General features: G+C 43.6%; 7 protein-coding genes and 1 long non-coding RNA gene across 19 annotated transcripts; 3 read left to right on the top strand and 5 right to left on the bottom strand.

Moving 5' to 3' along the window:
• The first annotated feature begins 41,132 nt into the window (after nt 1–41,132).
• Cep41 (centrosomal protein 41) lies at nt 41,133–80,928 on the top strand. Of its 7 annotated transcripts, none has more exons than XM_034519495.2 (11): nt 41,133–41,267; nt 54,437–54,500; nt 63,299–63,346; nt 67,283–67,344; nt 68,382–68,451; nt 73,463–73,607; nt 75,481–75,632; nt 76,014–76,081; nt 77,012–77,126; nt 77,732–77,947; nt 78,524–80,928. In XM_034519495.2, the coding sequence occupies exons 1-11, from the start codon at nt 41,235–41,237 to the stop codon at nt 78,670–78,672; spliced, it is 1,122 nt and encodes a 373-aa protein (XP_034375386.1). In that variant the 5' UTR covers nt 41,133–41,234; the 3' UTR covers nt 78,673–80,928. The 7 variants fall into 7 exon arrangements, with proteins under 7 accessions (XP_034375386.1, XP_034375385.1, XP_034375387.1 ...); XM_034519494.2 differs by having other exon boundaries at nt 41,149–41,267; nt 68,382–68,469; XM_076913577.1 differs by lacking the exon at nt 41,133–41,267 and adding an exon at nt 41,349–41,725 and having other exon boundaries at nt 68,382–68,469.
• Nucleotides 80,929–88,668: 7,740 nt separating this feature from the next.
• On the bottom strand, nt 88,669–94,595 carry Cpa1 (carboxypeptidase A1). The gene is made up of 10 exons (XM_034519434.2): nt 94,448–94,595; nt 93,914–93,995; nt 93,244–93,477; nt 92,991–93,092; nt 92,373–92,474; nt 92,089–92,199; nt 91,595–91,685; nt 90,936–91,135; nt 90,382–90,466; nt 88,669–88,918 (listed from the first exon to the last, which is right to left on the bottom strand). The coding sequence occupies exons 1-10, from the start codon at nt 94,510–94,512 to the stop codon at nt 88,731–88,733; spliced, it is 1,260 nt and encodes a 419-aa protein (XP_034375325.1). The 5' UTR covers nt 94,513–94,595; the 3' UTR covers nt 88,669–88,730.
• Nucleotides 94,596–102,327: 7,732 nt separating this feature from the next.
• Nucleotides 102,328–121,055, bottom strand: Cpa5 (carboxypeptidase A5). Of its 2 annotated transcripts, XM_034519084.2 has the most exons (11): nt 120,928–121,055; nt 119,685–119,766; nt 118,434–118,568; nt 110,467–110,565; nt 109,001–109,102; nt 107,764–107,865; nt 107,501–107,611; nt 106,944–107,034; nt 103,726–103,925; nt 103,341–103,425; nt 102,328–102,986 (listed from the first exon to the last, which is right to left on the bottom strand). In XM_034519084.2, exons 1-11 carry the CDS (start codon nt 121,041–121,043, stop codon nt 102,799–102,801), a joined length of 1,311 nt encoding a protein of 436 aa, XP_034374975.1. In that variant the 5' UTR covers nt 121,044–121,055; the 3' UTR covers nt 102,328–102,798. The 2 variants fall into 2 exon arrangements, with proteins under 2 accessions (XP_034374975.1, XP_034374976.1); XM_034519085.2 differs by lacking the exon at nt 103,341–103,425.
• Nucleotides 121,056–136,580: 15,525 nt separating this feature from the next.
• On the top strand, nt 136,581–145,922 carry LOC143434549 (uncharacterized). The gene is made up of 2 exons (XR_013104137.1): nt 136,581–140,726; nt 144,244–145,922. It is a non-coding gene; the product is annotated as an uncharacterized LOC143434549 (long non-coding RNA).
• Nucleotides 141,375–164,560, bottom strand: Cpa4 (carboxypeptidase A4). Its single transcript, XM_034519086.2, has 11 exons — nt 164,481–164,560; nt 159,083–159,164; nt 158,541–158,675; nt 157,065–157,160; nt 153,326–153,427; nt 152,012–152,116; nt 151,333–151,443; nt 149,987–150,077; nt 148,460–148,659; nt 147,802–147,886; nt 141,375–143,064 (listed from the first exon to the last, which is right to left on the bottom strand). Exons 1-11 carry the CDS (start codon nt 164,546–164,548, stop codon nt 142,877–142,879), a joined length of 1,263 nt encoding a protein of 420 aa, XP_034374977.1. The 5' UTR covers nt 164,549–164,560; the 3' UTR covers nt 141,375–142,876.
• A 4,413-nt stretch (nt 164,561–168,973) lies between these two features.
• On the bottom strand, nt 168,974–192,000 carry Cpa2 (carboxypeptidase A2). Its single transcript, XM_034519088.2, has 11 exons — nt 191,870–192,000; nt 189,235–189,316; nt 188,435–188,569; nt 187,848–187,943; nt 186,245–186,346; nt 184,162–184,260; nt 182,603–182,713; nt 181,385–181,475; nt 179,115–179,314; nt 176,002–176,086; nt 168,974–169,209 (listed from the first exon to the last, which is right to left on the bottom strand). Exons 1-11 carry the CDS (start codon nt 191,932–191,934, stop codon nt 169,022–169,024), a joined length of 1,254 nt encoding a protein of 417 aa, XP_034374979.1. The 5' UTR covers nt 191,935–192,000; the 3' UTR covers nt 168,974–169,021.
• Nucleotides 192,001–210,507: 18,507 nt separating this feature from the next.
• On the bottom strand, nt 210,508–222,851 carry Ssmem1 (serine rich single-pass membrane protein 1). 2 transcript variants are annotated; one of them, XM_034519444.2, is made up of 3 exons: nt 220,152–222,196; nt 216,455–216,509; nt 210,508–214,667 (listed from the first exon to the last, which is right to left on the bottom strand). In XM_034519444.2, the coding sequence occupies exons 1-3, from the start codon at nt 220,332–220,334 to the stop codon at nt 214,171–214,173; spliced, it is 735 nt and encodes a 244-aa protein (XP_034375335.1). In that variant the 5' UTR covers nt 220,335–222,196; the 3' UTR covers nt 210,508–214,170. The 2 variants fall into 2 exon arrangements, with proteins under 2 accessions (XP_034375335.1, XP_034375336.1); XM_034519445.2 differs by lacking the exon at nt 220,152–222,196 and adding an exon at nt 222,365–222,851 and having other exon boundaries at nt 210,511–214,667.
• Nucleotides 222,852–222,888: 37 nt separating this feature from the next.
• Nucleotides 222,889–247,654, top strand: Tmem209 (transmembrane protein 209). 4 transcript variants are annotated; one of them, XM_034519723.2, is made up of 15 exons: nt 222,889–222,999; nt 223,833–223,969; nt 224,127–224,185; nt 225,597–225,728; nt 226,711–226,952; nt 228,881–229,082; nt 232,954–233,129; nt 234,131–234,202; nt 236,885–236,981; nt 238,751–238,876; nt 240,308–240,405; nt 241,833–241,947; nt 242,034–242,131; nt 244,115–244,188; nt 247,012–247,654. In XM_034519723.2, the coding sequence occupies exons 1-15, from the start codon at nt 222,997–222,999 to the stop codon at nt 247,064–247,066; spliced, it is 1,686 nt and encodes a 561-aa protein (XP_034375614.1). In that variant the 5' UTR covers nt 222,889–222,996; the 3' UTR covers nt 247,067–247,654. The 4 variants fall into 4 exon arrangements, with proteins under 4 accessions (XP_034375614.1, XP_076769694.1, XP_034375613.1 ...); XM_076913579.1 differs by having other exon boundaries at nt 222,895–222,999; nt 223,806–223,969; nt 247,012–247,214; XM_034519722.2 differs by lacking the exon at nt 222,889–222,999 and adding an exon at nt 223,009–223,177.
• The last annotated feature ends 23,970 nt before the right edge of the window (nt 247,655–271,624 follow it).

The following is a 271,624-nucleotide window of genomic DNA, read 5'->3' on the forward strand; positions in this document are numbered from 1 at the left end:
CAGTAAGAGACCAGTCGGCTTCTACTGTAGGTTCAATCGTCATTTTTTTTCTAACCCATTTTGAGCACTGTAACAGGTTGGACAAATCCAAGGTAGAGCCACTTTCTAAAGCCAGAATTACAGATTTGAATAAACTACTAAATGGCAGGATGGGACAAACTTATTCAACCCAATAACACTTTGTTAAAGAGATTTACAGCTTTACTTAATTAAAAAAAAAAAAAAAAGGTTTCATTGAGCCCATGAAAAATAGATTTGTTTTTTTTTTTTTTAAACTCCTGTGTGTCTGCAGTTACACAAATATACTTGGAAAAATCTAATCCTGGGCTATTTTGCTCCTCGGGCATCACTGAGTATTTTATTCTGCTCTACAGACTGGATATTAAGAAACATTTAGACATTCAGGAATGTATTTAGGGTAAAACTAAAACGTTCTGTAAATCATGTGATTCAACTGGAAAAGCAACCGGCATAGCTGAAGTTCCTACTATGGGCATCTCCCCCCCCCCCGCCCCCCCCACCGAGCGCTCCCCATTTTCACAGAAACTAGGTGAGGATTTCCATTCATCTCCAAGAAACACTAGCAGTTCAGGGTATCTTGTGCTAACGCTTGAGAAGCTAGAAGCTGAACACCGATGAGCCTGGAGCTCTGTGCACCGCCCCACACTACCTCGCTGTTTGAAATAACTGGGCATGTTTAGTCTAAAGAAAAGGAGCCTTGTGGTGTGAGTGGAAGGAGGAAATGTGTTCGCAGTCTTCAAATATTTGTGGAAGGGGTGTTAGACATTTTATTCCATATGGCTCTAAGGAGCACAAACGGCACAGAAACAGAAATCCATTCAGCATAAAGAATTTTCCAACCCTGCTAGGAAGGACTGAGTGGCCCATGACAAGCTCCCCATCACTAGGGACCCGATAAGCTGGCAGCAGGTATATAAAGTCCTAGTCTTAGCTCAATGAATGACCTTTCAGGGCTTTTACCATTCCGTGGAAATGAAGACACAGAGGTGCTGGCTTGGCCAAAGCGCCCGTCTGCCCAGGGAACAGATCTACCACCCAATCCTGCCCAGTCAGGATCCTCAGCCAGGGTCTGTACAACAGGCTGCTCCCCACCTGACTGCAGGAGTGTCAATAGACTCAAGGCAACTCTCTTTCTCCCTCCACTCGCTCTTTCTCCCTCTCCCTCTCCCTCTCCGACTCCCTCCCTCCAGCAAATCTATCTGATATATTCCTAAGTGATGTCTTCCTCCCTTTTTGAATTCTTTTTGAGAGAAAAAAAAATTCTTTGCAGTAAAGAGCTCCAAAACTGAGTAGAGGGGGAATAATAGTGAAGCCGAATAAACAAATACGATGAACCAGACAGCAGCCGTTCCCTCACGCTGCAGCATTACAGTATACCCCTAAATGATCCTTACACACATCCCCTACTCCACATCTCTCATAATCCCACACCCGCAACAACCGAACCCCTCTACTCGACCGATAGAGGCCATCTTAGCCACTCAAATATCAGTGGGCTTCGAGGTTTCTAATTAACTAATAGTACCTTACATCTCCACAGCTCTTTACCTTCCTCACACACAGTATCTCATTTGCTGCTCACCACAGGCCCTCTGAGGAACAGCTACTTCCAAATGAGCGAGCCAGCATTCTCTTCCCAGCTGCCCAGGAAGGAAGAGTATACCTCAGCATTCCACACTTTTTTCGGTCTCTCTCCCCGACCTCGCCGCCCCGCTGTGCCTTCTTTATTTGCCGTCTTCCACCCAAGGATTTTCCTCCAGCTTGGATGAGCAACCCCTGGGGCAGGTGATTTGGGTTGCCTCTTAACTCTCAGCTTAACCTTCCTCAGCTGTCCTTCCAGGGTCCTGCAAGGGCCCCATGCACACTAGCACTCCAGTCTGGGGGAAGGGGGAGGGGGTCTTAATCCCCAGCAGTGTGCAACCCCTACCTCCCCGGCTGTCCAGGCCCCACTCTATCCTTTAGCTAGTCCCTTGTGTCCCCGACCTTCCCTGCCCGGGGGCACTCACTCGCACCAGTTCTTAACATGTGAGGTGCACAAAGGTCTGAGCTTTGTGTTCTGCCCGCCCTAGGAGGAGCATCCATGCTCCGATGCCGTTGTCACTCCCCGTGGTGCCAGGACTTGCAAGGTCCACGTTCCCCGAGATGTACCAGTGTCACAAGTGGGTGGGCTACAAGGATGAGAGTGGGACTAGCCCTCCTCCTACCTGATTCAGATAAAATCTGTCCTACAGGACCCTCCCCCCCCCCCCCCCCCCCCCCCCGTGCGCGCGCGATGGCGGGGAGGAGGGTGCACATGCACTTCTTGGGACCAAAGGTTTGCTCTCTCTTTAGCCCAGCTCCCAGGAACTATAGGACCAAACCACTGAATGCCAGCTCGGGCTAGAGCGTCTCTATCTCGGTGCATCAGCCCATCTCCCCGAGCCCACCAACATGCTGCCGCCTTCTCCCTGCCAGGCCCCAGCGCCACCTGTTGCAAAGGGTATGAAATGGCAGGCCTCACCTTTGACACTCGTCTAAAGCGATGGGTTCTTATCTGAGTACTTTCCACATTCGATCAGTAAAAGTGAAGGCCAAGGAAGCAAAATTTTGATGGTTATTAACTCTGGAGCCATCTTGGTGAGTCTTCCCTGTGTCAACCTTTCTCACTTCGTAGTTACCCCTTAAGACTTTCATGTCTGGATCTCATTCTGAAGGCTGGGGAACAGTCTACCCACACATCTATAACCTTAATCATGACCTCTGTTCATCTTTAGGTGGCAAACATTTCATACTCAACAAGTCTAGGTTAAATTTGACTCCAGTCCCTGCCTCCTTCTGTATCCTGTTTTGACCCGCACCATCCGTTCCATGCACAAGCAACAGAAACAGGGCATGGGAACGGATCCCAGCAATCTCCCTTTTGTCTTTTCATTTTACCTCCCAAGTCCCTCTTAAATGTCCCTGACACCTTTCCGTTGCTACTACCTTTTTCCTTAGCTCGGGCCCCCTCACCCTCTACCTGGACCCTTGCTTCCTAATTGGCTCACAGGACTCCATGGCCGCGCCTTGTCTCCTCACCACCACACCTGCCAAAGCGATTTTTCTTACGTGAGAATCTGATGGCATCTCTTTTCTTCTTAAAATGTGTAACTGGTGTTAACGCCAACCTGTTTGCACTGGCATACAAAATGCTACGTGCTCTTCAAAGTCTGGTGCTTGGCTTCCTCTAGAATCTTCTCTCTTACCCTCCTAGTTGTACACTGTCTTTATAATTGAACCAACCATTACTCATCAAAAACACCAGGTGGCTTCCGTTCCCGAGCCTTCGCTCAGGTCCTCTGCCCTAATCAAATGTATCCTTTCCCACTTATTCATCCTACTTATTCATCAAAAGTCAGTTTGGTTACTGTATCTCTTGCTTGCCTTCCTGTGGCCGTATCTCCCTTCTTCCACCGAGCCTTTCCGTCCCTTGGACACACTTCCACAGATGCACTTACCACATTCTCTCGTGGAGATATTTGGGGATCTGCCTTGTCTCCCCTGCTCCATATCTGAACTCCTTAAGGTCAAGGGATCATGTCATTTATCTGTGTCTCTTCTATCCACCTAATATTTTATAACAATGACAGAAGTGAATAATAGCAAACCACTGTTGATCATTTGTGGGAGACCCTGTCTATATCCAATGAGGGCTTCAACTGAAGCATTGAAAGCGTAAGAACCAAAGGAAATAGTATTGATGACGGGATAAAGGAGAAAACAACTCTACTAGTATTCAAAACATCTTAATTTATAAATGTGATGGCTATTTTTGCTAATAACAATCTCTTTTGTTGTTGTTTTCCCCAAAACTCATGGGTAAGTCAGAGAACAGAGATCTAAATTGAAAATCACTAGAATGTTCAAGAAGTTGTCATAGATGGAGATACCAAAATTGTGTAAGGTCTAATAGAGTTCCTGTGTGACACTAATGTGCCTGGCACACAGGAAACACTATATTATCCCAACTACTGTTGTCATTAATATAACTAGCTCTCAACCCAGTGTTGGGGAAACAGAGATGCAAAAGAATAGATTATTTAATACAGTGTTATCAAAATTTTATGAGATCTACCAGGGAACAGGGAGGGGGACATGGGAATTAGATTGCATCCAGAGGTCTCCTGATAGCAGAATTTTCTAAAACTATAACTGTACCAGAAAGATGCCAGAGAATCAAAAGCGGGGAGGGAAGAGGTCATTGAAACCTATGCTGGCAGAGCCCTGTACTCAAAGGAAGTTCAAATGCAACCAGAAGTCCAAGTAGGGTCATCAGACTCCAGGACAGAAGAGCTCATTCCCATCCCCCAGCCCGGGTCCTCCTAGCATAGAAGAAACAGCCAAGGACAACACACAGTGATGTGTACATTAAGAGGGAGGTAAAGGGGAGGCCAGGGACCTCCTCAGGGAGCCCACCCCCTTTCTCCCAACCCATGCCAGGTGCCTAGCACACTGCCCCACTGTCTCCTCAGCCAAGCGACATGGAAGGCTGCTTAGAAACGGACATTCGTTACCACAGGCCATTAACTTTATATAGGCAAAACATATTTATGTTCCTTCAGCTCTTCAACAAACAGGGTAAAGAACATTTCTGTGAGTAGCTCACTCTGCCTACCCCCTGGGGAGGGGACGCCGAGGGTGGGAGCTGCTGATGGGAAACGCAAAGGAGACACATGGTGGGGGCGGGGTCTGAAGTTAAACAGAGGAACACTGTTGGTAAAAAGACCCATCTTTTTTTTTTTTTTTTTTTTCTTTTTTGAGGACCATTCAGCACTACCAAAATGGACCCAGCAATATCACTTTGTCAAACTATCCTACATGTATACTCCCTGGCATATATCCAAGGTTGAACAATACTGCCTTATTTAGGAAAAAGAATTTTTTTCTAAACTGGAAATGACTTCAGTGTCCATTTATAGGGTACAAGTGAAGAGGTCCTCTAAGATGCCGAGCTTCTCAGTGTGGTGTGAAAGAGTAAAGCTCAAAGCAGCCTGCATATTGCAAGCCTGCTTGCAGAAAAGCATGTAAGGGCCGTGTTATTAAATGGAACGTCAGTATGTAATGCTGATATCAGGGTTATCTTCAGTCATGAATTAGGAATGCCTGTAAAACCCTGGGGGTGACAAAGTGGGTTAGGGACCAGCCTGTTCCTCTAGAAGCTTTGGTTGACTGGTTTCAGATTTAAATTTGAACATCTTAAGAGGGTATCCCCTGCTGGTGCCATTAAGCTACCGATTCACTTCTGTTCCCCCTCCCCTCAGTCTGTATGTGGCCCCTAAGTATACATGAAAGTAGAGCAGAGGAGGAGAGCCAAATGGATGCTTAGTCGCTACTGTCCAGTCTAGGTGACAGGCAAATGTCTATCTCATACCCTAAGAGAGAGCAAGGCTCAGACCCAGGTTGTTCCTGCAGAGAAGTGTGGGAGTAGAAATGGGGACTGCTGATCAATAGGGACCTGAAGAAAGAGATGCTGCTTTGGGAGCTGGGGCTGTTGTTCAGATAAAAATTTTTAAAAGACCATCTGAACCAGCCAGGGAAGCCAGGACTTCATTTTCACCCATCTTCAGCCACTGCAGTAAGAGACAGTCTGAGTATCTTCTCTTCTTTCTCTACCATGAATACTGTAGCCTGTGGTTCATCACCTGGGCTGCTGGGCAAGGGTCTAGCATCCTGGGGAAAGATAACTCTGATCCTGTCTCTGAGGGTCTCACTCTCCCGAGTCCCTGAGTGAATTTCTCCCTCTTTACTGTGTTGGCACCAGATGTACAGGAAACATGAATTGTCCCAACTCAAGTACCATAGGAAATCAAACTGGAACATCTCTGAGCCAAGGTGTCCAGAAGATTGCTGCTATCCTGGCTCATGCTGCCCACCACAAAGGATTGATGGTTTCCACAGTTTAAAAAACCTTCAAGTCTGCAAAAGATTTACCTTAAAATAAGAATAAGGAGCATTTCCAAATGAAACATACTCTTGGTTTTGGCAGTTAGACAGACTGGCATGAGAATTCTCAAGCCACACCATACTGTTTCATCTACTGGAAAGTCTTCCACAGAATAAAATGATTTATTTGAAAAAGTTTTACTGGGGGAAGGTGGGTAATTTAGAGTCATCTCTTCTGTGGTAGCATTGTGTAACAATTTCATCTTAAATTAAAACATTCTATTCTGCAATACAGGGAAGGTCCTTAAGCAGAAAGGTAAACAACACAAAATAGCGCTTCAGGAAGTCCCTGAAACTGATCAGATTTACTAGGCCACTCTCTGCTATAGTAAGCAATAATAGCTTAGAGTCCCTCTCTGAGATGAGCAGAAGACTCTCAGACAAGCCCAGCTGCCCGGGAGAGGTTTAGACCAGAGTCACTTGGAATGGACCTACTCTCCAACCTGCCTGCAGGTGTGCAGTATGTTCCCAGTTCCCAGCTTTAGTAGGCTGTCAGCCATACTGGAGTGGGCTTTGGTGATGCAGCTATGAGTCCTTTCTGCTCCTGTAAGTAACCCCTTACTCATATCCCTATAAGTAACCCCAAAGAAACTCATTGGTTTACCAAGTTGGACCTTGGTGGTGTCCACACTTTGGTCTGTTATAGAATCTTAATCTGGGGTGAGTAGACATGTGTGTTGCATCTCCCTAAAAAAAAAAAAAAAAAGTCACACACAGGGATGAAGACAATGCACACACAATGAGGGCAATGCCACTCGGTGCTGAAGTGGAGTATAAGAAGGAAATCTGATTGACACTCACCTATCATTTTGGTTTACTTTCTTAGAAAAAGAAAACAACAGCAAAAGACAGGCATAGAAGCAGCGGGGCTACAGCCACCTCCAGAATGTTCCCAACATTTCTGTCAGGGATGTGCAACTCCTTCAAGGCAAACCTGAAGGGTCTATCATCAGATGACCAGATACAGTGTGCCATGGCTATACAATGAAATACAGTTGATATGTAACCTCAAACTCACAGAGCTGCATCCCCTGTGCTGGTATCAAAAGTATGTGCCACTATGCCTGGCTCTTTGACCTTAAAACACATCTCACTAAGTTGCCTAGCTCAGTAGTCTGGGAGGACCTGTGGCTTGTGATCCTCTTGTCTTAGGCTCAACAGGAAGTGTGATTAGAAGTCCGTATCACTAAAACAAGTTATAGCTAGTGATTTTGCTTTGGTTTTGGGTTCTGGGGAAGGTTTGTTTGTTTTTGTTTTTTGTTTGTTTGGGTTTTTGGTTTTGTTTGTTTTGTTTTGTTTTGTTTAGACAGGGTTTCTCTGTGTAGCCCTGGTTGTCCTGGAACTCACTCTGTAGACCAGGCTGGCCTCAAATTTAGAGATCTGCCTATCTCTGCCTCCCAAGTGCTGGGATTAAAGGCTTGTACCACCACCTCCCAACTTAGCTAGAGTTTTACATTTTCTTTCTTGAGAGCCTACAGGGAAAAAAAAATAGACAAAAAGAATTATCAGAATGTGAAACAGCAGGAGCAACTCTATCACCTTGAACCCATTCCCATTTAAAAAAAAAAATGAAAAAACTTTCAAGACACTAAAGTAGAATATGCATTATTTTTATCATGTGAAATATTTACCAAGACAGGTTATTTTCTGGACAATAAATCTCAATAAATTTTGAAACTTATATGACCTGTTCAAAAACTATAATAGAATCAAATTAATAAATTCATTATGGAAAAACATATATGATTCCTCAAATACTTAGAAATTAAAAAAACAAACAAACAAAAAACTAAGTGATCCATGGCTCAAATAGTAAATCAGCTGGAACAGAAACAGGAGCACAGCAGATCAAGCTTGTAGGCATAGCCCACCCTGGGCTAGCATGGCAATTTGAATAATGGATGGTTTAAGAGGATGTGTTTCAAATGAAAACGCCATCTTCTACCTAGAGAAACTCTAGAAGAACAGAGTCAACACAAAGTCGATAGAAGAAAGGAAATGTGAAGCACAGAATTAATAAAACAAAAAAATATATATATATTTTTTAAAAAGTCATCGAAAATGAAAGCTAATTCTTTAAAAAAAATCAGTGCAACTAAAAACCTCTAGAAAACAAAAGGGAATGAATGGGGAGAATTACCAGTATCCAGAAGGAAATTAGAAAGAATCCTTAAATAAAAAAAGAAATGTTAGTCACTACATCCAATGCAATATCAATGAAATTTATTCCTTTAATCAAAATACCAAGACCATTGAGTAGGAAGGCTGAGGATCCTCATATCTACTCCATGAACTGGACTCAGGGTTCCCAAACTTTTCTGCAAAGAAAATCCCAGTGACCTCATTGTGTCCTTCCAAATACCTCCAGAAGAAGTAATCCCTATTTTTCCAGTCTCCTAGAGCCAAAAAAAAGGCCACTCTCCAGCTTGTTTTGTGAGGCTGGTGTTATTCAGCTGCAGAATAGACCATGGCAAAGCAAGAAAGCTACACACCAATGAACCCACCAAGCCCATTTGCAGAAATCCTTAATATGTTTTTTTTTTTGGCAAAGTGAACCTAGCAATATATAAAATGGATGACACATTATAACTAAATGGAGTTTGTTGCAGAAATGCCAAAAATCATTTTAATATTCAGAAGCCAATTAATATAATTCACCACATTAAAAAGATTGAAAGTGAAGAGTCATCTCGATGGATTTAGAAAAACATTTGACAAAATTCAAACTCCACTCTTGATTAAAATCTATCAGCAGAGCAGGAACAGAAAGCATCCCCTCAAATCCAAGAAAGCCTCAAAAACGTAGCCGAGCAAGCGCCATCGGCACGGCCTTGCCTCCTGATGGACTGAGCAAGGCTTTTGCATCCTTCCCGTCTGTATCATTCCGGAACACCTTGCCAGTAAAATAAGGTAACAAAAAAGAAAAAGCAAACGAACAAGAGCCCCATAGATATTGGAGAGAAGAGGCTGAATGTCTCCATTTATACGTGTGATGTCGAAAATCCCCAAGAACCAACACAGAAACTACCAGAAACAATCACTCTGGTAAGTTTGTAAAATACAAGGTTGATAGGTAAGATCAGTGGTATATGTCCTTTTACCAACAAGGAGCAGTTGAAAATTGTACTTCAAAGATACCATTTATAGTAGCATCTATACATATGAAATGTTTATGGATAAATTAAATATACTAAATAAGTGGTACCCTAAAGAAAAATCAATTATGTGAGTAAGAGGAGTGTTGCATCTAGCCCCTGGACTGGAAGAGTCGATTTGTTAAAGGATCAGTCATCTGTGTTCCTCAAACTGATGTGTTTGTAGATTCAATAAAATCACAAGAATTTCAATTTTTTTATGATAGAAAATAGCAAACAGATTCAAAGTTTATGTGAAAAGCAAAGGACCAATAGTACATGTACTTGTAGTCCTAGCACCCCAGAAGCTAAGGCAGGGGGATCATAAGTTTGACTCCTGCCTAGGCTATATAGTGAGTTTCAAGTCAACCTAGGCTAAAAAGACCCAGTCTCACAAACAAGCAAGCAAATAACTAAACCAAACAAGAAACGAAAAGGGTAAAGATAGCCAAAATTTTAAGATAAAAAGTCAGAGGACATCAGCCACCCAGTTTGAAATTTATTTTTATTAATTTTTTTTTCATACATTTTGATCATGCTCCCATTTTAAGACTCACTGTAGTCAGAACCTTGCAAAGCTAATGCTGGTGTAAAAACAGACACGTAGGACAATGTCACAATATAGAGTGTAGAGATTACTCTAGGCTCTATGTAAGGTCATTTGATTACCAGGGAGAAGCCAGAATAAAGAATAATGTATACACAAAATTAAATAAAATAGATATGTGTGTGCAAAACATGAAAAAAATAAAAAGCTTTCAACCTTTATGTTAGTCACACACCTTAATTCAAGATGAATCATAGGCAACATTAAAATATACTCAGAATGAGTCACAGAGCTAAATATAAGGAGCCACAAGGGCTCTGGAAGAAAATTCTCAGTGGGCTTTGGTTAGGCAAAGCTTTCTTAACTAGAACATGGAAATTTTTTTTTTAAATCTATTGCACCCTTTAATCCTATAATTTCTACCTTCTCAAAAAAGACTTCTCTATCAGTCTTTGAGTTGATGAAAAAGAAACAGGAGAAGGACGGATCTGCCATTTTTTTATACTTAAAGGAGCTGAAATGGATTTAGACACAGCTAGCTCCAGCGCTCGGATGAAGAGGCCTCTCCGTGGATTGGCTACTGTTGGCTTTGAGTTGGTTTCTTTTGGGGTCAGCTGCACTGTTTAGTGTCTACGATAGAGTTTGGTAAGCCCGGAGAAAGACAGAACGAAAGTCATGTCCCAGCTTGGATACGTGGCCTTCCTTGAACATGATTCTGCCGGCCAGGCTCAGGTGCAAGCTTGTCCTCAAAGCAGAGAAGGGATAGAGAGAAATCAGCCTGACGAGGGAGGAAGGTAACAAACGGAGAACAAGAGGAGGGGTTGCAGCCAGGCGAGTTAAAGCAGCCATCGGAAAGTGGAAGGTTCTACTTTCCAAATCAGAAAAATAAAGCTGCTGTTTTCCTTTCAGTCTTTAGAATGGGCCTAAGGGACCCGGCCTTTGGTGGATCCCTAAGAACATCGCCTGAAGGAGGAGGGGGCTATCCTTGGACCGGATGTAGCAGCACGCTTGGACATGAGGTAGAAAAGAGTGAAAGAAGATGTCAGATGAGGGCTCCCCTTCTCCCTTTTGGCTGAAACAGAAGGTAATTTCCAGACTTGAAATGAAATTGAACTGGAAGGGTTTAGAACAATCCGTTGAGGGAAATGCCGTTGCAAGTTGGCTAGGTATAAATGAAGGACCCCTGAGCCAACTGGCAGGTGGGCCACCAGTGGGGTACTTTCTTGGGCCACTTGCCCTCAAGCTCCAGGATAAAGCTATTATACTTCCAAAGGTCAGACCTATTTTGCTTGATGGTAAATCACTTGAAGCACATTTATATTAATACAAACAGGAATTCATTATGAAGTCAAATACAAGCATTACATGAATTTTAAGATCAAATGCAAATTTCATGCTTACAATAATCCCTTAAAATTGCTTTTCAACTCCCCTCTTCATGCAAATTCAGGCCTCTCCTCTGCTGTTAGGAAGATTTTGATAGAAACATTTGCAAAGTGCCATTTTAAAGAATAAGGGCCGAGAATCAGAAATGTTCTTGGGATTTTTTTTCCCCCAGTGTCCAGACACTTTGGCATGAGAAGGCAAGCAAATATTCCGAGTGGGTAGATGAGGATTGTGGGGACTGAACTGACCCGTGGCTGGGTTGGGAGAACCAATGCACATGCAGTGAGGGACTATGGTCTGGAGGCTACTCCAGCAGCCTGGGAGCAGCCGCATTCCTGGGTGACGTTTCACATGGGGTCTGGATGAGTGTCTCTTGGTTGAAAGTGGGAATTTGGCGTTCTTGGAAAGGCAGATTTGTTGCTGGGGGCAGAGGAAGTTCATCTAAGAACAACCAGCACTAGCAAGCTGGCTTTCAGCTTCAAAATCAGTGAGAAAGAGAGAGAGAGATGGAGCCCGGAGGTCCTTGAGTTCCCAGGTTCAACGGAACAACTGGAGTTCCACAAGAACTTCTTAACAGCAGGAGGAAAGAGAGAGGGTGGGAGAAAAATGGAACTGGTAGACCTTTCCCAGGAACAGTGTTTGTTAGCTGGTCTCCCTTTTCATACTTCCACACAGACTCCAAAAAAAATGTCTTCATGAGAGGCCACATTATTCAGAAGGACTGTGAGTCAGGGCTTGGTAGTCTCATGTTCACAGTGATATGAGAATGACTTCAGGGGAGCTGGGGAGATGGCCTGGGAAGTGCTCACTGGGTGGGTGAGGTGAGCTCCATCCCCAGAATCAATGGTGGAACATGGTTGTGATCCCAGGCCAGGGAGATAAAGACAGGCAGAGCCCCAGCCTGTCCTGTCAGGGGTAGAAGTGAGGGGGGTTGGGGAGTGGATAGTTTCTGAAAAAGACAACAAGGTTGACCTCTGGCCTCCACATGAGTGTTTGCACACATATACCTGTGCACATATACAAGCATGTGTACACATATTCACATACACACAAAAGAGATAAATAGGGGGAAAAAGGAAACCAACAGACTGACTTACTGATGCAAAATGGTTTACGAGAGGGAATTTGGTTGTATGCACATGCTTGAGAGCGAAAAACAAACCAAACCGAACTGTAATTGCTGTTAATATTTTTATATGTTAATAATGCTGTTAATTTAAATTATGTCATTCTACAGATTATAAGAGACGTATTGTACTTCACATACACACACACACACACACACACACACACACACATACACAGGTCAAAGGATTAGCTCTTGGCCATTAACACAGAACTTAAAGTCTGACTACAAGCTGTCCGAGGACCCAGTTATTTCTGTCTCTCTAGGTTGGGGGCCCTCTGGAAATGTTAATCAATATGTTTTGATTATCACAGTGGATTTGAAAGGCCAGAGAATACGGGAGTGGAGCGTAATGAAAGAATTAAATTGGCAATCTAGTTTCTTTGGCCTAGGTGATTGAAAAAAATTAAATAAGCACAAACCCAAAGGCAAAAGAAGAAGAAAAAAAAGCAAACAAGAGAGAGAGAAAAAGAGAGAGAGAGAGAGAGAGAGAGAGAGAGAGAGAGAATCACAATCAGCTGCTGCACCTGGAGCATTAGGCTCAGAAAATCCAATTTGCACATAGCTAGTGGAAGAGCCTTTGCTGAGGGGGCAGGGGCTGAGGACTTGCGAGGGAGCAGAGGACCGTTGCCCTGGAGACAGTCTTAGCTTGGAAATGGCAAATAGGAAAATAACAAGGACTTAAGGGAGAATAGAAGTGGGCGGGGGTGGGGGGGAGGAGAATGGGCAGTACTTAAGATGGTTGAAATCCCAGAAACCAGACTAGACTACATAAAAGAACAGTGCTTAAAAGGACAGATACACATTTTAACCACTTTGAAAATGAGGCTAGGAAGGCAGGGGCTAGAGGTATCTTCCGTTGTCTCCACGTAGCATTTAAGGTAGGTGTTCAGATACTGACAGGATTTTATATTGGAAAGGAGGGATATTTGCTCAGAGCACAAGGTGGCATATGCTTGCCTGTGTCTTCATTTCTGCCCCAGAACACACTCTCAGGAGGCATGAGTAAGGAGACTAAAGCTGACTGCAGAGGCTCCTCCCAGGTGCCCGTAATCACAAGAGGCGTCAGATGTAAAGGGATTGTGTTGTGCAGAGCTATTAAAGCAAAGGACTGCGGGTTAACTGACAGGATAAGCACTAGGGGAAAACGGTTTGTCCAGCCATCAGCTGGACAAATGGCTGAGCAGGGAAGGTTTTTCTGCTCTTCCAGAGGAGCAGAGTTTGGTTCCCAGCACCCACCCTGGACCGCTTACAACCACCTGTAACTCGGGTTCCGGGGCCTCTGTGGCCTCCAAAGGCACCTGCCAAGTGTAAACACATACACATAAGACACATACAATAAAATAAATCTGGGAAACATGGCCAGGACGCTCTTGAGCTAGAATCTGATTAGAATTGATCTGAATAAACCATGCGAGACGCCTTAGGATTCTGGTGCTAAATGTGGGACTGAAGGAGCCCAGAGCTTGAAAGGGCCTAAAGACAACAGAAAAAGTCAGTGAGTTAGATCAAAGGTTTCAAAGACGAAAGAAAAAAAGAGTCTCAAGCCGAAGAGGAGCACCAACGATGGATGTGCTAAAGAAAACACCAAGAAGCTGGTTAAATGGGACACCCAGGAGGGTCCTCCACGGCTGCTGACAACGGGCAAGCAGGGCAAGCCGGGCAAGCCGTAGCTCCAGACATACTGATGCCCCACACAGCAGCAGCAACTCGTAGGATGCAGTAAGACACTCCGTTCCCCTGAATCATCAGCTCTGGGGATGTCTCACAAGCAGTCCTGAGACACCAGGACTGAGAAGCACCCTACTCAAGCTGCCCTGTGAAGATACTAGGTTCACACTTGCTACGGAATAGGCTTCTTAAGACCTGTGGAAGGGGGCGGGGGGTGGGGGGGACAGTGGTGGTGCATGTCTTTAATCCCAGCACTTGGGAGGCAGAGGCAAGCAGATTTCTGAGTTCAAGGCCAGCCTGGTCTACAGAGTGAGTTCCAGGACAGCCAGGGCTACACAGAGAAACCCTGTCTCAAAAACCAAACAAACAAAAACCTACAGGTCAGTTTGGATGAGTAGAGAAGGGGTGAGATCCCCTCCCAGGACGTCCTGTCTGGGTTTGAGAAAGCTGTAAGGCTGATGGTGGGAGAGATTTTCGATGCAGTTAGCCAGCTCCCTACAGAGAAGTATGTAACAGCAGATTAAGTGATAAGATAGTGGATGGGAAGAACCAGAATCCACTAGCACCTCTCTCTTCCCTCTAGAACTAGCTATGGAAAACTATTAGGTTTGTAACAGATGAGTTAGTGAACCCAAAGAAAGAAAACAAAGATAATCCTAGGATCTTAATACTGACCAGGTGTGTGTTCAGAAGGCCCCTAGGAAATGAGAAAGGCACCTTTTCAGCTTGGGGAGAGCAGGTAGTGAAGTAACAAGAAGTTTTAGATGTCAGGAAGCAAACATGTAGACATAATGGGCTTGGGGTCAGGGCACTAATGGAGAAGACTGCAAATGACTATAATTTTCAGAACTGTGAAACCATAAATTGTGCCAGGAGAACTCTGCCTGCTGTTCCTTTAGCATCTGTGCGCACTAAGAAGCAGCTGGAGGCTGTGGAGTTGGTTAAAAATGATTCTTGGAAAAAAACAGAGAAAATTGTATATAGAGAATCAGAGGTGTAGCCCAGAGGCCTGGATGTAGTAGCCTGGACCAGCATCAGAGGTAAAACCATGTTCATGTTTCAGCAATGCATGAATAGATTTTTTTTTCTTTTAACAACTAGAGTCAAGGACATTAAAAACAAAGGAACTGCCTGGTTTGGTTCTGTCCTGGTTACCATTAAACTTTTAGTTTTACATAGCAGTAGCAGCAGTGGAAGGCCCTTAACTTATCCAGGTGAGAACAATGTTCAGGAAGTGTGGGACAACAAAGCTGTTACTCTCCCAAAGGTCTATGCTTTGGGGACAAAGCAGGGCTCAGAAGAGACCGAAAAACCGGAAGTCTCCTCCAAGTTTCAGTCCCAGAAACTGCTGACATCGCAACAGGAAATCAATACTGAGATGCAGAGTGAGAGGAAATCTAGAAAAATCCCAGGATGAGAGCAGGCCATTTCAGGAGCCAGAGGGCGACCACCAGAGTTCAAGAGCTTCCGTCAGCCATTTCTTAGGTTTGAGTATATGCACGCTTCATTGGGTTATAATCAGTGTATAATAACTGGTCAAAAAATATGTCTTTTCACAAATCCCAACAAATAAGTAGACCTGGAATTAACACCACATTCAAAATAATGGACACATCCGGTGTCTGTCCCCCACCTCCACATACTCATGCCCCGTGATATGGGGCAGAGGGACTTGTACCCACGCCGGTACCACTCACATATGGAGACATCAGTACTTTTGCGGTCATTGTGGTCTTATAACGGTGGAAGTCTAGTTAGTCTTGCCAGCACTTCCTGGTCTGGTTCTGGTTTGGAAATATCTGGCAAAGGGAGTGATTTTGTAGTTCTTGAGTTACGTCTTGATGTCTTCTGCCATGGCGCTGACTCATCAAGAGTGTCCAGGGGGCAGCGTTATTTCAATGTGACCCTTAGCAAAGTCTGCACTTACACATCTTTCTGATCCCTTTCGTCCCAGCTCCTGTCTATTCTCCCCAATGCCAGGGACTCACCTATTGGTGCAATTCCTGTTTCTATGGATTCATCAGTATATTCTACAATTGTATGTAAATTGTGCCATGTAGTAAGTACCCTTTAAATCATTTTATTAATTTATTTGTCTATGTGTATAAGTGTACACTGTGCATGCATACGGACATCAGATGACAAATTTTGAGAGTCAGTTCTCCTCTTCTTCTATGTGGGTCTGAGGGATTGAACTCGGGTAGTCTCAGCAGCAAGTGGCCCTACCTACTGAACCACATTGCCAGCTCCGTACATGCTCCCTTCTGATAGACTTCTTTTTACTTAACATAATGATTTTGATATCTATACCTGCCCTGTATTTTTCATTACTAAGTTGAATTTCACTATGTGTAGACAGATTTCTCTTAGTCGAATGCAGTATTTGATTCTACTAAGATGAGTTTTTCTTAATTCTTGTACCTAAGTAATGCTGACCTAAAGGCGTAGTTTGGGAAATGATCCTTTCTCATCCTATAGAAGCGCTTGTGTGCAAAGAGTCTTATTCCTCCCTTAAATATTTGGTAGAATTGTCAACAAAGACATTTTGGCCTTGAGGGTTTGTTTTGAAGTGATTGAGTTGGCTTTGTGGAAAAGAGGATTTAGTCTTTACGTTGGATTCCTTTAATAGATACGTGACAGGTCTCGACACCTGTTTCTATCTTGAATGGGGCTGAGTAGAATATTTCATTGGGAACTTTTCTCATACTTCCTATTCATAAATATTAATGTCCTTTTGACATCTGCAGGGTCCACAGGGATATCCATCTCTCATTCCTTACAGAAGGATCCTGTCTCCTCTTTCTTTTCTTTTTGACAAAATGGCTGTAGACTTATCTACTTTATTGATAAGCCCAAATAACCAGGGTTTAAGCCTCTCAAAAGGGAGGAGCCCTTTAAATGTTTCTGGGACGTGCAACCATTACCCTTCTATCACAAGAGCAGTGTGATCCACTATATAAAAGGACTCACAGAGCCACACATGGTCAATTGGGAGGCTGAGGCAGAAAATTGCCTCAAATTTATGGCCAGCCTGGATTAGAAGATAAGTTTTAGGACAGCCATGAGAATAAATAAACAGATCAGCTCATCTGCTAGTGCAGCTAAGGTAGCCCAGGCTGTCAGGGAGTGTGCTTACAAATCAATGCTCTATCTTCTAGCTACCTGAGTCCACATCAGGACCAGTAACACTGGCCTTCCTGATGCCAAGAAAGCCAATTTTTCACTCAGAGTAAAAAAAATCTCCAGGCATTCCTAGGCCAGTACCTAAGTTTACTGATTTCCTATGCTTCTTGGAGCTCTGGGATATTGGAACTGGAAGCCAAGTTCCTCACTGTTGGAGAGAGAAGTGTCAGGAAAGCAAGACAGGACAGTTAAAATGAACTCTGTGGGGCTACATGGATGTCAGAGCACCAATATGAACTCATTCATCTACCTACCTCTTTCTGTACACACACATGTGTATACCCATAAACATGCACATATATAGAAAAACATTTAGATATAAAGTTATTTTATGAATATATATATATATATATATATATATACGCACTTCCTAGATCATGATGAACAAACCTAGGACCAGTACCTAGCTTAATATATAACATTTTCAAATTAATACAAAGCCAGGCTGGGATGTAACTCAGTGGCAAGCAATTGCCTAGCATATATGAGGCCCTGGGCTCAATCTCCAGTGCTCTAAAAGACAAAGTAAGTTGAATCAGATAGGCATCTAGATAAGACTGATACTGGAGTTGGATGGGGCAGCCCAAAACAAGCCTGAATCGAGCACTTTGTAACACCAGAAGGTAGGAGACAAAAGGGCAGGCAGAGAAGACTAAAGGATGATGGACCCGCAAGCCTTCCTAAAGGCAAAAATACCAGACAATTCAAATAACAACAGAATCAACATTGAATGTGAATCCAAAATAAAGTAAATGCGCACTAAGCCCCAAATAAGTAGATATATGATAGATATATGATAGATAGATAGATAGCCACAGAAGAACTCAAGTTCTCTCTATAACACCCACCCAAATAACATCTGTATATGTTCTTTGACTCAGCATGGAGAATTGAAATCTTTCTTCCCCTGACTCCCTTGGAAAAATGAAGTGTGGAAAAGAAAACTATCAGCCACACCATAGAGAGGGCAAGCACAGACTACTCCACCCGAGGATAGAGAATGCCATCACTGGTGATGTCACACGGATAGAATGTGCTCCTGCTCTTCCTGACAAAACCCAATAACCTCAGTCTCATCACAAGAAATAGCACCAGGAAAACCTTCAGAAGAACACTCAGTCCTGTGAAAGGAGGAGAGGCTGGAAACAGGCTAGAGAAGAGTAAAGACGGACAACTTCAGAAATACATAGGGAAACTCGGGCAGGAAGGCAGGAGGGGGAGGCTGGGGAGACGAAGGGGTGCGTAAGAACTGGGGAAGAGGGACGCTAGAAGAAAACGGGATTGAAAATGGCCAAAATATATGATGTACATGTACGAGATCATCAGTGAGTGAGAGACGCGGTGGGCACGTGGGCTAGGATCCAGGAACGGAAGAGCTTGTTGATGACAGAGCTGCAGCCATGTGGCCGGAGTCTGGAAGGGAGGCAAGTGTGCTGGCTTCTTGTTTGGACAAGGGCACCCTGTAATGTAAGAGCTGCCAACGGGGAAAGGTGGAGAGCTGCCAATATCTTCGGCATTCTCTTTGTAACTTTTCTATAAGTTAAAATCCACTTCAAAATTAAATACACAATATAAATGAAGGTGAAATAAATGCACTTTTAGATGAACACAAGTGAAAGCATTGAGCCCCAATGCCACCCAACCCTGTTAATGAAAATTCTTTCAGTCTCAGAGAAGGTGGTACCTGAATGAGAAATGGTTACTCCTTGAAGAAAGATGCTTCATATCTACCTCTCTCTGATGTTACAGGCTCAGTCTGGAGCATCCCCCACAACCTATGTTCTCAGCATCTGGTCCCAGCTTACGCTGCTATCTGGAAGACTGTGGGTGCTTTATGGGTGAGATGGGGTCTGGCTGGAGGAAGTCGATCCCTAGAGGGGTCTTTAAGCTGTACTCACCTTCCAGCCTAGCTACAATTTTAACATTTTTTAAGTGTTTGCCTACATGTATGTATGTATGTATGCATGTATGCATGCATGTATGTGTGTATGCATGTATTATGTATGCATGCATCATGTATGTATGCATATATGTACATCATGTATATACTCAGTGCCTAAGGACATCTGTTTTCCCTGCCAGAGCAGCAAGTGCTCTTAATCACAGAGCCATCTTTCCAGCCCTCCAGCTACTTTCTCTAACTCCTGGTCAGCTACTGTGTGAAGAACTGCAGCTTTGTATTCCTGCCTTCATGGAATGAGCATTCCTGCCTCTATGCCTTCCCCACCATGATGGACTGAAATCTTGAAACTAGGAGCCCAATAAACCTTTCTTCCCTTAAGGCCTTTCCCTCACATAGTCTATGGGGATGATACAAAAGTCGCCAATGCACACGCAAAAGAGAATGATAAGAATGTAAGTTAAAATAAATACCTTTCTATTTTTATAGTTTTCTTAGAATAGAACTGATTAGATCAACATATTAATAGTATATTACTGAATTTTCATGTGTACCAGCAGTTTCATGTATTACAAGAACAAAAAGGACAGAAAAGGCAAACCAAGCCTGATACATGGCTTAATAGATAAAGAAACTTGCCACAAAGTCAAGCAGTCTGAGTCCGGTGCCCCAAACACACTGGGTAAGGAGAGAACCAACTCCTAGAAGTTCTCTGATCTCTGCATGCCCCATGGCACACACATGCCCATACTCCCTCACATGTAACACACGATAATGAATGAATAAACAAACAAAAACACAAGTCATTCGATTGCACACTTGCATACTTAACATAAAATATCAGTTGAAGGGACAATGTAATCATTAAGAATGGGCATGAAATGACATCAAACAACCATGGGAAAATAGAGCAAAGAGTTGTCACCAGTAACATAACATACAGCATGGACCATATCTAATTAAAACAAAAGAAGGCCTGTGAGGGAAAACAGCAAATGCAGATAAAAATAAATAAATTTCCAAGTAAATAAGTAAAAATAAGTAAATTATCAAGAGTAGATACAGATTAAACCATAGATGATTACATCTAAATGAACGAAGATTTCTATTGGAAGGCAGATATGATTCCAGTGAATAAGACTTAACCAGATGGTGGCTACAGAAACAGGCAAACATCTAAAGTACCAGGTACAAAAATGGCTGCAACGTGCAAGCCCTAAGCATAAAGAATCTGGAGTAACCATATGTGAAGTTCAGCCAAGTAGACTTCAGGATAAAATATATTACCAGAGATAAAGGAATGTGTCCACTTTTTATTGCTTTATAACAAATGACACAATGCTTTTAGTTTAACTTTAAGACAATCCCCATGTGCTAGTTCACAATCCTGTACACAGGAAATCTGGCCAGGCATTGTTGAGTTTTTTACTCCAGTTATTACAAGAAACTCACCAAGTTAAAGCTTCATTTAGAAGCCCTGAGTAGGGAAATCTACTTCCAAGAATCCAATTTCTTGTGGTTTATTACTTAGTCCTGCATGTCTTTGCTGCCTGTCAGCCAGAGGTCACCCTTGGTTCCCACAGATTGTCTACCATAATTAACATGTGGACTCTTCTATCTTGAAACCAGCAACACGGTGTTAAATCTTTCTTATGCTTCAAACTGCTGGCTCAGCTTCTGGGACCAGCTAGAAAAAAACTCCACTTACAATTACCTAAACAATTCCCATCTTAAGGGTGATAGCAACCATGTAACAAAACCAAAACTCTAAAAATTAGTTAGAATAGCAGTCATACTCCCCAGAGGGACAAGACATAGGTATGATTGTTTTAGAATTCTTCCAGCCACAGGGATATTTCATAGTGATACAATAATCAATTTGTAGACTAATAACAGAATCTCAAGCCATACAAAGCAAATACTTATAAGGCTAAAAGAAGTGGACAAAGCCAACCCTTCTCAGAAACTGGTAGAACAAGTAAAAGAGGAAAAAGAAAAAAAAAAAAAAAGCCGATACAAATCACTTGAGCAGTACTACCAACTAAATTGCCTTAATTGACATTTGTAGAGTACATCCCAGTGATTTTAGAATGTCTCCTTCCCCGAATTCATGTTTATTCGCCAGTATAGATGGTATGACTGCCGTGCAAAAGGAAGAACATCATACGGTGTATTCTCAGACCACAGAGCCATTAAACTGGGACTCAGTAAAACCCCTGTCACAGCAATTCTACCGTGACGAACAGAACATGTTTAGATGTCAACAGGATGGTATTCCTTTGGTATGATCAAAGAAATATTAATTTCATAGGAGTGGAGGTCTCAAATTGAGTCGTAGAGAAGAAGGCTTTTCGGGACAAAGTTCAGAACGGGAAGTGCGGAACAAGCAAGCATGCAATGTTTTATAACGGGAAAGTCCTGTCAGTGTGAATCCTGAAAGAGATTCCACCTACCATGAAATTTCAGAGGCAGCAAACACATGTGCTTGCGAGACCGGGGAACGGGTGAACTTTACAACATCCTGCAGAAAGCAACGGACACTGGCAGGAGATGAACCTCAAAGATCTAATGCTAACAAAAGTCCCAGGAGTCTTTGTATGGTCCTCGTAACCAAGCGGAAAGAATGCAAGCAACACATTTATAGCTGCTTCGTGGGTCAAGGCAATCACGAAGGAAGTGAGAAGATATTTTGAACCAAACAACAATGAAACTATATCAGGAGCTGGGGGATGTAGCACGATGGGTAGACTGCTCGCCTTGTGCAGATGAAGTCCTGGGTTCAGTCCCTGCTTGTCACATAAAGGCAGACACATAATATATGTCTGTGATCCCAGCACTGACTTCGTAGTGGGAAGAGAATCAGTCTTCCAAGGACCTCCTTGGATAGATAATGTCTGAACTTGTCTGCTTGCTTGCTTGCTTGCTTGCTTTTTTTTTTTTTTTTTAAAAGGGGCAATAAATTGGGGAATGTAGCTAAGAAAAACCTTTTCTGACTCTAAGAAGCTTTTCTACAATCTAAGCTTCTACCTTAAAAAAAAAAAAAAAAAAAAAAAAAAAAAAAAACACTGAAAAAAGGGGCAAAAAAAAAAAGAAAGCCTATAACCCACAAAATAAAGAAAAAATAAAATAAGGAGAAGAACAGAAATTATTAAGGAGAAAATAGAAGGGAAAAGTTTAAAGTGCTTCCTCAAAAACATCAACCAAACTGGCCCGGCCTGGGCTTGATGGAGGAACAGAGGTCCAGCTGGACATCAAAGGAAAGGGGCTAGCAGCACAGGCAGAACAGACATTCAGGGGGATAAAAACAGCCCTGTTAGGAAGTGTATAATGAGTTTGACGTCCTAAATGAAATGGCATCCTTTAAAATATACAACTTGTAACTTAGAACCCCCATCCCCCAAATTCACAACATATGTATAAGAAAAAGGACTTGTATTCAGCATGTAACTTTGAAAATCCTCTAATAAGAAAACCCAAAAGGTCCGAAGAGCTCCTTGCCCAGTAACATATTTAAAGAGCCAAGTAACACAGAAAAAGATACAATATCACTAGTTTCCAGAGCAATGCATCTATGAGCTGCCATCTTTAGCACTACACACCCATCACAATGACTTCAAAACTTAGAATACTCTGGGCTGGGAAAAATATAGACAAAACAGAAGTCTTCTTTCTGTCTTCTGTGGCAGATGCAAAGCATTTCAGTCACGTTCAAAGAAGTTTGTCATTTCCTTACACAGATAAGCATACCCTTATCCAGCAACCCAGCCATCCTGTTTACACGAGGGAAGTAAAGACACATGTCCACATAAAAGCTGGCTAGGAATGTTTATAGGGGTTTTACACAGAGGCTCTAAAACCCCCAAATTATGTGTCAACTAATGGGTCAATGGAAACAGACTGTGGTATATCTATACTAAATAACAAAAAGTAACAAAGTCCTGACTGCTGAGAAAATGATGTTCTCAGGAAGGGTATGCTAATCACCCCAATCAGACCATTGTATATATATGCATTGAAATGTCACCCTGAACCCCATAAGAATGTGCAATTGCTATGTCCAAATTTAAACCATACATTTTAAGACAGTAGCAGTAACCACACCATATGATCCTATATGGATAAACCATAAATGAAAATCTAATCTGTAGTAACGAAATCAGACCTGTGACAGCCGAAGGCTACAGCCTGGTGTGCTGCCTGGACCCAGGGAACATTCCAAGTGAGACAGAACTGATGGCGGCTGTGGGTATGTGGGCACATGTGCTTTTCAAGATTCACTGGATCTTATGTTTGAAATTGGTACATGTTACTGCTTCTAAATTACACCTCAATAATGTTGAATATAAACAATCTTCCTACAAGAAAGACTCCAGGCCCAGATGGTCCCACTGCTTTCTATTAAATGGTTAAGAAAGAAATAGTACCAACTTTATACTAACAGAAAATAGAGGTGGGGACACTTTTCAATTCACTTCATGAGACCCACAGTACCAAAACAACAAAGCCACATACATTACAACCAAGCAAAACTCCAAGCCAATACCCACTCATCAACATATATGAAAACAGACTAAATATTAGTACATTGAATGTAGCAATAAAAGGACACTACATCATGACTAAGCGGGGGTTTAACCTGAGAATGGAAAATTGGCTTAATATTTGAAAATCAATAGATATAATTCAATATACTCTTGGAGTAAAAGCAGTGGGGAGAAAGCCCCCCACAAATGAGGCAGATGATTCGGTAGGCATGCACAGGGTGTTTTTCAAAAAGTCTCTCTCCAGCTGACTGGTTCAGTGTAATGTAAGTGGTTTGGCCCACCTGCTAATTTGCCTCACACCTAATCACCACCTCTGTTTGCCTCTGGTTGGAAAGACCTTTGCATTATCAGCACTGCAGGTCTGGTGATGGCATGCAGGGAGAACAGACCTGGGCAGGATATCATCACTCCAGCCTCCTGACCGTTTTTTTTGTTGTTTTGTTTTGTTTTGTTTTTTGTTTTTTGTTTTTTTTTTCCGTTTGTTTGTTCTTCTAAAAAGTTTCTCTCTAAGGGAAGGCTTACTACTGTAGTAATTACACTGAATTAATTTCTCATGTTTTATTATCTTAATGAACAAAATTAAAATATTTGTTCCAGACAAGGAGAATTTCCTCCTGGTACTCTTCTCTTCCCAAAACAAAAAGGCAGTGAGTGAAAAACTGACTGTCTTCAACCCCGAAGAATCCAGAGTTCTCTCAAACACAGCCAAGCTTTACCTTGAGCAGCCAACTGGCCTCAGTCTCTATACTGGCCATTCGCTATGGTTTACCCAAGGCATTGAAACAGAGTGGTGTCTTTTACCTTCACCTCTGAGAGACCAAATAGCAAGCAATTCGCCAATCCCACCGTAGTCCATCCTCAGGAGCTCCAGGGGCCATGACTCCACTCCCCTGCTACTCTTACCAAGGTAACACAAGAGCCTGGAGCAGGCCCAAGTTCACCTGGGCATCCCAGCAGGTGGGGGAAGGATCTAGTGATGGCCATGAAGTACTCAGAAGAAATCAGCTCTAAGGAGACCTGCCCCTCCCCCCAAAACAAGAGGTTTTTTTTTTTTCCTTCGTTAAAAAAATAATAATCAAGATATAATAATCAAGATGCCCTTGGCAACTCCTCTCTACCCTTATTGGGGAGCTATGGCCAGGCTTTTCATCCTCAGGTTCATTCTTGACACTAACTGCCCATATTTCTTGCAGCAGTCCCTTGGCCTGGCAGCCCCGCCCCCTGCAGCTGTTGATCATTAAGGTGACCATAAAATATATCACCCAAACTGGGGCTTTTAGAGAATAAAAGGTGAATGCTATTAGTTACACTGTGTTAACAAAATATAAACTGGGTTGTTTCAGGGGACATGGGCACATTGCCCTCTTAACAGTTGCCCCGCCATACCAAGGACTGGTCTCTCAGCCCCACAGAAATCCCAGCCGGCCTTTCCTTTTAAAAGATTTTATTTTTGAGACACTAAACTGAGAGTGAAACCGAAAGTAACCAATATGAGAAAGTTAAAAGAAAGTTCCTGGGCCATCAAGACTTAGTTCACCGGGTAAAGATGTAAAAGGTGAAAATAAATAAATAAATAAATTAAAAAAAAAAAAAAAAAAGATGTAAAAGGTGTTTGCTGCAAAGCCTGAAGGCCTGAGTTCAAACCCAGGGACCTCACAGGGTAGAAGGAGAGAACTGACTCCTGGAAGTTGTCCTCCGATCTTCACAAGTACTCTATGGTATACACACATACACGCAGGCACGCACGCATGCACACACACTACACCAGCAGCAGCAGCAACAACAACAAATAAATAAAACTATACATTTTAAAATGAATACAATAAAGAATGTTTCTAGCTTATGACCCCTAGTTTTAAATAGCCAACCTCACTCTGAGAAGGTAAGTGAAGTTTCATGATTTCAATTTTACATTTGGGAATTTTCTTTTTGTATGTTTAAATGGCTGCTTATTGTCATAACACATGTCACATATATTGTGGAAAAAATAGAAAGTTTAAATCAAGCAAAAAAAAGTTAAATTATTACGTGGTTGTCAGAGTTACTATTGCTGAATGAGTGATATTAGCAAAGATGGTAAACTGAGGACCTCAAAATCGAATTCTCCATGAAATGAAATGGCTTCCAATTAGCGTTTTCAGAACTTGGGGACTCAACCCTGGGCTTTAGTAATCCAGGAAGCATTTATTCAAGAAAGATTACTGAATCTCCATTAAAACTATGCTTACGTTTATGATCCTTTAACTTGCCCTGTTCCCATACCCCTGATTCTAACTCCACAGTAGTTCTAAAAACAAAGGGGCCATGCTTGCGATAAACCCAGAGGCCTGGCGGTTACTGAGGGAGCCCACTTCACCTCTTTAGTGGAACTGGGGCCTCTTAAAGCCTCATTCAAAAAGAATTGTTATTATTTCACCTCTCTGGTGTTTCCCTGGGAGACTCCATTTGCAAGGCCTTCTTTATTTGATTAGAGTTCATCAGTGCAAATAAAACCCACTTTTCCCTAGGATGTTTGTCAAAAACAATTAAAGCTAATTGTTTAACTTCATGGCTGCTTGAGTCAGCAAATAATGGTTGGGGCAAATAATAGACCAACCAGGAAGCTTCAAAAGGAAAGTCTGGGGGATGGAATGCTCCTGGGGGGATCAAAATTTATATATTCGTGGACTGTCAGAAGTTATGTGTGTGCAAACAATACACTTCTGCCTCAGGCTATGCTCACAATCAGTAAGACCATCGAAGTCTGCTTCTTCTGTCCCTAAAGACGCACACAGTGAAGACTTTAGCATTGCTGAAATAACCCAAGTAACCTTAGAAAATGGAATGACACGCTGCTGAAAAAAAAAACTGGTAGATGTTTTAGTTAAGATGGCAATGCTCCCTAAATTGATTCCGTAGGTTTGGTTCAGCTCCTATAAAGTTTCAAACCACCCCCCTCCTATGGGTTTGTTTGTTTGGTTGGTTTTTTTTTTTTTTTTTTCATATATAGAAACACAAGTACCTGAGAAGATCCCGGAATATATATATATATGTGAAACTTCATGAGTTTATATGCACCACATGCTTTTGTGTCCACAGAGGCCAGAAGAGGACTTTGGGTCACCTGCCACTGGGGTTACAGATGTTTTGAGCTTTTATGTGAGTGCTGGGAACTGAACCTGGGTCCTCCATGAGTGGTGCTCTTAACCACTGAACCCTAAACTTAACCCCAGGATCTTACAAAAGAACAAAGCTGCAGTGCTCGGATTTCTCCTTCCCAAATTCAAGTCGTGAAAGTCACCTCGTGCAGCCCCCTGTAACTGGTGGAAATATAAGTGAACAGAAGAGATGGAAATTCAGAAATAAACCCAGTCATTTAGGACCCATTGACTTTTGTTTGTTTGTCTGTTGTTTTGTTGTTGTTTAAGACGGGGTTTCTCTATGTGGCCCAGGATATCCTAGAACTTGCTCTATAGACCTGGCTGACTTGAACTCATAGATCAACTTACCTCTGCCTCCAGAGTGCTAGTATTAAAGGCGTGGGCCACCATGCCTGGCTTTGGTCCACTGATTTTTGACAATGGTACTGAGAGAATTCAGTAGGTAAAGAAATACTCCTTCTCCCCTCCGGCCCCCAACATAGGGTCTCTCTCTGTGTAGCCTTGGATATACTGGAACTTAGAGCAGGCTGACATCAAACCCCTAGAGATCCACCTGCTTCTGCCTCCAGAGTGCTGGGATAAAAGGCCTCCTCCACCTCCTGGTGAAATATTCCTTTACCAACAAGGACCGTGCTCCATGTTACAGGAGTAGGAGGTGAGGGAGGGGATGTCTGTGGTCCTGCCACAGCCGGAGCTGTGTTGGTGTCCATGCCCTGAACTGTCACCAGTAACCACGCTGAGGTCTGCAGCACCCTGCTGACACCAGAGGCCAGGTGGATATCCGTGGTCCATGCTGTCACCGTTGGAAGTTTATGATCCACATTCTAGCTGACTGGAAGGATGGTGAAGCTTCTTCTGCAGTGGTACTGACTGCAGATTCCTAGTTGAGAAAGAAAAAAAAAAAAGACATAGAAGGCTTCTGTGACCACACTCTCCTCCTGCCCTCCCCCCCAAAAGTAATAATGTAGACAGGAAGCCATTGAAGGGAGCTCTTTAAAATTGTGGTGAGGGTGCTGAAGTGTTTCTCTCCACAACAGATGGCTTTGGTGAAGGTGAGGGTAGAGAAGGGCTCGTTTTTTCTTTAAGGGGCTAGCCACTGGGAATTTGACCATGCTCCAGTGACTATGGACAACACAAATTGGACTTAGTTTTTCTTTTCTTTTCTTTCTTTCTTTCTTTTTTCTTTTTTTTTTTCCGATGGAGGCCATAAGGTGTGGGGCTGGCCTGGGAGAACTGGGAAGTAAGGGTGATTGGGGTGCTTCATGTAAAACTCCCAAATAATAACTATTATGTTTAAAAAAAAAAAAGAAATGTTTCTTTCAACAAATGTTTCTGGATCAACTGGATACAAAAGAAAAAGGGTAAGTAAGCCCCCTCTTATATTGTTATGTAAAAAATAACAATATTGATTAAAATAACCAAGTTAAAGTTATAAAAATTATTAAAAGAAAATGTAGAGGTAGTACTTCATAAATTTATGTCAGACACAGATTCTTAGATTCTTAGAAATGACACCAGAGGACAAACGACAAAAAAAAAAAATACAGATAAATTTGACTTCAGAAAAAAAATTAAAGTGAAAAAAACCTTATAGAAACTTATAAAACTTAAAAAAGTAAAAAATAACTTTTAGCATAAAATAGGAAAGTGGACCCAAAGTCCTACCGTTAACCAAGAAGCTATTTGCAACTGGTACCTGCTGGGACAGGGAGATCAGTTCTCTCAAGGGACCCACACTGGGTGCATCAACCCCAGCCCAGGGCAGGCCCTAGGCCCAGGAGTGTTTGGCCCACACAAAACTCAATGTTTGTGTGTGTGTGTGTGGTTTTGGGTTTTTTTTTGGGGGGGGGGAGGGGAGGTGGGGCTTGGGTTTGTTTGTTTTTATCTTTTTTTTTTTTTTTGGGGTCTTGTTAATAGAACATAAAGTTGGAAGAAATGATATGATCAAAATGGGAATTTTTTAAAATAAAAAAGGTAGGAAAAGTGTTAAAAAGAAAACAACATATCTCACAAGTATTTTATATTCAGAATATGTTTAATATTTTTCTTGATTACAAAACGTCCTAATCCTCAAATTGAATAAACTTGAATAAATGCCTCTTCAAAAGAAAAATATAAAGAAGTCGGTAAAAGAAGTCGATATGCTCCCTGGTTTTCTTATTGTATAATTCTGTCTACATCCAATGGCTAGTGTTCTGCTGGGGACTATCCTCTTTACACATGTGGAAACCCCGCCCCCCCCCCCCCCCCCCAAAGCTTTTGTGTTGGAATTCCTCAGTGTGGCAGATTTGGAGGGAGCCTGTAACAGGCAGTCTTTGGGCTTTGGGTCCTAAGGGAGCCTTCGCAAAGGGATGATGCTTTTCTTGAGGAACTAGACTAGCTCCCATAGGCCAGGTCCCTTTCACATTTGGGGGAGGGGAGATTGTTTTTTGTTTTTGACAGATTCTTACTATGTACCACTGGCTATCCTGGAACTTACTCTATAAACCAGGCTGGCTTCAAACTTACAGAGATTCACCTGCCTCTGCCTCCCGAGTGCTGGGATTTAAGGCATGAGCCACCACTGCAGTCGTTTGTTTTATTGATTTTTATGTATTTGTTTTAAGATTCTTTTTTTTATTACTTCTGTGTATGTGTGTGTATCCCTGTATGTGGGTGCCCGAAGAGGCTAGACGTTAAATCCCCAGAGCTGAAGAGCAGGCAGTTGTGAGTCACCTGGTGTGGATGCTGAGAACTGAAGACTCGTCCTCTGCAAGAACAGCAAGCACTTTTTACCCAGCGTGCCATTCTTGCACCCCCAAACCCCTTCCGCTCTTTCCTCTTAGTGCCCCACCCTTGCGTCCCATCGTGAGGTTAGGCATCATGCGGTCCTCACCAGAAGATGAGATGGTGCGGTGCCCGATTTTATAACTTCTAGACCTGTGAGACAAGACAAAGCTCTTGTTACAGTCCCAGAAAGTGAAAAAGAAATCTGTGTAATCTGCCCTGGGAGCTGAGCATGCTGGCTCAGTCAGCCCGTAGTTCCGACACTGGGACAGCCAGGGCAGGAGGATTACCTTACATTCAAAATCAGCCTCTAGGCTTTATAGGGAGTTCCAGTTCAGCTGGATTTATGTGAGATCAGAGAGAGGGTGAGGGTGAGCCTGGGATTGGGGATATTTGCCATGAATTTGCTAATTCGACAAAAATTCCTAAACAACTGACTCTTCTGCCTTCACCCCCAAGTGCTGGGATTATGGGCAAGCGCTGTCTTGCCTGGTCTTCCTTTTTTTTTTTTTTTTTTTTTTTGCTCTTTGTCTCAGTTTGAAATGCTCACAGGACTTCTCTCATGCCCAGCATTGATCCATTTGATATCTCCTGTTGGTGGTCTCATTAACTTGGTATCTATTCAGTGGTTCTCACCCTTCCAATGCTGTGGGCCTTTATTACAGTTCCTCATGTTGTGGTGACCTACAACCATATTTTTTTTTTTTTTTTGCTACTTCATTACTGTAAAATTGCTACTATTATAAGTTATAATGTAAATATCAGAATTTGTCAGTGGTCTTAAGCAATCCCTGTAAAAGGGTCAGTTGACCACCCCAGGGGGTTGTGACTCACAGGTTGAGAACCACTGAATAACAGTTCAATGGCCCATCAAAACAGCACCCAGAATAGCTATAGGTCTATCAAGTCATCAGTGGAGCTATGGAGCCTCTCGATTTATCCAAGCATCCATTCCAACCAGGCAGAGATCGGTCCACTTCAGCCTGTATTCTAGTTCTGCTTCAGCTATTGATGAAGTGACTGACCCCTCGCTCCCCAGACCTAGCTCAAGTCTAACCATCTCTCTGAAAGTGAGATTCCTCTCAATCTACAACCTTTGAAAGTGACCACTGGGAAGAACCCTGGTGTGGGCAGATAAGAACTGTGAATGAGCAGGGACTCGATTTCTAAAGATGGGGAGAGGAACAAGGACACACCCTGAATGTGCATACTGGCACTGGGTTGAACGATGGAGAAGAGGTGAGCCCAAAACAAGATGGGTTTGCTCAATGAGAGATGGGGCTCACTCGAGATCCTTTGTCCTCTGTCTACACTGAGTGAGGCAGGAAAACCAGGGGGAAGAGGGCCCTGCTGATGGCCTGAGTAAGGGCTGGGAGAATGAGCACCTCTGCAGCCCCAGGGGTGTATGAACTGACTGATATATAAACCAGAACACTAGTACATTCATATACAAAGAGAACTCTTCCTGCCAAATGGACCAGATGTTTGCGCTGACTGGTCAGCGCATTCTCTCCTGTTGGAAAAATCTACATGGGAAGCCAAATTATAATCAGGGGGTTGTTTGTGAGCATGAAATCAGAACAAAGGGAGGGTCGCTGGATGAGTTCTGTGGCATCCATGGGGATATAGGGTGGACTGCATGCTTGTGTCTAACGGTCAAAAAACAACGCTTTCCCTTGACAGGGCTGGAGACATAATGACAAATGTTTGTTCCTTGGCTCCACTCTTCAGCACTCCCTGCAGACTATTCCCCTCTTGTTCCCATAGTCTTGCTTCAGCTGTTAAGACCATTGATTAGGTTACAGCTCTCCTTCGCATTCCGTCATGCCTTGATTAGATTTCCAGGCTCTGCTGCATCCTGTTACTTAGGATGACATTTGCAGACATTTATGTGTGTATCGTGTGTGAGTCTTGTTGGTCTAACAATTAAAGAAAAATATTATCACTTTGGGAGATGATTTATCACCATGCCTTATCGATACACTAGATCGTAGATGAGAAGCTTGAAAATGTCCAGAGTGACAAAAGAGGCCGCTTTCCATGTGTCAGTCTCCTGTGTGTCTTCGGAGGAACTGTCACACTTCATTCCTGACAAATATCGAGCACCTATCTAGTGCCAGACACCAAACCAGGCATGAGGAATGTGAAGAATGAGTCTTGATGGAGTGTCAGGTAGGGGGTTGGCGGATGAAGGAAACAGATAAAGAGATCACAGATCCCAGGCCAGGCTGCTTTAGGCATGTGTTGGTGGCATTTGAAAAGAGTCTCTCCCACGGTCTGGGATGAAGACAGAGGTCAATCATGGAAGGTTCCCAGAGCAAGTTGGGTTCATATTTATCCTACAGGATTAGTAGAAGGTAATCAAATGATCTGAACTCAGACTTACCAAACAAGAAGCAAGTACAAATAAAGGACTGAGAGGCAAGAGATGTCAGGGCATGCTAGAAGAGCTGTCCTCCAGGGTGTCTAAGGCTCTCAGGATGGTGAGAGACTGTTCTCTGACGGTTGGTGGGAACAGAAACCTCAAAAGACTTCACTTCGGAGAATCACTGAGTGGCTCTAAATCCTAGTGTGGTTTGAATGTACCCTCCAAAATGCCATTCTTTGGAAACTTGATTGCCAGATTCATATGTTCATAAGATTTGGAGTTGGGGCATTTGAGAGGTAGAGAGAATTAGATGGGATCATGGGAGTGGGGCCTCATGACATTAGGAACTTTATAAGACAGAAAGAGACTCAGCGCTCTTGGCCTCTCTTACCACATGACCCACGGAGAAGGGCCCTGACAGGTGCTGAGCAGATGCTGGTACAATGCCTTTGAACTTCTCAGCCCCTAGGGCATCTATTCTTCATAAATTACCTGCTCTTGAGTATTTGGTTATGCACACTATAAATCACATGAGACATTGTTACCACTTGTACTTAATGAATTTTCTTTTAAAGACAATAAAAATTGATGGGAAAATGTCTTTTGTATTCATCCTCATTATAAAAAAAATCATTCCCATTGTTCTTCATGTCTTTGTATTTGCCACAATGATCCCACTACGATCATGCTTTTTCTGACAAATTAATATTTTGTTTAATACAAGACAATTGACAATGAATTTTCCAGATTTTTTCTGGAGTATTTTTTTTTTTTTATATATATTCGCCTTGACTCTCGGCTGTGAGCCTGCTCCAATACAAGCTCCTTGCCAGGACAGAGATTCCCAAAACTATGCGCCAACATCAGTCTTCCCCCTAGTAACCAATCAACCAGACAAAGGGTACCCTGATTGTAGAATTCAGAATGGACTCATCCTTTTTCTGTACTTAAAACACAGCCCTCAATTTTTTGTTCTATTTTTGTTTTGTTTTTGTTGTTGTTGTTGTTATTGTTTTGGGTTTTGGGGGGGTTAGTTTTTGGTTTTTTGTTTTTGTTTTTTGAGCTGTTGTTGTTCCCAATAAGAAGTTTGCTATAACTGGATCCTTGTTCTTCTATGTGTAATATTCCTTGTCTTTCTGAGTACATTGACTTTGTCTCTGTGTCTACACTGTGTAGGTGGCTCTAATTTCTGCTTTCATTTGGCTACAATGTTGCATTCTCAGATGTCCACCTTGGTTGCCTTCAGTTATTTTTAGAAAATCCTTCCCTGTTATATCTCTGTCATTTCATTTGTCTTGCTTGTGTATCTTCTTGATGACATTCCAACATTTAAAAAAATAATTAACTCTTGTGGGTGCATGCATTATGCTTGTGTGTGGTTGTCCATTTCCAAATCTGTGAATACCTTGTGCGTGTCGTGAACAGAGCTCCTTATCAGCTAAACCAGGTACCCAGGCCTGGCATTTATGTTGTGTTTGTTTGTTTGTTTGTTTGTTTGTTTTTCGAGACAGAGTTTCTCTGTGTAGTCCTGGCTGGCCTGGAACTCACTCTGTAGACCAGGCTGGCCTCGAACTCAGAAATCTGCCTGCCTCTGCCTCCCAAGTGCTGGGATTAAAGGCGTGTGCCACAAATGCCCAGCAGGCTCGGTATTTTTAACCCTCTTTTCTGTACTCCTTTCCCAGACTTTTCCTGTGTTTCATTTTGAATGGTTCTCTTACCATCTTCAAGGTCACATCAGTTCTAGCTAGGTTGCTGTTGATACTAGAAAATTTCTTCAACCTTTTAAAAAAATATGTATTTATTTAGTGCATGTATATTTCGTAGCACATATGTGGAGGGCAGATGTCAACCTGCAGGAATCAGGTCTCTCCTTTTACCATCTGCGTCCCAGGGATCAAACTCAGGTCACCAAATGTTCATAGTAAGAGCTTCTTATCCAATGTGCCGCCATCTTGCTCATCCCAAATTTTTCACTGTTGATACTATGTTTTTATTCCTCGTATTTCAATTTTCATAGTTTCTCTATCTGCTAAAAATCTCTACATGCTAATCCATATGTTTTCTACCTTTCTCACTAGGACTTTTAGTCTGTTTGTCAGTTTTTGTAAAATCTAGATCTGACAGCTCTTTACTCTAAGCGTCCCTTTCTCTCTTCTTTGTCTCTACGGCATGATTTGGTATCGAGGCAGCCGTGGTGTAAGTTGGTAGAAATGAAGTAACCTGCATTTACGTCAGGACGTACGTGGGCAGTGTGCTCCAGCAGAGGGCTGCTCTTGAGGAATCTAACTCACTGGTCAGTAGCTGGTTCATGTGCTGCACTTGGTCTCACTTCCCTGGGTACCAGACAGGGTTACAGCCCTGTGCGTGGAGCTGGCAATGTTTCTTCGGTTTGCAGGTTACCTCTGGCGTTCTTGCCTACCTGCACACTGGTCCTCAGAGGCTTTTCCAACGGCTCTCCCTCTAGCCCTGCCTTTCACTGCAAGACTGAAGCTGCAGCTCGATGCTTGTCACTGGGCTGCAGTAAGAGCAGGGAGGTAGTTCCTTTGGTCCGGGCCCCTCAGTCTCTCACAAGAATTATTTGCCTCATCTCCAGGGCCCTGCTCAGTCCTTCCTCTTTAACCTGGCCAAACACTGCCTGATACCTTTGGAGAACCTAGGCAGAAGCTTATCCCCTTAGCTCTCTTATCTCTACAGTGTGTTGGTAGAAGTTCTTGGGATTTAGAGATTTTCTTGACCCACCCCATCCTGCCCCTGACACAAGCAGCTTACACCTCTACCCTCCCTCTCTCTAAAATGGCAGATGTCTGTGGGATTCCTGGGAATGGGAAGGCCAGCTTCCTTCCTGGTCCCAGATGTTTCCCCCCTTCGTGGGGCCCCTATCCTGATGGTCTGTTTTATCACTTACATAGAGTCACAGGATATGGGTAATGTTTGTGCCTGTCCCTGGCAGTGACCGATCACTTCCTGAAAATCTACTCCACCAAGGTAGCTTCCCTTGGCTACCTTGTCTTGCTCCAATCTTTCTGTGAGTAACCAGAGGACACGGATGGAGAAGAGAGTGCACATGTCCTCTTGTGATAGGATCTGTATCCTGCTCAGTACGGTCGGGTGTGGATATTGCTACCCATTTATCTATAAGAATATTTCTCCGAGGGGAGGAGGAGGAGGACAGAGGAAAGGAAAGAGTTAACTGGTTTATGTAATTATAGAGGTTAGCAAATCAAAGAGAAAAAACATTCTGCACAGGGTGTACAGGCTGCAGACAACAGGAAGAAAGTCCAAAGACAGCTTGCTGGCAGATTCTCACTTCCTTACGGGTGGTCAGTCTTTTTCTCTTAAGTTTTTCAACTGTTTGGATGAACCCAAACCACAGCCTAGAGGGCTATCTGCTCTGCTCAAAGTCAACCAATTAATTTCATCTTTTAAAACACTTTACAAAAATACCCATATTAATGTTTGGCCAAACATCTGGGTGCACTGGTCCAGCCAAACTGACACGCAGAATTAACTAGCACAGGCTCCCCACTATTCCACACTGGTCTGCTAACCTACATGCAGCCTAAGGGCAGGGGCTTCTTCTTCCCTGCATCTATAACCAGAACCTTTGTGTCTAGCCTGATTGACAGAGTGGGAATCCACAGGACTTTGGAGTTAGTTATGAACTTATGAACATGAGCTCACCTCTCCGAGGGCTTCAAGAAGGCATGATTTTTTATAGAAGAGTTACTTTTCTATTTGTTGTGATGGGGTGATGTTCCTTTGAAGGTTTTTTTGTTTTGTTTTGTTTTGTATAGTAAATGTCAGTGTGTTTTTGTTTTGTTTTTACCATGGGTATGATCTTGATTGTTTAAAAATTATGGACAAGAATTATATTTGGAGGGAAAGGAGAGGCAAAGAAAGCAAGGAATGGGTTTGCAAGCTAGCTGCCTCAAGTTTTCACACAAATGTTTAAATGTTATTCTGACAAATATGACCATCTGACACATTCTGTCCCTACTGGGGCTCTCCTGAGTTACAGGCCCAGTGGCCATCCCTTGTGCCCGCAGTATGATAGGTCCCTCCCAAATCTGACTCTACCTCCATTCTGACCCAGGCCAGATCTTCAGAGTGCTCTTGGTACTGGGTCTGTGGCAGAACATTGATTCCCCAAAATCTCAAGTCAAAGACCAAAACATTCTTTGTACTATCCTAACACCCTAGATTCTGTCACAGGTGGATAGATCTTCTGGGAAGAGACATCATGTGTGATATGTCCAATGCATTCTGTCACAGCAAGGCAGTCCATGTGGCCCACAGTTAGGGTTTGAATATGTCTCCCAAATTTCATATGTTGACAATTTATATATTTATATTTGGCTATGGGACATTTGAGGGGTAATAGGGTCCTTAAGAGTTCATGTCACTCATGGATTAATAGATGAATAGGGTACCCTCTCTGGCAAATAGGCTCTCCAGGGCATGCCCTCTGCCATGTTGGGATGCAGGAAGAAACCCATCACCAGGTGCTACGCAAGTGCAGGCACTATGCCCTTGGAGTTCCCAGCTTCTAAAACTCTGAACAGAAAATGGACTAGGACACAGAGGTGTCTTCAGAACTATACAAGTAGGAACATGGACTCCAGCAGCACATCAGCCAGGATATCATTTACATCTTTACTTCTTTGTTTCATTAGAAAGTAGTATAGTGTGTGACTATAGATGTGGGTGTCCATCGCGCTCCTTGGACTGGCTGTAGGGATGTGTAGATAAGGGCCAGTATCCCACTCAGATGTGGTGTGTTCTTCCTTTGAACACATTCCACACTGATAGAGTGATAGAATTGTTGCCACTGTTCTAGGAACCTTTCATGGGGTAGAGGCTCACTACTTAAGCCACGAGTTCTATTTCTTGGGACCCAGGAAAGGATCCCAGAATTGGATTAGACTGGGTGGAACTATTTCCTTAACATCTGGACATGTATGTCATTTAGGAATTAGGAACAAATGAAGCCAAGGAATGGAGCCAAGGCCCATATCCAAAAAGGAACATCATGAGACAGGTCTGGCGGAGTGGGGAGTTTGGACTTTAATCAAGAAATAGACTTGACACCCAAGGGAAGCACGGAGAACAAGTTGGATGGAGGATGCAGAGCTGGACAATAGAGAGGATCAGAGTGGAGGAAGGTGCAGAGCGTGGGAAGTATGCAAAAGGACCGAGCTGCTGGTACCAAAATGTCCATTTAATTCCAGAGAGAGGAGTCAAGGGACTTAGTGGGTTCAGGGACACCTAAAGTACAAACTATCTGTCTATCACCCATGTTGACCCTACCTGGGGCTTCCTCTCCTCAAACTCAATAGAGACTAAAATCTGCTGCCCATACAGGGTTAAAAGTGAGACATCAAACAAATGGAAGTCCATAAGAGCAATTCTAACTTCAGAGAAAAATAAGATTAATCAGTGGGAGTAGGAACTTCTAAAGAAAAGAATCAGAACTTCTTCTCTTACAAACAAAGCTTGAACGTCTCAGCAATCATCACTCTGATTGCAAGGAGCTCGCTCAAGTGCCTGGAGAGTCTTTTACTGCCAAGAACTGCAGCACTTCACATAGAGGAATTACTCAGAATTCTGCTCTGGTCTAAATCAGCCTAGACAAATGCCACAGACAGTTTTCAGGATGCAGCCAGCATCACGAGGAAGCTTTGTTTCTTAGGGGAAGAATGTGATTTTTAAAGTATGGAATGAGTTCATAATCACTGAAAAAAAAATCTGTGAAACTCACAAAATGTCAACCAAATAAAACAAATATCTATATTTTGTAATCAAGACATAGCCTTAATTAATTGTTTTCATTTTCCCTATAGACACCTGTATTTTTTTCTCCATACATATCAGGATCATATTAAGTAAGAATTTCTCATTGTTCTTTTCATTTGCTGTATCAGGAGTAGCTCTCTCTTGCCCTGATTATTCCTTAAAATATAGGTTTTCATAGTTCTGTAAATTACCTTTGATGAATATGCCATCATATAGTTTAAGAATTTTTTTTTACTTGATGATCAATTAGGCTGTTTCTAATTTTTCAGTGTTTTAAGTAAGAATCAAATTAACATTATTCTGATTATTTCCTTAGGTAAAATTCTTAGACTATTAAGAGTTGAGGATTTTTCTTGTAGTTGTTATTGAATTACTCAATAGGTTATACTTCTTTATATGCATACTAGGAGTGTCTGAAGGTGTTTACTTCATGAACCACTGGGCACTATAAGGTTAACTTTTCAAAAAGAAAATTATCTTTTGTCGGTCAGTTGAAAAATGAGACAGCTCTTTGACTTGTTAGATATGTCTATGTTTACTGAATGTTATCATCCACGGATTATCATTTGATAGCATTTAGCTATTTTTCACATTGAAAGTAAACACCTTCCTTTAATGTTGATCCAGTTTTGACACCATAGGATCTGAAATCTTAGTGGTAAAAGCCTTTTGGTTTGTAGCTTGACACTACCAAAGAGCCCATGAAGGCAAGCGATGAAAGCAAGGCGTGGCTCTTCCTGGGCAGAGTTTCTTCAAGAGCCTTTAAGCTCTTCTCTTTCGGAATCCAGGGGATGGAGAAGAATCGCTTGTTTAAAATGTTCCATCCCAGTAACAAGGTAGCATCAGACTGAAGAATACATACTCCCATAATCTTGCTATATGCCTTGAATGCTGCCCTAATTTGACAAACACAATGGCCATGAAGATCAGTAAGCCATATATTTTCATAACCACTGGAGCAAGAGTTAACAACAGTCTTACAAAGAGGCGAGCCCCAGCATTGAAGAATGGATGTTGAACGTGTGCTGGACATTACATTTTCTGTTCTTAGGAACTTGATTGTTGTTCTGTATCTTGATGCATGCATTATTACTCACTTGCTTGATTTCCAAGTTTAAAGATTTATAGCTACGCTTGACATAGTCCAGGTTCTCATCCTGCTTATCCCACCTCATGTACACCCATCACTTCACCTACAGATATCGTCAAGTTTCTCCTTTCTTTCTTTTCTCTGACCTCTGGGCTTTGGCCCCTTCTTACTCTTCCTTTTTCTCACTTTGCTTAGTTGCGAGTATGCATGTGTGCACGTGTGTGGAAGTCGCAGAACAACTTGCAAGTAGTTGGTCCTCCCCTTCCACCATGTAGGTTCCAAGGATTGACCTCAGGTCATCCACTTTGGCAGCCAGGACCTTTGTCCACTAAGCCATTCCACCTGTCTCTTTCTAAAATTTTCTACCCATAATCCCTATGGTCACTTGAAGTGGAAACTAAAGGGTTCTTTGGAAAGTTGGCTGGATGGTGTTTTGTTGGGGCAAACACATGAAGGAACGTTTCGTTAAAGTGGACACAGGTGTAAAACTCTAAGGCAGACTCGTGAAGGAACGCTTCCTGAAGCAGAGACAGGAGAGAGAATGTTCTGCTAAAGCAAGTGTGTAAAAGGACGTGTGATGAAGGGGTCTTTGCTAACAACACCCTTGTAATGGTCTGCCTTACATTGTGTAGTTGAGCTGCATTTGTTGAGACACCATAGAGAGAAATGCACCAAAAAACTTCTGGTGGTGTGCTGCGGTTTGTTGCAGCTTCTAAGGACTCAGGCTGGTTGGATGTAAGGGCTGAGGCAAGAGCCGTGCTGAGGCAAGGCACAAGGAGGACAAGTGATGCTACGAGGGTATAAATAGGACTCCTCAGAGTGACAGAGACGGAGCTTGGCTTGCTTGGTACAGCTAGCTACACAATGCTTGTGGGTCTTTGCTTGCCTGAGAGAGGTACAGCTGAGAATTTCTCCTGCTGGTGTTCTGCTGATCCCTCCTACTCACTCAGCAGAGGCTGAGGCCTGGCTGGCTCTGCTAGGTCTCTGTCATGTCACTGCTGTTGCTGACCCAACTCTACCGAACTGGACTCCTGGTGTATCCGTGAGGTGTTTACGACTGGATCGAGCTGCCTGCTAACCTGTGAATTGAACTGCTGATTTCCAGACAACACTGAGTTGCTCCAAAGGACCTTTCTAAACAGGTCCGCTTCCCCTGTATCCTTTCTTCCCCACTACCTCTGGTGGGTGGTGGGTTACAAGGAAGGTTAAAGCATTTAAGAGCCATCATTAAAAATAGGATTTGAAAATATTAAAGTTACAGTTACTCCAAGTCCAAGCTGCACAGGTGCTCCATATGCAAAGAGCTGATAAATATCATCCTACCTACTCCCTTCTTTCTTTTTGCAGCACCCAATTCTTTATTCTAGTAGAAGGATGAGTGGGAATTTTAGACAAGACATGATAAAAGAACTTAAGACAATCCTTGGTGGGTATTAAAGACTAAACACAGTAAAAGGGGAAGTTAGGACAATAGTCCAAGATCCTGGAGGTTCCGTCTGAATGACTTGATCCAAGATACGTCCCTAAGAGCAGGTTCCTGAAGTAGCTAAGAGGACAGGGTATGAGAGAGCATGTTGTAGAATGAGCCATCTGCATAGACCCTGCCAGAGTTCACAAGGATGTTGTCATTCACACAGAGCTAGCCAGTATGAACAAGCTAATGTAACCTTTCTCTATTCCTGGCAAAACGACTTAGAGCCAAGGACAAAAGGGTTAGCGTGCTGCTCCTTCCCTGTAAAAGGAAATAATAATTATGATGGATTTGGTGGGACATTTAGGAGCCGAGTCAAACTGTGTGGGTAATTGTTTTGTAAAGGTGCTAGGACTTAATTTTCAGATCTGGAATGAGAACAGGTGGTGGTTGGTGGCAGGAGTCACAATGGTTTCCATGACAACGGGATTGGGTTTTAGTCATCTTTCCCATCCTCCACAAAACGTACTGCAGCTTTCCTCATAAGGTGCTTATTAAATACTTGTTAAATGAATGATGAGCCACTGAACAGTGTGTGCTCTTTGCAATTAAGGCTGCGGTTCTTTAGCTAGACTAAAAAGCTTTTAGAGCAACAATAATTACTGTGTTTACCCATGATATTTTGCATAATTTGCATAATAACTTAAAACCTGAACATAATAAACTATGTACTCTCGTTCCAGTTGAACAACCCATGTCCCAAATCATGTCCTCTGTCATGGAAGAAGTAGCCCCGAGGTTTGGTTAGAATGGCTTTACAAAGGGGTTGGGGCGACCTATGGTGAATTTGTGCTCTCTCTTCAGCCTGAGGCCAGACCCCTCTTCTCAGGTCTGCGCAGGCGCCCGGCGCCCCTCCCCCCCCTTTCTTCCCGCGTTCAGGCAGGAGCTGACCGCCAGGATTCAAGCTCCGCTAGCGGGCGTCCCACGTTGCCCTTAGCAACCATTGAACGGCTTCTCGCTCTCCCTCGCCCGGCTGAGGCAGTAAACGGAGCCTCTATTGGCTGGCTTGGGCAGGCAGACCAATCGGAAGAGAGGTTACAGAGAGGCGGCTGAGTGGGGGCTGTGGGGGTAGGAAGCTAGATTAGTGGCAAGACGTGAGGCTAGAACCCCGAGCGTGGTCGGTTGGAGCAAATATGTCTGCCCGGAGGCACATTGGGAATCCTGAGGTGAGGGCCAGGTCCGGACCCGAGAGCCGGAGGGGGCGGGCGCACCGGAAAAGGCGCCACGTGGGCAGGGACGAACAGCCGGCCACTTCCGCCGCCCAGAAGGCGGGAAGTGGCCAGTGTGAGGAGGGGGCCGAGCGCAGGGCCTGGGGCGGGGCAGGCCTGGGCTCCGCATCAGAGGCCCTCGGTGGTGCCAGGCGTGTTCTCCCCCCCAAATGCCGACCCGACACACCAGAGTTTGAGGCTTGGAGGAGCCAAGTACATAAAGACACAGCCCCGCTGCCTTCAAAGAGTTCACAGTCTAGGAGTGACACTTGCAAAAGAAGTGAAAATAAAAGACCTCCAGAAACATGGAAGGAGGAGATGAAGGAGCCCATCACTTCTCAGAGTCCAGGTACCCCAGACGGTACCAAGCCGCCGTTGCAAAGGGAGCGAAATAGGACCCTTTCTTCTCGTTTCCAGTCAGTGCCCTTGTGCATTTGTAGCAGTTTACTGTCACCTAGTATTATCATTTGACCCTTACCAAACAAGTACCAGACCTACAAAGAGAACGTGCAAGTCTCTACAGTAGAGTTCGGTCTAGTGATAGAAACCTGTAAACTGGAGTTGAGTACAGTGAGATTCGGGAGAGAGATGTAAGAGGAAAGACAGCACTCAGTTGAGAGAAGGAAGGAGGTTATTGATCAGGAAAGGCCCAGCCCATCAAGGGCATTCATGAGTCGGGAAGAGCTTGCTGACTAGAACAGTGTGTGTAAAGCTAAGGAGAGTTTGGACTCCTACCAAGTCCCAGTAGAAGTCTACAGAACAAAAGGCAATTTGAGAGGGGCCTTCTCAACCATCAGTTGTAGGTCTTTGATTTCTTGGTGAATGCCTGTTGTTTTCAGAAACTGTGGCATGTGTATTGGAGTGCCTTGATAGTAATGTCTATTATTTTATGTTTTTGGTGGGTTTGTTTTGTTTTGTTTGTTTGTTCGTTTTCCTGAGACAGTCTCACTATGTAGCTCTGGCTGTCCTGGTATGTGGACCGGGCTGGCCTCAAACTTACAGAAATCCACCTGCCTCTACTTCATAGATGCTGGAATTTAAAGACATTTACTTCCACTACTCAGCCTTGGTAGTAATGTGTAAACATTGCACAGTGTCACTTACATTTGGAATCTAAAGTCCAATTCAGTGAAGCAGAAATTAGAATAATGGTCCCCAGAAGTTAGGGATGGAGTATCTGGAACAAAGAGATACTGGTCCCCGGGTAGAACGTTTGTTAGGAGAACTGAAATTTTGAGATGGTCCAGCAGGATGGCCAAAATATAAATTTAATGTATATTTCAGATTAGCCAAGAGAAAATTCCAAAACTCTCCTCACAAAAAAGGGAGGTAATAACTATCTTTACTAACTTGATTTAGTAATTGCACAGCGCGTGCATGTCAACATTATGTCCTAGAAATAAATTATGTTTTGTCAACTAAAATAATATCAATATTAGATGCCTACGATGGGGAGGGGGCAGTTGAAGAGTGGCAGCACCATTATCCTGCCTGTTGGTCAGTACTCAAGAAACTTTTAAGGAGTTTTAGTCAGATTTGCATTTTAGGCGACATCCACTGTGGTGGATGGAGTTGGGCAGGCCAAGGCAAGATGTGGAGACATTGATTAGGTGATTATGTTGATGTATGTCTGAGCTGATGTTAGGAAGTAGGGACAGAATTAAGGAGAAATATTAGGTATAAAACAAACCCACCTGATATCAAGCATGATCACCCTTGAGAGATGGCATGGAGGTAGATGACTTCCATTCCAGCTGGGGGCATTCGTTGGCTCTCATGAATGAAACCGGAAATATAGGACAAAGCCTGTTAGAGGAGGAAGGATGTAAACAATTGCTGTCTTTACCACCTTCTTTGAGTGGAGGGCAGCTTCCAGGAATTCTTGAGAAAGAATGCATATGTATTTTTGTACCCAAAATATCATATCTAAAAATGTTTCTATTCTACATTATTTTTTTTTTTTTTTTTTTTTCCTGAGTATGTGGCTGAGGATAGATTTCTTGGTTGGAAAACAACATCTTGAAAACATTGTGCTGTGACCCTGTAGCCAGTGTGTCTGTAGAAAAATCCAAAGCCATCCTGTTGCTTTGTGACTTGTTGTTCCTTTCAGGAAGCTTCATTTTGTTCCCTGTGTAACGACATTTCACAAAAGGATCCCTTGTTATGGCCTGCTCTCATTCACTTTGGTAAACACCAGAAACTTGTATCTTCCTAGTTTGGACATTTTTTCTTGAGTTATTTTAAAGTTGACTTCATTTCCTCCACCCTCTTTCTTGTGTTCAATACCTTGATATTATACCCATGTAAACTGGTTCTGATTTTTTTTTTCACTTCTATCTCCTGTCTCTCTATTTTTGTCTTTCTGCTTTAAGAAATTTAAGTTTATGTTGGGTGGTAGTGGCTTATGCCTTTCATCCCAGCCTGATCTAGAGAGTAAGTTCCAGGACAGCCAAGGCTACACAAAGAGACCCTGCCTTGAAAAACAGAGAGGGAGGGAGGGAGAGGAGAGAGAGAGAAAAAGAGAGAGAGAGAGAGAGAGAGAGAGAGAGAGAGAGAGAGAGAGAGAGAGAGAAAGCGCTTTATTTTCTAATTCTTGTATTGATTGTAATTTCTGCTGTGTTTGTGTTGAGTGGGAGTATGTGAGTTTTATGTGTATGGGTATTTGTGTGTGTGTGTGTGTGTATACACACGTGTGTGAGTTTTATGTGTATGGGTATTTGTGTATGTGTAGGTCATCAACTTCAGGTACTCCCTCAGATGCTGTTTACCCTGGGTTTTTTATTTGTTGGTTTGATTGTTGGTTTTGAGACAAGATTTTCTCACTAGCTTGGGATTCAGCACTGGGCTAGGCTGGCTGACCATCTTCTCAGGGATCCACCTATCTGCCTCTTTAGATCACCCCAGCTTTTTCACATGGGTTCTGCGAATGGAAGTCAGATCCTCATGCTTGCCCAGCCATCATTTTTCCGAGATATCTCCCAGACCCCCACCGTTTTAATTTTTAAGAGCCGTTTTTTCACTCTGATGTCCCTTTAAAACAACAACAACAAAAACTTTATTTTTATAGATTTGCAGAAAGGTGTTAAAATAGTCAGAGGTCTTGTGTGCCCTTCACTCCTCTTTCCACAGTGTAGTATGCCATCAGAACTAGAGTATTAAAGCTTGTATGATTTGTATATTGTTCTAGGCTATCTCATCACATATGCATAGAGCTACAGTCACAATAAAGAACCTCGTTACAATAGTTCTCTCATGGTACCCCTCCCAGTCACACCCTTACTCTTACTGCCCTCATCCCTGGCCACCATAAATACGTTTTCCATCTCTGTATTGCCAGTTTAAGAATGCTATAGGAATGCAGTCATCCGGTGTATGACCTTTTCAGATGGCTTTTTCTTCTACTCGAGGTAGTGTCCTTGAGACACCTCAGGGTGAGGCATGCAGTTTACTCCTTGGTTGTTGTTGGCTAGTTAGTACTCTGTAGTGTGGATAGACTAGTTTGTTCACTCATTAACTCATCCAGTCAATGTAAAACAGTTTGATTGCTTTCAGTCTGGGACTATTAGAAATCAAGACTTCAGTTTTGTGTGGACATTAGTCTTCATTCCTGTAAGATAGACAGGTTCCCAGGGATGCAGTGGCTGAGTTGTATGGTAAACATATGTTTAGTTTTCATAGAAGATGATGTTTGACTTTTTTCCAGAGAGACTGTACCTCTTTTTATTTCTATTAATAGTGTATGAGAATTTTAGATTTTGCAAAATGTTGGTAACATCTGATATTGTCCATGTAGATACATAGTGTTATCTCACTGTGGTGTTAAAAACAGTGTGTGTGTGTGTGTGTGTGTGTGTGTGTGTGTGTGTGTGTGTGTGTGATGGTATGTATGTGGAGATAAGAGGACAACTTGTGGGAGTTGGTTTTTCACCACGTATGTTGCCAGGTTTGGTGGTGAGTGCCTAAACCGACTGAGTCGTCTCTCCAACCCTTGTTATGGTTTTAATTTGTATTTCCCTAATGGACACAAAGGCTGGCAGTTTTCTCATGTGACTGTCTGCCATCTAGATAACCTCTTCAAAAAAATGTCTTTTTGTCTGTCTTTCTTTCTTTCTTTCTTTCTTTCTTTCTTCTTTTTTGAGATTGGGTCTCACCCTGGAGCTCACTGTAGTCCTCCAGCCTCAGCCTCTTGAGTGCTAGGATTAGAAGTTTGAACCTACACACTTGGCTTCCTGCTCAAATGCTTCAGCCTTTGATTTCCTTTTTTGTTGCCATTGTTGGTGAATACATAAATATTAGGTTTTTTTTGAACAACAGATAATAATTAGGATTTAAATTCCTTACCTTTACTTTGACTCTATACTTCTTATGAATAATGTGTGCTCTTGTTATCCCTGTCTGTAATTGTTACTGTCAAGTTTTATTTTTATTCTACATTTTTATGAACAATGTAGGAAAACTTTCTACATCACTATCCTTATAATTTTTTCCAAAATTATCTTTTCCAAAACTTTCTCTCTATATACACTATACTGAAAATTTTATGCCAGCTGGCAGAGAGAGATTTGTATTGTAATTTTGTTTTCCATAAATGCTATATTGTACATATGGTGTTTTGACTTGCTTTTTTTCTCCACTTAACAATATGTCTTGAAGCTCTGGGTACCAGCTGATCCCAGTTCTGGTAAGGACTGCCTTTGCCTGTAATGGCTACCTTCTTAGGGTGTCTTCACAGTGGATGTGAGGCAAGAGATGTTCATTAGTGTCTCTTTTTAAAACGTTATTTTGTGTTTTTTAAAAGTTGACTTGTGAAACCAGACACAGTGGCACAGACTTTTAATCCCAACACTAAGGAGGCACAGACAAGGAGATCTTTGTGGGTTTAAAGCCAGCCTGGTTTACATAGTGGATTTCAGAACAGCCAGGGATACATAGTGAGTCCCTTCTAAAAAAAATCAGACAACAAGAAAAGTTTATTTGTGGGTATAGGTGTGGTATATGCATGCACACGTGTTCATTCCCGTGCATGTTTGCTTGAAATCTGGCATTTAGTGTCTTCCTCTGCTGCTCTCCACCTTCTGTTTTGAGACAGGGTCTCACTGAACCTGGAGTTCTTTGTTTGAGCTCAGCCGACTGGTCAGTGAGCTCCAGAAATCTGCTTATCTTGATCCTGTTGCCCACGTCTCCCACCACTGGGCTTGCAGGTACATACATACCATCATGCCTGGCTTTTTATATGATGGCTAGGGATTGGAACTCAGGTCCTCCTGCTTGCATAGCAAGCCCTTTACCAACTGAGCCCTTTCCCTGACCACTCGTGTCTTTTCATAAGGACACCAATACTAATCTCAGACTTCTTTTAACCCCCTGTTGTCCACTTATGTTTCTGAGTAAATTTTAAAGGATGATGGAGATATTGAATTTTATTTTTTATTGAGAAGAGCCTACTGATCGTGAGCTACAGATGGTGACATTTACCAAGATGGGCAAAGGATGATTGTCTGGTACAATGGCGAGTATGTGTGTGCAGGGTGCGGGTGATTTGGAGAACCAGCTCCTTACTCAGCCACTCTGTTTATTTCTCATTATGGGGGATGCCTGAGGCAGCCGACTCTTTGGCCTTTTAAAAACTGCCTGGGCTTTCCCTGGCACTCCTTATCCTTCAGCTGACACATGCCAGTGAAGTCATTTTCAGTTGTTGATCTCTAGTGATACAGGGCCTGTTTCTCTGCCAGCCACATAGCTACCTATTCCCTAGGATTCTGCTTCCACAGTCACCAGCTTCTCTGTGGGTCTGAGCACATGAGTGCTCAGTCACCATCATGTCCCCCTCTTTCTGCATTCGGGGTTATTTATGTCCTTAAAATATTTCTTAATGCAGTCCTTACTGAGGTTTTGGTAGGGAGTGAAATCAGATGTGTCTGTTGTGTCTGTTCTGGATTCCACATCATCATCATCATCATCCACAATGATCTTACTTCCTTGTGTGTTTTCTGACGTGCTTACAAGAATGTGTGATAAGGTTGCCTTACCTAATCCTCCGTGCCACTGCCATCATCAGCCAGCGTAACTTCACAGACACTTCTGAATAAGTGAATATATGTCTGAAACTGAAAGGAAAAGTTAAGGGTAAAATCCCACCATGTAGAGATTGTAAGTCTATAAAAGGAAATTCGGGTGTAAGTCTGATTCAGAGAGCGTCTATTGAGTGAGAAGGTGAAATCCTGAGAAGCACAGTAATTAAGGGACTGACAAAGGAATGAGTCATGTATCAGTGGAACGTCAGAGGAGAGAGATTACTGAAGCCAATGCAGTAGAAACAGGTGGGGGTGGTGGTGATGTTTTTAATATTCTCTCCTGTGGTATAGAAGGATCAAGTAAGTTTCAGGAGAGGTATGCATTATGTTTGGCGAGTAGATTTTTGATGTTAGTTAGCTGGCATGAGAGCCACAATCGAATAGTGGGGACAGTAGTCATTGCAGTAGATGACAGTGAAGTCCAGAGAGTGGTGACTTTTGCCACTGTTAGACTTAAGAATCTTGGCAGAACATTACTCCTGAAATATGTTGATTTGTTACAAATAATGCCCTTACTTAGTGGCTTGACAGAAACCTTTCTTTCATTGTCTCTTCTGGCTCTGCTAGATGGTTCTCTCATGAAAAACTCATGTGATTTTGCAGGCAGCCTAAAGCTACAGTTTTATCAAAACCTCTAATTATATGTATGTTCATCGATGCTGTCTGTTGGCTGGAGCTAATTACCTCTCACAGATGTCCTTTTTCATGTGGCCTGGACCTTTCCGTACTTGATGGCTCAGTTCTAAGAGCAAGTGCCCCAGGAGAGCCAGGTGGAGGCCTAACTGTCCTTTACTGGCATGTCACTTCCATAAGCATCTGAGGCTCACCAGGATCTGGTGATGAGGAAAGCAGTAGGTCTCGTCTCTCAGTCAGCAGACTGTAAAATCACAGTTTAAGGGGACCAGAAATTTTGACTCCGTTGTGAAAAATCCTGTCTGCCATGAGTAGTGACTACTGAGGAAGGTATCAGTGTACATGGAGTCTTGGGCCAAGATAACTGTTAGATATTAACATAACTGGATCAATTAAGACACCCATTTTTAAAAGTTTCTCTTTGAACAAAACCTATTTTATGTGAGATCACCCAAGGACCAATACTCACTCCCCTCATCTGTGGACAAGCATACAGGTAGGGAGATTCTGAATCAAATGTACAATGACTTAAAGAAAAAATGCACGTATGCCAAGCAGCATATGAGTCCTCTGTTGAGAGATGGTGAATCAATCGGAAAAGCACCTGTGGTTCAGGCATCTGCTGCTGGTGGTTTGTCTTGTATTGTTGTCATTGGTCTTCAAGAAAGTCCCACATGAACTTCTTATTAATCTTTCTTCTCCAGCATTCATATCTTCACAAAACTATGTGTTACTTTGCATAGTCTATCGGTATGCAAAACAGTGGTCTACTAAAGTACTGTTGTGATTGTACGACTCACCTCTCAGTGTTTCCAGTCTGTCCCATTGTGGGGAAGAGCTGGTCCTCACTCCTAGTCAACAGTCGGACTCATCCATGTGGAGCCTCACTCTCCAGGCCCAGTGTTATAGCCCAGGATTCCACATACTAACGGCTATTGAGGTTCTGGAATTACATAACCCTTCGGAAATGTGGTGGAAACCCAGGACCCCAACATACACAGACTTTTTCACAGAGCTTCATGAGAGTCATGGAAACTTACCAGCGAGCTCCCGTGAAAACTCTGGCAGGAGTTCAGATTCACAGTGGCTAACAGTTAAATGCTTAGTCAGATGTCAAACAACATAGGACATGCTTACTAAATGAAAGGAGCAGTTGCCATTCTGCTGACTTCTAACTTCCTTTAGCAAATAGAACAATTTGTTTTTCAAACAGTCCCTTAAAATGGCTTTTCTGTTAGGATTTATTTCCACTTGGAATATGTTTTCCACCTCTCTTATTATCTAGTACCCCATTCTTCTATGAAACCTGTTTGCTCAACCCAGTGTCTGAATACCCTTCTTCCAGATTTCTAAGAGGCTCCAGTGGTACACTGCTCCTATGGTACTGATAATGAGCATGGGCCTTCATGTCTTGGTGTGCATGTGCGTGTGCTTATGCATGTGCCTCTCTGTGTGTGTTGAGTTGGGGTGGGGCATCTTACAAAGTTGCCCTGGTTGGCCTAGAACTCACAGTCCTCCCACCTAACCCTCCAAAGGACCTGGGTTACAGGTATGCATCATTGTGCTTGGCTTTGTTGTATTTGGCGGGCATTTCCTTTGTTAGCACAAGGTTTTATAACAGATACTGAGAAAGGTACAAGGTTGGGCCCCTGTTCCAAGATGGACAATGATCAGGACATGTAGTCAAATGAACCTTTTCCTCCTGAGGTCGCTTTTGGTCATGGTGTTTATCACAGACACAGGACAGTGACTTAGACACTGCCTCTCTAGGGTTTTGCCCCTTGAAGGGCCTTTGATATATTTGGTTATTTCCTGTAAGCCTGTAGTAATTTATGACCATGAACTTTCTCAACTTCTTGCTCTCTCATAATGAACTTCAGGATGACTGCAGATCTTATATCTATTTTGAGTATGTATCAAAAGTTCCCCTTTCTTCCTGGGCTCTGGGCCTCTGCACATTCACCTGTGAGCATCCTTAAGTCTTCCCTTTCTCCCCCCAAAGCACATAAACAATGCCAAGCAGAGAGAGACAGAGTGAGCTCACCTTGGCAATTCTGGAGAATAAATCAAAAAGACTATCTGTCTATTTACTGCTCAACTCCTTCTCAGACGTCTGACTGACCCTTTGATTTTGTTTCTGCCCATGTTGCTTTTGCTGCATCTGCTTCCATCAGGGCATCAACAGTGTCCTGGTTTGAAAATTCAGATTCACCTTTCTGTTCTGTTGCTTGACCTGGATTCCTGTTTACCTGTTCTTTGGTGACCTCTTGTTGTTGGGTTTGACAACTTTGTCTGTGTGGGTGTCTTGCTTCTTCCTATAAGTCTTCTGTAATTTGTGTAATCCACTTTCGTTGGCTTCTTCTGAGTCCCAGCCAGGGCTTCTCTTCCCCACCTGAAGAAATTTCTTCTCAGTGTACACTGTTTCCTAGAGTGATATTGGCCAGTACCATGGCTTCATATGCTACCTATTCGTCAGATAATTCCCAAATTGTTTTTAGCCTGTCTCTCCTAATCTCTACATTCATATTGCCAGCTAGACGCTTGCATTTTTGATAACCTACAAACTTCTCATGCTTACTGTGTCCCCACATGTCACACATGATGCTTTTGCATATATGCGTCTTTCACTGCTTTCTCTAGGGGTTGGGGTGCCCCTGCCCTCTTTTGTACAGTGGTCTGTGAGCAACCATGTTGACTTTACATTTTAAAGATGGGAGATAGCACTAGGCAAGCACTCTACCACAGAGCTACAACTCAGCTTCACATTTCAAAGATGTCTCGAAACATCTTTTTAGGGCTTTCTATCCCTAACATAAGTCTCTCAGCTGCTGTCTGTGCCTCTTTTCTTGACCACGATCATATTCTCCATACCGTGAGGATCAATCGTCCTGGAAGGTAAATAAGACCTCACACCCTTCCGAAGCCTTCAGCGGCCTCCCAGAATCTTCTCTTGCGCTCCTCAAGTTCCACACTGTTGACACACTGGGCTGGCTCTAGTGTTGTGTTATAGGGTGTTAACCAGTGTCCCTTGTCTCTTCTAGGAAATGCTAGGGGTATACCCTACTGCTCTGCTATGACAACCCAAAGTGTCTCCAGACATTTGGTGATAAATGTCCCTGGGCACAGAGCTGGGAGATTGCATCTGTTGGAATCTACTGATTTACAGAACGAGATGCAAGTACCTTAGATATTTTGGATAGAAGGCCCTTTGTGATGCCCCACCCTGGCTTTCCAATGGCTTTTGTTCTCTCATGGCCCACAGTACTCCATGTCCTCCACTGACCACCAGATTCCTTGAGAAGTCACCTGCACGTTGTTTTCATGTTGTTCTCTCTGCCAGGGTCTTAGAGTGCCCACTGCTATTTTTGACCCTTAATTAACCTCTATAACCCTCAGAATTTGGTTCAGCAAGTACCTCCTAGGAAGCAGTTCTTGATCCTTGGTCTGGTTGAGGGACTGGTCTAGAGTTCCCATCCCCCTCTTTGTTCATTACATTGACACCTATATATCAGAAGGGAGCAAGAGCTGATGGCCAGGCCTGTGTTTACCTCTGTGTCCCACATAGAGACCTACTTCTACTAGGCACTCAGTAATAGATGTCCATTGAATGAATTAGGGCTCACTAAGTCTTTGTAGAAGGAACCAATAGTCTGCTTTGAGATAGCTTCTCTTCACAGCGCTTTCAGTCCCCACCATTCTAGCCTGAGTATATCCTAGAAGCAAACCCAGTTGGTCAGTAGGTCAAGAAGCTGCCATCCCCAAGGCAGGAATTTTCAGGAGGAAAGTGTGCCTCTTCTTCAGAGCCTACAGCACTCTGCTGGTGTAGCGTACAGAGCGTAATGTCGACTTGGGTCCTCGAAAAGACTAAGAAAGTGAACTGAAATGAGAACTGGGAAAGAAACCTGACATTTTTCTCTGGCAGCATATGGATTTCTCATTAGTCCATGTAAGGGAAACCCGGGGGCGGGGAGGCCTCAGCAGCTGCAGCTGTCCACACTCCCTCCCCTCACCATTCTGCCGCCACCACACCTGGTCCCCAGAGGCACCCTCACTTCTCAGCTATTTTGGCTTAGGTACGGACAAATCTCCATGGTTCAGCAGAGACTAGCCTGGAATTTTTCAAAAGCAGCTTTGCTAGGAAACAAAACAAAAGTAAAAACAGGAAATAGGGTATAGAATGATAAAAATATAGAGTAGTGGGGAACAGTCCCTCGGCTTTAGATAAGTGAAACGGTGTGTGTGTGTGTGTGTGTGTGTGTGTGTGTGTGTGTGTGTGTGTGGTGTTATTTTGCTGGACTTAGTTCATTATTTAATTTTTCATGATATTGTCTGCCTCTCGGAACTCTGCCTAAGTCTCTCTCCATGTTTGTGTGCCGTTATTCTCTTAAGAACCTTCTCCATCTTCGTCTAGGGAAGGCATTGACGCTGACCTCACAGTCCCTTGCTCTTCTAGGCAGCCATTACAGATCACAGTGAAAAACGAGTTTCCCACCATTTTTTCTGCGGGCAAGTCAGCTTGGTGCTTGCAAACACTAGGCAGAGGAGTAGTACTCAGTGTTCATAACAGAGGTTGTACTTGCCTAGTGTGAAATGAAAACCACAGACAGTATCATTGGCTTTTTAATAACACGAAGGACTGACCTTTCTACCCTGAGGGCTTCGCTGGTTTCTTTTCTTTTTTTTTTTTTCTTTTTACCTTTTAGGTAATTGAAATAGCAGATGATGGAGCTGAGAATGTTATAGCATGGTTGCCTAGCATGTGAGGGGGTCTGGGTTCAATTCTGAGTGCTTTAAAAAAAAAAAGCAGATGGTTTTATGTTTCATGTGGAGAAAAATAAATTTAATTAAAAAACAAATATTATTAAAAAATAAAATAGCAAGTAGAAGTTGTGAGGATTTTATGTATTTCCTTGGCAAAATTTAAAGTGGATAATTTTCTGAAGGTACCCCAATTTTGTTTTGTTTTTTAAGCTTTTAAAAAATGGCATTGTGTGTGTACACTCGTGCGTGCCCTGGCCACAGTGCTGAGGTCAGAGTACAACTTTCCAGAGTTGGTCCTCTCTTTCCACCATGTGGGTCCTAGGGATGGAATTCAGTCCATGGGATTGGTAGTAAACATTTTTTTTAGTGCCCTCAGTATTTAAAAAATTCTCTTGGACTCTGAAATCCAAAACATTGGCCAAGAGGTATTGCGTGAATCCTAGGAGTAGATTAGGCAATATTTCTATGCTGTGTAGCTCATTGAGAAAGGTATTCTGATGCATGAAGTTTATTTCACAGTCCTCCCAACTGCATGTTTGCCCCTACCTGTCTTCAAAGGGAAGTGATCCAGTCTTTGTAAGTTTGATGTTCTCTCCTTAGGAACTAGATAGTATGGTTCAGTCCCCAGACAAATGATCACTGACTGACTGTAGCAATAATGGATGTACTTATGTATTAGGTCCCACAGACATGAGTAGCTCATTGTCCCCATCTTCAAGAAAATCCTAGCTGAGGGGAAAGATTTAGTTTTAGAGGATAGGGTGGGGTCTATATTTTGCCTGCCAGGGGGAGAGTGCCTGTTCCCATCCAGACAGCCTCACAGTGGACAAAGGTTTTGCCAAGAAAAAGCTGAGGAAAGGCACTTGGGCAGTTGTCTGCCTAAACTGGAGACATCAGGGAGACAGTCCCCAGGGATGTAACATGGGAAGAACACACTCGGAAGATGAAGATCAGACAGTACAGTTACCTATACAGAACACATGCTTTTCCTATCTCTAGAACAGAAACAGGCCGACACAAGAAAGCTCTTTATTCTGAGCTTGCCCTTCCTTAGTGGCTTTTGCATTCACCACAGGAATTTAATATGGGGGATTGTCTGCGCTTGGATTCACAGAGTTAACTACCAGAACACAGCATAACACAAGGCACATCTGATATAGACACCTCTGCTGACTGTAAGCTCACCCGAGCCCAACGTGAGCCTCAGCTGCTACAGAACTGACATCTGTGGGGCTCCAGAGACCCTGCAGAGGGGACCCTGGCCTGCCAGTATCTGGAGCATCTGGATCCCGCCTGTCACACTCACGAGAGCTGTGGACTAAACCTAGGAGAGTCCAGAGGAAAGGGCCCTGAAGCCATGTACAAAGAATGACATTGAAAGAAGACAGAATAGCTACCTCATTGGAAGGCATCCTTTTTAAGGTTTTCTTTCTTTGCACACAGTACTCTGAGATTATTTTTGATAAAATGTGGAAATGTCTTGATAGAAATAAGGTAACTACCTCCACCCAAGGAAATGTCATTCTTAAGAGTCCTGCCTGTAAGGGACAGTGGATCCTCTGAGCCTCACTCATCTTTAGAGTCGGAAATTTTAGCATGTATTCCTCTCGCCCACCACGATCCTCAACCCCCTTTCTTGTCAACTTTCTTCTTTTGCAGTATCTGACCAGACGAATACCACAGAACCCAAGATATCAACATGTCAAGTCAAGACTGGATACTGGTAAGTAAAAATCAGAAACAGATTTAAAAAAGAAAGAAAGAAAGAAAGAAAGAAAGAAAGAAAGAAAGAAAGAAAGAAAGAAAGAAAGAAAGAAAGAAAAAACCTAGTAGCTATTGATAAACAGGAAAGTGCCCATCAAACTGGGACCAGCCATACTTGGAAGTGCCTCATTGCCTGACCTGATGTCTTTGAAAGCTGTTTTCAGACTATCAGTAAAAGTTTTGCACTAGCATAAATTCAGTTGTTATTGCTTATCCCATTAGCAGTCATCTAAATCAAGAAAAGGAAATCTTAGGAGCTGAAGCTGTTGTTCAATAAGTTACAGGACTGGCCCTGAGTAAACAGCAGGGGGTCACACTCCATTTTGGAGTACCTTAAGTGTACTCCATCAAACTGACAGTGGCAGATTACACATGTGCATGTTTGTTCAGTCCAGTGTTTGCAAAGTGCTGACTGCATGTGTAAGTGTGGACTCTGGGAGACGGGAGGATGGCTGTGGGTTGTGGCTTTTGCAATTAGAGCCTCAAGACTCACGTGGAGTCCAACTGCCTTGAATCAGAAACGACAATGCCAGCTGAGATTGAATTGGTGAAAGGCAGTTAGTTGTAAGAGAGCTGTCCTGATCATTTCCATGCTGTCTGCATCTCTCTGAGTTCTGCTGCTAATGCTGCCCAGATCCCAGTGGATTGGCAGTTTTGTGAGGGTTGGGTTGCTTGTTTCTTTTTCCTTCAGCCTTAGCCTCACAATTCAGAGTCTTCTGTATCTGAAGACACCTGATGGAGGTAAAGGAGAGCTACCTCTGCTCACATGGCCTCCCCGTTTCTCCAGGCTCCTTGAAAATCACTTTCTTCATTCGGCACAGATGCAAATGTTTACAATGGATCAGATTTGCACATACTACTTTGAAACATTCCCGTGCCACGTAGATATTTATTCTTGCACATATCCTCGCACAAGTAGAAATATCATTACTATTTAAGAGGAGAAAATTGTAACCTGGATTTTGCGATTTGCTCAGTTCTATTTCTTGTACCACAATAAATAAAGTAAAATAAAATAAATATTTAAGACCCCAGGTTTATTCCAGACATCTTGATTTATCTATACCTTTATAATTTTTTTTCTCATGGAAATCTAATAAGAATTTGTGCCACCCCCTTCTATCTCCTCAATTCAAGCCATAACCAAAATTTGACTTAATAATGGTATCTGAAATTAATTTTAATTTTTAATGCAGTACTTAACATCTGACTTTGTAGTGCATATTAAATGTTGAAACCCTTTTATATCCCGAGAGTTTTTAAATGCTTTTTGTTAATTAAGCTTTTTATGTTGAGATAATTGTGGAGTCACATGTGCTTCTAAGAAATGAAATGGAAATTCCACACACCCTTTACCCAGTGTCTCTGAACCTGTTCTATTGCTATGGTAATGACAGCATCACTAGGTACAGCCAAGCATGGAGCACTGCCATTCCCTCCGAGGCCACCATGCTCCCTTTAGGAGCCCTGCTCATGTGTCACTCCATCCCTCTGGGATCCTCACAACTGCAGATTTCCTGTCTCTCATTCTGTTGATTGTTTCAAGTGCTACATCTATGGAGCTGCACAGAACACAGCATCCACTCCTCTGTCTCTTTCCTTGCTGTCTTTACATGTGTATCTTTGAGGAGCAAACACAGAGCCTTAAACATGCTAGGCTATCGCTTTACCACAGAGCCACACCTGTCCAGACTGGATGGGCATTTTTCACTGGGCCAAACTTTTTGGAGCTTAGGTTTTGTTGTGTAACTGAAGCTTGTTTCTTTGTTACTGGCTGGTATTCCCTGATATGGCTATACTTGATTTAATCACTTACTTGTTGAAGGACATTAACACTGTTTCCTATTGGGGGATAGTTTAAAAAAAAAAAAAAAGTGCTGTAGGCATTGATTTACAGATTTTTGTGTGGGTAAGTCTTAGTTTTTTTTCTGGAATAAATGCCTAGAGGCACAGTCACTGGGTCATATTGTAGTTTGGTTTGACTCAATTTGCTCTTTTGTTTGTCTCAAGTAGCTCAGATTGGTCTCATATTCTAGAACTCAGGCTGGCCTTGAATTACTGACTTTCCTGTCTCTGCCTTCCAGTTTTAAGAAACTGTCAAACTGTTTCCCAAAGTGGCTACAGTGTTTTACATCCCAGGAGCAGGAGATGAGGGATGACTGTCTCCATACCTTCACCTTCCCTTGGCATCTGATGTCACATTCTTTGTTTTACCCATCCTGATGAGGCCCCTAGTAGCATAGCATCGCCTTTGGCTTGCCCAGTAGCTTACAAGTAGCTATCTTTGCACCCGCTTGCTTTCTGTCATCTTTGCTGAAATGCCGTGCTGACTGGATTACTTGCATTTTTACCACTAGATTTCCAGTTTCTTATGTATTCTAAACATCCATCCTTTGTGAGTGGTATGATTTGCAAGTTTCGTTTCTCCATCTATAACTTGTCCTTTCCTCTCCTGACGACCTTTGAAGAAGTAAAGGTTTTCATCTTGATGAGGTCCATTTTTATCTGTTTTCTCTTAGTAATCATAATCCCATCATCTACTTTAAGAACTTTTGGCCTAAACTACATCCCAGACACTTTTTTTTCCTCCTGAAGTCTTTAGGTTTATGTTTAAGTTTGAGATACATTTTGAATGGCTTTTATGTAAAGTTGGCTGACTTAGATGAAGATTAGCTTTCTAATTTAAGGCTGTCCTCCTGCTCTGACACCTTCCTCTTTGTCAGCAGCCAGGAGAATATTTATGTGGGTTTATTTCCTGGTCTCTGTTTTGTCCCTTTGATATATATATGTAGCCTCTTGCCAATACCACAGTCTTGATGAATGTAGCCGCACAGTAAACTGGATACCTGGAGTGGGTTAGCCTCTTTATTCTCATTCTGTTCTTCTTTACAAAATTCTCTTAACTATTCCCTTGCCTTTCCATATACATTTTAGAATCATTTTATTTACATTTATAAAAGGGCTAATTTTTTAAAGGAATTATTTATCAGTTTAGAGAGAATTAACATTTTTAACTATGCAGAGAACTATTGACTTGTGTTCTGTTGTTTCTGTTGGTTTTCCAATTCTGACCATTGTATGGTGTAGTGCATTCCAGGCTTACCCAGGCCCACAGCATAAGTCACTTCTCCATTCCTTTTCATTGCCAAATAATGTCCTATTATATGGGTATTCCATACTTTTTGGACGTGGTGTGTCTTAAGAGCATCAATATATGCAAGTTTTTGTGTACATGTGTTTCTAGTTCTCTTGTGTATATATTGAGGAGTTGAATTACTGGCCATAGGATACTTCGTTTTTTCTGAAAACATGACAAATTTTTCTAATCAAGTCATACCACTTTACCATGTCGTCAGCCATGTGGGAGGGGTGTGTCCTCTCCACACCCTCACCAATGCTTTGCCCTTTGTCTTGGTTATGACCACCAGGATGGCCATGCAGTATCTTACGTGATTTTAACTTGTGTGCTCCTGATGCCTAAGATGGGGAACACCATTTTCTGTGTTTACTGGCACTTGTATGTTTCCTATGGAAAGATGTCTATAGTCAGATGATTTGCTCATTTTAAAAGTGGTTATTTTTCCACATTATAAGTTCTTTTGTTTATTCTGGATACTAGACTCTTAACAGAAATATGATTTTCAGATGTATATTCCTATGCTGTGGGTTGTCTGGGGCTTTTGTGGGACTTAACTAGAGGGGTAAATTACATCTGCCTGTCTTTCCTAGAAGCAAAAGTCTCTCAAACTAGTTCTGTAATAGCTTTTGGAAGGGCCAAAGCATGCCTTATTGCTTCAAGCCCCCAAATATTTTATAGTCAGTGTGGGAGCAAAATCCTTTCCTAGCATTTGGTTTTGTGTGTTTCACATTTAGCCATCAATCAACTTTAGGGAGAGATCTTTAGTGTTTGCATTTTTAGGGTTTTTTGTGTGTAGAACTTGTGGGTTATGTGCTAAGATGGACAGTCTGCCAGCCTTTGGGGGCTCTCAAGGGGTACAGCAGCCCTGAACACTTTATTTTGCCCAAAGGTTATCATTGCCATAGGTAAAAATGTTGAGGAGTCCTCCTTAAGAAAGCACTAAGAAGGGTCTGAGAGCCCACACAGCAGGGAGGAGGTCTCACCTTGGTGCAGGGGTTTTTTAAGCTCTGCAGCCAGAGACTTGGAAATGGGCAAAGTGAATGACAGTCCCCAGCTCTAGGCTAAGTAGGTGATCCTCTAATCCTTTCCTGTGGAGTAGTGGTTAATTTAGAATCATTCATGCACACACAAAATCAAGAATTCTGTGGCAGTCTTGTCTTCTTGAAAGACTGGTCCCTTCCTCTTAGAAGAGAGAGGCTCTTTTGTCTCTGTACTCCTGGCTCCACTTCTCACAGAAACCTGTACCCTGGTAGAGCTGTGGCTGATGTCTCAGAATTACACTGAGCTCCCAGCATTTCCTTTGTTTCATAGGTGCCTCGGTGGATCTTTGCCTTTGCCTTTGTCATCATCGCCAGACTGTGCCTGTGGCTGGCCTTTGAGGCACCTCCGTGGGCATTTTGTCCTGTCCCTGCTCTGGGTTCTGAGCACTGTGTCTGGGTTGTGTTCTGCAGCCATAGGCTGCACTGACGGTGTGTGTGCTCTAACGCAGCCCATTCTCCCTGCGCTCGGCTCTTCGTATCAGCATCGTTCTCTCGGTGCCGTTTTTTAATCTTAGACATGTCTGCAGCTCTCAGATCCTGCAGCCCTCCTCCATTGGTCTTCCGAGCATGACTTCATCTTTGTGGATGTCACCTTCCTTTTGTTACATCTGCAGAAGGAATCATTTCCTTTTCTCTTCATTAGTCTTTACTTTTCCTGAGTACTCGCTAATAGTTTTGATCTTAAGCACCCAAGCTCATTATAGGCTACATGTACTTCATTTTTATTTGGTATTTGATTTGTCTCTTACGTCAAAGGAAGGAATGTATGTGAAAGGCTTTTACAAACCAGAAAGCTGTAGACCCACATATAACTCATCTGGGCTAACAAAGGACCACTGTGCCTCTTTTCACGCTTCCTGCTCCTTCTGAGCCAAAAGAACTTCTCCATAGAGGAGGGAAATATTGAAGAAAAAATAAAGCCGTGGAGCTGTCTCTTAGCAACTGAATTCCTGCCTTATAAATCTTGCCCTCTCTAGATTACTGCTGCTCAGAATCATTGGCTTTTGTTACATGCTCAGTACAAATAACGTTATTAAATTATAGGAACACAATGGGGAAAAAAAAATCAAAGCAGTGAGTGACTCCGTGAATCGATTGCACTCTGTCTGTGCACAGGGACACTGATGGAGTTGTTTCTTTCCACTGATTCAGATTGGGGAACTTTTGTTAGATATCTCTCATTGCAACTTCAGTGGTAAACAAGGTAGAAGCTAAATATCACCTTAGGCATTTCTAAGCTGCTTGGGTCAATGGCGCATATGTGTACCCTGGAACATAATTGTGTATCAATCAAGTTGTACTTCATCATTTAAAGAAAACCAGAAAACCGGGTGTGTGAAACACAAGCCAAATCAGGATATGATCATTTACATTGTAAAATAACTTACTCTAAGGACTTTTCAAACTGTAGAGTTTTATAGTATATTTCACCCAGCCAATGTTTTTTTAGTGTCTCCTACACTAGAACACAGGAGTAAAGATTGTGATTGTGCTTGTGGATATGCACAGATAAATAGCCTTGGGCTTTCTGTCTGTTGAAGAAGGTAGATAAGGCAGTCCAGTCAGTGATAAATGCCTTGTGAGCGGCAAGCTGCTTGCTGTAGGAGTGTGGGGAGGGAAAAGCTACTTCCTGCTGGATAAGCCAGTGTAGGGACATTAGAAAATGAAGGTTAGCCGAGCTCAAGGAAAGCCGTTAAAAACCTGTGCTGGCAGAGCAGGCAGGCTGCTGGCAGCATGCACACTGGAGCTCAGAGCCCTCCGTCCAGTGTGGGGCCGCGGACGGCTGCTGAGCTTTGCTTTCCCTTTGTTTGGCTTTTTAATTAGTCTTATTTAGGAAAATTTGGCAATAATACTTGATTTTTCAAAGTCTTAAAAGATTAGTTCTCTGATAGCTTTTCAGGCTCCTCTGGTATAAAAGGCATGTTTGTAAATAAATGACCTATGAAGTTCCTCCAGTTCCTGTAATTCTGTTGTGATTAGATGTAGTAAGACAAAGCGCTTACTTGACACACTCCTAGCAAACGGGTGATCAAGTGCCACTGTGCATACTTACAGGGCGGGGGGGGGGGGGGGGGGGGGGGCAGTCCTCTGCCAAGTGGAAAACCCAGCAATGTCGTCTCTACTCCAACCTGGAGAGGAGCGAAAGGCTCTAAAGAGCCTTCGTTACTTTGTTACTACCTCTTTTGGATTTGTTCATAACTTCCTCAGGTATTTGTAGAAATACAAGAGGTTTTTTATTTTCTGCCTTTTTCCTTCAGTAGGAAAAACAAATGATGGGGGTTGGGGGGGAGCTCTTCTCCCGGTGGAGGTCTGCTGATATAAGATGCAGGGCTATGCAAACCTACAGGAAATGTTGGTAGTGAAGGAATTAGGAATTAACTTTCAGGAATGGACATATAGCTTAGTGGTAGAGCATTCACTTAATACATATATAGCCATGGGTTCAATCCCCAGCACTGCAGAATTTTAAAACACACACACACACACATAAAAAATAAAGTTCAGATAGTTTGTTGATAGAAACAGTATTAGTTGTAACTGCAGTATTTTAATAAAAGATAAAATAAATGAGCCTGGCTGTTGCTTTCCATTCCTTAGGGAGTTTGTAGCATCAGATGGTCCTGTGATCAAAGAAGGAACACTTCCTACAGGTTATGATGTTTTTAAAACCACAGCAGAACTGTGGCTGTTGCTTAGCATAGAGTCCTTGCCTTGCATGCAGGAAGCCTGGGGTTCAATCTTCACTACCAGTTACAATAGAACAGTAGAAGACCCAGGTGGTTCTCTGAACCATACAAGAAACCAGGAGGTTGGGAACACTAATCCTCAAATAATTGGTAAGTTGCTGCATAGCTGGGCAAATTGATGAGGCTTTTTTTTTCCCTCCAAGCTTTCTTACTAGATTGCCTGAAGCTCCCCTAAACCCAAAGAAACTGCCACTTCCAACCACACACAGCGAAGGAGACAGGAAGGGGCCTGTCACTAGGGTTCCTGTGTCAAGTGTTTTAAGGATAAGACCTTAAGATGCTGAACAGCAAACTAATTGGCTTTTTCTTCAGAGCCTCGTTGTGTTGACCGGCAAGTCCACGCTTGAGTTCAGAGCTGTAGTAGGAAGAGGGGTGGGGATCCAGGAAGAGTTAGTGGCTTCTGCTGTGGAATTCCCGGGTCAGCTCTCTGGTCAAAAGGCTTATTTTAGACATTTAAGGAGTATTGGCTCTTTCTTTCTCTCCCTTTGTATATCCTCCCCACAAAAGGAGGAAGAGAGCTTTGACCCAAGAAAGAAAAACCCAAAGCTCCTAACACAGATGCATTTGGTTTTCATCTGGTTCTTGGTAGCTTGGGAGGGTCGTCTGACACATACTCAGTGTCTCTTTGGAGGCTTTCGGCCTCCTTAGCACCCAGCTGCCGCTGAGCCCCTAGAAGGAGAGCATCTGAGTTTAGGGGTACACTGCATTGTTATTATGATAGAGACGTTGTCCTAAAATTAAAAACCGTCTAAAATAATGATGATAGTTAATAAAAAAAAAAAAAGCCTAAAATAGTGGATTTTTACTCTGTGATGAAACCATGGTAAATTTTCAATAACAAAGTAAGCATGATATGATTTTAAAAATACATTTGGGGGCTTAAGACAGGATTTTTTTTTCCTCAGTTTCTGACCCAAACATGAAGAACAATTCAGAACAGTGCTTTGCAATGTGATTTTATGTCATTCATTGAAAGCATTACTTTGATCTGAAGTTAGGCTGAGTCTCATGGTTTAAAGAGGAGCAAAACTATAGAAATGAAAATTATTTTTTGAGTGTTTTTCATTTACCATATTTAGGTGCAAGATAGAACTTGCCATGTTAAATCAAATCAAATTGCAGCACACTCGGTTCAAAATAATAATAATAATAAGAGCCCTGGCTTGAAAGCTAGAATGTAATTCACTTGGAAACCAGAATGATCATGGACCAGTTTTAAAGCATGAAAACGCTCCAAACCACCTTGGCTAGTGCTGAGTGCTGTAGAACCAGCCCATAGAACACGAGGGCCGGGCGTGCTCTGCTGCAGTGGGGCCTCGGCACACCAAGCCCTTGATGAGCACTCCTGCCCAGACTGTGTGGGCTGGTGCAGGCTGCAGCATCAGCATGAATAGTAAAACACACAGTGGGGGAAGGGAAGGGAAAGCCACAGAGACAGAATGGAGTCGAAAGAGTTGCCTGGGCAGCCACAGAAGCAGATTTTAGACATTCAAAGACGATTGCTTCTTTCTTCATCTTCCTCTGTACATCTAACTACAAAAGTCTATGGGGGATGGACAGAGGAAGAAAACCTCTGACTCTAAAAAGGACACACAAGGGGGAGCAGGCTATAAACAATCATCTGTATTGCCTGAGGACTTCATGGGTTCCCTTTCCCCAGCTGCCACTACCTAACCTGAAGGGCTGTTTTTAACACACACACACACACACATACACGCACACGCACACGCACACACGCACACACTGACGGGGTGCTTACTCCCATCCTGATCCACAGTGGTTCTCATTTTCCAACAGTAAAGCTTACCTAAGACTTGCCTTCTCTTTCTAGGTAGCAGCATGACCAAATACATTGAGAAGCTAGAAGAGATTAAAAAAAGTGAGTACTACTCTTGACGCAGCCTGGGAGGAAAGATGGGACTCTACTCTCTATCAGCTGATATTTCCTGACCGTTGCAATCTGGCCATGTGTGGCAGGCTGTGTGGTCAGGTGAGCCTGGCAGACACCCTGTAGCTAACCAACTTATGCCCTGAAGGGGATCTTAATGTTAGAACATGGAGACGGCTACAGCCCAAGCTTCTGGTCTTGTTGGACTGCAGTCTGTGTGGTCTTTTTGTCTGATGCCCAGTCTTCTTATTCAGTCCATACCCGAGACAGGGTAATAGAGCTTTCTCCATAATGTTTTTATAAATATTCGTAGGTGAGTGTTCATGAAGACTAAGGTCTGAGGAAGCCGACCAGACCTTAGTGTTCTACATTGGCCATCCATTGCAGTCTATTTTCTTTGAATTAAAAACCATATTTCATGTATATCCCTTTTAGAAGCTAATCTTCTACAGAGATGTCTGACTGGTCACTGAATGTATTGCTCTCACAGAGAGTCGTCATTTTTCAATCTGTGCCCAAAATCAATCAATATAAAATGTACATGTTGGAGCCAGAATTAAAGAAGACATAAAACATGTGTTTTCTAAGATGGATCTGACTGGTGTGAAGCAGGAGAACCCAGAGCCAGGGTATTTGGCCTGTAACAGGAAGAGGCTCTCTTACCTCAGTGCAGGCTCTCTTACCTCAGTACAGCACTTGGCTCTGCTAACATGCGTCTTCTTGGGAGGGAAATTACAATTCTGAAATACACCAGAATTTTTTTTTTGATACAGCAGATAATTTTAGTTTAAAAAAAATGTCCCATTTTAATTGCACAATGTAGGAGATCCACAGCACATGCAGCCAGGGGGCAGTTTTCTGCACTCTTAATTTCACTACACTCAGCAAGAAGACTAAGTTCTATGGAGATTTCAAAATACATATTTAGTATATAATGTTTCAGGATCCATCTTATTCATTTTACATGAGGTCAGTTCTATGTCTTAATATGAGATGCATTAAATTTCTGAAAGAAAATCCTGTTTACTCACCGACACTGCCCTGCCGTCATCCTCGGCTCACGTGAGGCAGGCAGCACCCAGCTGGCCTGCTTCTATTTGGGTTTGTGGCCTCCTTCAGCTCCCTTCCATCTGGGCTAGATGTGAGCTCACATGTCCGTACCAGGAATTTGTCCCATAAGAAATGTCCTGTTCCACTCAGATCAGCTAAACCTTACTTTAAAACATTTCTTAAGAGCACAATATGGTTTTCAGAGTCTCCAAACTTTAAATGGAGACTATGTCCTGCAAAGAACCACTCTTGGAATTGAATCCTTGAACACACTCCCTCCTTCCTTCCTTAGAAGTCACGGGCTTCCTCTTGCCTCCCTGATGCTTTGTGCTCATCCTGACAAAAACACTTTAGACTCTGGTTTGGCACCTGCATTCCCCCCCTCCCCCTTTTTTCTGTGGCAAGTGTTCTCTTGTTTCCTGACATTCTAGCCCAGCTCTTTGCAGGCCTCACCTCAGATGCCACAGTGTCTGTGAAATCACAAACCTTGTTCTGTTACTCTCTTTGATTTGTCTTCCTCTGTGAGTTCGACTTCCTTTTCTTTGCTAGTAATGTGTTTTGACAGAACCCTGGAAATGCAGAATCTTTTGTACTCTGAACATTCTTTGAACTATACCTGGAGAAAGCGATGCTCTCTGCTATTGACCACTGACAAAACCCATTCTTGGGGCCTGGTGGTTAGATGACACTAGTTGGACCCAGTGTGAAACATCCTAGATAGTCAGGTCTCTGTCCTTCCAGTAACTCGAGAGAGGGCAACTCAGCCCCTCAACTCACTAGAGAAGCACAGCTCGCTCGTGTACCTGAGCTGTGGTGATCTGTGTCCTTCAGAGTCTGAGAGGAGCCCAAGCAGCAGAAACTCCGTTCTTAAAGCCGTGTTCTCTCTTGAGAGGACAGACTGACAGAGCTGCCCAAGCCTTCCTTTTTTTATAAAATTGAAAACTCTGCACAAGGCTTTGACTTGGTCTTGTATCTCCAAGTAACCATGTCAGACAGTCCCATTGACGGCTCTCCTCAGCCAGAACCAGGTATGTGATGCCCCAGCTGCAGGATGTGGTGGGCTCCAAGGGTTGTGCAGAAGACAGTCTACAGACTATGACAAAGCATGGTACTTATCCAGTATAATCTGTGCTTAGCTAGAAGGGATTTTAATATAAATATATATATATTATACCTTAGGTATTTCAAGCTATGTAATGATACCAAAAGAATACCAAAGGATACATGTCAAAATCTAAGCTCCTTGAAAGATATTGGCTCTCCCATTGTCTAATTTTTTGCTATCTTGATTTTCAAAAATGGCTTTGGGTGGGCAAGTTGGTAGCAATTTGGAGGAAATGTTGTAGCAACTCACTTGTTCTTTTGAGGACTCTACTCAGCCTGTTGAGATTTGCATCCAGGCACATTTATTAACTATTTTATCTAGCAGAAGCTGCTCTAAGAACTTTCTAGAAATAATAGTCTACTTGCCAAACTGCTCTCTTCAAGACATTTTAAAATAGAAAAGTTTTAATTCCCTGTAAGAAGGAGCCATAATATATTTAACAGATGGTTAGTTTTAAGGTAGTATTATTTCCTGACTAATTATTAAAATATTTGGTAAATCAGGCTTAGATTACCCTCCAAAGCAACCATCCGGTTTGTGCTAAGTTTTGGGGGAATTCATGGAACTGATTAGTAACACCAAGTAAATAATCTTAAACACCTTTAGTCCTTTCCTTCGTTGCTAGGAGTCTTGGTTTATGAGACATTCTGTGAAGGCCATGGCAATTATTCAGCTAACCTTTAGTAATTCTGAAATAATGAGGTGGTCTTTAAGGAGCCCTGGGCACCAGTGTAAAAACCATGAACGGGAAGGAAGGATAAAGGCGGGCAGAGTTCAACAATGTGAGCTTTAAAATTAGCATCATTGTTAGAAAATTTTCAGGAAGTGAGCTTCTGGTGAAAATCTTCAGAGCAGATATTAGAAAAGTGAGATTGAGTTTTCATGTTCGATGAGATGTACAAAGATGTATTTTTCTTTGTTTGAAGACAGGATCTTGCTGTTAGTTTAGGTTGGTCCTGAACTCGGGATCCTCCTGTCTCTGCCTCCCAGTTGCTGGAGTTACGGAATGTTCTACCATGTCTGGCTGATACAAGGAGCTGTTGATGGAACAGTAGACGCGTCCTCACTTGAGTTATATTTCAAAACTGTAAAGATGATACTGAGTAAATACAGATTGCTTAGACTGGTTTTGATTTGATTTGATTTTCGTTGTGGTGAAAACACAAAACATAATTTACCATCCAAATCATTTTTAAGTGGGCAGTTATTGAAAAAGTATTGTGTGTTCTCATTGTTGTACAGCACACCTCTAGAACACATGCACCCACACATGCACACACACACACACACACACACACACACACACACACTAGTGATGTCTCAGGTCTCTGGCATAGTTTACAGCCACAGGATAAGATGATTGCTCTCTTTGAAGTCAGAGTCAGAACGGCAGGGTATAAATGCCTGACCAGCTGTTTGGCCTGAGGCCACTCAGCTTCTCCTAGTCTCTGTCACCGTTTGTAAAATGTAGCTGTTTATCCCTCGCTTTGTTCTGCAGAGGATGTGAGGCAGCCCACAAGAATGCGTGCCACACAATGCGGCCATGGTGGAGACAGCTTAGGGGAAGGCTCCTCAGTCAGCCAAGGCACAGGAAGATGGAGAAAATACCACCTTTCCTCTTTTGAGGACACTGTGAAAACCAAATGATCTGTGTAAAAGCACACTCATGACTTGAAAGTGATACCATATAACTTGATAAACTAGAAAAAAATGTTAGCCCAAAGAGAGCAAAATGAACCCATATAAATGCATGTTGTATTTTGCTTTTTCAGATTATAGATACAAAAAAGATGAACTTTTCAAGAGACTAAAAGTTACCACTTTTGCCCAGCTGGTAAGTTGAGTGGTTTTCCTGTTGGAGTAAAGGCTTTGTGCTGATCTACAGGGGTATTTCTAGTTATCTCTCAGGTCTTTTTCATGGAGTGGTTTCTGGCCTTCATATCTCACCATGACGGCATGAACGGGTGTGTATGGAGGTGGTGTTCACAAAAGGACAGTGTGGCATTCCTCTCTTTAAAATAAATACATCTGCATCCTATTCTTACTAACCAGATCTGTGGTTTAGGTTTTATTTTACTTCGCACACTTAAATTTAGAAACTAAAATCCTCAATTCTAGATTATTTGATTTTTAAAAACAAAACAAAAAACTAAAGGCTCCCCTGTTCTGTCCCTGAGCCTCTTTCCAGACTGCTCTGCTGGGCGTGATTTCCTTACTTCAGGCAAAGCATTTTCTGAAAAAGCATTTTTTTTTTTTTCTGAAAAATAATGAACAGGGTGTCTCTATGACCTCCAACCAAGAGGTTTACTGATATGACTCCAGTTGAATTTAGGGCCTTATGGACAGTGCTTTAAAAACTAATATTGTGCTAAGACATGTCCACAGTTCCTTTTATTTCTCAACTGTACAGGGAAATGTTGACACCATTTTGTGTTGTTATAGGTCAGTATCATGTTTTCAAGAAATACTGTGTTGTGCTGAACCAGACTCTGTGAAGAAGTGGCTGTAACTCTCAGCCACGTTTCTCATCCTAACTGATCCTTTTGGGCTTCTGTGTTGATACCATAACATTTTTGTTTGTTTCTTTCTTTATTTACTGTGCTGCTTGTGTTTAATGTTTTAAATGATTTTTCTTTTTGTTGTTGTTTTTGTTATTTTGTTTTTTCTGGAACATTCATCTGTGGGATAATTACCATCCTAATGGTTAAGAGGCCTGAAATTCAATAAGATTTGCCAGTCAGGACACTGACAGCTTCTTAAAACAAGATGACTTTGATGTTTGGAGTTTCCCCGTCTTTTGTAAAAGACAGAATCGCCTTTGTTTAAAATAAAAATATGCACACATCTACACATTTCATTCTTTTCTATCAGGTCATTCAAGTCGCTTCCCTGTCAGATCAAACACTGGAAGTGACAGCTGAAGAGATCCAAAGGCTCGAAGGTAATGGGCATCGAGGAGGTAGGAAACGAACAGATTGACCACTGACAGCAGTGCTCACCCTGTACATTTATTATTGTGTTCATAGGGACTTGGGTCACTGATACGTCTGTTTGCAATTAGTTACTCTCAGAGAAATGCTGTATAGTGCCCTAATTATTCTTGTTTCTTTAAAAAAAATGTTTTCCGACACACAGTTTTACTGTTTAAATATATACTTTTTTCCAGCAAATATTTTTAATGTCTTCTGCATACACGCAGGTTACAGAATTCGTGTGGTAAACGACTAAAAAGCTGAGCAAACATCTCTGCTTCCATGAGATTTGTAGCTGTTGTGTGCACACACAACTATGTACATGTGCCAGGGAAAATGACAAATGCTACAAAATTACTCAAAATGGCAGGGTTCATTGGAGGAAGGCAGTGGTCATTTGTTAAGTGTGCATCGCTGGGTACTTTGTATGAATTTTATTGTTTAATTCTCTCAGAAACTATCAGGAAGGTGCATCTCCTAGCTGGGAAGTCCGAGCATCAGAAGTTAAGCCCCGGGTGGTGTATCTGGTGAGTGGGCTGAGGGCATGAATCTAAACAGCTCTAGTAGTAACTTTCTCATTGTATCACCAAGGGATTCTGCAGAATTCTTTTGAAAATATGTGAGATGCCGTGGGAGTTCTCAGGAAGGATGTTTACCAGTTAGGCAGAAACAGGCTTCCTGGAGGCATCTGAGGGGTGCAAGTTATGGGGGGTTAGCAGCCTGAGCAAGGCTTGGACATGAAAGGATGGCGAGTATGCAGGGAATCTGGTAATCCAGGCTGGCTCTGGTCTTCAGGGACGGGTAGATACTGGGTGCGAGATAAGGCCAGGAAGATAAGCAGGCTCCAGATTTCCTTGCTTAAATACCAACTGGAAAATAAAACCCTTCTAGCTGTACACTCATGAAAGAAATACACAGACTTCGGGTCTTGATTTTATCCTGAAGTACCCTGCAATCAATGTGTGCCTGTTTGCTGAAGAGGAATGCGTTTGTTAAGGTTGATGTAGGTCAGGAATTTAACTTCTGATTTCAAGACAAGGTTCTCAGGAAGTCTGAACACTGGTTTTGTGCAACTCAACTGCCATTGCACTGGGCTGTTTTTTGTTAGGGAGGATAAAGGGACTCTGAACACGCCGGGAATTTATCTTTGACAGATGCCTCTCACCCAGCAGAGGAATAAGGGCCCATTGTAATAGAGATAATTGCATCTCTTCATACAGGCACTCCCAATTTTAACCGAGTTATATAAGCACCTAGATTTGGCCTTTAATTCATTGTTGAGATCACTGCACCAGAACATATGGGCACATGCAATTTTCTCTTCTGAGATAAATTTGCAGAGCAAAATAGGCCCTTGTAAAGTCGGATGCCATAATGTGTGAGTAATATTAGTGTTTCTCTAGTGTTCTACACGGATAATAACGCAGTCAGAAGTGCCTGGAGAACAGACTGTACCTGTACATGTGTTGGTTAACTCTGAAGAATGCAAGCCTCTCTTTTTACAATGCTAATGCTTTTTCCTGACTTAAAAAATATATTTCAAGACAGCAAAATATATCCAGAAGAAATCTGATGATGATAAATAATACTCAGTGTTGATGTTTGGTTCCACCTCCTGCGTCCCCCACCTACCCAGTCAATGAGCGCTCTCTGTGCATAGCATAGCCTCGCTTTGCACTGCCTTAACATTTTTTTCATGCAGATTTTCCATATCATTAAACAGACTTCAAAAACAGGATTGTAAAAGTTGTGTTCTTGTCTATATCTATCCTTGGAACTTAATTTAATTGTTCTACTGTAGGGTGTACCAGGATTTTTTCTGATTTGTCACTTTGATGACAGAGTGCCACACTGTCATCATGTGTAAACAGGCATGTAAGTCTCATTGTTCCCTGAAAATGAATCGCTGCAGATGGCTGAAGGTAACCACTCCCTCACCATCCCCAGTGTGGTTGTAACCCTGCACACATTCCTGTCAGGAGTGAATGGGAACACCTTGCCACTAACATGGAATAATCATCCCTTAGAAACTACTCACTCATGCACTGGATAAAAGTGTAGCTAATTGTATTCGTTTCTTTCATAAGGAAATGGAGCTGTTTGTATATGTGTGTATGTGCCATGCACATTCATTTACTGGGCCTCTCTCTTTTAAAAATATTTTTATATGTTGTTTCCTATTTTATTTTTCTAAAACAATCCTCATTTCTCTATCTTGTTGGGAGCCGACTTCTATCTTATTGATTTGTGAGCACTCTCAATAATTAATGTCTTTGATACAATAGGAACCAATATAATCCTGCAAATGATGTGAAAAATCTTTTGATTATTTGTAACAATTTCCACTGAGAGCAGCATTAAGGTTAAAAACTCAATTCTGACAGTCAGTCAGGAACATCCACAAGTGGCACCTCTTCACTGAAGTTTTCTCTGAGACCAGAGTAAAACTATACCTGAGACTAAGGAGCCTAGAAAGTCTGAAGAGATACTTACAGTCGCCGTAATTGAATTTCCACAGGAATGTTTCACTGTTGTAGTCACTGTGAGGTCTCCGTTGTGCTCTCTAATCAGTGTACAGAAAGGGTGCTCTGCGTAGTGAGAAACGTTCCAGTCATAACTCAGGGCTGTTTGGCCGGTGTCTAGGCATATTTTCATATACAAATTAAATTTTAGTCTTTTTTAAATAGTTATGCCTCTTCTATTTCTTCTTCCACTGTTTTTATTAGAATAGAAAATTCCCAAATGTTATGGCCTCATTTCCCGTCTACATTCTTTTTGTTTGTTTGTTTGTTTGTTTTGGAGACAGGGTTTCTCTGTGTAGCCCTGGCTGTCCTAGAACTCACTCTGTAGACCAGGCTGGCCTTGAACTCAGAGATCTGCCTGCCTCTGCCTCCCAAGTGCTGGGATTAAAGGCATGCACCACCACCGCCCGGCCCCCATCTACATTCTTAAAGATTATTGAAGACCCAGAGAGCTTTGCTATATGCAAACTATCTATTCAAATTCAGTATATAAAATTTTAACCTGAGAACTTAACCAATATTCATTACAGCAGATAAAAGTATCAATCCTAACCCCCCATCACAAACAAAAAGTCTGTGTGTGTGTGTGTGCTCTTCCACTGAGTTGTATCCCCAACCCATAAAAACATATTTTTATATTGAAAAAAGTCATTAATTTCCAACCCAGAATTTTACCAAGTGGCTTAAAGTATTCTGTAAATTTCTTTTATGTCTGTTTTAGCAGACAACAGCTGATTCTGATCTGGTTTTGCCTTTAGTTGGTGCAATGTGCTATTTGGGTTGAAGTCTGTCAAGAAAATCTGGCTCCCACAGACCTGTAGTTGGTCCGGAGACGGAGCATTTCCCTAGCCCTTTCAGTCAGTGTATGTCTTCTTCAGTACTACACTAAAGCTTGTGAACTGGTTCATCCTCCTTCCCTCCCTCCCTCCCTCTTTCCCTCTGCAGTCCTCTTCCTTCCTCTCCTCTACCTCCCCTTCCTTCCTTCTTCCTTCTTTTCTTTCCACCCCTTCCTTCCACCCTAGCTTCAACCCCAACCTCCTGCCGGAGCACTGGCGTGCACCAGCGCAGCCAGTTGTTTCCTAAGGGGCCTGTAGAGTATGGCTTCCAGCCTCTTACCCATGAGCCGTTATGCCCTGGTATATCCTTAGGTCTGGCTCAGGGTTCCAGTACTTTTTCTGCCTGTGTGTGGTTTCCTATCTGCTCATCTGTCAGCTGTCATTTTACTGAGTTATGGAAATCAGAAATGTGTCACTACAGGGGTCAGGAGGACCCTTCATAGTTCACTTCTGGATGCCAAAAATGGATCCCAAAATTCTGGGCTTTGTTCAAAAGTTAGCCACTGACAAGAAATACCATCAACTGTTTTCTTTAAGAGAATGTTTACTCAATTCATCTATGAGACATTGTCTCCAAAATAGACAAGTCTAAGGACCCAGATTTTCTTCCAAAAAAAAAAAAAAAAGATGCCTACATCAAAACAGTTGGCTCAGCCACCGCCTTCTATACTTACCCCTGACATTGCTATAGTATAGAAAACTACCATTTCATCACACAAAATATTCCAAAGGCATATACCTACTTCAGAGACAGAATTCTCTCCTTTTTTATGAACCAGGGTCTTAGGCTGGCCTGGGACTCACTGTGTACCATGACTGGTTTCAAACTTATATCAGTCCTCCTGTCTCAGCGTCTGAAATGCTAAGACTACAGCTTTGAGCCATCACACCCATTCAAGATTTAATGAAAATTATTAATCACTGTTTTATGAGGGACACTTTTTAATATGACTGCCAAATTTATTTACTGTAAGAGCTCATGCAACAGGGAAAATATGACTGCTAATAAATGTGGTGCCACTTCCCCAGTGCTCACCAAGTGCTAGGGCTTCCACACTGTCTCCTTTGTACCATTAGAGCAAATATAAATACAGTTTTTAAAAAAAGGATGGATTGTAGATTTAGCTCAATTGGTAGAGCCCTTGCCTGGCAAGTTCAGGGCACCAGGTTCTATCCTCAGCTGGGGTGGGGGTGAGGCACATAACATCTTAAGAATTTTTTTTCACTTGTAGACAGCATGAAAGGGCCGTAGGGAACTCCTGGGGTTTACTTCACTGTATTTTGAGAGGTCCTTTTGTTACAACTTTTAGAATAACTTTGTGATAGTGATATGATTTTTTTTAACTTTGTATCAATGGAAATACTTAATAAGTTACTTCAAATTCTGAGCTTCCATTTGACTACATTTTGATTTTTAAAACTCTACATTAATTTGTGGTGTGAGTGGGTGAACACACATAACCGTGTGCATGTGGAGGTCAGAGAGTAACTCTTGGGAACTGGTTCTCTCCTTTGACTGTGTGGATTCCAGGGCTAAAACTCGTCGTCAGGCTCGAAGGCAAGCGCCTTTGCCCACTGAGCCATCTCACCAGCCCTGAATATTTCTTCATTGCAAATTTTAGACAATGATTCTGCAACTTCAGAGGCTGATGCTGAAACCGCTGCCAAGACCAATGGGAAAGGGAGCCCTGGGGGACAGTCACCCAGCCCTGTCCAGTTCATCAACAGCACAGGAGCAGGGGACTCCAGCCGCTCCACTCTGCAGAGGTACTTGTGTTGGATTCGTGCATTCACTGCGGTGTTCTCCTAACCCATCTCAGTGATTCTTACCTTCAGCAGAGCTGGCAGCCGTAACATCCCACATCTCCCAGACTTCGACTTTCTTTCTATTTAAATGCTACCTGAGCCCTTTTCACTTTGTATGAGTTCACGTGGAAGTGGGTTAATAGGCACGGATTAGTCGTCTCTTCTTGGTTTCTGTCTCCTCAGCCCTTCTGCGTGTGGGCTAACTAGGGTCTAACTTTTTCGGGTTCTGGGTTTCTGTTCTGAGTATGAGTTTTTTCCTCTACTGAAGCTCATAGTATCCTGTCTAGAATAAGAAAGACACAGTGCCACAGAGTGCCCTGGGACAGGTACAGAGGAAATTGATGGCAGCCACTGGCATTTAAGCTAAAACTGTACATGGCTCATCCTTTTTATTTACAAGAACCTTATTCCGTGTGTTATTTCTCACCAATATTAACTGATGGTTATAAGGAAGTGCTGGTTTTCAACACATAGTATAGCTCAAAACTATCTTCTGACCTCTGAGGATTTATACAAACACATGGTACACATTCTCTCTTTTCTTCTCTCTCTCTCTCTCTCTCTCTCTCTCTCTCTCTCTCTCTCTCTCTCTCTGCCTCTCAATATTAAAAAAGAAGAGATATAAGCCAACAGTGGTCTACCGAGAGTGCAGGTTCTTTATCAAGTCGGCCCTTTTGCATCACTGAAATGTGGACTGTGTAGTATGGTGTCACGGTGTTTATTGGATTTAAATGCAGACAGTGAAGTCTTGTGATGAAGAGGAGCTAGGCAACATGCGGCTCCTGGTTCAGCAGCACCTTAGATGTCCGAGAACAATACCGTCTTCATACTTTCTTACAGTCATTCTGCTACTTGCCATTTTGTTCACAGTCCCTGGTCTTCTTAGTCCTCTGATATTCTTGCTACATTTTCTCTATGACATTAAGATGGCAGCTCGTGTTTAATGACCTTAGAAACAGAACTGTCAGCGATGAACTCCCTTATTTTAGTCCCAGCTCTTCCCCTGTCTCATTATATGAATGCCACTAACTCTAAAAGCCTCTTCAGGCTCACCATCATCCTGTGTAAATTGGAAGTAAGTGCAGATAACTATTGGAAATAAGGTTCAGTTTCCACACTGGATAGGTCGTTGTGTAAGGACAGTCACTCGTCACTTAATGATGGGACATTCTGAGAATATGTCATTAGGTGATTTTTTTTCCCCATGATGGAGCATCAGAGAGTGTACTTAACTAACTAAAATGGCTCCCATATCACAGCATATCATCTTATGGGAGTGCCACTATAGTCTGTCCACATTTGACTGGATTGTGTTCGTGTGGTCCAAAACTGTATGTGAAACATATAAAACATTGTTGATACTTTATATTGTGTTTAACAAACAGAGAAGTCATTTGCATTTCTCTTGTCCTGCAAACCTTATTCTCTGCCCATTTATTCTGCCTTTATACTCCTTCCATCCTGTTGGATTAACTGTCCTCTCTTTCTTTCTCTAAATGTCACCTTTGTTTCTGAAGGCACCACGTGCCCTATACTTTCTACTCCTCCATCCTATAGAGACTTTGCTTCATTCTCTGAGTGAGGATAATAATAGATACATAGTAATCCCGACTTGGGGTCCAGTAGTAGAATAGCATCTACACAGTCCTGCTTCCTGGGCAGACCTGAGGCACTCTACCCAGTTACATTTTCTTTGGGGTGCCCTTTGAGAAGACGAGGATCAGGATTCCTCATCTCTCCATTCTGAAGACATGCATTTGACCTTTCAACCTCTGACCCCTGACTCCTTTCTGGTCAGCTATTTTTTTTTTTTTTTTTTTTTTTCTGCTTACAGCGTCATCAGTGGCGTTGGGGAACTGGATGTAGACAAAGGGCTCGTAAAGAAAGAAGAGCCCAGTGGCAAAGACAAGCCTTATCCGGACTGTCCCTTCCTGCTGCTGGACGTTCGGGACAGAGACTCTTATCAGCAGTGTCACGTTATCGGGGGTAAGAGAGGGGCCGAGTCTCAGAAGCAGAGCCCAGCCTCGTTCCGGGAAGTGTAATGCTAGCACAGGGTCAGCAGTCAGGGAAACTGTGCTGGCTCCATTATGGAAACCCTTGGAGTGAGCACCACGGTGACCTCTAAGAGAGGCTGACTGAGCTCTCCGGTGCCTCACGGCCCAGAGCACAGTGCAGTGAGCAGAGCTGTCCGGCTTCCTCTGTTCATGGAGCCCTTTTTATTTCTCTCATGAAATATTCAGGTATATTTTGGTTTATGGCTCATGGACTTTGGAAGTGTATTTACCTCTTAGACCATAAGCCAGCTTGGAAGTGGGGTCAGATTGTAAGAGTGCTCTAGGCTTTCTGATTGTGTTCTTCTCTTTGTAGCTTACAGTTACCCCATTGCAACTCTATCCAGGACAATGAACCCCTATTCAAATGACATTCTTGAATACGTATCCTTTGATATATTTTAAGGAGTTGGATGTTATCGGGATTTTAAGACTCAAATTTAACCATGAGCCAGGTTCTTAGTGTGATCACTACAAGGGACCTTTGACACTAGCCAGGTCAGTATGTTTCAGATTTTGGATACTTAGGAGCTGCTGAGCACCCAACTGTTCAGACAGGTCCTTTAAATCATGCTTCACTGTACCAGTTGAGCGTGTATAATCTGTTGAGAACCCTGACACTGTCATTTCTCTGGAACACTTGCCCAAATTGAACTTAAGAAGTAAAAGTTTTCCTATTTTCTTTTAAAATTTTTAAATTTTTTCACTCATAAAAATAATACAAGTAGGAAAAATACTGAAAGTGTTAAAAAAAAAAAAAAAAAAGTAAACTGTCCTGTTATCAGACCATTGAATGTCAACTGTTACCACCACACTGAGATATTTTGTTCTAACTAGTCACTATATGTGTGTGTATGATTTGTCTTACAAAATTGAAGTCACTCATGTCTATGATTTCCCCATGCTAATGTAAGCTGTTTGGAAGCCCCAGTTTTGACAGTATGTAATGTCTCTTTGTCAGAGTTACTTCCAAAACTGCCTCTTTATTTTGGACATTCAGCTGGATCTGTTGTACTGTAGTAAAAAGGAAGCCTCTGGTGGTCTATTTGACAAAGAAACTTAAAATGGAGGCTGTGACTTTTCCTTTCCAGCATTCTAAAGGTAAAAGAATAAGAAGGTGTCAAGTACACAACTCACGCTGTCAGGACTTAGGTCACGGTAGCTCCAAAAGCAGAGTGTGGTTTCTGTGACAAACCATGGTAAGAATGAAGCCTGGTGTTCCCTGCACTCTGCAGGATGAACCTTGGCTGGCTGCTCAGGGCTTGTTGTCTGGAAGTGTTAGCTCTGTGCTTAGAACCTTAACTTGCCTCACAGAAAAATGCTCATGGCAAGATCATCATTCTGTACGACGACGACGAAAGGCTGGCCAGCCAGGCAGCCACCACCATGTGTGAGCGCGGGTTTGAGAACCTCTTCATGCTTTCCGGGGGTGAGCAAAGTCGCAGTTTGCCCTACAGGCTGGGTTTCTACACTCAGCTGCCCTGCAGACCCACACCATCGCCTCCTCCATTGCCCAGTGCTAGGACCTGAGTGCTAGGCAAAGAGAAAGCTTTGCTCTCTGAGGGAACCGGGAGTCAAGTGACTCTTGTGTCCTCTGGTTCTGGCAGCAGGTTGGGTGGGTTTTGTTTTGCAGAGAAATGGGAAGTTCATTTTTTCACTGTAGGTTTCATTGATTTGAGGCTTTTATACTTTTTGAGAAAGGATCTTGCCACATAGCCCAGGCTGACCTCAAACTCTTAATCTTCCTGCATCAGCGTCCTGACTGCTAGGATTAAGGCAGGCACGTGTTTTTAATTTCTAAGATAACAGCATCACTGCGGGGTTCCGGAAAAAATAGTAAAAACTCGAGCAAACAATTTTCCTATGGAATTCTCAGCTGAATTCCATTTCTAGTTTATCTGTTGACACAGCAGTAAAGGATGATTTCAAACCTCTAACCTGGTGCTGAAGGGCTAGCAGACACACAGGCCTCCTTCAGCTTTGCTGGGGCCTTGCTATGTTAATCCTGCTTTTCCTGATGTTCTCCTATGATAGGTCTGAAAGTCTTAGCTCAGAAGTTCCCAGAAGGACTGGTCACTGGCTCCCTGCCAGCCTCTTGCCAGCAGGCCCTCCCTTTTGGTTCTGTCCGGAAACGACCCAGCCCCAAAATGCCAGCCCTGCCAGCTGAGAACAAGTGGAGATTTACCCCAGAAGACTTAAAAAAGATAGAATGTTACCTGGAAGCGGACCAGGGACCAGCAGACAACCCTAGTAAGAGACTCTGACCTTTGTTTTTGTGGAACTGAGCTGTGCTCCTTTGAATATCCCTTGTCATGTGAAAAGTAGCTTTCTGTCCCTGTTCTTAAAGTGCTTGGGGCTTTGTGCTTCACCCAGGTACTGGGGGAGGGGCGGCACTGGAGACAAGGATTGGGTGCTGAGAACAAACTTGGGGAGCATGCGTCTTAGGCAGAGAGGACTGACAAGGTATCCCCTCCCTTTTCTGCTTCTGGGTTTGCTTAAAGCCCTGCCCAGAGCCTCTGCTTTGTCTTCCTGCCTTTGCCTTCTGCCTCCTCTTCCCCCTCTCCTCAGTCACCCATCAAGAAAGGGGTGAGAGACCAGATTTGTTGGGGATAACAAAGGGGGAAAAGATAGAGCTATGGGCTTCTCTCCTCCGTCCCCACGCTTTCCCCTAAGATCAGCAGTAGATAACAGAAGATGCTGCAGAGGGCTTCATTAGCGTTAACAGTGGCCACAGACTAGCCGTCGTTAGCTTACAAGTGTTCTTAGCTGATCTTCCCTGGAAACCCTTCTTGTGGCCCTGCTCCCTCTCTCTCTTGCTCCTTTCAGGCCGACTGAACCAGAATAACTCTGCTGGAAAAGACTCGAAGGTACCTGCTGGTCGTGGTGGCCAAAACCTGCCCACCAGCTGTCCTGCCAGCCACTCCAACTCCCGCACTCTCAACAGTGGTCACCTGCAAGGCAAACCCTGGAAGTGAAGGCCTGTGTTGTTTAGTCAAATAAATGTCCCCTCCTTTTGTAACCCCCAGCACTCCCAACTTGGTCCTTTTCAGAGCTGCTGTAGAGAAACAGCCATGCTACACGGGCTGGACCAGGCCCACCTCTTCCTGTCTGCAGCTCCCCTCCCTTCACACAGGAGGGATTTTGACAGATGACCACAAAACCCAGAGGCTTGACAGGCTCTAGTTGCCCTCCCTATTGTTTACAGAAGATGCATGTCTTTTGAAATTGAATAGGAAAAAAGAAAGATACTTTCTTTTAAATAAGGTCCAGCCTGTTTGGTGTATAACCAGTGTTGTTCTGTAAATAATTCAGTCACATCTGCTGGTGTGTTCTTCCCAGACAGCTTTTCTCATTCACTGTTGATTCATGAAAGATTCTTCAGGTGGGCCTGGCATTGGCCACTGTCCCCGGGGGTGCATATGAACTCTTGGTTCCTGCAGCCCACAGGCCCCACACTGGGCCAGGTGGCTGGCTGAGTCTTAGCTCTCTCTGCATGCTGCAGCCTCCACTGGGCATTTGAAGCTGAGGGCTGGTCCGTGAGCATGGGTCCATCTTACTGGTTTAGCAGAGAAGCTCTGTGCAAAAGGATCTCCTCCTTAAATGGTTTCCTGGGACCAGAAAGGGTGTATGCTCAGTTGTTCTCACCAGAAAGAGGACCCCAGCATCCTACAGGTCTGTGCTGAGAGCCCTGGAAGGCCACCACAGCTGTCCCCGTCATTATGAGCCTTATAGCAAGTAAAATTTCCCATTGCCTGATGTGAGTCCAGCTATGTTAGATGGGTAGAAATCACAGTCACTTGAAAGCGTCAGCTTCACTTAGACAAGGGGACACACAGGTGAGGGGGACTCATGAGTCCTTTGTCAGGGCTGACAACCCCTTGCTTAAAAATACAGTATTAGTCTAATTGAGTAATTAGTGCAATTTCCTGCTTGCTTTTCATTCTCACGACTGAGCTGTGATTAGGAAGCTGTGATTATAGATTCTGGTTTTGGCCGGAATTTTGAATTGGCATTAATTGAATTGCTAGATGACTGACATCCATTCTATTTAATTGGGGGAACAAAAGACCTCAGGTAAGGATGAGGCACATGAAGTCATAGGGAAGGACGAGCCTTGTTAATTTTTATGGTCTGTGATTGTAGCTGTGATAAGGGACTAAAGAATAAATTGTGCTCTTTGTCATGGCAACCAGCTTCTGAAAAGCCAGCTGAAAATTGCCTATCCTTAGGTGGTTACTGCTGCTGGGTAAGATTTGCCTTAACAGTACTATTTTCTCACCACTTTAAATCAAAAAAAAAAAAAAAAAAAAGGAAGAGGCCCACAGTATTTCTAGCACGGAGGCCGTGTTTGTAAGAGAAGTAAACGTAATAAATATCTCATGGAGACATATGGAAAAATAACTCAGTCAGCTCAGCTCTGTTCAGAATGTGTTTATTCTTCTCTACTTGATTTCCAAAGTACAACATTTTCCAATGCTTGAGAAATCAAACAAACCAGGGACATTGTTCAGATGTCAGGCCATGCCCAAATTTCCACAGGATTCAAGAATCGTGTATAACATTCAGCCAATGTACACATAGCTTTAATGAGGAGCCTGTCGTGTTTCCCCATAAATTTATTGCCTGAGAACTTGGTTCAGCCTTTTGCTAATGCCAAAATGTACTGGCTTTCTATTTTCTTTATGGCATAGATTGAAAAATGCAAATTTTTCCACACTCAACTTTCCCCTAGCATGGACAAGATTTTCGGTCATCTTTGACACATATACATTTTTAAGGAAAATACTTTTCATCTGTAACAAAGTTCTGATTTGCCAGTTTAACATCACGTCTTCAGGAGGTGGACCTCTTCACCCAATTCTGTTTTGAAAGTCTTCTGTCTGTCCCTGTTCTGCATTCCCACCAATGGATGTTGGTGTTAGAAGTGAGTGTGTACACGTACAGTCTGTTTCTGCGAAGCTGTTGGAATTGCTGTGTATTTACTGGTGTGGTCTAGCAGGCGGAATACATTTCCATGTGTTCCTCCATAGCTCTTTGCCCTGTTGGCAAGGATCTCAAACTTCCAAGAGAGCCAGTCTCCTTCTGCACTCAGTGTTCCTCTCTGACGCTGTTGCTTCTTAATGTTCCACTTTACCGGTTTCTTCATTAGATTATTTGACATGTATTATTTAAATGATCAGTGATACTTTGTGCAATTATGAATGTTGAAGATTAAAAAACGTAGTTACTAATTTGTCGTTTGCTATTAATGTGCTTAAACCTGCCCACTTCTCTCTTCCTTTCTGTCAGAATGATCTGGGGGAGCCCCAGGAGACTAGAGTGATTTGAAAATGTACCTCTTTTTACTGCATTTCCCAGAAAGGCGTATGCTCTTTGCATCAATGAATCTGGAAATCATTCCAATTTAGAGCAAGAGACCATAGCTTTCTAGTTAGGAGACCCGTGTTTTTCCTGGAACTCAGGCAGGGCCGGATTGCTACCTTGGCCGACTGTCTCATGGCTTTCGTGTCATTGTGTTGAGGACTGGTTTGTCCCCCTTGTCTGGAGGCTTGTGCACTCTGTGAGGAAGGCGCTCCATGATGATACGTGCTGTCCTCTGCCCAGTGTCTCGTCAATAAAATGTTTATCTCCCCAAGGAGGTATGTGTTTAAAGAAAGGGAGGCCATTTAAGGGGGTACGCTATTTAAGAGGTCAGGCAGGAAGGAAGCCAGAAGACAAAGAAGGGAAGATAGAAGAGAGGCAGGAAGTGACAGGAGGGAGGAAGGGAAAAGCTACAGTGTTCATTCAAAAAAAGGGGGGACATCCTGGGCTGTAACCTCAGGCTGGGTCTATTGAAAATCCGTGGAATGAGTAAATAGCCTAAAAGTAATTTTCTTTTTCTTTCTCTGCGGTGGGAAGCCAGAGCCAGCAGTCATATTGGACTGGATGTAAACAGGAATTAGAATAAATAATGTCCGTTAGTTGCTCAGGGAGCTTTTCCTGTGGTGCTGTTTAAATTCTACAGAACTTAAGACATTAAGCTACTCATAAGCAAACAGAACAAAACCCTTCTTCTCTAGTTCCCTTGTGGAATATAAGTTGTCAGGATCCTGGTCTGGAAGAAATATGCCAGTGATTTTTCTTGTTGGTTTTCGTTCCCACCAGGTTGTTTATTGTCTACAGAGTCTGTCTTTTATGTTGTCTGACATGTTTGGGGACATAACCAATTTTAGTCTGCCTGCACGTAAATCTATGACTACCTCTTCTTGTAAGATAATCAGTCATTAAGAATATTTAACAAACTGTTGGATATCTTTAATGTGCATTTTTGTTCTTCACAGTTTTTTCAAAGATCTAAGCCCCATAATACTTCTCTCTCCAAAACAAAACTAGGACCATGTGGATTATAATTCATCAGTTAAATTATGTGGACACATTGAATACTTATACCAATTCAATTATTTTTATTAACAAGTATATTTTTCATGTAAAAAGTGACAAAACAGGCCCAGTGTGCTTCCCAGAATTCAGAATGCATTTGGGTAGTTAAACTTTTGCAGACTTTTAGTAATTATTGAAATCGGGGACTGGAAATGGCTCTCTGGCTAAAGTACTCACTGTGCAAGCATGGAAACCTGAGTTCAGATCCCCAGCGCCCACATAAAAGGCCAGGCATGTCTGTACCTGTAATCCCAGCACTGCAGAGGCAGAGACAGGAGGATCCCTGGGAGCTGTTAACCAGCCTGTTTGCCAAGTCAGTGAGCTCCAGGTTAGGTGAGATAGAGTGAATCTAGCCCTGCCTCCTAAAACAAGGTAGAGGGCAACAGAGGGAAAGCTCTGACCTCCATGCACACGCATGAACACACCCACATGAACGCATATACCACAAACAAAAATTATTGAAATTATTATGCCAGCCTTAAATGGGGACCCAAGTCAGATAATAGCAATTAGAAATGTACCGGCAGAAGTGCAATCAGCTTAAATTCTGACAGAGCAGGATTCGACACACAATTTTATGTGAGTTTACAAGCCTCTTCATTTGTCCCACTGATCCCCTCGTGGGCTCACTCAGGTGCTGAGCCCCCTCGCTTGAATGAAAAGCAAATTCTCCCCACCTGTACTGTGTTCTGAGGCTCCTGGTAAATTGTAGTAAACAGAGGTCAGTTACTTAAGGGCCATTGACTGCTGGAGCACAGGTTTACAAGAAAATCAATATGGCTTCCCTTTGAAATTTAGACAAGAGGCTCCCGAGGGTCCAGTTCACCTACTCTGTGATAATGGTCCTTAGGTAAACATTCAGAGTAAATAAACTATCAGCTCTGTGGCTGATGAGGGCGTGGTGGCTGCTCAGTGTCAGCCAGCTGTCTGACTCGGAAGCCCCATGTACAGCTTCCTCTTGTCCAGGCATTTGTAACCAAGACTATTCTCCCCTCTCCAGCGGATACCCAGAGAGTTGGCTGGGGAGTTAGTTTACGTGGTGTTGCCTGTTTTCACTGTCCTCTTAGTGACCTTCAGAATCCATCATCACAGGTAGCCCCCCACCATCTCCATCTGAGGGTTATTTTCCCTTCTGTTTCAAAACTCAAAAATTCCAGAAAGTACCAGCTGTTTGTGTTAGGTGGCACACATGGGTTCTCTTTGGTATGCTTTGACACATGTCGTGTTCACAGCAGTCCAGTGAGCTGGAAAGCCCTGCCCCCATTTTTAGAAAAAGAGACGGGGATGGGTAGCTCACACTGTATTATTGACTAGATGAGAAGCTGGCACCCAACCCAAGAATGGTGGGTCCCAAGCCAGATCCAGTGGGCTCTCGGCTTTGGCTTTTCAGGGGAGACTCAGCCATGCAAGGTCTTCCTGAGTGATTCCTCGGTTTCCCCATGGAAATGTAACTTCTCCCTGGCTTTGTCTTCCCTGCCTTCTTCACCAATAAGATTGTTCTGAAAACTGCCTTCTTCTATCTACCTACGCAAAACACAGCAGAGCTCACACAATAGCTACCCCTAGGAGCATTTTCACATCTCCACCACTGGTGTCAGGGGTGCCGTCTCCACAGACACATGGTGAGCTTTCACTTATGGAATGAGAGTTACAAATTTTTAACTGACTGTAGAAGGGGATATAGACCATTGCCCTCATTGTCTAAACTGTTCACGCAATAAAGTGCAATGATGTGATTGCTGTCTAATCTCTTCTTCTTTGATAACATTTCTGGTTTAGGCCAACACCAATTTCAAGAACTGGCCAATGGCCCCAGGCCCTTGTTTCGTGGGGGAAACAGAGGCACAGCTGCAGCCTGTGTCAGCACAAGCCTTACCTCACCACATTCTTCTCCAGCACAGCTGGCACCGTGACCGTGGTTAAGAGGGACTTTTAATTTTCTCCTTTTACTTTGGCAGTGAACACTTGGCCAGCTCCATCTCTGGGGTTTTTAGATGATGCTCACAGTTTGAGTTGCCAAATGAATGCGGATCCTGAAAGCTTTGGGGAAGAATTCATTTCCCTCTGACGCGTTCTCAGGTTTGATGGTGCTCTGCACTTTCCCCAGAGCTCTTCTTGGCCGGGACACTGCAAATGTTAAGGCTGTTCATCTCAAGTTCCTCCAGGCAACATCTGGGGCTTAGCATGTTCACAAATGATGTTTCCCTAGTCCTTCAAGCAGGACCCCCCCCCCCCCTGCATCTTCCAATCTACCTAGTCCCTCTTGGCCTTGCAGAACAATTGCCAGGATGATGAATAGCTCTGCATGGTGAGGGGTGGGTGAAGTCATATCTGGACTACATTCAATGACACTTTAGCTTCAGGCCAAAGCCAGAAAGCTAAACACCCGTATCGAGTGTTAATTCAAGAGACTACCTAAAAACTTCTCCTGGAGCAGCGATGGCCCCTGGGCTTCACCGAGAGCCACCTGTAATGGCCCGAGAAAGACATGAAATGAGTTCACTTGAAAAGAAGCCCTTCAAGGGGCCCTGGAGACTCAGCGTCAGCATAATACATTCCCACAGTTGCAACGGGAACTGAATGTGAGCAGAAAGGGCTCTTGGGAGTCTCTACTGGAGCTACAGCAGAGGACTTAAAGTATATCCCAACTGGGAACCTGTGCGGGCGGGCCCCAGCCTTGTTACTAACACAGCTAGCCAGAATATACATTTTTCTAAATATAAAACAGGGCAAGTCAGTGAAATGAGATGATGGAACAGAAGTTTGGAGTTTAAACAAATTATTAAAAGAAAGAACTGAACAAAGACCAAGGAGGCTGTGAGATGCTTGATGCTGGTGAATTGCAGCTAAGTAACGTCCATAGGGTTATCTCCCGGTGTTTCGGGGAGCCCTCCCCAGCCCAAGGCTGATTGTAAAAGCCCATTGCTTTTACAGTGGAGAACTGGAAAATATAAACAGCAAATCCACCACCTACGAGTGTGTTAGTGTGTCTGTGTGTCTCATGTCTGTGTGTATCTTATATGTGTGTGTGTCTGTGTGTGTGTGTGTGTCTGTGCATGTCTGTGTATAAATCTGCATGTTTCTTTGTGTGTCTGTGTGTTTGCATCTCTGTGTGTCTGTGAATGTGGGTTTGTTTGTGTCTCTGTGTATGTGTGTTTATCTGGGGGGGGGTTGTGTGTTCACATGCGTGCATGCATCTGTGTGTGTACATCTGGGAGGCTATTGGCAAGTGTGTATGCATCTGTGTGTGTATCTCTGTGTTAGACAAAATGATGTTCATAACATTCTGTTTTGTAGGTAACTTTTTACAGAAACAGCTATTGGTGTGCAAACCCTATGCCCTGAGTCTCAGCTATTTGGAGAATGCAATGACTTTAGTAAATTTGCAGAACTGTTCTCTCGCCAGCACAATCCAGTTCTAGAACTTTCCCATCTTGAAGCCAACATCCCCTTAGTAGGCTGTGGACATTGTCTCCAGGTGAGCACAGACCTGGATGGTTCTATGAGATGCTCCTGTGTGGCTATGTCACACTAGGAACAGTATTGATCTGTATGAAGGTTTCTTTGGATGGACTTTGCTCCTTTGCTCTTGCAGTCTTTCAGTCCAGTCCAAATACTTTCATAAAGTCAATTCTTTCAAATGGATTTGCTGAGTCAAAGAGGCACTGTATTTAATTTTTAAAGTCAAATTGCCAAATGTACAGGAAGTTATCCTCATGCCTGAAGCACAAGGCTGTATTTATTTCTTCATGCCCTCAATAACGCTGTGCAGCCAGTCTTATGTTGTCCTCGATCTGATGAAAGAGAAATGTTTAATATCCAAGAGTTCACTGAGGCTCACATCTTTCATGTTTTATTGAATTTTCCTATCTCATCTTTTTGGGAGATAGCTGCTTTTCTTTTGAAATAAATATTACTTTTTTATTTTTTTTTTTTTACTTTTGGAGACAGGGTCTCTCTCCTTCAGCCTATTTTATTTACTTTTACCCACTCAAGGTTATTAGTACTTATTCTCATTTAAGTTGCAGTATTTCCTAAAATGGTTATCTTTTAGCTTTATATTTATGAATGTATACAGATGGTACCTGTAGGTTTCTGACTCTGAGAATAGCATAAAGCTCTTCTCACAGTGGAAATATAAGTGAGTGAGCTCCATATTGCTAATATTCACTTATTATCAAAATTGCTATTAATATAAATATCACTAAATGTTGGGCTCTTGGCCTAGCAGTGGAGAGTAAACAAAGCGACCCAGTGCAGCCTCTGCCTTCATGAAATTCACGTTGCTTCCTCACTTTTTTTTTTTTTTTTTTTTAAGATATGTTCTCATGTATCCCAAACTGGCCAAAGATGACCCTGAGCTAACTGCAAATCCCTCTGCCTCCACCTCCCAAGTACTAGGATTATAGGCGTACAAGTGACACATATTTTTACAAAGTAATGAGGATCAAACCCAGGGCTTCCTGCCTACTAAGTAAGCCCTCTGCCATCTGAGGGACATATCCAGCCCCAACTTTTCCACTTTCTCTTTTCTCTCTCTTGCTTGCTCAGAACCTTACTTTTTGAACCACAATTCTGAGGATTCATAGTAATTTGCACATGAGATATTTTAAGGAACAAATGACATGCAGATCATAAAATGAATTGATTCAAGATAGTCATGGTGCCAACACACCTTTAATACTGCACTCATGAGACAGAGGCAGAAGGATCTCTGTGAATTCCAAGGCCAGTCTTCTCTACATAGTGAGTTCCTGACTAGCTAAAGGCTCTATATGCTTCAAGTCAGTATCTGTCCCCTCTCCCTTCCTCCTCTTCCTCCTCCTCCTCTTCCCCTTCCTCTTCTCCTCCCCCTCCTCCTCTTCCTCTTCTTCCTCCTTTCTCCTCTCTCTCCCTCTCTGTAAAAGTAGAATTCTTTCAACAATTACTAGTCACTTGTATTCCAAGAACTGTTGATGTTAGTGATAGATTAACAAGGTGGTCCTTAACAGCAAGGAGAACATGGTACATGGTTTATTTTAAATCAAGGAGTTGTACCATTTGTCATTTGTAGAATAATGTCCTCATGTTAACCTAATATTTTTTCCTTACCAGTCTTTATTTAGAAGGTGACCCAGCTAGCCAGGCAGTGGTGGCGCACACCTTTAATCCCAGCACTTGGGAGGCGGAGGCAGGTGGATTTCTGAGTTTGAGGCCAGCCTGGTCTACAGAGTGAGTTCCAGGACAGCCAGGCTTACACAGAGAAACCCTGTGTAGGTGACAGCTAAAGCAGTTAAAACACAGCTTTGACTTACCTACAGCCTCTTGTCACATGGCTTAAAGGGAGAGATTTTCTAAAAGATAAAGGAGTCTTACCACATCTTTAGTTTAAAATACCTTGTTTATTTGTTTGTTTGAGACAGGGTCCAAGTAACCTAAGGCTGGGTCCAAACTCACAATCCTCCTGCCTCCATGTCCCTCATGCTGGGACTATAGGACCATACCATCAGCTGGCTGGAAAGACCTTTCTCCTAATCTTAGTATGCAGATATTTATGTATAATCAGCCTTGATCTATTTTTTTTAATATTTGGTAGGAAAACTATTAAAATAGAACTCTGAGATGAAAAGCTTTTTAACCTTCAAGCCGTTTTCTATGAAAAAGAAAAGACTTATGTCCTAGTGCTGGAAACATCTTGAAATCCAAGTGGCAGAGAGAGGAAGGAGCCCCGAGTCATCCCAGCCTAGCTGCACACATCCTTCTGTGGCAGTAACTCTAGCCCCACACTAATATCTGAGGGATGCAGAGGTAACCAAGGTCGATTCTTGCTTTAAAGAAGGCAGGTGATTCGTACATTGTGATGCTCACTGGTGAGTTTGCTACCACAGACCTGAAGGCCACCATGCCAAGGTAGGTCAGCTTTTCAGAGAGGGGTCTGGACAGGAATATGGGGGAGTGGACAGGAACAAGAGGCAGCTCATGCACTGGGGACTTCACAGAGGATTTGGCAAACAAAACGTACGCCGTTTCCACCGTTCCAGGTGAAGCATCCACAGTACACTACAGTTCATAAATGTCCCTGGCTGGGCACTCAAACCCTTCTTGTCAGCAAATGATTTCAGTTCACCTCATTGTTTCCTTCCAACCTATTCCAGAGCGGGAGGCCACATTTTTCTTCACAGTAATCTGTTTGACGCACCTGTAACATTGCCTTTGGACAGCAGTGGCTAGCAGGATTTTTATTTTCCATACTCCAGGTTACTGCTTTTAAAGATGAATGGATGCCAGTGCCATCGGCTAGCCTGCTGTACATGCTGAATTCCTTGTCACCACAGGATGCCATGCATTTGGTTAGCAGCTGTGACTGTTGCCTACTAGTAAGATATGAAGGAACCACCCCCTGCCTCTCTTGGATGTGACTTTATGGGGCCCTGGAATGCGGGAGAATTTAGGGGTCATGTAGTTCAATGACCTGCACATTTCCATTGAGACCCTCAGGAACTTAATCACTTCTACCCCCACCAAAAAGGTGGACATTCCATGTGCGTTTCTTATAAAACCCCAAGATCCTATTTCTTATACAATCAGACTTTATTGGGGCTAAGGAGAAGAAAGAGGCGGGACATAGGCTGCTTCAGTAGAGGTGTTTGGAGGTGTGGTCCATGATCTTCAAAAGGGCCAGCCATGTCTCCTCCGCCGTGGGGATGATCTGGGAGGCAGGCAGCAGGAAACCTCTGAGCCCAGTGTCCCTCAGCTCAAAAGTGAAAGAATACTTGATGCCCTGGCTGTAGGTCCAGTCAATGGTGCTCCCACTGGCTTGATCTGGGTCAGGAGCAAAGACGAAGGAGAGGGTAAGGGTTGATCACTAGAAATCTCTACATGGACGGAGTGAACACCCAGAGCCCAAAGCCTTGTGTAATTCCAGATAGAGTCAATGTCTTCTAGGGGCTGCTATTGACACACAGTGGGGATTCCAGGAAACTTTACTGGTCTAAGCCTAAGAGGCCCAAATAGGGGACCGGCGACCAGTAATGGCTGTCCTGTTCATTAGCAGGATGCCAAAGTCTGTGTAATTGCAAAAGCCTGTCTGAAAACTGTCTCCACCCAACAGTCACCTCAGTGACACCTCTAGATATGCCAGAGCCCCCTGCTCGGGTAACCAGCAATTGATCTCCGGGGACTCTGCTCTGCAGGGGAAAGTGCAAAGATTCATAGTCAAAGCAAAGCCTGTCTGTCTGTCTTCAGGAGGGAAAAATCTCACAGGTTTGTGGAACACACTGGCTGACAAAGCTGCTTTTGATGAGCTGGGCAGTAGGAGAGGGAGGTGGACTTCACATTAGAACTTCACTTCAGGACACTAAATACAGCAAAATCATTGGGCTCCAGTTGGAAACCATTTCCAAAGAAAGCCTGGAATCCAAAACAAGTTCCTCCCTGGGAAAGACTACAGCCCACTCCCTGCCTAAAATTGGAGCCCGCCATCGAGGAAGCATGCGAAACGGGTGCGTTGTTCTCCTGCCCTAGTACCCATGTCCTGCTTTTGCCTGCCAGGCAAAATTTTTGAGGCAAAAAGTTTCCCAAACACCCCATACCACATCACACAGCTCAGCCTTTACTCTAGAAAGTTCTTCTGCCTGGAGGCCTATTACCTAGACAGATGGCCTCTCCTGGCTTCCTTCATTTCCTTCACCACTAGCCCAAATTCTTCTCAGTCTGAAAGCCTGCCTCTTAGCCTGGTATTCAACCTCCACCCTAGTACTCCTGGTGCCCCTGGCTGGCTCTGTTATTTCCCTACATCACCTGATCTACCGTGGTTTCTAAGCACATGGTCAGTCTTCCTGCCTAGAATGTACAGTTACACTTTTTGTTGACAGCTATATTCTAGGCACACAGGACAAGGCCCGGTGCAGAGCAGGTGGTCAGTAAACACCCCTGCCAACTGTCTTCCATGTGCGTGTAACAGTGATCCTCCCAAGGCATCTCGTGTATCCTGTAAGGAAGGGAGTGGAAAGGCGTATCTTAAACAGAATTTTATGGAGACCTATAAATCCCATCAGAGTTCCAACTCATCCGTGCAGGGGTCCAAATGTAACCTCAAGATAAGGGGACAGATATGCTTGGAGGACAGATAAGGGACCCTCTGAACAGTGTCTGAGAAGTCAGGATTCAATATCAGGAAGAGGCACTGTCCACCCTTCAAACAGTTGAGCTAGCAACTCCCAGATCTGAGCACCCAAGGCAAGAAGAGCCAGCCGATGCCGGTTTCCAGGCCACCAGTAACTTACAGATTGTATCAATGATGCTGCCATACTTGAACTTGGTTCCATGTAGAGACGTCAAGGCTGACACAGCCGACTTAGCTAGCTGATCCTAGGGAAAACATTGAACAGTGCCATGGTTAGAGCCAGAGTAACCCAAGCACTGTCAGGGTGGCCCAGGAGTGGGCAACAGCATAATCAGGTCCTGTGCCCTCTGCCAGGGTCAGCCCTACACTGTGACAGCTTCATGTTCCCTCTGTCTCCACAGGATAGATGGATGGGGTACCCCTTCACACCACAGCTTCAGACAGAGCCCACAGCTTCAGAGTCTAGCCTGACCTCTTGCTCTATTATGTGACAGATGTGACTCAACCACATGCTACACTTCTGCTTCCCAGCAAATGAAGCAGGTCTACCTTGCTGGTTGACACAAATCATCCTGCCAGACTTCCCAAATCATCAGGAGACTGGGAAAAGGTGGGCACTGGGAACACTGATAGCTTTGAGGGGTGAAACCCAGTTTCTTTAAGGTGGGAACACAGAATGAACCTGGATGGAGGGCAGTCAGGGCCATCACCTACCAGCTCCTCCTTGTCAGGAGCTGGATCTGATGTGTAGCCGTAGGGGTAGAGCAGGAGCTGGGAATAGCTGTGGATGGAGATGAACGCCTTGATTTTCCCATGTTTCGTCACAAAGTCCACGATGGACTTGACCTCCACTTCAGAGTTGGCAAACTTGCCATGATAAGTTTCCGAGCAGGGGTTGCTACTAGCTCCAGCCTCTGTTGAAAGGCAGAGGACACAGCTATGATTTCTTAACACAAAACTTCCATGGCTTCCAATATATTTCATGGACTTAGTGGAAAATGGGAGGCCTCACCCCCTCCCTTGGGTTTAGGAGCAGCCAGCCATCACCCTATCTAGAGCCCTGCCTCCTTTTCCAGCCAGGCTTGGGTAGAGAAGAAACCAGATTACACAGAGTCATGACCAAGGATGGCAAGAATTGATACTAAGCAAGGCACCAAGAGAAGCTCTCAGACCCAAGTTGTATCTAAAAGGAACTTTCTTTTTTACAAACAAGGGCCCAAGTCCCTGAGTGCTACCTCCAACCCAGAGAAGCCTCCGGCAGAGCCAAGAGCCCACATTCTCTCTCACTGCTGGGTCAGAAAAGGGGTAAGCATCCAGGACGAAGGAAGACAAGAAGCCACGTTGTCCCATCCCTGCCCCATGGGAAGTCTTACTCCCAAAGCCAGCATCCCAGTTCCTGTTGGGGTCTACCCCAACGCAGAGAGAGCCTGGGGTGCGTGATCGGGTCTTGCGCCACATGCGATTCTGAGGGAGGAAAGAGGGTAAGCCAGGGTTCAGCACAGCTGGACTGCTACCTTGCTGCATTTGCCACAGAATAAAGGCTTCTATGGAAATCAGGACTGGAGCAGGGGTCTCAACTGAGGACAATGTCAGCTCCCTTAAGACATTTTACAGTGTCTAGAGGTGCTTCGTGGTATTGTAACAGTGAAGAGTTGCTAACAAAATCTAGTAAGTAGGTCAAGAGGCTATTCAACACCCATCAAGCACAGACAACCCCCAATAGCAAAGAATCGTCTGCCTAAGATCTCAAGATAGTGCCGAGGCTGAGAGCCCCAGTTCCATGAGGACAGACCTACTTGATCCTTCCTTCACTTGTGGGGCTCAAAGGTACATCCCCCTTTCCCAGGGAACAAGAGGTAGTCTGTACCGTTTTGTGGGTGTAGGCAAAACCATCAGGGTTGGTGACAATCTCCAGGAAGATGTCCATGTTGTCAAGAATGACTCTGAGAGTGTCGTCCTGGCGATAGTCTTTCGTGATCTGGTGGGTGGTGGAAGAAAAGATAGAGCGTTGGTCGTGTTGGTACAATGGATACATCTCCTGGCCTCCCTTTGTGGGCATTGCTTCTAGGAAGGGGAAGGGCCAGCCTCCCATTGTCTTTGAATACCAGTTCCCCAGTGAACAAGAGCCCTCCTTATCTCCCCCAGCTTTACCTTTTTTGCAAACCAGATCCCACTAGCCTGGGTGACCCACTCCCTGGAATGGATGCCAGTGTCAATCCAGATTGCTGGGCGATTGGTCCCTCCAGTGCTGAACTAGAAAAGAGGCAGGGAAATGGTTAAGGGGCAACTTTCCAGCCAGGCCTGAGTTCGTCCCCTGCAAGGAAACACACCTGGGCCAGAAGCCTCCTGCTCTCTGTATATCTAAAGTTGAGGGGTCTGTTTGTGGGCCCATCCCTTGAGGAGTTGTGGGATCAGGGGTCAGACAGGGACCCTACAGAGCTTAGACTCTTGACTTCCAGATTCTGGCCTTGTTCTGATGCTCAGATGCACTGTGGAAGGTCACCAGGAAAACATTTTATCTGGATGCCAGACTCCATGATCTTTTCATATTGCAGTACTTAGTTTGGTAACACTGGGGTCACCTTAAACATGAACATGCATATAGCCACCTAGGCCAGCAAGAATGCTCAGACCTTCCCAAATATCTGCACAGAAACTGTAGAACAGTACATTGCATTACTTATCTATGAGTCCACACCCTTCTATGGAGGTCCACATGGGAGGCAATTTTTGCATGTGTGCCCCTGTCTATATGTGGGCTTCACTTACCTTCAGTACATGGATGGGACGACCTTCAAAGGTGTTGCCAATCTGGATCTTGCTTACAAGCTGTGGGTGCTCTGCCACCAGCAGGTCCATGAATTCGTAGATCTAAGATGAGTGGAGGAAAGGGGAACTAATGGCTTCTGAGAATGCAGGTGTCTCCTACCCACAGCCAGACCAGCCTTGGCCCTGGTCTGTATTCTGCCAACCATGAAGAAAAGTTGGTGTTGTGGCCAGAGTTTTCCAGGGCTGTCCTTACCTCATCCAGAGTGTGATAGGTGGCATAATTGAACGTGTCGGTGGACAGGGCCCTGGCCTGGAAGGCGGCCATCTGCTGCTTTTCTTCATCGAGCAGCGACTGCACATCTTCGATCATGATCTCATAGCTAATATCATGATATTCCAAGAATGCTTTCACAGACTGGACACTGGGGAAGGGTACTCGGACATCAATGGGGATACCAGCCCTGGCAGGATCCCGCCAGAAGTCCAACTAGGAAAGACAGAAGCCAAAACTGTTTCAGTGGGCTAGAGGCACCAACAAGGACAGCAGAGGGGGAGAGCCTGAGAAGGGGCATTGGCGCTAGAAGCTCCCATGTGGCTGGAACTGAGGAATGGGTGCTGGGAGCAGAGGAAGGATGGGAGCTTGGGAGCGGGACAAAGTCCAGTATGGTCAGGAAATGGCCAGAATAGAGAGGTTTTGAGGAGCAAGGCAAACAAGAAGCAGGAAAGGGACCTAGTATGTCATCGGATTCTAAGGGGCATTAAGATCTGAGTCTGGGGTCTGAAGTCATTTCCCAACCACTTAGTCTCATGGCTTTTTGCTGGGAGGCTGGGCCAGGGCCTAGGGACCAACTAGGTGTTTATGGGAGTTGGTCTTGGATGGCATAGAAGTTCGGATCCTCTGGGAAGCCGGCATTGAGTCTAACCTTCAAATGCTCCAGGTCCTCCAGCTCCTTCACTTTCTGCAGCTGGGCTTCATCGGCTGCAGAGATTCGGAGAACCTGGTGCCTGGGCAGAGTGGGAGGGGCTCTGAGAACTTGAGGTACCCTAACACTTCCCAGGCTGAGCCCGGAAAGGCACAAGGGGGTCTGTGCATTGAGAGACCTGAACTTCATCTCTTTGTTCCCTGTCTTTGGAAGACTCTAGACTTTCATACTGTTCCCACTGCAGTTCAGACTGAGTTATTCCCAAGCCAACCAGACCTCCTCTTTCTCCTTCCAAAAATTCCTTCTCAGAGTTTAATTCTCTCAATGTCCAGAAGAAGCTGGACCCTTCCAAGCCCTGCCCTGCCTGCCTTCCCCAGCCTGCTGTCCCAGAGTGGTGTCTGGTGTCTGTCTTCTCTGGCTGTGCTTCCATGTGTCTGTCTGTCTGTCTGTCTGTCTGTCTCTTCCAGACACCAACTTGGGGAGAGCCATTTCATCCCCCCTCCAGATACCCGCTCCTCCTCTCCACAACCCTACCCCACAAAGTTCTCATTGCCAAAGACTGCTCCCAGCAGCACACTCAGAATCAGCAGCCTCTGCATGGTGAGGTCAGGCTGAGGCCAAGACTGAGGTCTGAGGCCTTTTTAAACACTGACGGGGTCCCTGGGTTCCCCTCACATCTGGATCAAGTCTCATGGGGGGAAGAGGCAGGAGCTCCAAACTGTGGCACCTTTCCACTCTTCCTGATAAAGCGTCGGGGAATGCGGCAGGTGGAGAGATAAGCCAGGCTTCCACCCTTGACCATGGGGGTCAGCTGCGCCTGAGATCTCCAGCTGGGACTACTCATCCGGTTTCCCACAGCCCCAGATACCTTCTTGTTAGTTCACTACGTCAGAAACAAGGGCGGACATATTTGTGTTTTCACAGTGTAAGGATTCATTGGACACCGATAAATGCACCCGTTACATCAATTCCAATGGCTTTAGTTCACCAACTATGAGTTTTGCTTGATATCCATGGCCATTGGCAAACACAGGTTCTTCCTGATTGCTGATATTAACTCTGTGACCACCCATAACTCTTCACAAACACTAGAGAGATTCCCCCAAAGAGTTAGAGTGGCTGCTGGATTCAAAAGGCTCTTAGTAAAGGCAGGATCGGATGCAGGTGGTGAGATAAGACACTGATGTAGCCAATCCTGCTACAGATCGGTTCAGGTACAGGGTTGCCAAGTGCTGAGCTCAGTAGAGGTCCTGAGCGGGCTCAAGGCTTTCTGCGTCTGAAAGACAGAATGGAGGTCGGCCATGTCAAGCAAGGAGATCATGCCGAACAGAAAGTTCAGGAAGAGACTCAAGAATTCATTGCCTGCCCGAATCAACAGGTGTACCTAATGGTCTGTTGATGAGTACAATTACACCCAGACCCAGTACTTGGTGACCCAGGCGACAGAGTTGCATCATTCACTGTTGTGTTTGATAAGCTCACAGACCTTTTTTTTTTTTTTTTTTTCCCTTCTTCTTCTGATAGCACTGAGATGCCCCTGAGGCCCAGTGTTCCTGATTGAAGTTGGTAAGTTCCTAGGTGGTGATATCTTGTGTAAATAAGTTATTTTTCAGCCTGTGCCTCATGGCCGGTGCCAGGTAGCTGATGACCGAGTACAGACGTGAACAAGATGCAGAATCATTCCACCTCAGCACCTGCTCTCATAACGGGGCACACTGCTGGGTTTGGTCTGCTCGTACGTTTGTGCATATGGAGGCCAGAGCATAATCTCGGGCATTGTGCATTCTGAGGCATTGCGTGGTTGTTATTTTTAATTTGCTTGTATTCTCATTCCTCATACAAAAGCCATGGCTCAGGTGTGCCTCTTTCTGGGAAGAGCCAACAAATTCCACTGTTTTTCCCGTGCAAGTTTTTATCAAGTTGCAAGCTGCTCTTCTGATACATGTGGGGGGAAAAATGCCTACAAAGACGTTCATTCTCTAACTTCAGAAGAGAACAGAATGGGATGGAGAGGTGCTGGTTGAGTAGGCAACCATGGCAATCTCTGTGAGGCCCTCCAGCTGTGACACATTAAAACCCCAGGACACTTGGATTTCTTTACTTTAAAATCAAGCCATGGAAACATGTCTCAGTAGGACACCGAAAGCTTCATCAGGTCTGTAGAGCAATCAGAAGCCACTGTGGGTATCGGACTGACAAGAGGGGTGGGGAGGAGGTTGTGGGAGCAGGGAGGGGGTAGCCAGGACAGTGTAGGTTGAGGACAGCCATATTTTTCTGAGGTTTTGGTGTGGCAAAGTCACCAGGCTTGAGCTTCTGTTGGAGTTTGGTAGGGCAAGGACCCGTCTGCGGCCTCCTTCAGTCTTGCCTTATATCTGCTCCGTGAAGCCCATTGGCTACTTTGAAGATGCAAAGTTGTCACTGTACAATGGCTAGTGGCATGTGTTTTCAGAAGAAAGGATATTACTTAGGCCTAGAATAAGGGCCCCCTAAAGAGAGAGACTTTCCAGTGACAAGGGTCTTTGGGGAATGTCACGTCAAAGCCCAAATCTTTGCCTGTGACAAAGAAATAAGGCATATACTCCCATGACAGATCGTGAGGACAGAGTGCTTCTGTTGAGCTGAGGGAGGGTCCGGGAAGCTTGTCCCCATCAACAGAACAGATTTAATGGGTTTCCTTATGAAGGACATGAGCGTCATCACCACGTCCGGCTTTCCTGTTTTCTATAGTGTATTTCCCGTTTACATCCCCAGTACAGTTTTATGAACTTCTCCTCTGTGGTTTTCCCTCTGCTTCAGGAAGTTAAGGGAGGTGGGCTGGGGGATCAGGGACAGATGAGAACCACAAGGCTTTGTTAAACTGGCTTGGAAGAACAGGAGGCCGATTGAAGATCCCAGGAGAATCCCAGAGACGCTAGCAAGAGGCTGGCCCAACACAAGGGTTTTGAGCATGTGCCATTATCTCTAAGGGCTGTCACTAATACTCTGGGGGGAACTTTGTAAGGCTAAATAGGTTGGAGTTGCCTCTCTCATGCTGAAGATGGGGCCCAATTCAGTCATCTGGAAGGGTAAGGGGTAAGAGGAGGCTGTCAGTGTGGCCACTAACTCAAGGGTCTATGGAAAACAGAGACAGTTGGCAGAACTCATGGTTGTAGCCTAGGAACATTTTATAGGTTCCACCTTACTCAGCCCCTGGTCCAACGTGCCTGGGACCACGTTTTGAGTAGAAGCATCCATGCCTAGCTCTCAAACATCAGCATAGGGACAGAGCTCTTCTGGGAAAATAGGGAGTGGGGGCCACTGAAGGACAAATTTGGACATCTGTCCTGCCTCTGTGGTTCTCAGAACCCAAGTATTTAAGACAACTTTTGGACAATGGTAACACATTCCATAGCTCCGTGTGGTCTGGCCTGCCTGTGGCTAGCCTCTCCTCTTGTCTTTCAGCAGGGCCCCTGATTTTTCCCAGAGGCCCCTTCTGGCCAGCTTGGAAGCTCTTCGAGACCCAGTATTCCTTGGACTTTCCTGAAGCCTGCACCCTCTAATGGCCCCTGTCTTCTTGCTTTTCTAAAGGAGTGTTTTAAACCTTAGCTCTTTTCTGTCTGTCTTGGTCAGAGGCGAGAGGAGAAGTCTGGGAATGGAGACAGCACCGGGCAGCACTCCTGAATAGAGGGCAGTGGCCCTTCACCCTGGGCCTCTGCCTCTGGCTGGCCTCACACAAGCCGCTCACATTCCACACTGGCTGGCTGGTTTGTTTTCTTAAGAAAGCAATAACTGCACATTCACTGTGGTTCTTATGGCTTTCCGTATGTATAATCACTCTTTCTCCTTCAGTTTTTCCAGTTTTTTTAAGTTTTCAAATAAATGCTCATAAATTTTATGGGTGAAAAGGACGAAAAAAAAAAATCATACCTAAAAAGAACCGCTTGTTGGAAAAGGAAAAGGGAAAAAAAAATGTAGAAAAACTGAGGTCCTGTTCAGCTTTACATATGTGAGAAAATGGGAGGGGGAAATGTTTCAGATTTATGAAAGAGAGATTTTTTTTAAATGATTTTCTTAGTACTAACACATCTGAGTCTCGAGCTGTTGGTCAATTCACTTAAACCCTGGCCAGTACCTCTCCCATCTTGCTGGGACCTGGTAGTGGTCTCTCAGCCATGAGGGTCACGTGAGCCTTGTGCAGATCTCATGATGCAGAGGCCCCGTTCTTTCTAACCTCAGGATAAAAGGGTCCGGCTACATCTGGGAACTTCTAGATTAACTAGAACAAGAAGCTAGTTCTGCGGCCCTTCCCACGCTCCCTTCCCCCATAGAAGCTGTCACAGACTCCATTGGGTGTCTTTCCAATATCCGTTCTTCCTTCCTCCTCATCAGCAGAGGAACTCTGCTTTTATTTGAAGCTGTGATGTGACCAGCTGCAGAGCAAGTTCCCAGCCTCCCTTGTAGCTGACCGGCGCCACATGGCACAGCTCCAAGCCATAAGATAGGAATTTAAGCCCATAGATCAGCCAATGAAGTAGCTTACACTTTAACCCCCTGCTCTCTCCCCCTGCCTGGAGTTCAGACTTGTGTTAGAAGTAATGGCACCATCTAGAAAACAGAGGTCAAAATCCAACTGAGCTCCTCATAAAGACACCAACAGTGGTCCCACAAGATGATGATGGAGCTGAACACTTCCGGTCACCTAACGCCACTACAGTGATAAAGTCTGTTTCATAAAGTCTCTGGAATGAAGTGCATTACTCATGCATTTGTGGGGATATCAGCCTACGCAAACCTATTACACTGCCAGGGGCAGAAAACATAGTACAGAGAATTAAACATATTACATAATTCTTGATGGAAGTACACACTTGTGTCCCTGCTTTCTCTATGCACTGGCCTATGGTTTTTACAGCCATTTAGAACCTACTTTGTGGTGGTTTGAATGAGACATGTCCTCCACAGGCTCAAATACTCGAATACTTGCTCACCCCGTTGGTGGTGATGTCTAGGCCATGGAACCTTTAGGAGATGGAGCCTTGCTGGAGGATGGACATCGCTGGGGGGTGGGTTTTAAGAAGCTCTCCCCATTTCTGGTTGGTTCTCTCTGGTTTGTGTTTCCTGTGCCAGCCTCACCTCCATTATGGACTCTCCCTCTGGAACCACAAGCCCTTCTATAAGTTGCCTTTGATTATAATATTTTATCACATCAGCAAAAGGTAGTGAATACAGTACTGTTTCTTAATCTAAAAACAGTTTAGAGAATAGCAGTGGACATGTTACTCCAGAGACTGCCATATATGCCTTGCAGGTTGCAGAGGTGGCAGGGATAGGGGGTTATTTCTGGATGTGCTGGGGTTTGAACCTGGGACCTTAACATGCTGAGCAAAAGCTCTACCACTGAATCACATCCTGAGCCCCAAACCCCATGCTTGCCGCATCTCTTGATGGTGTCAGTTTTTCCTGTGCTCAGTCTCATTTTTCCTTCTGTGTGGATTGAGGGACTAAGTCCTACCACGTGCATATGCCATGAAACCTAAATACAGAGTGGCTAAAGAGCCAGGCGGTGGTGGCGCATGCCTTTAATCCCAACACTTGGGAGGCAGAGGCAGGCGGATTTCTGAGTTCGAGGCCAGCCTGGTCTACAAAGTGAGTTCCAGGACAGCCAGGACTACACAGAGAAACCCTGTCTCTAAAAAACAAAAAACAAAAACAGAGTGGCTAAAGCATCTAAAAGTCTATGTAAAAACTCACTATGACATCTGCTCAATGGTAAAGGCCCTGATGGTACATTTCTTCAAATAGGTCCCCACTGCTATGATACATGTGTCTGTGTGGCAGAATGACAAAACAGATCAGAGAGGTCTGGGTCCCCACTGTATCAAAAGCAATCACTGAGACAGCCTTGGACTGTCCCTACCCAGTTAACCCCACCTGTTTTGGCTGTAGTGAGGTGAGTTTCTGTCAATACAGAAGTGCTTATATGAGGCTGAGGAGAGACTGTCCTTCCATGAATCTCCAGTGTCTTTCATAGGCCTGGCGCTCCCAGGAGCTAAGGAAGAGTAAACAATCCAGAGGCAGAGCCTTCCCTCTTGGCTCTCAGAAACAAAGTCAATTAGTTACTAATGATCATTGCTTCCAAAGAGATAAATGAGGCCTTGGAAAGGAGGATTGTGGGAGACAATGATCTATGGGCAATGGATAGTCTGAGGCCTAAGGCTTATAAGGAAATGTTAAAGGGGGAGATTGGGAGAAAGAATGTTCCAGAGAAGAGAAGCAGCATGTGATAAGATCTTTCATGGGAGGAACTGTGAAGAAGCTGGTGAAGGAGGGCTGAGAGGGACAGAAACTCAGAGTTGGGCTCAGAGAGAGGTGGGCTGGTCATGTGACCTTGGGTGGGATTAAATCATTGGAGGTTTTTTTGGTTGGTTGGTTGGTTTGGGTGTTTTGTTTTTGAGAATGGGCCACATCCATACAAGCAGGGAGGCAGAGACAGGCAGATTTTGAACTCTGTGAGTTCAAGACCAGCTTGGTCTACAATAGTGAGTTCCAGAACAGCCATAGATAGTAAGACCCCATCTCAAAAAACAACAAACAAATAAAGACCACCTCTACCCATCAGTATCATTCCCATCTTTTGTGGAACTCTTCCCTGCACAGCAGGTCCTGCCAACCACGTTGATTGTTCTGGGTGACTGAGTGTGAGGTAGCTTCCGGGTTTGAGGCACGTGAGGAACTCTGGGCCCTGCGGGTCAGCCACTCCCTGCCTCACTGTAGTATGTGTCTTTTGCTGCTGGTACCTCTGAGTCTGAGCCTTCTCATCAAAACTAAGGTCACCAACAGTTCCATCTAAGATAGCAAAGAGGAAGCAACGTGCTGAATCCCATGATGCACTGGGAACTGCGCTCAGCCCATAGGAAGAGCTAAGAAAGAACTTAAGACCACATTACTTGAAAGCCTATCAGCCCGGTCCTCCTACCTTCGGGGACAATGCTGCCCCAGCTCCACAGGAATCATCTGTCCCACCTCGAAAATGCTGGTTAATCGTGAAGATGAAACCCTAATACCTTCCTGATAAACAGGTTTCACAGACTTTGCTATAGATAGTCCACTTTGACAAATGGTGACAGAAGTTTCAGACTGTGTGGCCTTGTAAGGGTTTTTTAATACTCTGCAATATCATTCTTTGTCTTAAAAATGAATTTTTCAAGCCAGGTATGCTAGTTCACAGGAGGCTGAGACAGGAGGGTTGCCATGAACTCAAGGTCAGCCAACACGATGAGTTCCAGGCCAGCTTGAACTACAGTATGAGATTCTGTCTCAACAATTTTTTTTAAATTTAAAAATGAGTTTATTAATACCAGTAATGTACTTTCCCATGAGGATAAAATGAAAATATTTGTGTAGAAGGCATGAAAGTTATAACCATAGCTCCAGTGTACAAAAGTAGAGGCCATTTTATTTATCTATAGCTTAGGTTAACATAGCTCATGACCCTGTATTTCCACTAACAGAAAACTTCAGGTTGGAAATTCCAGCTCGATTAAACCATTTCCAGCTTTAAAAATAAAAATACCTCAGTTTCTTGTGGAAATTTTAACCAGAATGTTCTGACCTCCTCCACTGCTGGCTCATCCCCTAAAAATAATCCAGGTTCTTTAGGGGTTAAGTACCCTAACTTCCTTGGGGTTTCCACAGCTGGTCTTTTGCATGTCCATATAGTGGCCAATATGCCAGCATGTGATAGAAGCTGTATTCTCTCTTTCTGTCTCTCTCCCTGTCTCTGTCTCTGTCTCTCTCTCTCTCTCTCTCTCTCTCTCTCTCTCTCTCTCTGTGTGTGTGTGTGTGTGTGTGATACTCAGAATTCCCAATAGCTGCAGCTCATACAGTTGCCTCTAATATCAGCCCAGCCCCTTTCCTCAGTAATTTACTGCTTCGGAATTGCGGTGAGTATGGCCCTGTCTAGGTTTGATCATCTAAAGTCGCCTCCTCCCAGCGAATGTTTCTCCTTTTGCAGGCTGTGTTGAAGAGCTTCTTCCTATATCTTTCTGCTTTCATTCTTCCTTCTCTGTGTTGCTCAGGAACTGGCTTGTGGTCATCCAGAGTCCTTACGTGCATGCGTGCACGCGCGTGTCACACACACACATACTCACAAAGGGCCTGACTTTTGCAAATAAAAGTCTTGTTCTCTAACTAGTGTTTCTGCCTCAGACGGCTACAAACACTTCCAGTCTTCGACTGATTTCTTGCTTCTAGGACATAACAGCAGGCCCTCTCCCTACTCCCCAATGGCCGGTGCTAGAGAACATACCTCACTGAGGTCTCAAAATGCTGCCCTCTTTCTTTCTCAGTTAAGACCAACTCAGTACATGCCTAACCTTGATGGTCATAAGCCAGGGACTTGTTCAGATTCAGACATGGTGTTAGTGCAACCCTTGAATAAGCCCCTTGACTGTGTCCTCCAACCCGTCCCCAGTCTGAGAGGGTGGAGGGAAAGAACCCTCTTCTCCCTCAAGGGGACAGAAGGGTTACCATTGGATATTCTGTTGCTTAAATCAAGCCTGGTCCCCTCTGGATTTATTAAAATGTCAAAAACTGCTAGGGCAATGTATATTTTGGCTGTTCACAGGGATAGGGAGCAAAGACAGAAAAAGGTGGAGCTCAGGCCTCATATTTTTCTGAAGGTAGCAGGGGGTGGGATGGTGAGGTGTCCCAGACATGACAAGCTGCCCTAAGGGGATGCCTAAGCAGCCCGAAGAGATGGCAGCCAACACTAGAGGCAGTGAGACCTGTTCAAAGTCACTTCTATTTGCTAAGGGTCCACTGGCGGTCTGGGGAGGGGATGCTTAATTCAAGAGGACTTTCAGGGAAAGGGGTGAACCCCAACTGCTCTGGCCTGAGTAGTGTGGCTAATAGGGGTGATTCAGGGTATGTTTCATGATGGTCCGTAACGCCATCCATGTCTCCTCGGCTGTGGGAACAATCTGTGAGGCTGGCAGCAGGAAGCCATATTGTCCAGTGTCCCGGAGCTCGAAGCTGAAGGCATACTTGATGCCACTGTCATAAGCCCAGTCCACCGTGATCCCACTGGCTGAATCTAAAAAGAAAAGGGCCAAAAAGTGCCTGGGAAGAAGGAAGAAGGTGTAGTCACAGGATACAGAAGAATCCTGAGTGGAAAGTGGGTCCTGCAACCCACCTGAACCCGATCATGTCAAGCTTCCTGAATCAGACCTCATCCTGGGTCCTACCCTGCCCATCCCCAACCAGTTTTCCCTGTGGCACAAGTAGGCTAATAGACTGAGAACCTTTTCCCTCGGAGAACTTTGTAACAGGGTCTGTGCACTAATGCCGCTGAGAAACAGCTACCTGGGTACCATCATCCACCCAGCCCATCTAGGTCAGTGGTACTGCTCAAGCTGCACCTGCCTTGCCCCAGATATGGCTCACTCACAGAGGGTTGTGCTGATGCTGCCAAAAATGTACTGGATCCCGTGCACCTTGTAGAGAGCCTTTACTGCATCATTGGCAAGATTGAACTGCAAATGACAGCCAGAGAGTAAGAGACAGGGGATTGCCAAGCCTTGCATGCTCAGCAGCTGGTGAGAAGCATGGGCTTGGAAGTCCTAGAAGTTGGCCACGTAGATAGTACAATTCCTCCATCTTTGAACTTGATCACACTTGGGAACAACTCGGCTGATTCTTCCTACCACAGACTCTCCCTATCATTGGTCCAGACCCTCGTATTGGGAACCAAAGGAACCACCTGCAGATGCATGAGGTGGAGTTTCCTAGAAAGAAGCTTCCTGCTTTTCCACACTCTATCCAGCCAATCTTACCAGCTCTTCGTGGTTAGGCACAGGCTCCAGAGAATGGCCATATGGGTACATGACCATCTGAGAGTAGCTATGGATGGAGATCATAGCTTTGAAGTTCCCGTGACCTGTGATGAAGTCTACGATCGCAGCTACCTCTGGCTCTGACTCGGGTGCAGGCCCTCGGTAAGTCTCTGAGCAGGGGTTTTTGGCAGAACCATTTCCTGAAAGCAAAATAAAACCACCCAATGAATTAAAGTCCCCAGGTGTGGTGAAACAGTGGGGGGGAAAAAAAAACCCTTTATATCTTGCAAGCTCCTTCTGCAAGTTGGTTGAGGTCATGTTCATGTGACTGCTTCTGACTAAAGAAAATTTTAGCAGAAATGATGTGTCATTTCTGGTTAAGGCTCTTAAGGGGAATGGTGACCAGACCTGGTAGTGCATGAATTTAATTTCAGCAGAGGCAGAAGCAGACAGCTCTCCATGAGTTCAAGGCCAGCCTGGTCTACAGAGTGAGTCCTGGAGGCCAGCCAAAGCTACATAGAGAGATCTCAGCTCAGAAAAAAAAGAAAAGAAAGAAAAATGGTGACTGCATTCTCTTTTGTCTGTGTGACTGAAGCAAAATCTTCCTGAGAGAAGCCCCTCTGTCACCGCTGGAAGAGAGGTGCCATTGAGAGCAAGCTGGCCACATGGGACTTTGTTCACAAGATAAACTCTGTGTTAGGCCATGTTTATTGTTGGATTTCATCTCCTCACACATCAGGATGAAGAAGAGAGCCACACCTTGACTTAGCCACTCTGTGGGTTTTTCAGGCAGCGCCCCTTGCTCATGCTTTGGCTTAAGTCCTGACCGTGATTCCATCTGAGAGGCAGGCCTACCTAGAAAGATGCATTCAGGGGCAACCTGAGCCTTCTCTTCCAATCCCACCCTAACCTAGTAAGCAGCACCCCTGTGGCTAGCTCTTTTGGGGTCCATTGCTGGTCAGGGGCTCAGATGCAATATCTGCTGAAGCTTTGTTCCCAGCCATAGCCCTAGAAGCCCATGGACTTGTGTACCAGGGGAAACCAAGATGGTTCCCAAGAGTTGCTTGAGGCTGATCTGAGAATCACAAAGAGGCTTTTGAGAATTTTTTCTCAAGGAACCTACTTGGAAGAGAGTGCAGAGAGGAGCTGAGTGTGTGGTAAGTGCTCCAATGACTCAGCTATACCGCCAGGCCTGTGCTTCCATTTCTTGTGCTGCTTCTCTTAGATGCTCTGCCTACTTGCTTCCTTCCCCTGGAACCATGTCACACAGTGCTGGTTGAGATTTGTGAGTTAGCAACTCGTAGGGAAGGAGAAACATTCCTTCTTCTTTCTCCCCTTCCAGCTCCCCTAAATGACTGCCTTATGGAGAGACCTTCCCCAACTTCTGAAGCTTTGAGAGGGTACTCAACCAACCCTCTTGTCCCCGGGGCCAAGAGCAGACCACTGCAAACTAATCCTCCCCTGTAGTTCAGGTGAGGGAGGCACAGTGCTCTGGGGGCAGGTCTCCAGGCTACCCACCATACAACAACAAGTAAGAAAATATGAATACCATAATCTAGGTCTTCCTGCCTGAGTCTCTTGTTATCCCTGGCCCCAGGCAGCCCGAGGGCCATTCTGTCACAAAGAGCACATTCCCTCTTGGTTGGGTGGTCCTGCCTAAGGTTGGGGACCCTGGCTAGAAGGGAGAGCGCAGCAGCCCCTCAGGCTGGCAGAAGCTAATCTCACAGTGGCCTTGTTTGTTGTGTCTGTTGAGCTCCTGCACCTGCTCCACTTGATGAATGACAAATAGCAACAGATGAGCAGAGCGGGGGGATGCTGAAAGCTTTGTCTGTGTTTGCAGCCCACGCAGGCAAGAGCCGTTCCCCTGCCAACGGCCAGGTGGCTGTGCCCAAATATGGAGAAACACTTCAGGCCATTAGTTCTGGTTTGAGCTAAACAGAATAAACCAATCTTCCCCTGACCAAATGGGAATTAGCTGCTGCCTCTCTGACGTCCACAGTCAAGGTCCTCTGAGTCTGCCTGCCTTACAAGTACCTGCTAATGGATTCATTAGCTGTTTGTTTTTCCTTCCCTAAAAAAGTAATTTGTAGCAAGGGGAAATCTCCGAAAGTACATGGTGAATTATTAAAGCACTAATCTTTGGGTAGTGGGATTATGGGAGCTTTTCCTCCCCTTTGGGCTCCTCTGCCCCAATAATTGTTTTTTACATTGTATATCCACAGATTTACTTATTTGTTCACAGAGAGACCCACAAATGTTATTTTCTTTAAGACAGGATTTGTCTACCTCTAAACTGGGCTGCCTCAGGATTTGTGAGTATTGTCAGGCCTGAACGATCCATGATTGTCCACCTAGGTCAACCCTGGTCAATTGAGAGACAGACAGGTCTAATTTTACACAGCCATGATCCCTTGTCACAGTGGTTCTCACATGGCCCTGATCCTCAGACCCCCACCACCACGTGATCTGGAGGCTTTGCTCTCCACCCTTTACAAATTTCCTTATTTTTCAGCGTGAACGACCTCCAAGAAGCCAGATGTACAAAGCCACAGACACCTAGATATAGAATGTTTTACCGATAGCTTGGCCGTCAAGTTGTGGATCTGTTTGTTAACCACAGGGGCTTGGTTTCCCTTGGAGAGCCAACCCTTGTCTCCACTGTGGAGTATAGATATCACATCTGGGGCTGAGGTTGAGTGTATACTGTTGACTATCCTGATGGGTTCTGGAATCCCACCCATCCAATTGCTGATTTGCTGGGATCCAGGCTAAGTCCTCTGGGTTTCCCTATCTAATCTCTGTGCCTTTGTCATGTGTATGAAAGAGAGACAATCAGAAAAGATCATCAAGAAACCAAGCCAGCCATGGATGGTATAACCCTGCCAGAATGAGCTACCCTCCTTGAGCCTTTCTCTGCCATGTTCAGGATCTGATACTTGCAATGTGTCTTCATTTTAATATCTAAGGGTTCTCTTAAATGTCCCCATGAAGGCTTAGCATACAGATCCATGTATCACATGTGCAACCTCACCTACATTCCATACTCAGGCTTAGCTATGTGTTCACCTGACCCTGGTCATGTCACACATAGATTAGCCAGTGATGTTGTCCATGCCTCCCAGTGTATGAGTCCACAAACTCTGATGGTATGGGAGGACCGACCTAAGACCAACCACTCCTCCTCAAGTCCCGCCCCTGGATGCAACAGGCTGCCATACCTCCGAAGCCTGTCTTCCAATTCCTGTTGAGGTCCACACCAATACAGACGATGCCGGGTTGACTGGACTTGTTTTTTCTCCACAAGCGATTCTGAGAAAACCCAGGTCATTCAGCCTCATTAATTGGGCCCACCCCCAGAGATGAGATAGCTAACCTCCTGGCCCATGAAAGGAGGAGGGGGTCCTAATGGGGCAGGAAGGAGCAAAAGGAGGGAGCTCCTGGGGACAGGATGGGCTGACATGGAGCTGAACCAGATGGTGAGCAGATTGGATCTGTGGTTCAAGTAAGGATTGGTGAGAAGTCTAATTGTAGGCTGGTGGTAGAAGCTTCCTTGGGCAGCGGGCAGGTTGTTGGGCAAGATGGTTTTAATCTCATAGCTTGAATACCTCAACAACCCCCTTTTTGCCAGTCAGGCTCTCTGCGGAAAGCTCCTGAAAAAGCCAGCTCCAGAGGCGGAAAGCTCCTGAAAAAGCCAGCTCCAGAGGCTACCCTGACATTTCTCTAACCCAATACATACTCCAGATGACCATTATTGAGGCTCCCCAGCTGTCCTTACCATGCTATGAGTAAAAGCAAAGCCATCAGGGTTGGTGACAATCTCTATGAAAATGTCCATAGTGTTCAATATTTTCTTCAAGACATGGTCTTTGCCATATGCATTGACAATCTGCAAGAGAGGGTGACAGGAGGCGGTCCTTGCCAGGTATCCCTCAGCAGTGCAGCAGGACTCTAAAACAGCCCAGTGGCCACAGGAAGGGGTGGCATTGGGTCATCAAATGTATCCCTGAGGCTATTCCTCAGCTGCCATTCCCAGCTGACCTTCTGCGAGATCCAGATGCCAGTGGCATGAGTAATCCACTCTCGGGAATGAATCCCAGTGTCGATCCAGATAGCCGTGCGATTCGGACCGCCAGTGCTGAACTGGAGCAAAGAATCAGACCACAAACAAAGGTGTGATCAAGACAGCCATGGTGCTGTCCCTCAAAGATGCATCCTTATGGTCTGGAATGAATCTGTATGTCAGAGGACTTAACCAGAGACAAGGAGGACATGCTGGTCTACCTACCTACATATGAAGTTTGAACACATGGTGTGGCCTTTGCCTTACAGTGCTACTCTTGGAAGGCAAAGTCACCCAACCTGAAATATAGAATTTCTTGAGACTGAAAGTATCTTAAGACTTGTGCCTCTCACACTTCTCTGGGCACATGCGTCTCATGGAAATATTAAACAATATGCAGGTTATGGTGAAGTGGATCTACGGAGGGGTTCAGAGTTTGCATTTCTAATGCGTGGGCTATCGGGTGATGAGGGTCCCCTGATGTACAAAGCCACACTTTGAGGAGCAAAGACTTAGTAATACCTGGTGAGAGATCAAAGTAGAAGCAAGTTTAGTCACAGCAAAGTTAAGCAAGGCTACATGACTATTCAGAAGCACCAGAGCCCTGTGAGAGCTCAGTACCTCTCCCCCTTGACAACCGATGCTGAGTACCCACATGGCTCACACGCTGCTGGAGCACAGGCTATGGATTGATTCTTTTCTGGGGCTTGTGCTATTACATCCTGCTTCCATCATGACCAAGGGCACTACAGTGACCACAGTTGCTCAAGCTGCGTTCAGTGGCCCCCATGAAGGGCTGGAAGGTTTCTCCAGAGCTGCATGCCCATCTATGGGGCTGTCTAAGGCAGATGACCTCAGTCATTGTCAAATGAATCCTACATGCACCTCTGTTCTCACTTAGCAGGTGAAGCAAGTTTGGCAACAGGAAGGGCACTGACTCACCCACACTCACCCTGAGCTGAGGTGACAACTGACGCTCCACAGCCCTGTCTCCTTAGCACCTTCCACTACTTCCTGCCTGGGTCACCACACTGCCACCATCCCATCCTCACAAGGGTGAGTCCCTGATGACACAAGCTCATGGATCTGTAGCACAGGATACACACATCTATCTTCCCTAGCCAGAAAATCCTGCCCAGCTGCTTACCAATGAGCTCAATATTAGGATAAAGATGCCCACTGTGTAGTCTACTGCCTGGTTCAGTAGGCTCTTACCTTCAGGACAAGAATGGACCGGTTTTCAAAGCTCTTGCCAATGTTAATTTTGGAGACAAGATTAGAATGTTCAGCTACAAAGTTGTCGATCCAACTATATATCTAAAAATGATAAAAAAAAATCTTATCAGACTGGGAGTTTAAGTGGGGAGAGGGTGAGCCCAAGCATGTCAGCAAATGGGGTTCATTCATCCACCCCCCACTTTCTTTATTGCTTCCTACCTCCCCTGGGAGTCTAAAGGAATACAGATCAAGAATTACAAATCCTAAAGACACCCTCAGAGCTAAAGGACATAAAGTTGTGGCCTGGTAAGAATGCCAGGTTCCTTGTGCCCACACAGAACTACACTTTCACCTCACCTGAGAGAACAACATGTATCGAGCTCACTCAGATCCTAGACATGAGCTGCCTGTGATACCTCATGTCTGTAAGCCCAGTCCTTGGGAGCCAGAGGCAGGAGGACTTGCATTTCAAACCAGCCTGGGCTACACAGGAAGATCTGTCTAAAAAATAATAATAAATAAACAAATTCCTAGACATGACTAACATGGGTCTCTCTGTTGAAAATTCATTCTCTTGCCTTCACCCTGTGGTCCGTTTTATCCATTTAACAGATCTCATAAACTGTGCAGTGCTGTTTTATGTCGTTTTCGCTCCTTCTAGACTTAGCAGCTTGAAGGGAAGGGTCGTGTTTTATTTATTGTTGACATCAATAACAGTGACAGTTTATATTAGTTCATTTTCTTGTCATATATATATATATATATATATATATATATATATATATATATATATTAGAAAGAAAATGGATTCTCCATTACTCCATTACAGGTCTTGGGAAATGAGAAGAATGATAGAGTAGACAATATCAATAATGTCATGTCCTTTAACAGGCAAATGAGGCCTTTTCCTTGGGTTTCTTTCTGGAGTGGAAGTTCTTGTTCTCTTAAAACACAATGACTATCACTAACATCTAGCTGGGTGTCACTACATCATACATTTTTGACAAGTAAAAGTGACTGCTTATTTCCATGAGCATGGCTTCTCAGTGTTCCTAGATTGATGCCACTCATGGATGGCTTCAAGAATCTACAGCTGGGGCCACAGAGCACCAGGGCTGGTCACAAGGAGATCAATGAATCAGTTAGTCAGGGAATGGTCTATGAAGGCAGCCTCCACCTCCTTTGTTCTGGCTATAATAAATAGATCTGCACCTTAATGTGCCAACCAATGAACCATTTCATAGACTCTGAACCCACCTAGGTGTACTTCTGAGCTCTTGCTCCCGCTCTCTGATTCTGGACCCCTTGGGCTATCTACATCCCTTTGCCTAATGTCTCTTCTCTGTACTCTCCCACGTTTATATCTCTATAGTCTCAGAATACTTCTCTGGTCTCTGCCTGATCCTTGCAATCCCCAGAGGTTCAGAAGCCTTAGTGTCTAGACCTTGCCCAGATGGACCTGCCTCATCCAGAGTGTGATAAGAGGAGTAACTGAAACTGTTGGTACTGCGTTCCAGCCTGCGGGACTTCGCCATGGCGTCTCTCTCTTCATCCAGAAGCACCTAGCAGATAGGAAAACACATTGGAAAGGCAGAAGAGGGCTTTGGAACCACAGCATTGACACCAGGGGGAGTGAACCACCATGATCGTGTGCAACAGAGGATATATATGGTTGAAGGGTGACTCTTAATGTACTGACATCCATGCTAACATTGCCCAAATGAACACAGAACCCATCAGTCTAGAGAGACAGATTTTAAGTCCATCTCTGCTCCCAACTTATGGTAGAACTTACTGTAGCCTTAGATTGCTCAGCTTAAGAATTAGAACAACAGTCTGTGTTGCGCTGCCTTACAGGATAAAATGTAATGGCGGATATGAAGGTGTATTAAGAAAGATGATCATGGTTTCCTGCCAACGTTGTTTTGGTACTTTAAAAACTGAACCATGGGTGCTGACTACCCTGGGGGAGCAGATGACGGCTATGACTCCCAACATCAACTTCTCTTCCGGGAAGAAGCTTAGGCAACTGGTATCCAAGCCATTTCAGAAAGCCAGATATGGACAAAGCCATCCTACAGCATGATGAGTGTGTGAATATTCTCGTCATGTTAACTGCCTGCCAGATACAGCACATGAGTCAGAAGCAACGCGCTTGACAGATGGTTTGCTGTTGGCAATTAGCCTTCATGTAAAGCTTCCCACTGACCACAGGAAGGGAGGACAGTCAAGCGCCTGGGTTGAGGTGACTATTGATGGCTCACACTACCCCCCTGCTGAAATCACTGCTGGGACACTTTTCCCAGCTTAGGTCAGAGTGAGATAGGCAGGTCCAGGATTGACACTGATTATGCCAAGTGGAAAGCTCCCAAGCCCTTCTGCCTGAGGATGTCAACCAACATCCTCATCCATTCAAAGGGACCTTCCCTTAAGCTTTGAGTCACAGTTTGGATATTGCCTTATTTGGGGACCAGTACCCTTTGGTCTGTGGTATCTTTATTCTCATGTTCTCTCTCACTTGATCTGGTCAGATGACCAGATTCCAGGGAAGGAATTAACTAGTGGTGTTTTAGAGATAAAACAGATTGGATAGTGACAGCTCTTCAATGCATAGCTAAGAAGTGGCAGAGATGAGATAAAAAGCAGATCTTCCTGTTCCCAGCACTGGATTCCTCAAGCCTAGCAATAATAACATATACACACAAGATATGCATATTTGTGTGTGTGTGTATATAAATAAATATAGATAAAGAGAGGAACCAGAAGTATGCAGAATGTTAACAACTGAAAACTCTATCATATTATTCTTGCAATTAAAAAGTTTCTTCAAGTCATGGAAATCAAGTACTCTCAAGCACAGGAAAACAAGACATTAAAATGCCAAAAATAAATATAACAAAATGCTAATGGCGCCTGTTCGAATAAGATTAGAATTTTGAACATTTCCCCCCATACTCTCGTCTTACGTTTTGGCAGCATGCTTGTACTACTTGAGCGAGCAAGGGCTTTTAAGTGAATAAATAAATAAATAATACCAGAACCAAACCTTTCATGGCTAATGTGAAGTGCCAGCTGCAATGTCTTCAGTCCTTGGGGCTGGGGGAGAGAGAGGGTCCCCACCCACTGCTCTGTATGAGGTGACTTGCCCAGTAACTCATTTTTCCCCCAAGGGCCCTGTCCACTTGTTCACGACTCTCAACTTCATAGATTACAGATTTAAAAATGAAACGAGAAATCAATGTCTGTAGCTCAAAGGACTTCATGTCTCAGCACCAAGTACATGGTCGGTAATTATAATTGCCATGTTTCTAGCTAGGCTGGCCTAGCTTGGGGCTTTGCATTTGGGTAAAGCCAGAATGACTGTGTACGTCAGGCATGGCTGGAGAAGGCCTTGTCCTTGAGGGTCACTCTCAAGTACCACCCTGGGAAGCTCTCACAAAAGGAATGTATCTTCTTCCCAGGAAATCCACCTAAATCTCCCCAGCCCACCGTGACCAATGTGTGTCTGTCACTGAGGGCTGGCACAACCAGCTGTGGTGAGCAGCTGTGAGCAGGCTGACAACTGGCTGACAACTGGGTCCGGGCAGGCCTAGTCTTGTTCTACACCCAGTAGAATGAAGTTACAAGAGGTTAAATGTCCCAGGATGCAGTAGGGCTTGAATAGGGATTGGATGATTGGGGGTGAGGGAGGAGAACTGGGAAGAAAGCCATAGATGGCCCAGTTCTTGCAACATGGCCAGAGATAGCTATAGGAAAGAACTTTGAGGAGTTGAACAGTCTTTGTTCTAGAAATCAGATTGGAGGCAAATAGGAGGTTGGCACCAAGTTGCAAATATCTTTCCAAACTTCCTCCCAGTCCCATGAATGGATAGGACACCCTCCTAGGAGCTGGGAATCCTCCGTCCTCACAGCTGGGCCTCAATTCCAGGAACATTAATCTACCCTGGCCTAAAAACCTTGCGGATGTTTGCTCCCTTCGGGGGCTAAGGGAAGAGGATAAGAGCCGAGAATGAGGCCTCGCATGGGTTCAGGATGTCGAGCAACCCTGTCAGGCTCCTCAAGGGAGAAAACAGAATGAGAAGCTCAGAAGTCAGCCATTTACCTCCTCAGAGGCCAGTAACTGACCTGGACAGTGAGACCTGGATGTGAATTCATTCATTACAGGGATGAGGAAGAGTGACGCTTTAGGCAGAAAACAGCACCCTTGCAATGAAGCAAAGCAGCAGCCTAGGACCCCAAAGGTAGAGCTGAGGCCTAGAGAATGCCTGATCTCCTTAGAGCCTTGCTCCAATCACAGACCTCCACAGACTCAGCACAGGGTGGGGAGCTGTGTGCTTTCAGCAGGCGGGTCCCCGGTTTTCTTCTCTAGAACTAATGTTTGCTTCGTAAGCCCCATTTCTGGAAAGTGCTGCCAACCAGATATTGTAAAATATCAGCCTGGCATGCAGTAAAAACCGGGCAAACTTTAGCTAGGAGGAGGGTAATGACCATGACAGGAGAGAGGACAGGTACAGCTAAAAGAAGGATGAGAGCTGACACGGGAGGAAGATTTTGAAAGCTGTGAGCAAATGGGCCATGCAGATACCTGCTAGGACAGCATTCCAGGAATGACCCCAGCAAGTACAAAGATGTGAATGCAGACAAGGGCCCTGAGGCAGAAACGTGCCAGGCAAGTTCTAGAAGCATCAAAGAAGACCGCAGACAGAAAGCACTAGAGAGCATGGATGACCCAGGGTGGGGAGTGGCTCACTTAGAGCCTTGGTCTTTGCAAGAACTTTGCATTTATGAGAGCTTGTCTGCCTGCCTTCCCTTCTGTGCACTTTCATTTGCTTGCTAGCTAGCTTGGTAGCTTGCTTGCTTGCTTGCTTGCATTTATGACAGTCTTACTACATAGCCAACCTGGAATTTAACATCCTCCTAGCTCCATCTCCAGAGAGATGGGATACCCAGCCCCCAATTGAAAGGTATCAGGTAGAGGCTGAACATTGGGTTTATATATTTTGTAAAGGACACATCTGGCTGCTGCCTTGAGACTGGATCATGAGGAAGCAGGAATGAGGCTGAGGAGAACGGCTAGATAGTTCCTGGAACAGAGCCTGGCCCTCCTGTGATCCCAGTTCTCATGATGGCAGAAGGTTGTTGGCTGTTCAGACCCTTTGTGAAACAATGAGAGAGGAGTCCCCTTGGTTTTAGTTATGCTGACCCACAGTGGTAGTTTGGATGTGTCAGGAGTATTTGAAGAAACACTCTAGAGTTCGCAGTAGGCTGGGTGGAGGGTTTGAAGAGTTCAGAATGGCTCCATCCTCTGTTCCCAGAAGACTTCTGAGCTCCAGGGGCTGTAGAGGAGCAAATGGGGACTTAGGACACTCCCTTTGTACCTGTAGAGTTTTCAAGGACCCTCAGACAGTCAGTGCTGGAGTTCAGGGAGGACTTCAGCTGGAGACATAGGGGGTCATGAAGAGGTCAGGGGACTTAGCTCAGTTTCCCTGGACCAAAGTGCAGAGAACAATTTTGAGTTTTCCTGCAAACAGGAACACTGTGATTGACAGAGCAACCAGGGAACCAGGCCAGCCGGGACAGTACAGAGTCCTAGGGGACCAGAGGAGAGACATCACTGAACTGCACCCCGAAAGATGTGCAATTAGAGCCCAAGTGGACTAGGTGTTCCTGTGCTTTGTCCAGGGCCCTTTTGGGGAAGTGAGGGAGAGACAGCCTGCAAAGGGGATGATGGGTGCACCAAACAAATAAAAAGTCCTTATTTCTAGTTTTGTTTTAGAAGGAAGCAGAGAGATAGACGGTAGCTAGAGAGGGGATCAGAAAGATTTTCTTTTCAGATAGGCTCAGTAACTGCCTATTTGTATGCTGATGTGGACCGGCCCACAGAGAGGGGAGCTGGTGAAGCGGTATTCATGCTAAATTGTATTCCTCTCTGGATGGTCAGAGCACGGGTGATTTTTGTTTTCTTCTTGTGCTTTTCTCCTGTTTTTCCAAATTATCTAACATGAATATTTATTAATTTTGTAATCAGAAAAAAGCCATTAAAATCCCAAGCACTGATTGCCCCAGTGAAGCCTTTCTGTAGTGACTCGTTCCAGGGAGGGGGGAAAAACACTGAAGGACTGAAAGGAACGAAGAGGTGAAGAAAAATTAAATGCAAATCAAGCACCCTCAGCATCAGATAATTTCTTGCCTGGCCCACTGCAATTTCCCGACTAACCTCCTGCCTGTCAGTCTCCCGGGCCCTGTCCCCAGCTCAACACAAGCTCGGTAAGAGTGGTGTTTGAGAAATGCAAATCTGGCGGTGTAAAAGACCCTTCTATGTCTCCCCTCTGCCCATTTCACGGGGCAGAAGATACCCTTTACAAGGAACCCGGTCCCATCATCAAATCTGGGTGGGGGCCTCCTTCTCCTAAAGCGCCCCCCCTCCTCAGCCACACGCACACATGGGTAATTACAGCTTCACAGAGCTGGTGACGTGCAGTGCCTCTGGTATTCGCTCCCATAGCAACCTGTGCGCACTCCATCATGGCACTCACCCACTCCACGGTAATCACGCATTTACTCCCCTCCTTCCCATCCCCCACCCCATCCCACTCTCTCTAGCTCTCCTGGATACAGCCTGAGTTTGGGGGGCTTGTTTTCATTTTCAGTTTCTGTGTTTCCAAGTGCCTTGCCCAACACTCAGCACATTGTAGACGTGCACGCGCATGTGTATGTGTGTGTTTGTGTGTGTTTGTGTGTGTTTGTGTGTGTGTGTTTGTGTGTGTATGTGTGTGTTTGTGTGTATGTGTGTGTGTGTGTGTGTACATACACGCGCACTCGGGTACTTGGTGGGTTCTGTGCATGGAGTACAACTGTCTTTCTAAGTACTCCCAGATGCAGAGGTAGAAAAGGAAGATACAGGTCCCCTCCTCAAAATTCTCCTCTGGACAAAATCCAAAAATCCACCAGCTAAGTTTTCCATGATTGGCTGTGCCTGGCCCTCACTGCCAAACACATCTCCTTTTCCTTCACCTTCTCATATATATTAATTCAGCTAACATTTATTAAGTCCTAAGCCAAGGCCAGAGGTGCTCAGATGAGCGGGAGCAAAACAGACTCTAGGAGAGACCAATGTATCGTTAAGGACCCCTGCACACTGTCAGCCCTGGACACCTTGATCATCATTCAAGCTACCTTTATTGAAGGCTCACTATGAGGGGACACAGTTAGTACTAGAGCTAAGCCTGTGTGTCCTTAGCTCGAATAAGCTTGCTCTGCATCAACCTGGGTGTGCAAAGCGCCTTCTAGTCTTGTCAGTGCTTCTGAGCCTCTCTGACCTGCACCCCTCCCTCCCCACCCCCCCCCCCCCCCCCCCCCCCCCCGCTGTCACCACAAATCAACCAAGAACAACAGCCTCACCCCACCCCTGGCGCCCTCAAAGCCACAGAGTGACCTCGAGGAGGGCAGCCCGGACTTAATGTTTTGCAGATTGCACGTTGGAGATTTGCTTGCAGAGGTTAGAGCAGAAAGTTCAGGCATTTTCCCGGGAAGGAGTGACAAATCCCACAGGAGCTCAGGCTTGGGGACTTCAGGAGAGGCTGTCTCTAAGAGGGGCCCGTGAGGGAAGCTCCGGGGATGCAGTAATCAACAAAGTTTGTTGAGAGTTCTGAGTATCTGTTTGCCAAATGCTGCTGGGTTCCCAGGGTTGGCTCAGCAGAAGCAGGGAAATGGGAAATTCAAAATAGAGGCATGGGCTAAAAATGAGAACTCAGTTCTGTTCTTTTGATGTGGTAGCCTCCTTTGTCTGTGTGAGTTTCTCCATTTTTGTTTGTGGGGGATTTAATTAGAGAAACATCCCACCCCCACATGTTGAGCGGGAAAACAGATGTGTCTGTGAAGGATAAAGGACTTTGAATGGACCCAGTGCCCCAGCCCTGTGCTGCCCTGGGAAAGGAATGTTGCCTAATGCGTTGATCCCTTGGCATGCGGTGTCAAGTGCGTGCGTGTTGAGAGGCTCCCTGTTCCCACACTCTGAGCCCTTAGAGGAGATTAGTGCAAGCAGCATGGCTAGGAATGAGGCTCCGTGGATACAATTCTACAGGTACAAAGGCAACCACAGAATCTGCACAAGGATGCAGCCTGGGAGCCTTAACATCTGCATGGTACCCAAAGATCTGCTATGAAAGAAGGCTGTGCTACCCAAACCTCTTTTTCTCTCCGTTATAGGCATGTATTCACACGAGCACCAGTAGTCAATGTCGGGCGTCTTATTCAATCACTCTCCCCTTATTTTTGGAGACAAGGTTTTTCCGCTGAACCTGTTGTTCTCTGATTATAAACTGGCTAACCAGAAAACCCCAGGATCCCAATGTCTCTCCCCTTGCCCCTGCCCCTCCCCCCTCCCCCACCCTCACAGCATTGGGATTACAGGCAGCAGCTGTGCTTGGTCTGGGTGCTGGAGAGAACTGCAACCACCCTGAGCCATCTCCCCAGACCTGTGAGGGTCTTTGGGATGTCTTTGAACACAGAGTGGATGAAGTAGATTTTCACAGTGCTCAGAAAAAAACAGTGTAAGATGTGGAATCCAGTGGGAGTTTAGGACAGTATTCTCTGGCTCCTAAACTAGGTTTGCCATACTCCCCTAGAGAGGAAGACTCCCCTCTGGGGAAGATGTTTGGAGTCCATGAGGCACAGAGAAGGAAGGAAAATGTGGCAGGGTTACTTGGGGCTTCTTTCTTTCACAGATTCCTCTAGGACTGTATGTCTGAGACAAAGGGACAAGAGGAAGAAGTCATTAGAGAAGCAAAGGAAGCCATCAGAGGTGCCTTGGAAGGACCTAAATTGTCCCTTCTGTCTCAATTTTTCCTTCTTACTCTTTGCTAGTAGCTGCCAACTCTTCCAGAAGAGGATAAATCCATTACTATACTCCCTGCCTCCTTGAGAAAACTCTTTCCCAGACTTATATTTTCTCTTAGAAATGTACATTTTTTTCATGTTCTATTTAGTTTGGTTTGGCTTTGCATGTGTTCATGTGTGCTGTCTTATTTGTTTGCTTTTTGTTTTGAGACAGGCTGTCTACCCTAAACTGGCCTTGAACTTACTACAGCGCTCAGGATGACTTTGAATTTATGATGCCTTTACTTCCCAAGTACTGGAATTACAGGTGTGTGTCACTATGCCCAGTTGTAAGTCTCATTCTTTGCAGAGTCAAGCACTGAACCCTGGGCCTCATGCATGCCAGGCAAATAGTCTAACCTCAGAGCTACATCCCCAAGCCCAGAATGTACAATTTAATTTCTTCCATAATGTATCCATAAACATACAGCTGTGTACCCACAAGCAAGATGTCTGCTCTTAAGCCTGAGGTTGTTCCCACCCTCCCATGGTATAAACCAACCAAAAGGAAATATGGGAGGTGAACTCACTGTGAGCCAGGGTAGGCTCTCACCTGGATGTCCTTTATCATGACGCTGTAGGCAAGGCCGTGAGACTTCAAATAAGCTTTAACACTGGGTAGTTCAGAAAAGGGAACTCTCATGTCCACAGGGAGGCTAGGTCTGGCTGGGCCACGCCAGAAGTCCACCTTGTTCACAAAGAAAGAAAAAAGAAAGAAACACAGCTGTGTTTGTCGACTGTCCTTATATACTCGGTAGGCATCCTGGAGGACTAGGTTTCTTTTATACTTCAAAGGGATCCAGTTCCAAAAAAAAACAAAAAAACAAAAACCAAAACAAAACAAAAAATCAAATCTCAGGGTCTACAAACAGGAATAAAGCCCCTCCTCACCAAGGTTCCTTCCTCATTTCCTAGTCTACCTCCCGGCTCACTCTCTCACTGCAATGTCATCTGGATCCACAAAGCCTAGAGTTCCTACAAGTGAGACCGCCATCACTGGCCATTAGCCTGGGCAAGAACCCAGGTGAGGAGAGTGAACATCACCTCTTCTAGTCCCGAGAGAAGAGGAGGCAAATCGGGAGCCCATGCCCCTATATCTGCCTATACATTTGTAAAATGAAGACACTCAGAGTGGTGGAATCCCTCATTGATGGGGCACTTGTACAAATAGCTGCCCCTATATCTGCCTATACATTTGTAAAATGAAGACACTCAGAGTGGTGGAATCCCTCATTGATGGGGCACTTGTACAAATAGCTGCAAGCACTCTGGGCCACGTCCAGAAAAAACTGGTTGTTTTACAAGCCCTCAAACAAAAGCTCTCGATTATAATTATCAAAGAAAATGTTTTCCATTGTAAAAACTTGTAGAGGACAAATGTTCTTGGAAACAGATACCCAGGCTGACAGACACAGACCCAAATACAACACATTTGCCAAGTGAGGCCATTCCAATTGGAAGGCAGATGTGAGAGGGGCCCCTATGGTACATGGTACCACAGCAGGGACATCTGCGCTTTCCTATGGCTGTAGGACATTGCAGCTGTTTTCAGAGTGTGCTCATAATCCCCCATCCATGATAGAAGGGAAAGCTAAAGGAATCACAACTTACAAAGGCCACCCAACTTTATGGGGACATGTCCCTAACATATGGCAGAGAAGCCACCTTGAGCTTGTCCAGAATCTAGTGATCCTTTTTGGAGACCTGAGGAAGGAAGGTTTAGGATTGGAAGGTGTAAGTGGGCAAGATAAGGAATTGAGGTGCAAGTGAGGTTGATGGTAGTGTCCCCAGGAGCAATCCTCACCTTCTGAGGCTTCTGGCTCTCCAGATCCCTGAGAAGTGACAGCTGCTTCTCATTTTTGGCCAGGACTCGAAGAACCTGGTCTCTGGGAAAACATGGGGAGGGTGCAGAAAGATGTGGAGGCCTCCTGAAATGCTAGGTAGATTGAAAGAGCCAGTGTGGAAGAGAGGGGGGCTGAAGTGAAGGAGAAATGGCACATAACAAAGGGATGAGGAAGTTAGCAGAAGGATTTAAAGGGTCTGGGGAACCAATGGTAGTTCCTGTGCTACCTCCTCCCCCCAACCCCCCCCCCCCGCCCCCTGCCCATACAAGGGGATATCAGAAAACCCCAACCTTGGGGCCAAGGAGCCATGCTTGCTTCCTTCTATGGGGTGGGTAGAAGGAGACAAGGTAGAGTCCCACATCTGGAGCTCCAGGGTCTGAACCTGGGATGCTGCTGGCTCTCGGCCTATCTGGTTTTGGGACCCAGGAGATGACCCCCTTTCTAAGCTGTGTCCCTTTCTTACAGAAAGTTTATAGACGATCTATCTGCCTTCTGGAGCACTGGGAGGCCTGGCGTGTATGCTTGAACTTGATGCTCAAAGAAGCATCATAGCACATCTACTTTTGGTATGAGTACAGAGTCTAATAAGGGTTACTAGTCTCCTCAAGAATTTTAGGAGAAATATAAACCTTCAGCCCTAAAGAAGAATGTGTATAAAATCTATTACATGCAATTTTCAGAGTTTTTAATTTGTTTTTTAAACTGGCATATATTAATTATACTTGATAATACTTTTTATGCATGCATATGATATATTTTGATCCTATTCACCCCTTCCTCATTCCCTCTCTTGTCCTCTCCTGCTTCTTCTGATCTTTTTCTTCTTCCCAACCAGTCTCAATTTTAGAGGATCCTCTCGGAGCGCTGAAAACGTAACACAGAGCTTCAGATGTAGAACTTTTAGATTTAGAGATGGATAATAACACAGCCAAGATGTCTGGACTGGCGTACGAGTGGGAGACCAAGGAATCTGAAGTGGGCTCTGAGTGAGAGCTAAAGCTTTTGTCTGGTCCTACCCAAGAAGACAGACAGACAGACAGGCAGGCAGGCAGGCACGTGCGCACGCGCGCGCACACACACACACACACACACACACACACACACACACACAGAGAGAGAGAGAGAGAGAGAGAGAGAGAGAGAACGAGAACATAGGTCTCTTCCCTCCCACCCATCCCCACCCCTCAAGCAGCTGCCACTCACCCTGTGAAATTCACTTGGCCCCAAGCTACAGCCAGGATAAAGTTGCAGAACAGAAGTGTCCGTCTGTCCACAGGGGACAGCCCAGGGCCTATTGCTCCTCCTTGGGTGCCCTGCATGCCTCTTCCTCCAGGCAAGCTTCAAGGGCTTTCCTCCATCTTGGGCATGGCCTAGGCCTCACGACGGCACATCACCTAAAGGCCAGCAGGCTGGGCCTGAGAATGAACATGAGACTTTAAGGGAGTCTAGCATGTGGTACCCACATGCCAAGCCTTGAGAGAATCGGGCCAACCCTCCTCCCTCCTTTCCTGGGAAGGGAGTGGAAAGATGGAAAAATGAAGACAAGACCCTTAGCTTTTCTTTCCTCTGCAGGATGGGTAGGAAATTCCCTGTTCCAACTTCCTCAGAAGCATCAAATCCTCCATCTCCAGAGAAAGAGAAGTAGCTAGTGGCTCTAGGCTGTCTCCTCTACACAACTGCTCTTCTGTTCCCCTTCCTTCCATCTGCTCACACTGTCACACTGGACACTGGACTCAGAGGGCTGTGAGCACCACTGAAGGGGTCACAGGACTGAAAGTTAGGAAACTGGGATGCTCACTCCCTGTCTTAAAGAACTGGAGCCTTTGAACCTGGTCAAAGTGAACAACCTCACCAGTCAGGTGGCGTTGAAAATACCTTCCTCCCCTCCCTACCTCACAGGAGGCCTGGGGTATTAGATGAGACAACCTGGATGAACTGGCTTGGTGTAGCCTGTGACATGTAATGTCTTATTATTTCGAAGGCATTAGCCCTTAATCACAGGTCTGTACTCCTGTTGCGACAGGGAAAAATGAACGGACAGTGTGGCAAAGGGAATATATATTATACGGGAGAAGAACTTCAGTCAGGACCCCTTGTCTCTGTCAGCAGGCAGTCACCGCTCTACTGAGACAGGTGGAGTAAATTCTGCAGGACATAAAAAAGCCGTGAGAGTCTTTTGTATAGTTTTCAACAAACAGCGAAGTCCAATTCTCAGTCCTGCCGAAGCCCTGCTCAGTCTCCTTACGGCTTGGGAACAGTACAAATAAAATAGAGGCCAATACACAAAGTAGTCATCTTGTAAGAAGAAAGCAAAAGATGGGGCCTGAACAACACAGGGTGAATCTAACAAAATCTGAAAGAGGTTAAGAAGAATCTGAGCTAAAATCCAGTTGTTCCGTCCACAAAGGCCACCTAACTGTCACTAGAGATTCTCAGCAACCCCCTCCCCACACACACACATGCATACTTTCCCACAATGACCAATTAGCTGGCCATGTGCGGAGAGGGGTCACTCTTCTATTGATAGTTGGCCCCGCTCTCCACCCCGCCTGCCTTACTCCATTATTTCATGGGTCAGCTGTTGAGGCGCTCCAAACTCTCCTAGAACCCCCAGCTTTGGAAAACGCTCAGAAAGTAACATTAGCAAACGGCTTAAGGACTTAGAAAAGAAAGCAATTGTACAGCTTTAGTAGCCACGAGAATAAAAGAGAGCACTGGTGAATAATAGCTCAGAAATTCAGAAGAAAAAAAGGTGGGGATGGTACTAGTCACCGAAAGCACCCAGCATCCTCTTGTTCAAAAGCATCATTTTAAGCCACTAACAATGAGACAACTATTCCTGTACTTGGTTTAGAAATGGAAGATGGAAAGAGAGAGAGGGAGGGAGAGAGAGAGAGAAAATTAGAGTGAAAACAAGAGCAAGAAGAAAGAAAGAGGAGAGGTTAGGAATTCTAGAGAATTCTACGGCAGCACTTCCAACGGAACGCTTTACGATAATGGCAGCATTCTATTCCGCATCATCCGAAAGGACCATCGGCTGGCCCCTTGACACGCCTGAGAAATGTTGGTGTTTTACTCTTAGGAATTTAAGTAATCCCATGTACGGAATGTCTACCTTCTCGGATGGTAGAGTTCAGTGGGAAGTTACCCACCCTCAGAGTAGCATAGCCAATGGCTGAATTTGAAGCAGAAAAACATGTATGTATTTAAGAAAAATATTTCGTACTGGCTTCTCATTCATAATTAATGGTTCATTAATCATTCGCTCGATAAGCAGACTACTGGAACATTTATTATGTGCCAGACTCTCGCTGAGCTCTGGGAGTGAAACTGTGTGACATAGTCGTGTCCCTTACATTTCTAATGGTAAAGTTCACAGGAGCACAAAGCAGTAACTGTGCTTATGCTACGGGGAGGGAGAAGGACAAAAAACATGTCGCTGGAAGCATCCTTAAACAAAATTTTGTTGAAAGACTTTTATCTCCTGCAGGTAGGCAGAGTTAAACATCCAAACAATCCTGCCCCAAATGGAACACCTGGGACACAGAATCCAATCGCTTCCATGATGCCTTTCTCAATGTGTCACTGGGGTGCCACAAAAATAGCTATCTGCAGATCCATAGAGTCTTAAAAAGCCATCCAGACAGCTGAGAGGCACGAAGCCTCCCCACAGGTTCTCAGGGCCCTGACTTCTCCTTAGAGAAGGTGTGCCTCATATCAAAGGAGAATCTCCATTTGCCCGGAGTCACTCTCCTGAAAATGTTCTTGGTTTTAGTTTGATTTCTTTGAAAAGTCTTTGTCCTGCTCTCATTCTTGAAGACGCCTTAATGGATACAAACTCTACTCTCTCACGGTTTTTCTCTCTACGCATTGGAAATAGAACCCGCAGGGCTCTGGCTTACGGTTTGCTCTTCAGTCAGTTGGCCTATCTGCTCTGTGTTCCTTGGTAGGTTTTGTTCATTCTGGTTGCTTTGAAGATCTCGCTTTTCACGTTCTACAGTTTTATTATCATTTATAATGTCAGGAATGGCAATATGCCTGAACACAGACTTCTGTGTTCTGTTGTGCTTGAGACTCTTTAGTTTCCTGCGTTCGGCTTAGTAAACGTTATTTTCAAATTTGTGTTTTTCAAACATTGTTTCCTCTCCAGTCTCCATTACCTCCATCTGGAGCTTTTGGTTAGATGGTGGCTTTTTCCTGCCATCCTTTCAGACTTTAAATCATTTTGTTATATTCTTATTTCATTGTCTTTCTGGGTTACACATAAGAGAATTCATTTACATCAAATGTTTGTAACTTTCTCCTCAACTGAATTTAACAAGTAATTTAATTGATCAGTTTTACATTTCAAATGCTTAACACATCAATCCTAAAACAAGTTTCCCTCATGTTTTCGAAGCTTTTGAAATCAAGGCATTCATTGTACAGTTGGGTCACACCTTCTAATAAACGGCAGTGGATTTGAGGGCACATAAAACTCATGCTGTTTCTTAGATCCATGCTGTCTAGCATCAATGAAACAGGGCATTTGCATGGTCATTTGTAATTCTAGTTGCTATTTCCTTAAGCTCAGCTAACCAAATTCATGGTCCTTTCCCCTGCATGACAGGCAAGTGCTCTAAGCTATATGTCCCTATTTTTTTTAACAGTTGCATACATTCATATAGTAGACTCTGCTTCTGTCTACACCCACCTCTGTTATCATCCTCTTTTCTCTCTGGATCTTTTCCTCTTCCCAACAAATCTCTCAGATGGCTGTACCATTAAAGAAAATGAAATTACCAGGCAACCCTTGAATGTGTTATCCTCCTGCCTCAGCTCCCAATAAACTGTTTACAAGGCCTTAGGCACCAGGACAGCTGTATTTTGGCTTATTTAAACTTAACTATTCCAGTGTCCAGAGATTCTCTGAAATTCCTTTCACCCCACAAGCCTAATAATGGTTACAGAAAATTTAATAAACTGTTTTTGACAAAAACAAAATTATAAGTCAAGTTAATGCTGAAGAGAGAGACATTTTCGTCTATCATATTTAAGACAATAAAATGCTATTAAGACAAATAGATTGGACTGAGCACAGACATAAGCCTGAGCACACTTGGAAACCTCACCCTTTCAGACACAGCCCAGCAGATCAATGTGGAGCAGACAGACCAGACAATGAATGTGGCTGCAACTCTTATAGATCTGTATGGAGAAATGAAATTAAATCTCTATTATACCACATACAAAAATCAATTCCAGGTAGATTAAAATTCTTAAATGTAAAGTCAGAGATATAAAGCTTCTAGAAGGCAGTATGGAGGGTATTTTTTATAACATTAGAATAAGAAATAACATTGTAAAATAAACATAAGAAACAAGAGAAAGTAAAGGTTTGTTTAAAAAAGGGGGGGGGGAAACGATGAACAAAAATCAACTATATTAAAATAAGGAACCTCTGACTGGTTTTATCTAAAGCTTCAGTGACTTGGGATGCCCAAGTAAGGAGATTAGTTGAGGCCAGAAAAGGTAACACACCAAGACCCCCCATCTCTTAAAAGAAAGAAAGAGCAAAAAGAAAGGAGAGATTGCCAGGCATGGTATGTACCCTTGAGATCCCAACACTGTTGAGGTTGAGGCAGGAGGATTCCAAGTTGGCAGGCAGACTGGCCTACATAGTGATAGCCTATCTGAAAATAAAATTAAATTTTAATTTATGCTAATATTTCAGTGAAAACTGTCTAAATCTGTCACCGTGGTGCACACTTATAATCCTAGCTACTCAGGAGGTTGATGGAGAAGGCTCACAAGTTTAAGGCTGGCCTGAGATAAATAATGTATTGGAGACCAGATTGGGCCACTTAACAGGCTAGATCTCAAAGAAAGAAAGAAAACATCTTTTTTTTTTTTTTTTTTTTTTTTTTTGATTCTAAATTAAGAGCTGGGAGGACATATTTGCAACATATAAAACTGATCAAGAATTAATAACCCCAGGTTACATAAAGAACATATGTGAATCAATTTCTATAAATTATTTTTTAGTGAAAGGTTGTGTTACAGAAAAGGGCTCATGGATGCTCTGTATACGGACACAATTCAGCCAGATAAAAGCAAAGTTGAGACCACAGCGAAAGTACCATCTCATACCATCAAATAAGCAACAGTTAAAAAATTCAGCCAGTGGAAGAGTTAACAAAATTAGATGTGGAACATGCAATCTCTCATCTACCCCTGGCAGAGTTTAAGATGAAATAATGTCAGAAACTGGTAGAATCCGGCCGAGGGTCTAGCTCAGTAGAAGAGCAGCTACCTAGTCATGTCTCAGGCTCTAGGCTGTCTCTCCAGCATGTGGAAAATAGCCTTTCTTGTTGGCATCACATTAGCTGGTGAGGTAGAAAACGTACTGCACACCCTGTGCCCCTGCACCCTGCCTACCTGCCTGAAGAAAGTGGATGTGCCAAAGCACATGTACAGAACTGGAGAAAGAGACGGAACCGAGGACCAGGCGTCTCTGTGCTTAGGAGGCAGAGGTAAACAGATCTGAGTTCCAGACCAGTCAGGATCACAGAGGGAGACCCTGTCTCAAAAACAAAGACAAAGAAACAGAAACAAATCAATACTGGGAACGCACACCCAAGGGGACAAACCTCAGAAACGTCAAGTGAATGGCAAAGACAGAAAGTGTTTGTTTCCATATATATATGGGCTCCCAAAACAATAGATTACCTAAAAGTATGTACCTATGTGATAATTAATAGGAAAATCAAGGAAATCAATGGCACAAGTTGATGAGTTTGTCTGGGGGAAGGGAGCACATGCATTTGAGGGGCTGTGAAGTTCTTTGGTAACGATGTTGGTCCTTGTTCTTAGGTCAGATTGGACATGTGTCTGGTATATTTTTAAATGAATGGATGACAGAAAACACTGCGATGTTGAATGTTATGAATAACTTTTAACTATACACTCAGGAGAAGAGAAGAGGAGGAGGAAGAGGGGAGGAAGACAAACATTGTCATTTGAGCCCATAGGTAAGAGAAGGAGTTAAGTAGTCAAGGCCGAGGTAGGAAGACACCGAGAAACCTGACGCTGGCCAGCCCTGAATCCCTGTCATTAAAGGTACTAATTCCCGATTCTGTCAGAGACCACCCTGAGGGTCTCCAAGATCCATAAGGTGCCTCCATGCTCACAAATAAAACCCCCGGACTAAATTATATTTAATCTCCACAAGTCCCCATTGGGTGCTCTACCGAAATAAATACGTCCGTCAACTATAATCTTTAAAACAACAGAAAAACAGGAGAGTGCCGCGGCTCACGTCGGAATCTGTGATTAAGAAGTTAATTTTCCACAGGTCTTTAAAATAACAGATTCCCCTCCAGGACACTCAAATGTGATTGAATTAGCTGAAAAAAAAAAAAAAAAACGGGTTTATCCTACCTTCCAGAACAACTCCAAAGATGTGCTTTCAGAAGGAATTAAGTATTGGATATCCCAAGAAAACAATGAGCTACCCAGAGGTGGGCTAATATTGCTGGAGATTGGGCTCTCTAAAAAAATAAATAAATAAATAAATAAATAAATAAAATGACTTTCTCATTCAGAATTCCACACAGTTTCTCATCCTCTAGGGAAACCACAACCACTAACTACATCTCCCTGGTTTAGCTGCTCGTGTCTTGGGTCTTCTGTCACAATCCACCACACACTTGAATTCTTTTCCAGGTAGCTGACAATTCATGGCTAAACCCTTGCAGGCTGGGATTAGCTGTTTGACTTCAGGACTCATATGTGTATAGACCAGACCACAATCTAAGACCCATCTGTCACTCGTTCTGTCCTTTCATTCACTGGAATGATTTCTTCCAATCTTGGAAAAACTCCCAGTTCCTGGGCCTTTCTCAGTGCCTGCTTCCCTTTCTGCATCCATCACTCAGAACTCTGAAACCTTTGTATGTCCTACATCTCCATTTTTCGTTCCTGGGCCCCAATCTCACTCCCACAGCCTGATACCCCACCTGATGTCATCCCTAAGTGTAACTGTCCAACATCACCATCTTGCACCCTCCCCTTTCACTGTCCACCGTCCTTGCCCCAGTAGTTGACAACAGGTCACATGGCTGCTCCCATCTAGTCACCCCAATGTTCTCCACAACTGTTCTATGCCTACTGACCTTTCAGCTGGTCCTGATACCCACCAAGGGAGTTCCAGTTCTAACCCATCCCATCAACCTCTGGGCTGGGGGATATACAGAAACATGCCTTGAGCCTCTGTTCCACAGCTCTTGCCACCCTGTGGCTGGGAGTGGGAGAGTCTGGTTACCCAGGATCCAGCTAATGTCCACTGTAGAATGTACTAGCATTCTTAGATCGAAGGCTGTACAACACAAGTAGAGGCAAGATCAGTTCTGCCATCTCTAACGTGTGTGGTCCTCATCTAACTGAAGAATGGGTATTCATTTCTAAGACTAAGCCAAACCTAGCAAGAGGGTGCATGTGGATCAGAGCTAAGGGGGGGACACTGTGATTTAGAGACCTCCAAAGGGAGGCTCTTGTGCCTGTCGAGGGTAAACAAGGAATGATCGGGACTTCCGCACTGGATTTTTAATTTCATCCTCTTCCATTTCGGTTTTTCTTTGTTTTATAAAACATAAAACATGGATACAATGATATTTGTGCAGAATTTCAAAGCTATGTAATTATACAGGTTGGGTGTGACATGCTAATTTTTTAAATTATAGGAATGCAGCATAAAAAAATCTGAAGCGTGGTCTAATTGAGCATCCATTAATTTTGAAAACCTCCACACTGTCATTTCTTTGTTTCTAGAAACATCTCTCACACGGTGCTGGGTGGCAGAATCTGATTTTTAATTACTTTTTTGTTAAAGAAACGCTGATAGACATTGGGGAATTTCACTTTCCTTGAAGTTGTGCTATGGGGGAGGGGCTGGCCGGGAAAACTGAGTAGAGCGGGGAGCAGGAGTCTGTCTGCCTTTAGTGCTTGGGGCCCGGTTGGGATATTCTTGGCTGTTCTTGTTGTCAGAGTTATCTAACCCCAAGGAAGGCCTTTGGGATCAATAATTTTCAAACTCCTGCTGGGGTCATGTTGCCTTCAGGCTGGGCTTGACTAACATAAATTACACAGCAATGTTCCCTGTCTGTGCTCAGTTCAGTCTCCTGAACAAAGCCAACTTTTGTACAAGAGTGGAAACCGGGGGGGGGGGGGGGGGGGGGGGGTGTCTGGCAGGGAAGGGGGCCTGCCAGGTGGACTGAGTCCCCACCTTCCTTGTCTTCACCTACACAACAGCATTTCTGTGTGCTTTCTACAAATTAGTGGAAAATGGAGAATTTATTATTGACTAAATAGTCTTTGGTAACCTTGATGCAACCAGAATAATGAGGAAAGCAACATATTGGAGGCAAATTATTAGCCTCTGTTTGACATTTATTGAATTAACCCAGATAGCTAAGAATTCATTTGGATAGAAAAAAGGTAAAAAATTAGGGAAGGTGTATTCAAGAACTGTGAAGCAAGGCTGAGAAAATGGCTGTCAGCATTTATTTTATTTTATTTTATTTTATTTTATTTTTGGCTTTTCAAGACAGGGTTTCACTGTGAAACCCTGGCTGTCCTGGAACTCACTCTGTAGAGCAGACTGGCTTTGAACTCAGAAACCTACCTGCCTCTGCCTCCCAAGTACTGGGATTAAAGGCATGTGCCACCACTACCTCCCGGCTGTTTGTAACATGTTTATCTTGCAAACAAGGCCTGAGTTCAATCCTAGACATATTAAAAATGTCCAGTATGGTAGCATGCAATTGCAACCCCAGTGTTGAGGAGACGAGCTTGCTGGCCAGCCAGCTTAGTCTGCTCCACAAGGCAGTGAGAGATATTATCAAAAAATGAGGTGGATGGTTTCTGAGGTCCTCTGTCTTCCACAGCATATGCAGAAACACACACATAGAAACAAATCAAAATAGGAGCTGGGGGATGTGTCCGCTGATAAAATACCTGCTGTGCAAGATGAGGACTGAGTTTGGCTCCCCAGCACCAATATAAACACCCAAGCGTGGCAGCACACTTGTAACCCCAGTTCCAGGAGGACAGAGAGAGAGGGATCCTGGGAGTTAACCAGCCAGTTGGCCTAGCAGAATCCATGAGGTCTGGTTCACTGAAAAACCCTGTTCCCCACCATAACCCCCAATAAGGTGGAAAGCAACTGAGAAAGATATTTAACATCAGCCTCTGGCCTCTACACACTCACACATGCACGCACAACCACACAACATGTGTAAACACCCACGAGAACACATACGTACACCATAATACACAAAGTAGCGATTTTTTTTTTTTAACTGAAGAGTTGGGGGCTTGTTTACACTTCTTATAAAATGATGATGTTAAGGGGCACAGTTTGACAGATGCCAACAGAAGACATACCAACCCTGACTCAGGGACACTTGCACTAGCCACCTGAGCCTGGTTTCTCACAAGGCAACGTAAGAGGAGATCGGGACACCTGCAAAGCCAGGGGGTTGAATTACAGAAGAGTCCTGAGCCTGGAGAACCTAAAACCTTTTATGATTTCCATTCTTATAAACTTTTTGATATTTATGGCCCAGGATGTGTCTACCTTAGTGTGCATCCCACCGGGTCTTGGGGAGAATGCATGCGCAGTCTCTGTTGCATAGATATTCTTTAAATGACGATGCTATCAAGCTGATGGATGACTATGCAACTCAACCGTACTTTTACTGATTTTCTGCTTAGGTTGTCTATAAATTATCAAAAGATGAGTTTCTAAAGACTCCAACTAGAATGGTAAGTTTGGGTTTTTCTCGTGGTTCTGCCAAATTTCACCTCACGTATTGTATCACCCTTAATCTGTAATTGCTTCTAGTTTATAAAGCTCTTTCAAATGATACTATATGACCGGGCACGTGCCTTGTAACTGGTAACACTGCTCCTTCCTCCTGGCCTTTGTAAGGCAGCTAAACTCATTCATTACTCTATATGCTACATTCACACCACACCGACATTTTACTAAGCAGTTATCCAATAGATACATTAAGATGGAAAAAGGAAAATCATTTGATTTTTCAGCTATGCCTTTCTCCTTCCCTTTCTTCATATGGATCCGAACGTCCAACCTACATCATTTTCTCTGCCCTGAATCATTTCTTTTAATATTACTTGCAGAGCAAGTTTGCCGTGATGAATGCCCTCGAATTTTGCTTGCCTGAGGAGGTATTGATCCTTGACTCTTGAAGGATGATCTCACTGGATATAGAATTCTAGAACAGTGGGCTTTTCTTTCAACACTGCAAATATTTCACTCCACTCTTCTTGCTTGCGTAGTTTCTAACAAAACGTCTAAGTGATTCCTAGTCTTGATGCTATATGAGGCGCCATTCCCCTCTTGACTTCTTTGAGTTTCTGAAGTTAGATTAGCTAATGTAGAGTTTCCTGGTGTTTATGATGCTAAGTTGTGAAAATTCTCAGCCACATCATTTCAAAGTTTTCTTCTGCTCTGTTCTTTCTGTCCCTTCTAGTGTTCCAGTTACACGGGTATTATACCTTTAATTTTCCCCACAGTTCTTAGGTATTCTGTTGCTTTATTTGGAAGGCTTTTTTTTTCTCCTCTATTAATTTTCTTTCTAGAAGTTTCTATTGACAATTTCTTTAATCTCACTGATTCTTTCTTCCAGCCATGTCTAATAATGAGTCCGCCAAAGCAGGTTTCGATTCTGTTACAGTACTTCTGATTCCCAGTGCTTCCTTTGGGATTTTATTTTCTCTTTGCTGGAATCAAATTAAGAGTTTCCCAAGGTTGGGCAAGTGTGGTACCACTGGGCTACATCCCCGGCACCTTCTCATTCATGGCCTGAATCCCATCTCTCTGCTGCTTATATTACCCACGTGGTTTTGTATATTTACTCTTTCCTTATTGGTCACTATTGCTTTTTAAAGATGTATTTTATTTTTATTCATGTCTATGTGTAAATATGTATACCTATGTGGGGACCCTACAAGGCCAGAAATGGATGCCAGACTCCCTGAGGCAGAGTTGATAAGCAGTTGTGAGCCACCCAACATCAGAGCTGGGAACTGAACTCTGGTTCTCTGCAAGAGCAGCAAGTGCCCTTCAGCACTGAGCCACCCTCCTAGTCCCTGGTCACTGTCATTCTTAATTCCCTGTGTGATGGTTCCCCAATATGACTTTGGTCCTGATGCTTGCCTTGTCTCCTCAGGGTTTTTTTTTTTTTTTTTTTTTTTTTTTTTTTTTTTCCTATTCTTTAGTATGCCTTATAACTTTTTGTTGAAAGATGGATACGACATATTGAGTAACCAGAACTGAAGTAAATAGGCCTTTGCTGTGAGGTTCTACATTAATCTTGACAGAACCTGGGCTGTGGTTCATGCTGGTCAGAGGTGTACAATACTTGGGCCTTTAGATGCCTCAAGTGTCCTTAATCCATAATGAGCCCCATTCGTGTGGCAATAAAATGTGAGAGCAAGAAAATGCTCTCTTGTTTTAGGACCAAATATGAGTCTTGATGTGTTCTTGGACTAGCTTTTCTTTTCCCCTTTCTCTCCCTTAGGAAAAAGAAGAAAACTAGAGAAGGCTGGATAAAGCTGGGCAAATCTCACTCAGCACTTAGTGAGTGGCATGTAGTCATTGCATCCCTTCATGGGGGCGGGGGGTGATGTTTTGACATATGTAATCCATGTGCTGTGATCAAATGACAGTCACCAGTACATCCATCACCTTAGACATGTATCCATTCTCCTTTCGGTTTTCATTTTTTTTCAGTTTCATTTTTTTAAATGTGTATGAGACTGTATGTACATCTGTGTACCGCTTGAGGCCTGTGGAGGCCAGAAGAGGCCATGGACCCCTTGGGAATGGAATTACAGTCAGCTGTGAGCCACCATGTGGATACTGGGAATTGAACCCAGGTCCTCTGGAAGAACAGCCAGGGCCCTTAGCAACTGAGGCATCTCTCCAGCCTCACGTATCAGTTCTTTATGTTGGAATATTTAGCATTCTCTTTTCTACAGAATGAGGCTTTATTGTGGAGAATGTGCTGGGCATGCTCACAATGATTGACTTTCTCTTCCCCTGTCTCAGACAACAGGAAAGTTTTCTTGGTTCACTGCTAATGAGTTTCTAGAGAGAAGACCCATAAAAACAAAACAAAGCAAATAAAAAAAAAAAAAAAAAAAAAAACCAAGGAGGAAGAGTGAGATGGTGCGTTCCTGGGGGGGTCTCACATATTCGTGCAAGTCCACATTCAACCTCCAGACACATCCAAGTCACTATGGAATTCAAGTCTCCCTATCCATGGCTTCTGCTCTGGGTCAGTAGATCACATCTGTGACTCTGAAAGGGCTGTCTCTCCAGATTCCAGGATATCAGTTTGCCCTCTGACCTCAATTCTCTGGTAAGTCCAAGAAAAGTCATTGATTTTCAGTTTATTCAGCTTTTTGCTTGTTGACGAAGCAGGAGAGGCAGGTTTCTAAGCTCGTCACATGTCAGAGCTGAAACCCAAAGACCCTGAACTTTTGTAATAGGCAGTGAACCCAACAGTCCTTTGCTTCAGAAACAGACATTATTTTTATTATACTGGACAGTAAATAAATCTACCCTTCACTCCGGAGGGAAACATTATCTCTGGCTTCCAGGGCTGTTTATTGCTCTAACATCCTTGAAAAGACAGTGTGGATGTGCAGAGATGTAAAAAATCCACAGAGGAGTGGCTCTCGGCAGATTTCTAAACACTGGAGAAATGGCTGGGAAACTGAGTTGAAAACAGTGGAGCTCAGATTCGACCATGGAATACTACCAGATGTCCATAAAGCTGGGATACAGAGGTTCTGTTTTCACTGATGAGTGTAGAGCCCCAGGCATCATTTTGCTGAACTGCCCCTCCCCCCCTTTGCCCCACAACTCTAATATAAAGCCTGGGTAAAGATAACCTGTCATGCTGAAAGGTATAATTAGCGACAGAGTGTGTGTGGGGGGGGAGGGGGATGTTCAGTATGTCCCAAACCTGGTTACATATGTAAATCATCTGGAAATTGGGATCCATGCAGGTGTGACTCGATTTGACAGCAGTGGGGCCAGGGTTCTATTTCTCAGCAGCTCCCTGGTGTTGTCAGACTTTATCAATCCATTTGGAACAGAAGGCTTTGCCTCACTGGGCTTCTCACTACAACCTGTGATTTTCACGCTCTCCGGTGACTGTATTCAGGAATGGGTTGTGTGTGAAATGGGAAGGCAGCCTTGCTGGAAGGAGGTTCTTGTAGTTAGAGTGAGGGTGTCCTTCACAGGCTCACAGCAATCTCATGGGCATTGAGATCAAGAGTCTTTGAAATATACATCAGGGTGCAAAAATAAATTAAATTAAATTAAATTAAATTAAATAAACCAGAGGTGTCGGCTGACTAGACGGTTCAGCAGGTAATAGTGCTTGCCACACGAGCCCACCTGGGTTCAGTCATTACAATCCTCAGGGGAAGGACCCAACACTTGAAATCTGTCCTTACACACACACACACACACACAGATGCACAGATACATACACAAAAACTCAGACACACACAGTTATACACACACAGGCACACGCATACAGATACACACACACAGACACACTCACCCACATGCACACACTTGAGCACATACATAGGCAATGAGTTAAAATTTAAAAGCAAAAAGGAAGTAGAATTTTGGGCATTAAATCTTAAGAAGAAACTTGACTCTGGGTCATGTGTTGTTTAAGTGTCTAGATTCATCTGAGGAAGGATCTAGAAATTTGGATTAAAGAATCAGAAAAATTCAAAGTAAATCACTGAAGAATTTGGAATTGCTGAAGAAAAGGCTTCGTCAGGCATGTCCAGGAGAAAATGTTCACCTCTGACCAGTGATCAGGTGACTTTATTTCCCCTCTCAGTAGTGAGGAGCTCATCCATGTACATTGTCATTCCTGGTCCCAGTTTCATTCCCAAGGTCATGATACCGTAGGTCCCTGGAAATGCTGCTGCATAGACCTTTCTCCCTCTCTGCAGCCTTTCCCAGATCAGTGCTGTTCTTTGACTCACTGACAGGCTTTTCCCCACCCGGGGCTCTGTCCCCTTCCTAGTATGAGCAAGTGTCTTTCTGACTAGGAAAGTCCTCCCTTCATTTTCCAGTATAACTGAAGACTCTGGTAAGAGCCACTAGCCCAAGAAAGCCCAAGCACATACAGCAACATTTACCCTGTTGATGGCCCTTTAACAGGACAGAGAAAGACCTGGTGTCTTCTTTGACATACCTCCTTAACCAAGTTAATACCTGTCTCCTCACCAGCACTTTAGAAAGATTGCTTTACGGTGCTGAGACAGGTCATCGTTTCCCACCGGGCCTGGCTTCTCCTGAGTTTTCTAATACACATCTACTGAAATTGAAGCAGAAAGCGTTTGCTTTCCTGACCTCTGTACTTTCTCCATCCGTCAAAAAGGAATAAAGATGCTCGGCAGGAAAAGGCTAGTGCCACAAGCCTGATGGCCCGAGTGTGATAGCCATACCCCACATGGTGGAAGGAGAGGGCTGGCTTCTGTAAATTATCCTCTGATTTCCACGAATACAGTGGTGCATTCACACACACACACACACCAAAGGAAATAAATGCCATTAAAAATTGTTTAAAGTACAAAGCCACGTGAGTGAGGAAGGTGGTCACAGCTAGTTAGTTAAGTGAAAAGACCACACTAGACTCCTAGTTGTGAAATTGACACAGCTCTTCAAGTCCACACAGTGTTTTGGTTTTTTTGGTTTGTTTTTTTTTTTTTAATGGTGTGCCATTATGTGCAGAAGATCTCAACCACGCAAAACAGTGGCTTTGTCTTGAAGCCCCAAACCCAAGTTAATGGGTTGTGTTTTTTTTTTTTTTTTTAAAAGTCTAGGCCAAATTGTTTAAATATTGAAACAGAGTATGTCTGTTTGCTTGTTGACAGAAGTGGACACTTACCATCCAAGGGTAAAACAGACTGAATTTAGGTAATGAGGCAGGTGACTCTACAGGCTGTGCACTTCTCACAAAAGCACATAAGGCCCCTGAGGGGTGGACATAGAAGCTGTCAGCTTACTTTAGATGCCATATTAAAACATTGCTCATGATCTCCCCTGGAAGAAAATCTTGAACACAGGCTCATGGATTGGGGAGGACATAAAGAAGCAATGTCCCCCTGTTGATCGTGTTCTCTGGACTGCAGACCTGAAGGGACTCAGGTGTCAAAGGGCAGGCAGATAACACAAGGCTGTGAAGTCAGTGGACTATGTCACAAAAGCATTCAAGTTCACAAAGTTAGAAGCATGTTGCTGGACTCTGCTTTCCCACTGAGGACTTGGGATACAGCTTCATTTCCCAGCCCGTGTGCTTACACCCACAGCCAGCCCTCTTCATTGCCTACTAAAGAGGAGATAATAGCATTCAGCCCGCATACATCACCAGGTGGTTGCAATAATTTAATTATCCAATATCTATAAAGCATTTGACAACTATAAATCACCAGAAAACTGCATAACAACTTAACCAGTATCGAGCCTTCCTTATGGCCCATGTTTAATTTATGCGGTCTCTCTCGGAACTTAGGGACATGCATTGCAATCTATTTTCCAGAATTCAACGTATCATTTTTTGTTGGGAAAATGCACCCTTTCCCTACCATCCTAATGTGTTGAGAGTATGGCTTATGTGGTTTTTGACTGGCCGCCTGTAGCAAATCAAATCTACAAATATTTACTAGCTGCCAGGCATAGCCTTTGCGGAAGATGGTGGTGAGTATGGGTGGGTGGGATGGGAGAATGGAATTGTGGGAGACAAGATTCACTTTCTGCATTAAATGAATAGATTGCCCAGCTGCACCACAGTACCCCCCAGATATCCTAGAGGAGAGGAAAAACCCAACCTGTGTTCCCTTGATGGCCCCCCAATACACCTGGAGCTTTATTTCAAATACACAAAACAGCTGGTGTTCATGATTTAAGACTCAAGGCAAACAGCAGAGGGAATTTATTTTACAAGCTGCCTGGGTTGGCAAAATTCCAGACTTCATCAAACAGAAAGATAAGGATGATGGCAGTGATAATGATGGAAAGATGCTGCCTCACTGTCTTTGTAAAGAAACATAAGAGGCGTGGCCTCCATAGGAAGTTCCAGAGAGGCAACAGGCCCTCAGCTTGACCCAGAACAGATTTAGAGCAGAGCCTTCCCAGGACCTGTAAAACTCAAGAGATGACACCATATGCTTGCCAGAGCTGTGCTGGAAGTTAGACCTCAGAAGATTCCAGGCAATGGTACTGTGTTTGAATCTAGAGGATGCTGTATCTATATAAAACAAACAAACAACAAAAAAACAGTATTTTAAAACCCAACAATACTACATGTGACTTTGGATTCAACTGTGCTTTGATGTAAACTATTGAGGTCTTCGCTTTCAGTGTCATACGCCTCAAACAAGCAAGACTCCATTTAGAGAAAATGCCAGTGACTTCCTTTAGAGATGAGGTTCTACCAGCTGGTGAGAGGAATTACAGTAACACATACTAAACACTCCTACAGCCACAGAAGCTGTGACATACTATGAAATACTTCATTAGGTCTCTCAATTCACTTGTTATTGCTCATCCTAACACTCACCAGTCACACTTTAAAGACAAAAAATCAGGCATGATGGTGCACACATGTAATCCCTGCACTTGAAAGGCAGAGGCAGGTTGAACCAACCTGGTCTACCTAGCAAGTTGCAGACCAGCAAGGGCTACATAGTGAGACCTTGTCTCAAAACAAAACCCAAACACAACCCAAACCCAAACCCAAACCCAAACCCAAAAACAAAAACAAAAACAAACACAGCTTGGCATAGCTTAAAAGTGGAACACTTGTGGAACAGATTCAGGGTCCTGGATTTATCTCCAGCACCTCATCCCTAAATATAAGAATGAGAAATTGAGGTTCCCTGAGAGTACATCACGGTGCAAGGTCACACAGCTAAAGGAGCTGGGCCATTCTGACGCTCCTCATCTTCCATGACCATAAGACTGAAATAAATACTAGAGTGCCTCGGTGACTGCAGTTCAGTGAATGGATCAATCTCAAGCTGGCGACACAGGTACCTGCAAATTCCACCCCAGCCGCAGACTGCTGTTCTTAATCAGTGATTCCACAAACATCATCTTTTGGTCCCAAGAGAACAAGGAATAAAAACCCGGAGATAGTTCAGAGTCCTGACCCCACCAACACACATACACACAGACTGAAGAAAACTCAGGCCTGGGAGACGGCTTAGTCTGTAGAGTGACTTCCATACAAGTATAAGTACCTGAATTTGGTCTGTAGAACCCCACCTCCACCCCCCAACTCCAGAGCCAACAGCAAGTGCTTATGACCACAGTGCTGGGGGGAGGTAGAGGCAAATGTATCCCTGGGGGAATCACTGGCTAGCCAGCCTAGCTGAATTGGCAAGCTCCAGACCGATGAGAGCTTCTGTCTCAAAAAACTCAGTGGACAGAAAAATAGCTCAGCAGGAAAGGCCATTTACTCCCAGGCTTGATAACCTGAGTTCAATCCCCAGGAACCCCTTCCTGTAAAATGTCCTCTGACCTACACACACACACACACACCTGAGGTTGTCGGCTAGCCTTGACACACATGTGTGTACTTGGTATGTGAGCACACACCAAGAGAGCCATGGCTGATGAATTAGCCCCTCTCTACTCTCATTGCTACCTTTAGGAGTGGGAACCCTCATGGACATTTGGCTTGCTGGGATGCAGAGGCCTTTCTGATTTAAATGCTTTCCAGAAATTTTAGCTGTATCTGTGCAGGTTTATGATAGTTTAGATTTCCTTTTTTCTGTGGAGTTTTCATTTAGAAAACAGAACATATTAATTATTCATCTAAGACAAGAAACATGCAGCCCTTGAGACATTTCCCTCCATAAACTGTAGAAAATTAAATCTTACTCCCCTTGTTCACGTGGCTTAGGGAAGAAGACAAAGAATAATGTTAAGAATAATTTTAAACAAATGTCCAAATGCTATCTCCTCTTGTTTCTCTAGCCTAGAGAGGTCCATTATCATCCATCACTGTCCTTAAAGCAGCCTGTCGTATTTATTTATTATTGTTTACCCAAATGAACTTCTTACTTTCGCCGTTAACACAGGTCTTCCTGTCCTTTTGTCTACAAGTTTCCAGGCAGGAAGAGACTTTTGTTCTCCTTTGCTGTTACAATACCCCATCTGAAACCGTCACTAGCGCAATAAATTCATGACACACGTGAGCATTTTTAAATTAAAATTCCTATCTTTATACATATCTTTTAAAATGGATCCAGGTCTACAGAAAAAGATTTATCATACGCCTTAGTGAATGGCATTCTCATCAACGACGGGGCTTATCTGAGGCCCTGCACTTCCTCCTGCCTCTCTGACTGTGATAATCACCATCTGGAGTCCTGCGTTCGCTTCCGGTTGTCTTGAGCCATCCCCCTGGAAGCAGAGCCTGCAGCCAGTTTTCTGTGAGTGATGCCTTGAGAGGCTGATCTCCAGAGACCAGCAAAGGGCGCTTAGCAAAGATGACTTGCCGAATCTGTGTTCAACCGGCCTCATCTTCACCCTCGGGACATTGATGCCCAAGTATTGGCCCCACCTTGAAGCAAAGAATCAACTATTTGTACCCTTGAACCAGAGAGTCATGAACTACATTGGAGAGAAAAGATAAAGAAAAAAAACATAGCTTCCTAACTGAGGCAGACCTTATTTGGTCCATATCAAGCCTTGGGAATAAGAATGGGAGTAAGACTTGGACCAGCCAGGTGGCTCTGTGGGTAAAGGCACTTGCTACCAAGCCTCAGAACCAGAACCCATATGGTTGAAGGAGAGAATTGACTCCTGAAAGTTGTGCTCTGACTTGCATGAATGAACAGAGAGAGAGAGAGAGAGAGAGAGAGAGAGAGAGAGAGAGAGAGAGAATATGAGAGAATAAATGTGGTATTTTGTTTTTTAAGAAAAAAGAAAGGAGGTGAGATTTGAACTGTGAACAGAGAACACCCATAGCAGCTAAGGGGTCAGTGCATTTTACAAGGAAGGAGGGTTGGGGTAGGTCAGCTATGTCTTCTTTCCCTTAAATAATTTTATCAAGATGTACATGTCTTCCTTATACATGTATACACTGTGTGTGTATGTCTGTGTGTCCGTGTGTATATGTGTATGGGTATGCTATTTTAATTCTCAAAAAAAAATCATAGTAAATTTTGATTGACGCACACTATTTCAGCATGTGGGCATAGCATGCTTTACGTATCAGTGTCAACAGTGATGATGTTCTTTCAAGTTATTTCCAGGCCTTCACTGTGATGAGCAGTGCCTCTGCGACTGTTCCTGCCTAAATCTCCCATCGAATCTCTCAGGTTTGCTTCTGGGATGGAAGTAGCTGGATCACAAGCTATAAGCTTCAGGAGATAGTGATGTAATGTTTTCCACATTAGTGGTTTTACTAATTCATCTGTCCACTAAGGGTGTGTAAGAGAGCCTTCCTTTCACATCCATTCCAGTGTTTCCATTTTTGTTAACTGAAGGAGCAGAGAGTGGCCTCCTTGCTCTGATGCCCTCAGTCACCCATCATCTTTTCAAACATACGTTTGTCAGACATATGTCCCTCCTCTTGCACGATACGCTTATATGCTTATATATGCTCTAATAGCTCGCCTAATTTCCCCACAGGGTTATTTGGGTTCTTACTAATATGCAGGTCTGCATACATTCTTTGTTGTTTAGATTATGAATGTTGTGAATCTCTTATAACTTGCTTTGCTGTGTCTCTTAAAGAACTAATGTTCTAGGTTTTATTCTAGTCACACGTACCATTATTTTTTTTTTTCTTCTATGGCTCTTCATGCCCTGCTTAAGAAATCCCTGAAGGATCTGAAGGGAAAATCTCAATCTGAAGGCAGTGGCCAGAAATGGAGCTAGGTCACAGGTGAGTCACAGAGGCAAGCATTGTGGTGACTACAAAGATGTCGCATTTGTAGCAGCCCTTACTACCCAACACAAGTGACCAGCTGGCAGGTGTGTTCTGGTTATAGAAGTAGACATATCATTCTATTAGAGCTGGGTGCCATTAAAAATTCTAATCATAGACTGTAATTAACTTTCCTTGCTCCGACGCCTGCTCACTAAGCAACCTTCTGATTATAATTTGGCTGCCCATGTATCTTGCCTACAGGGAGAGAATGTACTGAGAATATACTGTTTAGCTGACGTGAGGCTCCAATCCATTAAACAGTTACATGCCATGATGTAAATTAATAAATTCGTATTCTGATTTTATCATCGGCCTCATCTGGGCTCCAAAGGCGTGAGTCAGCATCCCCGGGTCTAATCAACACGGAAGCTCTGAATATCAAGCTTCAGGGGTAAAAACTAAGGAAGTAGAGCCAGCCAGAGTGAATCACCAAGGTAACGTTGCCCCAGAGGCCCCTCAGCCTGATGAAATAGGCTTTCGTACATGTCATTCGATAGGGACAGAGATTAAAATTTACTTTTGACATTATAAAGAGCTGCATATTCAAGACTGTGGCTCAGTTCTATTCAGGTAAAAGCAAAGAATAAAAGATGATCATGAGACTCATATTGAATATTTATTAGCTTATGAGGACACACCAGATGCTCCCCAAATCCTAGGCAGAAGGTTAAGATTTATAGACATGATTGAAAACAGAAAAGAAAAGCCAAAAAAAAAAAAAACCCACAAAAAAAAAAAAACAACAACAACAACAAAAAAAAAAACCCAAAAACCACAACACAAACAGGGCAGATGCTTTGTGCTAAGGAGTGAACAGGAAGTGCCTAGCCAATGATGAAGTCTTGTTCCAGGTAGGTACTCAGGGTCCAGGATGCAAAATTGGTGACATTAAACATAGGAGGAAAGAAACCCGGAGACTGAAACACAGGGTACACCAGAGCCCAAGCTGGAACGTGTTGAGGCCCTGAGATTATCCAGGCTATAGGGATGATTTAGGAGCTGTGGGGTGAGGTCAAAATCTTTGAAGTGAGTTCAAAAGGCAGAGTGGTGGCAAGGCCAATGGGACAGATGGTGTTAATCTGTCCCTGCAATCTAGTCCCATTTCCCCATGACCCCTGTGAACATCACCTACAGTATAATTAACTGACCCCTTTGAGGAGCCAAGTAACACCAAATATAAAGAGAAGAGGGTTAAAAGGGGGGAAGGGCAGGTATCATCTGAACACTGAGCCTTGTAATGGGCAAGAGCTTGACTGTGTACTCAAGCCAATAGGAAAGAATTAAGATGAGCCAGGTATGGCGATATACATCTTTAATTCCTTTAATGTATGCTGAAGGCAGAGCCAGGCAGATCTCTGTAAGCTCAAGGCCAGCATGGTCTATATAGCAAGTTCCAGGGTAGTCATGGCTACATAAAAAGATCCTGTCTCAATAATGATGAAGAAGAAGAAGGAGGAGGAGGAGGAGGAGGAGGAGGAGGAGGAGGAGGAGGAGTAGGAGGAGCAGAAGAAGAACTGGAGTAAGAGGAACAAGCAGAGTAGTAAGAGCTACGATGGTGGTCTAATAGGATTTGTTCCTCAAAAAAAAAGTGTGTTCCTGAGCTGCATACCACTACTGTGAAGACTGGGGGTGAGGTGGGGGGTATCACAGGAGTACAGTTTGACCCCAGGAGCGTCAGGCTAGCATGGGCAAAATAGTAAGACCCTGTCTAAAAGAAAAAAGAGAGAACTGTCTGAAGGAGAAATTACAGAGTTTTAAAGACAAGCATTAGTCTCCCTACCTGAGGCTACATGTAGAGACTAGAGAACCATCAAAGTTCTAAAAGTGAGGTAGACATCTGCTACCTGGAAGTAATGACCTTGAATGTGGCCTGCCTAACCAGCTGCCTAAGTAGAGGCATACCAAGGCTCAGTAGAGCAGCAGGGCCAAGCACTAGAGCCAGGAAGTGTCCCTCACATGTTCACTACCAGGATGTGTGATCTCTGTGCAGCAATGCTGAAGAGGAGCCATCTGAGTTCTCTGCTGACCCAGAAGACTCTGACCTATTCGTGAAGAACTGTTCTTTAACGGTGGTGGCTTAAGGGTAAAATATGAGAGTTCTTTGACTAGTAGAGGTTGTCCCGAACATGCTCCATGATGGCCTTCAACCCTAGCCAGGTCTCCTCCGCAGTGGGGATGATCTGGTTGGCTGGCAAGAGGAAGCCATAGTGCCCAGTGTCTCTCAGCTCAAATGTGAAAGCATACTTGATGCCGTTGTCGTATGCCCAGTCGACACTGCTCCCACTAGCTGGATCTGTAAGTCAGAAGAAGACACCATTGAAGCCTACTTCAATTCAAGAATTCCTCTAGGTTCCCATGGAAAAAGGGTGAGAGCCCAGCCTGGATGGACTTCCTTGGAGTCCGGAGTTCTTTCAAAGTCATCAAGCCCTGAGACATATGTTCTAAAGGCACACTGGCTTCATCTCCATCCATATGTCTCAGGTCATCTCATACTAAAATTTTAAATCCTCATTCCCAAAGGCAGGGGAGATGGTTCAGTGGGCAAACTGCTTGCATTTCAAGCTTGAGTAGTAGAGTTCAGACCCCTAGAATCCACAGAATGTTGATTAGGCATGGTGGCTCACTTGTGATGGCAAGATATAGGAAGCAGAGTCAGGGTATCCTTGGAGCAAGCTGCCTAGCTAGGCTAGCTGCATAGGCAAAGAGACCCAGCTTCAATAAAGTGGAAAGTAATAGAAAAAGATAGTAAATTTCTCTGCATCCATGTTCATATACATGTAAATATTAAACATGCATAAATACAAATTATATATATATATATATATATATATATATATATATATATATAGAGAGAGAGAGAGAGAGAGAGAGAGAGAGGCCAAAAAAAATGGAATCTCATTCCTATCTTGTCACTAAATCACTGCAGTCCTCCAGGAAACTCAAATCTATCTTCTTAATGACAGAGTGAGGCAGGTACCCCCTCTCTAGTGCCAGTGACCCCTGTCCCCTTAAAATGGTGCCCTATGTCATCTTCTTTTAGATAGAAATAAAGCTGGCTTCATACCCAGAGTTAACAGGATTCTGAAGAAAGAAGTTATCATGAGAGTCTTTGTCTTCAGGTCACTGGGTCTGGGGAAAACCAGCTGCCACTGATGTAAGGGCACCCAGAAAGCCCAGTGTAGAAATGCATGGGCTGGGTAAAGAAATGCAACCTCCTGACGGGAATCAACATTAATTCACCAGGCCTCAGAGCAAGCTGCCTCACCAGCAGACCACCCAGCCCTGAGGTCTGCTTGATTGCAATCTGGGAATGCAGCTTAACTATGACCTTCTGCAAGACCCTGTCCCAGACTCATTCCCATAAGATGGTCTTAAATTCCTGACTCACACAGGGTAAGAAAAGAAATGTTTATCATGTTGAGCTGAGAGGTTCTAACTTAGTTTTGTTTGCTTTTTTTTTTTTTCTACACAGCAAGAGATAACTGATACACAGAGGAAAAGGAAGCACATTCCTTGGGACTTCCCTTTGCCAGAAGACTTGAAAGAGATAAGACATCTATTTTTCTGCTTCTTCCCAAACTGCCAGAGCAGGAACTGGCCTCCAACTGTCACTAATAAAATAATGACAATAGCAGATATTCTTTTTGTTTTCAGCATCTGCCATGAGCTAGTTGTTATATCCAACACTTTACACCCATTGATAGCATCATCTTGGAAATCCAGTGATGGTGATGACTGCCCTTAGTTTACAGACGGGAAAGTCCAGGCTCAGCCTGGGTAAAGCAGCTGAGGAAATGCAGACAGAAAAGGGTAAAGCTGGAATTTAAGCCCACATCCTTTTAAGTGATCTATCCAGTCTACTTGAGGTCCATCTGGTGGATTAACGCATCTGATAACTGTAAGCCCAGGCCCCTCCTTTCCCTTATTCCTGAGAACCATTTCTCATGAACGTGTGTGTGACTTTTCTAGAGATACAGCTTCCACAGAGATTGCCTGTTCCCAAGGGAATGGAATGGGCTCTGCCCTGCTCTCAGAAGTCTTTATGTGATCCCCATAGTCTTTCTATCCTGAGAAATTACTCCAGCAAAAAAGAAAAAAGAAAACCAACCCCAATACCTAGGGTGTCCAGTTGTTCTTTACAGGATAAACTCAAGTACTTCATAACACACTGAAGATACTGGAAGCAGGCACAAAGGATACTGCTTGGTATTCAAAGCTGATCAAGTTCATAAACTTGTCTAATTCTTTGCTCAATGTGCACCTACTCTTGCTTGTATGTATACACATTCATGTGGGGTACATGTGAACACATGTGTGTGCAGATGAATGAGTGTACATATGCATGTGAGATCAAAGGTCAGTCTCAGATGCTGGTTCTCAGTGCTGTCTACCTTATAGTTAGAGACAGGGTCTCCCACTGGCCTGGGACTCACCAGCTGGGCTAAGCTGCCTCCATCCCCTTAGTGCTACCTTAAATGTGGACAGCACAGTGCCTGGCTTATTTATATGGGTTTGAGGGATTGAACTTAGGTGTTGGTGTTTGCACAGCAAGCCCTCTCCTAACCAAGCTATCTCCTAGATCTTTTATAACACACACAGACACACACACACACACACACTTAACACCATTCTACACATTCTATTTTTCAATTAGTTGAGAAACAGATTGAAGATCATTCCCTATTAGCACATATTGATCCACTGTATTCACTTAAGGGAAGCTTAATACTTCCCTGTATGAACGCACCAATTGTATTTTTGTCTAGCCGTCTCTTAATGGGAATTTTAGATGCTTACCAGACTTTTGTGGTGATAAATAACATTGTCACAAACATCCTTAAAACCCATGATTTATCCTAGTCAGATGAGTCTAAGAACTTGCTAGATCAGACGCCCCTAGTAAATCAGAAGCAGTAAAAGAGAAAATGGATGAGTTGCAAGAGTTGGCTCAAAGGCAGAAAACACGGCCATGACCGTCTGACAGGAGGAAGGAGCCACAGGACTGTAAAGAGCAGACAAAGCAGGAAGAAGAGGTGGGTGGCAGGGAACAAACAGATGAGCATGACAGAGCTGTGTGAGAACACTACCATGCAGCTCTCGTTTTCTATACTAACTTTTAAAAGCATTAAAAAAAAAAAAAAAAAAAAAAAAGACACAAGATTTAAAGCAGCCAAGTGGGGCAGGGCTAGTTAGCAGAAGGACTTTAGACATATCAGGTCCTCAGGGTGTAATAATTCATCTTCAGAAAACCACTCAATTGTGTGTGGAAGGGCATGTGTGCACTGAACTCTCTTTCCTGTGCTCTTTTTAAGAAAGTAAGAAAGTGTGAACTACTTTTATCTCAAATGGTGACTCCAAGGAAAGGGACAGACGTCAACCATGGATAGAGCACATGCCAGAGCCCCTGGGTTAGACAGACTTTTAAGATACAAAAATTGACTGCTCTTTCAGAAAGCAATGGAGGCCAAGAAGACCTAAAAAGGATGTAGAATGTTCTTGAAAGATAGGAAGTTTTATGGCTCTGAGACACTCTTGGGGGAGCTTCCCTCCTGAGAGAGGCATCTGGTGAGTATCCCTTGACTGGACACAGCTTATGCTGGGGAAAAGAATGTGTTTGATGTAGGAGAACAAGGCCTTATTTAAACTGATGTTTCACCCAAAAGCAGGGACCCTGGTGACCCACAAAGACCTCCTCAAGGGGTTCCTAGCCCCAGTAAGTCTCTCTTAGTCAGTGGCTCACTTCTGACTGATTAAGCAGAGGGTGGAGAAAGTCTCCAGATGTGTCCTCTAAAGAGTCCTCATTTAACAACACTAATAGCAATAAACTATGAATAATTAATGGAATTGTTGCTGCAATTAGCAAGACAAACACCAGCATCATGCTAACTGCGTTATGTTGCTCTGTAGCTACACAGCCAGAAATGAGTATGCCCAGAGCCGAGGCAAAGGTACCGTGGTTGCTATAGAGAAGGCACTGTAGAGGGACACACTCCCTGATGAGGGAACAGAATTCTACTTCCCATGTTGACACGTTTCCCATTTAGCCAGAGTTGTACGGTATAATATTTCCCATCACTTGAAGACAGACTCCTAAAATAAGATAACTGGCAAGATGCCAACAGAAATTCAGTAAAATGCTCAGATGGAACCAAAACAAATATGTCCTTCAAATAAGGCTGTGGGTAACAAGCTCTGAGGCCAGGTTTGGATTTGGAGACTTGGTAGGGTTCTCTCTCTCTCTCTCTCTCTCTCTCTCTCTCTCTCTCTCTCAGATACTAGTCCTAGTTAGAGGGCTCCCTTCCACTAAGCTACGTCTAACACCCGTTATCTCTGCCATCCATCTCCCAACACAAATCTGGGAGTTTCCTCTGAAAAATGAACAGATACCTGCAGAAACAACTCAAGCATAAGATCCTAGATCTGGATTCGTAGCATTCACAAACACACACACACACACACAGAGAGAGAGAGAGAGAGAGAGAGAGAGAGAGAGAGAGAGAGAGAGAGAGAGAGAGAGGTCAGGCAATCAGATCTCTGGTACCTGCCAGCCAGCCAGCCTAGCCAATCAGTGAGAGATCTGGTCTCAAAAAAAAAAAAAAAAAAAGATAACATGGAAAACAGAGATTAGACACCCAACGTTGACCCCTAGCTTCCATATGCATATGTGTGCACACACACATACATGCAGACAGAAACAGACACATACATACACACACATGGAGGAGAGGCTTTGATAACTTTTTGATAAACCATGCCAGAAGCCTTAATACAAATGAGAATCGTAGTCTCCCAGCTGACAGGTCCTAACTCATCAAGGGTACATGATAAACGTGAGAGGAGTGATGACGATGACGGAGATGGTGCCTACAGCAGCCATTTGTCACAAAGTCTTGACATGGATTTCGGTCTGCGACTAACCACTGAGACAATCAGATGATAACACAGAAAAAGAAAGCTCCCATCTCTCCTACCCTAGCTCAAGTTTCCTCCCAAGCTGCATTCTAAATAGCTTACGCCCAGTGATACTCACAGACGGTGCTGCAAGTCGGTCCCACTCGGTACTTAGTGCCCGAGAGAGAAGCCAGGGCTTTGGCTGCAATCCTTGCCACATCATCCTGGGAAGGGAGGGTGGAGATGAATAGAGATCAGTGAACACTCTGAGGTTCTAAACTCTGTCTGGAAGGGCTTCGTGCAAGCTTTCAGAAAACCCGGAGATCGACTTGCCAACCCCGCAGGATTACCGAGATATTTTAAGGGGAGGTGGGGGTGGGGGGTGATGTCTTGTTCAGGAACATGACAGAAGGCCAAATATGTTCAAGAGAAAAGCATTGAATAGAGAACCAACTCTGGTCCATATCTACCCATGAATTGGGGGGTGAAGGGCTTCTTCAATCCATAGACTTTTGTACTGGTGGTGTCCCAGCTGACCAGCATGGAGGCATAGGCTTGTAGCTATCCTGAAGATAGCAGCCCTATATTTACTAGACCATCTATAGGTGCCTGCCCTATTCCAGGGGTGAGTCATGGGCTGTGACAGAACCCCCAGGCTACAACCTATACCCTCTAACTTCTCCATTGACCATGGTACTCAAGCACCCATGCTTGCCCTCTAAAGCTATAGATCAGCCACCTTAGCCGTGCCAACATCAAAGCAGGTTGGCAGCAGGAAGAAGGCCTCCATCACTTACCAGCTCCTCGGCATCTGGGGCCTTCTTGACTGTGTACCCATAGGGATACATCAGCAGCTGTGAGTAGCTATGCAGGTCAATGAAGCATTTGAAGTTCCCGTGCTTTTGAATAAAATCCACCACCGATTTCACCTCCACCTCAGAATTGGGGTGGGGGCCATGGTACACTTCAGAGCAAGGGTTATCACTGGCCCCCTCTCCTGTGGAGGGGGGACTGATCAGTAACAAGTAACCCACAGGTTAAGAAGACAGAAATGAGCAACCCTCAACACAAGCGGGCTCATTGCAGGTACAGATTCTGAGGGGACAGAGAGGGAGTGAAGAGGAAAAGTATTGGGGCTTTTTTAAGTGGATAGAGTTGACCCCATATTGTGCTAATAGCAGTTGTCATAAATAATTAATGTCACACTCAAGAACAAGTTGTAATTAATAAGTGTTCTTGATAATTAATATGAATACCAATAAATAATGAAAATGACTCCATTTATTGTGGTGTCAACTTATTCTCTTGGTTCAGGTCTTAATGGCCAACTACTGCCAAAATAATCTATTGTGGTTTTTAGAAATCTCTTGATTATTTTTTAACAGGTAGATGGACTGCTTTCTGCATTGTTCACAGTGAAGCATGCCTTGGTGTGTGACTTTGTGTGTGTGTGTGCATATGTGTGTGTGTGTGTATGTGTGTATGTGCATGTGTATGTGTGTGTGTGTGTGTGTTAGTAGGATAGAACTACTTGATTTAAAAGTGGAAGGTGAGTTTATTTGGTAATTTTTATCAGCCATGCAATACTAAGATTATCTCTTAAATTTCAAGAACAAAAATCCATTCAATGGGAATGAAGAAGAGGATACACGGACAATCGTTGGTTCTTTTGTGGGGATGGATGGAACTCAGGGTCCAGGTCACCTAACTCACGCTCACCTTCCATGGCTGCTAGCTGCTGGTTCATACTAACAGAAGGGTAGCTGCTGGGATGTAAGCTTTGCTGCGGGCCCTTGCCTGCTAGAGTAACAGTACTAACGGCTCTGTTGACTTGACATCAGGAACCCTTCTACCCAGCTACAGCTTGAGCAGACAAAGCTGGAATGGCCAGGCCTAAGGAAGGGCCTTGGATTAACGCATCAAAAAAGTGAGTGATTTTTTTTTTTAATCATTAGTGTAGGAGCTGAGAGGGCAGCTAAGTAGTGGAGTACTTGCCTAGAATGCATAAGGACTCACCTCAATAAATAAATTAAATAAATAAATACTTAGAATTAACATAATCATAATCACAATGCAAAGACTGTCTGGCCCTCTGTTTTCTCAGGAGGACGAGGATTACTGCCTCATTCTCTTTCAAAGTTACAACAATAAGACTTAAAAACAGAACAGAACACAGAGACACAGAGAGCCTGAGGCATGTCCTGGAGTCTTTCAGAGAATGGGAAGACAAAACTAGTATGGAAACAGGCTTCCTATTCCACACTGCTGGTATGTGGACAGGTTCATCCAATGCTGATGGGATTTGAAACCAGCCCCCCACCTACCTGCAAAGCTAGAATTCCAGTTTCTGTTCGGATCAGCTCCAATACAGCGGCTTCCCGGGTTCCGGGACCGCGTCTTCCTCCATAATCGGTTCTGAAAAAACCACCAACCACCCAAGGGTGTGTTAAGATACAGTGAAGTTTCTCTCAGTGCAAAGATCACAGTAAATGGGCTGAGCTACATATGGCCCTCACTTGGGGGTGCTGGGGGTGGCAGGGAATGGTACATCCAGACCCCAGTCTTTACTGCTTGGGCAGTCTGCTTTTACCCTTCACAGGAGATGATGCATCCTTCTGGCTTTAAAAAAGGGATTTTGAGTCAAGCATGGTGACACACACCTTTAATCATAACACCTGAGGTGGCAGAGGCAGGAAGATCTCTGTGAGTTTGAAACCCACCTGCTCACATAGCTCCAAGCCAGTCAAAAATACAGACATAGTAAGACTCTGTCTTTAAAAAAAAAAAAAGTGACTCCCCCAAAGTGCCCTAATGAGATGAGAACTTTCTATACACGAACCAAGCTGGTCCCATCTGAATGCCTTGACTAATTACTGGCTCATGCAGAAGTCAAAGCAATGTCCACTGAAAATCACCCATGCCACAGACACGCACTGGGCTGATTGTTGTCTAAGACAGTCACCTGAATTCAATCACACTCTCAACCAGGGAATAAGGAAACAAATTAAATCGTACAACAAAGAAGCTATCAGCCAGACGCAGAATGTGAGACATTATACAGGAAATTACTTAGTTTCTCCAACAAATGAATGACATTTTAAAAGGATGTGTTTGGGGTGCTTCTGAATGAATAAAGACTGCCGAGACCCAGCCACAGGTGCAGTGCACAGACCTTATTAGATTCTGGCTTCGACAAATTGACTCCTAGGAGACAGTTTTAAAATAATGGGGAGTGTTAGAGGATATTACAGAACTTCCATTAGTTTTCAAAGGTGACAGTGGTGACCGGCTTTGGATATTTTTTTCATTATTATCATCATCAGCTAGAGATGCATACTAAGGTTGTTGTAGATGAAATAACATGATGTCTGGGATTTGCTTTATAATATGTCAAGAAAATAAATCGTGTCGGAGAGAGAAAGATGAATAGAAGATAGGTAAAATGCTGAAAATTGTTCAAGACCCACAATAGAGAGTTCCTAAGACTATTCTCTCTAAAAACAATAATATATTCCCTGGCGATTCTCAGCTCAGAGGATAACTAGAAAAGAAAAATCCCAAGGGAGCTTCTAACATGCATGTTAGTGGAAACGGGCTCCAGGGGCACCAGCAAAATATGGAATCTACCCGGGGAATTCAGTCCAGGCCCTGGCCATTCAGAATTACTCACTTTGCTTTGTGTGTACACGTATCCATCAGGATTGGCCACAGGCAACAAGAAAATATCCACTTTCTCCAAGATGGAGGTGACAGCTGGGTCCTTTTGATAATCAGTCACAATCTAAGCAGAGACAATGTGCTTGTTAGCCACACCATGGTGGGATAGGTCTAACCCGGTGTTTCCCTGAGATACCACCCCTGACCCGGGCCCTCTGAAAAGCCCTCTAAGTCCCTCAGAGCCAGGGGACAAGATTGCATGACAATATCAACTACAAGTAGTTGAGTGAGGGGGGTGGCTTTGTTCATGCCTTCCACAGACACTACTACCCTTCCCTCCCAGCACAGCCTCAAAACAGTCTCTTAATGGAACTTGGAGGCAATCTGAGAACCCAGAAGACCTGCGGGGCTTGGAAGTGAGTTTGGTGCTGAGGCTCTGATCCCTTTTGCAGGGCCCACAGAGACTGAGTCTCAAGCCCACCTATGAAGCACCTTAGCTTGCTCATTAACACTGTTACTTAACCACAATGGGGTGACCTTACACTATTTACTTCTCCCATCTGCAAAGGTCCCAGCCTACCAGGTCTGTGCCAAGCACCTCGTACCTCATCCCCTGGGCCCAGCTACATGGGATGCTGCAGTCCCCCACCCCAGGCCCACTAGAATCCTTGATGAATTCCAGGCGACATGACCTTCCTCGCTGTCCAGATGGCTGTGGCCTGTGAGATCCACTCACGGGCATGGATGCCTGCATTCAGCCAAATGGCTGGCCTCTTCTTGCCTCCTCCCGTGCTGAACTGCAGAAGGGAAAAGGGTCCAGAAAATGACCTGCCAGTCCATGTCTCTCCTCACTTCTCCTCTCCCCAGCCTGCTCCTATTCATTTAATTCATTTAAGATAATTCAGAGACCAAATGTTCCTAAGGGCACCATCTATTTATCGCGCTTATCCGTGACCGGGGAGCTTAATTGGCCGGCTGAAGCTCTGGGCAGCCCAAAGCTCTCCAGCTTTGGGAGTAATGGGAAGGAGACACAATTGGTGTTGTGGGTCAGAATGCTAGTGTGATTAGAAATAATAGTGTGTCTCTTGAAAGTTCTCAAATGGTTTCCCAACAGAGAGACACGCGGGTACGTGAACCAGACTGTTCTGCTTGTGTAATAAATGGATCCGGTTTTAAATTATGAAGGAGAGGGCCTCACTATAGCTCTTTGTAAAAGGCAGTAATGAATTCTGCTTCCTACCTTCACCATAGCATTGGGGCTCCATGGGTCAGAGTGTGGTGCTAATGAAGCCAGGGTCTCTATCAGATGGGCAAATAATCTAAATGTAATTATTTTAAAGGAACCAAGCTCAGCAGTATGGTTCCCCTTCTGCTCGTTATTTGCTATAAAACCTGGCTTCTGTGAAACTAAGGGTCTGGCAAATTCTTAACACCACCAGTTGTTCCGTGGTTTTTATGCCCAAATTCCTTCCTATGTGTTCAGCTGGATTACTTACGTAATTTATGTCATTGTCCTAGCTCTCTGCTTCCTTTGCCAGGACAGACTTGAATGTGTTAGAAATAGCTGGAAATTGGGCTCCATGCGCCCAGCAACTCCAGAATGGGCTTAAAAATTACATTTACCTTAATGTAAGCATGCCATACTCTTTTTCCAAGAAGAGGCCCTAAAAGCAGAACAGTCTGTCCTAAGCTGCTAGGTGGGAATGAAGACCGACTGTGGGCCTCTGAGTCTCAAGGAATACTAACGGCCTTTCTTTTGATCCTTCCAATCGAAACACAGACTGGGATATGCTCTTCCTAACAGCGCTGGGGTAGATAAGAGCAGGGATTCCGTCAGATCAAAATATCTGATTAAGCAAAGACGACTCCGAGCTATGATCTCCTCCTTAGAATCAAGGGTTCTAAAAAGCCGCTTAGCATTAGAGACCAAGGTTTGAGTCCCAGAAACTCAGATCTAGAAATTCGTGTGCCGTCAGGATACTTGGAAGGGCCTTGGCCTCCCTCACCTTTAGAACATACATGGGCCGCTTTTCAAATGTCTCTCCGATCTTCACTCTGCTTGCCAGCTCAGGAAAGTCTGTGGCAATACTGTCCATCTCGTGGTAAATCTGAAGGGTGGAAAAGCAAACCAAAGACACTTCATTTTTTTTTTTTTAATTTTTTTGAGCTAGGGTGTTCCTAGGTAGTGCATACTGGTCCTGAGCTTGGAATCTTCCCACCTCACTTTTCCAAAAGCTAGGCTAGCAGGCTAGTGCTACTGTACCCAACCCAGTGACATTTGAAAGTTCTGTTCCATCATGAGTTGGGTATCTGTGAACTTTATCTTGTCAGTGTTAAGTTTCTTCTGAGACCCTGACCTTGGAGTTGGCCACACTGTCAGCAGGGAACTGTATGAACAGCTGCTTTCTGCAGTTTTCTAGAAGATAGCAGGTTTTAATTGTGTGTAAAATTATAGTCCACTTGAGTAAAGCAGAGGGACTGAAACAGATATTACTCCAAAGTATGATTCTTTGGCTTGTTTTGGTTTTTGGTTTTTGGAGACAGGGTTTCTCTGTGTAGCCTTGCCTGTCTTGGAACTCACTCTGTAGACCAGGTTAGTCTTGTACTCTCAGAGATCTGCCTGTCTCTGCCTCCTGAGTCCTGGGCTTAAAGGCATGTGCCACCACTGCCCAATAGCAACATATGATTCTTTGCATTATCTTGGACTGGATCATCACGATAGGCCTGCTTACTGAGGCTCTGGACAGCAGGGTTTGCCAAATTGTTCTCCCCCAGCAAACAAAACAAAACAAAATCCACAGTATGTGTATCTCCATGTAATCAATACATTGTATATAATATAAAATAAGAAAAGAAACCATATGTGATAATACCGTTAATCCCAGTCCTTGAGTGGGAGAGAGAGTTAGATCTCTGAGTTTGAGGCTAACCTGGTCTACAGAGTGAGTTCCAGGATAGCCAGGGTAATATAAAGAAACCCTGTCTCCAAAAACCAGAAAGAAAAGAGAAATATATAAATGGTTGCATTAATAAATGCAAAAAGAGTATTAGGGAAATGGCTCAGTAAATTAAATGTTTGCCATTCAAGACAATCTGAGTCCAGAGCCTCAGAAACCACATAGAAAGCTAAGTGTGCTGGTTTGCACCTGTAACTCTAGTGATGGGGAGCAGAGATAGGAAGGTCCCTGCGGTTCACTGGTTCAGTGAGAGCCCCTGTCTCAAAAAATAATCAGTAAATTAAGTGGAGAATGGCAGAGGAATAGAATGGTCATTTAACATACAAGGGACTTAGAAGGTTGGGTGTGTAATTCAGTTAATAGAACACTACTAAGCATTCATGAGCTGCTGGGTTCAATCCCCAGGACCCCATAAACCAAGGGTGGTAGTTCACACCTGTAACCCCAGCACTCAGAAGGTAGAGGTAGAAGGATCATAAGTTCCAGGTCATCCTCAACTACATGGAGAGTCAGAGGCCGTGCTAATATACTACATAAAACTTTGTCTCAAAATAAAGGGGGGGGGGAAACCTCTTGAAAATTCCCCCAACCCATGGACTCTAAAGACTGAAGAAAAGCAGAGTAGATACCTTGGGCCATGAGAAAAAGAGAGTAGCTTACAAAAAGTTAAAACAAGCTGGGGGGTGGGGGGGAGACCTGCCTTTAATCCCAGCACTCACGAGGCAGAAGCAGGTAGTTCTATGTGAACTCAAGGCCAACCTGCCCTACATACCAAATTCTAGAACAACCATAGTAAGACCTGCTAAAGAAAAGAAAGAAAGAAAGAGAGAGAGAGAGAAAGAGAAAGGAAGAAGGAGAGGAGAGGAGAGGAGAGGAGAGGAGAGGAGAGGAGAGGAGAGGAGAGGAGAGGAGAGGAGAGGAGAGGAGAGGAGAGGAGAGAGGAAGAGAAGAGGAGAGGAAGAGAAGAGGAGGAGAGGAGGAGGAGAAGAAAGAGAAGAAGAAAAGAGGAGAGGAGAGGAGAGGAGAGGAGAGGAGAGGAGAGGAGAGGAGAGGAGAGGAGAGGAGAGGAGAGGAGAGGAGAAGAGAAGAGAAGAGAAGAGAAGAGAAGAGAAGAGAAGAGAAGAGAAGAGAAGAGAAGAGAGCCAGGCAACCAGCCAGGCTGGGTGGGGCCTTTGATTGGCAGGTAAGAGCACTTGCTACCAAACCTGACAACATGGGTTCTGAGTTTGATTCCTGGCACTCATACAGTGGGAGGAGAAAATTGTCTTCTTGACTTCCACATTAGCACCATGGCACATGCACACCTACACACGGATAGATGATAGATAGATAGATAGATAGATAGATAGATAGATAGATAGATAGATAGATGATAGATAGATAGATAGATAGATAGATAGACAGACAGACAGAGAGACAGACAGAAACTTTGTTTTTAAAAACCTCCAAGCTGTACCATGTGCCAACCATCATCACACAAAGGACCTGAAACCAGAAGCCCTGGCAGAAACAAATGTAGAATTCCCACTGAAGATCTAAAAAGCCTGCATAGTTATAGCTATTTAATGTTGGTTTTAGGAAGGACACCAAATAAGCTGGCCAGGAGAGAAAAGGCACAGACAGCAACAGGCCTCTAGAAGCAAAAGCTAGCAGGAGGTCTCTCTCCAAGGAGCACCCAAGTCAGTGAGAACAGAAGCTAGCAGATGCAAAAGTGAGACAGGTAAGGTAAGTAGATGGCCTCTCTTGGTCCCTGGGTGACATTTGTAACTGGTTAGCTCAGCTGGGGAGGGCTCCACGTTAATGAGGCTAAGGTTACGGGTTTGATCCCTGTGTTGGCCGAGTTCTGCTTTCATCCATGGCCCGAGACTGAACTGAACGCCTAGCTTTACCCAGCTGTTTTGCAGATGTATGTCACTGGTCACAGAAGGATCAAGGGGCAGTGCAGTTGGAAGTGTACACAGTTAGCAAAGCTACTGACAATTAAGGGAAAGAAGTAGAAATAGTTGGCCAGCCTTTGAACTAATCCCTCCTCTAGAAGAAAAACAACTTAAAGTCTACGTCTCTTGAAAAATTTGCCAGGAACACGATGTTTGCACGTAAGGAACAGCATGTATTAAGGTAGAGGAGGGAGAATAGTCATTTTGACTTGAGAGGGAGGTCCCAAGCTAGTGGAGTCTGCAAACTAATGAAAGAGACGCTTGGGACATAAGAGACTTGCATCGTGAACTGGGCTGTTCCGTTCTGTGGTCCCTTCTGATTTCTCAAGTTCCAGTATCATATGAAATGATTCAGCTCCAAGTTTTTTGTTTGGAAGTTTGGCCTACCTTGAAAGCCATCTGTATAAAGTGGTTTCTAACTCCACACAGCACCAAATTGCATTGTGGAACAAATATACGTTATGAGAAGTCATGATAAATGAGTGGAAATATTTGGTTAACCTTGGAAATAACCGCCCGTCTGCTTGCCTGGAGTAAATGGCATTTTACTCTGAGCTAGGGATTCTGATGGGGGAGAAGGTTGAATTACAAGGCCTGGAAAAGCTGCCATTATATCCTGGTTTGCTTTAGAGAGTTGCTGGAACAAGGTTTCTACAGGGGAAACTGCAGCTGTGTTTCTCAGGCATTTGGATGTTGGTGGGGGTTAAGCAACCAGTGGGGAAGGAGTTAGAGCAGACATGTTTTAGCTCCTCTGTGAAGTGATACCACACTGAAGATAGGATGTGAGGAGAGAGATTCCAAAATTCAGGAAGCAGACAATGTCGGCCTTGAACCCGCTTGGAAACACTTACAGCCTCCAGGGAATGGTAGGATCCATAGTTGAAGTCACCACTCCGCTCTCTCCCTTCATTGTATTGCATTTCTTCATCTTCGATATCTAAGAGGGCCTATAAAAATAAACTAATCAGATACAGCAACACGGTGAAGGGACCCCTGGAGATCTAACTCATCTGGCTAGATGGGCCAGCCACGATGGAGGCATCCTCAGCATAACAAGCAACACAAATGTCCAAGGTCTAAAGGGGGCCAGAGCACTTAAATTACAGATGCCAAAAATGACAATTCGAAACAATTCAAAAGGGGTTTGTATTAATTCTGTGGGGTAGGACAATGGAATTACCTGTGCTAACTTCTGCTTACAGTCTTTATTCCCTAACATTCTTAGTTCTAGCAAAACTTTTCAGGACACAAAACTAGTGCAATGTTCACACTCAGTAGAGAGTTGTGTGTGTTGATCATCACAGTGTGACACAATTAAAAATAATAATAAACCATCATGCCTTTCATTTAAGAAAGGGGGGTCAGATAGATAGATAGATAGATAACTTTACATTTGATATCTGATTTACATTATTTCATTCAAACCCCTCTTCCTCCGTAGAAGTAACATGCTTTTCTACAGTATGAAATCTCTACAGTTTCTATAGTATGGAATCTCTATACATTTCTGTAGTATGAAATCTCTAGACATTGGCTTGCATGCATCTGCCATCCAGCGCATCTGAAACACACAGCTTAGGAAAGCACTGAGAAACAAAGAAATTCTTATTACCACTCATACTTTGAAGGTTCCTGGCAGATGTCTGTGACATGTGAGGATGATTAATAAACTCACAGCTGCTCACACCATCAGGAAAATCCCGGGCCAAATCACCAATTAGTCCAGAACCCACCTCAGTGAGGGAGAGGGTGTGAGCCAGAGATGCTGTCCTGCTGTTCAATGGAGGTCTGTGGGGCTGGATGGCAATGTTCCCTCTGCTGGGAGCTGTGGGTGACAGTCCCCCTTCCTCAAAAGATACCTCTCCTGATTAGTTAGTTCCCAATAGCCCACACAGACACTCTTGCCTTCTAACTTCAAATACAAAAGGAGGGCGAATGATTAACCACTGAAGAATCTGTGATGTGCCAGCTACTGTTTGATGCATTTTGTATAGTTGATAGAAGCAGTGCCTTGATAAACAGTTGAAATACTAATCATTATCACCATTTAAGCAGTGATGAAATGAAGGCTCATAGAAGCAGCAAACGCCTGCCCAAGGACACACACTAGTGGTTAGCAAAGTCAAGACTCAGATACAGATCGGTAGCCACCTATCTGTATAACACACTCTTCCTGAAGCAGGTTATTACGCTCTGCTTCCATCTGTCTCCGTTTCTTCACTTGGGAGCTGAAAAGGTTGACACCAGACATTTTTAAATCTCCCAGGCCCAATCAGATTAGTACCTTAGTCTCAGGCGAGACTAGTGGGAGTCCCTGGCCTACCCACCTGTAGGTCCTCAATTGTCACTGAGTAGTCTAAACCCTGGGACTTCAGGAAGGACTTGACTGGCAGCAAGCTAACAGAAGGGACAAGAATATCCACAGGCCGATCAAAAGTGGAGGGATATTTCCAGACATTGAGCTGAGGAGAGCAGAGACACAATCAAGTTAAAAGACAGTTCGGGTAAAACATGAAACGAGCTCCCGTTCTTTAGAACCACTGTCAAAAGCCAGGATGATCCCTGAGTCTTGCCCAAGGGCAAACATCGCCCATTTCACAGACATAGCTGGTCAGATCTGCCCAGCAATCAGTCCCTGGTAACGTTCAAGGAACAGCAAGGACTACTGAGGTAGGTAGTAGCCCCGCGGCTCAGGCCTCCCATCTAATAGAGCTACAGAATTGAGTTCCACCAGCCCCCTCTCTTGCACCCCCTCTTGCTCGTGTGAATGACTTGTTGACTAAGACTCCATTATGAATAGAAAACTTGCAGGGAATCTGTTCCCCCTCAAACTCAGAATATTCAAGAGGACCACCTTAGAACCACATACCTTAAAGTGGTCCGAATTCACTAGCTCAGTCAGTTTTCTGATCTCGTCTCCATTTCTGACATTAATCCTAAAAACTTGGTCCCTGGAGAAGGGGAGGGAGTAGGGAGAAGAAGACAATGGTGAGCTTTCTGCTGGCAAGTAGACCCCCAAGCCCACTGTCCCAGACAGAGCTGGATAGAATGAAAGGAAATGGTCTAGTCTTTGGTTACAACGTATAGCCATTAAAAACAAGACTGTGTGGCAAAGATGAAAAAGTGCTTATGTATAACTTTGAGGGGATATTAAGTAAAAAAGCAGGACACAGAGCTGTACGTATGCCATGATTACGAGTATGGAAAAAGCAGATGGTCTGGAAGCAAAACAGACAACGGAGATAAAATAGTTGCTGCCAGTGCTCGTTTGGGTCGTGGGATTATAGATGGCTTTACTTTTTCCCCCTCTTGTATCTGTTTTTTGTAATGTGGTCGTATTACTTTATAATGAAAAACATATATTTTTGCAGAAAGGAATGTCCCTGAGTTAGGCTCCAGGCTAACTCAAGACATAAGAAACACTTCTTCACTGTCAAATACAAAGGCTGAAACCCTGCCGGAACTTTCATGCCGGGAAGAGCTGGGAACTTTTGGGAACAGACCCTCTTATCCTGGTAAGGTCAGGATGAGAGTGCTAACTATTCTTCCCAGCCACACACTTGTGCTTTACAATGTAACTGAATGTGGACGACTGTACGAGGCTCAATCTGAGACTCATGACTGCCCACCGGGACCTGAGAATGCCCAGAAGAGGCCTGCCGGTGGCAGCCCCTCCTTTGTCGTTTGTCCTGCAATTGTTTTGCATGTATCTTTCAGCTTCTGCAGCGTTGGCGGGGGAAGAGGCCCCCAAGTCCTGCGTGGGTGGGAGAAGGCTATGACTGAAAAGCATTCTTTGAGCTCTCAGCTCACTCAGAACCAGCGGAGCCATTAGGCGTTGCTAGGAGACGGCCCAAATGAATCCGCACTCGACTCTGTCACGTGCGTCATCCCTTTGACGTGAGTGAATGCCGGAGGAGCTGCTGGAGAGGCATGTGGGCTGAAGGACCTGTTGACAGAGTAAATGGCTCTGTCACAGGGAGCTAAATGTGGGGCTCACGTGGAGGCTCCTCACCAGAAAACCGGTTCAATCTGGATGGACTTCCACAGTTTCACTTGGTTCTAGAAAGTTCTGGGAAGACCTAAACCAGGCCCCAAAAAGACAAGGCCCACTGCCCAGAGCTATTCTCAGCACAGGTGACTGGACTGGATAAGAACCCAGGGCCCTAGACGCACATCTTTTCTCCCTAGCCTTCCCACTAGGGTCCTTGAGGTAGGCAGCTAACAGCCTCCCGTGAAGCCCAGGGAAGGCCCTAGAGGAGATGTGACTTGGCAAGTCCTCATTGAACTACTATGGTTTAGATATGCCTTGAACATGCTCCATGAGTTCAGGCCCTGGAAGTTTCCAGTTGAAAGGCTGCATTCAAAGGTAGGAGGCTTTAAGAGGAGGGGTTTAGTGGGTCCTTGGAAGTTGTTTTCTAGAGTCAGTTCCTATGAAAGTTTAAAAGATGTCACCCGAGTCTCTCTGACATCTGTCTTATATGAGCCCCACGTCTCCCTCACACATGCTTTCTCCATAGTGCCATATACAGAAGCCCTCACCAAAGGCAGATTAAACGGGGCCTTCCAAAGCTGTGAATAAAATAAATATCTTTTTTTTTTTCTGGATATGTTACCCAGTGTAATGGTTAATTGTAATTGTTAACCTGACAGGACTTAAAATTACCTAGGAGACAAGCCTCTGGGCACACTTGTGAGGAACTGTATAGTCTAGGTGAGAACAGTCAACCTAAAAGAGGGTGGCCTCACCCAGTGGGCTTGAATAAAAATAGGAATGTATCTAGGCACACGTATGCCTCTATGCCTTCAAAGGATATAGTGTGACCAGCCGCTTCAAGTCTCTCCTACCATGATGTTCCATTGTGATGGACATTGTTCTTAAACTGTGAGACAAAACAAGCCCCTTCTCTCTTAAATTACTTGTGTCAGGGTATTTTAGCATACAGCAGCAGAAAAAGAAAAGTAACACACCCAACTTCAAGTATTTTGTTATAGCAACAGAAATTTGACTAATACATAACCCACTGGGTATGCAAAGAGCTGAATTACAGCCCGGAGATGGTGGGGTGTCAAACTGTCATTTCTGTCACAGACAAGGGACCCTGAAGAGGATTTGGTGGAGGGTAAACCATTCTAAGGACACAGAGCAGTTTGACAAATGTATGCTCTGTAACCACCTGTCCCTAACACTCCATTGTCTTTACAATGAGCATGTTGGAGCCAGAGACAGTTTAGCTGTTAAGAGCATGCATTGCCCTTGCAAAGGACCCAAGTTATGTTCTCAGGACCCATGTTGGCTGGCTCACAACTGCTTGTAACTCCAGTTCCAGGGGATCCAATGCCTCTAGTCTCCTTGGGCACCTGTGCTCACATGCGCGCGCGCGCACACACACACACACACACACACACACACACACACACACCAATAAAAATAGTAAAAACATTATTTTTTCAATAAGTGTGCTAGAAAGATTGACATCTTGGGTGGAAAAAATCAGGCCTTTGCAAAATAACACTGGCTAGAGGAGTCACAGAGAGGGAGTGGGGATGGAGAAGGAACAGGACAGGAGGACCAATGAAGAACTCTGGAATACGAAGAGCTACAAAATGTGCATGTGCCCATTCCTTTCCCCAACATGGTGCTGTTACAACAGAACTTCCAAGCACAGCTCATAACCACGGAGCACAGTGACTTTACTGGCCCTGGAAAGGATTAAGTTCACAGTCCTTTCTATCATATCCTAATCAGCCAAGCTACACAGGTCAAAGACTCAACATCTTTACCTTTGCACGTAGCGTTCCCTCTCCCAGTCCTTAAGTGCCAGGCAGTCTCCCACCTGATCTTTATGACAAGTTCATGTCACTCTTGAAGCTTCCCCTAACAAAGCCAGACACAATAGCACTAAAAATGAGCAGCAATGGTCAGGTAGACTAGGATCTACCATTAATTACTACTGTGAACGTTAGCACAGTGGTGCCTTAAAGCAGAGTAGGTGCCGGACTCGGAACAATCTTCCTCTTGTCTTCATTGACCTTATCTCTACTTGGAAAATATCTTCCCCAGCCCATGACCACGCAGATGGCTGAGCACACCCCATCTGCACTAGCTGGGATTCCATTCAAAGACCTCAACCTCGAGCTCTTTCTGGAGATAGAAAATTGTCCTGGGTGAGAGGGAGGAAAGGTTTGGATTTGCAGGTACTTGTCTGCCCCTCCTGCTCTCAATGGATATGTTAACAGCTCCCCTGGCTCTCTCCCAGTACACCAAGATGCCTTTAGCATTATGATTGGTGACGTCTGTTCGCTCATCCTCACACCTGTCTCATACTCAGGACAATCAATAATTGCTCTGATGACTAAGCTTCTATCCCTCCCCCTAGTACCAGAAAGACAGCCAAGTGGTCAGTTCTCTGTACCACTCACCACATTCCTACCCAGGCTTAGCAGCTATGATTGATAGCATTGAGAGATGCCCCGAGAAACCCTGGGAGGCTTGCCGGCTACGACTGGCAGACAACTACAACCAGTTCTGCAACTGCCTCCTGTTCTCTGCCCGCCCAGCACCTCCATGTATCCTGGCTGTTGCCTCACCCTTAAAACATCTGAAGACAAGGACAGATGATACCAGCAGAACAAGAGAGACCAGGGAACTAGGAGAACAAGTTGAAGGGCATAAGATGGAATGGTGGGAAAATACCACCAGCCTTGTGTCCGTTAGCCAGTCTCCAGCCTGGTTTCCCAACCATTCAGAGGCCAAAGGCCAGGTCCCCTGTGCCCTCTATATTCACTGAACTGGGTGACCAGGACATGGATCCCAGCAAAGATTCTTCAACCTTTACTGAGTTGCCCTCTATGAGGTAAGAACAGACTTGGAGATGGCACGGCACTGTTCATTAAAACCATTTGTAATCCCCTCCCTCACACAGCCCTTTGAGTGCACAGGTCCTGCAGCAAATACTCTGGGACCCAGCCCCACTGTTTCGGCGAAGGTGCCCACTGTATCACAAGACAGGTCTGTATCCTGAAAAATAGAGATTTTTCAGCCAAATGGATAGCTGCAGTGGGAGCCTGACAGCTCCATGCGTCAGCCCACACAGCAGCAAGTGTAGTTATGACACACCTACCGCTGAGCTGCCTGCGGAAAAATCTTCCTCCCTGGCCACCTGCTACGCCTAACCCCCTCAAGCTATTTGGCAGCGGAGACAGGTAGGAACCATCATCCCCATAAAAATTACTCCACCTCATGTAAGTAATTGCCTCAATAAACAATCCTCGAGTCCCTTAAACCAGACAACACAGCAGAGAATAAACTCGCACATACAGGTAGACCTGTGAGATAAAGGATTCCATTTGATTGACTTGAGTTACAGAAAAAGGGTACGAGCTTTGCACTCAGCATTCCAGCATCCGTGCTTACTGGCTGAGTAGCTTTGGGCAGGTTCCTTGACCTTTTTAAGGCTGTTTGTTTTTTTGTTTTTTTTTTTTTCATGTTTAAATTAAGGAAAATAGCACCTTTGCCTGACAGAGCTGTTACATGATCCACAAGACAAGGCACAGGAAAGCTCTTTGCAAAAGGCAAAATGTTATGCAGTGATGGGTTGTTCTATTACAGTCTTCTACCATGGTACCAGAGCATCCCTTTCATCTCCCCTGCCTCTCTGACTTCCTGTCTTTCACTAACTCCATAGTGTCTTTGTGGAACATGTGGAGCTGACGCGCGCGCACGCGCGCGCGCGCGCGCGCACACACAAACACACACACACACACACACACACACACGCTCACACAGAGTCCCGGGGTACAGTTCCATAGCTGTAGCCAGGCAGGACCTATTGAATCTCCTTGTTCCAAAAGCCTGTGGAATGCACCAGCTATACATAGGTTTCACCACTGATAGAGAATATCTGTCCCCAAAGCCTGAGAACCCAGATTTTCCTTTAAACCTGGCAGAAACTGGCAAAGCCTTTCTGACCATTCTTCCTAATTAATGGTGTAGGAAATACTTGGGACTGACCTTAGGAAAAAAAAAGAGGAAGAAGATGTAGAATTAGCCAGAGATTAAGGAGCTAGGGAGGGTCCGTGGAGGCCACTAGCTTTGATTTCACAGAAGTCAGGTTTCAGAGAGAAATAGCTGGTCCAGGACACTGAGACAGAGCAGATATAAATGCCCAGTCCTTCCCCTAAGCCCTACCACCTAAAGTAGAATCACTCCATTTGGCTCCCAAGTTGGTGAAATAACTACATGACAATAAAGTTCAAAGGGAACTCACCCAAAGAATTTGTCTCGGCCACAGATGCCTGCCCCAATAAGGGCCCCAAAGAACAGTAACCACTTCATGTCTCAAGGGTGTCAGTCACACACTGACTGAGTCAAGCAGTATTTATAAGGAACCTGAGGCAGACGCATGTCCTCAGAGATGCTAATATGATTCTCCATCACCCTTCCAGCTCTGACAAGGCAGCACCAGCCAAGGCCTCCTCCATTCCTTTCCAGTGATGAAGGCCCAGCCTTTCCTTCCATTTGCAAGGCAGGAACTTGCTCCGCAGGCTGGGAATGTCTTACCCAGGATGCCTCATTACTCATCACTTGGCATCTAAGTGGCTTTTTTGTTGTTGTTGTTTTGTTTTGTTTTGTTTTGTTTCGAGTAAAGGGAAAGATCCCACACTGCTGGATGGAATTCATACTGATAGGAAAGGCCAGACTGTAAAACCTGGAATGAAGTTACCTCCAGAGTAATAAAACCTTTTATGAAAGTGAAGACTATCAAGCAACCTTAAGCCAACTCCAAGACTGCACACTTGAGAAACTTGACCAGAGAATTCAGCAAAGCAGATCATAAAGAAGAGAGATGGTGGCCTCCTTTATGGGTTTAAGGCCTGATTTTTTAGGATTCCATTAAGAAAAGAGAAATGTGAGTGGTGAACAATATAGGAAGGGTGTGTTATTCTGAATAAATTAAGTTTTCCTTAGGATCTGAACAATAGAGGGGTCTTAATGATGCTTGTTTTGTATTTATGTTTTAAATTTTATTTATTTATGTGTATGTTTGTGTGCTTGTATGAATTTATAAATACCATGTACATGCAGGTATCTGTGAAGGTCAGAAGAGAGCATCAGATTCCATCAGGTCCCCAGAACCTGAGATTCAGGCAGTTCTGAGCCACATGTGGGCTGGGAATCAAACCTGGGTCCTCTGCAAGAGCATACGAAGTCTTGACTTCTGAGCCATCTGTCCAGTCCCAAGTTTTCTACTTATTTTTGTTTTTGAGACATGAGCTCATTTTGCATCCCAGGTTAGCCTTGAACTCACAATCCTCTTGCTTCAACATCTCAAGTGCTGGAATAACAGGCCTGAGCCTCTAAGCCCAGCTTGCTCTTTCTTTCTTTCTTTCTTTCTTTCTTTCTTTCTTTCTTTCTCTCTCTCTCTCTTTCTTTCTGAAACAGGGTCTTTTCTGTAGTATTGGCAGTTCTAGAACTATGTAGACCAGTCTGGCTTCAACCTCACAGAGATCCTTCTGCCTCTGCCCCCCTTTCCCCCCCGCTGCCCCCCTTTTTCCCCCTCTGCCCCCTTCTGCCTCTGCCTCTGCCTCTGCCTCTCAAGTGTTTAAGGTGTATGCCGCCATCAGCTTACTTCCTCCTACTGTCCACATGGACTCACTCTTTCCACACCTGCTGAAGGGCAGTACATAGAACAAAGAATCATGGCTGGGAGTGTTGAAATCTATTCTGACATTTGTTAAAACATTGAGAAAGACATTACTAAAGATCATTATCAGGGAGCTCATGACTACAGCAGTAGGAGGCTTAGTTTAGTCTCCAGGCCAAATGCAACCAGGACAGTAGGATGAAGGGATCACTAGACAGAAAATTACTAAGAGGGAGCACTTCGGGAGGTGGATGATTGCTAAGCTTCCCTAAGAGGAATCATGCTAGAGGCAGGTCAAGGACATATCATCAACAGTGAGGGATAAGAAATTAACAATATCTTTATAGATGGGGTAGTATGACTTGCCATGTCCTTGCTAATATTGGTTCTGGCAGGGCCCAAGAACCAACCTAATTTAAATAAATAAATAAATAAGGTACTGGTTCCCAAGAGGCAGCCTCCATCAGATGTGGCAGAACCGTGCTCTTTATCTTCTCAGCCTGTCTCAGAGCTCTGTGTCCTCCTAACACTTACACCGACCTATGCCTGCTCTGTCCACCACAGAGGCAGGGCTCTAGTTCACACCAAGACAGACCACTTCCTTGAAGTTAATAGTAAGAAAAGCAAAGACTAGAGTCAGCTAGAAGAATGATAGAAACAACTAAGTGGCCGGGCAGTGTTGGCGCACGCCTTTAATCCCAGCACTTGGGAGGCAGAAGCAGGCAGATTTCTGAGTTCGAGGCCAGCCTGGTCTACAGAGTGAGTTCCAGGTCAGCCAAGGGTATACAGAGAAACCCTGTCTCGAAAAACAAAAAACAAAAAACAAAAAAAAAAAAAAAAAAAGAAAGAAAAAAAAGAAAGAAAGAAAAAAAGAACTAAGTGCCCAGAATTCTAGATGCTGAAACCTATTTTTCACTGTCTCCAAAGGAACACCATCCATCCATCCATCCATCCATCCATTTATCCATCAATCAACCAGTCAATCAATCAATCAATCAATGAGCAAACAAATCAATAAGTCTAAACCACTAACTGAGGTGAAGGTCTAAGGAGAATCTGTGTACAAGCTCAGAGACAGACATAATGTGGCATGAGGCAACAAGACCAAAGGATACACAGGAGCCAGACCTGGCACTTTATTCTTGATCGTGTCAAATGCATGAAGGAACTTAAGTCCATTGCTGACTCTGAAATGCTGCACTGTTTAAAATAAACAGTGAAAATCTATGGCTGAAATCCCAGCATTTGATGTATTGAGACAGGAGGATCACCTGGGCTACTTAAGTGAGACCCTACTTAAACACACACACACACACACATACCACAAAAGGTGAAAGATTGAGGCTTGTTACAAAATTATGCTATGTGAAATAAGTCCCACACTATGGGATTTTGGTTCTGATGTACCTTGAGTAGCAAAATTCATAGAGTACAATAATGCTTATAAGAGGCCAGCAGGAGAAGGCAATGGTGGTTTACCAGTTAACGAGTATGTACATATTTCAGTCTGAGATGATATGAAAGCATTCTGGAGATGGATATTGGTGATGTAGGTATAGCATAGTGAGCACACTTAATGCCGTTGAATTGTATTCTTGAAAATAATCAAGGGTGGCTAAGCAGGAATGGTGCACACCTTTGATCCCAGCATTTGGGAGGCAGAGGCAGGTAAATCTCTAAGAGTTCAAGGCCAGCCTGGTCTACAGAGTGAGTTCCAGGACAGCCAAGGCTACACAGAGAAACCCTGTCTTGAAGGAAGAGGACGAGGAAAGAGGAGGAGGAAGAGGAGGAGGATGAGAAAGAAGAAGAAGAGGAGAAGGAGGAAGAGGAGGAGGAGGAAGAGGAGGAGGAGGAAGAGGAGGAGGAAGAAGAGGAGGAAGAGGAGAAGAAGGAGGAAGAGGAGAAGGAAGAGGAGGAAGAGGAGAAGAAGAAAAAGAAGAAGGAGGAGAAGGAAGAGGAGGAAGAGGAGGAAGAGGAGAAGAAGAAAAAGAAGGAGGAGGAGGAAAGGAAGAATTATCATCATCACCACCACCACCACCATCATCTTCAAGGGGCCAGGCAAGATAGCTTACACCTTTAATCCCAGCACTTGGAAGGCAGAAGCAGGCGGATCTCTGTGAGTTCAAGCCAGCCTGGTTTACATAGAAAGACTTTGTCTCAAAAAAAAAAAAAAAAAAAAAAAAAAAAAAGTGTGATCAAGGGACAACTCTCCCGAGAGGGCCACACCACACCTCGGTCTCTCTTATTTTTTTGGGACTTTTTTTTGAGAAGCTTATACCCAACCCTTGGGTATGTCTTACTTTCTTCTGAGCTCTTCAAATTCTCTCTTGCTTTTAAAAGATTTATTTATTTCATTTTTAAGTGAGTGCTTTTCCCACATGTATGTCTGTGTATCATGTACCAGCCTGGTTACCATGTACTATGTAACCTTCAGATTACAAGAGGACATCACATGCCCTGGAGCTGAAGTTACAGATGGTTGTGAACCACCACGTGGGTGGGAATCAAACTGGAGTCCTCTGCAAGAGCAGCCGGTGCTCTTACGTGCCGAGCTTTGTCTCCCCATCTCTCTTTCTCTTAACCCTCATGCTCAACACAAATATTAAAATATCTTTGTTAGCCACTCCCTCCTCCAAAATAATCAAGAGTTGGGTGTGGTAGCATGTGCTTGTGATCTTGGCACTTAAGAGGTGAAAGACAAGAGTTCAAGTCCAACCTCAACTACCAAAATACCTTGTCTGAAAAAAATAAAACAGTAAATTTTATATCATGTATAACTTAGTACATTTTTTTAAAAGTTAAAGGAGGCTGTAAATCATTGACTTAGAACAGGCTAAAGAAAAATACACAGGTACAGCCCAGGGACTTGTGGCTTTGGAACAACAGAAGTCAGAGAATCAGGAGTTGGAAATGAAGTTCAATGGGGGAAGTGCTCACCTAGCAAATACAACTCCCTGGATTCAAATCCCAGCTCCTGGGAGGTGGGGGACAAGAGGTGTGTGTGTGTGTGTGTGTGTGTGTGTGTGTGTGTGTGTGTGTGTGTGCGCGCGCGCGCGCGCATGCTTAAATACTGTTTCCAGATTAGGGATTTTAAAAAAGGAATGATCAGAAGCCAGTTGTGCTTTACAACACAGAGATTTTAATGGTGTTTGTTCTGTAGATCTCTAATAGGGGTGGTCTCGTACATGCTCCATGATGGTCTTCAGGCCAAGCCAGGTCTCTTCTGCTGTGGGCAAGATCTGTTTGGCTGGCAGGAGGAAGCCATAGAAGCCCGTGTCTCTCAGTTCAAAGGCGAATGAGTATTTGATGCCAAGATCATAAGCCCAGTCAATGCTTCCGCCACTGGCCTGGTCTGAGGGACAAATGGAAATGAAATCTGACTGCACTGTTTCTGTAGACCTCGGGCCTCAGGAATAGGCACAGTCTACTAGGGGTTCATGATTATGACAAGAACCAGACCCCCAAAAAAAGCACAAACATAGTTTAAAACAACAACAACAAAAAAAAAAGGTGTTCAAATGGACACTATACTTAGCCTTTTAGTGTTCTCAAGAGCTTCCTGACTTTATTTACCCATTTGGAAACCATTTGCTCGATGCCTTAATTGGCACCTTCCCCTGTTTAGGGGGGACACACCATTTCCTTCTTCCAATGGCACATCCATTGTTTTCTCTAGTGAGATAGAACGGATTACAAATCCGGTGAGTAACTTGGTTCCTGGCCTCAGGGGATTCTCAGCGTAAGCCAGGAACAAACTCCCATCTGCTGTCAAATCACATGCCCAGTGCAAGGCATCATGGGTAAGCCAGTACAGTAATATGCACCTGAGTTAAGTGTGGCCACCAACATGGCACACAATGACGTAGCACATGATAAAGAAAGATGGCATTAGGCTACAAAGTCCTGAGGTATTCATGAGTTGGAAAAGCTAAGCAATTGACTGGCCCTGGGGCCCCTCCCAGGAAGGACAAGTTGGGGTAAGTAAAGTTGGAGGAACAGAGACCAGGGATGCTGTTACAAAAAAGACCAGGACTCAAGGTTAGTGTTGCAAATTACAAGACACCTGTCCCCCATCAAAAGCCCTGGAAGCAAAAGTGTTTTGGATTACAGATATTTTTGAAATTTTGAAATAAGCTTATACATGAGCTATCTTGAGGGTGGACCGGAATCTACACGTAAAATTCACTTGTGTTTTATATATACTTTATGTATTCATAGCCTGGAGATCAATTTATCACTATTGTTAGTGTACCTGTGCTTTCACTTAGACCCATCCTGTAAGAACTTTCCACTTGTGGCCTTCCACTGCAGGGGACAGTTTTAGAGTTGGGAACATTTTGGATTTAGGATGCTCAGCCTCTGATCCAAGGGTTTCTCTAACTGGTGACTGTCTCTCCCACAAGCAGCCACCACAGTACTCAGCAAAGAGAAAACACTAGTGACCACCTGACTTGAGTGAATCTCCTTGGGTTCTAAGATTACCACCTTGTACCTTTGGCAGACCCAATCCCACTGAGAGGTGTAGAGAGGACAAAAGTCTGGGCTTCAGACAGACTCTTGACCCTGCAAATCACTAGCTGGTGATATAAAGCAAGCCAGCTTATCTCTCAAAGTTCCAAAAGATTCGTGTATCAATGGGAATGAGTGACATCTTACGACACAGGGCAGCAAGAACTAGACATTAAAAGGTAAGCACGGCACTTTCTTTTGCTCACAAAATTCATCTTCATTGGCCCCTTTTACGCCTCTTTCAGTCTGAGGCGTGCTGTCCCCATTGTACAGAAGAAGAAACTGAGGTCAGACAATCTATGTAGAATACTTATTAGTCAGTAAATGTCAGTTATGAGCTAGCACCTGCCTGGCATGTACTAAATCCCAGGTTCAATCCTCAGTACTGTGGAAAAAAATAAAATCAACTGAGAGTCAGTATTATATGCTATATAATATAATACATAATATATAATATTAAATAAAATATATTATATATAATATATATTATGTATTATGTTATATATTATATAATGTATAATATTATATATAATAAAATGCATATTATATAATACATAATATATATTATATATAATATAATATATAATATTACATGATTATAAGTGTCATTATCAATTATCATTATCAATTATCAATAAGTAAGGAGTCCTGGTCAAATTAGATTATATCAGAGATAATGGTGGGGAACATGGCACCAGCCAACAATTCTACAGGTCTTGAGAGTTAGTGAACACTTTTATTTCATATAGTATTATCTTTGAGTCTCTCAACAAGCCATTTCCCAGATGGACCAAAACAAAAAGGATAAGTAACTACCCTGAAGTGACTTGGTTCCAAAGTGTCAGAACTATAATTCGGATACAGGGCTCTGTCCCCAGTGATTATATTCTTTCTCCTAAAGTTCTAACTCTCATGACTATGTGAAGCTCTTTCAAAGCCCTTTGCAGTCAACAAGCTACCCAGGAAATGTCTCAGCTACCAAAGATGTGCAGCTGGCCAAGACTTGGGGAACAGGTGCTCAGCCCAGAGCTGCATGCCAGCCTGAGTCACGAGGCAAGACACACTTAGCGAGTTCTTAGAGGACTGATTATTCTCCAGGTTAGGGTGAGGCAGGATCCCAGAGTCAGCACGGAGACAACCTGCAGCCAGGAGCTGCATGTCTGAAGGACCAGGGATCATATAGCAAACCTCTATGTGTCTGATATTTACTTATTGAAACTATCTTTGATACCTGTGTCCTCAGCAGGAAAAATACACTAACCCCCAGCCTTCCGAGGTCTAGAAAAAAAAGGTAAGATAAAAACCTAAATTCCTCATAATGAAATAGATGAGACTTGGGACTAGAGAAATGGCTTGGCTTCTCTTCCAGAGGACCTGGATTTGATTCCCAGCATCCACATAGCAACTAACAATTGCCTTAACTCCAGTCCCTGGGGATCTGATGCCTCTATTGGAAGACACAAGAGTGTGCAGACATAATGCAGACAAAACACCTATATACATATTATAAATAAACAAAAAAGTAAAAACTTAGTAGCTTAAAAATAAAATAATGAATTTAATAAAAAAGAAAGACAGAAAGGAGGAAAGGAAGGAAGGAAGGAAGGAAGGAAGGAAGGGAGAGAGAGAGAGAGAGAAAGAAAGAAAGAAAGAAAGAAAGAAAGAAAGAAAGAAAGAAAGAAAGAAAGAGGAAGAAAGAGATGAGATGTGTATAGGGACTTCAGGGGATACAGGATGCATTCTGCTGACATCCATCCTACATTCCAACTTCTACCCCAAGCCTGACAGACAAAGGCATGTACTTCAACAACTTAAGTTGTTGCCAGGGTCCCAAGCTAAGTCCACTTTTCTGTGCTCACTGCTGACACTGAGAGGCTCTGGAGAAAACCCTGAGCGATGAGGAGATGGCTCAATAAGCAGATTATTTTCCTATCATATATGAAATCCTGGACGTAAACCCCAGTACCACATAAACCCATTACAGTCCACACCTATAATCACAGCACTCAAGAAGCTGAGGCAGGAGGATTAGAAGAAACTTGAGATCACTCCTGGCTATGTAGTAAGTTTGAGCCAACATGGAATACATGAGACCTTGTCTAAAAAGCAAACAACAGCAAAGGTAAAGCCAAGACCATATGGAACATGGTTTTCAGTCTCAGCAACTGTTTGCAGATCAGTCTTCCCAGAGAGAAACCTAAAACACACATAACAAAACCCATTCAGTCCACTTTGGTGGTTAATTTTTCCATGGGAATATCTTCCCAAAAGACCATCTAACCAAAAGAAGGTCCTTATAAGGTATAAATCATAGGTAGCATCTCCTTACATAAAACTGAACAAATCCAAAGACCTTATAACTGAGATTTACCAATAAAATAGCAAATAACTAAGATGTAAATACAAAACACTCTACAGGAAAAGATGCTAACTTTAAACAGATGAATACAAAATATACACAGGCATTGACTCCAGCCAGTTAAATATGATTGTGTTCATTGACAACAAAAGTCATTAGTGAAATTAAACATGATAAGAAATATAATAAGTATTGAATTTTTTCCTATAAAGTTTAGTGTACCATAGATCTCAGAAACAAACAAACAAACAGAGTAAAACAGAAGTTCATTACCTAGGAAAAGAAACTCCCATGAGTGCTTATATTATCAGAAATATTTTTGCATTTCCATGAAGCATTCTGGATTTAATGAGTAAATCTCACAGCTCTGCCTTTTAAGATTTCCATTAAAGAAACCACAAGTAGCTGGGTGTGATGGTCCACACCTTTAAACCCAGGGCTTAGGAGACAAACACAGGCACATCTCTGTGAGGCTGATGCCACCCAAGTCCACACAGTCTCCAAAAAGATAAAAGCAAGCAAACAGAAATGAAAACCATAACTAACAAGTGGGCATTCCCACAAACTTGCCCCCTATAACCCCGGACCATTGTTGTAGCTCTGTCTGTGCTCACAGCACATCAGAGAACAGGTCCCTGTGCTCCCTGGTTGCTCGGTCCCCTCTTCTTGGCATCTCCATTGTGCAGTCGTTACACACATATATATTCATATGTGTATTATGTGTCTTAAAAGCAGACAAACACCACAAAATAAAAAACAGCCTCCTGTCCTTCTCATCCACTCTTCTGTATCTGCCAAGGCCACTAACGAACTAGTCACAGATACCCAGTGGAAAGTGTTCCTCCGTGAGGGGCTGACCTTTATATGGCTTTTATCGTTTTAACCACTGTCTCCTTTTTAATAATTGCTCTTCCCCGGTCTTTGAAACTCAAGGTCTTCAGCTTCTCTGCTTAGTCCCCTGGTGCCTCTCTCCTCCCAAGGTTCTTCCCACTCCAAATATCTCCTTGCTTTCCTGTTTCTAGCATCGTCCCCATATCAACCCTTCCTAAATCAATCTCTCTCCCTTTCTGCTCCTCCCCCCCCTCTCTGCAGAATCTCAGGGCCTACAAATCCAAATCCTGCACACTCAGCCCAGTGTGGTGACGCATGCCTTTGATCCCGGCACTTGAAAGGCAGAGGCAGGTGGTTCTCTGTGAGTTCAAGGCCAGCCTAGTCTACAGAATGAGTTCCAGGACAACAGGGCTGTTAGAGAAATCCTGTCTTGAAATTAAATAAAATAAGCCTGTGAACCTACAAGAACCTCAAACTCCATATTTCTTTGTTTTTTTTTTTTTTTTTTAAAGCTCCATACTTCTATATCCAAACCCATACTGTTTCCAACACTCCCCTTTTATGATCCAGAATGTCACCTCTCAGTGAGTGGCACAATCCAACGACCTTCAACAAGAAACTCCGTACCGCTGTCTCCTAAAGGCCGAGGGCCAATGGCATGTCCGAGAGCCACTGCGCATGCTCTGTGCACGCATGGCGAGTGCTCATACCCTGCTGTCGCCTGGACCATCATCTCCAACCGTAACTCCTCAGCTCCTGCTGGAGGACATATCCACTTCCAGTCCATGACCACTACATCGTCCGCTCAACACTTGAACTGCTTCACTGAAAACTCCAAGATGGCTTCCAGAATCCTTCAGCTGAAAGTCTCCACACAGCACACAAAATCCCACCCCTCGGCCACCCTTCCTCACATCTTTCACCCCAGCAATCCCAACCCTACTTGTGGCTCTCAGAGCCCTCCACGCAGCTCCATGCTTCAGTACCCTTGGATCTGACTCCTCAGAGTATCTAGCCCTTTGTTTCTTCGTCAGCTGCCTGATGGCTAGTCTTTAAAACCCTGCTTGCTTTCTATGCGAAGCTTCTCCACCGCATTAAATCCCCCACCCCAGTTTTACAATACTTTAGAAGCATGCATAACTTACTATTGCACACATATCCTAATATTCCTTTATTCCTTTACATTCCTGTTCATCTCTCTTCAAAATGACTCTGAGCAGGCAAGGTGGTTCAGCAGGTAAAGTTTGCACTTGTTGCAAGCCAGATGATCTGAATTTGTTGGGGGTGGGGGACACAGAAAGTGGAAAGAGAGAACTGACTCCCACAAGTTGTCTTCTGACCTTCACACATGCACGTACACACACACACACACACACACACACACACACACACTGCAAAAGAAACTGAGTTCTTGGTAGGTTTCTTGTATCTGCAGTACTTGGCATCAGGTTTAGCACAAGGCAATGCTTAATAAAAATCCTGCCAGATATAGAATCTGTCTGAGGCTCACGTTCTACTAGTTTCCAAAGAACCTTTGGGCACAGGACATTGTGTAATGGACACTTGACTGTAGAGTTTGGAGTTTCTGGCTTTATCTATAAGAAGGGACATTTAAACGGCATTTAAGGGGCATTTAAGGGAAATTCCGGCTGTGCCGAGATCACCAGTGTACCTACTAGAAGACAAAAAAGTCCCACAGAGTCTCCCAACAAACCTCTAGATGGATCCCTGCCTCGTCTGCCTTCCTGTCCCCATGCAGCTGCGTGTAACAGCAACTTTCCATTGGATCATCAGAGTTTCCTGTTGTTGCTATTCCTGTTGTTGGTTTTGAGATTTTGATACTGAAGACTGAACCCAGGGCTTTTGAACTCAGTACCTCATGATGCTAAGCACATACTCTACCATTGGACTAATCCCTCAGCTTCTAACTAGGTCCCCTTAAAGGAGTCACATCCATTCTTTCACAACCCACAGTTCATGAACCTACTCAAGACAGTAGTCACTCTTGGCCAGGAAAGGGAAGACTAATAAAAGAACATGACTTTTAGAGTAAGTGTCAGTAAAGGTTTCTTGTTTGTTTTTTTGTTTTTCAAGACACGGTTTCTCTGTGTAACAGCCCTGGCTGTCCTAGAACTGTCTATGTAGACCAGGCTGGCCTTGAACGCACAGAGATCTGCCTAACTCTGCCTCCAGAGTGCTGGGATTAAAAGTGTGTGGACAAGCCTAGGAGACAGCACAAAACTCACATCTCCAGAAATGATGTTATCGCATCATAAATATTTAATGGGGGAACCTAGACCTGGGGAAAACAGGTAAGGTTGGGTTCTGGGCACAAGGGGCACCGCTTTCGCCAGAAGGCAGTTTCAAAGCATTCGCCCAAATTCAAATGATGCTTCTCCTCTTAATAGGTCATTTGTTCAAACCTCTAGCAGGTTAGATACTTACAGATGACAGAACAGATGGGTCCCACTTGGTAACTGGTGCCGTGTAGTCTTTTCAAAGACTGGGCAGCCTTTTGGGCTACTTCATCCTAGAAGGAAAAGTGAACGGATAAAACTTTTCTCATGGGAAACCAGTTACCCAATATTCTAACATAGACTTGGGGGGGGGGGGGACTAGTTAATTGGACTCCTTCATTAGCTGACACAGACGTACACCCATTCCTTTCCTCTAAACCATTTCTCTGGAAAGTAAAAACATGTGTTTTTCTCCTGCTGTGAACATACAACATGATATAGCCATTCTATCATTATGCAGCCATTTTCCATGCTCCAGAATTCATTATTTTGTCACTAGATCTCCTTGTTTAGAAATATAAATAAATAAATAGAAATAGTATTGGTGGCCTAAGAAATCACTCAGTGGGTAAAGGTGTTTGTTGACAACAGCCTGAACTCAGTCCCTGTGACTCTCATGATAGAGGAGAGCCAGGTCCTGGGAGCTGTCTCCTGACTTCCACACAGACAAACAAAGTAAACAAATGCAGTATTAAATTTTTTAGGAAGTAGGCTGTAGAGATGGCTCAGCTATTAAAAACGCTGGCTTCTCTTCCAGAGGGCCTAAGTTCAGTTCCCAGCAACCACATGGTAGTGTGCAGATATATATGCAGACAAAACTATAATAATAATAATAATAATAATAATAAGAAGAAGAAGAAGAAGAAGAAGAAGAAGAAGAAGAAGAAGAAGAAGAAGAAGAAGAAGAAGAATTAATAATAAACAACTTGCCAGGCTGTGGGTAGTACATGCCTCAGCACTCAGGAGGCAGAGGCAGGTAGAACTCTGTGAGTTCAAGGCTAACCTGGAATACAATGAGTTCCAAGATAGCCAGGGCTGTTATATGGAGAAATCCTATCTCAACACACACACACACACACACACACACACACACACACACACACACACCCACACAAAACCACCTTTTAGAAAGTTTCGTAGGCTTAAGGGGACTACAGTGAACGTGCATGTACTGACCTCAGGATGTACCTGGGAAGTTTGTTCCCCACCCCCCCACCCAGTTGATCCCTACTGGCTTATTTTCCTGTGATTCTCTTGTTTCCAAGAAGCAGACCTCAGCAAAATATTTTCCATTACTCAAGAGTTCCATTTTTGACTGATTGAGGCTTTACTGTCCTTGCTAAGGATAAATGTAAGGTCTTGAACTTGGGTCCAGGAAAACAACTGTACAAATACCAGATGGGGAAAACCTGGCTCAGCCAAAGCCCCGGAGAGCCTGGGGGTTTCAGTTGTCAATGAGCCCAGCATGACTCAACAGCATGGTGCAACTGCCAAAAAGCTAAGGTGACCCTCAACTGCATCTGCAAGGGGAGAGAGAAGGGTGGGATGAAGAGCAGCTACAGCCACACTCTGCTTGAGATGGCTAACCTGCAACACAGGCCCTGCATCCACTTTGGGGGTGACATTTCAAGAACACAGACAATCAAAGCTGGCACTGGGAAAACAGCACCCTGGGAAAGGGTGGGAGTCTGGTCCCATGCTGTAAATCCTTAAAGGAATCAGGGTAGTTTGGAGGTGGGAGTACAGTATAGGAAGACCCAGGAGAATGGAGTGTCTAGTCTTTAAGTAATTCACAGCTTTATCTCCCACTAAAGAGTAAACTTCGTCAATATAGCCAGTGACAAAGCCGGGTTGGAAGGCAGATGACAATGACAGCAAGGGGAAACTCTAATAGTCAAACTTTTGTGCCGGAGGAACTGGCTCCCTTGAAGGCAGAGACACCCAGTTCTAGGCTGCAGTCTACAGAACTAGCTCACAGATACTCGAGTATGGGATCTGGACAACTGAAGATTATCTAGGTGTAAATATAGACCCATAAAAGAGATCTCAAGAGGGAAAGAAGTATTTCCAAAGGTATGAGGGGGTAGGGGAAGACATGTTACTTGAAAAGGGAAAAAGAACAGAACAGGACACAGATGGGGAAGAAGAAAATAGGAGCAAGAATCAACAGAAACAAAATTTTAAATGCCATGATGAAAACTAATATTTTGTATGCTGATTTCTAATTAAAAATAAATTATATTTAATTTTTTAAAGCATAAGCAGGGTGTATATTTAGATTCCTACCAACCTTGACAATTCCCCTCCCACACACACACACCCAGATGTAACTTTGGTAACAAAGTCCCCTTCAACCCTGAAAACTGTCCTAACAAACCCAAAAATCCAACTGATAAGATGAGAGATATATTTGAACTGGAATTATCTATTCTATGGCAGCCTGGGGCTGCTGGCAAAACTCTATTTGAAGGTAAATTGTCCAAAAGGTCTCAATTCCAGGCTTCTCCCTAACAGATGGGTTTCAAAATCAAAGCCTAAAAGCCAAATTGGAAATATTTGCACACTCTCTTCATCTGGGAACGCTGTTGCTCAGTTGTGTACAGCTCCCTGAGATGTCACCATCTGACCCAGGGCTGCAGCCAATCTGTTTATTTCTGAAATGGGGAAGATGACAGAAGGAACTGAGTTAGGGAGGAAAGCCTTTTAAGTACACATCATATACCAGTGCACTGTTGTGTCAGGTCACAGAGCGAAAGGCCCCATGGAAGTCTTAGTAAATTACGGGGTAGCAGTACCACTCAGCACAGAGCATCTGTCCAGCAGTCCGAGAACCTCAGTCCACATCCAGGTTACCTACCATGGGAATTAATGGTGGTGGCAGGCTCCTAAGGCCAGTTGTGGTAGTATACACCTGTATCCCAAGCACTCAAGACACTAAGACAGGCAGGAGGATCATAACTTTGCAATTTTATAGCCAGCTTGGACTAGGCTACCCATAATAAGACCCTCTCAAAAAGAAAAAGAAAAAAAAAAAAAAAAAAAAAAAAAGCAGATTCCTCGATCATCGGTGTTAAGGCACCATTAACTTCTATGAATTCTATTTACCAAAGAAACATAGTCTGCGTTGGGAGCATGTCTGGTTACCTTCACAGCCTGTCACTAAAATTCCTCCTCCTCAGTATCTAACTTTATGAATGGAACTTCACTTGTCCACGCAACAAATTCGGTCATTAAACTCAAAATAACAATGTAGGAACTCACCAGCTCGTTAAAGTCATTTGGCTTGGTACATTTATAGCCATAGGGGAACATGAGCAGTTGGGAATAGCTGTGAAGGGTAATGAAAGCTTTGACCTTCCCGTGGCTCTTGATGAAGTCCACTATGGATTTCACTTCAACTTCAGAGTTGGGCCTGGGTCCATGGTATGATTCAGAGCAAGGGTTGCTACTGGCTCCAGGTCCTAGTGGGATGAAGAAAGAAGAAGCCTAGTTAGGACAGATGCTTTAAGAAGACACTGTAGCTGGGCAGAGGTGGTATACCAGTACTCAGGAGGTAGAGGCAGAAAGATTTCTGAGTTCAAGGCCTTCCTAATCTACAAAGTGAGTTCCAGAACAGCCAAGGCTATAGTACAGGGAGGATGTTACCACGTGCATGAATTTCATAAATCAGAATAAGCCTATGCTTGTGTTAGGTCGAAATCCCTGCTCTGAGGACATGGCCAGGAAGCAGAAATGAACTCATCCTAGACATATCTCTTCTTTTAAAATATGGATCCTCTGTACAGCAGAAGAAGCTATCAGATTAGATCATCTCCCCTCTGTGGGAGCTGTTGGAGGAAGAGCTCCTGCACTGGCTGGGGGTTTTGTAACCTCGATTTCTGGGACCTCTTCAAATCTGTAGAGTTCAAGAGTAGAAGTTTCTATGCATCTGTATTTCCAAGTCACAAAGCCACCAATGTAAGGAACCTCTGACACGCTTTCCACCAAGAAGAAATCACAACATCTGACAAGGCCACCTTTGACCTTGATTCTCTCAATAGCTATAGTTGCTCAAGATGCCTGAAACCAGGGTCACTACAGGCCTGGCAAGGGTTGGGAATGCTTGAGAATCTCTTTGAGAGCAGGTGAGGGCTGAGACTTCCCAAGCTCTCTACATGAACCAGGCAAAATCCATGTAAATATAACTTATGCTATCTTATGTTAAAGTTATTTAAGAACAATGTTTCAGAGGGGAAGTGGCATTGAATTACTGGATCTGGTTCAATATTTGGGCTCTGGTGCTTTGATTATGTTTTTCCTATGCAAAATAAGAAGAAGAATAAATCATTAAAGCAATGAATGAAGTTACCACTCATGCGTGCCCCATCACTCCTCCCTAGTGGGTCCTGTCTCAGTTCTATAACTCTCGAGAATTCATTTGGTTTACAAATATTTAATGATTGCTCTCTGTGTTGCAGACTTTGTGCAAGTTATTAGGAAAAAAGACACAGCACCTAGCTTTAGGGTTTGTAGTACCTAATCTTCATTGTCATCTTAACTAGATTTGGAACACGTAGGAAACCCTTCTCTAGAAGGTTCTGAGATTTTTCCAGAGACGTTTAACTGAGGAGAGAAAACCCACCCTAGATTCTGAAAGCCGTTCGTAGCACAGTCCCACAGGCTGAGGTGCTTAGGTGAGTCAAAGGGAAAGAGGGACCCCACCTGAGCAGGAGCACCTATCTCACTCTACTTATGGACCAGGGACAAAATACAAGCACATTCTTCACGTTCCTATAATCACCACGCTCTCTCTGCCGTGGTGCAACGCTCCTTCCAACTTGTAGCCAAAATAAACCTTTTTTCCCTTGAGACGAAGCTTGTCAAGTATTCAGTCACATCAATGAGAAAAACAACTAACGTACTGTTACAGGAAACTAGTAGGAAAAAAAAAATAACAAATTTCAACTCTGTGATTAGTGAAACAGGTTTAACTGGTGCCTAAAAGCATAAAAGAACCCCCAACTGGCTTGCCAGTGGACTCCCAAAGAGAAAAGCTGAAGTCAATAAAACCAAATGAGCAAGCTAACATTTTATCTTTGACTGTAATTCGAAAATCCGTTTCTTAATTCCATTTGTCCTTTTTTGTTTTTTAAGTTTTCCTTCTCGAAGTATCTACCAGATGATGTAATGCTTCTCTTCCTTATAGATCCTAACCCCCTCTAGCGGTTGGTTCAGCGCCTCCTACGCCCCCGCCATTGTGCAAAGCCTGGCTTCTTTGGCTCAGAGGCTGAACCCGGCTACAGCCTGCGGGGGGAAAACTAAGATGTGAAGCAAACCGTAGTAAGTGCTGCCTGGAGCTGTGACAGGGCTGCACTCCCGTGAAGGGAGAGAATTTGGTGAAGTGTTTCAAAGAGGGTTTTAAATGACTTGAATCCTAAATGGGCAAAACAAGCTGAACACTGCAGCGCCATGCAAACCAGTCGGTTGGCCAGAATTCAGTCTGGTCATCCCTAGGGATGACTGTTGGTATCAGCCTGACACCCGGTGCTCACCTCCGAAATTTGCATCCCAGTTCCGATTAGGATCCACACCAACACAGAAGCTTCCCGACTGTTTAGACCGGGTCTTTCGCCACATACGATTCTTTAAACAGCCAACCAAATATGAATATGGGGGAAGAAAAAGGTGGTCATTCCTTCTGATCCGCAGGTCCCTTTCTCCTGTGTTCGTTCCCTCCCTCAGAACTATTTCTTTTGCCCAGAACTGTCAAATGGTCCCCATACCGGGTTCACTTTATGTAAATAAATGCCTGCCAAACCATGTTCCATGAAACATGGATTTGTTAAATGCTAGCCACTACCACAACAACAGGAGAGACAGGAGAGAGAGAGAGAGAGAGAGAGAGAGAGAGAGAGAGAGAGAGAGAGAGAGAGAGAGAGAGAGAGAGATGGAATTTGTGAGAGAACAGTAGTTTAGGAAAATATGGGACTAAATTGGTAACCTTACTACAGAACTGTTATTGTTATTCAATGTATTGTGTTGTTGTTGTTGTTGTTTGTTTGTTTTACTGAACCTCTAAGAGATCTTAGGCTGCATTCCTCTGGCTTGCCTGTGGACCCCATATCCATTCATGCAGTGTCTCGCACTGTGAGCTGAGAACGTCAGTCTCTTTGAAAATGCTTCTGTCATTGTCACTGTTATCTGCTCTCTACCAGAATAAAGTTGAGATTCTGATCCATCCTGAATATACATGAGGTCACAATGCCATAGTGGTGCTTTTGTGACAGTGTCTTAGGGGGAGGGAGCCTATATAACTCCTTTTAGTGATATTACAGAGGATTTCTTTGACAAATTGTGAGTAAAAAATGCTAGGATGCATTGTGCTGCCTACTTAAGTCCTGTAGCAATCTAACTGTCAGCGAGTAATATCTGCCTCTTCTTTTCTATCACACACACACACACACACACAATCTCAGAGATAATTGAAACAAATCTCCTAGGTGACTCACTGCAAGCCCAGCACTTGAATAATCCAGCATAACAGCTGAAATGGGCTCTGGCTGAGTCAACACGTGAAGACATCGAGTGTCAGAGTAAGAAGCAATTATAAACATTTCCGGGTGCCACTACTGAGAGAGTAAGTATTCTGCTTTGAGTAAATCAAGAACAGACAGATTACTTTTGTTTTGTTTTCCATGTCCCTGCATGTCTTAAGTCCCGTGGACATAAAAAGAACACAAAACAACAAATAAAATAATTGAGTGGCTTACGGTGGTTTGGGAGAACACATATCCATCGGGGTTTGTGACAGGCAGCAGGAAGATATCCAGGGTATTAAGAAGAGAAGTGATGGCTGGATCAATTCCATAATCAGAAGCAATCTGAGGAGAGACATAGACTTTAAATCTTACCACCCACTTTGCCCAGAAAATGCATTGCAAAATATTATGGCACTGTGGTTTTGTGGTTTATTTGGGGGTTTGTTTGTTTGTTTGGGTTGCTGTTGTTACTGTTGTTGCTGTTTCCAAACATGAATTAGGGGCCACTGTTGATCAATGGGAAACTTTCAAATCCCTTGGAGAACAGTATTTTGCAGCATCTATAATGTTCCTTTCTGATGCCAGCATTTTCTTATATTAAGTAAATATCCATTTTTATTTTTCCTTATTAAGTAAATATCACCTATCTATTCTCTTAGAACTAGCAACCTCTCTCCCTGGCTTTTTTGTAGTGAAGTTTTTTGCAATGGTGGGCAATGGTATGTGTGGCTTATTTGGATCTATGAACCAAATTTTTAAAACTTGATATTCATTAATCCTCCCATAGGGTGACTTTCCAAAAGAACTCAGGCCCAACATCAGATTATTTAAATATGCAGGGACTTTGCTAAAGATACGGAGAACCGGAGAACCGGTTAAATTCCATTTGGGGAATTACATTTTGACTGCAATCAATTGCAGGAGAGCTGAAGTTTCTGCCGGATTAAAATGTATTCATTTCCTGTGCTCAGCCATCCTAAGGCATTATTATTCAACTGTTAAATATCCATTTCATAATACCCTAAAGGTAACCGCATTTTAATTGAAGGGGAAAATGTATCAGTCGGCATGCACGTGGTTGCATATGCTTGAATGGTCTGATGTAGATTGATTTCCTTTGCTCGTGAATTAACATTCTGATTTATAGCATGTCATTTTGGAATTACTTAAGAAATACCAGCCTAGGTCACACCCAGCATCGTGTCCTGGCTCTTGTGCCAAGGACCATGTGGAAGCGAGAGATTGCTGCTACATTCCGACTTCAGAATCAGATTTGGGCAATATTCAGAACGACCCACACGCCCTCAGCTCGGTTCACCTTAGATCTGTAGGTTAGAGTCTTCTCGCACGTGTTTCCATTTGCTCTCTGAAGCCCTTTCAAGACTTTGTTGTGGAGGCGCCTCCCTCTAAGTACCAAGCTTTCCTCCTGCTCCGAGGCTGAAACTCGACACCCCTTACCCGTACCCGTACCCGTACCCGTACCCGTACCCGTACCCGTACCCGTACCCGTACCCGTACCCGTACCCGTACCCGTACCCGTACCCGCCACCCTTTCCAATTCTTCTAGCTTGCTGTGTTTTTTAACAAGGGGCCCAGGGACTCAGTACCACGGTCCTAGATGGGATAATACCAAAGAAAAGAAAGCTTGGCTGAGTCTGTTTCCTGCCGGTGTAGTAAGAGGGGATTTGGCTGAGAGCGCTCGCAATCAGGCCCACCAGGGCAGTGTGTGTTTGCTTAGAGAACCTAACTCCCCAAAGACAAAATATGTGAGGAATTTTAAGCAAAATGACCTTATTTGCTGTCCACAGTGCAGTAGCTTGTGTAACCCACTCTCGAGCGTGGATCCCCGCGTCAAGCCAGATGGCTGGCTTGTCTCCTCCGGTGCTGAACTGCAAAACAAACAGAGCGATGGAAAAGGCTTCCCCCCAGTAGGCGCCTCTCCCCACAGGGTCTTTCTCTGTCCCCTTTCTGTTCTCCATGGGATTAAGAGAACAAGAGGAGATGGGCAGGTGACACTGGCTTGATTCTTCTGTCAGTTTGTTTAGTCCCTTTCTTAAAGAGACAGAGAGAGAGAGAAAGGCTTAAATGCAGATTGAGAAGCAAAGCAAAATTTCCCTCCCTTAATGTTTGTAAAAAAATATATATATTCTATTGCAGATAATGTAATGAAAATATGCTCGCATTATAAATTAGGGAAGAAACAGGTTTCAGGCAGTACGTCATTCTTTTTTAAAAGATTAGTTCATGTGAGAGGACGCATACAAGCAAATGTATGGGGGTGGTGAGGAGAGGGTGAGGAACGGAAAAAAAAAGAAAAAGAAAATATTTACAGCTATCATCCTATAGTGAATTCGAGTTGCCAAAGCTATTCCTCGCCCTTTTTGTATGTTCCTCTGTTTTTCAATGTTTATGCACGGATCTATTATTTCTGTTCTAAGAATCTCATCAGAGCCTTCTGAGCCCTCCATCAAAACGGGACTGTGTGCTCGCATGGCGCTCTCCAGCGCTTCAGTTGTATAATCTAAGTGACTGGGTTATTTGGAACAGTGGCCTTGCCAATTGGATCACTAAATAGGAGGAAAAGATGATTTTCGCACCATCAACTTCTACCTCCGTGCAGTATTCCAAGCCCAACAGATAAGGTAAATGAGAAATGCAAATTCTTGCTAAGATTTTCACATTTCACAGGTTTGGGAAAGTTTTGTTGAAAATGTGTTGAGTCTTTTCCTTCAGAGTGCTCAGATGTCAAAAGTAGGAACTTAAAAAAAAAAAAAAAAAAGTCTCAACCACCAAACCACTTGGAAAAATCGAAGGCCAGAAAAAACCAAGACCGGAGAATTCCGAGTTCCCTGACTCAGAGGTAGGCCAGACCGCAAAGAAAGTGACAGTAGTAAGCACGCAGTCTAGCCGTCCAGCAGTGGCAGCTACCCCTCCCAGGCCAGCTTTGGGGAAATTGCTCCGGAGAAATCCACGTCCCAGTTAGTCAGTTGGTTCCTAGCCACAACGTTTCCAAATTTAGTAGGGCGTTGTGACATTACCTCCCCCATACACACCCCTTAACAAACTCTTTCTAGGAAGTCTGGGGAAATAATTTTCACTGTTTTTCTGAGCAAAGTGCAAATGCTTGAATCTATCATCCCGAATACTGTTAGGGGTGACTAGTCACAGCAACCCTTAGCGGGTGTTTTTTTTGTTTTGTTTTGTTTTGTTTTGTTTTGTTTTTTAAACTGTCAGGGGAAAAAAAGCCTTCATTTCAAAGCATTACCTTTGCATTTAGTTGTCTGTCATCCTCTGCACACTGAGAAACTGGTTTTGTTTTTCTGTTTTGGTTTGGGGGTGGTTTTTTGTTTGTTTGTTTGTTTCTTGTGTTTTTGTTTTGCTTTGTTTTTGCCTTTTTAGTGCGGTTCGAACAATTACTAGGTGCTTTTTGTTTGCTTGCCTGTTTGTTTTTGTTTGTTTTTAAGCTGGCTTTTACAAGAAAAGAGAGAGGCAAAGAAAAAATCCGCAAAGAACTCCCACTTTGATTAATTTCCCCAGTGCTCGCCCGCCCCTCCCCCGCGCCCGCCGCCTCGCCTGCTCGGCTCCAATTGGCGCGCTCGGCCCGGCTCCCCGCGAACGCATCTATCAGGACACATTAATTCTCTCCTGCAGACCTGCGTCAGCGTGCAGGAAAAGAGAAAAAAGAAAAAGGAAGGGGGGGCGGGTGGTGGCAGGGATGCTCAAAACCAGTAAAGACCGGTTAGGAAGGAAACAGGGGAGAAAAGGAGAGCGAGAGAAAGAAAGGGGGGGGGCTACTCTGCAAGCCCAGCTGGGAGGAGCGGGATTCTAGAAGCATCCTGAGAGACAAAACAAAAGTCACTGCTCCCTTTATACCTTGAGCACATTCATGGGCCGATTTTCAAAAGATGAACCGATATTCACTTTGCTCACTAGACCAGGGTTCTCAGCCACAAGGTTATCCATTTCTTGGTAAATCTGGAAGGTTCAAATGATAAACAGGCATCTGTAATTGAGTGACCAAGCGAATGCAGCTATTAGGGTCTTGTCGCCCTTTTATTCCCGGTTTCTCTGCATCCCGGCTGGGGGCGACAGGAAGCCATCACGGGGATGATGAGTCACTCTGAAAAAAAAGAAGCCATCTTGCCGCAGCAGAGCCGGTTCTTTCCAGTTATGTGCAAAGTAAAACGGCACTTGTCTGATTTGCCTGTGGCTTTTTTTCCCCCCTAGACCATGTCCAGCAGGGAAGTCCTTCACCTTAACCAGCAAACCGTAGTGGCACCAAAAGAGATGTGGCCGGCTTGTGCTCCGAAATACAAAATGCGCAAGAGCAGGCCCTGGGACAATGGGGACATCCTCCAGTCACTGGCTACTCCGACCCCAATTTTTAAGGCTCATTGAAATTCTAGGCATTCTTAATACATCAAGACTTCGACCATTACAGAGACAGACCTGAAACAGTATCCAGCTGTTGCCAGCATTTGCTGCTGCAAACACCTATTTGTTAGATCGGCAAGTGGGAGAGAGCACGCTTCTTTTTTTTTTTTTTTTTTTTTTCAATTCTTTCACATTCTTCTTCTAGCCGGACTAAGACACTTTTTTCTTAAGGGGGAAGAATTTTAGGAAGGTAACAAGACACATATATAATATATATTACCGGGCGGCATTGCCCCCATGTTCAATCGCGCTGGTATTTCTGGCATTGAGACAAATGAACAAATCCATTCAAGTCATATCCCTTCCCTCCTGCAATCGTTTTAAATAGCTTTTACCACTAAATAAATTATGGAAAAAAATTTTAATACATTTTAAACTTTATTTGTTAGCTTATTGCCCCCTAAGTCTTTCCTATTCTTCTCGTCTCTTGACTCCCCATTGTTACTGCCAATCAGACAGTACAGATAAATAGATCCAAACCAGCTTCCCCCAAAGGCTTTGTGTCACACTAGTAAGTGCAGTGCATTCCAAGTACCTACATAGCACATGGCCCTGATAGAGAAAAGAATGAGATCCAGAAAGGCAGAGATTAAACTTTTTGCTACTGTGTGACCTTGGATCAGTGTGCACTTTGGGAGCCCCCTACATACAGGCAGACCCTTGTGTGGGAGTCAGCTGATTCAAAGTGGCCCCTGACACATCCAAGACCACAGTTAATCGTCGCTCTTGAGTGACTCTGTAGTCTATGCAGCTTAAAAATCGGCAAAGGAGTGTTGTGGGACGAGTGTGAAATAGCTATTTATGGACTCACTTAAAACATTCTTGACACCTCCAAAATAACTGCGGTTGTTGGGATGGACAAGCGGACTTCAGTTCCTGCATGAAGCAGGCACCGATTACAAAAGGAAGCTTTTAGGAAGCTGGGAAATAAAAGGAGAATAATGTCTAGGTTATCAAATCACACCCCCTCCCCTCAAGAAATAGCCTTGTCCTCAGAGAAAAGAGCAGCTGGTTTCTCTGATCTTCATTTTGAAATGCCTACCTCTTCCAGGGTATGGTAGGCCTCAAAGTTGAAGTTACCACCACGCTCTCTTTGCTGGTTGAACAGCATTTCTTCACGTTCTTGATCCAAGAGAACCTAAGGTGAAATAACGCTATGATTTGCATTGTGTCAGCAATGCATTCAGTCTAGTGGAGTAAATCACCTGCTGACACTTGGTCCCCAGGACCAAGCTTTCCTCACTGGGTTTACATCATGTCTACCGGGCTCTGGGTCAAATACCTCTTATTCTGGTAGTACTCTGAGAAGGAATGGGGAGTATGCACAGGCTGGGAGCCAGGTAGCAGCTGCAAGCTGACTGGGTGACAGAGCTTAGAGGGCCTTCCGGCCATCTTGTGGCTCAGCCTGCTTTTCTGAGTTAACCTCTAATTAAAAACTAATTGAATCACAGATTGGTCTCCTTCCATGTGCATGAAACTCAAGAAGGAAGAGGAGATGTGCCTCCCCGACATCCTGCATAGGAGTTCACACTGATGGAAGACCCATGTGAAACCCACAGGTCCCTTTCCTGGCAGAGCAGGAGGAGGACCAGCAGGCCTCTTTGCAAGTCTGTTCTCTGACACACTTACTTGAACATCTTCGATCATGATAGAATAAGCAATCCCCTGGGACTCCAGGAAAACTTTGACGGCCTGGATGCTGGCCAAAGGAACTCGGACATGGACTGTCTGCCTGGGGACGGTGGGAGATTTCCAAAAATCAAGCTGAAAGGAATAAAGATAATGATGGAATCGCTCTGGGAGAAATAGATAGTTGTATACTGACGAATTTCAATAATGCAATTGGGTACCAAGTTTATTTTGAGGCTATAAAATCAGAATTGTTCCAGAACCACTGGGATACAGCAACAAGAAGTTCTGTGTACCCAAGGGTCAGCAAATATGTTGTTTTCAGCACATGCACACCCCATGGCCAGATATTAAAATTGGAAGAGGAACAGATAGATGATTTTGAATTATGGGAGGTCTTTTTAAAAAAATAAAATCAATCTGGCACTCAAGAGGTCCAATTCATTTCATCATGGAGTATTAATGCCATAAATTATTTTAAAGGGGAGATAATGAGTTGAAGGCGCTCAGCTTTCACATTTCCCATCTTCTTTTTCCCCAAGTCTTACAGTAGTCCTGTGAGATATGAAGAATGATATTTTTTTTCTCAATTTTCTGATTGGGAAAATGAATCACCAGGAAAGAAGGCGATTCGTTCAGCGCTGTAGCGTTGCTGCTGAAGTCCAGCTTTTCGGAAATGGGGCTCTAAGAGTCAGCCTCCCACATTACCTCCAAGGAGTCAAAATACAGATCAGAAGAGCTGCCAGTCATGCTGACTGTATTTACTGGCAGGGGGCAAACGTTGCCGGTCTGACAGATACCTGGAGATGCTCCTCAGCCTCCAACTGCAGCAGAGTTTTAATTTGCTCTTCATTACTTGGGATGATCTCAAGAACTTGATCTCTGAAATATATTAACCACAGACATGATCTTAAAAGGCAAACCTGTTCACCATTTTCCTGTTGCTTTTTGCTCCAGTCAGATTCTGTGTGGAGATGAATGCAACAATCAATAATCTCTTTCACAAGCCAGAAACTAATAAATCGTATACTGACCCACATCTCCAGAATGAGGAGGTGATCAAAAGGCTTTATTTCCTCCAAGGAAATGCTATCTAAATAATAATTAAGAGGTGTACATGCTCCTAGCAGGAAGCTTGCCGTTAAAGTTTCCTTTCCTTGAGATAATGAGTATTTGTCAAATAACACCTGCTGCTCATAAAAGTTCTGGCTCTTAAAACTTGTCTGTTCCTGCTTTTCAGGGAGGAACAAAAAAAAAAAGAAGATGAAGAAAGAAAGAGGAAAGGGAGAATAATTAATCTGGTGCTCGTAAGAGGAATTAGATCCACATCTGGGGAGACACGAAGTTTTCTGGTTGCTTTTTTTGTTTGTTTGTTTTATTTTTGTGACTGAAAATAAAACAGACAGACTATCAACTCCAGGTCCATTGGGCTAAACAAACTTGGGGCACATCGAGAGAAACATTAAGGCCCAGGCAAATCAAGTGGAGGGTCGTACCCATATGCTCAAGCACACATAAGCTCTAAGGAAAAAAAAAAAAAAGGTATCAAACTGGCAAGTGTTTTGTTAGCAAAAAGTTTGGGTGGAAGAGCCTTTTGCTCAGCAGCAGAGCCTTTTCTTTCTCTGTCCGTTTTCCAAGCAGGCTGACTTCCTGTTCACGTGCTCTGGAGAAGGAACAATGCAATGAGTTACAATAGAAGGGGTGAGGATGGGAAGCCAAACCTTCAGATACAGCTCCACATGGTTTCCACGGTTCTCCCCTGTGACACACAAGTGGCACAACATAAGCTCTTCCAGACCCTTCTGCCCGCAAGTAGCCATCTGCCACAAATGGTCTGAAAATTCCTCCATTTGGGCCTCATTACTTTTAGTTAATACATGGACTCCCAGGAGTCTGTCTTTAAAATGTGGGGTTGGGGGCTGGAGGGATGGCTCAGTGGTTAGAGCACTGACTGCTCTTACAAAGGTCCTGGGTTCAATTCCCAGCAACCACATGGTGGCTCACAACCATCTGTAATGAGATCTGATGCCCTCTCCTAGTGTGTCTGAAGACATCTACAGTGTACTTATTAAGTATATTAAATAAATAAATAAATAAACAAAATTTAAAAAAGATAAGGTGCTGGGAAAAGGAACACATTAAACTGGTAGTACCTGGTATGTTTTCTAAGACACCACAGCCCAGAAGTTGCAGAAGTTGCTCAGCCAAAAAGGGAGGGGTGTGACTTTAAAAAAAATCCTTCATAGATTTCTAACGCATACTTAGTCAACGTTCTAGAAATCCTAAAGTTCATTTCATTCTCTGATTCCCAAATCGAATTGGCTTCATTAATTTCATTAATAATTTATTATTTATTTACTTTCATGGCTTCATTAATTCCCTTGGGATACTCTCCAAAAATGCACCCTTACCAAATTGTAGAACCGGGCCTGGTGTGGGTGGCTCACACCAAGAAGCCTGGAACTTGGGAGGCAAAAGCAGAAGGAAGGCTACAAGGTTGAGGGCAGCCTAAGTCTTATAGGCAGGCTGGGGCTGCCCGGGCTACAGAAACGAACAAACAAAACACAGGAATGAAAGGATTTCAAAACACAGGTGAGTGAGTCCTAAAGCCAGGAGAAGCATCACCTGACACCTGCAGCCCCCACTGACCATCCGACTGATCTTACTCCTGGGGAGGCCCTACCACCCAGATAAGAAACCTGAAAACAGGAAGACAAATGCTGACAGGAAGGGTAAAGTCCAGAGAGGTGGGAAGTGGGTGGGAGACAGACCCTCACAATGCGCCTGAGGCAAGTACAGACATAGTGTCTCTTCCCTGCTGTCTATCAGCCCCACATTCTGACCACTTGGAGGGAAACGGGTGAGGTCAGTTCTGTGAAAATTCATCTTTGCAAAATGGAGTCATTCCTGTCACAGCCCATAAAATATTGTCTAAGGTCGTGGGAAAGGAAGAGAAACAGGTCTTAAACTCATCTCACAGAACCAAGTCTCCCAAAGACAGCCTGCCCTATCTTTAAAGCTATTCTTCCTCTGTAAATGATGGAGGAACTCCCAGGCTCGGTCTTAACACTAACTTCACACAGTTATTGTCCTTGGTCTCCACTCAAAGCCTGCAGGTTCCCACGGGCACTGGAAGAGTCAAGGCACTATCGTTCAAAATACATTTCTCCCTCATGTAAAATCCCTAGCCACTCCTCCGTTGTCTGTACATTGTAGAAGCCACCACAGCCGGTGAGTGTGCCGACATGCAATCCTATTCTTATTATCTCCTCTTTGATCAGCTCCTACCTTTCTTGATCTCTCCCCACAACCTAAGAGGGCTCTAAAAACACAGAGCATGGACATCCCTTATTCTGTGACCAAGCTGTGGGCATATGAGAGGTTTCGGGAGTCAAGTAAGTAGAATCTAAGCAAACACCAGAAAGTGTCACTTACCCCACGAATGTTTCTTGACAGTAGATATACCCAAATAGGGCAACCAATAACAGGGTCAACCTCATGGTCAATGCTTTCCCAGAGTCCAGAGTTCAGAGCCCTTCCTGGACTTTATAGGGAGCAGGGCTGAGGGCTATCTATTGGCCCTATGAGAATTCAAGGGAATTCCCATATGGTCAAATTCTCACCTGCTTGTGAAATTCTCAAGGTCCCAGATACCAGAGCAGGCCAGTCTGTATGTTTTCCTTTTTTAGGATGAGATAACAGATTTCAATGGAAGGAAAACAAGATTGCTGAAGCACACCAAGGACAAATCAGACATTTATGATTGAGAACCTAAAGTGCCACTAGCCCTGCTGGGTGATAGAAGCCAGATTAATAGACCTAGAGGTTAAAGTCCTTTCTGGGTCTCGGACAAAGCATTTACAGTAATTACCCGGCGTCCCGTCCATCATATCCCATTACTTTGCTCATTCGTTTATTTTTACAGTGTTTACCCCAAAGCTCTGTAGTCACTCAGTCCACATCTGCCCAGGGTCCCTGGAGATGTGGCCCGGCCCGGCCTCACTCTCTATTAAATAAGCAAAACAGAATGCCTTGTAATATTTAATTCCACACTGTCTCTAAAGTGATCCATCTGCATTTGTACCAAATTAATACCTCTATGCTATGTCAAAATGACAATGTCTTTCCTATTGTAGCAATAAAGACGCTTGTTGAGAAAGTTTGCGTTTCAAGGAAGGGTTTTACTTCATCACGAATTCCTCTGTGCAAGAAAGCAGTTTGGTATCTGTTTCTCTAAATTTCTTTAAGCAATCTATAGCTCTCTCTCTCTCCTTCTCTCTCTCTCTCCTTCTCTCTCTCTCTCTCCCCTTCTCTCCCTCTCTCTCTTCTTCCCCCCCTCCCTCAGATTGTCCTCAAACTGGCTAACACTAGAGCTAACACTAGCTTTGAACTTTCAATCCCCCTGTGTCTGGCTCCCAGGTGCTGGGATTACAAGCATCTGTTTTCATACCCGGCTTGGGTTTTTTTGTTTTGTCTTGTTTTTTTTTTTTTTTCCTAAAGCAAAGATTGTACTAACAAAAATTGTTTTTAGATGAAAGTAATTTTTCTTTGTCTATACACATAGATCTTCCATAATCTAACTTGGTTCATGTTTACAAGGAAAATGAGTATACCTGTCTTCTTTTAGGAATCCTATTTATTGCATCTGAATAAATAGGAATCCTAGTTATCATCTACACATTATATTCTGCCTGGGAAGAATCAACCACAACAGCTGTAGAGAATTTTTCTACTTTCCTTTGTATATCAAAATTTTTATCTGCACATACTTTAAATCCCTGGATTAAAATTCTCAGCAGCTGCTCAAAGGAGAAAGGCAGACATATCATGGATCTAGTTGAAGAAATTATTTAGTTTGGATTTTATTTCTTTTTTTTTTTTTTTAATGTTTTATGTTTTTGTTTTGTTCTAGATTTTTTGTTTGGTTGATTGTTTTGGTGTCGTATGTTTTGTTTTGTTTTGTTTTTTTATTTGTTGTTTGTTTTGTTTGGTTCCATTTTGATTATTTTTGAGCCCAGATGGATCTCCAACTGCTGATGTAGCTGAGGACACTGAACTCCCAATCCCCCCCCCCCACCTCCTGAGTACTAGGACTGCAGACTTGTACCACCATGCTCGGTTTGTGTAGTGACGAAGGTCAAACCCAGGACTTTGTGCATGTTGGGAAAGCACTCTCCCAGATGACCCCTGGTTTTTCTGGCTCTTAAGAATCAAAAAGAAGGGGCTGGAGATGTGGCTCAGTGGTTAAGATCACTAGCGTCTCTTTCAGAGGATCTGTGTTTGATTCCCAGCACCCACAAACTAGCTCTCATGACCATCTGTAAATCCAGTCCCAGGGGATCAGACACCTTCTTCTGGACTCCATGTGCACCAGGCATTACACACAGTACACAGATATACATTCAGGCCAAACCCCATGCACATAAAATAAATACAACTTAAAAAGAAAGAAGAATCAGAAAGAAGATAAACCTAAGAAGCAAAGACTACAACACATCCTGTCTTAAGTTACTGATACCTAAAATGAATGCATGGGACATCCATCGAGGCTCCCTCAAAAGGTGGCTGGCCCTCAAGCTGAGTCTCAAGACAGGGAGTATGTAGTGAAAGAAAGAAAGAAAGAAAGAGCCAGGCAGTGGTGGCGCACGCCTTTAATCCCAGCACTTGGGAGGCAGAGGCAGGCAGATTTTTGAGTTCGAGGCCAGCCTGGTCTACAGAGTGAGTTCCAGGACAACTACACAGACAAACCTTGTCTCAAAAAAAACAAAACAAAACAAAACAAAAAAATAAAACAATAAAGAGCTGAGCATGGGGGCATACACCTATAATCCAATACAGGCTGGGGGCAGGAGGATCATGAGCTAGAACAAGTATGAACTACCCAGCAAAACCCTGTAAGGGAAAGAAAGAAAGAAAGAAAGAAAGAAAGAAAGAAAGAAAGAAAGAAAGAAAGAAAGAAGAAAGAAAGAAAAGAAAGAAAGAAAGGAAGGAAGGAAGGAAGGACAGCAAAAAGAGGGGAAGGGAGATTTAAAAGAAGGAGTGGAAGGAGAGAGGGAAGAGAGGAGGGAGGGAGAGTGGGGAGAGAGGAGAGTGGAGGGAGGAAGGGAGAGAGAGAATTAAGGCTGTAAGTTGTAAGAGGTCTTTGTTTCTGTTTCTGACGGTGTAAAGATCCATATCATGACAGGGCATTGTGTTTTCCATTTTAATTCTAGAAACGGGATAACATATACTAAACTGCACGTATTTTAAACACACAGTTTGATAAGGTTTGACATAGGTATATACTCACATCACCACAATCAATGTGACATATCGAATATCCATCATCCCTGATAAAATCTGTTTTTGAGAGTCACTGAGAAAATCTCCAGTCAGAAAGAGGTCATAGACAGCCTGTGCTTTAGGCATGAAGAAATGACACACACCCAGAGGAAGGGGCCCACAGAAGCCCCAGGGCTGCTCTGAGGTAGAACAGGCACCAAGAACACTGTCCTCTGGCTCCAGTTCCCAGCCTTGATGCTCCACAGGGCCCAATTACCCCCAAGTAATTCTACTCAGCTTTAAGAAAAGACCATTTTTGACCAAATGTGCCTTTATCAACGAATCCCTGGGGAAGCTGTAATTTAGGAGAAAGATGATAGGTCCCTGTAGAAAATGTTCTGATGGCATGTTGCTCCCAGCCAGGATGATGCTAGGCACATACTCAGGGTTTTGCCCTTTAACCCCAGAAGGCAAAACAGCCTAACCACAGGGTAAGAGGAATGCTATATGGAACCAGAGGGGATTCAACCACAAATTAAATCCCTCAGAACGGTTTCCAGACCCCAAAAGTCTTCCACATCAAAACTCTGGACGTGGATGTCTTTGTCTGTTGAAGTATGTTTATTTGTAACAAAGTGAGTTCTGCAGCAGAGTTAATGAACTCCTAACACTATTTCAGAACATGGTGCTTTGACTGCAAAATACACAGAATTTATGGTTTCAATCAGCCAAACTTTAAACAAAAACTTCCCATCAGAGCTGCTTGATTCTTTGCAGCACCTTTAAAACAAGACACCTTTAAGCCTTTATGGAATGTCTGTGTTTTGACAAGATGTGAGTGTTTGCAGAAGCCGGGAAAGGGAATACCAGCAACCTCACTACCATCTTGGCAACTTTTTTTCTGTAAATGTAAAGTTACTCTGAAAACAATTCTAAAATAGAAAATTTGTTTTAAAAGTGAAGCCCTGCTGGACATAGTTACATATGTCTGTAATCCCACCACCTAAAAGGCTAAGCGGGGTCTGGGGGGAGTTAGGTGTTCAAGGCCAGGCTGGTGTGTGTGTGTGTGTGTGTGTGTGTGTGTGTGTGTGTGTGTGTGTAGAATATGAACAACACTGAAAATGGATGCACACATAGATCAAGCATTTAAAGAAGCCTGAGTAGGTCATGGGTAGAGCTTTTGCCTGGCACACACAAGTCCCTGGAGCCAATGCCAGCACTACAACATTAAATAAATGAAATTTACAACTTGCAAAATGTAAGGGGCAAGATGGACCAATGGATAGAAAGTTCCTGCCACCTGAGTTTGACTCTCTGACCCACATAGACGAGAACCAACTCCCCAAAAACTATTCTCTGGCCTCTATATTTGCACCTTGACACACACATATGGACAAACATACACATGCACACATACACACAGGAAGGCACATTTTTTTAATTAAAAATAGTCATCTGTAATAACCAAAGAATCACTTGGGGTTTTGTTGTTTTTGAGATAGGGTCTCAAGTAGTCCAGGCTGGCCCAAACTCCTAATCCTGAGGATAGCTTTGAACTACTAATCCACCTCCTGAATGCTATTTTTAAAAATGAGATGCCATTTTTGCTGTTGTTGTTGTTGTTGCCAGTCAGATTACTGAAGTTGTTAGGTCTTGCTGAGGTTTTTTGTTGTTGTTGTTGGTTAGTTAGTTGATTTGCTTTGGCTTCTGTTTCCTATCATGGGTTGGTTTCTTGAGAAAAAAAATAAATAAATAAAGTATCACTCAGAGTTGGTAGAAGATTAGGGAGATTCTTGGGGGTCGGGGGGGGGGGGTGAGTATACCCTGTGACACTTGCTCGAGTGAGCTATGGCAGCTCAAATCTAGAATCTTCTATATTTGTGCCTACCATGCTACTTTAGGAATTTATTCTAAGAAAATCGTTATAACAACCCAGAGATGGATCTAGGCTTTATATTTATCAAAATGATGAAAAAGTGGGATACCCTTAGTGTATTCTAAGTAATGGTTTGTTAAATAAAGCAAAACAAGTCCACACCAGCCAAAGCCATGATGATCATTGAAGATGCTATGGGTAGGGTTGGCCACAGTACAGATTTGTGTTAGGCCAAGTGAGTAGCATGTCTGAGGTCCATAGCTCAATCCCTAGCACATGCTCACACACTCACAAACGAAAGAAGGACTAAGATTTGGTGAAGAGCTGACTCAGTGATTAAGAGTTCAGACTCCTCTGGCCGAGGGTCTCAGTCAGTTCCCAGCACGCACACCAGGCTGTTCACAACAGGCTGTAACTCCAGCTACAGGGATCTGGCTTTTGAGGGAGGGTACAACAGCTGTGTGCACAAACCCACCTACAGACAGACATAATTATAATTTAAATTTTTTTTTAAATGCTTAAAGTACTGAGAATTTTAAAGACATAGAAAGAAGTCCGCAGAACATTTGCAAACAGCTTATGGAAGAAAATACATACACAAGACAATGAGCACATATCTGTAAGAAATGCACTAAGTGCCCGGCAGTAGTGGCTCAGGCCTTTGATCCCGACACTCAGAGGCAGAGGCAGGTAGATCTCTGAGTGCAAGGTCAGTCTGATGTACAACTCAAGTTCCAAGACAGCCAAGGCTACAAAGAGAAAGCCTAACTCGAAATAAACAAAACAAAAAGAAGAAGAAGAAATGTGATAAATGATTTGGCAATTGCCAAAACTCCCCTGTGGTGGACAATAACTTTAACTTTCTTCATTTTTGTTATAATTTAGGTAAAAAGAAAAAGGCCAAACCTACCAACATAATACTAGAAGCCAACCGTTCCCATTACGTGTCTATGCTTATCCTCTGGCCCCATCTTTTTCTAGGTTTCTCTCCCACAAGTACTTTCCAGCTTGGCTTTCATTTTGACCTGTGAGCTCCTGATTCGGGTTGACCCAAGTGCTCTTTATCTACCCAACCTTTGGTGCAACCTTTACCACCCTGGTAGCTCTCTGCTGCCCCCTTCTGCTACCTACAGACAACCATTGTCATTCCCAAAAGGTCTAGATTTCCATCCTCACCTCTTCCGAAGAAAGCCTTTGTCATCCTATGGTTCTATGACAAAAGGTCCAGTAGGCAAGTACTTCTTTATATACATACATACATACATACATACATACATACATACATACATACATATATTAGAAGCCAACCATCCCATTATGTGTCTTTGCTTATCCTCTGGCCCCATCTTTTTCTAGGTTTCTCTCCTGCAAGTACTTATATATGTATATATGTGTATGTGTGTGTGTGTGTGTGTGTGTGTGTGTGTGTGTGTGTGTGTGTGTATTAAGTCAACTGGAAAGAAAAACTATGTTATCTCCACAAAATCCTTTTCTAGCCCTAAAGTGCTCAGAGCTCAGGAACAACTTGCTCTCAGTAGGAGGCAAGCCAGGCCACCTACACCACAATGAAGATTTGACTTCCTCCCCTTCTCATTCTCTGTTGGTTCTCCACCCACAAGTCAGTGAGTGTCTAGGCCAGCAGTGTCCAGAAAAAGCATTCTACACCTATGCTGTCCGTGTGCTGGACACCAGCCACATGTGGCGAACCAAGCGTTTGGAATATGAATATGATTGGGGAAATGATATAATTTTTTAACTTTTTTGTTTATTTGTTTTCAACACAGGGGATCACTTTTTAGCCAAGGCTGGTGTAGAACCCACCATGGAGCCCTCAAACTCATGACAGTCTTCCAGCCTGAACCTTCCAAGTAGGAAGATTATGATCATGAATCACCATACTTAGATACTTTTTAAAAACTTGCTCTTATTGTAACTTAAATGGCACTGGCTGGCCTGGAACTTGCTACGCACCCAAACTGGCCTTGAATGAGCACTTGCTGTTCTTCCAGAGGACACGAGTTCGGTTCCCAACACCCATATTAGACAACTGGAAACCTCCTGTGGCCACAGCTCCAGGGAGGGGGAGACAAGGAGGAGTCCAGTGACCTCTTCTGGCCTCCACAAATATGTGTACAATTACATATGTGTTTGCAATAAAGTTCTGTTGAACATCACTAGTTCAGACAGAAAAAAAAAAAAGACGTCTAAATAAAGTCTCTCAATATCAACCAGAAGTTTCCTGGAAGTGTGTAGAAATGTCTAAATCATAAACAAAACAATAAGATTACCTGTTGTAACAACATGAGGTCATTACTTCCCAAGGGCATAAAATAAATAACAATAATAATAATAATAATAATAATAATAACCACCATAACAACTCCAATTTCAGCCTGTATTAAGTAATTAAAACACTGAGTGAATGCAGTAGCACATGCCTATGATTCCAACACTTAAGAGGCTGAGGCAGGAGGATTTCTATGACTTCAAGGCCAATATGGGCTGCATATTTAAAACAGAAGTGAAAATACTACAGAGGAAAATGAGGACTTTAAAATATCCTAAAGATAACAGTTCGGTCTGTATGAAAACATATTGTCGAGCTGACAAATGGCTCAGTGGGTGAAAGGCTTGCCAAGGGAAGCCTGAAAGCAGTCCCCAGAGCCCACATTCTAAAAGCCAAGTGCAGAAGTCAGCCTGAGGCAAGTGTGGCAGTGCTTCCTCTGAGGTGTTAGCCTGCAGGGTCTCTGCCTTCAACGTGGGAGAACAGAAACAATTGCCAAAAGTGGTCCTCTGACCTCTACAAGTGTGCCACAGCACATGCGCGTGCACGCACTCTCACACACACACTCACACACACACACTCTCTCTCACACACACACATACACACACTACAATAATAATAATATATAAAATACATAAACAAAAAGAAAACATTATTATTATAAATTGACCTCTGGATGTATGAATCTTTTGCCTGTATGTGTACCACTTCCAGGCCTGTGCCCTCAGAGCCCCAGGGACTGGAGTTACAGATGGTTGTGAGTTGACCTGCAGGTGCTAGGAATTGAACCTGTGTTCTCTGGAAGCCTGTGGCTCTTAACTGCTGAGCCATCTCTCTGTGCCTATAGACTATTATTAAGTATAGTATTATATTGTATTGGGGAAGAAGTCTCGCTGTTTTCCAATCTATAAATCGATACACTAATATATTTACTAATTTATGCCATCTAATTGTTCACAGCTTCAAGGAGTAGCCGTTGAAGAAAGTTTAATGCCTGCTGTTTTAGAGAGATCTTTTTTACTAGGCCCCAGCTAACCAAACCAGATCAAAATGGAGTCACTCGTGTGAGAAATATCATGCAACCAAACTGAACTTGGAAATGGGCCAGTTCTCAAAAAATTAAAACAGGAACTCATAAGGACCAATGCAAAGGGCCCGTGTGGTCATTCTTGGAGGGAGAGTGACCGATGGTGACCGGTTCACCTTTGACTGACTATGAAGTCACCTTTATCCACACTTCTCTGTGTCAGGGATGCTATCCCACCACAAATCCTAGCTCAACCTCCATCTGTTGGAAATTCACTTCTTAACAATACCTTTCTGAATGCTTCTCATATTTAGCTGTTCTATACCCAAAATGCTATTCTCAGAGTATTCAAACATTATTGAAAAATGTGGCCCACAAAAAGTTGCCTATTGCCCTTTCCCACCTCAATCTGTACTCCATGGTAATTAGCAGTTGGATCTAATTTTTTATATATTTATATTTTTTCATGTAACTGATTTCTATATATAAATCAGCCAGTTTGTTTTGTATGTAGGTGTCGGTATGAGCAAATATCCCAAAATCTGGGAAAATCTGAAATTGGAAATACTACTGGTCCCAAACATTTTGGACAAGAGACATGCAACTTGCACAGTGAAAGAGTAGGCAACCATTGAAAAGGCAGGAAAAGATAATTATGAATAGAAACTATGTCATAGATTTCTGCATGCAAAAAAAAGTTTATTACTGAATAATGTGTGCTAAATGTAACTCATATAAGAGGGAAAAATATGCTTACAGTTATTCCTGGCTATCCAAATCTACTTATATTCAAATTGAAATAGCAAGAGTTTAGATAGTGGATTCAGATGGTGAAGGGTGATATATTTTCTCAACATGTTTTGTTCCAAATTAGCTAGCAAATACAAAGAAATTAAATTGGGAAAATGTATCCCAAAATATGTACCCAAAGCCAGGTATGATGGCACACACCTCTATCCCAGCCCTTGGGAATCAGAAGCAGACAAGATCTCTGTGAGTTGGATCCCAGCCTCCTCCACATAGTATCTTCCAGATCAGCCAATGCTGCCCGGTGAGCTCCTGTTCCAAAAAACAAGAGAGCCAGATGGTGGTGATGTTCACCTTTAACCCGGCAGCGCTTGGACAGCAGAGGCAGGCAAGATCCCTGAGAGTTTGAGGGCAGCGTGGTCTTCAGAGTGAGTTCTAGCATATCTAAGGCCACAGAAAGAATCCCTGACCCCCCAAAAGAAAGAAAGAAAGAAAAAAAGAGCGGAAAAGAAAAATCAAAACATTTATATAAATCTACTTGATTCTTGGTTTTGCACAAGAGGTCTGATTATTTCATGTTTATTTTTTTAAAAATCATCCAGAAATAATATTCATGGAACCATTAAGAATCCTCTCAGGAGGTTCAATTTCTTTTTCCTTTAACAAGGCTGTTATCTGAACATCTTACGAGCACAGTGCTTCTAATCCAAAAACATATTTTCAGAAGGCACATTCTGAGGACCTGGAACCTGGAGCACACAGAATACTTTGATGACTCTCCTTAGTTGTATTTAGTTTCATATGTCTGAAATGATGTTTTGTTTTGTTTTGTTTCTTTGTGGTATTTTTAAACCAGGACATTTATGTCTGATCATTGAAATCCACGAGATGAACTGGGCAAAGCAACAGACACCCCTGTGGGTTTGCCTGCAGCTGCTCCTTCACGGGGTCCCTGTCTGAATCTTCCATAGAGTTTTCTAGACGCTTGGTCATCAGGTTTAGTCTCTGACTTTTGAGTCTCTTTAGGCTCTCAGGTTTTCAAGGCGGCCACGATTACCAAAGGCTGACTTCTAGAGGCAGCAGCACTGAAAGCCACAGTGGTGGCCATCTCTGATGCTGTGCCCTTGTCATTTTGCTTCCAGTGCCTAAGGCAAATGGCTGAATTCTTTATAATGAAGATGCTGGTCATGAACATAACCACTTTAAATATTCCAACATTGTCAATTTTCTTTATCAGGAACAATGCTTTCCAGAGAGCTAGCTTCTCATATCTGCCCAAAATTAGAAGATTTTTTAGAGAGAGAGAGAGAGAGAGAGACCCACATCAATCTAAAATTTTAAAAAAATATTTCACTGATTTTTCTTTATGTGGGAAGTTGAACATCTCTTTGATACATTTATTGGTCACTTGGAATTTATCACTTGTGAGGATTCTATTAAATATTTGGACCATTTCTCTGCTAAATTATTTGGCTTGTTTGTTTGTTTGTTTGTTTGTTTGTTTGAGACAGGGTTTCTCTGTATAGCCCTGGCTGTCCTGGAACTCACTCTGTAGACCAGGCTAGCCTCGAGCTCAGAAATCCGCCTGCCTCTGCCTCCCAAGCGCTGGGATTAAAGGCGTGCGCCACCACCGCCCAGCTATTTGGCTTTTTCTTATTTTTAAAGTTCTTTATATATTATGTTCCAAAAAATTTGTTTATCTTTTTATTTTACTTATTAAGTATTTAGGGGGGCATTGTTTTTGTTTTTGTTTTGTTAGTTGATGGTGGTACCCACCTTCAATTCCAGTGCTTGGGAGACAGAGGCATGCAGATTTCTGATTTAAGGCCACCCTGGTCTACAGAGTGAGTTCCAGGACAGCCAAGGTTAATCATGAAAACCCTGTCTTAAAAAAAAAAGAAACAAACAAACAAACAAACAAACAAAATATCTACATATAATTGTGTTGGGGAAGGAGCAGTAAGTCAAGCAAGTATGACAATGAATAAGGAAACCTGTTACTTAGTAAGCTAATTAAAATAATTCCTAGGGGCTAGAGAGATGGCTCAGCAGTTAGGAGAACTGATTGCTCTTCCAGAAGACCTGGGACCTGGGTTCAATTCTCAGCATCTTCATGGCAGCTCACAACTATCTGTAACTCCAGTTCCAGGGGATCTGGTACCCTACACAAACAAATATGCAGGCAAAACACCAATGCACATAAAATAAAAATACTTTTTTTAAATAAATATTTTTTTCCTTTTTTCTATTTTATTTTCTGTATATGGACATTTTTCCTACATGTATGTCTAGATACCATGTCAATGCAGTACTCATAGAGGCCAGAAGAGGACACTGGATCCCCTAGAACTGGAGTTTACAGAAGATTACAAGCCATCATGTGGGTGCTGGAAATTGAACCTGAGTCCTGTACAGGAGCAGCCAGTGCTCTTAACTACAGGGCCATCTCTCCGGCTGCTAAATAAATTAATTTTAAAGGAATATATCTTTTTAGGACTGTGTTCTTTAAATTTTTTTTGTGAGTTTTGTTTTCACAAATAAACAGTCAATAGGCTTCGTCCAAATTCACAATGATGATAATATGTTCCCTTTTTGTGTATTTCCAGCTGTGCCTCAACCAAACTAAGGCTATAAAATCTACTTATTCTTATTACTAACATCAACACATTAAATTCTTAAGGACTAAATAGTCAAATATAATAAACACCAAGGCCACAGGTATTTTTGCAGTTGAAACTAAGATATTTGATTGTATGAAATAGTTGCTAATAAATTCAAACAAACAAATCTAAACTCTAGAGAGTTTAGTAATGTCCATGTATGACAAGGAGCCGGCTCTTTGGAAGAACCAGAGTGTTACAGAGTATAACCTCGGAAGTGTGTCTTAAAACTGATGTCAGCCTCTGTAGAGATCACCTGAACGTTTGGCAAGTGACTTTCTGCCAGAGGAATGGCATGTAAAGAGGCCTGAACAGGGTCTCTCTTGTAAACCACCTCTCCCCGTGCCTCCCAACCCAACCGTCCTTCATTAAAGCTAGACAAGATCTACTGCCAGCCAGTAGCTTCTTGCTGATTGTCTTCAACAATAATAGAATCATTCATTATCTTACCCTGTCCTTGGTGTGCATAATTTTTATGTATGCATATGCATGTGTGTGTGCACATATGCATGAGTGTGTGTGTGTGTGTGTGTGTGTGTGAGAGAGAGAGAGAGAGAGAGAGAGAGAGAGAGAGAGAGAGAGAGAAAGAGAAAGAAAGAAACATGGTAAACAAATGACCTTTGGGAGCTGGTTCTCTCCACACTGTAGGTTCTGGGGATTGAACTCAGGCTTTGCAACAATCGCCTTTACCTGCCCGCTGAGCCAACTTTCCTGCCCTGGTCATTATTTTATCTTTTTAGTTCTAACTGTGTAATTAAAAGCCTTTACCTCCTCCAGAGGGGAAAATCTTGAGATGAAAAGCATAGCAGAAAGCTAGGTGTCATGTTGTATCTCGCCAGCACTTGAGAGACAGAAGCAAGGAGGCCAGTCATGAAGGTAAGGTCAGCTTGGTATACATAGTGGGCTCCAGACCAAGGCCCTGTCAGTAGTAGAATGCTAGATTTGCCTCGTAAGGCCCTAGGCTCAATATGTGTGTGTGTGTGTGTTCTCCAATTCCCAGTGCTCGTAAAAGCGTTATACTAAAAGATTATATATATTCATATATTCATATTCAGGGGCTTGAGAGATGGATCAGCAGTTAAGAGCACTGACTGCTCTTCCAGAGGTCCTGAGTTCAATTTCCAGCAACCACATGGTGGCTCACAACCATCTGTGATGGCATCCAATGTACTCTTCTAGTGTGTGTCTGAAGACAGCTTCAGTGTACTCATATAAATAAAAAATAAATATGCCGGGCGGTGGTGGCACATGCCTTTAATCCCAGCACTTGGGAGGCAGAGGCAGGCAGATTCCTGAGTTCGAGGCCAGCCTGGTCTACAGAGTGAGTTCCAGGACAGCCAGGGCTACACGGAGAAACCCTGTCTCGAAAAACCAAAAAAAAAAAAAAAAAAAGCAAAGCAATTCAGGTCAGGGATTTTTACATGTGATGGCTGAATGGCTGAAGGACCTAATTTAGCTTCCTGTGACTTGGTGCCAGGTAGCTCTCCTTACCTTCGGAAAGCCACCACTCTTGTTTCTGTCAAGGTTCTGTGTCTGCCTTCGCCCCAGTCACCTTCCACATCTTCCCAGGCCTGGTGTCTGCCTTCACCGAGGTCGCCCTCCACACATCCCCAGGTGTGCTTCTAGTTTCTTTTTTGCCCTCAGTATGAACCCTTCCCCTGCCTCCAATTCCCAGTGCACATAAAAGCGTTATACTAAAAGGTGGTTTTTTTCCCAATATGATTTAAAAGCTCGATTCTACCTCCTCTCCTCCCTGAGCCCTATGATGCTGCACACTTGAAACTAATTAAAAAGATTTGTATCCTGTAATTCCTGAGGAGCTATCAGCGTGTGTCCTTGAACCTCTTATGGAGCTGAGAAGCATATTGCACACCATATTCACTTTACTGAGGGATGTGCTGGAGCCAATATTCTCAGCTCTTCTCAACTCCCACTCAACAATAGCATCTTGGCAGCTTTGAGATCAGCAACAGTGCGGGTATCTACACCAGGAAACCCGAAGTGCTACACAGTCAGGCTAACACCACGAGCGCTGTCAAGCATTCCAGCACACCTCGGGTGTGTGGATTCTTTTGGTTTCTAGTGACAGCGACCCACTTGAGCATAAGTAGAAAGAGGGAGTCATCATGAGATCCTGCCGGTGAGGTGCAGTGTTACTGATGAGTAAGTGACAGAAAGGCCTCGGAAAGGAGCTGGGACTCGGGGGTTGGGAATTCTCAGAACTCTTCACCGTTTTCTGTTTACCATGAGTGCTTCTTTTTTTTTCTAACAACCAGCTTCCCTGGTTCTTAATCTTACCTGGACGGCACTTCCAACCCGGAAGTCTTGCTGTGATCCAGTTTCCCTGGGAAACTGGTATTTGTCTTGGTCCCAAGTCCAGCTTCTCAGGCAGGGATTTGAGTTGGAAGAAAATTCTACTGTAGCCAATGCCTTCCTGGTCAAGGCAAAGTGGCTAGGAGTGGCTAGGAACAAGGCCATTAGCCAGGAAAGAGCAAAGCACTCACAAAGACCTTTCCTCAGCTCTCTTTGGCACTAAGGAGGCAGTCACTCATCTCATCAGATGCCACGCATACAGGTTAGTCAGAAGCTATTGGGAGGAGAGGTAGTCATCTCTGACATTTCCAGACTTCTATTGTGAGCAATCTTAGAGTGCACGAGCTACATTGGAATGCCATGTCCTTGGATATAAGTCCTTGGATATAATGGACTTCTAAGTCCACAGCATCTATCCATGGATGTGGGAAGGTAACAGTTTACATACACTTCTATCTTTAGCAACTTTAGCATTACAAAGCACTTCCCAGGTAAAAGGCCCTGCTCTAGAGATCAGAGGAAGATCCTAAATCAACCACAAGAAACAGGAAGACTCCCTGAGACTTCTCAAAAAAAAAAAAAAAAAAAGTTACTGTCTCTCGAGGCTGAGGACTTAACTTGGTGGCAGAGGGCTTCCCTAATGTACAGGGTTCCAGTCCCAGCACTGTTCCAGTCCTTGCTACTAGCACTCGGGAGGGAACTGAGTCATTGTATACAAAGTCACAGCCATAGGCAACTTTGAGATAAGCCTTAAGGCTACATAAGGAACTGTCTTTAAAAAACAAAAAACAGTAAGGACCAAAAAAAAAAAAACAAAAACAAAACAAACAAACAAAAAAACTATACAAATGGGCATAATTTGGAGGTTGGGGGCCTTGTTTGTTTGTTTGTTAAGACTAAATCTCACCCCAGCACTTGGGAGGCAGAGGCAGACGGATTTCTGAGTTTGAGGCCAACCTGGTCTACCAAGTGAGTTCCAAGACAGCCAAGGCTATACAGAGAAATCCTGTCTTGAAAAACCAAAAAAAAAAAAAAAAAAAAAAAAAAAGACTAAATCTCACTACATAGCCTTAATTGGCCTGGAACTGCAAATGAAGATTAAGCTGACCCTGAATGTCTATCTACATGCCTCGGCCTCCCCAGTGTGGTGGTATTAAAGGTGTGCACTACCACACCCAGTCAGGATAATTTTTTAAAAAATAAAGATGTTGTTGGGGCACGCCTTTAATCTCAGCACTTGGGAGGCAGAGGTGAGCGGATCTCTGTGAGCCTGAGGCCAGTAAGAATCCCAGGCCAGTAAGAATATGTCTAAAAAAAAACCTACCTTGCCTGAAAACAATCCAAATGCAGGTGCCAGGCCTAGTGGCACACTCCTGCCATCCCAGTAGACTACAGGGGGTTGAGGCAGACGGATGGTGAGTTCCAGGCAAGTGTGAGCTAAACAAACAAACAAACTAGAAAGAAAGAAAGAAAGAAATCCAAAATATCTTTCCAGTTCTTGTCAATTCAGCAGCTCGGAACCCATCTGTTCCATCTTTACAACCCGTGCCTTCCTGGACACCTGTTGCCATCCTGTAAGACTCGGAAGCATCTCCTGAAAGGAGCGAGGCCATTTCCTCTCTCTGCATGTCTGTTTTCAGAGCGAAGAAACTTTTAAGAATGCCCTCACCAGCAAACTTCTCCCTGGAACGAAATGATACCCCCTGCCTGCTTGAATCACTCACTCATCGACAGGGGCACTGGTACTGCCATGATTGGCTCAGAGCAATCAAGACCTCCTGTCAGAGAAAGTGTGCAATGGACAGCATGAGGATCTGCTAGGCCAGAAGAAAGGGAAGCAATCAGCAGGGGCTACCCTGGCTTGGTCTGATTCTAAAGCCCGCGTAATCAGAGGAAAAGACAAGAGGGCCCGGGCAGCCATTTCTCCAGGCACTTTGTCTCTCCTTTCACTCTTACTAAATCCGGTAGATCCGCCCACCGGAACCTGGTTTTTCTCTCCCCTCTCCCCGCTTTTGATTTATTCTAATTAGTAACAGAGCTGGCTCCCTGCCTGGCATTTTCACTGCTAAATCAAGATTTTGAACACATGAAAGTTTAAGGTGTCAGAGGACACTAATAAAGACCGTTACAGACTGCAGGCCCCTAATCAGGCAGTGTTTAAGGTCTGCCTGCGAAGGAAGTGAACTCACAAGTTAAAAGATAAAAACTAGAAAATAGTACTGTTGGGATTAAACCTTTTTATTTCTTTAAAAAAAAAAAAAAAAAACAAGTATTTCATGCACTGACTTTTGAGTACTAAGTAGAAATTTCCTAGATGAACTAGTTCAGTGCTGGGAGCTTGGGGGGTTGGGGGTGTTGATCAAAAGGCACAAGAAGGATTAATTTACAAGACATATTCCTCTTAGCAGCTTCTCTGAGCCCTAACAATCTTCTGTTCTACATTAAAAGTTGAATATTCTTTTTTCCTGTCTAGGGTTGTTAAGTGTAAGCTCATCCTTACACCGGAAAGTGCCCAGAATTGAATATTTAGTTCACACCTACTGTATTTTCCTTTTTGCTCTTTCTTTGCCACTTTGGAAGGTTTGTGACTCTTTTGTCTTTCCCTTTCAGCCGCCATCACCTCTCTGACCACATGTTTCTGACTGAATTCTGAGAGAATATCCAGGTGGCCCCATGCTTGGAAACCTGTCAGACATTATTCAATGCAATAAAGAACACATCAGACAAGTCCTTGGGATATTGTTGCAGGGAAACCCTGTTTAGAATTCACTAATTGGGAATCTGTGATAATTTGGAAGGGCTGGCTGAAGTTAACCTTTGTGGAGGAAAAAAAAAAGAGCTCACTAAAGTTCTGCACAGTATAAACAAGATTAGAAGGGGAATAATTATCTATTTAAAAGAACCAGTTGTTTTGAAAAGCTTTCTATAGAAGTATCCTTTTACATACAAACTGGGTAATTATGATTTAAACAAAGGCTGGCCTGTTTCTTAGGCTTCTTTGAAATGTCAATTACAAATTACTCTTGTCTAGTCTCCAAAGCAAAGCCCATCCTTATGTACTGGCCACAGTTGGTTAGCTTGCGTCCACTAACTGTATTTATAAATAATAAACCTGCAGTTCTTCTAAAGTAATATGATTTAATTCACGCTTTTCACTAACCTAAACAGTGGGCCCTTCCACAGAGTGGTGAAGATTTACTAATTACTAGCATGTGGCAAATCTGGGGTGCAGGGAGCAACAATTTTTCTCACTAGCTTAAAGGGTGGCTGCATAATCAGGGGAAACCTCAAAGAAAACTCCTGTCCAGGGGCATCTTTTGGTTTTTACCTTAACATAGTAAGAAACACATTTCGTCCTGCAACTCAGCACATGCACCCTGAAATAGAAACAATTCTCCTGAGTCTGATATTGTGCTACCCTCTGTTATTTTTAGACAAATGTCAGTTGCAAGCCACTAAATTGATTTCACTACCTGTAGCCCACCCTTACCATAAGAGATTGTTGTTCCCAGAGAATGTGAAAAGCAGAGGGCACGGAACCCTATGCATAAATGATTTTTCATGTGTGTGTGAGAGATCTGTACCTATGATAAATTAATTTATGTAGAGCCCTTGTTGAGCATGCACAAGACTCTGGGTTCTACCAGGAGTGCTGAAGAAAAACAAAACTGTCTATTTGACAGTTCTATTATTTGCACATCTTTGGTACTCTTCTGGGTAGTCGAATTTTTCGAAGAGGAGGAAGTGGAGGAGAAACAAAGTTGTTTCATTTATAAATTAGGCACATTAAGAACTCAATATTTATCTGGGTAGTGGTAGCACTTTAATCCCAGCACTCTAGAGGTAGTAGAGGTAGAGGCAGGCAGATCTGTAAATTCAAGGCCAGCCTGGTCTACAGAGCATATTCCAGGACAGTCAGGGCTACACACACACACACACACACACACACACACACACACACACACACAGAGAGAGAGAGAGAGAGAGAGAGAGAGAGAGAGAGAGAGAGAGCCAGAACACTCTGTTTTGAAAACAAAGCAAAACAATAAAAATAACAATGTACTATAAATACAGGGTACAGGGTTTAGTGTCTGTGGTTGACCATGAACTATGAAGCTATAGATCGGAGGGAAGACTACAAAGGATAGCTGTTTTGGAATCCCGTTTCTAGGCTACACTGGGAGATAAGAGCATTCCTTCCTGGGAGGAAGGGTGGCCCCTTGGATTACTGCAGCTGCCGTCTGATTTTCCAGTGCCACCATCAGGAGCCTCCCTGCCCATTGATGGAGAGGGTGGCTACTCACTCTCTTTCTTAATCAGACCCTCTTTCTCTCAAGTCCTCACTGTTCTAGTCCCTGCTACTCCACACTCACTCCTGCCTTCCACAGCTCCTGCGTCAGCCTTCGTAGGCTTTCTCCCCCTTGTCTGAGCCAAGCCAGGCTTTCCCACTGACGATGAGGCAGGCAGAAGCTTAAAGTTCTTCCCACCAAACAGGTGAGGCCCTCAGCTCCCTTACAACTGCTCCCAGTTTCTAATCTGTTTCTGACTCTTGGCTCTATTTTCCACTGATACTCCTCTAATCTGTATTTGGCGTTTGGTATCCGTTGTACCAAATTTTCACAGTAGAAGCCAGATTTGGTGGCAAAGGTCTTTAATCTCACCACCTGGGAGCCCGTGGTAGGCAGATCTGAGTCTGAAGCCATCCAGGGTTGCACAGTGAGACCCTACTTCAAACAACAATAAAAGCTGAAGAGCTTGCTCAGTGCTCAAGAGCACTCGTTATTCTTGCAGAGGACCTCGGTTCAGTTCCCAGCACTAATATGGTGGCTTACAACCATCCATAACTCCAGTTTCAGGGGATCTGAGGCCCTGTTTGGATCTCTGTGGCCACATAGGTACATGCAGGCAAAGCACTTTTACATGTAAAATAAAATAAATAAATCTTTTAAAAAAAAAAAAAAACAAACCATGGATGGGGCAAGTGATATGGTTCAGAGGGTAAAGTTGCTTGCTGCTAAGCTGACAACCGGAGTTCAATTCCGGAGACCCACATGGTAGGAGAGAACAGATTCCAGCAAATTGTCCTCTGGCCCACATGTATACCATGACCTCTGCTCGTACACATACACACAAACAAACAAATGTACAAAAATAAAATAAAGTGGATAATATATTGTCCTGATGAGGGTTAGCTATGACCCAAACCAGCTCTCTCACCTTTACCAACTGTCTGACCTTGGATACGTTAACTACTCCGTGCCTCAATCTCATCACCGGCCAGGTTGAAAGAATTCCTATCTTGCACGTTTGTAAAGAACAGTTTTCACGGTGTTTACTTGTGCCTAGAATATAGTGAGCATTTTCTAAATGTTTGCAGATAACGCCACCACTTATGTTTTTGTTACTTAGATTTATTTACCCCAAAGCAGGACAGAAAGACAGAGAGAATCATGTGGATGTGAACAGGAAATAGAACCCCTCACCTAAGAGTCTGAAGTCTCAGCCAGATGAGAATTCCGATACAATTAATATTTGCTTAAGGCCTTTCTCCTTTCTACTCTATAAACCTATAATTTTCTAGGAATCTCACTAGAAACCCCACTTATGGTAAAATACATGTCCTGAGCCCCCTGGGCAACCCCAGTGGCTCTGGGTTTTGTCTTTTCAGATCACCATACTTTCTAAGGCATCTCCAGAGTCATCCTTTAATCTCATTTATCAAAAGGAGAGAAAGGGTGGAGGGGGTTTCTTGGCAGCCCTTTGAAATGTAGCTTAGGAACCGCAGTGATAACTGCGGCCATGCTAAGATGAGCTAAGCGCAGCTCTTCTCTGGGAAGCCCATCCCCATGCCCGGGGGGCGGGGGGAAGGGGGCAGAGCTTCCCCCACACGCATTACTTTCCTATTTTTAGTCAACTCTAACTCAGCTTCAGAAATCAGCTTTCTTTCTATTCTTTTCTGAAGTTGAAGGGTCTGCTTTTACCTGAGTCAAGGCCCCAGAAGACTTTAGGGGACTCACTCTTCAGACTGCTTCTGACAGCCGATGAATCATCTCCATCCATGCCACCACTGACAAACCTACTGGCTCCGACTCGAGCCACATCACCCAATCTGGCAAGCAGAGGTTGAGACTGTCCATCTGAAAATCTATGTTCCCCATCTATCTGAAGTACCCTCTTGCATACATGCATCCATTTCCGTCAGAACCTTCTCAGCTTCCTACCGTTCTTTGCCTCTCAGTTCTTGATAAGAATTGTGATATTTAGCTGGGCAGTGGTGGCAGACACCTTTAATCCCAGTACTTGGGAGGCAGAAGCAGGAGGAACTCTGAGTTCTAGGCCAGCCTGGTTTACAGAGCAAGTCCCGGGACAGACAGGCCTATATACAAACCCTGTCTCAAAAAGCCAAAAAAAAAAAAAAAAAAAAAAAGAATTGTGATACTTGGTGCAGTTTTTCCTGAGGTCATTTCTGAAACTTAGCACGAATGAGTCGCCGAACAGAGGCAAGCCTTCCTTCCCTCAAGCCAGCCAGTCAAAGAGGTGACAAGCTTTGACCATAAACATTAGAGAAGACATCATTTATCCCATCCACTTAGGAGAGACTGAAGAAGAGACTGTCATGCTGGCCTGGAGTCCCATGCTGGAAGTGACACTGCCTTTGTGTAAAGGAAATAGAATCCAGCAATGACCAGAGTTTACTGCATTGGTTACACAAGCAATCTCCTAGCTCCCTGATTCGGTTTGGGGCAACTCTCTCCTTAGATGCCCTCCCACCTCTACTGTGTGGTCTTTGTTTTGAGACAGGGGCTTCTGTACACAAGGCTGACCTTGAGCTCCTGGGACTCCTGATCCTCTTGCTGGGATTATACCCATGTGCCTCCACGCGTGGCTCATGCAAGTCCAGGGGATCAAACCCAAAGCCTCACGGATGCTCTGCATGTGCTCTTCCAGGCAGCCCCACCTCTATTTTCTGTTAATGTTCTCATTAGACTCCAACGTAGACTCCTACATTGGTCCCAAAGTCTTTGTTACAATTAGTTAAGGAATCAGCTCTTGCCAAGGTGAATCCTGGGTCCAAAGTCACAGCTGACTGGTCTCTATGCTAGTCCTTTCCTGGCCCCTCATGAAAGCCTTAGTCCTGTCAGGCTACATAATCCACCATAGATGGTAATCAAGTCCTTCTCTAAGACTTACACCCTTGTTTGAACTCTCTCCCCATGACCAGAGTCTATGCCATGTTTTCTTATCCTTGCCAGCCCTCTCTAGGACCTGGACCTTGTTTTCTAACACAGATGGGTTCCTATCATCTGAAAAGTGACCCATAGAATGGCTACCCATCCTTCTTGGCCTTGAGCTCCTCATTGCTAGGGTCCCCATCTCAAATGGAAAATCTAGTGTGCCTTGGTTTCAGCTACTTGTAAAGGCCCTCTCCTATACCAAGCTTCAGGTGGGCTCTTCTGAGTCCTCCTCTTAACTGGGCTTCAACTTTGGTCTTGTTCTGTCTGTGACCTATTGAGCTGTTTTAGCACAAGAAACCTGTGACGTTGATAACGACCACACTTGAGTCCTATCTTCTCAAGAATCATTTTAGAGGCCTGGAGTGGTGCAGCACACCTTCACAGCCAGTACCTAGGATGCTGTGGCAGACAGACCTTTAAGTTTGAGGCCAGCCTGGTCTATATAACAAGTTCTAGACCAGCCTAGAACCTAGTGAGACCTTGTCTCAGGGTTAGGTAAGTTTAGCAGGGATGATCCATTATTCTCTTTCAGAAGTTTCCACCCAATGGTCCTTCCCACCCTTCTCCCCAGATGTACATCACTAATCTTACATCAGGCTCCCACTGGTCTCCTTTATTGGTCTCTATTCTAATAGCATCAAATAAAATTTTTCTTCTAACTTGAGAGTCAGGAAAAAAAAGTTTTAACACTTGCTGTAGTCTTGGGACAACCACCAAGGGCAAGCTGTGGCCCAGCTGCCTTCTGAGTCACATTCCCCTTCTTCCCAATGAACTCTAGAAATAAGATCATATTCCAAATCCTTAAGTTCCTTCTCCTCATCAGCCCTTAGTGGACTCAGCTCTAGTGGAACCACCTCAACTATAAAAACAAAACAAAACAAAAACAAAATAAAAAAACCACCTGGTTCATTTAGTCACCTCATTTGTTTAGTCAGTCAGATAATCAAAACATATGAATAGATTTAAATGGTTTCTCAACATAAATATATTTTCAAAGAGCTTTCATATTTGTATCATAGACATAAACAAAATACATATACTTGGGGTATGGACTATCTGCCCTGGGCTCTTTTGACTTAAAAAACAAAAAAAAAACAAAAAAACAAAAACAAAAGCTCAGGTCTTCTGTATTCCCATGGCGGCAGGAACACATCCTCTGCCCTTGTTTTAAACAATGAATTTGTCTGAAATTTGAAATTTGTCTTGGGTTCCAATTATACTTTTGTCGTTAGTAAAGAGGCTTTATTGTGAATGTCTCCCTCACCTACAACTCTGATTTCCATGTTTTATTCATCTCCTCTTTTTGACTTCAAGTAAGGTAAGGATGCCAAATTCAAAATTTGCTTAATTTTGTGTTGGTACCAGGTGTCAAATTCTCCTCTTGAATCTCTCCCTTGATGGGGGTAGTTACTGAAGCACTTGGTGGGAAGTGGCGAGTCAGCCACTCACTGGTTCTCATGGCTTTGCAGTGGAGACAGGGCCTTTCTCTGACTTCATAGTTTTCTATATCCCTTTGCCTTGGCACTGACTTCCTCCTCCTAATATTGGCAGGTGCCGGATGATGGTCACTTTCACTCTCCTTCCAGGAGGATGCTCCGGAGTTCGATCCCTCACTGTCACATTCAGTGGTATCACTGTCTTGCTGGATCTGATTTACCCGGTGGAACTGGGAATGGCGCCTGGCTCGTCTTTGTTCAAGGTAGGCGCTGACCAAAGCCACCTCGGAGTCAGTTACTGTGGAAAGTTGGTTCTGCTTTGGTTTCTTCATCACTAGTGAAGAGTCCCAGGACCCTTCTCTACTTTGTCGCTTACAGGAAGCTTCTTTGCTTGCTAACCAACAAAACAGATCAACAAGTTAGGCAATAATAGTAATAATAGTCATTAATAGGTTGCTATAGAAAGGTTAGTGAAGCCTGGAGGTGGTGGTAAATGCCCTGTAATCCCAGCACTCTGGGACAAAGAAGCCTAGACAAATAGATCTCTATGAGTTCAAGGCCAGCCTAGTCTAAAAGTTGAGTTCTAGGCCAGGTAGGGTTACAAAGGGAGACCCTATCTTAAATAAATGAACAAATAAATAAGTCATCTGATCCCCCATCACCATCCCATATAGCCAGTCGTTATCAGGGTCTGCAGTGGGGCTGTGGCAGGCAGGAGTAGGGAAGCAAGTTACTGTACCCAGTCTTGAAGGCTGATGACTGTGGGTTCGGGAAGCTGTCAGAACTTTTCTAAATGATGAGGCTATGCCTAATGACCTCACATTACCCAGACAACCTGAGACGCCTGTGGGATCACTAGTGGTCAAATCACTGCCTTTCATACCCACTGGCTAAGGCCAGTAAATGACTGCATTTCTAGTACTGTACCCCATCCCCAAAGGACTGGAGGGGTCACATACATTCTTAATATCACTTTAGGACTTTTGTAACCCCTGAATATGGGTTTACAGATGGGAAAGTCTCCAGAGAAGGACCTTTCTCCCTTTATCTTGAAGTCTCAGTGACTCCAGTGTGTGTATGAGAGTGATTTGGGTAGCTGGAAGCCTCTCTCTTCTCCTCACGCTCTTTTCTATGCTGATGTTGGCTTGTACCAGCTCAAAAATCCTGATAAATTTTTGGAAATTTTGTGAGATGGTTAAACATCATTACTAAACAAATTATACAAATTTACAATTAAATCAATCTACCAAAAAGGTGATAATTACTTAATGCCCATAATTTCCTAATTATCTTACTATGGTTTATTATGCTGTGTGCTCTCAAAGCTGTTTATCTGGGTGCGGGAAGTACTATTTGAGGATGTGTTATTATTGTACATCTGTCTCCAACTCTGTTCCATGACAATATGTTGCCAGCTCAAAACCATTATTGGAGTGAGCATTTACCTAGAAACCAGCAAAAACATCAGGACGTAGTGTATGCTTTCACTGATTGCTTAGGGCTTAGAAAATGATAGAAAATGTGTTTCTAATGTAAATTTAATTGTCATGCCTGCAGCCTAAATTGTGACTAACAACTCAAAATTAGAAAGTATTATTCCAGTGTTCTGAAGTTACAATTCACTTCAACAAAGAAGCTGTATAGACGACCAAGCTGAGTTCCAACTTCCATCTCTGTCATGCTTCTGTCTTATTCCTTAACTTTGAAGACAACATTTATGTTAACACCACACTCACTCAGTAATTTATAATTACGGGATAATCTAGGCAAGGGTTTAGCAAACATCACAAAGAGCACTGTGTGTCAAATCAGTAGTCCACCGAGCACTTAACACAAGGAGTGCTGTGCACGTCTTTATAAACTGTGGGATAGAGATCTTTCACAGCAATACATTTTATAAACATTATGGGCACACACATTTGTCTATTCTCAAAGCTTTGTGAAGGCAAGGGCTGAGACATGACAACAAAGTGGGCCCTATCTGCCAGGGATGTGTAGCTTCTGGGGGTTCTGGGGGGAAGCTGAGCTGTGTACACTCAGGAAGGAAAGGCCATCACGCAATGGCCTTTGCTGGTGTGATGAGGCCTTGGAACCTCTCTGCTTTTCACTTCTGCTACCTGCTCTCCACACTCAGGACACCATCCTCTCTCATAGCCTGACTCCGAGCACCCCGACTCTCACCTTTACTTAGTGAAGCACTGGTCCCACTGTCTTCATCCCTCTTGCTCTCAGACATCTGTTTCAGAAACACAGTAAGATGAACTTGGTCAGCTGCATTGTGTGACCATCTACTTGTTAAGCCATTGCCTAAGGCCCTTCCCTAAGGTCTAACTTTAAACAGCCAACCCTGTTAAATAAGTGCATATTGAGTTCCTGTTATGGTGAACCCACCTCCACTATTAGTTCAGAAGACCATGCTTTGATGGCAGAATCTACCAAAATGTTTCAACCAAGCAAAACTGAGCAAAGACATCGAGAACATTATACTCATGGGGTAATAAAGTTTTTTTTTAATTACCTATATTACAGACCAATTTCATTTAGAAACAGATTGGGGCCCTGGCAAGGGACATATGTAGCTAAGAAACATGTATGAAGCAAAGTCTGGCTTTAAATGGTTAAAATAGTGATTTTAATCCTTTTTTTTTTTTTCAAATTGTCTATAGTTAGGAAATATGATTTGTACAGGTCAAACTTATTTATAGATTAAAGGCCTGAATGTGTTGTTAGTTTTAAAGTTTTAGCTTTTTGAGACAAGGCTTCAAATAGCCCAGCTGGTCTGGAACTAACCACATAGCCAAAATGACCTTGAACCTCTGGATCCTCCTGCCTCCACCTCCCAAGTGCTGACGTTACACATGTATGCCACCTGGCACGTATTTTATAGTTCTAGCAGCAAAATCTAAGGTCCCTTGTTGCTTTTTCTCTGTCTTTAACAGGGTATTTCCTTCCTTGTCTTTTTTTCTTCATTTCAGTAACCATTCTCTGAATATCTTGAGACTGACAGTCTCTTTAAAGATACACTTTTTAAAAAATGTGTTAGAGCTCTGTATATATTTTAACTCTAATATGTACAGAGAGAGTTGTTGAAAGATTGAATGTGTAAACCTAGATGTTAATGGTACTTGGTGATGTGATGTCCATACAATCTGGGGAGTGCCTGTTTCATTTTGTCCATGGTCCTGTAATCTTTTGTTCTGTAGTGTGTACTTTTATAGTTGCAGGGGAAAGGTGTTTATAAAAGCATGTATTAGGTTTATATCATTAGCTTTATAATCACCACAGAGAGCTTCTGCATTGGATGTCAAATCAAAATATAACCACAAAATCAAAAGAAAGATTTTTGCATTAAACTAAGTGGAATCATATAGGTTGTATCTACCACACATTTCATTAACTGTTCTTGTGTGACTTAGTAAGGGAAGTAATGACAGTGGTCCTCTGAGGGCAGGGCAGAAGAGGAGGGCTGTGGTCTCTCTCTCTCTCTCTCTCTCTCTCTCTCTCTCTCTCTCCTCATCAGCTCTGCCATCTCCTCACACCAGTTAACCAGTCAACACCTTCTAAACTCAATTTCCTTTTTTTTTTTTTTAAAGATGTATTTATTTTATGTGAGTTCCCTGTCGCTGTCTTCAGACACAGCAGAAGAGAGCATCGGGTCCCCTTACAGATGGTTGTGAGCCACCATGTGGGTGCTGGGAATTGAACTCAGGACCTCTGGAAGAACAGAGGGTGCTCTTAACCACTGAGCCATCTCTCCAGCCCCCTAAACTCAATTTCTATGTAAGCAAAAATAAGGACTTCAGGTTAATATTGATCCAGCAAAATATAACCAGCACTAGCAGTCTTAGTAGACATTGAACAAGCAGGCTACCTGAACGAAGCAGCTCATATCTGAAAACAAAAGGAGAACACACACATCTGTTTTAGAAAGTGACAGATCTAGAGGTCATCGGCATGTTGCATGTCACAGGATAATGACCGCCTCATTTCCATCGCGCTTACCAATACTTTAAGGTCTGTAAATAGAGGCCCACAGTTTCACAGAGAAAATGAAGAAGTTCAAAGGGGGGGGGGGGCGGGAATTCCATCCTCCTCGACCTGCTCTCCTATGGTTCTCAGATTTCAAATCTGGGACCCTTCAAGAGAAGCAGGCCAACCAACTGTAGCTGCCACAAGGACACAAGGTGAAAGATGAAACCTCTAAGATAATTAAGGTTTTAATCAGTGCTGAATAGATCTAATTCAACATTTCAAACTATGCTTTGAAGTAAACAAATAGTATATCAGGAAATCTGGATCCATTTTCCTCCTGTCACTCTGTCACTAACCACTTGTGTGACATTGGACAAGTCACTTAAATTTCTTGGGCCTTATCAACCAAAAACAAACAAAACAAAGCAAAAAAAACAAAAAACTTGCCTACAGACAGAAGGCTAGATCACATGCTCCCCTATGGCCCTTAAAGCATATCTCCATGACTCCAAATTGCTGATGTAAGCAAGGGAACTAAAGAATAGCTGAATAGCTAGACCTCTTAAACAGTCTTCATGATGAAATTCCAGTGATCAATTCCAATTTTTTTGTTAATTTTCTAAAGTAGCTTTTCTTGCCAGGCCAAATTCAATATACTTAGCTAGGGAGTCTAAAACACATACAAGCTTTCACTATTCTAAGTCTCCTTTTGGCAAAGTACTTACCTTAAGAAGCATTTAGACTTCAGATAAAACTTCTTGGCCAGGAGGTATTAGGGGGAAGAGGCTTTTTTTTTTTTAAATTATTATTATTATAATGGAATCTATCTGGCATTGAAATAACAAACCTTCTTGTGTCTATCCAGAGCTGATGGGGCACTCAGTCTTGCTGACCACTGGCAGCAGTGGGCTGTGGCTGTAATGTTAAATCGTGGTAGGAGCTTGATTAATCACCAGCCCAGTATTAATGGCCAGAAAAGATTCTGTGTCAGCAATTTATAAGAGGTTGGTTGCTCATAATACGTTGAGGGCCACAGCCTTGATGATAAAGTAGACTATGCCATTCCTAAGCTTCTAGCATTTTCTTTTGCTGATCTGTGACTTTAGCTCTGATTAGTTGAGTTCTGTATCTTATTCTATACAGAAAAGATACTGCTACCTTCTCACCCCTCCGAAAATCCTCCCTGTGTTCTATCGATAACATTCACCCCTTTGATTATAGAATTACAAGGCTAGAAGAGAGACTTGAAAATCAGTCATCAGTAGAGAGATTTATCTCAGCATTGCACAAATGAAAAGAATGCAAACAATCTAAACTCTCAACTGCAGAAATTTTATAGTACAAGACAGAAAAATTATGCAATAGCAAGTGCTAGAGAGTGACTATAACATGTGGAAGCATTTACAAAATATCTAAGTTTAAAAGTCAGGATATGAAAATACATAGAAGCTGGACAAAGGTAGCAAAGACAAAAGTAGATGTACTGAGAAAAAGCAGGAAAAGAGTAACCTAGGAGGAGCTTCTCCACAGACTTAACAGTATTTCTCTATAGGAGTAGAGTGGTTTTACTGCTCTTTATCTCTTTCAATAGCTTTAGATTCTCTAGCCTGAGATTGCACCATATTTGTTTGTATTGTTTTTCAAGACAGGGTTTCTTTATGTAACCCTGGCTGTCCTGGAACTCACTTTGTAGACCAGGCTAGACCTCAAACTCAGAGAGACTGGCCTGCCTCTGCCTTGCCAGTGCTGGGATCAAAGGCGTGCACCACCAACACGCCTAGGGATTGTATCACTTAGTCAACAAAATAAAAACCTTTTTTTTTTTTTTAAATACATCAAACTACAGACAATGTAGTTAATGAAAAACCCCATAAAGTTATTATTTACATCGGAAAGGGTTCCCTACCCAGACAGAAGCCCGAGAGAAGAACATGAGGATCAGTATGATGATGAAATACCAAAGCAGGAAACTTCCTATTGTCCCGCAAGAGTCATCTTTCCGGCACTCGGCATCCTGACTGGGAATGGGAAAACTGAGAGGTATGGGAGGAGGATCCACCTCCCAAAATAAAGACAAAAGGTCTCCCATGATAGCTTCTTGCTTAAAAAATAAAACATGCTCAAAGGGATGAAGGTGACTGGGAACAATTTCCTCCCATGACCTATGACAACTTCCCTGGCAACCAATTATGACATATACTTGAGCAACTGTTGCAGAGACTGTTACATGTTCTTAGATGTCTCCGATGGGCAGATTTATCTAAAGACCTTTAGAAGAGTTGATGGTGTTTCTCGATATACTTTCTTCTGTGTCCTTTGTTGAAAAGTACATATCCTTTATTGTCATCTCTTTAAGTGTTCAAGATTTTGGTTTTCATCAGTCTCTCTCTCTCTCTTTTTTTTTTTTTTTTTTTTTTTTTTTTTTTTTTTTACTGTGTATCATACCATTGTAAATTAACACACACAGTTCTAGTGCATTACAGACCACACTGTAAATTAACACACACAGTTCTAGTGCATTACAGGCCACACTGTAAATTAACACACACAGTTCTAGTGCATTACAGGCCACACTGAGTGTTCCTTAAAATTCAGTGTTGACTCCTTCAGTCCCATCTTGTACTTGGAGATAAAACCAGAAAAGAGTATCAAAGAGGGAGCAAGATGGCTCGTAGGTAAAGGCATATGACGCCAAGACTTGCGACCTGCATTCGGTCTCTGGGACCACGCGGCGGAAGCGGACTATTGACTCCACACTCTCGCTGTGACACATGTGCAGCCACACATAGGCACACTCACACATGAAATCAATAAATGTCTCTTCAGAAAATTTCCCAAGAGGTAAATGTAGGTTCAATCAGGTCATCAGGGTGGAGCCTTAATCTTACTAGTAGCCTCAAAGAAGAGGGAAGGACACCAAGAATTTACCAACACAGGGGAAAGGCCATCAAAGAGCATAAGATGGAGCTATGGACAAGCCAACACCACCTGTCTCTGAAGAAACCAGCCCTGCTGACATCTTGGTCTTAGACTCCATCTTCCCCAACTGTGTGTGGGAACAAAATCTGTTTTGGGTTTTTTTTGTTTGTTTGTTTGTTTTTGTTTTGTTTTGTTTTTTTTTGTACTGCCTAATTTTTATTTTGAAGGAGGCACCATGTGTTCTGGGATATTTGGTTATAATAACTCTAATAATACATAATGGCAACTATCTATCGACTTTAGTCTGGCAAATATTTTTTAAGCCCAGAATAAATACACAATAGCTTATGGGTTACATTAAGAGGAGAGAGAGATTAATCCCAGCACTTGGGAGGCAGAGGCAGGTGGATTTCTGAGTTTGAGGCCAGTCTGGTCTACAGAGTGAGTTCCAGGACAGCCAGGGCTACACAGAGAAACCCTGTCTTGAAAAACAAAAACAAAACAAAACAAACAAACAAACAAACAAAAAAAAGAGCAGAGAGAGAGAGAGAGAGAGAGTGCCCTGTTCAGAACTACATCAAAGTTATAGTTTCTTTTCAGATAGACTGACATGTGGAGAAATGAGAAGCTGACATTTTAGTTTTGAGTGTCCAGTGACAGAATTGAACCTGTTCTCTCTGAACAGCTGTGGAGTTATTTCATTTCTAACATAAACATGATAAAAACAAAAGCTCTCTAAAAAGCTCATTAGCTCTAAGAGCGTACAATAACCTACTAGTTTTCATATTCAAGACCACAATGAAACTTCATTTTCTTCTGATTAACCTTGCTATTTAGTTACATTTTTGAGACAGTCTCATTATGGCTAGCTAGCCTTGGAACTCCAGAGGCACACGCCTCTGCCTCCCGAGTGCTGGGATTAAAGGCATGTACCACTATGCCTGGCTGGCACACTTCTCTGTAGGAATGAATCCCCAGGCACTGGCTACGCTGGCCATTAGTTGGGCCAGTGTTGCCACTCCCAAGAAAGCTCTTGCAGGGTTGGATGTGCCTCCTTGGGCCTGTTTCCACCTGTAGGACACATAGCTCTTTAGAGCAAAAACCAGGAAGCCAACCCCTGTCCCCTGCCTCACAGTCCACATCTGACACAGTGGTGCACTGTAAGAACTTGCACTAGCTACTAAGTAAAACCAAACTCACCTCCCTGGTGACTCTTTTCTCAATTCTTTCAAAGAACATGCAGGGCAAGGTGGGGTTTTTTGTTTTGTTTTGAACCTCAAAACCACCAACTTCAATGGAACGTTCCAGTTTTTCTTCCTACTGCTGCATCCTCATTAGGTGGATATTTGAGAATTGACATTGGGTCAGACCAATTGAGGGAAAAACATTTCAAAAGAGGAAAAATGCTTTGTCACTGCTGATTGTGTCTAACACATCAGGCATGCTTGTATCCTACCAATTAGCCATCCGCCTAAATATAATCTGCTTACAAATGTGAGCCCGTAAGGGTCCTATTTTAAATAAAGCAACAATTAATAATATTTAAAATTCAGCTTGTTACAGTCATTACTTTTTACTAAGGGTTCAGAATCTGGTCTGAATTTTGCAGCTCAGCCTTTTCCCTGTAGCTAAGTAGGAGCCACAAATCCGAGGGCGTTTCCCTGGCAACGATCGCGGCTCTAGTCCTTCTGTCCCACCCCCTCCTTCTCGCGAGAAGAGACGGCCCGGTCCTTCCGGTAACTGTAGCCCGGCGGGCCCACCGCCGTCTTAGGCTTGGCTTTGCGCATGTGCAGTAGGGAGTGGCGCGAGTCCACGGCTTCCTGCTGAAGATCATGGTGCGTTTGGCGGGGTTGTCTTGTGCTTCCTGGACATGGAGTCCATGCTGTCCCCCAGAATTCCAAGCCTAAAGTTGTGCCTGGGGTTCAGCCAGGGGAGGATGTAGCCAGGAGTCCTGCCACTTGTAGTACAAGGGAAGAAAGACACATGAAGGATGATTATAAAGTTTGTACTGAGGTAGCCAGGGAGGGAAGCTCTCCGACGAGAGTTTTGTCGCGGGGCAGGAAGGCGGGAAGGATACCAGTCAGCTCTGTAGACTATGACTCCCAGGAGCTGCTCTGTCAGTGATTGCAGAGCTGAGCCTAGCGAGACAAAGGAGATAACAATTCTAGTTACCCAAACTGAATGCACGTGTTGACCCTTCTTCACGTGATGATACCCGTCCACCTCCTGAGAAAAGCTTTAAAATTTCATTACCAAAAGGAGATCCTGAACCTGTATTAGTTGTATTAGTCCATGGTTTAGGTTAGAGTCTGACACAGTAATGACAAAAATTGGTATTTGGTGTCTCTTCATGTAGACCTAGTAACTCGAATCAGAGACAAATGAACTCTTTGCAAACTTAATAACAAACCATTCCATTATGAAGCAAAACATTTTCATTTATTGGAAACATTATCTTCTCTGAAATAACCATCAAGCTCCCTGTTGATTTTTCTGTAGTACCTAAGAAGATATTTCAGGGTTGCGTTTCGTATACTAATATCAAACGTTTCATATATTAATTGAAGTGGGAGGGGAAAAGTCGGGGGGGGGCGGTTACTTTACAGCAGACGTTTCTGAGAGTAGTTTCTTTTAATTTCAGGCTGTTTTGTTTTTTGCCTTTGAATAGATGCAAGGAGAAGTAAGCCCCAGTCCTTCCCTTATTGACAGAACCATCAAGATGAGAAAAGAAACAGAAACTAGGAAAGTGGTTTTAGCCTGGGGACTACTAAATGTATCCATGGCTGGAATGATATATACTGAAATGTAAGTTGTTAATCAGCCCAAAAGTGAAAATTTCAACTACTGTTGGCTGCTACTATGGCTTTTTATATTTGTTTTGGTTTTAAGTGTTTGGTTTGTTTATGGTGGAGGTGGGGGTGTTTTTTAAAAAATAACTGAAAAGCCTTTCTAATCTTTTCAGGACTGGAAAGTTAATTAGTACATATTATAATGTGACATACTGGCCCCTCTGGTATATTGGTAAGTAATTTCCATTGTAATTTAGATTTACTACAAATGAAAACTTGCTTATAGGTTTAATTCATTCTTATAGGTGAGTATTCATTCTTTTCTTCAGACAAGTAATGAGTTCTTCATCTGTTTCCCAGTATCATGAATCTTGTGGGAAAGGAACAAGGTAACCCCTGTTATGGAAAGAACATTCTAGTAGGAGGCTGAGTCAGGAGGATTACTTCCAGTCTGAGGCCAGCCTAAGATAAATTGCAGAACCCTGTCTTAAAAACAAACAAACAAACAACAGCAACAAAACCCACTAAAATAGAAGTCAGATATGGCAGAACATCTAGCCTAAGCACTTGGGAGGTAGAAGGAATCAGAATCGGAAGCCAGCCTGGCACCTTAGACCTTAACTCTAAACAAACGAAGTTAATAAACAATACAGAGTTAGGTAGTTAGGAATCCTAGGAAGAGAAATAAAGCATGTGGGTAATAAGGTTTACCCTTGCCACTCCTGAAAAACCCCTCTTCACCTTCAAGACCAGATCAGATTAATCCCTGAGCTATAAAGAGTCCTAGGAATATATTCTATACACAATTAAGTGTGTCTTAGAGAGCCTGGGGGTGGTAGCACACACCTTTAGTTAGAGCATTCAGGAGGCAGAGGCAGGTGTATCTCTTGAGTGTAAGGTCAGCCTGGTCTACACAAAGAAATCCTGTTTTGGGATGAGGGGATTCTATCATGCAGGAATAGAGAGATGGCTCAGGTTAAGAGCACATAATGCTTTTGCAGAGGACCAGGTTTGGTTCCTGGTACCCCCATGGTGACTTATAACCAACTCCAGTTCCAGGAAATCCAATACATGTAGGCAAAACACTCATACACATAAAAATAACTTTGAATTTTTTCTCCTAGTCTTATTAGAATGGGTGTGGCAGATGGAAAAGGAAGGGATTTGGGGTCTTTAGGTGCAAGAGTCATGGCTCACTAATAAGCTGGGAGTTCTCTGACACTCACTTGGCTACTAAAATGAAAGTAAAAATGTTTATTGTTTATTGTAAGAATTAGTAATAGTTTAAAACTCACTAGTAAATGCTCTGCATCTCCCACTTTGATTAAATGGTATCTGACGTGAGGAAGAAGAAACCAGTTTTTAATTTTTCTATGTTAATTTGCTAAAAGTACGAAGTAATTTTTATTCCCCAACCAAAGTGAAACTGGGACCTTTTTGCCTCTTAAAATAATAAATTGAAGCTGGAGAGGTACTTACCCGTTACAGCACTCAGCACCAAGCATTGCGACCTGAGTTTGTTCCCCAAAACCGACGTGGTGAAGAAAGAGAACCAACTTAGATTAGTTGTCCTCTGACCTCCACGTACCCCCAACTAAGTGAGGAGAATATTTTAATAATAGTAAGTTGCTATTTTCTTCTAGAACTCGCCCTCGCATCTCTCTTCAGTCTTAATGCCTTGTTTGATTTTTGGAGATACTTCAAATATACCGTAGCACCAACAAGTCTGGTAGTTAGCCCTGGACAGCAAGCACTGTTAGGGCTGAAATCAGCTGGTAAGTGTTGGGGGTGGGCAGCAAGGGGTAGGCCTTTATCTTAGTTTTCCCTTTTTATAGACTGAGCTAGAAAGCCATCTATTACATAAAGCCAGTTTATAGGAAATTCTTATGCGATTATCATTGTCATTTCTGTGGATTGAATGGAACATCAGATAACATTGTGCAGATGTGTTTTACTCTTAAACATCGTAGAAATAGTAAGCAGCCGGTTAGTTGTGATTACGCAACAATGCTTCGTGTGATTTCATAGCCAGATCCTTCTGGGTTTTCACCTTAGGGGGGGTGGTGTGGGGATTGAGTTCCTTAATTTTGGTTTTTTTTTTTTATATATTTTTAAAACTTATCTATATTCTAAGGTTTAATTTTTTTATTTATTTAGTGTCTCTGTAGCTTTGGTTGTCCTGGAACTCAATATATATACCAGGCTGGCCTGGCCTCAAATGCACCTCTCTCTCCACCCTCCAAGTGTTCAGATTAAAAGCTTGTGCCACTGTGCTGAGCCCTTAAATCTGCTATCATGATTTTATTTATACTCAAGAGACTGAGGCAGGAAGAGTTTAAGGGCAAGGCTAGCCTGAGTTATATAACAAAACCTAATTTTTTTGTTTTTGTTTTTTTGAGACAGGGTTTCTCTGTATAGCTCTGGCTGTCCTGGAACTCACTCTGAAGACCAGGCTGGCCTCACACTCAGAAATCCACCTGCCTCTGCCTCTGTCTCTGCCTCCCAAGTGCTGGGATTAAAGGCATACACCACACTGCCCGGCCAAAACCTAATTTTTAAACTTCTTGTTTTAATTTAAATATATATTGTAGCTAGGCGATGGCCTTTGATCCCAGCACTTGGGAGGCAGAGACAGGCAGAGTTTGAAGTCAGCCCAGACTACAGAGTGAGTTCCAGGTCAGCCAGGGCTACAAAGAGAAACCCTGTCTACAAAAGCAAATAAATATTGTGTGTTAATTTCTTTTCTTTCCCTTCTAGTTGTGCAGACCACACCTCCCCGTGATTTAGCAGCCACCCAAATCTCTCCATCTCCACCTTCCCCTTCCATTCAAGGTCAGAGTGTGCTAAGTTACAGCCCATCTCGTTCCCCCAGTACCAGTCCCAAGTTTGCCACCAGCTGTATGACTGGGTACAGCCCTCAGCTGCAAGGCCTGTCATCAGGAAGCCTGGGCTCTTACAGCCCTGGGGTGACTTACTCGCCTGTCAGTGGCTACAATAAGGTAATGACTTTCTGTTTGCCTGGCGATGCTACTTCAGAATTGGGAATTACACTAAAATCAACCTGTGAGTCCAAACTTTACATTTAGTTGGTGAGGAAACTGAAAGACAGTTGATTGTCTAAATCACCCATGAAGACCCAGAAAAGCAACCAGGTTTCCTCTTAGTCAGGAGTCTTACCATGAACATTTTGAAGTTAGTAAAGCATAAATGTTCACCAGCTGGTCTCTGCAGTCTTGAACATAATATAAGTCTTTGGTTTCTATGATGCATATTTTCCCTTTTTAAGCTTTTTGTGTGAAGGCTTCACTTTCTCTTGTAGAATTTTATTTAACACTTTCTGTCATGCCACATCCTCTGAGCTAAAACTAGGGATCCTCATGTAGTGTGCTTCTGGCGTGCACACTTGCTGTTTCACGGGTAGAAATCTTTTTCCTTAGTAATGTCAGTGCTGGTCTAATTTTTTAGGATATCACTAACAAAATGTGTAGGTTGAAGCTTTAATTCTGGCCAAACAGTGGTGGCACACGCCTTTCATCCTAGCACTTGGGAGGCAGAGGTAGATGATATCTTGAGTTCAAGGTCAGCCTGGTGTATGGAGTGAGTTCTAGGACAGCCAGGACCACTCAGAGAAACCCTATCTGAAAGAAAGAAAGAAAGAGAGAGAGAGAGAGAGAGAGAGAGAGAGGAAGGGCTGGGCAGAGGTGGTGCACGCCTTTAATCCCAGCACTTGGGAGGCAGAGGCAGGCGGATTTCTGAGTTCGAGGCCAGCCTGGTCTACAGAGTGAGTTCCAGGACAGCCAGGGCTATACAGAGAAACCCTGTCTCGAAGAAAAAAAAAAGGAAGGAAGGAAGAGAGAGAGAGAGAGAGAAAGGACAGGAAGAAAGGAAGAAAGAAAGAATGAACGAACAGGAAGGAAGAAAGAGAAATATTTAAATTCTGTAGGGCATAAGGCTGCAAGAAAGGCATCAAAAGAGAAGCAGTCTGTGGGAAGCTCTCACTGTCCTGTTAGATGAACATCTCTAGGTACTGGATGAGAGAAGATTGCCTAGAAGAAAGCAACAGTCTGTCTCTTAACTTTTAACATGATATTCCTTTGAAATGAAAAATAGATGCTACTGTTTGCCCAGTACAATTTTTAGTTTAATAGAAGTTAAATACTATGAGAAATGTGTAGTTAGAATCCATATCCCACAGGATAGTTTGGCTTTTTCTTTTTTTAAAGAAAATAATAGGTTATTGCTTTTTATTTGAAAAAAAATTTATATATTTTGACCATATTCCTTCCCCTCCTGAGTATGGCTTTTAAAAATGGTTTTCATAAGAAAAATATATGATCATTATAGAAAATTAGAAAATGAGGTGGAAAGGAATTGCTTATACTCCTACTATCCAAAAGTAATTTGTTTAACTTCTACTTAGAATACCATAGCTTTATGAATACATAGGGTTTTGTTTTTTTTTTTTTAAGACTTTTATATGTAGGTATAAGTGCCTACATGTATTTATATGCATCAGGTATGTGTGCCTGGTGCCCATGGAGGCCAGAATAGCACATCATAACACTTAGAACTGGAGTTACATGTGGTTGTGAATTGCCATGTGGGTGCTGGATACCAAAGCCAAAACAGGAAGTGATTTATCTGCTAAGCTGTCTCTCTTGCCCTGATTTTCTTAGTTTTTAAAAAATAGGGCTTGAGAGATGGCACAGTGTTAAGAGCACTGACTGCTCTTCCAAAGGTCCGGACTTCAATTCCCAGCAACCACATGGTGGCTCACAACCATCTGTAACAGAATCCGATTCCCTCTTCTGGTGTGTCTGAAGACAGTACTCATATATGCATAAAATAAATAAATAAATATTTTTTTAAAAATTAAAAATAATTGTAAGTGAACTTAAGTAAAACCCCATTCTTTGCTTTTGTGTAGCTGGCGAGCTTTAGTCTGTCTCCTTCTTCTCCATACCCTACCACTGTGGGCCCAGTGGAGAGCAGTGGATTGAGAGCTCGCTACCGTTCTCCACCCACGGTCTATAACTCACCCACTGACAAAGAGGACTACATGACAGACCTGAGAACTTTGGACACGTTCCTTAGAAGTGAGGAAGAGAAACAGCATAGAGTGAAGCTGGGTACGGTATTTCATTTACATCTGATACACATATTTTGTTTGTTACTTTACATAATCCTTAAACTAATAGTAGATTAACTGTTAAATTTAGGAGGTTAAACATAGCTGACCTGAGCAATCTTAAGTCTTTCTCTGCTGTAAGTTTAAAAACCCTTTCATATGAGATAGCATGCCCCCAAATTGTGACTGTGTATGTTTTGAAGCAGTGTGTAGCAAGCTGTTCAAACGACAGGTCTTGACTAGGCTATTTGGAAGACTGATACGCGAGGCAGGGTTGAGGAAAAGCATCATTGCCCCTAAAAGTGCTACTGGTTTGGGGGGAGGTTGTTTTTTTGTTTTGTTTTTTAATAACATTATAAAATTTGTCTCTTAATAATTCCTTAAAGCATATAGTTTACCTAGGGAAACAGTGTTAGCCAGTCTTAATCTATTTGAGGTGGATTTGATTATTACAAAGTCAATTATTTGAAACCAAATTAGGTTATTGAACTGAGTAATGATTTCCCCCCAGGAATCTTCCACAGAAAGCACATTAGGTGCAAAACTGTGGCCATGGTGAGGAAGCCAAGTTATTGGAGCATGGCTCTTTGTGTCGCTTGAAATCTCTCTAGGGGTTTTTAATTTAATTCTGCCTGCAAGTGCCACAAATGTCAAGGAAACAAATCAATATTATCTTGTTACTTTCTTCTGTTTTGAAACTTTGAAATATTTGAAGTACACTGAAGATTACAGAGTAGCACAAAGAACAACTAGTACATATCTTTTATGATTTTCAGATATTTTTCATTTCCTTTTTATCTTTTCTTTCACATTTAGAAGTATTGTTATCGATGTTTGTGAGTGTTATTGCTGTTGCTTTTCATCGTCAAGCCTGACAAGACCTAGTTATCTTTACTTCCTCCTAAGTTAATTGTGCTGCGGTTAGAGATTCTGATCCATATCTATTAATGTTTGGGGCTTCTCTCATTTCTCTGTGGGGAAGGCTTTTTAATCTCAGGCTTGCTTGGAGGCTCTATGGTCACTTTTGTATAAATGGTTTTGACACATTGAGAAGAACATGGACTGTAAATTCTGGTCTCTCTGTCTCTGCCTATTTCTATACATTTAACTATTCTGCTGTGTTTGTAAGCTTTAGGTAATTTAAATATTCTGCATACATTAATAGTTTTTTTTTGCAAACCTACTCTCAGCTTTGTAAATATCCTATTATAAATTTTAATGCTGCTTTTAACATTAGTTTAAAATTCTTTTCAAAATTATTGCTGTGTTCTCATGGGGAATATATTTTTTTAATCTTTGTATTTTTTAAAACAGAATCATGCTATTAAACTCAGGCTGGCTTAGAATTTATTATGTCACTCAAGCAATCTTCAAACTTATGGTGTTTCTGACTCAGTCTTTTGAGTCTTTTGAGTGCTAGAATTATAAGCCTGTCTGTTGAGGGACTTTCTAATTGTATCATTCCATCAATATTTTCCCCCCATACATTTGTATGTAGGGATTTGTGTGTGTACATACCCTCATATTGTACATGTGTACATATGATAAGCCTTAAGCATCCTTCCTTGGGTGCTGTTCACTCTGTGCTCTTTGACGTGGGTGGCCTGAAACGTGGCAGTTATATTAACCTGGCTGTGCAGTTGCCCCAGGGATCCACTCCTCTCAGCTTCCCTAGTACTAGCTATCCTCAGTGGGTTTAATGGCACATGCCTTTACTCTTAGTACTCCAGAGGTAGAGGCAGGCAGATCTCTGAGGGTTATAGGACAGTTCTGGTCTATATAGTGAGTTCAAGACAGCTTAGGGCTACAAAGTGAGATCCTGTCTTAGAGAGAGAGAGAGAGAGAGAGAGAGAGAGAGAGAGACGGTGTTTTTGGTGTCTTTCTTTGAACATTGTCTTATCCACCTGTGCCCCACCTTTCCCATTTTTGCCTGTCATTTTTCCCCACTCCCTCACTTTCTTGATACACAAAATAATATTGCTTCATTCTGTACTTTCCCTGGCTGTCTCTGGGGTCACTCTGGTTTTCTTGAAACTGGGTTAGGGTTTTTGTTTGTTTGTTTGTTTTTCCTTTTATTTTTGCTTGTTTGTTTTTTGTTTTTTGTTTTTTTTGTTTTTTTTTTTTTTTAGAGAATGGTATTTAGAAGTTAATTTCTGAGTACTGTGTGTGCTGTTATTACTTAGGCATCATATTTTAGGTTTTTAAAGCATCCAGCTAGCAAATAATTCATATAGATAATTCCAATTCCATATTCAAACTCAGTTCTCTAGGAGTGAGAAGCCACAACTCACTTACATGGAGTCATTTAAAAACAGTGTGCAGCCCTTGTGATACTTCATCTCTTGATATTTCACATGTCCCCTGAGAACAGGACATTTCCCCTTTTAACTTCAAAATGAATTTTTAAATTGCAGTACCACTGTAATTGAGACACATTGCTATTATAGTTGACCCAATGATGACCTTTAGAACTCACTGTTTCTTTCACTGATGGAGGTTGCTCCATTTAGTTGCATTTCTTTTGCCTTCTTTTACTTAGAATGTGTGTGTATGACATGTTTATTTTAAAGAGATCATGCTGTTGGGGAAATTGGATTTGTCCAGTTGTCTTATCATCACGCACTCCCAAGTGTTTTCTGGTAGCTTAGTTGTATGTCTCTGTGCAGTAGCTTAGGAGATACTTGATACATGGGTCTGGTGGAGGGAATTGTATCACAACGTGGTCACCATGATTGTCAGCTTCCTCCATAGTAGTTTCCTTTGGTTTCCTGCTTCCAGCTGCTTGTAGTAATTCACCAGAGAGCTTGCCCAGATGCATTAATGCAAAGATAGTTTTAAAGAGAGACTTCCTTGTGGGTTCGTCAATGTTTAGTGATCTGGCAATCTTCTGAAAAGAACAACCTTGTTATCTCTTAGCTCAGTTGTTTTTAGTACCTTTGGACTCTAAAGTTTAGCTTAGTCTTTTTTTTTTTTTTTTCAATCTTTTTTTCTTACGTCAGTGATGCTAAGCCCACTTTTTCAAAGTTGGTCAAACAGTTCAATTAGCTGTAATTCTTAGACACTAAATAAATACCTAAACTTTTGTATTATAGTATTGATTTTTACATTGGAGTCTGATTTGCTAGTAATTTGCATGATTCTCAGTTTTAGCAGAGTTTTGTTTGTTCTGAGCAGGCTAGATGGAGACCTTGTTTCTCAAACTCTGTAAAAATAAGCTCTTCATAAGTATACTCGGTATTAAGAACTTGTTTGTTTAGCAATGCTACATGCTGGTAGAAGAGAAAGCAACTGGTCCTCCAGTGCGGGAAGACTTGAAGTTGGGGCACCGATGGACATGAGCTCTTGGACATCATTGTCTTATGTTTCCACAGAAGGTTTTAATCAACACAGGAATTACTACAGGCTACCATGTAAAATTCAGTTTGTAGAGCCTTAAGTTGAAAAAGGCCTTTTAACAGAGTGCTGCTGGTGCTCCATTCAGAGGAACTTCCAAACATTTGTTTTTCCCTGAATTAGTAAAAGTCTTAATAAAACAAGTTTAATTTTACAACAAAAATAGACACTCCCAATCATTTGTACTTCTTGGGCATGTCAAGTTGATACTGTCAGAATATGTTCTTGTTAATTTTTAACGCAAGGAACCAATGATCTCCAAAGAGAAGACAATATTGAGGCCGGGGAGAGGCTCCTAGGTTTTATCTTCTGATTCCTTGAGAACAGTGTGTGAAGGGACTCCTGAGTATAGTTGGGGGTGTGTGTCTTCTGATTCCCCGAGTATTATTAGGGATTGCCTAGGTACCCAGCATCTCTGAGTTATTACTGCTACATTAAAAATTACTGTAAGGACTAAAACTGTTTCAATTTAATTTCAGGGAGCCCAGATTCCACCTCTCCTTCTACGAGTCCTACCTTCTGGAATTATAGTCGTTCTGTGGGGGATTATGCACAAACCTTAAAGAAGTTTCAATATCAGCTTGCCTGTAGATCTCAGGCCCCAAGTGCTAACAAAGATGAAGCCGATCTCATTTCTAAGCAAGCTGCAGAAGAGGTAAAGGGAAAATAAAAATAATTTAATATATTATGACTTTCATATTGCTAGAAAACTTTTCCTGTGATCTTTTTTAATGGTTGGAAACATTGGACATTCAGAGTGGAATAGCTTTTGTGTTAAACTTGGGACGGAGGGGGCCGGTTTTGGGACAGGGTTTCTCTGTGTAGCCCTGGCTGGCCTGGAACTCACTCTGTAGACCAGGCTGGCCTTGAACTCAAAAATCCGCCTGCCTCTGCCTCCCAAGTGCTGGGATTAAAGGTGTGTGCCACCACTGCCTGGCTTTTTTAGTTCGTGTGTGTGTGTGTGTGTGTGTGTGTATATGTGTTAAACTTTTACACTGTGTGATACATAGTTAATTAAAATGCCCTCCCTAAAATAACATTCCATGATCATTAGGAAAAAGGCTCTCAAAGCTGAGTATGTAACTCAGTGATAGAGTACTTACCTGTGTAGCATACACAAGGCACTATGGTTGGTCGCTAGCACTACACCAAAATAAAAAATAACAATAAATTCTCAAGTATCTATTGTACTTAACATGTGCTAGACTGTATATTTAAAATACATTTGGGAATCTGTACTCCATTCATTTAATATCATATGGGGTTTTATATTTTTACTTTGTACTTAAAAGCCAAACACACACACACATAAACCCTACCAACATAAATAACTTTTAAAGACATATTTGGCCGGGCGGTGGTGGCGCACGCCTTTAATCCCAGCACTTGGGAGGCAGAGGCAGGTGGATTTCTGAGTTCGAGGCCAGCCTGGTCTACAGAGTGAGTTCCAGGACAGCCAGGGCTACACAGAGAAACCCTGTCAAAAAAAAAAAAAAAAAAAAAAAAAAAAAAAAAAAAAAAAAAGATATATTTGTATAATAACAACAACCATGAATTAGTAATAAAAAAAACATTTACTAAATGTTAATTAAATGAATATTAGTGTTTCTGAAGGTTTTTTTTTTTTTTTTGGTTTTGTTTTTGTTTTTTAAATAGGTCTGGGCAAGAGTGACTATGAATAGACAGCTTCTTGACCACATGGATTCATGGACAGCAAAGTTTAGAAATGTAAGTTCTAGGCTGGGGAGATGGCTCGGCGGTTAAGAGCATTGGCTGCTCTTCCAGAGGATCTGGGTTCAATTCTCAGCACCTACATGGTAATTTACAACCACTTTTGATTATAGTTCTAGGAAATCTAATGCACTCTTCTGACCTCCAAGGGCTCTAGATACACATACAATACATACTGTCAGACATACATACACCCACCCACAAAATAAAAACACAAATTTTTTTTTTTTTTTTTTTTTTTGGTTTTTCGAGACAGGGTTTCTCTGTGTAGCCCTGGCTGTCCTGGAACTCACTCTGTAGACCAGGCTGGCCTTGAACTCAGAAATCTGCCTGCCTCCTCCTCCCAAGTGCTGGAACTAAAGGTGTGTGCCACCACTACCCGGCAGTTTGAGTTAAATATTATTAAAGGTAAATATTATTAAAAGTAATTTCAGAAGACTTGTAATAGTCTTCCTGCCTCCATCTCCCAAGTACCCAGATTATAGGCACGAGCCACTATGCCCATCTTGAAAAAAGAAATTTTAGGGGAAAAAAATGGTGCATATATAGGGTAGAGATGTCAGTGTCCTTGGGATTATGTGTTCCTTTCCACGTTTAATCAATGGAAAATAAATAAATAAAACAGAAAATAAAGGAACACTATGCTGTTCTTTTTCTTCTTTTGGGGGGGTGGGGGGTGGGGTTTTTTTTTGAGACAGGGTTTCTCTGTATAGCCCTGGCTGTCCTGGAACTCTCTCTGTAGACCAGGCTGGCCTTGAACTCAGAAATCCACCTGCCTCTGCCTCCTAAGTGCTGGGATTAAAGGCATTCACCACCACTGCCCGGCTAACAGTATGCTTTTAAAATTTACCATTTTATTTCCCAAAAGATTTTCTGTCAGTTTAATCAGTGGAAAATAAATAAATGAAACAGAGAAAATAAAGGAACAGTATGCTTTTAAGATGTTTCCATTTTATTTCCCCAAAAGATTTCTGTCAGTATATTGTGTACCTAGAATTGTGAGAGAGACAAAAAGATGGTCTTCAGAAGACACTCATGTATTTGATACTACTTAGAGTACTTATGCAGTCTCCTAGAAGAGTCCTCTTACTGTCTGTGTCAGCTCTTCCACACAGATGGTAAGTTCTCAGCCTGATGGTTTTTGTGAGTCCCAGGTTCTCCTCTATGGCTTAGAACAAATGTATTCCATTAGTATGCTTTAAGTAAGGTATCAAGAAGGAAGGGTAAGTAGCCAGGCATGGTGGCACATGCCTAAAATACATACTAAGAAGCCTGAGGCAAAAATGTGAGAGTTTAAGACTAGCCTGGGCTATTATTTCAAGATTAAAAATTAAAAAGTAAAATAAATACAGTAGTTTGAGTTCAGTACTATGATTTTCAGGCAGAATTTCTGGGGATGAGGTCAGTATCTTTTTTTTTTTTTAACTAGGCAGTTTTGCTGTAGCCAGAGAGTAGCTGGCAGGTTGTTTGCATGTGACAGAAGAAAGTAAGTGACAGGGTGTCTTTGGAACTGCGCATTGTCACACTTGCAGTTAAGCAAGACTGACATGGTCGCATTTAAGATAAGAGCTGTTAGCTCTTAGAAGGCTTTCATGGGCCGGAGAAATGGGTCAGCGGCTGTGAGCAAGTATGTTCTTGTAGAGGACCTGAGTGTTTCTCAGAACCCATGTCAGGCAGTTCAGTCACCTATAACTGCAGCCCAGGGGGTTCTAGTGTCTCTAGCTTGTGTGATCGCTTCTACTCACATGTGCATGTGTGTATAAACACATGCACAATTAAAATAATATAAAAAGAAAAGACCTTTTAATTTTCAAAGGTTTTTTTTTTTTCTTTTTCCATTCAAACTTTTATAGGGAATTGTGGGTTAGTATTTCATCTGGAACATTTTTTCATCCTCTCAGTTAAACAGAAGCTTAGGAACAGAAGTAGGGATCAGAGTCACTGCAAACACAGAACAGTAACACACATATCAGAGATTCTCTTCAAACCCTCAAATTAGTTTGATACTAGCCATGGAAAAGGGAATTTGAAATTTCTAATCTTTAAAGGTAATACTGTAATATTTATAAACTGGTTTTAAGTAAATCTATCTATAGTTAGATCATCGACAAGCCTACAGTGAGTTAGTGAGTTACTTCAGTTTGAAAACTGCTTTACTGATTATAAACCAACACAAGTAGTATGGTAATACTTGAGTATGTGTAGACAGAAGATTATGTTTCCTTTCAGCCAAGGGTAACAATTATAGAAAGTGTTTTGTTTGAAGGCAGGGTCTTACAGTGTAGCTCCAGCTGACATGGTACTTAATGTATAGACCAGCTGACCTCAGACTTATAGTCTTCCTGCCCTCATCTCTCAAGTACCCGTATTATAGGCATGAGCCACTATGCCCATCTTGAAAAAAGAAATTTTAGAAAAAAAAAAAAAAGTAACATCTAGCTGAGAGTTTAACATTTTCTTCCAATAAGCAGCAGGTAGGATGGAAGAATCTAAGCTGATGTGTGCTTGGCAGCCCCACGTTCAGCTTCACAGTGCTGCTGCCTGCATTCTCTCTCTCTGTGGTTTATGACTCCTTGGTTAAGCAAGTATCAGACAAAAGTTAACCTAAAAGAAGGGCATAGTAACTCGAGAAATACTTTAGAATGATAACTACAGAAGCCATTCTTCATTCTTCCCTAGTGGATCAGTGAGACAATATTAGTGCCACTTGTGCAAGAGATTGAGTCTGTCAGCACCCAGATGAGACGGATGGGCTGTCCAGAGCTACAAATAGGAGGTATGTGAAGCAGAGCCCTGTGTGGGAGTTACTTTTAGTAGATCAGTTAAGTGGAAAACATGGTATAATGGGCTGGTGAAGATCCTTTGTCTTCCAGTGAAGAAGAAAATGTTTGTAATTGTTTTCAAATGTAGCAGCTTTATTCGAAGGTGGACAGTCCAAAGATGTGCTTGAACCACCAGCACGGCTAACTTTAGAGCATGTCATCGCCCCCCCCCCCCCCTTTGCGATCGCTCTCCTCTCCATACACTCCCTCCAGCCTCTGTAGGTTCCACTCTGTGTTTGTCTCTGCAGACAGACCTGTTGGTGCTATTTCGAGTTAGTGATGTCACTCTGTTTGTGGTCACTGACTTCTTTCACTTGGTATATGTTTTTAAGTTTCATCCAAGTATTTCATTTCTTTTTATGCCCAACTAATACTCAAAATGAATCTTAATACATTTTGTTTACCCATTCACCAATTGATTGGCATTTGGATTATTTCCTATAAGTAATGTTGCTGTGAATAAGGTTTTCAATATATATATTCCCTTCAAAAAGCTTAGGCCAGTTCATGCTGTTGCTTCTATATTGGAATAATTCCTTCTAACACCAGGTACTGCTTATATGCTTAGGCTGCCTTTTTTCCTCTTAATTTTTTTGCATGATTATCTTTCATACTCTAAAGGAAATCACTATCATTCATCTTACTCTGGTACAGTGGGTAACTTTTAATACAGCTTATTTTGAAAGCTGTGTTATATCTTTTATACCTATAATATTTTCTATATATTCCTATATATTAGTTTTGCCAACATGAATTTGGATACCTTTTTTTAGAAGAGGTGTGTGTCTAAGAGAAAGTAAGAAAATCTAGCCACCTTACATGAAATCATGTAAACTATGTACTGCAAGTTATTTCTGGTTTGGAAAGATGGCTCAGTAGTTAATATCATATAGTGCTCTGGCAGGGTACTTGAGTTCAGGTCCCGGCACTCACCAACCACCTGCAAATCCATCTCCAGGAGATCCAATACCTTTGGTCTCCATGTTCACCTGCAATCATGTAAACATTACACACAGACACACAGAAATACATAGTTAAAAGTAATAAAACAAACAAACAAAACCCAGGGGCAGGGAAGGTGGCCTAGTGGTTAAAAGCACTGGCCGCTCTTTCAGAGGACTCAGGCTATTACCTACCCAGCAGCTTTACAACCAGATAAGTGTAACTCCAGTTCAGAGAATCCGATATCCTCTTCTGGCCTCCACAGGCACAAGTATATATATGGTACAGAGATATGCATGTAGGCAAGGTATCTGTACACATAAAATAAAAATAAATCTTTAGATTATTAAATAATTTTTAAAAAAATATTAATTATTGCTTTCCTTTATTCTTTAACAAATATTAAGTGCCTGCAATAAGCACTTAATATACCTATAAGTGCTTATTGCAGGCACTTAATATTTAGGCAGTGCTGTGCTATAAATGCAGAAAAATGGCTAAAGCCCTGCTTCTGTTGAGCTTTCTTTCTAATAAATGAGATAAACAGGATTGGTGGAAGAAAATAATTAGTGCTGGGACAGAAAAAAGAAAGTGTAGGGCTAGTTAGTTACTCATCTTTGTGCTTGGCGGGTGAAATCTGAGCTAGAGTGTTAAGGAAGACATTGCAGACTTGTGTAAAATCCTGAAGGCAGTGAGGAGCCAGCTATCTGAAAACAGGCAAGGAAAACTGTGAAGTTCACTGGAGTCTGATGAGTAATCTGCGCTCTTTGTGTTTTAACAGAGGCAAGTGTCACCAGCTTGAAACAGGCCGCCCTGGTCAAAGCTCCTCTCATTCCAACACTGAATGCAATTGTGCAGTATTTAGACTTAACACCAAATCAGGAGTACTTGTTTGAAAGAATCAAAGGTAACTTGATTTGAAGAGGAAAAATGAAAGCTCTTTTGCAACATTAGGATTTTTGTAAATGAAAGATAACAAGGAAAAACATATTTTGAAAAAAGTAAAAATGTAATTATGGTCTTATATTTTATAAGTGTATATTTAAGTAGGGGTTAATTAAGGCTTATATTTGAACAACTTGTCAGTCCTCTAGTTGACACATTAAGAACTGTCAAAAGAGTGTCTTTGAAGATTTTAATCATTTTATTCTGTATAAGAAATTTAAATATGAGTTAAATAGGCTGGACTCATTTTCTACTCCTAACACTATAGAACTGAGTGCCACTGTGCTACTCTTTGTAATATCAGTATGCTAATCTGATTCTTGTAATTTTCGTAATTTCTATTTAATTTGCGGTTTCTGTTATATGCTTAGAATTGGGGGGAGATGTGATCTGGGGAGATTGACCTGGAATCAGGAAGGTCAACCTCTTGAGCCGGCCCATATTCTTTCTTCAGTATACTTTTATACTCGGAACAATTCATAAAATTAGTTATTGTTCATTTGTACAGACTATAGAATGTTTCTTTGTTAAAGCAGATTTTTAAAATAGCATTTCAGAATTCAAATTTTTCATACATTTTTACATGGAAAGTGTTATGGATTCAGTTTTAAGAATAAGCGGTCTTTCATAACTTTGTAGAAACTTTTGTCTACAAGAATTTCAAGCAAGCACACCACGCTAGATGGAACTCAGGGATAGAGCATGTGCCGCTTTACCTGCTCAGTGCCCCCACCTCAAACGCACCTCACAACCTTTGCATCACTGAGTCGGGAACACGTCTCTCTCAGGCTTCCCTGCCTGTCATTCCCAGGCTGCTTTCTGCCTTTTTCACCGGAAGCAAGTCCTGCATGTATGTCATTGTCAGTCAGAGCCTAGCCATTTTGTGAAGCTCCTTCACTGAAGTTCCTTTGTTGGATGGTCTTTCAGTTGTTAGTTCATCTGTAATGTTTTCTTAATGTGTTTGTAAAACAAAGCTTTCTACAGTGTTAACCATGCTGTTAGCACATACTGACCACAGTCAGCTATCAGACCTCACATTTGTAATGTTCCCTTATTCTATCAAATAGTCTCTGTTGTTTTAAATACCCTACCATCTCATGAAATAGATAATCCTGTTTTAAATGTTGTCTGTTTGAATCAGAATTCAAATGCTATCATGTATTATGATAAATTAATGTTCTTTTAAGTTACAGTTTCCTGTGTATCCTTTCTTCCTTTTCCTTCATTCTTTCCTTTTTTCTTTTTCTTTTTTTTTTTCTTTTTTTCTACTATTCTGGTAAGGTTTTACAACAGAATATGTTCCTTATTGTAGTCTTCTGGCCTTCTTGTTTTGTTTTTTGTTTGTTTGTTCATTTTGGCCTACAGCAATTTAATTTTTACTTTTCTTCCACAGAACTTTCTCAGGGGGGCTGTATGAGTTCATTCCGATGGAACAGAGGTGGAGACTTCAAAGGGCGCAAGTGGGATACAGACCTGCCCACTGATTCTGCTGTAAGGCCATAGTTTTTAGCCTGATAAATTTGTTATTATATTGACATGGTTTTATGTTCTCATTATAAAGTACTAGAAAGAACTTAGGAAGTAAGAAGGAATGATTAGAATCACACCAATCTCTTGCCCAGCACTGAGGAGACTGTCTGCTTCCTTACATGGTATTCGCCTTTGAAGTTCCTCAGTGTGCCTGCAGGAACATTGTGTGCAAGGTGGCGTGTCCTGCTTCCCTTTGTGCTTGTGTGATATCTAAGCAGTTTTTCATTATTACACATCATTGCTTAATTGTTCTTTATTGGACCTAAAAGATTGATAAAGTGGTAGTGGGAAATAGTTTGTTTTTATGTGGTAAGTAATGTAGCAAAAAATATTATGACACATTCTTATGTGGGATTATTACTTTAGGAAAAATTGCTACCATAATTTAGCAAATCAAACAGCATTAAAGTCTATGTTTTTGAAAGTTGTTATTTTTGTATTAACTATTTACATGAAAATTAACTTTCGATGTTGATTTTTAAATTGAGTGTATGCAGTTTTTCTTAGTGTTGCTGACAACTATATGGATGCAAACTTTCTATTTTAACAGAAAGTAAGGAGCTGGGTCAGGTATAGGCCTATAATCCCAGCTACTCAGAAAGTTGAGGCAGAGGGTTTAAGTTCAGTTCAAGGCCAGCCTGAGATGCTTCAGAATAGGTCAAGATCAGCCTAAAAACTTAATGGCACCTTATATCAAAATAATAAAAGGACTAAGTGAAAGAGCATTTGCCTAGTATGTGTGAGACTCTGGGTATAACCTTGAAACACACACACACACATGGGTGGGGGAGAGTGGAGAGAGGGAGGAGAAATGTCTGCTTTTCTTGGATTGCAATAAAAAAACCAAAATGAAGGTGAAATAAACTTGGTGTTTGAATTCCCCCATTTCGTGTGCCACGCCTGTTTCCCCACATGGGAGCTGTCAATGCTTCTCTTTAAAGCTTCCCATTACAGGTCAAGTAGATATGATGACAGACACATGTTTTCAATTTTGAGTGATTTTTTTTGTTTGTTTGTTTGTTTACAAGACAGGGTTTCTCTGTTTAGCCTTGGCTGTCCTGGAACTCACTCTGTTAACCAGGCTGGCCCTGAACTCAGAGATTCTCCCTGCCTCTGCCTCTGCCTCTCTAGTGCTGACGTTAAAGGTGTGTGCCACTGCTGCCCAGCTTGAGTGAATTTTTTTAGGGGTGTGGTGGCGATCACAGCCAGGGCAATACTCTAGTAGATTGTGTGACGTATAAGCTGAGCCTTACTAAATCCCCAGACTAAATGTTTTGTGATTTAAATTTCTTATCTTTATAAAAGAAATTGTTAGAAAGAATCTGTTCAAAGATCTGTCTGTGCTAGATTGTCATGCTAACTTTGAATGATTGCTGTGTCATTTTCAGATCATCATGCATGTGTTTTGCACCTACCTGGATTCGAGATTACCTCCACACCCTAAGTACCCTGATGGGAAAACATTTACTTCTCAGCACTTCGTTCAGACGCCAAATAAACCAGGTTCTAACTCCTAAAGAACATGTTGACATTTTTGCCTGAAATTCCCTAAAGATTTAGTTTTTTAACATGTCACATTTTTTTCACAGATGTTACGAATGAAAATGTGTTTTGTATTTATCAGAGTGCTGTCAACCCCCCACATTATGAGCTAATCTATCAGCGACATGTCTACAATCTTCCAAAGGTATTTCTTTCCTTTCTTTTTGGAGTTGAACTGGGAACCTCATGCATGCTGTGCAAGTGCTCTACCACTGAGCTACATCCCTGTCCCTAAAGAACATGTCACTAGGGAGCATCAGAATGGCATTTTGGTGGTACTTTTAAAATTGAATCTGTTGGCCGGGCGGTGGTGGCGCACGCCTTTAATCCCAGCACATGGGAGGCAGAGGCAGGCGGATTTCTGAGTTTGAGGACAGCCTGGTCTACAGAGTGAGTTCCAGGACAGCCCGGGCTATACAGAGAAACCCTGTCTCGAAAAACCAAAAAAAAAAAAAAAATTGAATCTGTTGATTTGTTTTTGCTTCTGACTCCTGAGTGTTGAGATTAAAGATGTGCACTACTGTCTCCAGCTCTTTCTATATCTTTTTAAGGGTTGAAATCATGTTATTTATATAACCTTATACTTTGCTTTTAATAACTAACTTTAAAACATAATTTTCCTCTTTTTTTGTTTGTCTGCTTGTTTGTTTTTGAAGACAGGGTTTCTCTTTATAGCCCTGGCTGTCCTGGAACTCACTCTGTAGACCAGGCTGGCCTCAAACTCAGAAATCCGCCTGCCTTTGCCTCCCAAGTGCTGGGATTTTTTTAAAAATCTTTTATAAAAATATTTGTTTTGCCATAAAAGTGCTTTCCAGCATAGTTTCTCCAGCCACATTCCCCTTTGAGCACATGGGTCAGCTAAGCTTTTCATGGCAAACACTGTCAAACACCCGTCTGGATACACACAACTGTCTGTATTCTGTATCATTTCCTTAGCCCAAATTTCTAACACTTGATTTTTAAGCCACAGAATATTTCCAAGGCTGTTAGAAAATGTGACCAAGTGACTTTATATAAGAAGTTACCTAATAGTTCACATGTCTGTGTAGGTGTTTTATTCTGGTCTCAAAGAAGTTTTATTGGTGATCTTTGCAATTTTGTTATCAACATCTTTACTGAGAAATTTTGCATTGACTGCAGTTTGGTTTTGTTGGGTTTTAGTAAGGGTCTTATCGTGTAGCCCAGGTGGCTTCAGTTCTGCCTCCATTTCCTGAGTGCTAGGATTACAGGCAGGCTCCTCCATACATATAATCCTGCCCTGAGTTCTGTATCAGGTCCCCAGCAGAGATGGCAACTTCTTTCTGGTGTAGTTAATATTACTTGTGTCCATGCGTTTGTATTTTGAGCCATGGGGCTCCTGTGGCTGCCCACTTTTTTTTTTTTAATGGTATGAAAGAAAAACACTACCTTATAAAATTTACACACCTGAAGTCATATAAAGTTGATCTACCAATAGAGGGATTTTATAGACCATCACTTAAAAATCATTGTTGAATTTCAGAACTGGCAAACATTGCCTGGCTGTTCTTACAGATAAAACCATTTAACATGTTCTTTATATGCAAAAGGGATACTGTACAGTATTTTGAAGACTAGCTAAAATCTATGTGAATCCTAACACTCTTGTTACAGTAGTGTGCTTGGGAGATAAATTGTGTTTTATGTGTAACGTATAGACCCATCAACCTCAGAAAAGCTTCATGATTTGGTTTCGAATATGTAAGACCCCCCCACACACACACACACACACACTCTCTACCCAGTCTGTCAGCATTCTGTTCATATTTCAGATCTGTATTACATTCTGGCATTTAGGAAGCCATTTCCTGCCTCTGCGGTCTAAGTTAGGGCTTCCCTGTGTTTCTCTGGCATCTGCTGCCCATCACACTCCACACTCAGTTGTCATTCTTTACTGTCAGGCCTTTCCTGCTCCATGTCCCATGGGTCTCATCTTGCTATGGGATCCCCACTTGTTAGCAAAGTGTAGGTGTTGTGTATCGAATGAATACAACTTTGAATTATGTCAGATTTTGAACTGGTGTGATTCAAGCTGATAAGGTCTGCATTTGTATGACTGTATCTTTTTAGTTTAAATCTTACCAGGTTTTTGTCTTTGTCTTGATTCTAGGGCAGAAATAATATGTTTCATACATTGTTGATGTTCCTTTACATCATAAAGACCAAAGAGTCAGGAATGCTTGGGTAAGTACTTATGATTTTGAAGTTAAATACTCAATGTAGTTACTTGCTATTAACTTTAACTTGACTTAATCAGTCCTCCTGTGTTAAGATTCTGCAAAGGCAGCACACGCACCACAAGATTTGTAGATAGATTCTAGATAGGTTTAGTTTATCAGGGCCTCAGAACCACCATTTCCCTGTTGGTTAAATCAGATAACAGGCTGACTTGTGTCCCCTGGAGTTCCACTTTAGATGCAGAACATTCCACAAAGTCATTATATTTTCCAAAGACCTAGTCTGTACCCTTTCCAAAATAGAACTAACTGAGAAGAAAAATTGTCTGTTGAAGCTGTTTATGAATTCAGTAATGAAACTCACATTATTTACAAATTTAGATTTATGGTGTTGTCATATTGATGATTCAGTGCTTTAGTATTTCAAATACTGATTGAAGTAAGTGGACCACTCCTGAGGCTGAGAAAATCTGCTAATGTGTATCAAGGAGTCTGAAGACTTAGCTTCTGGGGTCCAGCTGTCATAACAAGAACCTAAAGCGGGTAAAAGGTCAAGGGAAGTGCCTGGTGCAGAGGATCTGTGTGCCTGGCCCACTCTGCTGGGCAAGCCTCTGTGAAAAAGATTGTGTTTACACGTGCTGCTGTTCATAATTTGGAGGAGAGATGTGTTCCAGAATGAGCTACTTCACAGCCTGGGCACATGGGCCACATGACTTGTCTGAACTGAGTATCAGATTTCACAAAGAGAAGGAAAGTCAACCTGCTTACATGTGCTGTATACTGTTTACACACTGAAAACTCTTTTGGGTGTCTACTGGAAATATGAAGGTGTTATATGTGCGAGGCATTATTCTGTATCTTTTGTGGAAGGCACTGTCTGAGTCAAAACAAATTCTATTCCTCAATTTCTTTATTACATAGAAAATATGAAAGCAGACAATTGTAAATAGATAGAAACATTTATCCCCTTCTGCTTTTTTATGTTTGTCTGCTCTTGGTTGTTTTGTTGTTGTTTAAATTATTTATTTTATGTATATAAATGCATATGTAAATAAGTAGACTGTAGCTGTCTTCAGATACACGGAAAGAGGGCATCAGACCCCATTACAGATGGTTGTGAGCCACCATGTGGTTGCTGGGAATTGGAATTCAAAACCTCTGGAAGAGCAGTCAGTGCTCTTAATCACTGAGCCATATCTCTAGTCCCGGTCATTTGGGTTTTTTGTTTTTGTTTTTTTCTGAGACAGGGTTTCTCTGTGTAGCCCTTGCTGTCCTGGACTCACTGAGTAGACCAGGCTGGCCTTGAACTCATAGATATCCACCTGTCCTTGCCTCCCAGGTGCTGAGATTAAAAGTGTTTGCCACCATGCCCAGCCTCATATTTTTTAATATAAGAAAGACTTTAAATGGGAATATCATTTTGTAAAGTATATAAACTAAGGTTTTTCATTATTTTTCAGTTGCAAAAATAATGCATGCTCAATATAGAAATATTTAAATGGCTTAACAGTGCACACTAGAAAATGAAGATAACTTTCTACCCAGCCTCTCCATTCACCTCCAACAAGGTGCAATTGTCAGATTTTCAGTATCCAGACTGCTTTGAAGAATGAGTTTGTGTCTTTCACGTTGTTTTAAAAATGAATTGCACCCAAACTTACTGCTCTTTGAGCTGATTATGGTGTGTCTTAGGCATTTGTCAGTATTAGTAAGAATATATTTTTTCTAAAATTTCTAGTAAGTTTTCATTATAGTTGCATATATACAAATATATGGAATGGAATACAAAATTTATAATAAGTGTATTGTCAATATACAAAATCACAAACAAATAAATAAATAAAATCTTTAAATATGCTTTTAAAGCAGATAGTTAAGGCCAGGCATGGTGGCCCCCATAGACTCATATGTTTGAATACTTGGTTACCAATTGGTAGAAGTGTTTGGAAAGAATAAGAGACCTCGTTGGAGGCAATGTGTTGCTGGGGGCTGATTTTGAGGCTGACAGCTTGCAGCCATGCTCATAAACTCTTAAACTTTTGAAATGCTTTCTTTTATAAGCTGCCCTAGTCATGGTATCTTTATCATCATCATCATCATCATCATAATTATTTTGAGACAGGATTTCTCAGAGTAGCTTTGACTGTTCTGGAACTCACTCTGTAGACCAGACCTCAAACAGAGATTCACTTGCCTCTGCCTTGTGGGTGCTGGGATTAAAGGCCTGTGCCATCACACCCAACATTAGTAATGGTATCTTACAACAGCAATAGAAAAGTAAGACACCAAGAAATCCCTAATAATCAATAGATTTCTATTCAAGTCAAGGCCTAACGTCTCTGTATCCTCTATTTTAAAGAATCAATAGATGCTGGGCAGTGGTGACACATGTTTTTTAATCCCAGCACTTAGGAGGCAGGGGAAGGTGGATCTCTGTGAGTTGGAGGCCAGCCTGGTCTGCAGAGAAAGTTCCAGGACAGCCAGGGCCACACAAAGAAAACTTGTCTCAAAAAACAAAATTAATTGGCGCTGTGTAATATTTACTAAAAAAGTTTGTAGCTCTCTCTACTTGATGTAGCACTTTAAGTCTACTGAAAAATTAATTTTTCACCCCATAAATCAATTTATCCTAACATGGGTTTTAAGCACAGTTACTGAAGTAGTCACCATTACTTGAACTCACCTGCTGAGCCGTGACAGGCTGCATTGCGGAGTCACCTCAGCTGTCACCAATGAAACAGATGTCCCTCCTATTGCTAATTTTATTAGAATCAGACCTTAGATACTTTGGCAAGCAGTTCTACTAAAACTCTTTTTCCTTTCTTTGTAGGAGAGTTAACCTTGGGCTATCTGGTGTGAATATTTTATGGATCTTTGGAGAGTAGTCCATCATTTAATTCCAAACAATTGGACTTTGATTTTCATTGGCCTAGAAGAAGTTGAAGCTAAGCATCTCCGAGTAAGCGCCTCTTCTGAAATAAGATGCATGTTTTGTAGACTTGTTAGATTTAACAGGAAACGAGCCGTGGGAAGCTTCTTACAAACATAACAAAGCCTGCATCTCCTATTCCACAAAACGTTTATTACATTGGATGACTCCAAAACTACAATCCTGGGCTGGGAACTAGTGCAGTTTCCTTCACTTGGTGAGGGCAAGAACACCTCTCCATTTTAACCCCAGTGAGAATCTGCACCTCATTCTTTACCATCAGAGACTGGTTTTCATTGTTGGATAGTAGTGTAAGTACTCAAATGAACCTTGCTCGCTTTCTTTGTTGTATCTTTATATTTCCCCAGTGTTCTACAAGTCAGCCTAAAGCTGAAATGAAATTAATTTCTAAGTGATGTAGTAATTAATCCTGCTGAGCCATCTCCCCAGCCCCCTATTGGTTTTTTTAATATTAAAAGAGATTTGATAATATTGGCATCTTGAAAGGTCAATGCTTGCATTAAAATTAGCTGATAAAATTAAACTTTTGGGTTTTAGTTAAATGTCTAAGGACATCAAGAAAACAGTTCACTGCTTTTATTAGCACTGTGTGTGTGTGTGTGTGTGTGTGTGTGTGTGTGTGTGTGTGTGCATATGAGAGAGAGAGAGAGGAGAGAGAGAGAGAGAGAGAGAGAGAGAGAGAGAGAGAGAGAGAGATCGCATTGGCACCTGTGCAGGCATTTTCTCACTCCCTTCTTTAAGATCCCAGTGATAGCCTTCCTGCTTGTAGTTTATAGGTGGAGTAGAATGTCAGCTTTCCATCTTTTCTTCCTATGTGCACATGAAGTAATTAGTAGTCACATCTTTTTGGTGGGGGGTGTTTATTTTTTAGACAGGGTTTCTCTGTGTAGTCCTGGCTGTCCTGGAACTCACTCTGTAGACCAGGCTGGCCTCGAACTCAGAAATCCGCCTGCCTCTGCCTCCCAAGTGCTGGGATTAAAGGCGTGCGCCACCATGCCCGGCGTGGAGGGTGTTTTTGAGACAGTTTCTCTGTGTAGTCCTGGCTGTCCTAGAACTCACTCTGTAGACCAGGATGGCCTCAAACCCACAGAGATCTGCCTGCCTCTGCCTCCTGAGTGCTGGGATTAAAGGTGTGCAGCACCGACGCCAGGCTAGTAGTCACATTTTTAATGGACATGTCTTTAGAGTATTTCCATCACCTGTATGTGAACAGATGGGGTGTGCTTCCCATTTTGTATGGATTGATTTTTTTTTTCTTCAAAAGGTCAGAAGGTTGACCTTAAGTTTAAAAGCTAATGTCCAAAAGAAAGGAACTATCACTTAACTGCTCTTAATAAGTGTTAACTTGTTACCCTTAAAAGAAAATATCACTTAAACATGCTAAACATAAGGCCACATTATAATTTAAACCTGTGATTTTGAGAGATATTCAAGGTGTCTTTTATTTGTAAGTATGAAAGAATACAATATAGTAGTAAATATATGTAAAAACACTTGACTATGTAAAGAGAAAAGTTGTTTTGCCTGCATACTTAGTGCGGTGCTATAGAGTTCCTATAACAACTTCTTACAAGTATTTGAGCTAGCTGTGCTTACTGTTATCTTTTCTTTAAACAGAATTGGCAAAGACATGGTGGGCTATTGCCAGGAACTTCAGCTGCTCATTGAGGCTGAAGTGGGAGGGTCATTAGTTCAAGGCCAGACTGGGGAACATAGTGATAACCTTTCATAAAGATAAAACAATAATAAAGTAATTACAATTCTGCATTGATGAAATCATTTTAATTTCTTCTACAGAAAGTGTGCTGCAAATATAGCATCATGTTTTCTGTTTGTTTGTTTTCATTACTAGGAATTGAATTCAGGGTACAGCTTACAGTGTGCCACTGAACTACATCCCCAACCTCCAATATAGCAGTTTCTTGTATTAAAGTGAGTCAATATCTACTAATACCACAAATCCTCCTAGGATATGTGTCACGTGTTCCTTTTCTTTGCTTGACTCAGATCCATGAATCTAGATTACGTGACATTTATCTTTTTTTTTTTAAATCAATACCAGCCTTTACTTAAACCAAATTTGTTTTAAAGCATACTGAAGGTGTTTATAATCTAGTTTCCACTGAAACAGAAATGCTATGTTACTTGGTTTTCTCAAACTAATATATTCTTCAAGCTGATGTTTGAATGGCAAAGAAATATGTGCAAAATGTTTTTTTCTCAGCTTGGCTTTGCAGTGGAAAACTTCCCTGTGGATCTCTCCAGAGGGCTGCCTTGGTCCCTTTCTCCATTGCAGAGCCTCCTTGTTGAGCCATTCATCTCACAGACTCACTAGCTCACCACATCTCAGCCTGATCCCTAAACTAATCAGCATGCACTGCATCTCTCCTGAGCTCCCAGACACCTGCAGTTGGAAATCTGTCTGTACACTCTGCATCTGGGACCCCATTCACATCTCCTGAAACCTTTGAGGTCTTTTAACATCCCTTTCCGTGCCCATTACACTGCCAGGTGTTGTGCTCACCACTGCAGTGTCCCCTTGACTCCTTGAGCTCCCTGTGTCCCCAGTCCAATCAGGCAGCAGACCTCACCCATTCTTTTTTTAACAATGCCCCTCACAGCTGTCCCTTTCCATTTCTGCACACTCCTCCCATGTGTGTGCTTATCAACTCACACAGGACTGCTGTAACAGCCTAATTAATCTCATAGCCTTCTAACTGTTGCCATGCTTCCAGATTTTCCAATTCATCCTGTACATTCTCTTCACATTTATCTTCCTGAAACACCTGTTTGATTGTTTCATGCCCTTGATAAACTCCTAAGCCTGACATTTAAAGCCCTCTACATCTGGCCCCAGCTGGGCCTTCTGCACCCAAATCTTTGGTTCTAGCCAGAGTAGCCTGTTTCCTGCTGTGACATTCTCTGCTTGCTGTCTCTGCCCATCCTTCTCTAGTCTCTGGGAATGCTCCAATTACATGGTCCTCCCTCTGTGAGACTCACTCTGCTTAAACTTGCTGCCTGGTCCTAACCACTGCTAGCTAGCCAGCATCTTTCTCCAGAAAATGAGACCTGTGTCCTTTGGCAATCAGCCTTCCTGCCAACAGATCTGGAAATGGATGAGTAGTTCATCCTCACACAAGGACTGCAGGTGACCAGCTTGAGTTGAGGATGCCGCTATTCAGGGATACCCATTTATGGATAGGGTACTCTCAGGGGAAGGTGGGCCAATCAGGTATACCACTTGACAGTGCCTTTCTTGGCTTTCTTAGAGCAGAAGTGTTTCAGAACTCCACCCGCCACACAGTACTGCCGAGAAAGTTAAGTTGTTTAGCAGTACCCCAGGACTAAGTCCATGTCCTCTGCAGGCCTTCCTCGGCAACCTGGGGTGTAGCCAGAACAGATAGGACAGAGCAGTGAAAGCCCAGCAGAGGCTGGCCGGCCTTCTCTGGAATATGTCAGAGCCTTTGAGCATTAGCAGGCTCTTTCAAAGGAAAGCTTCAGGGAAGGCTGTCTTGTCTGACCACCTAGGATGGGAAGGCACAACCAGGGCCCAGTAACACTGCCATGGGTCACTGAGTAGCTTCCCACCAAGTCTAGGATGCTTACATCCTATCAGGCTTGAGCTGAGTCTCAGGAGATTACAGTAATTCCATTTCTTTCCACACTGAATGACTGAGAGCTCATGATGGATTTTATGGAGTGAGGAAAAAAACGACCAAGCAATGGTGGGTGTGGCCCAATTGCACCACCAAAGACAGCATGGACCCCAAAGATACTTCCTAGCAGCCCACATGAAAATAACCAATCCCAGTGCTAGGGCAGTAGTTTGAGGCCAGCCTGTTCTACATAGTGAATTCCAGGACAGCCAGAGCCGTATTGAAAGACCCAGTCTCAATAAATAAGTCCTGCCTCCAAAACAAAATGAATATTCTAAAATCAGTCTGGCTTCAAAGAGCCACTTGACAGAATGGACTAATCTGTAGGGGCAAAGCAGTGGTTTTAGTTTTGGTGGTGGTGGTATGGTGGGTTTTTTGTTTGTTTTTGTTTTGTTCTGTGAACCAGGGTCTTACTATGTAGTTCATGCTAACTGAACTCCTGAAATCTTCCTACCTCGGCCTGTGTAGTGCTAGGATCACAAACAGGGATACATCATTTGCCTGGCTTCGCATGGAATTCCTGGTTGTAAGGTGATGGGAAGATGCTGACAATGCTTTTAGTAAAGGAGGGGGCTATAGAGGCATTGAGAAATAGCTTTCTTGTTTTGGAATCACTGGGGATGCCAATGAGTCCTTCAATGGCCTTGACAGTTGACATCCCACCTCAACTGCACAGCCCAGCCATATCTGCCTTCTGCGCCCCTTCCACACCCAGCCCTGGCCGTTCCCGTTTCCTTCCCTCTGTTTTACTTCTAAACTAGAAGGAAAAAATAACAGCCAGGCTGCTTTCATAAGCTGCATCCCACAGCAGGGTGGAGTCAGAAATGGGCAACCCTACTGGGGGGGGGCGGGGGGAGGGCAGCAACCAGGCACGGCTCTTTCTCAAACAAGCGGCTCAAGAACAGCTCTGATGGTTTTGGCCCAGAGTATAGGCACCCATTTACCGCACTCCAGCTGCAAAGAAAGACCCTTTATGTGCCTCAGAAGGGGGTATCATCCAGACCACCCATGGTTGTTCATGCCTTGCTGACTAGGGAGAGAGACTTGCAGAAGTCCTGCACTGAAGCCCTGGGCACCACACCTGCTGGCGTGAGAGTTTGCATGGCTTCCCTCATGAGCTCTGAGCATCATTTAAATCAGTTTGACACCATGGTCTGTGTTTATGTCAGTGAGTTCCGCATGAGTTCTTTAATGAACTTTTTTTTTTTGGGGGGGGGGGAGCCGTTTTAGAAATCCCTGGAATGGAGGACCTTAAAGTAGTGGTTAGATGTGTCTACACTGAGTGGCTTGGATCAAGCTTGAAGGGAAAGCCACATCCTAATATGGCCCTTTAATGGACACCGATACCACATTTCTGGGTAGCCAGGACAGCTCTCTCTCACTTGAAATGCTTTCTGTTCCTCGACCTTGACTTCACCACATCTGTTTCCCCTTACCGCTCACTGCCAGTAAGTACTTTGTAAAGTCGGTGAGGGGAGTGGTGAGATGGCTCAGTGGCCAAAGGTGCCTGCCACCAAGCCTGACTAACAGAGTTCGACGTGGGGAAAGGGGAGACCTGACTCATGCAAGTTGTCCTCTGGCTTCCGCGTATGCACTGGAGTGTGTGTGCCCACACGTACACATGAGTCACTGTTAAAAACTGCCAGTGTAGGGTCTGCAGGTGTGTATCTCATGACCCTCCTGGTGGGCACTGCCTGAACAAAAGGAGGAGTACAAGTCTCCCGTGGACTAGCAGTTCCTTGAAATCTGAAAGCGAATGTGTGTGAGGTGCTGAGTTAATAACTGGACTATATAGACAGAGTTCACTGACTTTGCAGTGAATACATCTTCTGTGCTAAAGACCACAGAGGGCTCCCCAGTGGTTGGGGTAGCAGAGAAAAAGCAAGGAGCTGGCAGCTGGCTGAGTCCAGATCTGAGGAAGGGAAGTCTGGAGGGCTCCATTCTGCATTCCCGTCCCCACTCTCCACCCCCTTCAGTGGATGCTATGAAAATGGATTCAGTAGGAAAAGGTCTGCAGATGGCTGTAAAGAACAAGCCATCTGGAGCTCTATCTGTCCATAGCCTGCCGGCTCAGTCAGCACCAGATTGGGGTAGAGGCAGTGAGAGTGAGGAATGCTCTCCTCTGCCCCCAGGGCACTGTGGTCATGTGCTCTGAATGAGTTTTCCCTAAGTATGCCTGACTGGACTGGAGAATCTGACCTAGGAAAGCCTAGAAAGAGACACCTGCAGACCCCTTCACTGACAGTTTTTATATGATGTTTGTCTCTGTATTACGTATGCATGTGCGTGCGTGTGTGTGTGTGTGTGTGTGTGCTTATAACGTGGTGCACATCTGGACGCTGAAGGACAGCTTTCAGAGATGCCTTTTCTGATGAAGAAAATAAGCCCAATGTGACCTGGTCTTTTCTTCGGTTTGGTTTGGTTTGGTTTTTGGTTTTTGGTTTTTGGTTTTTGGTTTTTGGTTTTTGGTTTTTAGTTTTTGGTTTTTGGTTTTTGGTTTTTGGTTTTTGAGACAGAGTTTCTCTGTATAGCTCTGGCTGTCCTGGAACTTGCTCTGTAAACCAGGCTAGGCTAAGTCTCAAACTCAGAGATCCACCTGCCCCTGTCAGTCCTGCCCATAATCTTACAAATGCACACTCTGACTACATTTTTTTCAACAAATGTAGAAACACATTCATGTGCACGCACACAAGTACCAAGCACCAGCTCGGCTATAGACTCTGCTAAGAACTGTGAGCAGCAATAAAACAATTCCCCCTAGAAGAGCAAACCGTAGGTGTAAAATGAGACCTGGAGCAATACATGTCCCTAAGATGTACAAGGCTGAGGGAATCTGCCTCACTCCTTCCTCTACAGTTGGTGGCTGTGTGGCCAGTGTACAGTAGACCTGCAGTCAGCCTAGGTGTGTCTCTCAGGGACTGGCAGGTGGTGCCAGCTGTTAGGAGGGCAGTAACAGGAATGACATTAGTGGAGTAGCCACACACAGCCTCCACCTGGTCTTCCTCATAGCATGGTGGCTCAAATTCAAAGACAGCTTTCCTGAGAAGGAGAAGGTGAGGGAGACAGGAGCTTTAAAGGCCGTGGAAGCTCCAGTGTTTCTTAGGCTGTTTCTGCCAAGGGAGTTACAAAGAGTCTCACAGGGAAGGAACACAGCCCTCTACCACTTGGTTGAGGAATGTCACACATTACACGTGGATAACCTAGAAGATAGATTTTACTCACCAAACACAGGCACATGGACATCTGCATGACCATCTTTGGAAAATACAATCTGCTATAATACGCAGTGCCAAAAATGATTCATTGATAGCAAGGAAATTTATTCTAAGAATATATTCAACAGAAAAAATAGTTATATCTAAAAGTATTCATTGTGTGGGTTTATTTTGTTATTTACTTTTAAATTATTTTTGCAGTACCAGGAATCTAACTTGGACAGGCTTGCACAGGCTAGACCAGAGCCTACCAGTAAACTACAGTGCCTGTGCTCCACCACAGCCTTTTAAAATTTAAGTGCCTAACAAAACTTGGCCCTGAAATCAATTTTCCTGCCTCACCCTCTCAAGTAGCTGGGATTATAGACCTGTGCCTCCAGTCACAGCCATAGTATACATTTATTCATTATACACCTACCAGTATTGAAGTAATTTATGGTAGGTGCTAAGAGTATAAAGAAGACTAAGGATACTTTGTTTCCCTCATATAGTGTAACTTAACAAAATCCCATCCCAGTGTCCAGCTTTGGGTCAGTAAGTTACAGTCAGTCAGCTCAGACTTCTCCAGAGATGCCTTGGTGAAATGCTTATATGTATTGACTGGCATCTTGTTAGTGCAGCTGCTGTACTATGGGATAGAACTGACTGTAGTTATGTCAAACTATGCATGTGATAGAAGAAAACACACAAGTTTAAACTCACTTGTCCAAGTTGGAATACAGAGGATTTTTGGTGTTTGTTTTTTTAAATGTTTTTCAAAGGTATATTTCTTTTTAAAAAAAAATTTTTTTTACATTTTTTTTTAGATTTATTTATTAATGAATACATTATTCTGCCTGCATGTGTGCCTACATGCCAGAAGAGGACATTAGATTCCATTACAGGTGGTTGTGAGCCACCATGTAGTTGCTAGGAATTGAACTCAGGACCTTTGGAAGAACAGCCAGTGCTCTTAACCTCTGAGCCATCCCTCCAGCCCAATATACTACTTTTTAAAAGAATTTATTTAAAATGGTTTTTGTTCTTCCATGACAGGATTCTTTGTATATCCTTGACTGTCCTGGAACTCTCTCTTTAAACCAGGCTGGCTTCAAACTTTCAGAGATCCACCTGCCTCTGCTTGAGTGCTGGGATCAAAAGCGTGCACCACCACCACCTGGCTTTAGAATTTCTTACAGGATATATTTGGAAACTCTTTATTATATAGTTGTTTGCATACTTATAAGTCTATTGTACTAAAACAAATTTTATATTCGTTTCATAAGCATCTTCCTGTAATCTATTATAAAGTTAAAATTAAACATAAGAGAATGTTGAAACAGTTTTTAACTAAAATTTGTCTATCATTTTTGATGGTTCTGTTTTTATAAAAAGAAAAGAGAATTTAAAGACAGGTAGCAGTCATTCTTAAATTTTATTCACAAAAACTCATTAGTGGCAGAGTTGCTAAAATGATCGCCTTTTTATTGAAATAAACTTTTCCGTAATATTTTATGGAATATAAAGACAAAAATTAAATAATATACACGTGCCCATTTCTGTGTGTTGAGTATGTGCATATGTGAGCGCAGGTGCTCACAGAAGCCAGAAGGGGGGGCATCAGATTCACTGGAGCTGGATTGACAGTTGTATACTTTCCTGTCTTCAGTAAGATCTGTCCAAATATCACTTCTTCATACCTGTTAGGATTTGGATGTAAAATGGAGCACTCCATGTGTATAACCAGTTGGTCTCCAGATGATGGCACCGTTTTTGGAAGGCTACAGAAACCTTGGGGAGATAGGACCCAGCATCGGCCCTGAGCATAGGTCCAGCCCTAACATGCCTCCTGCCTCATTTCTGTTTCCTGGTCTGCTAAGGTGTGAGCCATTCCTTCCTCCAGTAATAGATTATATCATATCAAACGATGAATCAGAATAAACCTCTCTTGTCAGGTCTTTAGAAATCACAGCAACAAAACGTACCTAATACCATTTCTTGGCCTCCAGCAATAGCAGCCAGCTGTTGTCATCCTCGGCTCAGCTGTTTGCTGTACATACTTGAACAGACTTATCTGCTTCCTCATGTTCTTACCTGGTGGAAATGGTGCACTGGCCTTCCCTTTCTGTTGGAGGAACAGGACATTACACAGCAGCTACCTGCTGGTAATCCCTTCTGTAAATTTCCACTGTAGAACAATAGTAAGGTGAGCAGTAGCTGGTCTTTGCCACCTCATGGGCTCTTCTTTTCCCACCCTTTATTCCCCACCCTACCCCCAGTTTCTCTCCCTATCACTAGATAGGAGAGAAAGAAGAATAAAAGGGAGGGAGAAGGGGGAGGGAGGGAGGGAGAGAGAGAGAGAGGAAGAGAGAGAGAGAGAGATCCCTGAACTAATTTCTTTCCTTTTGTTTCTTCTTGGATCACAACTACTAACAAACTGTAACCAAGCCCCTGACTAACCAACAATCACTAACCCTGCTGTTTAGGGCCCTCACATTTACATACCCTCCAAAAAGTCCCCAGTATTCCAAATGTCACCCAGTCACAGAAGCTACCTGCAGCTGGCAAAACCATGCCTCTGCTAGAGCACGAGGCTAATTACAGTCAGCTCCTTTGGACAGTCTAAAATAGCCCCATAGCCCCACACCTGGGATTAAAGTGAAAACACTTTCTTACATTTTTGTGTTTTTTAAAGAATCCAAATTCCAGAATTCTTAAGAATGTTACTACAGTGAACAAGATATTTTTTTCTGACTCTTTAGTCCAAGGGTTTAAAACTTTTCTGCTAGGGGCTGGAGAGATGGGCAGTGGTGTCGCACGCCTTTAATCCCAGCACTTGGGAGGCAGAGGCAGGCGGATTTCTGAGTTCGAAGCCAGCCTGGTCTACCGAGTGAGTTCCAGGACAGCCAAGGCTAACAGAGAAACCCTGTCTCAAAAAAACAAAAACAAAAACAAAAAACAAAAAAAAAAAACACACTGGCTGCCCTTCCTGAGGTCCTGAGTTCAATGCCTCTTCTGGCTTTCTGGCTGCAGGTGCACATGCAGGCAGAATGCTGTATAGATAATAACTTTTCAAAATAAAATTTTTTTCTGCTATAGTAGAAATCAAAACTACAACTGAAAGAGCTGGAAAGAGCACAGTTGTTCTTGCAGAGGGTCTGAATGTGGTTCCCAACACCCATATGGCAGTTCACAACTTTCTGTAGCTCCAGTTCCAGGAGAGCCAGTGCCCAACTCTGGCTTTCATGAGTAAGCACACACAGGTACACAGATAAAATGCAGGCCAAAACCCATACACATAAAATTTAAAAAGTAAGATAGATGACAAGAATAAACTACAACCCCAAAGAAAAGAAACAAGTCAGCTGTTCCTTAAAGTCTAGCCGGAGGTAGTTATTTCCACATACATCCTGTTAACCAGGACTGCATCATATGGGCACATCTAGCTGCAAGGGAGTCTGGGAAATGTTTCAGTTTCCAGAAGTAAACTGGTCGTGCCACAGCTACTAGCCCTAGCACTGTGGAAATATAGATATCAGATGACATAGTCTGTCCCAGAAGGATATGTCTGAATGTACCCACAGAGCTTTGGTGGAAACCAGTTTCCAAGGACAGTGACTGCTGTGGATGTAGGATTTGTCAGGCCACCTGAATGTTGCCATCCTAACCAAGCACTTTGCTAATAAGCTCACTCTCTGCCGTCCACCAGTCTTTTTTTTTTTTTTTTTTTTTTTTTAAAGTAAAACCATGGCAGATATATTCAGAGTCTTTCCTATTGACCAATATTCTAAGTATTTTGGGCCACATCGGCTATGTAATTTATAGAACTTGGAGAAAAATTTTAAAAGTGGGGCTTCTTGTAGAATTTCAAGACAGCCACAGTGGAGCAATAAACCATTCTCAGCCTCTCCTAAGGGCAGGCTCCCCCATGCCTGTCTAAGTCACAGTGTATGAAGCCAAATTCTGTCTGTACTAAGACAGGCTCTGTTATATTTATGAAAGGACACACACAATATGTTGGCTTTTCTCATAGCTTCAGCTTTTAGGTGAGAATTACCCCCTTCTTGTCATGGCTCAGGAAAGCTTAGAAAAGGTTGGAGACCAAGTTGATCAAATGCCTGGCTCTACAGAAGCCCAGAAAGGTGTGGAGTGCCCTTGTTGGACACTGGCATCAGGCCTGTCTGCCAGAAGTCAGCCCAAGGGGCTTTCTCCTTCCCTTCCCTCTCACCTAGCTGGCTCCATGATCCAACACCAGCCTTATCTAATTCTCCTAGGGCCTCTCATTGCCAATGTGGGTTAGACTCTTCAAGTCAGAGACAAGGGGCTGCCCATCTTTGTCTCCCTTGACAGGAGTCATGGGAAGGACTCCTCGTGCCCTGAAAACATAGATGCCGACCGCTACACTCTGATATTTACTCCCAAAGGTGTTTCCAAGGTTGGCATCCTGTCCTATATGCTGAGGTGGTTGAAGGCTTCCTGATTTAACACAGCCTGCATGCTGGGGGCAAGACTCACCCTTAAGGCACTGGATAGAACAGTGCAAACTATACCCTGGGAAAGACAAGAGCATCAGGTGACAGGCTGGGCATGGAGATTACACAGAGCAGATGCAGCCACAAGGGCAGATGAATGTGCCAGGGGATCTAGGGACAGTCGAGTAAGGTGTCAGATGGGCACGCTTTCCTCCAGGGGCAGGCAGGCTGTGCGAGAAGCCAGACAGAGGACAGGGAATGATTAGCAAGTGGGGGAATGAGTCACGCAGCCTGTCCCCTGGGTAACTGCGTGCACAGCAGGCTCTCCTGGGTACTGCTCCATGCCAGGCTGCACAGCTGGCAGAGAGAAAGGGGCCAGAGCTCCTGCAGGGCCTCTTGAGGATGGGCTAGGAGCCTAGCTTCTAATGACCACCTGCTCCTGGCTTGGGTCCAGAGCTACCTACTATCTCAGTCTCTGGGTACAGCTTACTCCCCATGGCTTCCTAGCAGGCCCCAACTTAAGGAGCTATCTCTCTCCCCAGTGCCCCTCCACCCTCCTGCCCCTTTTCACCCCACACCACAATGAGACTTCTAGTTTCCAGAGACCTTAAAGCTGTGGGGAAAGCAGAAGTTGACAGGGCCTGCCCCCCTCAGAGGACTACCTTCTGTGGGAGTCTCCTGAGAAGGACAAAGCCCAGAGCCAACTCTTACCCTTTGGCAAATGGAGCAAGACAGACACCAAGCAGCTCCTCACCCTGAAATGGAAAAGGTACAGCCTGGTCCTGAGGCATTCTGACTCAGCCGCTCTGGCAAGGGTGTCCCAGAGGCATCTGTGGGCCACCACTGCCCAGCTGGCCTGGGGAGTTATAGGCAGAAGAAACCTAATTACCTTGGCTACAGAGCAACCATGGCTCTGCCCGGAGAGGGCACGGGAGACTCACTGTGACCCCTTGACCATGTTTTTTAGAGCTGGTTCTTCTGTCTTTCTTGCTGACAAGGAACTTGGGTAGGCATTCTATTGAGCTTTGAGAGGAGTGGGGTGGCACAAGGTGGCAATATAGAGGCTTATATTTGTGAGAGGAAGACAGGGTTTCTCATGGCCTGGAACTCTCCAAGTAGGCTCGGCTGGTGGGCTAGTAGTAAACCAGGGATCTGCTTGTCTCTCCCTCCCCAGTGCTGGGGTTACAAGCATGTACCACTACACCCTGTTGGTTTTGTTTCTTTTTTATGGGTCCTGGGAATCAAATTCAGGTCTTTGCTTGCTTTACTGACTGGGCCATCTCCTGGGGCCCCCCCCCCCGCCCCCCCCACCCCCCCCACCCTTTGTATGCAGATGGCTACTCTGACCTCAATCTAAGTGTAACCTTTGCAGCTCCACAAACAGACTATTAAGTTTGCTCCTTCCCTACCAGAGCAGCTGGAGTAGGGAGTGGAGAAGCCAGGTGCTCAGGAAATGGAGTGTATGCATGCGTGTGTGCATACATGTGTGCATGTGTGTGTATGCATGTGTGTCTTTGTCCTTTCTGGCCTCAGCAAAGGAAAGTCCCATAGTCTTACTCAGGCCCCCTGCCATGCTGCCTGACCAGTGTAGGAGGAGGAAGATGTCTGCTTCAGTGTCCTTCCTGGCCTGTGATTCAGTCAGTGGATTTATTGAACACTTAAGCTGCCCAGGGCCCTGGCTGCTTCACCTCTGGCTTGTCACTGCTTCCCTGTAGCCATTTTCTCCATCTACAGATGAGATCAGTAAATCTCAGCACCGAGCTAGGAAGGCCAGTTACAGCACTGTTGGTGACCAAGCAGCCAGGGCCTTTGCTTTTCTGCACAGCCATGGCCCAAGTGACAGAGTCACCTCTAATGGCAAAAACATGCAAATGAGTCCCCATCAGAACCCTTTGCCTGCTTGATAATTCACTTGATAACTCACTGAATGGATGGCGTACATGGCTGTCTCTTGTCACAGATTTATGTCCCTAACAGATTCATTTCCAAGCCAAGGTTGAATGGGCTCCGGGTACATTTGGGTATATGGGTGTACTGAATTTGCATCTGTGGTGTGGGGCTATATATGGTATGTTTCTATAATTGTGGTGAGGGAGCCTTTCTCTCTCTCTCTCTCTCTCTCTCTCTCTCTCTCTCTCTCTCTCTCTCTCTCTGTGTGTGTGTGTGTGTGTGTGTGTGTGTGTGTGTGTGTGTATGTCTGGGTGTCTGGGTGTCTGGGTGTCTGGGTGTCTAGGTTAGTAATATAGGTTTGTAAGGGATGTTATGAGGTGTGTGTGGTCTGTGAGGATACAATGAGGTGGAGGGTTGTGAAATCAGTATGAAATATGTGTGGTTTATGGGGTAGTGTGGGGTATTGGTATATGTGTACTTTGTAAGGGGTGTTATATGTGGTTTGTGGTTTGTGATGGTGGGTTGGTTTGGGGGTTGTGCTACATGAGGCATGAGGGGTATCTAGTGCCTTATCTGGTTCGGAGGGTGTGGCTCCTGTGCCTGGTACCTTATATGATGAGAAATTCTTGTTTTACCTCAAAGTGGCTACTGTGAAATTGGGAACTCTGGTTATAATTCTCAAGTGCACATGGCAGCTCTACTTCCAGCAAAGTTAGCTACAGACGTTTTGTGGGCACATAGTGGGCACTTTTTTGGGGGCCCACTCTGATTTACTAACAGAGCACCTCTAGAGTGAGGACCTCCCCACAGCACTTTATCACAAGATCCCAAGTGACAGCAGCACACTCAGGCCTGAGCTACTGGGCCACAACCAGCTGAGTGCACATAGATCCTCAAAGCCTGACTGTGGGGTTTCTGTTTGCTGGGGTACACTTGCAGGGGTGGGGCCCATCTCTACGGCAGCAAACCTCTCCTTAGGCCAATGTCATGCTCACTCGATGACACTCGAGAATCTCCAACATGCCTTCCTCCTAGGCCCCGTTGTCCTCTGCCCGTCAAAGCCTTGTGGTTGTGTGCACAAATCCTTCAGCATTCCAGGTGGCTGTGGTGGGCAGAACAGCCATCCAGACATCTTCAAGGTGTTCACAGGGCACAAGCGAACCTGGTCATGTTTCCTATGTTCAATATCGGCTCTCCCCAACCCCTCCCTGCTATCTCTTCTTCCGGCCCTGCAGAAGTGAGACACCATTCTGTAAGGAAAGGCTCAGTCCGGTGCTGCACCTCATCAGGAGTCCCTGTGCAGCGGGATTTGGGAAGGGACCACCAATCTCCAAAGCCAAAACTGGCCCTGGGTGACTTGAGGAGGGGTGTTTGCAGGTTTTAGTAAGAATTAGATTACCCTGTCAGTGGTGGAGCACACCTTTAATCCCAGCACTTGGGAGGCAGAGGCAGGTGGATTTCTGAGTTCCAGGCCAGCCTGGTCTACCGAGTGAGTTCCAGGACAGCCAGGGCTACACAGAGAAATCCTGTTTCGGGGGAAAAAAAAAAAAAAAAAAAAAACAGAATTAGATTAACTGCCCCCTGATGCAGGGAGGAGTCCCCCCAATACCAAGTGTTTTCGTAGGCTTTGAACCTCCCCTTTACTCTCAAGCTGAATTGTTAACTGAAGCATCTAAAGCATGAAGTCCTCTAGAAACTATTACCAGAGTCTTCTGTCCAGGGACTGAGAGCACTCCCTGCTTGGTGGGAGGACCACAGTCAGTTATGGATGGACTTAACTTGGTGCCCATCTCAGGGCACCAAGCAGACAGCCTCATCCCCATCCTCTCCCAGTCCTGACCTCACTCAGACAAAATCTGGCTTGGCGATGGAGCTTTGTAGGAGAACATTTGCCCAGCATGTGCTTGGCCCTGGGGTCTATCACCAACACAATTAACTAATTAATGAGTGAAATCCAGGAGGGCCATCCTGGGACTGGAGCTGCAGCTCAGGGTTACTATATTTGACTAGCAATGCAAAAGTCCAATATCAATTCCATAAAAAGGAAGGGGCATAGTGTTGGGCTTCAGCCGGCCTCTCAAAATGCACGGACTTCAGCCAGTCAAATTCTGAAGAATTCAGTAAACTTTACAGTAGCAAGGAAGCCACCAGCTGTCTCTCACCATAACCTTGGCAGAGTGGACAGGAAATGTATGGCACCACCTCGGCCTACCAAGGGAAGAGTGAGCCACAGCCCCACTTTGGGATTCAAGGGGACAAAAAAAAAAAAAAATTACTTTCCATGGGCATAAAAATTAAGCCCTAAAACAAATTATATCTAAAATATTACTGGAAAAACAAATTATATCTAAAATATTACTGGATACCAAGGACGGTGGTACATGTCTACAACCCCAGCATTGGGCAAGCTGAGAAGAAGATGGGGCAGTCAGGGCTGCCTTGGGCAACAGTGAGATTGTGTCTCAAAAACAAGGAAGGGGAGGAGGAAGCAGGAAGCAGAAGGAAGGAAGGAAGAGGAAGGAGGAGAGGGAGAAGAGAAGGAGGGGAGGAGAGGGTAGGAAGAAGAGGGGGAGGAAGAGGAGGAAAAGCAGAAGAATTGGCTTTTTGCATTCTACTCTCTGCCCCTAGTCCAGCCCCCTCTTTTCCTATTCTAGATCCAAAATTCCAGCATGGCCTCGTCCTCAGCAGCCTCCCCCAGGAGACACACAGAAGTCCAAAAGCAGGAAGTACATTCATAGACACAGGTTGTCTTGTTCTAATCCCATAGGTAGGACTTGGCACTCTCTTTCCAGCATCCACCTTGCTCTCAGAGGAAGACTCTGTGAAGGGAAGATGAAGAAGAGACAATCCTCCCAGCAGGCACCACCCAGCAGTCAAGGAGAGCTCTTTCAAGGGAGTGCAAGTGCTTACACCTGGGAGGGCAACTCTGCTGGGGCACAGGCAGCCCCCCAGTCGATGGGATGGCCTAGCCCTTGCCTTACTTGGTATGTCCTTAGGAGCAAAGAAACAGCCTCAGGGAGCGCTTAGCAGGGTAGCTCAGCGCCACTCTCAGAAGCTCTTCCCCAGAGGGCTGTGGAGGAAGAAGCCACTGTCTGAACTCAACCTCCCCACTGAAGGGCTGGCTCTCTGTGGCTCTGAGCCCCTTGACCAGCCTCACCTGCTGCTCCTCAGACTCCTCTCAGGTTGGGGAAATGTGCTGCTGTTGGCCCTTCCCCCAAGGAGCACTGCAGGCTACACTGGCTGGGGAGGCCAATCTCTGAGGTGTGAAGAGGTTCCTGGGGAGAGCATTCTCCCTTAGAGACTGCTCTGGGGGTCAGCTAGGGCACCTGGGCTTGTCCTGTGCAGAGGTGCTGGAGGTTAGGTCTTGGACAATTTTGAGGGTGTGACAGGGAAGATGAGGAAGACGCTATTCTGCTGATGACAGTTCTAAGAACACACGTGGCCTTGCTCTGCAGTGTGTGGGTGAGTCAGAGCTGTGTTGGTACAGGCACCAGACTGACCGCGTTTATGACTAGCCCAGTTGGTGCTGACTCCATTCCATCTCAGAACACTCACAGGTAATTTCATGAGCAGGCTGCAATTCTCGCCTGCATCTACTATCACGGCAACCTGTCAACACTCAGACGTGGCTAGGTGGGACACATTTTCCAGGTGTCAGCAGGCAATTCAACACATGGCAGATTGGCCTTCCCTCGGCGGAGGAAGGCAAGCATGCAGCAGTCAAATCCGAAGGCTGTCCCCAAGACTTAGAACTCTGCTTTCGGTTATTTACTTACTTATTTGAGACAGGGTCTCACTGTGTAGCCCAGGTTAGCCTTGAGCTCATTGTGAAGTCCAAGCTGCCTTAAAGCCCATGGTCATCCTAAGTGCTAGGATGCCGGGTACGTGCCACCAGGCCACACTTCATTTTCTTATCTTATCTCTAAGCCGGTGTGCTGGCACCAGACTCTCCTGAGGTAATTTCAGCAGGAATTCTCTCCGGATCTATTGCTCCAAACATACTTACATCTGACATGGCCATTTGTATTCCTTCTGGGGTCCTCTTTGCATTGCTGACTTCAAGCAAGCTAATTAATTATTTTAGACACCACGATTAAATCGACACAGTGATTAATCTGATAATCCTTTTTATGAAATTACCTCGGAAACGCTAACTTTTCATCTTTTGAATCTCACTGTGTAAATTACTCTGAAGATTACATTGTACCAGCTTTGGGCTCCGTAAATCTTAATGGCAATGTTTTGCCAAAAGCAATAAAAGCTGTCCTGGATTTATCAGGTCAATCAGGGAAGAGGCAGGCAGGCAGGAAATTGAAGGAGACTCCCACTGCAAGGAGGGTAGGGGGGTTGACCGAAGAAACTGTTGGAACTTGCCACTGTGGTCACATGCAAACAAAAAGGTTAGTAGCCTCAAGAAGCAGAAGGGCATGCAAAGCTCCAGTCGCAACTGCCAAGGCTCCCTGTCTGAGAGAAGAGACATCCAGTTCTTACAGATGGAGGCCTTCCATTTTCGCCCCTTCTCCCAGTGCACAGATCTGGGTCTCACTCAGCACACAGCCTGAGTTCTAAGCTTAGAGGGCAGACCCATTGCTAATGGACCTGCGTGGGACCCAAGACTCCCAAGGCATAAGGCAGAGGCAGGGAGTATGCTTGGACTATTGTGTTCCTCTGCCATACCAGTGGGCAGGGTCCTGGGACCAAGCCTGTCCAAGTACAGCGTCCCCTTCTACTGTTAAAGCTTTTGCTTCTTTTCTACTTAGTAGGGACACACTGGATCCCTCTGTGGGCCTCGCTGGCAGTGCGTTACATCATAGGAGGTGGCGGGCACCACAGGCCTCTCTAGATTGCAGGACAGAGAGAGGAGTCTCCCTAGCAGCACCCTAGCTTTAGTTCTTCCTTGTTGAGATGACATTTGAATAGAGAACTGGAGATGGAGGACAGAGGTAGAACGAGCCTCTGGTGCCAAGGCTGCAGCAAGGAGCACACCTCATTATCCAAGGAGCAGCACCATGGCCGGACTAAAGGGAGCATCATGGTGAGACACCAAGGTCAGGTAGCTTTGGAATCCCCATGCCATGGAAAGAGCTGAAATGTGGCCTTTCTACACATCTTACAAGGAAACCCCGTCCATCTGCTGCCTTGTTCCGGTCTGCCTTGTTCCGGTCTGAAAGCGATCCCCCAGGCAGATCACTCGCTTCCGTGCTCAGGCGAAAAGGCTCCGGGGCTGGGTAACTTCACTGCCAGGAGTGCGGCCTGAGGAAACCAAGGTACCTCACACAGGCTAGATGATAGTTAAAGACAAGGCAAGCTGCTTCACCTTCCCCAAGCCCCAACAGAAGGAATTTCTGAGGAAGTTGATAGGAACCCCGAGAGGCTTCTGGCCCTCTCAGGTTGCTCCTCAGAAAAGTCTCAATGTGTGGTAATTATTGTCAGTGAGGACTTCAGTTGTCCTCTGGAGAGTGAGAGGTCAGTCCTTCAGGAGATGGTGACCCACACCCATCATCCCATGCAGGAATCATTCTGTTCTCATGATGCTACACAGGAGCTGGGCCAGTCTGGAGGAGAAAGGATGCTGGAGCCTTCCTCTCACGGGAGGCACATCCTCTTAGTCATTCACCTCTCCCAGCTTATTCACTAGGAACTGGGCGGGGGCTCTTTCAGACAGAACCTATCCTCGGCCCTCGGTCTTATGCCCGTAGCTGCCTCTTAGCAGAGCGGCCACGGAAGCTCTTCTGGAATAGGCTAGCACGGTATGAGGGTCTAAGCATGTGCCCTGAGAGCTCTGGCACCTGTTTGATACTTCCCGGGCATTTCTGGTGTGGATCCAGCCCCTGGAGTACATCTGTGTATCCAGGTCCTGATTCCATCTGCCACCTCACTTGAGGGTGCCAGACTCCTCAACTCCCCGGCTCCAGGCCCACATCACCTTCCAAAATGACCCCCATCATGAACGTGGCTAGTGTCTTTCCTCCCTGTTGCTTTTTCAGTGAGGCCTCTTTTTCCCCTAAAGTCATACAAGCACTTCTGAGAGAGCCATATCGACCGCCCTCTAGGTTGCCATGGAAACAGAGCTTTCTTTCCTCCCTCCTGTTTACCTTGGTCAGGGGACTGCGGCAGAAAGCAGCCTGTCGCAGGAGGAGATGGGAGGGGGGAGGCGGGGGGGGGGGAGCGGGAGGGAGAATCAGCTCGCTTTAAACCAGATCATTCCGGTTTGGAGTGGTTCTCCCCCGCAGCCCTAGACCCCTCTTGCAGTACAGCACTGCAGTACCACATGGGGGCTGTGGAGGGAGGGAGGGTCCTCACCCTGAGAAGCTTTAGTGGAGAAGGTCCTAGACCCATGGTACCCCTGCCCTAATTCCATGTGGACCTGTCTTCCTCAAGGCCAGAGTTTGGCATCCAGGGCATCTGCTGGAGATGCTGCTCCAGGGTGACTGCTGTGCCCAGGTTGTCCTCCACCCCAGGATAAGGAGATGGGAGCTGAAGGCCAGGCCTTGCTCTGTATATGTACTCTTGAGTGCCCTGACCAAAGTGGCCTCACCCTGTTCGAACTTAAAATTTCCCAACTAACTGCCTTAGAGCACGAACACCGATTACACATCAGTGCCTTCCGAGCACTGCTTCTCCTCGCCCGAACTTTCCACATTTTCTCCTGCAATTTTTCTGGCTTCTGTCGTTACCTTCCTCCCCTTCCAGGAGGCACCAGAAGGTGGGTGCTGTCCGTGAAATACTTTCTAGCTCTGTGCTCCTCTGGACTTCAGCTAACTTACTCTGTCCTCGGTACCTGGTTACTCTCCTCTAACTGGTTTGCTGAGTAGAAGCCTTGCTCCGTGTGCTCTCTGCCTGAATACAAGGTTGTGCCCCCACGGCATCCCAACCGGATGCGTACCCACCAGATGCACAATTACCGCTGCCAGCCTGTGATGCCCACGACTAGGCCCTGCGCTGCCCGCCAGGGGGCGGCAGAGAAACCACCCTGGGCGGCTTCTCTGCGAAGCAGGATGCCATCTTACATTCAGAAAATCCTGACCTGGCTCCCCAGCTGTGTGGACACTGGGAGCTTTACGGGGACAAATGACTGGCGGTGGCACCTGGGGGACCTGGCACTCGCTTCTAGCGCGGCTTCCTGACCCAGCCACAGAGTTCACCCTGCTGCACTGCGGCTCCGCGGAGCCCCGCCCACCTGGGGAAGGGTCCGGTCCTTTAATTTAAGCTCTTGAGCTCTGTATGCCAGTCCCCCACCTCCCCAAGCACCGGAAGGCACAAGGAGCGTGAGAGTTCTTACCAAGGAGACCGTTCCTCTGGCATTGGGAGAGCTGGTAACTCCCTTGGCAACAACACTTTGGTGGACCTTGGCCTATCCTCCCTGTGAAGGCTAAGACCTTCAAGCTTATGTTCCAACACAATGTTTTTGTTTGGTTTCTAATTTCCTGGCTGGCCTGGAACTCAGTGTATATATAGACCAGGCTGACCTCAAACTCACAGATCCACCTGCCTCGGCCCAAATGCTGGGATGAAAACCAAGTGCGCACCACCGCACCGGCTCCAGCACAAACTAGCTAAGCAGAAAGTGTACAGGGACGGCCATATGTGGCAGATATGGATGGCTCTGCTACCCTGGGGGTAGAGAAAGTTGTCCTTGCAGTCTTGGAAACCAGATTACAGGCCGACAGCTGTGTGCAGCCCCCATGTTCAACATTCCTAAGGATCCTATCTGCATCTGCGTGGCAGGCAGGGCAGGGTGAGCAAGGAGCAGATGCTGGCATCTTGAACCCTGATCTGAGTTTGCGTGCTGGAGGGTAGAATTCCGGTTGTGAATAACTCAGCCATAGGGTTATAATTAAACATGTTCCCTCACGGGGGGGGGGGGGGATTTTGGAAATTGGTAAAGATAAGAGCCTTCTCAGGCCAAGACTCTTGGTAGCTTTAGTGAGAAGGTTCATAAAAGATAAACTGATCTGCCTGTCCCTTCTGGGGTGACACACACTGACGCCTGATGTATTTCACAGAGGCCATTGCTGTGAGGATCCTGGCTTGGTGTGGGATACCATAAATAGTAAGTGGGCCAAGTGTACAGCTGTCTCTGTCCTCTCTTCGCCAGCCCTAGAGCTGTCCTGAGCCACCATACTAGGCAGGCCCTTCCTGCCTGGCTGGTTGCTACGTGAGCAGAGAGAATCTCACTTCTGAATGTAAGGCTGTGCTGTCCAAACCTTGGTGAAACAGAATGCCTAGTCTGCAGGGTCCCCTCCTCCTCTTCTCACCTAGCTAAGGAGAAAAAAAAAAAAAAAAAAAAAAAAAAAAAAAAAAAAAAGCCGGGCGGGGGTGGCGCACGCCTTTAATCCCAGCACTTGGGAGGCAGAGGCAGGCGGATTTCTGAGTTCGAGGCCAGCCTGGTCTACAGAGTGAGTTCCAGGACAGCCAGGGCTACACAGAGAAACCCTGTCTCGAAAAAACCAAAAAAAAAAAAAAAAAAAAAAAAGTGGTACAATAATATTCTCGCTTGATATTAGGAAGGGACAGGATAGTGAGGAATAAGCTTCAGGCAACAAAATAAAACTACATAGAACAACAGATTTCAAAACAAAACACCACCTCCCCCTTCATTTTCTCCTCTCTAGAACTGGCTCTTAAGGATTCCCAAATGCCAGTCGGGTTGCATGTGAACCAGTTAACAGCCATACCCTTTGAATCACTCAGACTACAGGATTAGTGAGAAAGGATAGATTCACACTATCTAGAAAGACAAAGTTGTTTGGCTTTTGTTTTTTTAGGGAGAGAGAGATGTGAGTGGTGCAGCCTAGGGCCTCACATGTCACATGCTAGGCAGGTCTCCTACCACCTTGCTGTATCCCCAGCCTCCACTCGAGTCTCAATGCTACCAGACTAAGTAGTCTAGGCTATGATGTTTTGTTTGTTTGTTTGTTTGTTTGTTTGTTTGTTTGTTTGTTTTGGATACCATCCTTTTCATCTCTAATCAAAATGTTACCTAATAGCTGTCTCAATCTGTGACTTCCGAGCTCTAGAGAACGGCAATGCTAACACCTATGCAACAGGACCTCAGACATCAGTCTAAGTACTCTCTACAGTCACGGAAGCCTCACAGAGGCATCAGGAGACACTATTAATCCACTCGAGGGAGAATGACAATGGCACCATTTTACTCATTTCAGTGGCTCTCAACGGAGGGAAGGGACAAGTCTGTTTGATCAGCCTGTCATCCTTATATCAAGGTGACAAGGCAAGGACAAGCAATGTTGGTTCTGGCCTTGGCTCTACAGTTCTCTGCTGGACAATTAGGAACAAGGAAGAGAGTGAGCAACTGCGACCAGGGTCCCCAAATCCTTAAACCAGCTGACACAGAACTGAGATTTGTTAAAAATAACATCTTAAAGTATTTAAAAATGACAACAAGGGTCTGGAGAGATGGCTCAGTGGTTAAGAGCACTGACTGCTCCACCAGAGGTGCGGAGTTCAATTCCCAGCAGCCACACGGTGGCTCACAACCATTTGTAATGGGATCCGACACCCTCTTCCAGTGTGTGTCTGAAGACAGCTGCAGTGTAGTCATATAAATAAAATAAATAAATAAATAAATAAACCCACAAAACCCAGAACTGAGTTTTGAGGATTCAGACCCCAATTTTTTCGTATTTTAATAAATATGTATTATTTTTGAATGATTGTTGCGTGTGTGCAGAAAATAACCCTCATGTGCATCTTCACCTTCTTAGGCGGCCACCTGCACAGCAAGGTTTTTTTCTACTGGGCCATCTCGCCAGCCCTGCATGGGTTAGAAACCAGCGGCTTTCACGTTAGCTCCATAGCTGGCTTTGTTCTTCCTCCCCCATTTATGGCATCTCCTCTCTGTCCAAGACTGTGTCACACACTTGTGGCATCACAAGTGTGGCACTTACCTAGTCTACATAGCTGACATCAAACACAGTGGGACTGACAGTGGAGTATCAGATCAAAGGGTAGTGGCCTCCAGAGGCCAGTCACAGAGGTGACACCACCTTGGCAAGCATCCTGCTCACCAGAGGCTAGATTCCCAAGGTTTCTTCTATCTAGTCCACTTCCTCTGGCTGATGAATAAACCACGCCCAAGGGAAAGTGAGCTTTAAAGAGGAGGTGTGTTTCTCTAGAGAGGAAGGAACAGAGTCCTGTCCCTACCCCATATCTTCCTAAAACTGCCAATCTGGGGCTGGAGTCGTGTGTGTGTGTGTGTGTGTGTGTGTGTGTGTGTGTGTGTGTGTGTGTGTATTTATATTTAAATACATTTAAATCAAGTTCCAGATTCCCTTTGTCTGTCACAATAACTAGTGTTGGAAGGTTCAACAGCCCATGTGGCTAGTAGCTGGCACCCTAGTGGACAGTGCAGGTGGAGAACATGTCCTTTCACTAAACAAGGCTCTCTGACTTGCTGGTTGAGCAGAGTGGGGCTGCACTGGTGCAGCCTAACCATGCTAGGTAACAGGGTAGCTCTGTAATAGTTTCCTGATAAACTAGAATTTTGTAACCAAATGGAACCAGAGAAACAAAATCATGCAAACCAGCTGAGATACTGCTGCCCCTCCCTTCCCCTCCTCTCCTGTCCCCTCCCACTAGGCTGAAATCGCTCTTGCTAGGAACCCAGTCAAATGCAAACAAGATTTTTTTCCCCTCTGGGACTAAAGGATGGCTTTAGTCTTACAAAGCACACAGTTCTCAGCACCTATGCCAGTGGCTTGCTTACAAACCTCTTGAACCTCCAGCTTGGGGACTGATCTCTCCTTTGTTTGTTTAGGGACAGGTCTCTATGTAGCTCTAGCTGTCCTGGGGGATTGGTCCCTCTTAGTTATTGATTTATTTATCTATTTAGAGACAGAGTCTCTATGTAGCCCTAGCCATCCTGGGGATTGGTCTGTCTGTCTGTCTGTCTCTGTCTATCTAGAGTCAGGGTCTCTATATAGCCCTAGCAGTCCTGGAGCTCACTATGTAGACCAGGCTGGAGTCCAGGGTTAAAGGTATGAACTACTATGCCTCTTTTTAAATTTCTTTTCTTTCTTTTTTAAGAGTCTTTTTAAAAGCTTAGACAGGTCCAAAGTATGAATGCTAAAGGGATTGACTTCTTATTCTTTAGGAGGAAAATAAGGCAAAGGAAGGAAGACTGCCCTGCACAGGACATTTATGTGCTGTCATATGGTGGACAAACCAGCCCAGACCCTTTCTCCTCCTTGAAGACTTGCATTGTAATAGTAAAGAGATCTGTCCTTAGAAAAAGCCAACGGGAACAGAAAGGAGTGTG

This window comes from Arvicanthis niloticus, chromosome 15, assembly GCF_011762505.2.
Source record: "Arvicanthis niloticus isolate mArvNil1 chromosome 15, mArvNil1.pat.X, whole genome shotgun sequence".
NCBI classification, from domain to species: domain Eukaryota; kingdom Metazoa; phylum Chordata; class Mammalia; order Rodentia; family Muridae; genus Arvicanthis; species Arvicanthis niloticus.

Coding starts and splice junctions, on each gene's coding strand:
- Cpa2 (XM_034519088.2), bottom strand. CDS start 191,934: ATGAGGTTGACCCTGTTATTGGTTGCCCTATTTGGGTATATCTACTGT. Junction 188,570..189,234: donor AGGCTGAGGAGCATCTCCAG/GTATCTGTCAGA, acceptor TATTCCTTTCAG/CTTGATTTTTGGAAATCTCC. Junction 187,944..188,434: donor TCATGATCGAAGATGTTCAA/GTAAGTGTGTCA, acceptor ATTTCACCTTAG/GTTCTCTTGGATCAAGAACG.
- Cpa1 (XM_034519434.2), bottom strand. CDS start 94,512: ATGCAGAGGCTGCTGATTCTGAGTGTGCTGCTGGGAGCAGTCTTTGGC. Junction 93,996..94,447: donor GGCAATGAGAACTTTGTGGG/GTAGGGTTGTGG, acceptor CACTCTGCCCAG/GCACCAGGTTCTCCGAATCT. Junction 88,919..90,381: donor CAGCATCATTGATACAATCT/GTAAGTTACTGG, acceptor CTCCTGACCCAG/ATCAAGCCAGTGGGAGCACC.
- Ssmem1 (XM_034519444.2), bottom strand. CDS start 220,334: ATGGGAGACCTTTTGTCTTTATTTTGGGAGGTGGATCCTCCTCCCATA. Junction 216,510..220,151: donor TCTCTCGGGCTTCTGTCTGG/GTAGGGAACCCT, acceptor TTTCTGAAACAG/ATGTCTGAGAGCAAGAGGGA. Junction 214,668..216,454: donor CAGTGCTTCACTAAGTAAAG/GTGAGAGTCGGG, acceptor TTTGTTGGTTAG/CAAGCAAAGAAGCTTCCTGT.
- Tmem209 (XM_034519722.2), top strand. CDS start 223,148: ATGAAGGATGATTATAAAGTTTGTACTGAG. Junction 223,970..224,126: donor GGAATGATATATACTGAAAT/GTAAGTTGTTAA, acceptor TAATCTTTTCAG/GACTGGAAAGTTAATTAGTA. Junction 226,953..228,880: donor CTGTCAGTGGCTACAATAAG/GTAATGACTTTC, acceptor GCTTTTGTGTAG/CTGGCGAGCTTTAGTCTGTC.
- Cpa5 (XM_034519084.2), bottom strand. CDS start 121,043: ATGCAGGGCACCCAAGGAGGAGCAATAGGCCCTGGGCTGTCCCCTGTG. Junction 109,103..110,466: donor CTTATCACACTCTGGATGAG/GCAGGTCCATCT, acceptor TATCATTTTTAG/ATATATAGTTGGATCGACAA. Junction 103,926..106,943: donor TTGGAAGACAGGCTTCGGAG/GTATGGCAGCCT, acceptor TTTTGCTTTCAG/GAAATGGTTCTGCCAAAAAC.
- Cpa4 (XM_034519086.2), bottom strand. CDS start 164,548: ATGAAGTGGTTACTGTTCTTTGGGGCCCTTATTGGGGCAGGCATCTGT. Junction 157,161..158,540: donor TGACAATTGAGGACCTACAG/GTGGGTAGGCCA, acceptor TTATTTTTATAG/GCCCTCTTAGATATCGAAGA. Junction 143,065..147,801: donor ACCGACTTGCAGCACCGTCT/GTGAGTATCACT, acceptor TCTGACTTACAG/ATCCAGCTAGTGGGAGCAGT.
- Cep41 (XM_034519494.2), top strand. CDS start 41,235: ATGTCTGCCCGGAGGCACATTGGGAATCCTGAG. Junction 73,608..75,480: donor AGCCGCTCCACTCTGCAGAG/GTACTTGTGTTG, acceptor TTCTGCTTACAG/CGTCATCAGTGGCGTTGGGG. Junction 75,633..76,013: donor GCAGTGTCACGTTATCGGGG/GTAAGAGAGGGG, acceptor TTCTCTTTGTAG/CTTACAGTTACCCCATTGCA.